The sequence below is a fragment of the Malaya genurostris genome, chromosome 1 (genome assembly GCF_030247185.1).
Source record: "Malaya genurostris strain Urasoe2022 chromosome 1, Malgen_1.1, whole genome shotgun sequence".
In the NCBI taxonomy this organism is placed as follows: domain Eukaryota; kingdom Metazoa; phylum Arthropoda; class Insecta; order Diptera; family Culicidae; genus Malaya; species Malaya genurostris.
In genome coordinates this window covers 37,540,993-37,829,350 of record NC_080570.1, presented here as the reverse complement: position 1 = coordinate 37,829,350, position 288,358 = coordinate 37,540,993, and the positions used below count along the sequence as shown (strand labels likewise).

The following is a 288,358-nucleotide window of genomic DNA, read 5'->3' as shown; positions in this document are numbered from 1 at the left end:
CATCTAACATTCCAATAAAAGATCTTGAGGTCCCGTAAAAAACTGCTTATTTATTAATCAGATCCGACTTCCGGTTCAGGAGATACAGGGTGATTAGTGTCAAAATTTCACATACATTTATCGGGTTTATCGGGTTCACATATTTTTAGAGTCTATGACCAAATAACAGGGTGGCAAGTGAATTAGCGATTTCAATTTTCCGGTTTTCCCGGTGCACGAGACCAAAATTCTCGGTATTGTGAACAGGCCCAAATAGTCAATGTTCAGTATTTTTTAACTCATTCAAGCTTTAAGTAGAAATTCCATGTCCAAGAAAACCACGAGAGTTGAGAATTGAAGTATTTTTCGGGTATCTCCTTCAGTAAAGTGGAAAGAAGCTTCAATAGTTCCTGTTCACAAAACTGAAAACGTGCACGAGGTCACCAATTATAGAGGAATTTCTATTTCAAGCTGTTTACTAAAAGTAACTTGTAAGTTATCGTCACTGACCAGCATGGGTTTGTCAAAATGCGGTCTACTACCAAACCAATTTATTGAGCTACGTTTCTTTATTGATTGACAAACTTGAAAAACGACAACAAATCGATGCGGTGTATTTTGATTTTTCAAAAGCATTCGAGCGCATTCCGGTCCGTACGAATCGGATCTGTATTCTCGGATTCATTTCACGTTACTTCGGGTGTACCTCAAGGGAGCCATCTCGGACCACTTTTTTTCGTGTTATTCGTTAACGATCTTCACAGTGAATTGTCGTCATTTCAAGTAATGTATGCTGACAATTAAAAAGAAATTATCGCATCATTACAAGCCTTGTGGATCACTGTGCGCTACAAATGGATATTGACCGAGTCCTGGATTGGTGCGAAAGAAACGGCATGACAGTAAACGTTAAGAAATGTAATTTGATAACTTTCTCACGGTTACAGTCTCCAATTATATTCGAATACTTAATTCCAACGGCTTCAGTTGGACGAGTTTCATCTATTAAAGACTCGGGCATCATTTTCGATTGCAAGTTTCGCTTCATCGAACAGTTTTCATTCGTTACTGCGAAGGCCTATGCAGTTTTGGGACTAATTAAACGAAACAATCAAAACTTCAACCTCGAGACAGTTTACATCGCACTAGTACTCATTATTCTGGAGTATAGAGTTACAATTTGGGCTCCGTATAACAGTGTTCAAATCGATCGAATCGAAAGGGTGTAGAAGTGCTTCGTCCGATTCGCACTTCGAAGACTATCTTGGATAAATCGTCCCCAACTACCTCGTTACGACAATCTCTGTGCTCTCATGCCTTGCTCGCTGCGCTTCTCTTCTTCTTATCTCAGTCGGATTAGATTCAAGAATCATTTTCACTGGGCTGTCGTCTGACATCCGTATGACATGCCCAGCCCATCGTAGACGTCCGATTTTAGCTGTCCGTACGATGGGTGGTTTTCCTAGCAGCTGTTGCAATTTGTGATTCATACGCCGTTTCCACGTTTCGTCTTCCATCCGCACTCCGCCATAGATGGTTCGCAGCATATTTTCTTCGAAAACACTAAGGGCGCGTTGGTCCTCTGCCAATATAGTTCAGGTCTCGTGGCCATAGAGAACATCAACCGGTCTAAGGGTTTTTCCAAAGTCCAAAGTACGCACGATTTCCTGCCAAAATACGTTTCTGAATGTCTCTGCTGGTGTCATTATCGGCGGTCTCCAGTGAGCCGAAATACACGAACTCTACAGTTTCTTCTCTAGAGCCTTTTTCTATCATATATTTTGTTTTCAATGCATTTATAGCCAGTCCGATACGCCTAGCTTCAGCTTTCAGTCCGATGTATGTTTCCATCATCTTCTCAAGGTTAAGTATCGACAGCGAAGCCAAAGAGTTGTACGGACTTTCGGAAAATCGTGCCACTCGTGTCGATCCTCGCTCTTCGAATCACATCTTCCAAAGCACCTATTGAACAAGATACAAAAGAGTCCATCACCCTCTCCGAGATTCAAAGGAACTCGAGAGCATCCCAGATATTCGGACATAGCACATCACTCTGTCCATCGTTGCTTTGACCAATCGCGTCAATTTATCCTGGGAAAACCGGCTGTCCGGAGATTAACGAGTTTAGGAAATAAAGAGTTTCGTGGATCGAGTTTTCGGTGGAAAATACACATTAACATAAAACTTAAACGTATTCTCGGTAGCCGGCTGCCCAGAGCAAAATCACGTGACAATATTACTAGGGCATTAACTTAAAATAAAAACTATTCCTTGCTGTGATACCTGTGGAAATGCATGGGATTTCTCATTTTTCTAGTAGTGACATAACGGTATTGAAAAGCACTAAGTGAAACCACATTCTGCAGGTCCTGATTGCTAATAGAACACTTGGGCGGGCGGGTCTCTAATGCTAATGCGTCGCAACCAAACCAATTATCACGGCTAATTCGTTGAAGACGATACAGCGAAATGCAATTTCCCGCAAACTTATTCTGAAAACGGAAAACACTTACCTTGAGGATCATTTCTATCCACCGAGTCTGAGCCGTCGAAGAAGAAGAAAAAACGCTACGAGAAATTGATTGTTTCTGAACAAGAAAAGATTGCATAATTTATTAACTTTGACAAAGTTTCGTTTGCCACTCGAAAGTCCGCAAAACAAAGATTACTGGCAATCAATTACGGGTTGGTGGGTCTGGCAGAGAGGGGCGAAGTCGCGCGTTGCTCGGTTGCTATTGGATGATGGAGCAGGTCGCGACTAAGGCTGCTATGTTGTTAAATGCTAAATCCGAGAGGGAAGGGCCAACCATGTTAGAAAGTTTAAATTGTAATTTCCGTAATGAAAACAAACTTCTCGGTAGCCATCATAGCGCCACGATCAACAACGACGTTTTTCACAGACTATAAAATTATACAGCATCGAAAGACAAAAGGGACGAGAATAACAACACCAAGAGCAAAAAAATGGAACGGATGTGTAACCGAAGGATCTTCGCTGTTTTATTCTCCAGTAGTCAAACATGTCCCTGTGACCGTCACCACACCCCCCCCCCCTCCTCTTAGGAATAAGATGTCTCCGAACGTTTTGGAAGAACGTTTATACGACGTGAGCAATAAGCGACCGAGACACATCTTAAAGCCTCACCCTCCCAAAGCAAAAAAACCCAGAAACAACGGAAAAAGGACGCCTTCCTCATTTCCATTTTGGGGACGACGGCCAACAGGACCGATCCGGACGATGTCCGCCTCAAAATGAAGAGTGAAAGGTTCAATTGAGCCATTCCGGGACGCGGAAAATGAAAATTTTAATAAAGATTCCCCTCTTTCCGGTACCGTCTTGGACCTTGGACCTGTGGATCCCATCAGGTAAAACGGTAATATGTAGGGCAACGGCTCCCTATTTCATCTGAGCTCCTATTTCCATCTCATCCCTTCACCTCATTACTTTGAACATGAATAACATTTTAAAACCTACCAGAACCAAACTGTGAAATGTTTTAAAATGATTATGAAAGCTGTTGTCACACTTTCCTATTGAAAGAAATGGTTTTAAGTTCTTCGTGTATCGTTTTTTTCATTTAAAATAAACTCATTTTTCAATTTAGGACACATTTTCGTCTCAAGATTTACAGTTCGTCATGTTTCTGATTATCTACTAATCGATTCGTCTCAACACATGATCACTTTTTCGCACAATTACACTACCATTGAATGGTGGATGACTTCATAATTAGTAATGTTCACTTGCCACTTGTTTAATTAACGATTTAAAACCTCAAGAATTACCCGACAAACAATAAAAGTCTTTAAAAATATGAGATGAAAGTTTTTCACTTAGTTCACTTGATTGCGCTTTGTTTTCATCTCATTTGGTTTCGCAAAGTTGCCAAGTTATCTCATATTGTTACAAAAAATAAATTGTTTTTCTTCTTCAAATTATTACCAAAAAGTATGTTTTTGGTATCCGTGACATTAGTTTAATTATATTATTAATATAATTATTTAAATAAAACTGTTTTGGCTTCGAATATTACCAGAAAGAGCGTGTTAAATACTAATGAAATAACCATTGTGGCAAATCTAGTAGCACTGGTTTCGTTCCGCTATACGCCAACATAACGCTGTGAAGTGTGTGTGTGTTTCATCGGCTGTGTACAGAGATGCCAGGTATTTTCATAGAAAATATGTATTACTTTGCATAGAAAGTCTATATCTGTTCTATCTGTTTTCACGAATAAAATGATGTTAAAAGATAGATAGGCTTTAGATCTCCGTAAGTCATTGCCCCATTAATTAGAGTAAATTTTTTTACCAATAATAATAATGTGGAAAAATCCTGGTGGGTACGGTTCTATCGTTTGAGTTGTATATCTGGCAGCGGTAAGGCAGTCGGTCACCAGAATGTCTGCAAGCCATATTTTTCCAGCTGGCAGCGTTTAGTCAGCCATCTGGCAGCCATGCGAATGCGGGTGAGAGTGTAATAGTGGAATATTTTGTTTTGATTGCTGTCGCCATTGCTAATTTATAGGATGAATAAAAGATCAACGATAGGATGAATAAAAATCCATTGAGATGAAATTAGGAGCAGAGTAGTGAAAACATCATTAGTGTTTTTAGCTGTTTTATAAATATTAGTTCAATTTTCAAGAAATGTGAATCAATTTTCAACGTGGAGCAAGGCGAATGAAGCAGTAATATGAAATAGTTACAGTGATTTTAGTGGCTAAATCGAGGTTTGAAGGCGACGTCCTTACAAATGAGATGAAATAGGGAGCCCTTACCCTATATATTAAAATTTCAAATTGAATTAAATCTGAGAGATGTGCATCGCCGGTTCGAACGTTGACATGCCGACTTCGATGAGTTGCTTGCCACAAGCAACACTCTTCATCGCAGCACTCTTCGTCATGCGTCACAGCAAGCACAGGAATTAAAAGTTTCTAATTGAAATTGACAGCTCTTCGGTTCGGTTCCGCTTCGATTTACAATAAAGAACAGTCATCTGCAAAAGTTCTCGAGTTTCCATTCGACACTGCCGGGTACAGACAGTTTCGTAATCCAACCCGATCCAATTTTATGTCGGTTACATTAGCAAACATACTTTCTCTATTCCATCTAACCGCACACCTTCGGTTCAGGTGATGAGCAACAGAAGATTGATTCAACAGGAGCCGAAGTGTTTGCTCTGCACGTATGTAACGCAACGATTGACTTCCGTCGCTCTATCTGTCTTGCTATCCAGCTAACATGTTCATCATCGGAATCGGGAATATTCAGGACCGGCTGGATCTGGAGTTGAGGTATTTTCTTTGCACTCAGATAAGCCAACAACGGTAAACAACAATACTGATATTGAATACTAATGATGCAATTGCATCCCACATCTGGTCTTCCAGGGATGCTGAACTCTCTCACAACCACACCACAGAGCTTGGCAAACAGTTCGTGTCAGATTGGTATTGTGGTTGTTTGTTAACACTCTTCACGGTACAAATTAATAAAAGAAAAACGATTGAAATTCGTAAACCACAAATTTTCCTGGTTCCCCGGACTGTCAAGGGTTACACACACACTCTTGGTGACAACAGGCAGGTTTGGAAAGATTGTGGTTTTGGCAGCTGTCATCACGGAGGAGGAGGAGGAAGAGGAGGAGCAGAGAGGTGCTACACCAGAATTGCGGTTAGAAACGGAAGGAAGAGTTGATGACGCACAAACCTTTCTCGGCTAGGTGCAGTAATGAAAGGTACGGTACGAACTTAGCCTGGTCCGTACCGATGAAAGGAAGAAAAACAAAAGAAAAACATACATGAAGCTAATAATGTGACTTCTGCTTCCGTTGCGTCTCGTAGTATGCCATGAAATTGCCTGTTCTCGCCTACTACGGAGAGGCATGTGACATGTTTTAATTGATTGCTTGATTGAATTTGAGCTCCTTTTTTATTTTCTCGCTTTTCTCGGTTCGGTGAGATTCGAGCAAAGTGGATCGGGTTTGGTTTGCTAATTACTTCAGTCCGGAAGTCCTGAGGCAACACATGTTTCGAATTCTTTATTTCGGATTCTAATTTCCAACCGATTCTCAACTACCGAATGATGTCGAGGGCCATTTCACCGAATCCTTCGATTGTCCAAATATCGTCCTAATTGGAATTGATTTAGAATAAAGCCAAACAAAAGATGATAGCATTAACGCCCATTTTGTTGTAGAAAGACTACTCTCTTGAATAAAGACCGAAGAAGTGATCCGTTCTGAGTTCCCAAAGCCGCACGTACCGACGCGTATCAGTTTTGCATCGTCATTTTGAATGATGATTTGGTCTAATCCAACCCTTGAGCAATTAAGAGTGCTAAGAGATCTGTCTTGAAAAAACTCACGAAGCGGCCAACTCTACATCTGAGGTCTCATCATGTGTATCTTAATATTCGATGTAAACGTCTGAACAGATCATTATACAACACCCACCATTTTCGAGTTGAAAGTAATTTAAAGAAAAACCCAAAAAGCTTTTGGTGTCATGTTAAATCATCCGCCTTGTCTACGATACTTGCAATCTATTTCAAAGGCACTTCAGTAGCATTTTCTCCTATGAAATCCTCAGCAGTTCCGACGTATCTAAAGCGATAAACAACGTTCCTTTTAGTTCCCCTGTTGGACCACACCCTACTATTACACCGACTATGATGAGTAAGGCATGCTGCTTTAAATTAAAAAGCTCTACAAACGCAGGACCTGATGGTATTCCTTCAATAGTACTAAAAAAAGTGCTTGGATAGCCTCGTCTCACCACTGACAATGCTGCTGTTCAACATGTTCCTCCAGTTGGGAACATTTCCTGACCTCTGGAAAAAATCTTACATTTTCCCGGTTTTTAAGAAAGGCAACAAATCATATATTACAAATTACCGTGGAATGCTATGCCCTATGTGCTGTTTCCAAGTTATTTGATATCATTGTTCTCGTCTTCATAACTCATAAATGCAACGACTATATATCTGAAAATCAACACGGATTTATGCCTAAACGGTCAACTAACTTGACAGACTTGGCTTTGGTGGTTCTTTACTGGATTGGGTGCATTCATGTCTTACTGGTCGTGAGATGTCGGTAAAAATAGGAAACTGTACAACATCACCGTTTGCTGTGAGTTCTGGAGTGCCTCAAGGAAGTCACTTAGGACCGTATATATTATTACTCTACCTTAATGATCTGCACTTCGTACTGAGATGTTTCAAACTATCATTTGCCGATGACTTCAAACTCTACCATCTGATCAAAGAACAAGAAGATGCACACTTTTCTCAAGCTCAATTGAATACATTCGTTGAATGGTGTCACTCCAACAAGATGGTATTAAACGCCTCTCAATGCTCCGTCTTCACATAACTCGGTCCATGGCTGCTCGTCGCCAGCCACTCAAGGCACGGATGCTTCTGAGATCACCCTCCACTTGATCGATCCACCTTGCTCGCTGCGTTCCTCTTCTTCTTGTACCAGTCGGATTAGATTCAAGAACCATTTTCACTGGGCTGTCGTCCGACATCCTTATGACATGCCCATCCCAGCTGTCCGTACGATAGGTGGTTCTCCTAGCAGCTGTTGCAATTCGTGATTCATACGCCGTCTCCACGTTCCGTCTTCCATCTGCACTCCGCCATAGATGGTCCTCAGTACCTTTCTTTCGAAAACACTGAGGGCGCGTTGGTCCTCTGCCAACATAGTCCAGGTCTCGTGGCCATAGAGAACAACCGGTCTAATGAGCGTTTTGTAGATGGTCAATTTCGTGCGGTGGCGTACTTTTCTCGATCGGAGGGTTTTTCTGAGTCCAAAGTACGCACGATTCCCTTCCAAAATACGTCTATGAATTTCTCTGCTGGTGTCATTATCTCCGAGATTCGAAGGGACTCGAGAGCGTCCCAGATACTCGGACGTAGCACATCACTCTATCCATCGTTGCTTTGACCAATCGCGTCAGTTTATCCGGGAAACCGTATTCGTGCATTATCTGCCATAGCTGTTCTCGATCGATTGTGTCGTATGCCGCTTTGAAGTCAATGAATAGGTGATGCGTGGGTACGTTGTATTCACGACACTTCTGGAGTACTTGTCTTATCGCGAATATGTGATTCGTAGTGGCGCGGGCTCCAGTAAATCCCGCTTGATTGCGCGGCCTGTGGCGTGTAGCCTCTACGTGAGCGGTTCACCTTCTCATAGAACTTCCGTGTGTCATTTGCGCGGTACAGCTGTTCCATCGCATCGCGATCTTGGTCTTCCTGGTGGCGCTTTTTCCTCCGGAAAACCGTGTTCTGTCTGTTCCGCGCCTGTCTGTATCGTTCCTCGTTCGCTTTAGTGCGGTGTTGCAGCATCCTCGCCCTTGCTGCATTCTTCTCTTCGACCAACTGCTGACATTCGCCGTCAAACCAGTCATTTCCTCGATTCGATAACCTCGTACTTAGAACGGTTGCAGCAGTGCTACTCACGGCGGACCTTATGTTCCTCCAGCCGTCTTCAAGAGTCGCCGCGCCAAGCTGCTCTTCCGTTGGTAGCACTAGCTCCAGTTGTTGCGCGTATTCCTCTGCAGTACGAATGCTACGTAGCTGCTCGAGATTGAGTCCCGGCGTTCCTGTGCGGCGAGTATTGTGCACCGTCGATAGTTTTGAGCGCATACAAACCGCGTCAAAGTAGTGGTCAGAATCAATATTGGCACTGCGGTAAGTGCGGACATTGATGACGTCGGAGAAGAATCGCCCGTCGATGAGAACGTGGTCGATTTGGTTTTCCGTATGTTGTTCAGGTGATCTCCAGGTGCCTTCGTGGATATCTTTGCGGGGGAAGAAGGTGCTTCGAACTACCATTCCTCGGGAGGCTGCAAAGTTTACGCATCGTTGACCGTTGTCGTTTGTTACCGCGTGCAGGCTCTCCAGCCCTATCACGGGTCTGTACATTGCCTCCCGGCCTACCTGAGCATTCATGTCGCCGATGACGAGTTTTACATCCCGCCGTGAGCAGCTGTCGTAGGTTTGTTCCAGTTGCGCGTAGAATGCTTCCTTCTCGTCATCGGGTCTCGTCTCATGTTGGCAGTGCACGTTGATGATGCTGTAATTGAAGAAACGGCACTTGATCTTCAATACGCACATTCTATCACTGATTGGCTGCCACCCAATCACGCGCTGGCGCATCTTGCCCAACACTACAAATCCCGTTCCTAGAACGTTGGTTGCGCCGCAGCTCTGGTAGAAGGTAGCCGCTCGATGTCCACTTTTCCACACCTTCTGTCCCGTCCAACAAAGTTCCTGCAGTGCTACGACATCGAAGCCGCGGATTTGAAGCTCATCATGCAGCATTCGGTCGTATCCTGGGAAGCCAAGCGATTTGCAGTTCCATGTGCCAAGCTTCCAATCGTAGTCCTTATTTCGTCGCGTAGGTCTTTGCCGATTATTCCGAGTCGTATTAATATCCTGATTATTCGTAACAAGTGTTTTCCGGGCGGCTTGTTACCCGAGCAAAGTCAAACATCAAAACGATAGCAAATCGAAATCTTATTATGATAGCAACATCACATTGAAATCTTAATTTGATCTCAGCTCATTAATTTTTCAATTGATATTACATTATGTTATCATTTAGCTGTTACTTTCGGAAAAAATTTTGGGAAACTCCAAAAATGATTATTCAAAAGCAACAACTTAATAACTGCATCAAAATAGGACAAATTTCATTAGGCGATACAAAAATACAAATAAATTTTAATGGAACAATTATTCCTTTAATTCTATGTTGCGTTTTATAAAAATGCTTCCTGTGGCAGTTTTCCGGAACCATAACCGTGATCAAGGAAAAGATTTTTGTCAACACTTTTGCAACCTTTACATTAATAATCCTCTATATTTTTACTTGCGAGATTATTGTTGTAACACCACATATCTGGAGGACATTGGATAGGTTGACGATCATTGGTGCCACGTCTATCTGAAGCTAGTTTAGCGATCTCCTGGCATACCAGATCCGGCCAAAAGGGGCATTCTCATCTCTCTGATCGTCAGCCACAGAAAGACCTTCGTCAGGAACTTGATATGAAAAATACATTTGACGTCCACGATTTCCTTCTGGTGGGGTACGTTAAATATCAGATTCTCTAACAGTTTTCGCGTTTAGTTATAAAAATAAGATGTTAAATGTTCTGACTATTATTTTCGGTTGTTGTTTTGACCGTTATTTGTGGTTCAGAATTCGAGTTTCGGTATTGCCAAAGTGATTGTTTTTTCGTGCATCAACAAGTCCTTTGAATAATACGCTCTTCTTTATATCATACTAGCTGAATTACCCGGCGTTGCTTGGAAATGTTTCGTGAATACAAGGCCTCAAAAACAATTTTAGAAATTGTTCTGACCATTGAAATACTCAGAGCGTAGTGAAACACAGCTTATTTCCACATAATTGCACAAGATTGTGAAAATGATTTCATGAGCTTGGGTCGACAGTTTTCTCAATTTACCTAAAAAAATGCACATTAATTTTATGATTTCTTCAACAATTCAGATCAATTTTACCTCCCTTGGTTAAGAATATTTATTCCCCTGCATCTTGATTTGATGTGAAGGTAGTATCTGTATTAATCAAGAAGTATCGTTTCTCGTTCGATGAATTTTACATTGAACTCCTCTTTTGTTAGTGAATTTGCAACAGCTCTCTGCCCTCTGAGTAGTGTAAAAAATATCTGTGCTCGTCAAAAAAGAAAGAGGGGATGAAAATTGATTTTCCAGACTATTTTCTCCTAGTTTATATCCTCCGGCTTCCCTCGTTTGTCGACAAATAAGATAAATTCAACAATAAACCTCTTTTTCGAGGCACTTGCTACAAACTCCAACCTTTTGTTCACCTGTGCAATGAATATCTGATCTCGACAAGAAAAAATAGTTTTATTACCACCTCTGAATTGCAAAATGTACCTCTGCCATGTTTGGTGAGTTGTTATGTAATTATTCCGATATTTACAAACAATTGAGCTGAGATCTTCTTCAATTGACACTTGTTATCTTTTCACGCGTGTAAATATCCTTACGATTATCTCTTAGTTGTAATAAATATCTGTGCCTGTCGAGAAATTTCGATTTCGTAAAACTCGAAACATTTTGCCTCAAATTCCCCCTGTTAGCAAACACATACTGCAACCACCACTTCTCCCACACCCCTCCTCATTAAAATATCTCTTATAAGAACCTATGAACAGCAAGAACTACTTGTGCCAAGAAAGTTAATAATCTATTGAGTCGTTTTGGAGTTATGTTTGATCATATATACAATTTATCCTTTGCATGTTTGAGTTTGATCTCCTGTTGAAGACCCTAGCTAGGCCTCCTTTCCCATAAAAATACACTTATGACCATCTCTGAAGAGCAAGAAGTATCTGTGCTAAATTTGATAGCAATCCATTCAGTAGTTTCGGAGTTATAACATTATAAACATTACACCCCCCTTTTCAAAGGCACTTGCTGCATTCACCCCCCATATAAGCATATCTAAGATATGCAAAATGTTTCTATGGTCTTAAAAAACTATCGATTTCTTGTTACCCCCCTCCATCATCCCCCGGTAAAGGACACTTGCTACGCTCTCTCCCTTTTATGACCATCTCTGAAGAGCAAGAAGTATCTGTGCCAAGTTTGGTGGCAATCCGTTCAGTAGTTTTGGAGTTATGCTGTTACTAACATTACACCCCCCGTTTTGAAGGCACTTGCTACATCTACCCCTCGTCAATTCTAAGGTATGCAAAATGTTTCTATGATCTTCAAAACGTGTCGATTCTCGTCAAGTTATATGAATTTTTTCATAACCACACAAACGACCCCCCCATCCATTCTTTTTGTCCCAACCATCTCTAAAAAGTTTGAATATTTGATTGCATTTTAGCGCCACCAAATGAAAGAATTTTATTAACTCCAATCAACGACGTTATAAATCATCACGTTTCAGAGATATAGCGTAATATGTCTTCTATCAGAAACTTTCGAGCGCTGTAGGAGCGCTTGGCGAATAAATTCCTAACTAACATATTTTTCATATTGTAGACCTTGACATCCCGCACAACTTTCCTTAAAAAAAAAGCTTGGAAGATTTCAGGTTCTGAGCTAGATCATATTATAGTCAAATATAGTCCATATAGTACAGCGATTTTGCATTAATATTTGAAAAACTTAGAAAAATAGTTTGAAAACCCTATTCTCTAAATAATCAGATTTCCATGAATTATCTATGTTTATTCCATTTTATCTGAAGCAAGCAAATGAATTGCTTAATGTTCGCTCCGAAATTAATCTTCATCGAATGATCCCGAATTTAAGTCTACACAAGAATTAAAAACTTGCTAAATCAGTGTGATGCTATCTGTGGGCAGAAGTGAGATACTCGTTCATTGTCCCAATTAGTCGAAATAAGTAAGATTTTTTTTTGGAATCGAAATAACATATGATCTGGGATTGCTTATTGTCAGATTCCTAATTCACGTCTCCAGTAAGCCTTTGCTGTAAAAGACTTCACTCTAAAGCGCTCGCTCTTCTGAGCCTAGAAATTCGTATTTCAAAGTGATTACATACTCGAGTAGTGTGAGATCAAATAAATAACTCAATTTGATATTATGATGTTTACATGCTACAGCTTCTGGATACGAGAAAGACAAAGACCACATTTTCATACCTATCAAATAGCCGCACTGCCATTCACGATGGCTGCGGGACGGATGCGACGAAACGACTGTACATCGGCTAAAACTACCTGTATACAGCTTCGTGAATCAACACTGCTTGTCATATGATCGAAAATTCTCCATCTACTTACAGCTTAACGTCACAGTCCATAGCATTCGCAGAGAGTTCGAAATCCAAATCACCTAGGTTCGAAACCAAAATCTCTCTCTGTGGAGGTGTTGTGCTTTTTGACGATTTTTTATTGTTGCAAGTAATAGCGCCTAAAGGTATACTATCCCGGGTCTTTTGCCCGATCTATTTTTAGCTTATGTTCGCGACTTGTTTGTTTTCAGTAATGTCTTTTTAAAGCAAATCAATAACTGATTATGCATTCCAGGTTTGTTTTCGTTATTTGATAACTTCAAATTGAAAACTAGTTTTGCTATCAACAAGAAAAAATCTATATCTTATTTAGATTTCAGTTTGCTTTCGCTGTTAGCAAAAATAGTTTTCTTTTTGCTATCATCGGAATATCTTTTTGCTTTCGATTTTGATGTTTTGCCACTTAAAACGACCAAAACAACAGCAAATTGAGTAATCGATAAATGCGAACATCACAACATCAAAATGAGTTTTCTATTTGATCTCACACTCTGCTCGGGTAGGCCTGCACCAACCTCCTGTCTCGCCGGAGGGCCATCGTGTCAGCACTGTTTGGAGTCCCACACTGACACAAGGACGGTAATCAGTCGCTCCTAACATGGAGAACAGACGCTGTTTCGAGCCGCCCCAACATGGGGAACAGACGCTCGGGTAGGCTCGCTCTCTGTGAAGAGAAGGCAAGCCCCCCCTTCCCTGTCAACATACGACCAAGGTCCACCGGGGTTGGTTACCCGATCTTTCCTATCGGCATCGCGGGGAGGTAGGGATAGGAGTTAGGATTGCCCAGTAACGTTCGTTTGGCTGGAAGCTGAGGGCAATTTGGTAGATTGATATTTTTCTCAACGAAATTTATACCCTTTTCCGCAAGCCAATTGAGAGTGATTTTGGCATAGTGAGCCGACGCTAAATCCGGCCAAAACAGTGGAGGTGTACTATGCTTCTTATATAAAGGCAGCAATCTCTTCTAGAGACACTCAGATCGATAGATTTCTGCATTTATAGTTCCGGTAGTGTAAAAAATGGTTGACTTCAAACCACAGGAACATATTGCTTGCCATACCAGTACCTTTCGACCGACTTGAATCGACCTGTCCGCATCGCTCACATCCTCCCCAACGACGACAGTAAAGTATTGTGGACCGGAAGGGTTTTAAGTCCTCCTTTACGTAAGTCTCATCGTCCATCAAAACGCATGCATCCGGACACTGCAAAAGACGCGAATACAATTTCCGGGCCCTTGTTGCTGCTCGCTTCTTCTGTGCTACACTTTGTTTCGAGATTTGCTGCTTCTTGTAGGTCCTCAGGTGATTTCGCCTCTTGAAACGCTTGTCATTCCGACACTTGTTCCTGCTTTTCTGGCCAAATCACATATTGACATTGATTTGTTCTTCATGATTAGAAATATCATTTTCTGTTCCAGTTTAAGGTTGGAAGAACCGGGTTTTCTATCTCTTCCTGGTAGCTCATCCAAAAAATAGTGTTCCCTAAACTTATTACGGATGGTTTTAACATTGGCATGATGAATTCCAAACCGCTTGACCAACTTTCGCATAGTAATACCCTTCTCACTTAGCCATGTGTCCAGAACCTGAATTTTCATTTCCTTTTCAATACGCGACATTTTGAAAACGCAGAATTTCAACCGCACAAACAAGTAAACAAACGAAAGCTGACAGCCAAATGCACAGCATGCCGTGATCTGAGCATAAAAATTCATCACAAATACATGCGTACAGCACAAATGTATTTGGATAACTTATTTTCGATACACTCCTTACACGATTCAGCTTCAAAACAAATATGATTTATGGAATCCTTTCATCAAAGTAATCTCATTCAATGACAACTCTCGGTTGAAGCGCTGTACGAATTGAGTTAATGTATTAATCACAGCCATTTCACGGAAATCTAATCCTTCCGAACACCGTGCAACCAAGTCTGAATTAAGGTTAGCTCCCCAAACATTTATGCAAATAAAAACTCTCCAGGAATCCCCGGACCGAACCGATGAATTTTACCGAGGAAAACAAATAGAATGCATAATACATTCTACCGCTTATTTTTGCTCGTAACATATTTCAGAATAATGGTATATATAAGTTAAATTATTTCGGCGACGGATCTGATTTTTAAAAAACTACTCTGTACTGTTCAACGGTTCGACTTAAAGTGATTTATTACAAATTTGAAAAGGTTTACAAAGGCCTCACTTGTCTCTAAATTCTCTGGAAAAGATATTTTATAAACATTGTAAACTGCTGAGCTGGTATCCGATGCTGTAAGCTGGCGTTGCTACTGGTGTACTTTATTGTATTTGTTATGTCTATTGCCGGACAAAGTTGAGATAAGTAAATGGTGAGCGCGTTTCGTTAACTTCTCCTTCCTCAAGTTCGGCACGTCCCGGGCCGATACTGTTTGGTCTTTCCGAATTTGGTTTTGGTAGTTGTTCGTCTTTGTTGAATAGCTTACTCTGTCTAATGAACTTTATCAAACAGATGAGTGATATTAACCCTAAAATTATACTAAATATGGACAGGCCCGTATGTATTAGGTATTTTGTCGAATGTATAGTTTGTAGATACTCCAACTTTTGTCTGTTGAGTATTTGAAATTTGTGAAGTTTCTCTATTGTAACGCTGGTTTCCAAAAACTTTTCTTCTATCTTGATTCCTTCGAACGGTATAACGATTGCCGGTTGTTTTGTATGCAACTCGAAGCTGCTATAGGTTTTGTCGTTTACAGAGACGGAGCAATTTGTGAAGTGTACGAGAAAAGTTCCAGAGATATTGCGATTCGTCAGGTTGCAATCGGTTATCAATTCAACCATGGTAACATTTTCCGGACAGTCCTCTCAGTATATTAGAGTAACAGTCATCTTTTGACACGTCTTGTAGATTTTTGGAGTTGCAGAGTAGCTCGCTTTCAATTCTTTGGCATGGGGTGGTGAGAAAATAGGAGGTTTCCTTACTGATTATTGCTGTGTGGGTTGGTAATTTTAAAATTTTTCCAGCGATGGGTAACGGTTCCAAGAGTATGATGGTAAAGCTGCCAGGTATGAATTGGGGTACCAAGATAATAAAGTATATTTTCGATGATTGGTGAACGGCTTGCAGGTCTAGATACTCGTAGGCTTGATCCGTAGTTAATAAGGTTATGTTTTGTTCTTCTAATCTATTGCTGATAAATCTAATTTCTTCTGCTTCTAGAAATCTCTTAGATATTACATTTGCTTTTGCTAATTGAATTGTTTCAAAAATTGAGTTAAGATGATTTATAATTACGTCTAGCTGATATGAAATTTTGAAGATGTTTCCTAGAGCTGTAATGTTATGGTTAATATTTCGATTATTGATTAGGTCTTGTCTCATTGCAATTATTTGTTTTGTAATTTTTGTTTGTTGTTCATTAATGTTCTCTACTAGCCTATTTATCCTGGTTTCAATCTGTTTGTTAATGTGTACCTGTTTATTATTTTCACTGACTAGGTAATTATTAGCATTTCTGAGCTCCTCCAGGTCACGGTTTATGTGTATCAGATCATTATCATCTAGATTTCCTGTTATCATCTTAATGCCTGAGCCTAAAGCATTTATTAATCCTCGTTTACTTCTATTGCTTTTATTTGGATATAATGTTTTGTGAATTTTTTCTGCAGTTTCGAGTTTATCTTTCAATACATCTGTAAGGTCTTTGAGATTTGGGAAAATCCTGAGTCCCTCAACGATTTGTCTGAATTTATCAATAAGCGGTATGTATTTATCGAGATCGATTTCGTGATACACTTTGTGGTGACCTGTTTTTATTATGCATGTTCCTATTTGTAAGGCAAGTAGTCCAGGATTTTGGGAAAGGTTTAGAATTTGGATGGTTTGGGTTTGAATGAGCGGAAAGAAGAGGAATAATAGTATCATCATCATCATGTTCACTATCTGCAAAAGAAAATAGTATTAGTGTTTTCTGATTCTTTTTAATTTTGATTTATGCAGTTTCCTATTCAAGGCATCAGTAAACGTCTTTGTGTTATCCTGTTGCACTCGAATTGCGGAATACCGTGCTTTTCTTTTGTTACGAATTCCTTGCAACCTGATAAAAACTTCATCATTCGGTTCTAGTGCTGGTTCATGTTCGCGTTTTTTATTTCGTTGTTCAAGGTGTTTTTTCTGAATGCGTTTTAATTGTAGCCCGACTTCGTCATATAGTTGGTCTCTTTTTCCAACCATATCTTCGATGTCGAGTGGTCTTTCTTCATTATCTTTCAAGCCAAAAAAGATTTCCCGTGGCTTAAGATTCGTCACTGAATGAATTGTCTCGTTGTACAGGGTGCATGCAATTCGAAACACTTCTTTACTTGTTAATCTCTCGTATTTATCCTTTATGCATCTATAGATTTCTGCCAGTGTGGAATGGAATCTTTCGACTATTCCATTGGTTTCACTGTGATTTGACGGCGTGAAATAGATGTCAACATTGAGATTATCAAGTAAACCTCTAACCTCGATAGACCGTATGGATGGCTCATTATCCGAAACTATCAATTTTGGCCTTCCATACCGGCTAAACAAGTCAAGAAGAGCTTTTCTCAAGTCAGGTATGCTTCTGGATTTTATTGGGATTAAGGTCGCAAATCTAGAAAATTTGTCAACAGCTGATAGAAACATATCTGGTTGTGAAATGAAAATATCAACGTGAACAATCTCTAAAGGTTTTTTGGGAATTGGGGATTCAGCTAATGTTATCTTGAATGGGTTTCGATCGTACTTCATTTTGTTACAAATGGGGCAAAGTTTTATGTATTGTCGAATTTTTTTCTTCATTCGGGGAAAATAGTATTTTCTGGCTATTGCTTTTTGGTTTTCCCATATGCCTCGGTGGGATTCTTCGTGTACAGTTTCGATAATCTGGTCCTGTTCTTCTTCGGTTTTTAAGTCTTGTAAAATGTTTTGGGTGATTCTAACCTTAAAAGTTTTGCATCTATTGAAGTAATTTTTGTAAACGAGTTGGATGGTAGGGATAACACGTTCAGGACAGTAAATGCAATTAATTTTCCTAGGGTTCATGTATTCTTTGAATATTTTGATGATAAAAGGAACACCAAATGCTACCTTTTTCAGTGTTCTTCGGTATACTCGGGGGAAAATTTGCTCTAACTGTTCTTCGTCTCGATCTGAGAATTGAAGAACAATTTGATTAGAATAGTAATTTAAAGGGTGTAGCGTCATGGGAACAAATTCACTGTCGTCGGTGTCAGCCGAATGTACAGTTGCATTGTCTGTGTTAGTATCGTCTTCTAACTCGTTAGCATTAATTTCTAACCGAGAGAGAGCATCCGCTATAGTATTCTGTTTACCCGGTCTGTATCTTATCTCGTAATCAAATTCCTCTAAAGCCAATCTCCAACGAATTAGTTTGCTGTTAGGATTTTTAAGGTTCAACCCATAGGTCAATGGTTGGTGATCTGTGTAGAGAATAAATTTTCTGCCAAAAAGATAAGGCCTAAAATATTTACAGGCCCACACGATGGCCAATAGTTCTTTTTCTATAGTGGCGAGGTTTTCTTCCGATTTAGTTAGCGTCCGTGAAGCGAAGGCTATGGGTTTGTCATAACCGATAGCTCCTTGGGATAGCACGGCACCTATTGCTTGATTTGAAGCGTCCGTAGTTAGAATAAATTCTTTACTGAAATCTGGGTATTGAAGAACTGTGCTACTAGTTAAAATATTTTTGCATTTTTCGAAGGCTTCCGTGAATTCCTCAGTATGTTGAATTGTCTCACCTTTTCTTAAACATTTCGTTAATGGCTTTGCTATTCGGGCAAAATCTCGAATAAATTTTCTATAGTAACCTACCACTCCGAGAAATCCTCGTAGCTCTTTTTCATTTTTGGGTAATGGCCAATTTTTTATCACACTTATTTTGTTCGGTTCGGGTTTTACACCATCTGCTGTCACGAGATGCCCTAGAAAAGAAACTTCTTTATGAAGGAACTCGCTCTTATCAAGTTGAATCTTCATATTGTATTCTTTCAGACATTCAAAAATCTTCTTTAAGTTTTCCATGTGTTCTTGTAGACTCGTGGAAAATACGATAATGTCATCCATATAAACGAGACATATCTTTCCAATGTATTTTCGAAGAATGTTGTCCATTACTCGTTGAAAAGTAGATGGAGCATTACGAAGGCCAAATGGCATTCGTAGAAACTCGTAGTGCCCATGATCGACACTAAAAGCTGTCTTCGGGATATCTTCCTCATGAACCTCGATCTGGTGAAATCCAGATGCCAGGTCTAAAGTAGTGAAATATTGCGATCTACCCAATTTATCCAAAATATCGGTAATATTAGGAATTGGGTACCTATCTTCAATTGTCTTCTCATTTAACTTGCGATAGTCAATGACGAGGCGCCATTTTTGCCTACCGGAAGCATCTGATTTTTTCGCAACCACCCATACTGGTGAGGACCATGGACTATTGGAAGGTTGTATAATTCCTTGGTCTAGCATTTTTGAAATTTGTTTTTGGATTTCTGCTTTATGGCAGTAAGGATAACGGTACGATTTTGCGTGTACTGGTGTATCATCTTTCGTTGAAATGCGGTGTTTAATTGCGTTTGTAAATGATAAATTTTGGTCTTCTAAGTGGAAAATATCTTCAAATTCTTTAACAAGTTTTAGAAGTTTACAAGCTTCTTCTTGGTTCAAATGATCTAATCTTAATTGTGAGGTAAAGTTAAACTTTTTCTTGCATGTTGTAAATTGAGGAGTGTCAAATTCGAAGTTATTAATTTCCGCAAAGAGTGGACGATTCGGGTTTATTTTGACATCTGCGTTCGTGAGATTCGTTAAAATTACTGTGGCTTTATTATTATTAGCTTTGTAAATACCTGGTGCTACGGCTACGTCGGGTGTGAGAGGCAGAAGGGTTTCAATATAAAAATCACCATTCGGTGCATTGGTAGGTAGTTCAGCAATCACGTCTTCGTTACAATTTAGTTTCAATGTGTAGGTTGTAGGATATTTTCTCATCATTGAAATTGAATAATTAGGGAATTTAATAGAGTTATTTGAACAGTCAATTGTGGCTTCTAGGGATTGAAGAGTTTCATATCCAATCAATCCATCGAAAAAATCATGAAACTTGTGTAAGTAAAATTTTCCAGGTTGCTGATTAATGAATGGAGAGAAAAATATAAATTTATTTATTTCGTGTTTTCCGCTCACGTTTCGTACATACATTGGAGTAGTTCTAAGTATTGATTTGTTTTTCACATTTGCAGGGTTAATATAATTTTTGTTTGAGCCAGTGTCTATCAATAATTTTAGGTTGCCTAACTCGGTATCCATTTGAATGTATGGGATAAAATTCCTATCTTCTATTTTTCTGGCGGTGGTTCGAAATCCGCCGGAAAATTTAAATTGTCTTCAGTACTAGCATCTACATGTTCAATTGCTAACTGTTGACCTTCTAGTTTTGGATGAGAATTTTGATCGTATGCATTTTGGCTTGTGGTATTTATTTCTGGAATACAAAATGTGTTTGAATAGTCGAATTGTTCATAAGGGTAAGGGTAAGGGGTTATATCTGGATAGTAACTAAAATGTTCATAGAATGGATCAAAATACGGTGTTTGTTCAATGTTATGTAATTCTTCTACGTGGAATCTAGGTTGACCTGTTCGGAAAAACTGCTGTTGTGGAAGTGGTCTAAATTGTTGAGCTGGATGGGGTTGGAAGGGTTGTGTATATTGAGATTTCAATCCTGGGTGAATTTGTGGTCTTTGTGGGGTTTGTTGAGGATTTCTGTTTATATAATTCACTTGTTTTGACCTAATAGACTGATCAATGTCCATAGGTGTGGGTTTTGGAAATTTCGTAAACAAAGGCTTGGGTTCGAAAACGTTCCTAGGCGGTATTGTCACAAATTTTGGCATGCCCGCATTATAATACGGTTTCTGAGGGAATCCGTTAGCTTGTATTGGCGTTTTATAGGCTGGAAGAAATGGATTTTTCGGTGGCCTGGGGGGTGCATTGTTAATGATCGGTGTAAATTTTTTCTGGAAGTTTTGTTCTTCTATACAGGCATCGAAGGCTTCTTTCAAAGTGTATGGTTTTCTCGCACGTACATTCCCACCTATGGGCTCTTTTAATCCGCCCAGAAAAACTTGTAGTGCGTTTTGTTGATAGGTTTGAATTCTATCAGCTTTTACTCTTGTGTCGTTAATGGTTATATTAGCATTATTGATTAATAGCGACATAACGTGCTGCACACGTCCATAGAATTCTTCGACGTTGGTAGTTTGTGCCAAAGCAAATAATTCACGTGTTAGAGTAACAGCATCTCTTTTGTCACTATAGTAAGTAATTAATGTTTCTTTCATGGCTTCCCATTCGAGGCCAGTGCCATAAACCTCTAAGATCGTATCGGCTTCACCGATTATTTTATTCCGAATGGCTTGGGTCCACACCTCTAAAAAGGGTGTGTTTCCCATAGCTCTCAAAAAGGGAATTAAATTGTCCACAGCTTTTATGAATGAGTGCAATTTGACGGGGTTTCCGTCGAAAATTGGGAGGTCTCTGATCGCTTGTGGTGTTTGAAGTGAACGAATAATTCGATCAGCTTCGTTCATAATCCGCTCGGTAGCAGCGGCTGCCGTTTCTTCTTCGTTTGGAATAGGATTCATTGTAAATTTTATTTGGGATTGTTAAACTAGTCACTTGGTTACTTAGTTATCTCACTTAAAAAATTTTTTTTTTTCGTTTTCACTTGTACTTCTTTTTTCACTTTCACACACTCTATAAAATAATATAAATTTGCACTTACCTAAAGGTTTTGCGATAATCCGTCGCAGCGTATTTTAGCGATTTCCTCTCGCTGGGTTTATTGTTGGCCGCTTTCCGGTGGTAGTGCTGCTACTCCTCGATAAGCCGTCGAAGATTCGAACACCACACTTTTTCACTCGCGACACTAAGATCCTTTACGACTGCGCCAGTTAAATTATTTCGGCGACGGATCTGATTTTTAAAAAACTACTCTGTACTGTTCAACGGTTCGACTTAAAGTGATTTATTACAAATTTGAAAAGGTTTACAAAGGCCTCACTTGTCTCTAAATTCTCTGGAAAAGATATTTTATAAACATTGTAAACTGCTGAGCTGGTATCCGATGCTGTAAGCTGGCGTTGCTACTGGTGTACTTTATTGTATTTGTTATGTCTATTGCCGGACAAAGTTGAGATAAGTAAATGGTGAGCGCGTTTCGTTAACTTATATTTTTTTTGTTTTTGAGGAATTATTCATAAATCCTTCCGTTTTTCCTTCGTCTTACGAGTTACGGTTACAAAATCCTCTGAGTCGTGTGTGTGTTTTTTTTCTTTCGCCATGTGGTGCTGGAAGCTGAAACTGAAACTCATGACCAACTGCGATCTGCTTCGGAGAAGGATGGAGCCAAGTTTTAGTACGACAGCTCCCCCTCTCCCTTTTTCACCGGCAGATAGCAGAACAACTGACATATTTATCGTTGTGTAACATCTCCATTATGTGTCCCTTCACTACATACCAACCAATCCATCACCCTCCCTCCCTGGCTACCCCGGGGATGAAGGGGAAACAATGAAAGATGCAATTCTTTTCCAACAAATGCTGGTCGCGCAACAAATGTCGGACTCATTTTGTTGTAAACAACTTCCTGTGGATGGGTCCAGGTCCATCATCTCTTCGGGCGCTTGGCGCTTGGGCTTGGGGGGGGGGGGGTGGAATTGGTCTGATGAGTGGCAATGGCGACCAGTCAACTATTTCTGTTGTTACACCGAGCCTTTCCGAGGTAAATTGCTGTGCTGCTCCCATTTTTTTTTGTGATATGTTGTTCATTGTCCTTGTCCAGAGTCTAACACACACATTGCTGTGGTGATGGAGTAGTTTGTCTCCTGTCAACCGACATTTGATCTGTATGATTTCAATTGTTTATTTGACAGGTCAAAGCACATTCAGTTCATTCTTGGTTGTTGTTTTGCGTGTCCAAGATATTTAGTCCGGAAAATCTATCACTGCTCGGAAAATGTTTCGCCTACTAGATTTCGCATCCAACGAAATGACTGGCGGTCACGTTCAGGCAAAGTTGCACGGATTCTCGATAAATTGTCCTACCAATTATTTACTATCCGAAGGGTGTTGCTCCCCGTTTCCGAGCAATGGCCCTGCGCGGGCACAGTGATAATCGTTCATGACAGCGAACCCGATGAGGCGTAAATTTGACCCCGGGACGTAATGTGAATGACATTATCCTCTGTCTGCCTGCCACCATTGCATAGAATTGCTATTGCCAGGATGAATGATGGTTCTTTATTTACGTTCGATCGAGAAATATAATGATAATATTTTTGGATAATTGTTTTTTATGTTGTCTCGAGGCCTTCAACTAGTCGCGACAGTATAGACTGTCGCAAAAAAATAAATAAAACCAAGACAGTAGGCGTCGCACTGTAATCACCTTGGCAGCCACCGCAGTCCGAAAATGTCACGCGAAGATGATCTGATCGCTCCATATCTAGTGTTGAGCGTTGAACAAATTAATAATCGAACGTGAAATGACCATTTTTGCGTGACACTCGGATCACCCGGACGTTAAGGTAATTGTTTTTTCCTCAGTTCGAGTAGGTGTTAATTAATAATGTTAAGACCGAGAACGTTCATCTGATTCAAACAATGACTCACGAAGTCTAGATGAGTGTAAAAATCAAACCATACGAAGTAGTCTAATTGGTAAATGATGAAGCGGTTGTTTGATTTTACTGTTCGCCAAATTTTTTTATTCCATTTTGTCGTGAATTCGACTTACTTTAGTATGGAGCACCGGAAATTTACCCTGCACAAGAATGGGTAGAACTTAATCTTGAATATATCTTTTTGTATTTAACGCAGCATCATAATTTTTTCTTCGTATCATCAGAAATATGGTCAGCAACTAGTGATAAAACCACAAAAAAACTCGAAATTGAAGTTTTCGGAAATGTTTGGTATGAACGAGCGTCCAAGGTGAAATTCAGTACCAAGATAAAGTGGGCAGAATTCCAAACACATGAATTGAACGAATCATCGCACAAAGCGTACCGTGCAAAACCTACCCATAGAAATATGGAACACTTTTCAACCGAGACTGACTCAGTTTGTCGAGATCGGCAAATCTCTCGCTTTGTTTGAAAATACGCACTCAATTTCCTCGAACATGATTGAACTGACTTTCAAACTTAGTTAAAGATCTCATGGTCCCACAGCCTACTATTCAATTTCCATGACAGCCGACTTCCGGTTCCAGAATTACAGGATAATATGGGCATAAAATAAAACCTCTATTTTCTGAGAGCTGGCTTAACCTATTTCCCGAAACCTAAATTCCAATGAAAGATCTTTTAGTAACAACATGAACTTAGTGAAGCACCTGTCGCCGATGACAACGCAAATAGGTGAATAATTTGTTGCCAATAAGTTACTAATTAGTTACGGTAAACTTGAATTTGGTTCTTATTTTTTTACTTTTTCGAGTACTTCTCTAAGTTCATGTGAAGTTAACAAAGCACCCCTCTCAAATAAGCTAGAAGTCTCTCCGATGCTTTAGATATGGCAGTACCAATTTGCACATACTCAGATTAAAAATAAATTCTCGTGATCTTATAAACTGTCATACAATTTTATCCCGATCCTTATTCCGATTCCGGAATCACAGCGTGCTTAAAGGTGTTGTTGGTTAATGACCTCTGCTATATCGATCGATCCATACACACTTAAAAAAATCCCTGTGATTTTACATCTTATTAGATGCACATAAATGGAGCGTCACAGTTCACGCAAATTCACGTGGAAGAACATTTAATATTGTGTCTAAAACTCCATGACATGAAATTCGTTGAAATAAAAAAAAAGCATACTGATAGCAACCGCCGCGACTTGAACCGAGAATCATTGGATCGCATGTACGTCTGTTAATTGACTGAGTCACAGAAGCATACATCTGCTTGGTTGGTAAAAGGTGCATTCAAATTCATACAGTCACACCTGCTAACAGAATGCAAGTTACAGTCGAAACCAGTGAAATTTAAGCTTAAATCAATACAAATGAAATTTTCCGTCATTTGGAGAATTAGGTCTTTATGAATTACATCGTATGAGGAATTCAGTCACCTGTATTATTAAGATTTTTTTGGTGTGTAGTTTCCGGTTATGGAAATGACCGGAATAGATGTCCAATATAATAGCCTCATAAGGAATGTATCGAAAATAAGCTATCCACATACATTTGTGTTGTACTCATGTATTTGTGATGGTTTTTTATGCTCAGATCACAGCATGCTGTGCGTTTGTGCGATTGAAATTCTGCGTTTTCAAAATGTCGCGTATGAAAAAGGAAGTGAAAATTAAGTTTCTGGACACATGGCTAAGTGAGAAGGGTATTACTATGCGAAAATTGGTCAAGCGGTTTGGAATTCATCATGCCAATGTTAAAACCATCCGTAATAAGTTTAGGGAACACTATTCTTTGGATGAGCTACCAGGAAGAGATAGAAAACCCGGTTCTTCCAACCCGAAACTGGTCCAGGAAGTGGTATCTCTTATCATGAAGAACAAATCAATGTCAATACGTGGTTTGACCAAAAAACAGGAACGAGTGTCGGAATGATCCAGCGTATCAAGAGGCGAAATCACCTGAAGACCTACAAGAAGCAGCAAATCTCGAAAACAAAGTGTAGCACAGAAGAAGCGAGCAGCAACAAGGGCCCGGAAATTGTATTCGCGTCTTTTGCAGTGGCCTGATGCATGCGTTTTGATGGACGATGAGATTTATGTAAAGAAGGACAAGTGGAGAAATTCGGTCTAAAGGTACTGGTATGGCAAGCAATATGTTCCAGTGGTTTGAAGTCAACCATTTTTTTACATTACCGGAACTATAAATGCAGAAATCTATCGATCTGAGTGTCTCTAGAAGATATTGCTGCCTTTATATAAGAAGCATAGTACACCTCCACTGTTTTGGCTGGATTTAGCCTCGGCTCACTATGCCAAAACCACTCTTAATTGGCTTGCGGAAAAGGGTATAAATTTCATTGCGAAACATATCAATCCACCAAATCGCCCTCAGCTTCGACCCATCGAACGTTGCTGGGAACATGCCGGAGTTCAAAAAAATTTGGGCGTTCAAGCGTCCAAAAAATACCATGCCACATTTGTTCGGATCTTGATGGAGAGCGTTCGATCAAAAGTTCGAAAATTCGTGAAGGAAAAACTTAAATTTCATCCGGTTTTCATTATGCTCAAGTTTAACCTCGCACAATAAAGGATCAATTTTTAGTTTGAATAAAATATCGTTTTTTTATCATAATTTGAAAGAAAAATTTGTGGATAGCTTATTTTTGATACTCTCCTTATTCACTTTTTTACTGTTTCATTCGTAAATGATTTTCGTCTCTCACTGCAACGAAAGAGAGTATCAACGCCAACGTCACTCGTTTCCCTACGACGAGACGAAATCTAAATAAGGTTTGCAAGTCAGTCGAATTTGATTCAGATTGATTCAAGCCACCCTCTCAAGTGGCGATGCATAAAACAAACAAAACTGTTTCAATTTGTGATTCTAGTTAGTTGCAGATCATAGAAGCTGACTTCGGCTATACTCGTGCGGTTGGTCTCCGGTTTCAGCAAAAGCGAAAAAAACGATCAAACACTCCAACAAAGAAATTTCTTATTTCGCGTAGAATTATAGTAGGAAAGGCATCATTACCTCTCTACACGAATAAAACGCCATTGCCAATACCATGATTGAAAATCACGAAATCATGAAACATGTCTATCAGAATAATAAGGCATGATTCCATGGGAAAAATGATTGATATCATGAATAATAACTCATTTCCCATGAAAATGTTCACATCAATCATTTTGTTCATGAAATGTCTCATAATTTTATGATTTTTATCATGGTACCGGCAATTGATTATAATCAATGCGATGATTTTCTTCTCATCTTCCTTAGGGTGCTTTCAAAGCGCCTGCTTGCCTGGCTCCGAAGTTGACCTTATTAGCCTTGTACCACTCTGAAACATCTTTCGTGCAAATGGCACGAGGCTTAATCTGACCAGAAAAACGTGTGACCAATAGGTGACATTAGAAGTGGAAGTAAATGCTTTTGGAGGAATTCCTTTAACCTCGTCGATCGTCCCGGTTGTCAGTCCGCTTTCCACATAAGCAAATTGTTTGCCAAATCATGTAAATTTTTTTTACAATCTTTGACATCTTCTGCTTTCTCATGTCTTCTGGGACATCAAACTTATGATGAGCAGTAGAATTCGGGAATTCCGGAAGCCGCCGGAAGCCTACCTTCACATACGTCTCGTCATGCGGTTTTGTCAACGTCTGCTTCCGTAGAGCTTCTGTGCACGTGATTTTCGCTCCGTATTCGGTCGTTTATTGCAATTCGGTGCCTTTTGACCTTTCCACGTGTGTTCACATTTTTTAGCGTCTTGCACGAGTTCTACTGATATGTACATTTTTCGTCATCTCTCTTACAGAATTGTTTGGATTTCTCCTTTCCACTAAACGGAAATCCGTGTTGGCCACTTCTTTCCTTCCGATAAATGATTAGGCGTTCGTTGTACCGATTTAAAACACGAGATATCGTCGATTGTGCAATCCCAACTTCCGTTCGATGGCACGATGAGTGATTCGGATTTCCAAGATTTCTGGACCTTGATTGTGAACCGAGATTTTGGAGTTGAATTCACACCCTGGTGGCTGGATTCTGAACCAGGTTTCGGAATATTTTTATCTTGAATTCTTATTACCTGAATCTGAAGCTGAGTACTGAATCGGTTTTTTATCTGGATTCCGGACCCGAGATCTAAACTTGAGCTTGGATTTTGGATGTGGATTCTGGGCCTTATTTCTGTACCTAGACCTAGAACTAGAATTCTAGTTCTGGATTTCAGGCCCGGATTGTGAACGCAGATTTTGTACTGAGCTTTTTGATTTTAATCCTGGATTCTGAACATAATTTCTGAACCTATATCTGAATGCTGGACTATAATTCTTGATCTAGGTTTTGAACAAGAACTAGGGACCTAAATTCGGATCTGGACTTGGTTCTATAGTCGGTGACTGGTTCTGGATCTGAACCTGGATCTTAATTCTGAACTAGGATTTTGTGCCTCAATTCTTAACCTCAACCTGGATTCTGAACCTGAATGTTGAACCTAGATTCTTGACCTGGACCTAAATTCCGGACCTGGATTCTGCATCTAATTTCTGAACCTGAACCCGGATTCTGGTTCTAAATTCAAACCCTAGATTCTAGATTCTGAACCACAATACGGGACACCTAAATTTGGATCTGGACTTGGACCTAGATTCTTGCCTGGCATCTGGATTTGGACCAGAATTCTGAATTTGGAGCAGGATTCGAAATCGGGTTTTTGGATATAGATTCCGGTCCCGAGCTTTGGAACTGTATTCTACATCTGAATACTAAGCCAGAATTTTGGACCTGAACCTAGATCAGGACTTGAAGTTCGATTCTGAACTGGGATTTTGGCTCAGGATTCTGGAGCCAGATTCAGAGCCAGAATTCGGAAACTTTGTGAATATTCTAATATTTCCTAATGTTTTCTTTAAATCCTGAATTTGTTACAGTTCTTAAACTTCCTAATTTATTTTTCGATTTTACTTATCATTGTAAATATTTTAAATTTCCACGAATCTTTAAATTGTTCTAAACTCTTTTGAAATATGAAATTCGTGAAAGTTCTTGAATTTAGCTTTTTTTTTATTACATAGATCATGTTCTAAAATTTTCTAAAATTTTTTGAAGTCTGAAATTATTGCAAGCTGTTGAATTTCTTATTATATTTTTATTTTGAAAACCTAAGTTCGGTAAATCTTTATGGGTATTCTAGAATTTTCTAAACTTTTTGTCTTTCTCATATAGAAAGGTTATGCAATCACTGTGAAAACCGATTTTTGAACCGAGGCTCGGAGGGCCGAGTGTCATATACCATTCGACTCAGTTCGTCGAGTACGCAAAATGTCTGTGTGTGTAACGTTTTTTTGCACTAACTTTTCTCGGAGATGGCTGAACCGATTTTCACAAACTTAGATTCAAATGAAAGGTCTTGTAGTCCCATACAAAATTCCTGAATATTGTTTAGATCCGACTTCCGGTTCCGGAGTTATGGGGTAAAATGTGCAAAAAAATGAAAATATGTTTTCTAGCTTTTCTCATAGATGGCGCGACCGAGGTTCAAATGAAAGGTCCTGTGGTCCAGGTACGTAATTCCTGAATTTCATCTGGATTCGACTTCCGGATCCGGAAATATAAGGTAAAATGTGTTAAAAATTGTATACCATCACTGAAAAGAGCGAAAAACCGTAAAAAAAATTCTAAATCGACCTCAAATCTTCTCCAATTAATAGTTTTTATCAGTAGACGGCCAAACAAACAAATTTCGGTTATTCTTTTTGGGAATCGAAGAAAAATATTTTGAAGAATACCACAGTATTATATATGATGGTATGATTGATATGAGAAAGGCATCATTACACCACTAGGTGGATTAAAACAGGTTTTTTAAATCTGGAATTAGTAAAGGTTCTTGACTTTCTGATTTTTGTTATGTTTTACAGAACCTTGTGGGTATTTAAACTTCCTGAACTCCGCAAAACGCCTAGATTTGCTAAGTTCTTATGAAATCTAAAATTTTTAAAACCTCTTGAATTTTCGTTTTTTTTTATTATTTTCCTTAACAGTATTTTAATTTTCGTTAAACGTTAAAATTTTTTAAACTGTTTTGAAATCTTCAATTTGTAAAAGTTTTTGAATTTCTTAATTTCTTTTTTGACTTTACTAATCATGAAAGAATTTAATTCTGAAACTGAATACAGGAAGTAAATTCTGAACGTGAAAACTGGAAATAAATTATGGTTCAGAAGTCAGGTCCAAATTACTGGTTTGGAATTCAATTCATCAATTTTGTTCCAGAATCCAGATCTAAAATTCATATCTTCAATATTGTTCCAGAATTCTTATGTTAAATTACGGAATTTGCATACAAATTCCGACCGTTCCAAATATCTAGTTCCAGAATCTAGAACTAATATTCAATTTCGGAGCCTTAATCAAAGCGTTTGAACCTGTATTCTAAACCTAAATTATGAAACTAAATTCTGTACCATAAAGTTAAGAATTCACGTTCAGCAGAATCCAAGTTCTGATTTCAGTCCCACAATTCAGTTTAAGAATTCAGTTCCAATCCAAATCCAAGTTTTTACACCAAACAGAAGGTCTAGTTTTGCTGCTGCTGTTGTTGGAGGTGACTGAGGCTACCTCAAAACCGTCCGTCCATGTATAAAAAAATTTGAGAAAATCGATTTTTTGTGATTTATTTATGGTTATCTCACACCGTTGAAAATTTTATCATAAATTGCTGATCATATTTCTGATGGCATGGAAAAGGAATTATGATGTTGCGTTCAGTACCAGTCGAGATATTCACGATTAAGTTCTACCCATTCATCCACAGGGCGAATTTTGAAAAGGCGCTCCATAGTACAGAAAGATATATCTACGTCAAAGAAAGAACTCTCGAAACCAAAATTTCACGGTGTACTGCGAAGGAGCACTGACCTAATGAGCTGTTCTAACTTTTTGTCGTGAATGCGACTCACTTTACTATGGAGCGCGTTTTCAAAATTTATCCTGTAAAAGAATGGTTAGATTTTAATCGTAAATATCTCCTGTTGTACATAGCCGAACGACATAATTTTTTCTCCATTCAATCGAAAATATGATCAGCAATTTATGATAAAATTTTCGGTAGTATGAAATAACCACAACGTTTCAACGAGTATTAAAGAGAAAAACTCACTCGCCTGTTTGTCTTTCTCATGCTCGGACGACGACTTTGATGCAGTTAGTGACATTGCATTTTCGATTTTCCAACTGGGTGGATATAAAATCTAAAAAAAATGACACGTTTCATTCACGTCATCAAGTTTTGTCTCTGACACCATAGACCTACTTTTTTTTGTTATTTTATTATGAGAGAACGAAAATCGGGCTTCTTTTCCGATGCCTGGAGTACCTTTAACAACTCCAAACATTCAATCCGAACAGTTGGCAGTTTCGTTTGAGCTTTTGCATTGTATTTGACAGCTGTCGTTACTCTGTTGATAGGCACTCTACCCAGCAGCAAGCACGTGTAAATTCTGACACTCAGAACGATGACACTTCTGCTTACGATTAGCACCACGACTACTGCGATTGAGTTTCTTCTAGACTTTTCCGATACAAGTTTATTCTGCCAGTCGAGCATTCCTCCTTGTTCGTGACGTACGCATCAAAATAGGAGAATAAAATTCCGTTTCGCGAATGAATTGTGATAACATACTTCCCATCAAACAACTGATTATCCTATGTGTTTGGAGTAAAGTTGCGAACATTTACCAAATTACCAAATGCAGTCCTATCGGTCTGCTGTGATGTGGGAAAACAAAGCGGCGAAAGCGTTCTACCGAATGTGAGTCCCCGACAGAGTCAGTCAGTTCAGAGAAAAACAGCCAATCACAATCATCATTAGCATCTAATACATTATTCATTTAATTCATTCACTGCTGCCCACTCACTCGGCACATTCGGCGAAGGATTCCCTTGGATTGTGATAATAACCAGCCTTTCTCTCTCTCTCTCTGTCAGCTCTGTTCGGATATTCGAGGGGATGGATATCCGACCGACCGAACGAAGCTACAAGGAAATCGTTTTAACCGCGGCGTCATCGCCGTTTCGGTTTGACCGAGAAAAACAAACAAACTGATGACGAAGGCCGGCTTTCCCCGGGAAAGAACACCGGGACTGGTACAACAGGTGTTCGGATCCGTGCGGAACGGGTGCCAACCGAAACCGTAATAAGCTTCGTAATCAGCTTCGAACACTGATAGAGCCGTACTCAAACAAAGCTCCCACACAATCATTTCCAATCCAGGATGCGAGAGAGGAATGTAATTTTCCGACTCTAGCTTCTGTCTTCGTCTAGCACACTTCAACCTGTCAATTAGACAGGAACTATGAACGTTACTGAATCGAAACACCACAGCGAAACACGAACACGAACGGTTTATTTTAGTCGTGACCCGCAGCAATTATAGGCCATCGGTGCGTTTGTCAATATCCTGTCGGTCCTCCGGTGGTCGGTCAGCTTTCCGCTTCGATCGGGGGGCTCCTACTTGACAGTTCATCGATGAACACGTAAGCAGTGGGACAGTTCCACGGCCTACTTGTAAGTGTGTGGCAATTTTGTTCAGTATCCATGAAAAACGCCAGTGCAGCTTCGTTGCTGAATCGTGGAACCGTAGCCCACGGGGCGGTCAGTGTTAGTTTAGAGGATTCCTGGACCGGACGCAGCCTGCTGGATGCCCTGAACCGAACCGGACCACTCGGTGGAAGTTTCGATGTAAGTACTTTCGCTCTCTCGCTATTTATAAGTGACGACTAAGTGCTTTCCATAAGGTAGCGAAGGATGGCAGCGAGCTCATGGAATAACGGATTTAATGGCTGTTTGCCAAACATTGACACCATCGCCATCGGTCGGTCAAGCTTTCCTCAAGCTCCCACAATTGATTATCGATTTCCGATGATGCAATGAATAATTAATGCTGTCGGTGTTCGTGTTTGCTTTTTTCAATGGCTTTGTTGGCGAGCTTGATTTGTAGGTGGAAATCGAGACCAGTAAATCGTCGATGTCAAGGTCTTCGGGGCAGGGTTAAATGCTATGCACAAGGGAAACGTGTTAGTAAATGGATTTCATTTGTAGAAACTGGATGCCGCCTATCCGTTCGTGATTCCTGAATAGAAGCCACGGTGCATAAGTTTAAAACTCAGGACTCAAAATTTGGTACACCGAATTAAACTACGGACTCTATAATGCCGGTATTGTATCCTGGTTCACAATCCAGATTACGAACTTCGGTAAAGGATTCCAAACCAGAATCAAAAATCGAAATTTAGTTCGAGAATTCTGTTTAAGAATCCAGCTGCAGAATTCTGGTTCAGAGATCAGAATCCCAGTCCAGCAACCAACTTCAGAATCTGGGTTCATCCGCAATCTAGATTCCGACCCTGGACTCTGGAAATGAATTCAGTACCTGATTTGTGTTTTTTGAACCTATTTTCTTAGAGTGAATTAGTTTCAGAATCCAGCTCCAAAATTCTGCCTAACGATTTATTCAGGTTCAAAAAACATAAATCAGGTACTGAATTCATTTCCAGAATGCACGATCGGAATCTCGATTTGGGATTCCTTTTTAGAATCCAGCTCCTTGCCTTGAATTCAACTTTAAAACTCATCTCCGGGAACAAGATTAAGAATTCTGGTTCAAAATGCTGTTCCAGAATACGGGACTGAAATTGAGTTCCGAAATTGAAGTTTATTTTCATTTTTCCGCTTATTTTTTCCCGGCTTTAACCTAATTGTGGTCGTTCACTGGGGAAATCCAAGCTCAGTACCTCTATCTTAGCCCAGCAGCCAGTTTCAGAATCCAGCTCCAAACTTCTGTTTCAGAAGGTAATTCCAGAAATCTGGTTAAGAAATCAGGTTCATAATTAAATTCCAGAGAATCCTGTAAAAAAGGCTGTTAAAAAAAACACAAATCAGAACCTGAATTCATTTCCAGAATCCAGGGTCGGAATGCAGAATTAGGATTTCGTTTTAGAATTCAGCTTCTTGTTTGAAATCCAACTTTAGAATTGATCTCCTGAAAACCAGATTCAGGATAAAGGTTCATAATTCTCTTCCAGGATTCAGGTTCAAAATTTAAGCCTAGTTTTAGAATCCAGCTCCAAAATTCTGTTTCTGAATTCCAGAAATCTGGTTCAGAAATCAGGTCCATAATACAGTTCCTAGATCCGGTCAAAAAGGCTGTTGAAAAACCACAAAGCAGGTCCTGAATTCATTTCCAGAACCAAGGGTCAGATTCGGAATTCCATTTTAGAATCCAGCTCCTTGAATCTGAATTTTGATACATAATTCTGTATGAGAATCTTGGTCCGAAATTCAGGGCCGGAAACCAAGGTTTTTATTCATTTTTTTTTACATCGTTCATTTTTCCCTGGCTTTAACCTAATTGTGGTCGTTCACCGGGAAAATCCAAGCTCTAAATTCTGTTCCAGAATTCAGCTCTTCTATACCAGCCTTGCAGTTTCAGGTTTAGAATCCAGCAAAAATTCTGTTTCAGAATTTAATTCCAGAAATCTGGTTCAGAAAAGAAGTCCATAATTCAATTCCAGGATTCTGTCGAAAATGCTGTTAAAAACCCACAAATCGAGTTCTGAATTCGTATCCAGAGTCCTGATTCAAAGTTCAGATTCATGATCCTGTACCAGAATCCTGGTTCAAAATTCAGTTCCTGAATCAAATTAATTTTTCCTTGGACTTAACCTAATTGTGGTCGTTCACCGGGAAAATCCAAGCTCAAAATTCTGTGCCAGAATTCAGCTCCTCTATCCCAGTCCAGCAGTTTCAATTTTAGAATCCAGCTCCAAAATTCTGTTTCAGAATTTAATTTCAGAAATCTGGTTCAGAAATCAAGTCCATAATTCAATTCCAAGATTCTGTCGAAAAGGCTGTTAATACCCCACAAATCAGGTCCTGAATTCGTTTCCAGAGTCCAGGGTTGGAATACAGATTTGGGATTTCTTTTGTAGAATCCAACTCCTCGTTTAGAATCCAACTTTGGAATTCATCTCCGAAAACCAGATTCATAATTCTGTACCAGAAGCTTGGTCCGAGATTCAGGTCCGGAATCCAAGTTTTATTTTTTATCGTTCATTTTCCCTGGCTTTAACCTAATTGTGGTCGTTCATCGGGGAAATCCAAATCCGGGGAATGTTCCAGGATTCAACTCTTCTATCCCAATCCCAGTCCAGCAGTTTCAGCTTTAGAATCCAGGTTCAAAATAAAAACCTAGTTTCAGTTGTAGAATCCAGCTCCAAAATTCTGTTTCAGAATTTATTTTTATTCCAGAAATATGGTTCAGAAATCAAGTCCATAATTCTATTCCAGGATTCTATCGAAAAGGCTGTTAAAACCCCACAAATCCGGTCCTGAATTCGTTTCCAGAGTCCAGGGTTGGAACATAGATGTGGGATTACTTTTTTTTAGAATCCAACTCCTCGTTCAGAATCCCACTTTGGAATTCATCATCGGAAACCAAATTCAAAACTCAGATTCATAATTCAGTTCCGGAATCCAATTCATTTTTCCCTGGCTTTAACCTAATTGTGGTCGTTTACCGTGGAAACCCAAGCTTAAAATTCTGTTCCAGAATTCAGCTCCTCTATCCCAGTCCGGCAGTCCCAGCTTCAAAATTCAGTTCCAGAATTCAGATAGCGTGTTACAGCTTCAGATTTCGATTTTAGATCCAGAATTCAGCTTCAGAATCCAATTTCAAATTTCAGGTTTGGAAATCGAATCCAGAACTCGGTTTCAGAATCCAGCTCCAACTCTTAGTTTAAAATCCAGTTTCATAACTCACTTCCGGAAACCTGATATAGAACTTAATTCTGTAATTCAATTTCACATTTCCGATTCCAGAATCATCGTTCAAAATTTAGTTCCAGAGTCCAGGTATGGAGCTTTTTCCAATCCTGCAGCCAGGTTCCGATTCCAGGTTCAAAAAGAAATTCGATGCAGAATCATTTAGAATTTTGAATTTGGATTCTACAAACCGAATTTCTCTTTGAACCTGGAATCGGAACCTGGCTGGACAAAAATCACTTTTAGAATCCATTTCAAGAAATCATAACTCAGGTCCGGAATTAAATTCCAAAAACATCATGGTTTGGAATTCAGATTAGAAATCCAGCTCCAGCTCCTAGTTTAAAATCTAACCTAAGAGTTCATCTCCAGAATTCAGTTTCTCAATCTCAGTCCAGCAGCCAAGTTCGGAATCCAGATCCAAATTTTAGTTATAGAATTCCGATTCCGATTTTCAGGTCCAAATTCCGATTCCGAGTTTCAGGTCCGAATTCACCTTCAGAATCTAATTTTAAATACCAGATTCGGCAATCGGATCCAGAACTCAGTTTTAGAATCCAGATTCAACTTCTGGTTCAAAATCCAGTTTCATCTCCGAAAACCAGGTTCAGAATTCGGGAATTCATTCCAGCACGAGAATCCTGGTTAAAATCCAGCTCCACAATCCCAGTCCAGTAACCAGTTTCAGTTTTAAAATTTAGTTCCTGAACCCTGGTACGGAAATCAGATCCAGAGATCAGTTGCATAATTCAGCTCCTAGTAGAAAACTCAGCTTCAGAATCCAACTCCGGAAACTAGTATCACAATTCAGGTTCATATTTCAGCTCCTGAATCCTGGCCCAAAATTAAGTTCTGAAATCCAGAGTTCAGAATTCCGGAATCCAGCTCCACAAGCCTAGTCCAGTAGCCAAGTTCCGAATTCAGATTTAAAATTCATTTCCAGATTCGGAGTTTAGATCTAGATTTCAGTTTCAGAAGCCAAAATTCTGGCTCAAAATTCAGTTCCAATAATCTGGTTCCAAAATCAGATCAAGAATACAATCCCAGAATCCATCTACAGAGCTCCGATCCAGCTACCAAGTTTACAAACAGATTCAAAATCTAGCTCCTTAATTCAGGTTCAAATTCAGGAATGGAAAATCCAAATTCGAAATTTAGATTCAAAATTCAGGTTAAGAATCCAGCTCCTGCTCCTTGCTTTTAATTAGGCTTCAAAATTCATTTCCGGAAACCAGCTTCAATATTGGGACCATAATTCAGCACCAGAATTTTGATCCATAATTTAGAACCGGTATCCAAGCACAGAACTACGTTCCACAATCCAGCTCCACAATCTCTCTCCAGCAGCCAGATCCTAAGTTCCGAATACAGGTGAAAAATTCGGTTATAGAACTCAGCTCCAATATCCCAGTTCTGCAGTAAGTTCAAAATTCAGTTTCCAAAGCCAGCTCTGGAATCGTGGTTGAGAAACCACATTCGGAATTAAGGTCCATAGTTCAACTCCAGAATCCAAGTTCAAAATTCAGTTCCAGAATCATGGTCAAAAATTAAGTGCAGAATTCTGTTTCAGAATCCTGGTCTACAACCCACGTTCAACAGCCCGGTTCAAAATCCAGATTTAAAATTCAGATCCATAATTTTGAATTCCATAATTCGGTTGCAGAATCCAGCTTCAGAATCCTGGGTCAGAATTTAGTTTCCGAAATCCGGCTTATAATTCAATTCCAGAGCCCTGGCTCAAAAAGCAGTTCAAGACACCACAATTAGGATCTTGAATTCTTTCAGAATCCAGCTCCAGCTCTTAGTTTAAAGTCCAGCTTCAGAATTCACCTCCGGAAACCAGATATACAACTCAATTCTATAATTCAGTTTCACATTCATTATTAGAATCCAGTTCTAGAATCATCGTCCAAAATTTAGTTCCAGAATTCGGCTTTAGTTTTTTCCAGAATCCCGATCCATAAATCCAGTTCAGCAGCCAGGTTCAAACACATAATTCTGAACTCCATAATTCAGACTCAGAATCCAACTCCAGAATCCCGGTTGAGAACTCAGTTCTAGAAATATGGTACAGAAATCAGACTTATAATTTATTTCCCGAACCCTGGTTCAAAAGCCTGCTTGATCCTGAATTCTGTTTCAGAATCCAGCTCCTGTTCTCAATTTAAAATTCAGCTGCAGAATTCACTTCCGAAAGCCAGATATAGAACTCAATTCTATCATTCAGTTTTACAGTCCTGACTAGACTCCAGTTCCAGAATCATAATCCGAAATTTAGTTCCGGAATCCGTTTGAAGTTTTTTTGCAGAATTCAGCTCCACAAATCCAGTCCAGCAGTCAGGTACAGATTCCAGATTCAGTTCCAGAATCCAAACCCAAAGTTTAGATTAAAAAATCAGTTTTAGAATTCAGCTCTAAAGTCCTGGTTGGGATTTCTAGAATCTTGGTTCTGAATCCTGATTCAGAATTCAGTTCCAGAAATCTTGTTCAGAAATCAGGTCCATAATTACATTCCTTAATCCTAGTTCAAAATTCAGTTCAAGAAACCGTAATTCAACTCCAGCTTCTAGTTTAAAATCCAGCTTAAGAATTCATTTCCGGAAACCAGGTTCAGCATTAGGGTTCAAAATTCAGCCCCAGAATCCTGAACCAAAATTCAGTTCCAGAAATCCAAACTCAGAATCCAGCTTCACAATCCCAGTGAGGTTCAGAACTCAGTTCCAGAGATTCGGTTTGGAAATCAGGAGCATAATACAATTTTATAATCCTGGTTCTGATTTCAGTTCCCGAATCCTAGTCGAAAATTCTATTCCGGAATCCAGCTCCACACATCCAGTCCAACCGAAAGGTTCAGAACCCAGGATCAAAATTCAGTTCCAGAAACCTTCTATAGTACGAACCAAAATTAAATCCCAGATTCACAGAACTCCGGCCCAACATCCAAGTTCACAAGCAGATCCAGAATCCAGCTCCAGAATTCGGCCTAAGAAACCAGTTCAGTTTTAGAATCCCTGATTCAGAATCAGGAATGGAAAATCTAAGTTCAAAGTTCAGGTGCAGAGCTCGGTTCACGATTTTAGCTCTAGCTCCTGGTTTAAAATTCAGCTTCAGAATTCATCTCCGGAAATCAGATTCAGTATTCAGGTTCACAGCTGAGCTCCAGAATCTTGGTCAGAATTCAGTTCTGGTCCTAAGTTTAGTTCCGAAAACCAAGCTCAAGTTTCTTTTGCAGAATCCAGCTCCATAATCCCTTCCCAGCAGCCTGGTTTAGAATACATATTCGAAATTCAGCTCCATAATCCACATTCAGAATTTAGACTAAGAGTTCAGTTTCAGAATCCCTCTTTAAAATCTACAGATCCAGTTCCAAAATTCTTAATTCAGATTCGGATTGAAGAATCCAAGCCCAAAATTCAGGTCCAGATTTCATTCCAAGAAACCAGCTCCAGCTATTAGATAAAAATACAGTTTCTGAAATCATTTCCGGGAAACCAGAAATCAGAATTTAGCTCTAGAATTCGGTTCGGGAACCCCGAGTTCAAGTCCTAAATTCATATAATTCATATACCATTCGACTCAGTTCGTCAAGTACGCAAAATGTCTGTACATTTTTTTGACTGAACCGATTTTTATGAGCTAAGATTCAAATGAGAGGTCTTGTAACCCCACACAAAGTTCCTGAATTTTATTCGAATCCGACTACCGGTTCCGGAATTACAGGGTGATATGTGCGAAAAAAAATGAAAATATGTGCACTACCTTTTCTTAGAGACGGCGGCTTAACCGATTCTCACAAACTTAGAATGAAATGAAAGGTACAATTGTCCTATATAAAGTTCCTGAATTTTATTTTGATCCGACTTCCGGTTCCGGAGAGTACCAGGATGATTAGTGAAAAAATTCTTATTTCAAATTACTTCTTCACTTTAATCAGAGATGGCGTGATCGATTTCAACAAACTTAATTTCAAATGAAAGATCTCATGGTTCCCATACAAAACTACTAAATTTCATCCGGATCCGACTTCCGGTTCCGGAATTATATGGTGAAGTGTGTTCAAAATTGGATACCGTCACTTGAAGCGGGGAAACGAAAAAACGTAAAAAAAAATCTTAACTTACCCTCAAAACTATTCTAATCGGTAGTCATTGTCAGTAGACGGTCAAACATTAATTTGGTTTTCTTGTTTGTTCTTGGGTTTTTGATGAATGGTCGAGGATTGTACATAGACATAGACTCAAAAATGGAATTCACTTTTGTCGAACTGACTTCCGAACTATCGGTTCCCAGATTCCGATTTCAGAAGTATCTCTTTTCGTTTCCCTTGAAGATGGCCTAACCGTACCTGAGTACTGTTTCACTCTGTAGGTTACACTAGTTTTAGGACAAACCTATTTGTTTTTGTTAAGAATCAAAGAAAATTATTTTGAAAAATACCACACATTTATATATAAGAATATGTGAGATATGAGAAAGGCATCATTACACCACTAGGTGGATTAAAACAGGTTTTTTTTTACTTAAAGTACAGTGAATTAACCTTTTTTGTACTTTAATTCTTCAAGCTTTGGACCTTTCGGACTTGATTTGAAGCGCTTGTATCTCGGTGATTTGATTTGTCGATCGACGGGGTCATGTGCAGAACTGGAATTACCATTTACGAGCGAAACGGTAACTGGCAAATGGATTATCTTTCAGCATAAGCCCTTAGATATTATTATTGAACCAAACAACATTTATGTAACCTAATAGAATGTTTGTGGAGCATAATATTGGCATTAAAAATGGTAGAAATTTTGTTATGCATATTTTTACAACTACCTCTTGAACGCGCTTGACGATAAAGTATTAGTAACTTCTTACAATCCTAACATTAGCTTTAGAATCCTAGATAGCGTTTCACAATTATTTGTCTATTTTCCAAATTTAAATCTGTTGATGGGAGATTTTGAAAATTGCATTTTTAATGTCATCATAATCGGCCGTGTTTCGCACACAACCCTGTTATTCTTCTACCAGCAACAACAGTTTCGGAGTTCAAGCGATTAAGAGGATTTTTCATGCAAAAATACATTCGCCTTTTTATTGAAAACCATTGATTTCTTAGTCATACTGAAGACGTGTGCTAAGTTTCGGTTAGTTACGGAGACATCAAAGCTAATGTTCGCCGTAGAAGCGGAACGGCACGAAGCGAGAAATCTAAAGTGACACAAAAAATGAACGGTTCTGCTTTCACGATAACTCCAGAGAGAGAAAAAAGGCGGGTGGGTGATGTCAGAGACATAACTGGATGTCGTGAATACGAAAAAACTGGCACGCTCCCATCACTTTTCCGAATATCAGTTAACAAATCGGCTGAAAATTTCGTATCGTTTCTATGAGAGGACGCCACTAGAATTAAATCCATACCATTTTCAGTTAGTACCAACCTTCAAAAGATACGTGTATAAATTTGACAGCTGTCTGATTATTAGTTTGTGAGATATTGCATTTTGAGCGAAGCTACTTTTGTTATTGTGAAAAAATGGAAAAAAAGGAATTTCGTGTGTTGATGAAACACTACTTTTTGATGAAAAAAAAGTGCCGCCGATACCAAAAAATGGCTTGATCAGTGTTATCCAGACTTTGCACCGGGCGAAGCAACAATTCGTAAGTGGTTTGCAAAATTTCGTACTGGTCATATGATCACCGAAGACGATGAACGCAGTGGACGTCCAAAAGAGGCTGTTACCGATGAAAACGTGAAAAAAATCCACAAAATGATTTTCAATGACCGTAAAGTGAAGTAGATCGAGATAGCTGACACCCTAAAGATATCAAAGGAACGTGTTGGACATATTATTCACGAATATTTGGATATGAGAAAGCTTTGTGCAAAATGGGTGCTGCGTGAGCTCACAATCGATCAAAAACAACAACGAATTGATGATTCTGAGCAGTGTTTGGAGCTGTTATATCGAAATAAAACCGATTTTTTTCGTCGATATATAACAATGGACGAAACATGGTTCCATCACTTCACTTCGGAGTCCAATCGACAGTCAGCTGAGTGGACTGCACGCGATGAACCGAACCCAAAGCGTGGAAAGACTCAACAATCGGCCGGTAAGGTTATGGCGTCTGTATTTTGGGATTCGCATGGTATAATTTTCATCAACTACCTTGAAAAGGGAAAAACCATCATAGTCACTGTATTATATAGCGTTATTAGAGCGTTTGAAGGACGAAATTTCAAAAAAACAGCCTCATTTGAAGAAGAAAAGTTTTGTTTCATCAAGACAATGCACCGTGTCACAAGTCGATGAATCCATGCTGAAATTGAACGAATTGGGCTTCGAATTGCTCCCTCATCCACCGTTTTCTCCAGATTTGGCCCCCAGTGACTTTTTCCTGTTCTCAGATCTCAAGAGAATGCTCGCTGGTAAAAAATTTAGAAGCAATGAAGAGGTAATCGCTGAAACTGAGGCCTATTTTGAGGCAAAGGACAAATCGTGCTACAAAAATGGTATCGAAAAGTTGGAAGATCGCTATAATCGCTGTATCGCCTCTGATGGCAATTATGTTGAATAATAAAAACGAATTTTGGCAAAAAAATGTGTGTTTCTATTAAACGATCCGAACTTTTCAGCCGAACTGTTAATACAGATTAATCTGTATACATATATGGCAACCCTGTTTCGCATGGCATATTTTCACACGACCCCATACTAGTATAAAAATGTGTTCAACATCATCACTTTCGCTTTCGCATTGCCGTTCGTAATTGAATGTGTTAGTGACGGTACAAATTATTTTAATTTCCATCTTGATGAATCTTTTGGTAGGAAATATTGAAAGCTTAATTAACTCTTAATGATAATCTGGGGCACTCAAAAGTGCCTTGAATTGTCACAATCAACAAGATCTGACGACTGATCCCTTCTGGTGCGATATAGTTGTTGTGTACCGGCCCGGCTGGAACTGGATTTCGTGAGGTCCTCGATGTTGCTCTCGTGTGTGTCTTGTTTCGGGAACAGTTGCTCAGCAAAAAAGCGACAAAATTCAACTAGTTCTTTATGATGATCTTTAGCACTGAAAAGTGCTTTGAATTGTCTGAAAAGCACTAAAAAGTGCTTTGAATGGACCTTGCTGCCTTTCTACCGGTTTTCGGTGCCATCGTGCTGACGGTGTCTCGTACCTTCAGAGTAGCTGCTTCAACTTATATGACGCTATTTCTCACATGACATTTCGTTTTATACCTGCTACTGGCAGCGGTGTACGGAAAGCCCCTTTGCCAAAATTACTTTTCCTGTTCGCAGAACGGGAAACAGTGAGACGACAGGTCCTCGATGTTGCTCTCGTGTGTCTTGTTTCGGGCAGTGTTGGCATTATCATTCTCAAAATATCAAAAATCAGTTATTATCGCCGATAATAATTGTTGGTGATTATCACTTACAAAATCATCGCCGAACATCATGAAGAAAATCATTTGATATTCTGAGAATGATATTAGAAAACGATTATCACTTAATATCGGTGTGCGAAATTTTCAAAACATCAAATATCACCGCTGAGTATGGGGGAAATCATCACCCGTTCAATCTCACTTTAGCGATGTTTCGTAAACTCACACATGATTATCATTCAAAAGCATTATCACGATTATCACCCATGCGCGATTTTCACTACCACATGGTGATATTCCGTGAGGTGAGTGTGGTATTGAAAATCAATTTCAACCAAATCTTAACATGCAGTATGATTATTTTTGGAACGGGTGGTGTCGAAAATCATTGTCTGAAGTTATTTGAAATTGATGATAGTGAATTTCGGTTCGTAAAATTTTATCAAAACCCATGCAATATTGGTATTTTTGGAATGGGTATGATGAGTAGATGTTGATTATCGATGTCTGGAGTTATTTTGAAATCCAACATGGCGGCTCTCGGTTCATGAAAATTCAACTAAACCCATGCAATATGGGTATTTTTAGAACGGGTATGATGAGTAGGTGTTGAATATTGGTGTCTGGAGTCATTTTGAAATCCAAGATGGCGGCTCTCGGTTCATGAAAATTCAACGAAACCCATGCAATATGGGTGTTTTTAGAACGGGTATGATGAGTAGGTGTTGAATATTGATGTCTGGAGTCATTTTGAAATCCAACATGGCGGCTCTCGGTTCATGAAAATTCAACTAAACCCATGCAATATGGGTATTTTTGGAACGGGTATGATGAGTAGATGTTGAATATTGATGTCTGGAGTCATTTTGAAATCCAAGATGGCGGCTTTCGGTTCATGAAAATTCATCTAAACCCATGCAATATGGGTATTTTTGGAACGGGTATGATGAGTAGATGTTGAATATTGATGTCTGGAGTCATTTTGAAATCCAACATGGCGGCTCTCGGTTCATGAAAATTCAACTAAACCCATGCAATATGGGTATTTTTGGAACGGGTATGATGAGTAAATGTTGAATATTGATGTCTGGAGTCATTTTGAAATCCAAGATGGCGGCTTTCGGTTCATGAAAATTCATCTAAACCCATGCAATATGGGTATTTTTGGAACGAGTATGATGAGTAGGTGTTGAATATTGATGTCTGGAGTCATTTTGAAATCCAACATGGTGGCTCTCGGTCCATGAAAATTCAACTAAACCCATGCAATATGGGTATTTTTGGAACGGATATGATGAGTAGATGTTGAATATTGGTATCTGAAGTCATTTTGAAATAGAAGATGGCGGCTCTTGGTTCATGAAAATTCATCTGAAACCATGCAATATGGGTATTTTTGGAACGGGTATGATGAGTAGATGTTGAATATTGGTGTCTGAAGTGATTTTGAAATCCAACATGGTGGTTCTCGGTTCATGAAAATTCAACTAAACCCATGCAATATGGGTATTTTTGGAACGGATATGATGAGTAGATGTTGAATATTGGTGTCTGAAGTCATTTTGAAATAGAAGATGGCGGCTCTTGGTTCATGAAAATTCATCTGAAACCATGCAATATGGGTATTTTTGGAACGGGTATGATGAGTAGATGTTGAATATTGGTGTCTGAAGTGATTTTGAAATCCAACATGGTGGTTCTCGGTTCATGAAAATTCAACTAAACCCATGCAATATGGGTATTTTTGGAACGGGTATGATGAGTAGATGTTGAATATTGGTGTCTGAAGTCATTTTGAAATAGAAGATGGCGGCTCTTGGTTCATGAAAATTCATCTGAAACCATGCAATATGGGTATTTTTGGAACGGGTATGATGAGTAGATGTTGAATATTGGTGTCTGAAGTGATTTTGAAATCCAACATGGTGGTTCTCGGTCCATGAAAATTCAACTAAACCCATGCAATATGGGTATTTTTGGAACGGATATGATGAGTAGATGTTGAATATTGGTATCTGAAGTCATTTTGAAATAGAAGATGGCGGCTCTTGGTTCATGAAAATTCATCTGAAACCATGCAATATGGGTATTTTTGGAACGGGTATGATGAGTAGATGTTGAATATTGGTGTCTGAAGTGATTTTGAAATCCAACATGGTGGTTCTCGGTTCATGAAAATTCAACTAAACCCATGCAATATGGGTATTTTTGGAACGGATATGATGAGTAGATGTTGAATATTGGTGTCTGAAGTCATTTTGAAATAGAAGATGGCGGCTCTTGGTTCATGAAAATTCATCTGAAACCATGCAATATGGGTATTTTTGGAACGGGTATGATGAGTAGATGTTGAATATTGGTGTCTGAAGTGATTTTGAAATCCAACATGGTGGTTCTCGGTTCATGAAAATTCAACTAAACCCATGCAATATGGGTATTTTTGGAACGGGTATGATGAGTAGATGTTGAATATTGGTGTCTGAAGTCATTTTGAAATAGAAGATGGCGGCTCTTGGTTCATGAAAATTCATCTGAAACCATGCAATATGGGTATTTTTGGAACGGGTATGATGAGTAGATGTTGAATATTGGTGTCTGAAGTGATTTTGAAATCCAACATGGTGGTTCTCGGTCCATGAAAATTCAACTAAACCCATGCAATATGGGTATTTTTGGAACGGATATGATGAGTAGATGTTGAATATTGGTGTCTGAAGTCATTTTGAAATAGAAGATGGCGGCTCTTGGTTCATGAAAATTCATCTGAAACCATGCAATATGGGTATTTTTGGAACGGGTATGATGAGTAGATGTTGAATATTGGTGTCTGAAGTGATTTTGAAATCCAACATGGTGGTTCTCGGTTCATGAAAATTCAACTAAACCCATGCAATATGGGTATTTTTGGAACGGATATGATGAGTAGATGTTGAATATTGGTGTCTGAAGTCATTTTGAAATAGAAGATGGCGGCTCTTGGTTCATGAAAATTCATCTGAAACCATGCAATATGGGTATTTTTGGAACGGGTATGATGAGTAGATGTTGAATATTGGTGTCTGAAGTGATTTTGAAATCCAACATGGTGGTTCTCGGTTCATGAAAATTCAACTAAACCCATGCAATATGGGTATTTTTGGAACGGGTATGATGAGTAGATGTTGAATATTGGTGTCTGAAGTCATTTTGAAATAGAAGATGGCGGCTCTTGGTTCATGAAAATTCATCTGAAACCATGCAATATGGGTATTTTTGGAACGGGTATGATGAGTAGATGTTGAATATTGGTGTCTGAAGTGATTTTGAAATCCAACATGGTGGTTCTCGGTTCATGAAAATTCAACTAAACCCATGCAATATGGGTATTTTTGGAACGGATATGATGAGTAGATGTTGAATATTGGTGTCTGAAGTCATTTTGAAATAGAAGATGGCGGCTCTTGGTTCATGAAAATTCATCTGAAACCATGCAATATGGGTATTTTTGGAACGGGTATGATGAGTAGATGTTGAATATTGGTGTCTGAAGTGATTTTGAAATCCAACATGGTGGTTCTCGGTTCATGAAAATTCAACTAAACCCATGCAATATGGTTATTTTTGGAACGGGTATGATGAGTAGGTGTCGATTATCGATGTCTGGAGTCATTTTGATATCCAAAATGTGAACTTCTAGTTTATGAAAATTTTTCGAAAAATTTGAACTTAGTTTGTGTAGAACGCTCGTCGCGTGCGATTGTATTTCTTTGTTGCTCTGCGTTGTTTCGCTGTGTTTCGGTCGGATTTTTCTGCAGGTTCCAGTGTTGCATTCAATATTTTTGTTGTTAAAAACGGAGAAATGATGAATTTGAAAGAGGAAAGAAACTACAACTGATGCCAGAAGGGTGGACAGTGCATGGAAGTTCTTTTTTGGTGTTGGTATTTTATTCTCGTGAATGCAATCTATCACCGTGTTTTACCCACCAAAACTGAAGTGAAAACCACGGAGTTTTAACTTTTTCGGGAGTTGAGTGTCATCTAGCGGCAAGTAACACTCATCAATTAACCATTTACTATATATTAAATGGCATTAAGTGTGAATTGAAAATATTAAACGTCACCGTGATTGGTAGTATCTGCTACACAACCTTGTAATTTTGTCGCTATAATCTGCATCTCTAAATTCTAATTTCATAAGCTTGTAGGTCTACTAGAAGACAACTGTGCAGGCTATTGCGCATTAACGTCGATTTTGCAGTAATGTTTCCGACATTACTTACCGTTTGTTTATAGAGGTAATTTTTTTCAAATTTCGGATAAAAACGGACAATTTTCTTTGAAAAATTAGTGCAACACTTCGAGACGGTATTGTAGATTTGAATTCATTGTGCGAAAGCAGACATTTATTTAAGAATCACTATCAAAAATTTATCATCGACAGTTCTGCAAATATTGCACTTGAACCAATACTACTGTTCTAAAGCTTGGGAAAAGTAAGGAACTCGTTTGTTGAGCATTCTGGTAGTCGAATTGTTGACATCAAATTGGTTGCTGTCAACCAAATGATTGGCGATTGAAAACTAACACAATCCAATTATACATATTTTCGAAAATTTGCTATGTTTAATCTATCACTTCAAACAATTTTCTTACTTTCGTAGTATATTTTTATTGCTGATCTTGGATTTCAAAATGACTCCAGACATCAATATTCAACATCTACTCATCATACCCGTTCCAAAAATACCCATATTGCATGGGTTTAGATGAATTTTCATGAACCGAAAGCCGCCATCTTGGATTTCAAAATGACTCCAGACATCAATATTCAACATCTACTCATCATACCCGTTCCAAAAATACCTATATTGCATGGGTTTAGTTGAATTTTCATGAACCGAGAGCCACCATGTTGGATTTCAAAATGACTCCAGACACCCATATTCAACATCTACTCATCATACCCGTTCCAAAAATACCCATATTGCATGGGTTTAGATGAATTTTCATGAACCGAAAGCCGCCATCTTGGATTTCAAAATGACTCCAGACATCAATATTCAACATCTACTCATCATACCCGTTCCAAAAATACCCATATTGCATGGGTTTAGATGAATTTTCATGAACCGAAAGCCGCCATCTTGGATTTCAAAATGACTCCAGACATCAATATTCAACATCTACTCATCATACCCGTTCCAAAAATACCCATATTGCATGGGTTTAGTTGAATTTTCATGAACCGAGAGCCACCATGTTGGATTTCAAAATGACTCCAGACACCCATATTCAACATCTACTCATCATACCCGTTCCAAAAATACCCATATTGCATGGGTTTAGTTGAATTTTCATGAACCGAGAGCCACCATGTTGGATTTCAAAAGACTCCAGACACCCATATTCAACATCTACTCATCGTACCCGTTCCAAAAATACCCATATTGCATGGTTTCAGATGAATTTTCATGAACCGAAAGCCGCCATCTTGGATTTCAAAATCACTTCAGACACCAATATTCAACATCTACTCATCGTACCCGTTCCAAAAATACCCATATTGCATGGGTTTAGTTGAATTTTCATGAACCGAGAGCCACCATGTTGGATTTCAAAATGACTCCAGACACCCATATTCAACATCTACTCATCGTACCCGTTTCAAAAATACCCATATTGCATGGTTTCAGATGAATTTTCATGAACCGAAAGCCGCCATCTTGGATTTCAAAATCACTTCAGACACCAATATTCAACATCTACTCATCGTACCCGTTCCAAAAATACCCATATTGCATGGGTTTAGTTGAATTTTCATGAACCGAGAGCCGCCATCTTGGATTTCAAAATCACTTCAGACACCAATATTCAACATCTACTCATCATACCCGTTCCAAAAATACCCATATTGCATGGGTTTAGATGAATTTTCATGAACCGAAAGCCGCCATCTTGGATTTCAAAATGACTCCAGACATCAATATTCAACATCTACTCATCATACCCGTTCCAAAAATACCCATATTGCATGGGTTTAGTTGAATTTTCATGAACCGAGAGCCACCATGTTGGATTTCAAAATGACTCCAGACACCCATATTCAACATCTACTCATCGTACCCGTTTCAAAAATACCCATATTGCATGGTTTCAGATGAATTTTCATGAACCGAAAGCCGCCATCTTGGATTTCAAAATCACTTCAGACACCAATATTCAACATCTACTCATCGTACCCGTTCCAAAAATACCCATATTGCATGGGTTTAGTTGAATTTTCATGAACCGAGAGCCACCATGTTGGATTTCAAAATGACTCCAGACACCCATATTCAACATCTACTCATCGTACCCGTTTCAAAAATACCCATATTGCATGGTTTCAGATGAATTTTCATGAACCGAAAGCCGCCATCTTGGATTTCAAAATCACTTCAGACACCAATATTCAACATCTACTCATCGTACCCGTTTCAAAAATACCCATATTGCATGGTTTCAGATGAATTTTCATGAACCGAAAGCCGCCATCTTGGATTTCAAAATCACTTCAGACACCAATATTCAACATCTACTCATCATACCCGTTCCAAAAATACCCATATTGCATGGGTTTAGATGAATTTTCATGAACCGAAAGCCGCCATCTTGGATTTCAAAATGACTCCAGACATCAATATTCAACATCTACTCATCATACCCGTTCCAAAAATACCCATATTGCATGGGTTTAGTTGAATTTTCATGAACCGAGAGCCACCATGTTGGATTTCAAAATGACTCCAGACACCCATATTCAACATCTACTCATCGTACCCGTTTCAAAAATACCCATATTGCATGGTTTCAGATGAATTTTCATGAACCGAAAGCCGCCATCTTGGATTTCAAAATCACTTCAGACACCAATATTCAACATCTACTCATCGTACCCGTTCCAAAAATACCCATATTGTATGGTTTCAGATGAATTTTCATGAACCGAAAGCCGCCATCTTGGATTTCAAAATCACTTCAGACACCAATATTCAACATCTACTCATCGTACCCGTTCCAAAAATACCCATATTGCATGGTTTCAGATGAATTTTCATGATCCGAGAGCCGCCATCTTGGATTTCAAAATGACTCCAGACATCGATATTTAACATCTACTCATCATACCCGTTTCAAAAATATCCATATTGCCATGGGTTTAGATGAATTTTTACGAACCGAATTTCACTATCAACAATTTCAAATTACTTCAGACATCGAGATTCGACACCACCCATTCCAAAAATAATCATACTGCATGATAAGATTTGGTTGAAATTGATTTTCAAAACTTCACTCACCTCATTGAATATCACCATGTGATAGTGAAAATCTTTGCATGGCTGATAATTGTGAGAATGATTTTCAATGATGATAATTTATAATCATGTGTGAGTTTACGAAACATCACTATGGTGATATTGGACGGGGTGTGATATTTTCCATACTCACTTCGAGTGATCACAATTATCATTGATATTGTAGATAGTGATAATCGCTGTCGAAAATCGCGCATGATTTTCTGCAGCGGTGAGATTTGATTATTTGATATTTTCGCAACACTGGTTTCGGGAACAGTTGCTCAGCAAATGGTAGGAAAAATGAACCACTCAACTTTTATATGGATGCTCTTGTATAGATACAGACATCTCGCGTTCTGATTGGCTGGTGCTGTCATAGGTTAAATCAAGCAGGTTTTTCAATAGTGTACTATTGAAAAACTTCAATGTTGTTGCAATACACGTTCAAGTTGAAAATTTTCGATTCTATTGGTAGTTAGATTATATGAATCCTTCTACAGATCACTGAGCTATGAACTTTCAAAATACGAGAAAGGCAAACGCGCCTTATGAATTATCCTCTTCGATACTCGTTTATACCAAACATTTCAGAATAGTTTAATTTTGAACTATTTGAGATTGTGTCACACAACTGAAAATTTTATCATAAAATTGTGATCATATTTCCGATGGCATGTAGCAAAAATTATGTTGATTCGTTAGATACAACAAGAGATATTCACGATCAAAATCTTATCACCCTCTCAGAGGGTAAATTTTGAAAAGGCGCCCCATAGTAAAGTAAGTCGTATTCACGACAAAAAACATCGCTTTCCACCCTCCGAAATGTCCCGAAAATTGGAAATATTCTACACCTCCCCATACCCAACGTGTGCTCCGGAATAATGCTGTGTAAATTTCTGAGGTACACAATCGAATTGCGACGGACAGACAGACAGACAGAGAGCGACAGGCGAACTGTCAGAGGATGTATCGGTTGCTTTGATTGACGGTGATGTATGAATTTCGTCTCTTGGGGTCTTGGGAACTTGTCGGTTTCCGAAACCAGTGTTGGCTTGGTTGGGTGTGTGTGTGTGACATGAGATCCGTTTGTTTCTGTAGCCAATTTAAAAAAAAGCTACTTATTTCCCGTGGGAGAAAAAAAATTGCGAGTTCGAACAGGAATCCGTTACCAAGGAAGACTGTGACATTTATTTTCAGTCGGACCCACACTGTCAAATTCTCGGAGGAATGTCGACGTCGACAGGTAGAGGTGCGGTTTGCAACCGTCAATTCGTCACGGAGTGCTTTTCGAGGTTATGATCCGATGATTCTGCCGTTTTTCAGATTTTCCCTGCCGTCTTTTGTACGTCTAGGGAAATTCAATAAAGTAGAAATTGCCCGACTGCTCATTCGAAGATTTCCTCCGGCATCGACAGAGGCCCCCCTTCCCCACTCGGTAATTGAGCAGAGCCACACAACGAGGAAAAGTGATTTCGGAAGCGGCGAACGAGGAATTTGCTTACAAATGAGATTTCAAAATCCAATAGAATCCTTGGTCTTCCGTCGTCTTTCTCGTCGTCGTCCTAACTAAAAGCCATCAATATGGAACGCAAAAAAAACCGGACGGACCAGACGGAAACTAAAGTTTTCCACACCCCCTCCCACCGGAGGCCGAAAGCTGATGCCGTAGATTTTAAAATTCCACTCGATTGCACTCTCTGAGGCGATTGAGAGGAAAAAGCCGGAGATTGAAGAGTTGGGCGAGGTCAATTCAAAGTTTTTCGACTTCGGTGCGCTCGGTGCATCGGAGGAGAGAGCTACGAAACCCCCCTAGGATGGGTTTTATTGGAAAGTCGATCATCAGTCGGTCGGACACTGAGGGAAAAGTTCAAACCAAGTTGAAGGGTTGGTTTTGGTGTTTTGTTTTTTGTTCTTCTGTTTCTGCTCATCGTAGCATGCTGTGAACATTCAACCTAACTACAATATGCTAAACGAATGCTGTTTGCATCTGAAAGCGCTTTGAGCCGGGGTCCGGTAATTTGAATTAACTTCTTCTTTTTTTGCCTTCTCTTCTTTAATTTGAATCAGGAAAAATAATCCGACCGCAATCCAAGATGTGTCCCTTTGTGGTTCGTGAGATTGCAATTCAGCGAATCGGATCCGCTTGTGGGTGTCTCCCTTTCTTTCCGGACTTCTCTCGTCAAATATTCCCATTTGCCCATTTGCTGCCGGCTTGGATCAGCTTCTTTCCATCCACACACTGTCAGCAAAATTGAAACATGCTCGGTGCGGTTTGGTTCGGACGAATCTGGAATGCGGAAAGCAAAAAAAAAAGTTATTTTCGAACACTTTCCGACGTGACTGACGTCTTGGCTTAAGTGCTGAAAGTTGGGAGGGATTTTTATCATTATTTTGTTTGACGTTCGTAGCCATCTTCACACCTGAATGCAGGTGGATAATTGCCGCTATCTCGGGGTCTGCAGCGTGAATTAAGCTCTCCAATCGTTACAATCCATTGGGTCAATTTGTGATTGTGCTGTGCTAATGAAAAATACTCATTATTTGCCACTGTTTGTTCTTTCATTTGCTCGAGAGTCGATCAATTTTCCTATCACTCATTAGGTCGCACCTACAGATGGCTTGTCAAACCATAAACTTTTTGGTGAAACTCGTTTTCACCTTCGCACCTTTACACACATTCAAACTGAAGCGGATTTTCTTCAGTTCATTGCAACATTGATCTCATGCTGTGGAAAACTTTACAAAATTTATATTATTCCGTTTATTAATTGATCCGAAATAATTTGTATTTCAATTAGTATGTCCAAATCGTCAAAATACAACGAAATCGATTATTTGAAATTCGTAGATTTTCCATGAAAAGTGTGGAAAGCTTTTCCAAAACTATGTTCTTATAGCCAGAAAAAGGTTTATTCGGTACACTCATTTTCCAGAGCTATTTTTGATAACACTTTGAAAATCCTCCGAATTTTCCAGCCATTTCCATCCTTCAGATAGATAAAAGTTTTTTGAAGGTCTGTATGCTTTTTGGTTTTGGTAAATTTTTTTAAAATTTCCTAAAACCACCCCCGCGCGCATGGTACTTGGGACGATAGCCGCATATCCCTTGCCAAATCGTAAGTTTTTTTGCCAATATGTCCATAAAAGCAAACTTAAACTTCGGAGGAACATCTTGTCGTCGTCGCCATGTAAAATTTTTCCGACAGGAAGCTTTTTGACGTAGGTTTCATCATCGATGAGCAGGCATCCTTGGTGCTTCGTCAAAACCTGCTGATAGTTTCAAACTCGAGTTCTAGTGACGAAACATTGCTTCGAACGTCCTGTTTGGTTGCTTGCTGGCTTGATAAAAACCATATCCTGCTTGCAAAGGAATTCCTTCGGACGGTAGCGTTTTTTTGTGCTATTTCATTATCTGATAGTCCAGAGTTTGTTCTGACGGTTCTCAACACCTTCTGGTTCAGCTTGCGGTCATATGTCTCCCTTGAGGCACTCTATCCACGCTCTTTCGCTCCCGGAAATGTCTGAGCACACCATACACGGTTGATTTGGCGATTTTAAACGTTTTTACGATTTTTATCTCGGCTCCTCGGCTCTGGAATAGCTTTAAATGGTCTGCTAGATACCGAAGAATCAAAATCAACAGCTAATTGATACTCAATATACTCAAACGACCACAGTTTTGTCATCCACTCACTAATCAAACGACGCTTGCCTCACTTACAGTTCGAAGCTGGTCAGATCATATATTTATAGTTTCCTGTTTTGTGCGATAGTTCGTACGGTCGAGAGGATGACATTCATTATGGCAAGCTAAAACAAAATCAGAATTTTAGTAGTTGTCAATTGCTTTTGGGGTGTACATAAAAATTGTTTAGATCTTTTGTCCAACATAAAAATATAAATACTTTAAGAGTTTAGGTATATTTAACAAAATTTTTAAGATTGTCAGTGAAATCCAAGTTTCAGTTTTTTTTTGTAAATTTTGTTCATGATCAATTTCTAGTTGGAAATTGATTATGAACAATATTTAAAATAAAAATAAAAAAATATATGTCATAAAATTTAACACTAGAAATTCTCTGTATTTGTACCAAATGTCTTGAGATTCTTTGATCGGATATATAATTTTGTTCATCATGATTCCAATATTTTGGAGGATAATTTCTGAGTTATATACAAACATGTGAAAAACATGAATTCTTTATATATAAAAGTGCAGAGGTCATTCTTTGTAATCGCATCACGTAAGAACGGATGGACGGATTTACATGATTCTTTTTTTTGTTAGATTAGTTTCTACCCTCGCCGGGTTCGTACATAAAAAAAAATAGGAAAATTTGCCGGAAAAGTGGGAAAAATCCACGAAGTTGTTTTGTATGGACAATGGAATTTTCCGTTGAAATAGTCGTCATGGATTGCTAGATCTACGATTGATGTTTGGCGCGAACCGAGTTGCATAAGTGTTTGGCTGTCGAAGAAAAGAATTCTAGATCGTTGAAAATATCGTTTGGCACGCAACGAGTTGTTTTCTGTGGAGATTTCACATTCACACTTGATCCATGTGATTCGTCGTTTCGAGCCACGTGCTTAACTGGGTATAAAAATTATTGCATGCCAAATGACTCAATGACGGAATGCATATGACTAGCAAACCGCTGTAGACAGGAGAAGAAGTTAGTTAGTTAATTGTTTATTTCAGCCCGGTTTTAACCAGAAGAAGAAGTTCTGATATCATTTACCAGTTGATGAATTGTGTTCAATGGAGTCAGATGAATAGTATTGGTCATCGCGGGCCCGAGTTTAACAAATCAGATTTTTGTTTAATGAATTAATGAAAAGATTGTGCTGTAGAATCGTCGAGGTCAAACTAAGAGAAAGTCCTTGCATTTTTTTCTAATGATTTAGATTAGATTAAGCGCACACAATAAGTGGAAATTAGGTGTCAATGTTCAAGACGATTATCAAAATGGATTGAGACTGCCATTTTCTATTTCATATTCTGTAAAGAATGTTCAAATTGGTAATATCAATATCAAATAAAACTTTAAGCGTCGTCTTTCCAAGCAATCAAAAGATTCACAGTACCTGAAAATAACCACTTTATTAGAGCTCTAAAGTACCCGTGGTACTTTTTGGCAACTTGAACGTACAGAATATGTTCTGAGAAAACTTTCTCGCTGCTTCAAAGTTTGATTTGTCTGTTCACCCGAGAAGTATGAGTATTTCTTTAAAAACGAACTGTTCAGAATGCTTGGTATGCTGCTTAAGCCAGACCTTCTTTTACGAACTTTTGTTTTTCATTGAGCCAAATACAAAATAGTTGTAAATATATCCTACTCTAAAGACTGTCCCAGAAAGTATGGACGCACTTTGGTTTCGCTGTAAATAATTCACAAGTGTTAGATATTCAAAATTTTTTCGATGTACTGATAATATTAGACTACAACAACAGAATATTATTCTCTACATTTGCTACTTAGTTATTGTAGACTAGCTGGCGCACCTTCTTGCGAACGTCTCTCATTAAATTCCGTACAGACTTTTTCGCGACAAGTTTTGACTCTTTTTTCCAATCTTTTTCGAACTGTTGAATGGTTTCGGCTGCCGACGCATGTTTCCTAAGATGTGCCTTCGTTAATGCCCAAAATTCCTCAATTGGTCGAAGGTGTGGGCAATCGGATGGATTCATGTCTTTTGGGACGAAAGTGACATTTTTGGTAGTATAACATTCTACCGTTGATTTCAAGTAGTGGCAAGAAGCAAGATCTAGCCAGAAGACAACAGGAAGACAACAGGATCCGAATCATGGGTAGAAGTCGTTTTTGTAAACATTCCTTGATGTATGTTTCGCTGTTCATTGATGCAGTGGTGTTTAAAGGTTTCGAAATCTTACCGCAACTACAAATTGCTTGCCAGACCATAGCTTTCTTACCAAATTTTTCGAGTTCAATCGATGTCTCGGACTGGTTTAACACTTGCCCTTCTCGCACCGTATAATATTGTGGTCCCGGAAAGGATTTGTAATAGAGTTTTACGTAGGTTTCGTCGTCCATGATTATGCAGTTCAAATTTCCAGCAAGAATCTTATTGTACAGCTTTCGAACCCTCGGTCTGATCGATGCTTCTTGTTTCGGACTACGTTTTGATTGTTTCTGCTTGTTATAGGTTCGAAGATTCAAACGTTTTTTAGCACGAAGAACTTTTGACTTCGAAGTGCCCACTTTTTTTGGCCACATCCCGAACTGAAACCTCCTTCTTTTGCTCGAAACCCTTCAGTATACCCAACTTTTGCTCGAAAGCCTTCAGTATACGTTTATCCAACTGAGAGTTAGCAGGACCTTTTTTTCGACCCGTTTTCGGTTTATCCTCACCGAACTTCCTGATTGCATTTCGCACGGTTTTTTCACTTACTCCTTCCATTTTTGCTATCTTTCTCAGTGACAGTCCGCGTTCTCTGCACCATTTGTACACAATTTTTCGACGTCGTTCTGCTGAAAGTCCACGCATTTCGAAACCAACTAATGGAAACGAATAAACGACTGCACAAGTGGTTGGAGAAAAGTGTAAACAACAGGACGCAGCCATAAAAATTGACCGATTCTGAACCATTGCGAAATGGCAGCGGTTTTTGGTTGCGTCCATACTTTCTGGGACAGTCTTTAAGTTTTGAAATCCGCTTAAAAAACCGCGTTACTTCGGAAATCCGCGTAAAAAGAAACCGCTTAAAAAAAGAATATTTCTCCATCTTGAGGTGCAATAAACTTCAGCAGTCAGCATTCGGTTAACAGCTATAACCTATCAAAATATAATGAAAATTAAAACTACAACTTTTTTTTCCACAGTGTATACTTTCTCCATGTAGTCCCAATAGTTGCCTAAAACAGTACCGAAAACACTTAATCAATCTAACAAACCGTTTATATGATATATGTTGGGAGTATATATTAATTCGGTCCGCTTTTTTTGGTCAAAAATCCATTAATTTCGAAATAAAACGAATATAAAGATTCATCAAGTACTTTTTTCCACCTCTAAGGCAATTTTCGAATTCCATCTCCATCTTTTTGAGCTGTTGGCTTCAATTTTCGGCTTCTACGGCAGAAATAAACCGATGACCTTCCAGAATAATCAGAAAGGGGCAATGTCAGGAGAATACGACGGGTGCGGCAAAATGTTTCACTTGAGCGATTCCAAATATTTTTTTCACGACTCTTGCGACATGAGGTCGAGCGTTATCAAGCAGGAGAATAATTTGTACTCCGGCCGTTCTTCTTGTAATCCACGGCTTAAACGCATCAATTGCAGCCTATATCGATCACCCACGCTGTTGGTCCCACCGGAAGCACAACTCGACTTTCGAACCATGAATATTCATGGGTTTGGTGTTGATGTTGAGATCGACCATGTTTTGTGCACATAACCGTTTTTATTATTTTTACGTTTCGTCTTTGACTCATCAGTGCAGAGCAGTTCAAACTGCATCGGCCAGAAATAGTCGAAAACACATTTTCGTTCGGCACGTCAGAAAAGACATTGCACTCCGTTGCAAAACAAAAAGTGTTCTGTAAGTAGCAGAAACTTTACGTCTGCTTAGCGGTTCAAATTGAACTGCCGAGTTTAGCACTAAGCAGTTCAGTTTGAACTGTTCTGCACTGATGAGTCAAAGAGTTTTTCTTTGTTGCCTTTGCTCGCAAATGAAAAATCGCCTTTCAATGTCTCTCGGTTTCAGTTTATGAGGCACCCAACTGCCTTGCCTTTGGATCATTCCCATGGATTTTAATCGTACAGAGAAATTGCTTGTTGTGTCACTTCCAACCATTCTACCTCCCACTGTTTGTCTTCCAGTTTTTTTGGTTGTCCAGAGCAAAGAAAAAACTAATACAATCCAATCCACGCTACCAAGTAGCTCCATGTTACGGTACCATTGCCAAAACAGAAAACTCGTTACCCTGGTAACCGAACTGTAATGAACCAACAGTGAACGAAAGAAAGCAGTAACCAAAACAAAAATAAAAGAAGAACTACTGTGGTGTGCCTACAAACTTCAATTGACAGAGAAAAACTACTTCAACATAGACAAACAAATGTTCCGGATACGATGAACTGGGTTTTGTTAATCAACCAATGCCACCGAATTGACTTCCCGCAAATAAACATACCGGAATTTCTCCGCGATCGAGAGTAATAATGGCGAATAAATTCCAATTTTGTTCCGTCATGTCACTCTCTGGTGGCACCGTCTAGGTCATTCATGAATTATGCATTCAACATTTACCGGCATCTACGCGGTGGAAACCCATACAAACTAAACCGAACAACCATGGGTACCATGCAATATCGGCGGTGCTGGTCGCACTCACTAAATTATCAGTCAGTTAATCAGTATCTGCCAGAGTTCGGGTCGGAATAGTCGGTATTGCGCCTGAAAGTAGGCTCGCTTCGGAAGATACTCGTACGATATCTTCCCGTAAACTGTTCCGGTGATAGCAAATAAGCGAAAAAGGGTGAATTCGTAGGGCGGAACGGAAGTCAATTCAAAGGAGGAAGTTTTCCGTAAATAACGAAAGTATAAAATAAAATACACACTCGAAAGATTGTTTGTTTCACATGCGTTCGGTGGGGTGTTCGGCGGGTGGCGACGACGGGACACGATGAAGCTGAAGGGTCTGGATTATACGGAGATTATCGAGAGCTTTACCAATCGCTATGAAACCATCATCAAGAAGGTTATTGATTTCCTGCTTTTGTTTATTTCAATTTCCGTTCGATTGGATTTTATTGGAAGAGGAATTCTGATATCGTTTCTTTTTTCGTTACATTCCAGATGCGCTTTCAGCAGCGCCAACAGCAGGAACGGGATCAACGCAAGGTGGATATGATATCAACCGGAACCAGAACGGCGGTCACCAGCAGTTCGACAATCACGGGTGGAAATGGCAACAGCAGCCTAACTACCGCCACCACCGTTCTCCGTTCAACGACCGTCAGCCATAGCTCTCCGGTTGGTTCCGAACCGGCAGCTGACCTCTCGGCAACGCTCGGTGCTGGCAAAGTCCGGCAAATGTTTGACGAACGACGGGCTCACCGTGGGGCGGGAATTGATAAAAGTTACCCGTTGCAACCGATTCAACCGAAAGTGGTTGCCAGCAGCAATCATACGAATAATAACAACAATAGCGTTGCCAATGGAAACGCAACCAAATCGGGCACGGCGGCAGCCGGCATGAATAACAAAACACGGGTTCCACCGATTTCGGCCAGCACCAAAGCCCGTCTTGCAGTGCAAGCGCGGCAGCAGGAGGACAACGGCAACGAAGAGGTAAGTTTTATTACTTTGCAAGAAAGAAAACCCCGCAAATCTGATGGCAACAAATCATGGTTTATCATCCGTTTAATTCACTTCAGCGGGTAGGTTAGGTCGTTCGTTTCCGAGTCTACAAGGGGGCTATTTTTTTTGTTAAGGTGGCCCATTCATCACTTCCACCAAGAACAAACGTACCACAAGTATTTTGACTTTTACAACTTGAAACTTTACTACTACTGTTCTTTTCACAAGAAAACTTTTCGTCTGCTCGTTCCACTGGCATCACTTGACGAAAAGAATTTGGGTGAGACATTTGCCTTTCAGCCTGCAGCCTGCAGCCTGCTTTGAGCCTGCGTTTCCTCCATTCCTCCATGCGACACACACGGAGTCAAGAAAGTTTTTCAAAACCACAAGGTTCAATCAAACTAACTGAAAGAAACACTTGGCATCGGTTTTTTTTTCGACGTGATTTCCTACTACGTCTTACTCTAGTAACGTTCGGCTGAAAAGTTCGTATCGTTTAATAGAAGCACACATTTTTTTGCCAAAATTCGTTTCTATTATTCAACATAATTGCCATCAGAGGCGATACAGCGATTATAGCGATCTTCCAACTTTTCGATACCATTTTTGTAGTACGATTTTTCCTTTGCCTCAAAATAGGCCTCAGTTTTACCGATTACCTCTTCATTGCTTCTAAATTTTTTACCAGCGAGCATTCTCTTGAGGTCTGAGAACAGGAAAAAGTCACTGGGGGCCAAATCTGGAGAATACGGTGGATGAGGGAGCAATTCGAAGCCCAATTCGTTCAATTTCAGCATGGTTTTCATCGACTTGTGACACGGTGCATTGTCTTGATGAAACAAAACTTTTTTCTTCTTCAAATGAGGCCGTTTTTTTTTAAATTTCGTCCTTCAAACGCTCTAATAACGCTATATAATAGTCACTGTTGATGGTTTTTCCCTTTTCAAGGTAGTCGATGAAAATTATACCATGCGAATCCCAAAATACAGACGCCATAACCTTACCGGCCGATTGTTGAGTCTTTCCACGCTTTGGGTTCGGTTCAAGTCGCGTGCAGTCCACTCAGCTGACTGTCGATTGGACTCCGGAGTGAAGTGATGGAGCCATGTTTCGTCCATTGTTATATATCGACGAAAAAATTGGTTTTATTTCGATATAACAGCTCCAAACACTGCTCAGAATCATTGTTTTTGATCGGTTGTGAGTTCACGCGGCACCCATTTTACACAAAGCTTTCTCATATCCAAATATTCGTGAATAATGTGTCCAACACGTTCCTTTGATATCTTTAGGGTGTCAGCTATCTCGATCAACTTCACTTTACGGTCATTGAAAATCATTTTGTGGATTTTTTTAACGTTTTCATCGGTGACAGCCTCTTTTGGACGTCCACTGCGTTCATCGTCTTCGGTGCTCATATGCACAGTACGAAATTTTGCAAACCACTTACGAATTGTTGCTTTGCCCGGTGCAGAGTCTGGATAACACTCATCAAGCCATTTTTTGGTATCGGCGGCACTTTTTTTCATCAAAAAGTAGTGTTTCATCAACACACGAAATTCCTTTTCTACCATTTTTTTCACAATAACAAAAGTAGCTTAACTCAAAATGCAATATCTCACAAACTAATAATCAGACAGTTCATCGAGCTGAGCAATGTCTGTGTCTGTGTGTGTGTGTGTGTGTGTGTGTGTGTGTGTGTGTGTGTGTGTGTGTGTGTGTGTATGTGTCAAATAATCTCACTAGGTTTTCTCGGAGATGGCTGAACCGATTTTGACAAACTTAGATTCAAATGAAAGGTCTCGTGGTCCCATACGGAATTCCTGAATTTCATCCGGTTTCGGAGTTATAGGGTAAAGTGTGTTCAATATTGTACACCGTCACTCAAACCGGCGAAACAAAAAACGTAAAAAGGCGGGTGGGTAATGTCAGAGACATAACTGGATGTCGTGAATACGAAAACAACTGACATGTTCCTTAACACTTCCGAATATCAATTGATTTGCAGTAAACTGAGGATATTTCCCTACGATTTGCGAACAACAAATCCTAATAGTTCTTTAGAAAAATTTTAGAGCCATTAGAACGGCTGATATTGTGCAATGCTCTCCACCGTTGTTTTTTCCCAATGCTAATGACTGGCAGCTGTGACGTAATCGCTCTTGTCGAAAGCGTGCAGACGACACAAAACACATCTGCTCGCAGTGGCGATTGAATCCAAACTGATTGAATTTTTGTTAAGAGATTTCCTTTTATGTGATTTCGTTTGTAGCTTTTTCACTAATGGGCGGTCCTAACGGCTATAAAAATAGCAGCATACAGAATTTTATTGTCGATTATTTCATTTCGGATTTGCATAATTTATTGAAAGAAACTATCAATATGCTGTAGGGATTCGTTTCTAGCATTCACAAGGACCAAATTGAGGAACTCACTGCGATATTCACCACTTTTCGGAACATTTTTCCCGGACGATTTGTTGTACAGCAGCATATATTTTGTTCTCTTCCTTAGAACGCGTTCTGACATGGTGTTGACATGGAGCAAATGAGACAGGTTTTTCAATAGTGTACTATTGAAATACTTCAATGCTTTTGCTATACACGTTTAAATTGAAAAATTTCGATTCTATTGGTAGTTAGATTATATAAATCCTTTCACAGATCACTGAGCTATGAGCTTTAAAAATACGAGAAAGGCAAACGCGCCTTATGAATTATCCTTTTTGATACTCGTTTATACCAAACATTTCAGAATAGTTTAATTTTGAATTATTTGAGATTACGTCACACAACTGAATATTTTATCATGATAACTATCCCTAACCTAATACGTACAAATTTTGAATTATTTGTATTTCAGAGATTGAGCACCTCTCTTCAAATTTCGTGCAGAATTGTTCGAATTTTTGTTCTAGTATATCCAGGGAGGCCATCTCATGTACTTCACTAGTCCTTGTCCAAGGGGGTAGATTTAGAATCATCTTTAAGATCTTACTTTGAATGCGTTGAAGCCTAAGTTTGTGTGTTCGTGCACAACCCCGCCAAACAGGGACTGCGTATTCAATTGCGGGGTAGATGATTTGTTTATAGACAGCCATCTGATTCTTCAGGCATAGTTTAGATGTTCTACAAATCAGCGGATACAGAGACCTGATGAGTATGCTACATTTTTGAACGATTTTGTCAACATGTGACCTGAATATCAGATGTCTGTCAAAGGTGAGTCCTAGATAGATAACTTCATCGGACCATTGAATGACCTCATCACCGAATCGTATTCTGCATTCGTCTGATGGAACAAGTTTTGGAGACCTTGAATGTGGAAACAAGATGACCTGAGTTGCAGCAAAATTGATCACAATTTTCCAGCTTGTAAAATATTCAGTTAGAGCGTCCAGACCTGTCTGTAGTTTATTCTTCAGAGCATTAATGACATGACCTTTGTAAAGAATGGCAGTATCATCAGCAAATTGACAGAACACCACCACCCGGAAGAGGTTGGATGTCTGGTTGTTGTATAGGATGGGACCTAGGATACTTCCTTGAGGTACACCAGCAGGAATAGTAAATCTTTCTGAAAGTGCAAGATAATTTTTGATAATTTTAATGATACATTGGAAAATTATACCGATGCAGTTTAAACACCAGGCCATCGTGCCACACATTATCGAATGCCTTTTCAATATCCAATATTGCCATGGCAGTCGTTTTGGACACTGATTTGTTTTGCTGTATGACGTTGTTAACCCTTGTGAGCTGGTGGATGGTGGATCTTCCTTTCCGGAACCCAAACTGTTCTTCCAGAAATATATCCTGTTCATCTGCAAAAGCAAGAATTCGCCTTTGTATTGACTTTTCAAACAGCTTGGATAGGGCAGAGAGTAAGCTGATGGGCCGATAGCTCTTGGAAAAGGAAGGATCTTTCCCCGGTTTCAAAACTGGGATAACTTTAGCTAACTTCCACATTGAAGGGAAGTAACCAAGCTCCCAGCACCTGTTAAAAAGTTTAGCTAAGAAGACAAATGAGCGAATACTCAAATGTTTCAGCTCAATGTTGAATGTGTTGTCGAAACCGGGGGCCTTCATATTTTTGAATTTTTTCACAAAAGCCATCAGCTCATTCGCAGTGACTCTACTTTCCTCAGGAACTAAGCTGTCTGATTGGTCAACCTCAGCTACGCTATCAGCAACGGCTCTTTCATATGGACTAACAATGTTGAGTCCTAAATTGTGAGAACACACAAACTGCTGGCCTAGCGCATTTGCCTTCTCTACCGGTGTGATTAAAGGTATTCCTTCAGCTGCGTCCTGGGGTGACATCAGAGGAGGAATAGGCTTCGGTTTTTTCTTAAGCACCTTCGTTAAGGACCAGAAGGGCTTTGAATGTGGGAGAATTTCTCGAAGCTTTTGCTGGAAGTTCCTGTTGCGAAGCTCAGATATCCTTTCCTGGATTATCCTAGTTAAGTTGTTATAAGTAGTCTTCCTATCTAGAATGCCAGTTCGTTGATACTGCCTCCGGTAGATATTCCGAAGTCGGACGAGTTTCTTGGTGACACTGTCGATTTGAAGAGAGGAACTCGGCATATGTTGTACTGGAACCGTCCTATCACGAGCGACTGTGATTGAATGCTGGAAGGAAGATAGGGCTGCATCGATTTCCATCGGGGAATCAAGTGGCAGATCGATATTAATAAGTTGGTCGGCGATTTGTTGAAATTGGACCCAATCGGTGCGATAATAGTTCCTCCGAGGTTGAATAGGCACTGTTTCTGGTGAAGATCCCAACGTCAATATTACTGGAAAGTGATCAGAAGAGAGCTCGTTGAAGACAACCGGAGAGCTGTCTATAGCGATGTTGCTGATGAATATATCCAAAATGGAATGAACTCCCGATCTGGAAAGTCGCGTTGGTTGATCCGGAGCGAAGATGTTGTATTGTCCAGCTTCGTAATCTTCGGCAAGTACGAATCCGTTTCGATTCTGTCTTCTGTTTCCCCACAGCTCATGCCGTGCGTTCAGGTCCCCAGCAATGATGAATTTGTTTTGTCGTCGAGTGAGCATAGCCAGATCTCGCTTCAATGATGCACACGTACCATCTCGAAGATTGGTTTGTTTGGGGCAGTACGCTGCAATGATGATGATGGGTCCCATCGTCGTTGTAATCTCAATTCCGATGGCTTCTATGAGTTGCAATTTAAAGGCTGACAGAAGCCTGTGCTGAATGGATCGTTTAACGGCAATGGCAACTCCCCCTCCTCTGGTAGTTGTCCTGTCGAGCCTGTGAATCCTGTAATTGGAAATAAAAATAGAAATTTCAGGTTTAAGATGAGTTTCAGTTAAAATAGCAATATCGGCATTCTTCTCTTGAAGAAAGTCGGACAATTCAGCAGTTTTGCTCCTGAGTGAGCAAGCATTCCAATTTACTATAACCAACTCATTATATTGCATATTCGATGATGAATTTGCCTAGGGCGTTGATTTGATCTAACCGCGTTCTGCAGTTTCGTAGTTTTGTTGTCATTGTTTCAAAAATGACGATCAGTTGTTCAGCAGAGAATAAATCACCAGAGTCATCCTTTGCTTGTGGTTGATTAATGCCCCATCCAGGAGGGATTCTTGAGGAAGATTCTTTTTGAGATCCAGCGGCTGAAGTCTTTGGATTGCTGCGAGGAAGTGGCGGCAAATTCGGAATATCCTTCTTCGGTGGGAGCCGTGGGAAATTAATTTCATCCTTCTGTGGAACATTCTTGCGCGTTGATTGTTTACGGGACGCCTGTTGTCGAATTTTTGTGAACTCAGCACGTTTGGGACACGATTTGCTAGTAGATGGATGGTCGCCATCACAGTTCACACATTTTACTGCGATGTCATCTAGTAGGCAATCGTTGGTATTGTGTGGTTCGGCACATTTCCCGCACCTACTTTTCATGTGGCAATTCCTCGCTCCATGGCCGTAGTTCAAACAGTTCGTGCACTGTGTGACATCCCGATGTACCGGTTTATACTTTTGCCATTCGATGATTATGTGAAATAACGATTTAATCGTTTTCAGTTGACTCATGGTGATGGAGCCCTTCTCCAGATGAATCAGGTACAGTTGATATCTAAACTTTTTGTCCGTATTATGGCGCTGCATTTTAAATACCATCAAAGGCTTTAGTCCAGCCTCCGACAGTGCCTGCTTTAGTTCGGCTTCCATCATGTCGGGTAGTCCTCGAAGTACAACCTTCATAGGTTTGTTGGCGGCAATATCGTGTGTGAAGTATTCCGCTTTTGTCTGCTTCAGATAGCATTCCACTCCTTTGTAGTGGTTCAAAGCCGGAACAGTTATTTTGTAGCCTTCAGTACATAAACGGATTGTTGCCTGTAGTCCTTTGCTGATCAGTGTGTTGAAATCCGAGCGTAGAGTTGGTGGGAAGCCCTTCAGGTAGAAAGGCGGCATTTTTTCCTTCTTCTGCAGTTCCTCTTCGACATCTACTGGCAGATCAGCATATTGGTTTTTACTCAGCAAACGGTCGTTTACCTGTACATCACTTGGCTTCAGACGCTTAGCATCCTTTGGATCCTTCTCGGATCTATGGCGGTTTTTACCCATAGCTTGGGTAGGTAGACAACTGCGAATAAAAAATAAAACAAAATCGAAATTAGTCGTAGTAGGTTATTCGTCTATCCACATCGAGTGTTAAATGACGAATGATCGATTTTCGACCACGGTTCCCCTTTTATACGTATTCAGTTGAAGATATGTGCCTGACTACCTCAAAATCGTCGTCCTTGCGCGAAAAACCCAAGCGAAAGTAAAGAGTTTTCCGCGTTGTTTTCAAATTTTAAGAAAACTTTATTTTTGACTTGTTTGTGGTTATCGCACACTGTTCAAAATATTATCCTGAATTCCTGATCATATTTTTGATGAAATGATGAAAGAATTATGTTGCTACCATTAATACAAGTCGAGATATTCGCGATTAAGTTCTGCCCATTCTTCCATATGGCTAATTTTGAAAAGGCGCCCCATAGTAAAGTAAGTCGTACTCACGACAAAATATTTCTAAACTGGTCTCAAAACTACACAAATCGATAGTCATTATCAGTAGGCAACTAAACAAACCGAATTCGGGCAATCCTGGTTCCCGGTATCCGGTTCCGGAAGTACCATAAATAGTGGTCATATATACGAAAATAGATCTCACTCACTTTTCTCAGCGATGGTTTGACCGATTTCCATAAACTTAGATTCAAATGAAAGGTCTTCCGGTCCCATAAGGAATTCCTGAATTTGATCCGGATCCGACTTCCGGATCTGGAGTTATATGGTAAAGTATGTTCAATATTGTACACCGTCACTTAAACCGGCGAAACGAAAAACGTAAAAAAAATCTGAACTGGTCTCAAAACTACACAAATCGATAGTCATTATCAGTAGGCAACTGAACAAACCGATTCCGGCTATCCTGGTTCCCGGTATCCGGTTTCGGAAGTACCGTATGTAGTGGTCATATATACCAAAATAGAACTCACTCACTTTTCTCAGTGATGGTTTGACCGATTTCCACAAACTTAGATTCAAAAATGTTATAAACTGGACTCTAAACCGTTATTCCCAATCTTAGGGTCAATTAAAAGGTCTTATGGTCCTACCAATAATTACCCACTTCGTTTTCTTAAGGATGACCTACGCAATCAAAGCACTGTTTTATTCTGTATGTTATGCACAAACAATCTCTTGGTTTCTTTCAAAAATCGAAGAGAAAAATTTTGAATTGAATACCACAATATTATATGTACATGAGAAAGGCATCATTACACCACTAGGTGGATTAAAACAGGTTTTTTTTAGTTTCTGACTTATGGTTTTTTTTTTTTTTTTTGTTTCAATTATAGAGGCTTTAACATTAATGTCATTCACCTCTTCGGGCCAGAAAAACTTTCTGACCCTATGTGCGGGGTTGGGAATCGAACCCAGGCGGGCTGCGTGAAAGGCATCGACTTACCCATCACGCTATACCCGTCCCCCTCTGACTTATGGTCTCTGCCTTCAAACTTCTGGTTTCTGACTTCTAGCTTTCAGTTTCTAATTACAATTTTCGGCACATCTGACTTCTATCCTCTGAGTCCTGTCTCTTGATCTCTGAATTACAGTCTCTAACACCTGGTTGCTGACTTCTCACTTCAAGCTACTGCCATCTAACTTCTGACTTTAGGCTTTTGAATGTTGGTCTCTGATATCCAGCATCTGAATTCTTACTTTTGAGTTTTGGTTCGTAGTTTCTGACCTTGAGTTTCAGCATCAGACATCTGGTCTTTGACTTCCAGCTCCTGTCATCATCCTTCTGACTTATAGTTTCATGTGTCCAACTTCTGGCTTGTGAGTGCTGTGTTGTGCTGCTTCATCGCTTCTGATTTCGGACTTTTAATTTTTAGCTTCTGGCATCTGACTTCTCAGTCACTTTGGGATTCTCTAGACTTCTTGTCTCTAACCTTCTGGCTTCTGTCATCAGTCCTTTGAATTTTGGCGACTGAATTTGGAATTTTTGGTTCCAGGCTTCTGGTCTTTGACTTCCAGCTCCCGTCTTCATCCTTCTGACTTACATCTTCATATATTTAGCTTCTGGTTTGTGACTTCTCACCGTTCTGTTCTGAATTCCGACCTCTGAGTTGGGATGTCAGGTATTATGCTTTTGATTTCTGATTTCTGACTTTTGGTTTTTGATTTCTTGCGACTAACCTCTGGCTTCAAGTTTCGGGTATCGTACTTCAAGACTCTGGCGTCGGGTTTCTGATTTCTGCACGGATAAAAATCCATTGCCGGTGTCCTGATTTAAAATGTTAATGTCAATCATTCCTTACAATTTATAATCGAAATTATTCAAATCATGAACAATAACTCGTCTCCCTTGAAAATTGCCATGATATAAATCATTTCGCTCATGAAATTTCATAAGAATACATGTTTCATGGTTTCATGATTTTCAACCATGACACTGGCAACGGATTTTTATCCATGGGGCGTTTGACTTCTGATTTCTGGCATTTGACTTTCACCAACTCCAGCTGTGAAGCGAGTGGCTTGGAAACACCTAACGACTAAATGGCTATACTAAGTTCCATACACAAATCTTTGGTACGAAAGCCATTGGTCAGCACTTGATTTTCCGAAATTGAGATCTATTAAAATCACCTGGCATCTCGGATCCCTGTAACCGAAAAATAAGCGACCTTCCCCTTAGCTCCCTCTCACCCGATCATGGTAATTATGGTAATCGTACCTACCCACGTGTATGCATAAGCAAAAGTAGATTCGTGTCATTCGCTCCGAATGGGAAAAGTTTAGCGATTAATGGCGGAAAATTATTGGGTGTTGACTTTCCAAGTGTCGCAACAAATTTCGGGAAATGAGACTCATTGGATCGAAATCAGGAGTCAGTGGCAGAGAAAAACCTGTTGACGAAAAAAAAGGCCATTTCCGTCAATTAATCTTTGACACGATGTTTTGTATGTTTAGGACGTTAAGCCGCAGATTTGTTGGAATAGAAATAAAATGATAGTTGAATTGAATTGTTGAAATTTAAACATTTACTCTTTTATTTCCAGGTTTCCAAAAATGTGAGCTTCGATGACAACGAGAACCTGTTGGATGATGAGAAATTTCCAGGTAAACACCGAAAAAAAATAAATCAATAACAACATTTGAGTGTCAGTCTAAGATAGAACATTCGGCCTACTCTGTTTGATTCACACGACTCCAGTATTATCCTTCACGGAACATCCACTTAAAAACATATTGGCCCGGGAGTATCGTTCAATCGTTCGTTTCGGTATCGGCTTTTACGTCAACTATTTACCTTCCTGAGAGCTATTTCCAAATCAAATTTTCATCCAAAGTCCCCCTTTTTACCGTTTGTGTAATGGAAAACTACGCCTTTTTCCCCGCCATCCGCTACCGACCCCAACAAGTTTATGTTTACTATGCCGCATAGAAAGAAGATACTAGGCGGGTGGAACGTATGCACGTATGTACGGAAAGCCACACATCGAAAAAATCTATTTTATATCTATTGCTCGACTACTCCGGGCCAGGTCCGTAAATCCTGCCCGGCAATAAACTCGGAACTAAGCTTTTTTAATGGACATTTCCGTACCTCTAAACTTTGTCTATTACTTTGCTTTTATATATAAATCGAGTCTTAAGTCAAAGTGGTAAGATCCGAACACTTCAAGGTTTATCGGAGGATTTCTTATCTACTTTTTAGTGCCCAAATTTTGCTAGCTCCCCAACATTGGTTCGTTAATAAAAAAGAAAGCCGATGTAAGTGCAAATGAATAAAGACTCTACTTCATATTCGCCTAAAGATAGAGTTTTATTTTTACCCGTTTTCCAACTGAAACTGATGATTTCCTGTGTTTTGGACTAAACCATTTTTTTATACGCTTTCGTAGATTCGACACACACACGAAGAACTCTGTAACTCGTGAAACAACTGAGAAAGGTTACCAATCAAAAGCTTTCATTATGTAAAACTGCCAAGAAATTGTTTAAAACCAAAACGGCCAAATGTTATGTAAAAAACGGTACATATTTTTTTTTCTGAAAATTCTTTTTTAGTCGGTTCCTCATTGAATTTTGCACTTCAATGAACATTACTTTGTTTAGATAAAGTTCCACAATTAAAAACACAAAAACCTAGTAGTGCCTTTTACCGATTTACAACTTTTCGTACAACCCCTTCTTCCATCCACCGGAGTCCTGCAACCAATATCGATCGGAGACTCGCTCCGTGTGGAATGCATTTAAACTATTTACCCACAAAAGATAGAAGAAAAAAAATGTCGTCGTTCCCCCTCCCCCCCCCCCCCCCACCCCTCGGGGAACGACTACAAGTGATTGCAACTCCCCCTTCAATTACGAATATCGGAAGCATTTTCCTTTCGGAAAAAACCACCAACCCCCATAGAGAAATTGAAAGTGCAACCAACCACCAACAAAGTAACGAGGGGTCTCCAAGGCTGTGTTACTTGGTTTCAATGGACGAAACGGGGGGAAACACGTTTATGGATTATGATTATGGAATCGAACGAGTTGAGCGCTGCTCCTCCTCCTCTGATTGGCTTCCAGCAAATTTTGTCAATTTGAATGATTGTTTTCTACGCGGACTAATGGCACTGATTGATGGGCGGACAGGTTTCAGCAATTCTTGGGGAACCTTCTCCTGCTACTGTTTTACTTTGGTTGGAATGGTGATGTTCAATCCAAAAGTAACTTACTCTAGGAAACAGTTTTGGCTAGATTATCAATCGAATTTTTCAAAATTGTATCTACGAATAACACACTCTTTGACAAACGAATTTTCTGCAGGATAGAAATCGCAGCAACCTGTTTTTTTTGTGATGATCGCAATTTATTTGTATTAACTTTCAAAGCTTCAAAATAGGGTTACCATATATCTCACCCGGCAGCCATTTATTCGAAGAAAAAATACTCGAGTACTGATTATACCATATTAAAATTCCCACTTTTAATGGGAGATATACGATGCGTAGGAGATGCGCATGGTTTAGTCTTAGTGAACTAATTATGTGCTTCATTCAGTAATAGCCGTTCAACCGAGAAGGTTGTGTATAGAAGCGTACAGTTTAATAACGCTGGTTAGTTTACACGCGTTAAATACGACAACGGTTGAACTACAGGTAGAGACCTGTTGGCAGCAGCCGTTAAAACGTAAAATCGTGCTGCATAAGAGAGCCCTAGTGCTGGGCCAAGCTGGTGAAGGAAACAACAAAGGGCGTTTCCCAAGCTCTACCCAGGCCACAATATACAGCCACAAGTGCTGAGCAGGAGAGTGCAAAGGCACATTGAAGAAGAAGAGTGCAAAGGCACACAGAAGCAGGAGAGTGCAAAGGCACACCGGTGCGAAGGCACTTCGGTGCAGAAGCATATCGGTGCGGAGCACAAGGAAGAAGGAGACAAGACAACTCGGTCTTTCCACTGCCATACAACACGCAGGTATACACCGGTGACCTGCGCTGGTTGCAGCTGGCGAAGACAAAAGTAAATCGGAAATCGAGTGGTGCTGGATGTCAGGTAGCAGTAGCATCACATCCAACAATCAGCATCCAACAAGAACATCTAGAGCAACGAGGATCTACACGGCAGTGCAACGGAGATAGACAACAATTTCAAGGTAGAAGTTTTTTCTTTTCCTTTTGATTGAGTACTGTGTAGTGTTGGTTTCATTTTTTATTTTAAAGTTTGATTAAAAATTTTAATGTGATGGATGAATCCATGGACGTAAATCCTAGCATGAATCCTATACCTCCACGAACGAAAAAATATCAGGAGAGCTCTTCTGGGCCTTGGATAGTCTTTTTTAGACGTATATCAAAGCCATTAAACATTTACCAAATTTCTAAAGGTTTGACATCACGATTCTCTTCAATCAAAGAGATCATAAAAGTAAATAACGATAAAATTCGTGTTGTGGTAAATAATTTGAAACACGCGAATGATATTGTCTCTTCGGAACATTTCATTAAAGAGTATAAAGTTTACATACCCTCCAAAGATGTCGAAATTGACGGTGTTGTTACCGAAGCGAGTCTTTCGGTAGATGATTTACTCAAGCATGGTTTTGGTCGTTTCAAGAACTCTATGCTTGAGGGTGTGAAAATACTGGAGTGCAAACAACTGTACTCAGTAGTTTATGAAGAGGGAAAAAAAGTTTATCGCCCATCAGACTCGTTTCGAGTGACATTTGCCGGATCTGCGTTGCCGTCCCATGTCTATGTCGATAAAATTCGCCTCCCTGTTCGGCTTTTTGTTCCAAATGTAATGAATTGTACGAACTGCAAAAAATTCTTCTTGCTGTAGCAATAAACCAAAATGTATTAAGTGTGAAGGACCTCATAAAGATAATGATTGCAACAAGGAAATTGAAAAATGTATTTATTGTGGGGAAAGTCCTCATGAGGATATTTCAGTATGCACTGCATTTAAAGTGCACAAAGACAAAATTAAGCTTTCTTTAAAAGCACGGTCTAAGCGCACATATGCAGAAATGCTTAAAACGGTCATTGATGTCCCCCCTTTGGAAACCGAAAACGGGTTTTCAAATCTAGAGGAACCAGAGGACTCTGACTCTGACGGAAATAGTGAAGGTAATTCGTTTATCACTACCCAAGGGTCAGTTAAGAGAAAGAAGTCTTCTTCCAAATTACCAAAAAAGACACCTAAAGTTTCATCTTCAGAAAAAGATCCCCGTGTTAAACAAAAAAAGTCAAAACCAAAGTCTGTGCCTCCTGGTTTGTCAAATTCACAAACCAATCCAGGATCTAGCACAGAAAAAGGTAATAATCCTGTGGGCTCCATTTCACAGCCACCAACAGGATTACTGAAGTTTTCGGAAATTGTTGAATGGATTTTCTCAGCATTCAATATATCTGAACCCTTAAAGACCCTCATAATGGCATTACTTCCAATAGCTAGAAATTTTTTGAAGCAGTTATCAGCTCAATGGCCAATTGTCTCAGGTTTTGTATCTTTTGATGGATAATTTATCACCCGCCGCAAATGATACAATCACTGTCCTGCAGTGGAATTGTCGAAGCATCATGCCAAAACTTGATTCATTTAAAATTTTATTGCATAGTCAAAAATGTGATGTATTTGCTTTATGCGAAACATGGCTTACTTCAAACATAGCTTTAAATTTTAATGATTTTAACATTATACGTCTCGATAGAGACTCTCCGTATGGTGGAGTGCTTTTGGGAATTAAGAAATGCTGTTCCTTTTATAGATTAAACATCCCTTCAACTTCTAGTATAGAAGTTGTTGCTTGCCAAATAAACAATTAAGGCAAAGATATTTGCATAGCTTCGGTTTATATTCCTCCAAAAGCACAAGTTGGACAGCGACAGCTTAATGAAATGGTTGAAGCCCTTCCTGCTCCACGATTGATTCTGGGGGATTTAAATTCGCACGGAATGATGTGGGGTTCCGTTTACAATGATAGCAGATCATCTTTAATACAAAACATTTGTGACAATTTTAGCATGACGGTATTAAATATGGGTAGCATGACACGGATCCCAAGACCTCCTGCACGCCCAAGTGCATTAGATCTATCTCTTTGCTCAACATCAATTCGACTAGATTGCACCTGGAAAATATTGCCTGATTTACACGGTAGCGATCATTTACCAATCATCATCTCAATTAGCTGTAACAAATGTATTGCTAATTCAGCTAGTATTCCATTTGATTTGACAAAAAATATCGACTGGATTAAATACCAAAGTAGAATCTCTAGTATTTTGAATTCAATGGAAGAGCTCCCTCCACTTGAAGAATATGACTTCTCGTTTGTTCGATTCTGGAGGCCGCAGAACAATCCCAAACTAAACGCTTTCCTGGGCCAACGACTAACAGAAGGCCTGCCAACCCCTGGTGGGACAAAGAGTGCTCAGAGGCTAAACTCGCAAAACAAAATGCTTGCAAGACGTTTCTAAAACGGGGAGGAGGAACTCCTCAGAATTTTGAAAAACTTATGGTTTTAGAAACCAAGTACAAGAGCATACTTCGAGCCAAAAAATGTAGCTACTGGAGACATTTTGTCGAAGGTTTGTCAAGAGAAACCTCAATGAGCACTCTTTGGAATACGGCCAGACGAATGAGGAATCGTAATGTGGGCAATGAGAGTGATGAATACTCGAACCGATGGATATTTGACTTTGCTAGGAAAGTTTGCCCAGATTCTGTTCCTACGCAAAGCATTATACGGGAATCTCCTCCAAATAATGGTTTTATTAATAACCCATTTTCAATGATAGAATTTTCTATAGCACTCTTGTCTTGTAACAATAACGCCCCTGGGTTGGACAGAATTAAATTCAACTTGGTGAAGAATCTGCCCGACCTCGCAAAAAGACGTTTGTTGGAATTGTTCAACAAGTTTCTTGAGCAAAATATTGTTCCGCCTGACTGGAGACAAGTGAAAGTTATCGCCATTCAAAAGCCGGGGAAACCAGCTTCCAATCACAACTCATATAGACCCATTGCGATGTTGTCCTGCATCAGAAAATTGTTCGAAAAAATTATACTACGACGTCTCGACACTTGGGTCGAGACGAACGGTTTGTTGTCAGATACTCAGTTTGGCTTCCGTAGAAATAAAGGGACGAATGATTGCCTTGCATTACTTTCGTCTGACATCCAAATTGCCTTCGCTCAAAAGCAACAAATGGCATCTGTATTTTTAGACATTAAAGGAGCATTTGATTCAGTTTCCATTGATGTTCTTTCAGACAAGCTCCACCAACATGGACTTCCAGCGGTTATAAATAATTATTTGCACAACCTTTTGTCAGAGAAGTGCATGTATTTTTCATATGGCGATTTGGCAACATTCAGAATTAGCTACATGGGTCTCCCGCAAGGCTCATGCCTCAGTCCGCTCCTCTATAATTTTTACGTGAATGACATTGACAGCTGTCTAGTAACCCCATGTACACTAAGGCAATTGGCAGATGATGGCTTGGTTTCAGTTACTGGGTCCAAAGCTATTGATCTGCATAAACCATTGCAAGATACCTTAGATAACTTGTCCGTTTGGGCTGTTCATCTTGGTATCGAATTCTCTGCGGAGAAAACAGAGTTAGTCGTCTTTTCAAGAAAGCATGATCCCGCGCAGCTTCAGCTCCATATGATGGGAAGAATGATCCAACAGGTTTTAACTTTTAAATACCTCGGGGTGTGGTTCGATTCCAAATGCACGTGGGGAGGACACATTAGGTATCTGATAACGAAATGCCAACAAAGAGTAAATTTTCTTCGAACAATAACAGGATCTTGGTGGGGTTCTCATCCGCAAGATCTAATAAAATTGTATCAAACAACGATACTTTCAGTGATGGAATATGGATGCGTTTGTTTTCGTTCCGCTGCAAACTCTCATTTTATCAAACTTGAGCGAATTCAGTACCGTTGTTTGCGAATTGCCTTAGGCTGCATGCACTCGACACATACAATGAGTCTTGAAGTTCTGGCGGGAGTTCTTCCATTAAAAGATCGATTTTGGGAGCTTTCATCACGCCTGCTAATAAGATGTGAGGTGCTGAATCCCATGGTAATTAACAATTTCGAACGACTAGTCGAGCTTCGATCTCAAACAAAATTTATGACAGTATATTTTAACCATATGTCACAGGAAATCAACCCTTCAAGATATATTCCTATCCGTGTCAGCATCCTAAGTGCCCCTGACTCAACTTTATTTTTCGATACATCCATGCAGCGTGAAGTGCGTGGAATCCCGGATCATCTACGCTCGACGGAAATCCCAAAAATATTTTCAAGTAAGTTCAGGCATATTGACTCTGAGAAAATGTTTTATACGGACGGATCGCGAATTGAAGAAGCGACAGGGTTTGGTATGTTCAACAATAATGTTTCGGCCTCATTTAGGCTTCAAGAACCTGCATCTGTTTATATAGCAGAGCTAGCAGCAGTTCATTATAGTTTGAGTGTAATCGTCACATTATCTCCAAACCATTATTTCCTCTTCACAGATAGTCTGAGTGCAATTGAAGCCATTCGCTCAATCGCTGCTGGCAAAAATGAACCGTTTTTCTTGGGCAAAATAAAACAGTGCCTGAACGTCATATTGAATAATAATTATCAAATCACAATAGTTTGGGTCCCGGCTCATTGCTCCATTCCAGGCAATGAAAGAGCCGATAATTTAGCCAAACGTGGTGCTATTGAAGGTAAAATTTATGAGCGACCGATTGCTTTCAACGAATTTTATAGCGCGACTCGCCAAAGAACACTTGCCAGCTGGCAAGCATCTTGGGATAGAGATGATGTGGGTCGGTGGATGCACTCAATTATTCCGAAAATATCGACAAAGGCATGGTTCAGGGGACTGGATGTGAGTAGGGATTTCATTCGTGTGATGTCCAGACTCATGTCCAATCACTACACGTTAGATGCACATCTCCTTCGAATTGGGCTCTCCGAGACTAATCATTGTGCTTGTGGCGAAGGTTATCGAGATATTGATCATGTCGTTTGGACATGCGTGGAGTATCGTGATGTCAGATCTCAACTAATAAATTCTTTGCGTACCCAAGGTAGACTATCCAATATCCCAGTTCGAGACATTCTTGTTTGTCGTGACCTTTCATACATGAAACTTATTTATCATTTCATAAAGAAAACTGGAGTTTCAATTTAATAAAGGCCCCTTTCAAGACTTAGTTCTGATCCCAGCTGCGTCCATGAGTTCAACCAATAGCTAAATTAGAATAAAAATAATGTAATGATACAAACAAACTCGAAACAGTTTATGAAATTATTAACAAAATGTCTGAAAATAACAGCTTATTTTATAATTTATAGAAGTTAATCGTTTGGTTCAAATAATATTTCCGAGTAGATTTCATAATTAATGACGAGTTATTACCTAAGATGATATTTAAGCTATAAGAGAATATGTTTTAATAAATTCAAAACGTTGTGACTATGTTAGAATTAAATTAGGATAAGAATATTATGTAAAAGTGATGCTACGGCGAAGAAAAACTTATGTAAACTGCCTTAAGAAATAAACGTATTTATGGAAAAAAAAATTATGTGCTAGTTAGAGAAGGCTTTTAGTTTTCGATGTGAGCTATTTTTTCTTTGGATCAATCGCTTTACATAATTTTCTACTCAAAATTAAACGAACATTTGTCGATAAACGAAACCTTCTGCCACCGGAAAATTTCTGAGCAGAATTAATTATCGACTTGAAATAGTGTAAGAAAAGCATCGACGCAATAACACACAATATTAAAGACCGAACACGAAAACACGACGAATTTACAGAGCCTGTGACTTCAGAGCCAAACAGATAGACGAAATAGCCCTATGCACGTAAGCAAGAACTATTTTATTTTTTAGAAATGGAAAACAAGACTGCCTTCTTGAGTTTATTTGGCCTTGGCCAAATACAAGAACATGTTTGAACGAAGAGTGTCTTGAAAAAAAACTATCTTTTGTCGTGAATACGACTTACTTTACTATGGGGCGCCTTTTCAAAATTTACCCTCTAAGAGAGTGATAAGTTTTTGATCGTGAATATCTCCTGTTGCATCTAATGAATCAACATAATTCTTGCGACATGCCATCGGAAATATGATCACAATTTTATTCAAAATTAAACTTATCTGAAATGTTTGGTATAAACGAGTGTCAAAGAGGATAATTCATAAGGCGCGTTGAAGTATTTCAATAGTACACTATTGAAAAACCTGTCTCATTTGACCCATGTCAACACCAGCCAATCGGAACGCGTTCTGAGGAATAGAACAAAATATCTGCTGCTGTACAACAAATCGTTCGAGAAAAATGTTTCGAAAAATCTGGTGAATATCGCAGTGAGTTCCTCAATTTGGTCCTTCTGAATGCTAGAAACGAATCCCTACAGCATATTGATAGTTTCTTTCAACAAATTATGCAAATCCGAAATTAAATAATCGACATTAAAATTCTGTATGCGGCTATTTTTATAGCCGTTAGGACAGCCCATTAGTGAAAAAGCTACAAACGAAATCACGTAAAAAGAAAGCTCCTAACAAAAATTGGATCAGTTTGGATTCTATCGCCACTGCGAGGATCACTCTCCATCACAAACGCTTTCATAAAAGGTTCTTTTCAGAGCCACTATTATTTTATTATGAAGAACTATACTGGTTATTTCATAATATTTGTGTTTCAGAATGTTAAATGTAACTAATCTGTACTTTAGTTTAGGTGCATCGTTTCAAATTCTACATACAATTGATCAACTAATTGATATTCGGAAGTGTTAAGGAACATGTCAGTTGTTTTCGTATTCACGACATCCAGTTATGTCTCTGACATTACCCACCCGCCTTGTTCATTATTTGGCAAGCAATTTGTAAAAGAAAACACTCATCAATGAAAAAACTCAACAATCCCAACGGAATCATACCTCGTACTATTCTGAATTCGTTTGTAGGACATCCGATTTGTATGTTTTTTAGTTACATATTTTGCATCGCCCAAAAGAACAGTTTTTGTTTATCCTGGCCAGACAAAACAATGCACATCTTCAACAAATCCAAATCCAACGTTCCCTAGTTAGTAACATTAATTGGCAATCCTAAATTAGAGTTGGAACGTGCATTTCGTTCTTAATTTTCAACTTTTACTCTTCAAATCTATTATCCTAATTTCACAACTCTTTCTAATATCATTCCAGATACCATCTCGTTCGAAGACGATGCCGCACTGGCGACACACGCCACCATATCCGGAAACCACTCGGTCAACCGTAAGCTACAGAACGTGGGCAAAACGAGCGTAGTTTCACAACCGAACGTCAACAGCCTCAAGCTAAAACCGGTTCCGGGTCGTGCACCGGCTGCAGTGGGCATAAAACCAGTCAGTGCAACGAAATCGGTATCGAAAAAATCAGTCGCAACAGCACCAGCAGCAGCGCCATTGTCCAGCCCCTCGACGACGACGACGACGGCCGGTTTGCGTGGGTCACAGCCAAGCTCCGCCAAAGTAGGCCTTGACTTGAGACTGGAGTGATAACTGTCAGTTTCAATTTTGCCATTCTGTTTTTTTTCCGCAGTCCACCACAACATCACGTGCCTCAACTCCCGGAAAATCAGCGATGGCACTCGCAAGACGGAAACCTTCGACGGCATCGTCGGTCATGTCGACCACAGGAATTTCGACTCTATCCGCTGCCGGGTTTTCGATCGACGGAGGACCAACACCGGCGGGCTTGACGCGGTGCAGCATCTGCAATCGGAACTTTGCCGACGAACGGATCGAGAAACATCGGGAAATTTGCATGAAAACCAAAAGCAAAAAGCGCAAGGTTTTCGACACGACCAAACAACGCGTTGCCGGAACGGAAGCCGAGAAGTATATCAACAAGAAAAAACCCGGTACGACGGGTGGTGGTGGTGGTGGTGGTAAGAAATCAATCACGGGAACGACTGCCGCGGCTGCTGGACGAAAGAGCGACTGGCGTCGCAAGCACGAGGAATTCATTCAGGCAATCCGAGCCGCCAAGGAAATGCAAGCCCATCTGGCCCGGGGTGGAAAGTTGTCCGATTTACCGCCACCACCACCGTCGGAAAATCCGGACTACGTCCAGTGTCCGCACTGTTCCCGACGGTTCAATCAGACGGCCGCCGAGCGACACATTCCCAAGTGTGCTACCATGCTGCACAACAAACCGAAACCGAACCAACCCAAGGGGAAGCGATTTTGAATGGAATTTGGTTATTATTTGTTATATTTATTTTTTTGAGCGAAACCTGATAAAATTACTAATCAACTCATCGTAATGCTCGCATTTTAAATAAAACAGAAACACGACGAATGATCCGCCCGCTTTTGCTAACTCTCTGCAACCGCAGCTCGCGTCTTTAACCGGAAAAATTGATACCAACTAAATAAAAACAAGAAAAACATGATTCATTTATGGCTGTGCATTACCCCGGAAAAAAATTTTTTGACAAGAAATATAATATCTTCGAAAAACGAGTCATTTATTGTTGAACTAATCCGAAATTTCCTCTACCTTATCGTCACCGGTGAGGGCGGAAATCATCTGCTTGACGGCATCGGCCGCCACCAGTAAATCCAGCCCCTCGAGAATGTACGCCAACTGGTCCAGACTGGCGTCCATGTCGTCCTCGAACCACACCTGCAGCAGATGCCGGCACTGGTCCGTGACGGTGGCGTTCTCCGACTCGCAGTACTGAATCTCGTCGCTGCCGTAGCCCAGCTTGGTGGCAAGTTTTTTCCAATCCTTACCGATGCTCGGTGCCAACTCGGCCATCTGGTCTAGCGTGACGGTGATTGTTTTGTGAGTATTTTTGTCCTCCGGTGTGAGCTGTTCCGTTTTCAGTAGCTCCGAGTCCATCTTTTATATACGCGAAAATTAGTCTATTTTATTTTGACAATCCAAAATTCGGACTTACCTGATCCGTTTCTTCCTCCGCCCCGAACCCTTCGCCTTCGGTTTCACCCTGTTCGGGGTGCATCGGTGTGTCTTCCTGTACCACCTCCCGCTGGACGTCGATCTTATCCTTCTGAATCTTCTTTCGCACGCTCTCCAAATAGTCGGCTACTTTGTACGAAGGACTGTTGAACAGCGTGAAAAAGTGCGGTGATTGTCGGGCCAATAGCCGCAACGCACGCCACTCAACCGATGGGTCGTGTTTTTCCTTCGAACCATCCAAATACGCTTCCAGTGAGGGTAAAAAATTACGATCTTCTCCCTTGCAAGCCAACAGATTGTCCGGACAGGTGTTCCACAGCCGTGTCAGTTCCGGATTACCCATGAAAAATTTGCCCTGCTTGGTGGAATCTTGAATCAAATCACCGAGCGCCCGCCGGGGACGTTTCATTGCCACACGAATCGGCATTGGTGGCGTCGCTTCTTCCCCATTCGAACCGCCGGTGGCGGCAGTGGCCCCCGTAGAACTACTATTCGTACCACCCGGTCCCCCAGCGTCCGGTCGTTTGAATTCTTTGCAGCCTTCGTTTTTCCAACTATTCCACAGTTCCTCCCGGCTGAGCATATGTCGAACCGAATCGGCAAACTTGCGTCCATTCGGGGGTGATTCTTCGATCAATTTGTACACTCTGACCTCGGTTTCCTTTAACCAATCGACCTGAGCCGTCGTCAAGCAGTGATTATCGGCTTTAAATTTAACCGTCGAATTAAGATACTGAAACAGAATCAACAGCTGCACCAGCACCGATCGGCGAAAGTTCGAATCCGACAGTTGCAACGAGAGCAGCTTCGGATTGGTAAGAAATTTTGCAAAAAAGTGTCCAGTCTCTCGAACCTGTTCTTCCAACGGAATCTCCATTGGAACGGATCTACTGGCGCCACCACTGCTGCTGCTGCTGCTGCTGCTGCTCGGTGCCGAACGGGGTTCCTCAAGCTTAAAACTACTGAACGCAGACATCACACTTCCGGCATGCTAAAAATATCAAACAATTTCTTAGCTTCCCCCCACCAAAACAAAGCACCTCGAAAGCATACTCACAGCGGCAAACATCTTCCACTGTACCTTGTTGTAGCATTGGTTCGGATTCCGGAAAAAATCCTGCAGTGCCCAAAACTTACAGTACAAATTATAGTCAATCTTCAGCTGATTTCCGGTCGCATTTTCCTCCGAACTGCCCAGCTGATCGCCCATTTCGCTGCCCTCGACGCCATACTCGGTAATGTTCTCCAAATTAAACTCCGATATGATATTCAACCCAGAACGTTCGCTGAAAGGGAAAAATTTCGCCAAAAACAACAAAATCCGACCGCAAAATACTGTATTCTGAGAACGGGACAGCCGCCGCAACAAATCATTGCACATCCGCAGCAGGTTGTGTTTACAGGCGGCAAAGAAGAACTCCTCCTTCCAGGTTGCCACATTGTTTTCCACGTAGGTAAAGATCTGTTCACACTTATCCAACGTGACCGCATCGAAGATATCACCCAACAGCACCACCGGAATGGTAGGGGAAGTCATCTCCTGTCGGCACGCTGCCACGGCGAAATTGATGAAATCTTCGATCGCTGGAATGTCACAGGTTTTCGTCAGCAGCAGATCACGGAAAGCTTGATGAAGTGCTGCTTTACGGTCATTATCGCTCGATCCAACCTGTGCATCATATTCTGCCTTCAGGTGTTCGATGTTACCGGTCTTGAATGATTTGTTTACTATTTCCTACAGGTGACAATAAACCGATTAAACTCGAACCCAAGCGACTATCAATCGGTGCCCAACTTACCGTGAACACTTTCAGTAGCGTTAAAAAGTTTGACGAAGTCATTTTCACTCGATATAATCGGAAAAACTAGACAAAATTAATTATTTTTCACGACAACAGAATTGCCGACGCGAAATCTACGCTATTTTTCCACACATCTACGAACTGTCTAACTGTGCGTGCGCGAAGTGAGCCTTTACTCCCTTCGGGAAGAGTCGAAAAATAACACCACAAACAGGGATGCCAGTTCAAATATGTACAATCCAAATGACGAATCCAACCAATTCTTCTGCGATCGCTGCGCTGCTCGAGTGGCGAGCTTTGAACTAAGCAATAGTAATATTTTTTAGATTTTGCTTGGAGATTCGAAAAAATTCCGTTTTTGTTGTCATGAATCAACAAAAATGTGTAAAGATTTGGTAAAAAATATCGATTATTAATGATTCAGAAAGTTATTGAAGAATCCCACGAACTTTTTTGCGATCGCTGCGCTGCCCGAGTGGCGAGCTTTGGACTAAGCGATGGTGATAATTTTCAGATTTTGCTTGAAGACTCGAACAAAATGCAGGGTTTTTATTTTTTTTTCTTATGAATCGAATACTAACATACAAAAACGTGTGAAAATTTGGTAAAAAAATCGATCATTAATGATTCAGTAACTTTCCGTTGTATGTTTGATGGATATTCATGCAGAAATCGTAACATGAAATACCAAATTCGAAGAAGTGAGGTTGGGTACTGTTTTCATATCTGGGATATTCTTTGTTTTTTGGGTTGGGTTTTGAGATTAATTGATAAATTATGATCAAAAGTTTTATGACTAGTCTATTTACTCATGTTTTATCATCTAAATCATATCTGTATGTTGTGACCTGTTATTCTCTGGTCACAATATAGTTCCTTTGGTCACTGAGTCCAGCTTGTATATATTTTTCAAATATTGTATATTTTTGTTTATTTCATTGTCAGTAAATGTCTGAGTAGAATTTAAACGTCAATCGCGTTCATACTCCGTGTTTACATGTTTGAGTCACGTTTAAGTTCTGCTTAATAGCAAAGGTTGGTGTCAAAAGTAGGGTTTTGTTCAAATATTTATTTCATTTATTTATTTATTTATTTATCCACATATTTATTTATTTATTTATATTTTCAAAATTTATTTATTTACATTTATTTACTACATATTTATTATTAAATTATATATTATTTATTCAGAAATATTCATTTATTTATATTCATCAATTTATATATATCTTTGTTATTGTTCAATACCATTCATACATCAAATCATAGTACATATTCATATAATAAAAGGAAACAAGTGTAGTAGGTACAAACATTAATCAAGACACCAACCAGAAAACGATAAATCATTGTAACCGTCATCTGTCCACACACTGTCATCGTCCTCATCATCGTCATCATCGCAGCATAAAATGCGGGGTGGCCTGCTTTGAAGGTGGCGGTGGGATTGGGATGGAAAATGGACAGCAAGCCGATAAAACCGCGGGAAAACCCTTGAGCGGGAACTAGTATTTTTCTGACCCGGAGGAGTGAAGGTTGCAGCAACGAGTCACACGCCAAACGTGACAGTGAACCTGAAAGTTTTTGTGTGGATCCAAAGGGATCAACAATCCGTACCGAAGGTAGCCTACAAAAGTTTGACTCGGGACCATTCGTCGCTTAAGACTGGCTAAAGTGGCCGGTTAAAATTCGTTTATTGTTAGCCCGACGTGAGTGCCTTCGCGGTGAAACGTTAAAGTAGTGCGCGCCATACCACTCTCCGGGTATTATCCTCAGAAAGCAGAGCCTTCGCTACACAAGGCCAAAAGTTGCTGCTTTACCTGGATACCCTGGTTATCTTATAACTGTTCCACCGCCCCGAAGTCCGTGCCACCCCGTCCGTCGAAGACAGCAGAGTCCACCAAGTCGACCACCGTGCATCACGGCCGCAACGGAGCGTCGAAGCTAAGACGTTCACCGAATAAACTTGCGCAAGTAAAAATATTAGTATAGATACAATATAGCGTTTAAAAAGTTAAAAATTGTACGGTCTTTTTTTATACAAGCTGTGTCGTCCATTTTGTGTATTTTGTTACTTGTTTCCGCCGAAACGATTAACTTAGTGGCCACAGGTTGGGAAGAAAGTCCGCCTAAAAATAGTGAAGTGAAGATTCTCCAGGAGACCAACAAGGTAAACGACCCTGAACTGGTGGTTCGGTGCTGAAAAGCAGCCACCAGTAGTGTGATACAAAACGAAACGTAACAATGTGAACTGGAAATTTCAAATTTCATCCTCGATTGTCAACAGTATTGGACAATTTGAAAGCATATGTTTGATGACAACACGTGAATAATCGTTTTTCTTACCCATATTTGTAAGGTTTTGCCATCTGCATTCTTTAAAACTCAAAATCCAACCAACTCTTTTGAGATCGCTGCGCTGCTCGAGTGGCGAGCTTTGAACTAAGCGAAGGTAATAATTTTCAGATTTTGCTTGAGGATTTGAAAAAAATGCCGCGTTTTTATTTTTTGTTCCTAAGGATTGGATACTAACATACAAAAACGTGTAAAAATTTGGTAAAAAAAATCAATCAATAATGATTCAGTAACTTTCCGTGGTATGTTTGATTGATATTTATGGAGAAACCGTAAGATAATATATCAAATTCGAAGAAGTGAGGTTGGGTACTGTTTGCATATATGAGAGATTCTTTGTTTTAAGGGTTGGATTTTGAGATTAATTTATAAATTATTATCACTCGTCTATTTACTCATGTTTTATCATCTAAATTAAATCTGCATGTGAACTGAAAATATCAAATTTCATCCACATGAGATTTTCAAGTGTATAAGACAATTTTAAATCATATATGATGACAACACGTGAATATTCTTTTTTATTCATATTTGTACACTCTTACCAGCCGCTACCTAATTTTGGGTCAAAACCTACCCAAAATCAACTAAAGTGCATCTCCCCAATTTTGGGTAACGAGTGATGACCTCAAAATTTAGGTAACTGTAAGTTTAGTACAAATGTTATGCCATAACAAAGCACGCTACCCATTTTTACCCATCAACTCAAAGTTTGAGTAGATAACGACCTAATTTTGGGTAGCTTACAGAAGAGCTCGACAATGAGTGATTTCTCCTCAAAAAATAGGTAGAAATGATTTTCAGTGTAAGGTTTTACCAAGGGGAGGACGCTTAGAACAATGTGCCAATCACACATTTACACAATGCGTTGGTGCATTTATCAATATTGGCACTTTTGTTCTCATACAGTTGCACAGTTGCGGCACACAAAGGGCTCAGTTTTGACAAGTAGCTGTTTCATGGGACACAGAGTGGCACACTTGGACTCACTGTATATCACGTGTTTTTTAGAGGCACAATATAGTTTGTGTTATAGTATGTTCACATTAGCGCTGATATCAAGTGATATACGGATATACTTGATATCCGATGATATCATGTGCGATATCACATCATATCCCATACAATTTGATGTCAACGCGTATCACCATTTTGGCATGATATCCGGGATATCATGTACGATATCATGTCGAGTTGTCAAAAATCGCAACTAGCAACACGGATAATGGCATTGAACGCACTCATTTATGAACGTCACTTCGAGAGCGATAATAAACAATCATTATAATTTCGAATTTTTCAACGAATACTAGTGTTCGGAGACCATTAAATGCAAGACTTCAATTATTGATTGAATTGTAGGAGAGAAAAGCAATATTATTGATCTTACTCCTAATGGGAACATTCAATATAGCAACTTGATTGTCAAACGATATCATTTCGATCATATGTGAACACTTCCACGTGATATGCATATCATCTCGGTATATCAAGTGATATAAGCGCTAATGTGAACATGGTATTAAGCGACTCTCCCCTTGGGTTTTACCATCTGCATTCGTTCAAACTCAAGCACACTGTTAAAAATTTCTGCATATACATTATTTATTTGACCATATAAATTGCTTGGGTTTCTTGCACAAATCAGGATATGGAATTGAAAACAACTGACAATGAAAGACAACTGGTAACATGAGTGTACAAATCATGCAGTCAACAGTCCGTCATGTTTATGGGTTTCGAAATAAAAAGTGAACTGCGAAATCAAATGAAATTTCACCGATAATATTAAGATTGTAATAATTAAATTTAAATTTAATAAATTTACTTTATGTGATTGAAATTCTGATAATGCAAACCAAAACACCATGACCATAGTTGATCCATTTCGCCGAAAAACATAGTTTAAAGACAAACAGGAATATAGTCTTATATTGGAACTACACATTTGAAGATAAACATTAGAAAAGGTCTCAGGTGCAATTTCTCTTTTGATTATTGCAGTTCTCTCGGCAATCCTTACATCTAACACTTCATATATGCATATGACTGAAACCATCAATTTCCGATCTGAACTGTAGAACTTATTGGAAATTACTAAAATAATAATAATAATTGAAAGAGAAAGTAAACAAAAACAAACTGTTATTTGCACTTGGGACTTTTTCTAATGTTCATCGAGATTTGTCAAAAAAAATGTTTTCCAGACCTTTACATCAAGAAAAAGATTGGGTTATTTTATCTATGATCTTATTTGTGTAATGATAAAGGGTTATTTTTAAGAGAAATAGGATTTGATTTTCAAAAAATAAACAAAAAATTGAAGAAAATTGATAAAATCTTTGTTGGAATCGATAGAACGATCCATATAATTTAATGTTTGAAGATGGTTTCATGCAAATATTGTCAGCGGTTTCACACCAAACAGTGACTTTTTTGGGATACATTGGTAGCTCTTGCAGTGCTTCTAGCTAGTTCTCGCCCCAGATGCGGCAGTTTTGCTTCATTCAACCAGCAATGAGCTTCGTCGCTGAACACAATTTTTCGATTAAAAAGTGCATCTTACTCCAACATTGCCAGCTCCCATTCATGATTATGTTTCTAGACCAAACTGAACAAGTTTGACAATGATCTGTCAAAATCAATGTTGCCAAAAGGATACCAACAAAAAAAAATCACCCTTTACAACTAACTGTATCCCACATTATCGAAATGACGGATTGCGTAATGAATTCTTATTCGACTGCATGATTTTTCAGTGCTCGATCGGGTCAGTGCTAGAATTTTCGCCTGAGTTGGCTGCTCGATCAACCCGATTGACAGTGACATTATAAATGTCATTGAATATTCGCTCATTTCGACGTAAACATTTCATAAGGGCACATAAACCAATGAGAGATTCTCTTTGTTTACTTTCTCTTCTGTTAATAACACCTTAATTTTCACGTTCACTTACCAAATTTGCATATAGAATGAAAGAAAACATCTCCAGCTTTGTAATAGTATCATACATGTAACGAACAATTGCGTAATAACGCAGATATAATCGAAAGAGAAGGTAAACAAAGAGAATCTGTCAATTGTTTTAAGACCCTTTTGAAATGTTCACGTCGATTTTATGAATGTGTTAGTGTAAAATTTAGGCGCCTGTTTAGGTTTAGGCTTAAACTCCAGCTAGATGAATGGATGATGCTGACTATGGTAGGCTGTTTTGTTAATTTCCAGCGAATTTCAACAGTTTACGTTGGAATTCTAATAAGAACTGGTTATTTACTAGTTCTGTATATCCGAAAAACATGGAGATTTAAATTTGTGTGTTCAGTTATGTAATGTTTTCATTTAAAAATAAACTGAAAATCAGCACGAAAACGTGCAAAATCGGAAAAGAAAAGGAAGAAGACGAATTGACAATTCAGTCCGCATCTTCTCACTCAATTGCGACAGATTTCCGAATCAACCGGTTGTAGGCGAAATTCATTCGGAATCGGTTGTTGCACTGAAGTTGGAATTGATTTGGAATTCCGCAGGTTTCCACATGGAATTCCGAATGAAATCATTCGGATCTGATAATGTGGGATTGTTTAAATGAACTATATCAGTAGTTTTACTTATAAACCAGTGAATTTTTCTCTCCAGAGGATAATAAAAAAAGTTTGCAGGTGTTTCAAACGGAAAATTTATCTGCCTCTTTCGTTCCCTTGAGGCTTTTCAACAATTCGAGCGTATGTGTGGATAATTAATAAAACTTCACTAAACTTCATTCGGTAATTTTTTCATCTTTTGACGAGTTTAGAACAGCCGAACTACCGAATAATTCGATCGTCTCATGACCAAAGGTAAGCTGTTGAAAGCATTTGACAATTTGAAAATAGATATAAATCTAAATAAAAGTAGTTGTTTAAATTACATTGGAAAATAGCTTGATAGAAGTTATTTTTATTTTGAAAACATTCAATGTAAAATTTTAACAAACAAAACGGTACGTTGAAATAACTTAGAAGTTACTATTTTATTATTTATTTCAACCAAAAAGCTTGTAAACTTAAAACACATCAATTATTATCTTTATCAATAGTTCGTTCAGTTCAAACTGATTGTTCAAATTGAATTTACTGTTAAATTGTTTGTCAGGAAATTGACAGGAACGTAAAAGTGCAATATTTGTTTCGTTTGTCAAAATATGGATTCAATCAAACATATCCCACAGACTAACAGACAGGACACTCAAATTAGATTCTTCAATCATTTTAACGGTCATTTCGAATATTCCTTTATTTGGGACAGTACTCACATGTGTCATGATGGCGCCACGTTACCCTATCAAAAACATCCTGTCTGTCATCTAGACTGTGCTTATTTTTTTCATTTACCAACAGAGTTGCCATTCATACAGAATTACCTATAATGTATTGATTTGTATACGTCCATGCGAATTTCATGCAGGATACAGATTTAATACATATTGCCAAAACTATATACATAATTGTGTCTACTTCTCATCCTCCAACGCAAGACAAAATCGAACCCGTTTTGTTACAATATTTACTTGCTTCTGGTCTGCCGCCACTTAATTTCGGGTGATAACTACCAACACAATAAAAAATAGTCTAGATGAACAACGTTGAGTCAAATAAATGGTTACCTTCCAACGTCGCGAAAAAGTTAAATATATTATCAACGTAATCCAATAATTTATTGTGATGATTCATTTTCAAATATTTTGATGAAATCAGGCATCCCTGCAAGCAGCTGATCGGTGTTGACAAACGAGGGGAAACCAACTAGTAAAAAAACTTTTACATAACACAAGGGGTGTACAAATAGTAAATAGTTCGCGCAGTACAATATAGGTGGAGCTAGTGCATAACGAAAAAAAAATTTTATAAGAATTTACTCATACTGTCATGTCTGTTAGTCTGTGCATATCCTCTAGACAAAAGATAATTATTTTGGTTTGTAGTTTGAAGCAACAATATTTTCAATATCAAAACACCTATTGTTTTGACATTGTGTCAATAAAATGTGAAACCCAAATTTGTGTAATGTGCAATCCAAATTTGATTATTTTTACAATTTATTTTCTCTGCGTGTAAACTCATCTAAACAGACTTGTTAAATCTTTTTTAATAGGAACTGGGCTCAGAAAAAAGTTTAGAGTAATTTTTCCTTATTTATTATTTTTTCGAACATAGTGTGAAAAGTAACTCAAACATGCATAAGTTTTCACACAGTTTTTACATGCTTTTGTAAGATTGAAGAATCCAATCAGCGTGATAACATTCTGGTGATTCTTTTGACATATCCCATGTATTCAGAAAAAAAATTTACGAATTTTTCAATTTACACTGAAAACAATTTGCACGCTTGCATTATGTGCAAAGCATATGAACTATCACCCACATTATCGAAATGACGGAATGAGCAATGAATTCTTACTCGACTGCATGATTTTTTAGTGCTTGATCGGTTCAGTGCTAGAAATTTCGCCTGAGTTGGCTGCTCGATCAACCTGATTGACAGTGACATTATAAATGTCATTGAATATTCGCTCATTTTATGAATGTGTTAGTGAAAAATTGAGGCTACTTAAGCCATTTCACTACACTCCAGCTAGAGGAATGGATGATGCTGACTAAGGTAGGCCGTTTTATTAATTTCCAGCGAATTTCAACAGTTTATGTTGGAATTCTAAGAAGAACTGGTTGTTTACTAGTTCTGTATATCCGAAAACAAGAAGATTTAAATTTGTATATTAAGTTATGTAATGTTTTCGTTTAAAAATAAACTGAAAATCAGCACGAAACCGAAAAAAAATCAGCACGAAAACCGGTTGTAGGCGAAATTCATTCGGAATCGGTTGTTGCACTGGAGTTGGAATTGATTCGGAATTCCACATAATTTCCACATGGAATTCCGAATGAAAATTTCTCGCCGATTCGGAATTGATTCGGAATCCATTCGGATCTGATAATGTGGGCACTACTTGTAGAACACATGAAATTCATAAGAATATACACTTAACTCATAAAATGAGTGTAAAAACTGGTGATATTTAGTGGGAATCTTGCAACATTTATATGAAATGCACATCAAAACGATAAGATATATCGTTACCTCTACATTCTATATGACTTTCATACGAATGTCACATTGTTTTTCACATAGATTTCAATTGAAGCTGAGTTGACCGAATCAAGTGTTTTGCACCAAAGGAAAAACACATCGAAGCATCTCAAAACCAAAACATTAATTTATCAATTAATCTCAAAACCAATCATAAAAACAAAGAATCTCACAGTTAGATAATAGTACCCAACCTCACTTCTTCGAATTTGAGAATTCAACTTACGATTTCCCTATAAATATCAAACAAACTTATCACGGAAAGTTACTGAATCATTAATGATCGATTTTTTTACCAAATATTTACACTTTGTTGTATGTTGGTATTCGATTCATGAGAAAAAAGAACCCGGCATTTTTTCGAATCTTCAATCAAAATCTGAAAATTATCACAATTGTTGAGTTCAAAGCTTGCCACTTGAGCAGCGCAACAATAGCATTTTCCCATTGAAATGTATGAGCTAGTGATGAGCTTCATAAACATATTTTACACAATATTCATTACTTATGCACAATTATCCTTTAAGCGTTACATTATGAGCTTACATCTAACACATAGTACTACTATATTAAAAATAATTAGCGGTTTGAAGCGTTTATATCACGCATTCCATCCATTTAAAATTTTTCAAAACCTACGCCTTTTTATAATAACATTATGAATAACCACGTCATGCTTGTAAGCAAAACAAACGGTCATTGATAACAAACAAAAACATTTCTGATTACACTTCATTCGAACGTGACTGAAACATTTCGAGCTGTACCCCTCAGAAATCAATATTCTTACAGAACTCACACCGCGCATGCCCGTTGAATCCTGGAAAAGTTTATCCTTCGGAATGTCAATTAGGAAAACCCGTCAGGATAGTTTGCTTTGTTTACGGCCCTGTTAAGAGAGAAAGTTTTCATTTTCTCAAAAAAAAAGATTGATTCCGAACAAAGAAAACTGTGATTACTATCGGAAAAAAAGAAATGAATTCAATGCCAAACCACGCCGATTTCATGGAGCTGGGGACGATTCACCAGCACCAGTCGACCTGCAAGCAGCACTGCTTTGTTTTCACAGAGATCGCTGACATTGATTTACCCCCTGAGATCACCAAGTACCCGGAGAAGATCAAGAATGGCAGTGTTCATTCGTACAAAAAGGAAGCGGGTATGTCTCCGCCACCGCCGAAAATATCCAACAGCAACCGATCGCGTAAGATAATTGTGATTGTTTCTTCGCTGTTGGTATGCATTGCGCTCGCAGCCGGAATTCCGTTGGGACTTCAGTTGCGATCTTCGTCTCTTCTGGAAGCTCGCTTAGCGTTTATCCGTCGGTTACTAACCGAATCTCCTCTGGTAGAAGGATATTGGGCACCGCAGATGGGAACGAATTTCAGCAAGAGTTACGCCGAAGTTAAAAACGGTATGGTAGGAGCTCTGCTTTGGCCAATTTCCGTGCCCTGTGCCGCGCAGTATCTGGACGCTGTTCAGTTGACACTGGAAGGAATAGACGACGCACGGAGAATGGTTAAAAAGAATCCGGAAATGATGATAGTGGAAAGTGCGGACCAAATGGAACAGGCTCACAATGTTGGAAAATTAGCAATTCTGTTTGGGCTTGAAGGGGGCCATACGCTCGGGTCCAGTTTGGCTGTCCTACGGTCGATGTATTCGCTGGGGGCTCGATTTGTGTCGTTGACTGGACTCGGCTGCACTACTCCGTGGGCGAGTGCTTCGATAAGAACGGACTTTTTTGACGAGAATCTTCCTTCAACTTTGACCAATTTTGGAGAGGTATCCAACGTGTTGAATCTTCATTTGGTTAATTTTTAATTTGATTGTACAATTGCAGGTTATGATTCAAGAGATGAACCGTCTTGGGATGCTTGTGGAAATATCGCGCCTTTCGGAACCGGCCATGATGGTAGCCTTGAACGTTGCCAAAGCTCCTCTGTTGTTGTCAAATGCACTTCCATCGTCAATGGCTTGTAATGGGTCTACTGCCGCAGTTCCCGATCATATCCTAAGGTTGACCATTGTCTGGCGTTTTGAGAATTCAAGGATTTAATTGTCATCTGATTCAATATTCTAGTGCTCTCTCCCAAAACGGGGGAGTTCTAATGTTGAACGTGGAGCGATGTGGTGAAAAACCGATGTCTCTGAAGGATGCGATCACTGCAATCAACTACATTCGCGCAATATCCGGAGTGGATCACGTGGGTCTCAGTGGATCCCCGAAAAACTACCCTCTACTGTTGGCGGAACTGGCAAGGGATCGTCTCTGGGGCTCAGCAGCAATTAAGAAGCTAGTCGGTGGAAATATCGTTCGAGTTTTGCGAGAAGTAAGTGAGAAAGCTTTTGTTCTTTCACGTTGATCTATTTTTTTATACTTTACAGGTGGAAGTAAGCAAAAATCGTTTGCCTCTATCCGAAGACTGGATACCACTGGAAGCAGTAGAAGGAAATGCATATTGTCGCTATCCGGAAACATAATCAGGCTTCTTATTTGAGGACATTGTTGTTACAGTAGTACCGACGTTCTTCCGTTGTAAGAGAACACAAATACACAATCCTAGCATAAATTTGAGTAGATTGGATAGGAGCAGAAAACTCCATTAAAATGTTAAATTCAATTATTGAGTTCGATTTAAAATCAAATAAAAAAATAATTTGTGGAAAAGTATTCCACGAATGCGTAGATCAACGTTTTGCTGCCTATTTCGTTCATGGCATTATTTAAACTTAAAACTTAGTACATTATTGAGAATCATATTATAAAATTGTCGTGAAAGGAGAAAATCAGTTTAAAGTTAGTTCCTAGATCAACTGTCAAAATAAATATGTGCAATTATCATCGATGAATGCGAAATAAAGAACATTCAAACAACAAAAGCGTCATGAATTTTTGTTTACCTGCGATGAAAGATATATTTCTTAAACGTGAAAAAAAATTCTAAGATTCAAGTAAGTCTGCACTTTAGGCTGTGAACCATTTCGGGGTTAATTTTCACTTTTGGTTCAAATCTGACACTTGAGGGGTTATTTGTGTCGAGTAGTTAAATTAAACTAAAACTGCGGCCCATTTCAAAGTTTGACGGATAGAAAGTTATTTGGGTTTATTCTGCACTGGAAATAGTTGTAACTAAAGAGTTGATATTAGAATTTTCGTTCCAAGATTTTTTTCAGTGTCGGAAAATAACCATCGATCTGTCAAAAATAACCATGCTTTCGAGCAGCGTTATTTTTGACAACATCAAAATAACCGCTCGAGTGTCAGATTTCAACCAAAAGTTAAAATCAACCGCGAAATGGTTCACAGCCTTAGAAGTCAGACAATGGTTACAGTTCCTTGCTCCTCAAGAATACCTACTTCATATTATATCAACACATTCGATTTTGATCGCTACGTTTGATTTTCATCGTGGACAATTTGATTTCTTGTAGTAATTTAACGGTCGAATCATGTATCCCAACTGAACTCTCACAAGTCAATGATACTTTTCATGTAACACATGGATCAATAAGTCCCGAGACTAACAATGGAAACAACATTTTTTTTTGCAAATTTTTTTTTTATTCATCAACATAATCACCTTTTAGGGTGATACAATGGTTCCAACGTTTTTCCAATTTTTCAATACCATGTTTATAAAAACATTTATCTTTCGCTTCAAAATAAGCTTCAGTTTCAGCGATGACCTTCTCATTTGAGCCAAATCTTTTTCCCTGGAACATTTTTTTAAGATCAGCAAAGAGCCAGTAGTCACTGGGGGCTAAATCTGGCGAGTATGGGGGGTGGGGAAGCAGATCAAAGCCCAATTCGTTCAATTTCGCCATTGTTTTCATCGACTTGTGGCAGGGTGCTTTGTCTTGATGAAAAAGGATTTTTTTCTCCGCATGTGCGGTCGTTTTTTTTGCGAACCTTTTTCATGCTCAATTTTTCATGAAGGATAGTAAATACACTTCCATATGATATCTGTGTCATCTCAGCAATCTCACGGAGCTTCACTTTACGATCTTTCATTATAATTTTTGTCACTTCACTCACATTTTCCGGTGTAACGGCTTCCACAGGTCTGCCCGAGTGTTCCGCGTCATTTGTGTCGGTACGACCACGTTTAAACTCGGCGAACCACCGACAAATCGTTGCTTTTGATGGACAAAAGTCCGGATAACATTTTTCAATCCATTGTTTCGCTTGCACGGTGATTTTACCCAATAAAAAACAATGTTTTATCAAAACACGAAACTCGTTTTTTTCATTTTTTAAACAAACTACAAAACGAATTTACTCCAACCTCGATAACTCAGCTGTTTCTGGTCGGATCGACTTATAATTTTGACCCGTTTCAAGCAAAGGTTAGTACTCTAGAAAGACGTATCACTGGTTTACTACGAGCGCCATCTCTGCTTTAGTCTCGGGACTTATTGATCCATGTGCTACGATTTAAAATTTTCATATACACTTGAAAATTTCGGATTCTAATACATTTGATAAAACATAAGTAAATAGAATAGTAATACAACTTTTAATTAATCTCAAAACCCAACCAAAAAAAAACAAATTATGTCCCAGCTATGAAAACCGTACCCGAAGAAGTGAGGTTCTTCGAGTTCGATATTTCATTTTACGATTTCTCCATAAATATCAGTCAAACATACCACGGAAGTTACTGAATCATTAATGATCTATTTTTTTACCAAATTTTTACACCTTTTTGTATGTTGTATGTTAGTATTCGATTCATGAGAAAAAAATAAAAACCCGGCATTTTTCGAATCTTCAAGCAAAATCTGAAAATTATCACCATCGCTTAGTTCAAAGATCGCCACTCGGGCAGCGCAGCGATCGCAGAAGAATTGGTAAGATTCTTCAATTGGACTATTGAAGAATTAGACCAACTCTTTCTTGAATTTCGAATTCGATAAAACAGCCGGGTTTTTATATATTTTTTTCTTATGAATCGAATACTAACATACAACATACAAAAAAGTTGTAAAAATTTGGTAAAAAAATAGATCATTAATGATTCAGTAACTTCCGTGGTATGTTTGACTGATATTTATGAAGAAATCGTAAAATGAAATATCGAATTCGAATAACCTCACTTCTTCGGGTACTGTTTTCATATCTGGGACATTCTTTGTTTTTTTTTTGGTTGGGTTTTGAGATTATTTAAAAGTTGTATTATTATTCTATTTACTTATGTTTTATCATCTAAATCAAATCTGAAAATTTAAAATTTCATCCGAAATTTTCAAGTGTATTGGAAAACTTTAAATCGCATGATTGATGACAACACGTGAATAATTTTGTTTACCCATATTTGTAAGGTTTTACCATCTGCATTCGTTCAAACTCAAGAAAATTGAAAAATTTGTCCAAGCGATGCTGGTGAATTATTTATTATTTTAGTTTGATTCTAATACATTTGATATTTACAGCAATGCAAATTATTATTAGAAATAAATAAAAGAAACATTAAATTCAAATATATATGTTAGTGCTTTGAATTCAAATATATTTCATTTTCAACCTGAATCATTTCACTTGGAATCAAATACAATTTTTATTTGATTCAAAGCAAATTAGTTTTGTTTCTAAAATCACCCTCTCAGCAGGCCGTTCAATTTTGTTGGTTTTTGAGCGCTTGTTGAACGACATATTGCACGAAATATTCGTTCAATTTGATGGAACGGTTTGTTGTTGTTTTTTGTCTTGCAAAAATAGTATGAAAACTTATAGCAATACACAATGAAAATTCAATGAAAAAATGTTCAATGCGGAATACTGATTAAAAGACTTATTTTTCATCCTACTGGTTGATTACCTATCATGCACTACTACGATTAAACCCAATTAAACACTATTCAGCAGGAATTTGATTTACACAAGTAACAAGAGTTCAGGAGCTAGTTTCTCTCTAACAGCCAGCAAACGAAGCGTTTGTTTGTTTGCAGTATTTGGTGAGATCACCAGATCGCCATTGCGAATTGCTTCGCTCCTGTTACTTCTGTTTATAATATTCAAGTATAACTAAGAATTCTTACCCTCTACTAACTTGACACGAGTTGAATAAGTGATATGCAACAGTTTTCGTGGCATAAAGTCGTCATTAACAGCCGTTCGCGTCGGAGAGCCAGTCATCAGCCTGTTAGCGAAAACTGAGTATATAATCTTCATCACTTACTAGCCCCGTGAAGATCGTTAGCTTGCAATGAAGTGTTTGTGAGAAGAACGACGTTCAGGACCACGAGAGAGCAAACTATATTCACGGCTACTGTGCTTCATGAAGACTCTAATACCAGCACACTATACCATCTGTGCGTATGTGGAATATATTTGCTTCCACTAGCGTTTTGTTTGTGTGGTTCTTTTTGGCTGGAAAGGCGTCCTCTTTGTGAGCGGTGGAATTGTTCGCTCACAATGCAATGGAAACTATATATTCATTCACCGGTGAATGAATATTCCAAACCCTGCTCAACTTTGAAATTCGTTTTATGACGATTCTCATGAGGCGTAGAGAGACATGCACAAGAACGTCTTGCTTCCCATTGCAGATGGTTTTTTTCTGTATCCTTACGTGTATTGTTTCTATGCATTCCCGTTAAAAGGAAGGATTCAGTGAGAAAAGCAAAATAAATGCTTTGACTTCAAGAACTTGGATGGTTCGGGTGATTTTGTTTTATTTCCAGTTGGTTGATTTACTCCAATGCACATTTTCGATCAAACAATTAAACCCCGTTCAGCATAAACCAGAATTGTAAAAGTAACAGGAGCGCAATCTATTGTCTCTGCTGTAAGATTTCTTCCCTTTGCGTCATACTAGAAAGGCAAAAGTTGCGCTCCTGATACTTCGTGTATGAAATTTCAGTAAATTGTATACATCTGCATGAACAAGCATTGTGATTGATTTTTTTTCAAAACTGAAATTGAACCGGTTATGAGAACCACGCCGTTCGCACTTAATTTATTGCCACAAATCGGCCACAGCGGATATGACAGAGTGAATATGAAAATGTCATGACATTTTGAGCTCGTGACATTCTCGAAACCCGTGACCGAAAATGAACATAGCAGCTACTTATCCAGTATGTACATACACTACCACAAAGTGAATGCTGTGGCTTTGACTACTGTGAGAGAGTGCGACAAAATTAACTGCTCTCAATATTGCTGTCGTGTGTCGTGGCTCTCTTGATTGTGCCAAGCTCTCGTGTCATTGCGTGTTGGCTACTGTTGAGCGTAGCAGTTGCGCGTATCATTGGCAGTGACTGTCTTATGCTTGGCGACAGTTTAAAAAAATGTCAAATTTTCGCACCCTTGCTGCCGGGTTTGTTAAACGAAAAAAAATGGCATTCGGTTCAACGGTCTGTTCCAAAATCGGCAAAGGAAGCTCCCGTGTTGGCCTCCCGTTGAACGATTGATTGGACTTTCATTGGACCAATGATCCAACGTATTGGACAAATGAAGGACCATATGCATATATGTCTTCAATAATTGGCACGATGCGGCTCGACAAAATTCACTGGGTTATTTCGACATACTCACACTACCATTAACTTTTCAACTGCTGAGAATAGCCACACCAACACATTCGCACGTGGATTGGACTATGTCGTTTTTGCTTGAGAGTCCTGAAACAAACCGAATTTAAGAACTGTCTCCACTTCGTTAGTGCACACAAAATGCATTCAATAATAAATAAAAATTTAATTTACCATACCCACAGATAACAGATATACAGGCTCGAACAAAATTTTTCAAAATCCTGTGTAAATTTCAAATTTGCTATACGTTGGAAACAGTATTGCCACCTACTCGACTGTTCGCCGCGATCTTTCAAAACGTTCCACTACGTTCCAGAACGATAGCAAAATCCTCCTACCTGTTATAGAAATATTCAAACTACAACAATTTTAACACTTACCACACGATTTCCCTAAGTGGTAAAGACAACTTTATTTCCATGTCGCATAAATCACATGAGAATTCGATCGGAATAAAACAAAAATAAACTTGTCATTTTTACCCACAGGAAAACAAAAATCTAGCGTAATGTGAATGTTGCACTAAAAAACTGTTGCTCATGCGAAAACGACACCCAAATCGTGGTGGAACATTTTGTCGATCTGAATGAGCCTGTATATCTGTTATCTGTGCAACTAGTTAAAAAATTCTTTTTAAATAACAATTTATTGAATTTAAAATCATCCGTCATTGAATCTACTCACAGTTGCACGAAAGCCTGCCATTTTGCAAATGCAAATTGAACAAATATTTCGTGCAATATGTCGTTCAACAAGCGCTCAAAAACCAACAAAATTGAACGGCCTGCTGAGAGGGCAATCATTCCTCGATGCGCCCTCCGGAAATTTTCACGCTTCCAGCCCGCTCGCACGGCGAGCTGGAAATTGCACAGCACTGGAAAGCTCAACGAACAAACAACAGTTTGACAGGTCCGTCCGAAGCCAACTCCATCAGTTTACGTTTAGTCGTGAGCGAGTTTGGTCTGGTTGTTTTCTATCCGTTGGCAGCGCGTCTAATATTTTCTGGTCCAGTCTATTGACACCCTATTTTTGCCCTTTTATTTCCTGCCCGAAGGATAAACCGTTTTACTGGTTGGATGATCGAAATTTTCGTGTTATTTAATCTGCAGTGCCGTAAAATTGTGTTCAGTGTTTCAAAATATTCGCACGTGTTCGGAAAATTTCAAGCCAATTAAAATCGGAAGGTGTTTTGTTTTTATCGCAAGAAGGAGCACTCTGGCGATAGGTTTCTAATTTACCTATTTTCGCACTAGCAGAAAAAAAAGAATACAGTGAAAAGTTCAGCGAAGGAAAGCGAAGAAATTGTGCGTGGTATAATACAGTAGAGTGCAAACGTGTGTGACACAAATACCGCAAAGCACCGCCTGGGGTCTTCCGGAGTGCGGCCGGCTGCTTCTCACCGCGGGAGAGGCACAAGCAAGGTTGGATTGTTGTTTGATTGCAACCAATTCGAAGCGAGATTGCCGCAGCGAAATATCGGTGAAAGAAAAAAAAACAAGAAAGTCGACCCTGGGGGAGCCGAGAGAAGGTCGGCGCACCGGTGCGATTCAGCCTTAACAAAAAAAAAAGCTGATAATAATTTGTTGCAATTTCGAATAACAGGAAAGTTCTGTGGTGTTGGTGGTGCGTTTGTGACGGTTTCGTGACGAGCAGATTAAAGTTCCGGAGGCACGTTGCCTACAGTACAAGCGGAGACACAAGCAGAAGTTAACAAAAATGGCTTCCATCCGAGGCGGCGGCGGTGCGAAGACTCTGTCGGCAGAGGAACGGGCCGAGATGAGGGAAAAGTTCGAAGAAGTAAGTACCATCCATTCAGACAACAAACCATCGCGCTCCTTCTGACAAAGGGAACAAACAGGATATTGACGAATTCAAGCGCTCTGGTTGATGCGGGGAGGAGGCGAAATCGATTTCGGTTTTGGTGAACGGTCTGCTTTAAATTGTTAATTTGGTTTTTGTTTACCTTCCAACTGGGCTCAATAATTTCAATCACGGTTCAAGAGACGAACGGGTTTTTCATTTTACGTTCGGAAGCGATTTTCATTGATTGGCTACCGTCGTTTTGTTGGGATGACCTCATCCTCCGACAGTGCTTTAAATGTAATGTGAAAAGTGATTGACGATAAATATTTTATCACGATAGTGCGCACACACATTCAAAACGGGAAACAGTCTGCTGCTACTTCCCGGTTACTGCGATTGCGACAAGTAATGACAGAATGATGTCTCGATAGGCCCAGGGTTGTTCTGCGATTTCGGTGGTGTTGGTGTGTAGGAGGCAAAGTGTTATTTACAAGCAAAGAAGTTGAATTAGATTCTTGTTATCGAAAGTAAGAAAATATAAACAAAATGGATTGGAAACTACTAGTTTCCTGATTGCATTACATTTCATCGGTTTCCACTTCCCATTCCATTCTCAACTGCATTCCATTCCTGCTTATCATCAACCTGACAGGATACAGTCTTGTGAAACCGTTCTCTGCTGTGTCCTCTTTCCGTTCCTTTTGTCACGCCATCCAACAGCCAAACTGCCGGCCGGCATTCGCACCACAGTTGGATGCTGCTGTTTGGTCTGGGACAGGGCGTGTAAAACGGTACGGACATGCGTACAAGCGTTCCAATCCGGTTCCGAAGATTTCCGTTCCAACGGAACGAAGCTTCCGGTATGTGTTGGTGTTGCGTGGATTGATTCAACACACCAACAAAAAACATATCACCGAAGCCGGAGCGAAGATACGGTGATGACCGGCTCCGGTTTTGCTGTTAGTATGCGAAACAAAATGAGGTCAACCACTTCGTCATCCACAAGTCCGTTTGCCAACAACCAATCGATAACGGTGTCATCGGCGAACGTATGGCGAACGAGCCGGAATTAGTCACACGCCAGATACAGTCAAGGGTCGCAAAAAGGGAACGGAAGGGAAGAGCGGGAATTGTTGTAACAAAAATGTACGTTGAGATAAAACAAAACAAAAAAAAACAGGGAATCGAAAAGATGAAGAGTGAACAACAACGAAAAAAAAGCTCGTGGGAATGGCCGTGCACACGTTGTTTTTCTTGCGGAAGTCTTGTGTTCCCGTCCCGTACCCGATTCAGCACAAGCCAAGCCAATGTTTGTCGTGGAGTGTGAACCACGAGGCAGCCACCGACGGTGGAGGAGACTAGTTCCGAATGACGAACTTTCGGTGAAAGCAAATTGCTGTCTGCCGTTTGTCTTCGGCGAACTTTTGCTTCCTACGGCCAAACAAATCTAAAAAGAGTTCATTCAATCATTCGGTCGATTTGCCTTGTTCGGAGTGGCGCTGCTATTTCATTTTGTTTTTCCCCGTTTGTACAACTAGTACATACTATCAGATGGAACGATCCGTTTTCCTGTACATAAAAGCAGTGGAACATGAAAAGGTTGGAAATTGGATGCCCTACGGATTGAAGTGGAAGTAAATAAGTCCGTGTTATCAGTACTAGAGATGGGCAATTCGCTCCTGAGCTGTTCCAGTGAATCGAATCATTGAAGTGAGCTGACAGCTCACAGCTCTTTTCAAAAGAACCGCAGCTCACCAGCTCACTCATTTGCTACCCAGTTCACTGCATTATGACGAAGGGAACACGCTACGAGCTGATCGGATCTTCGGCTCTTTAAGAGATTCAGTTTAGTCGACATCAATTAAAGATAAATTAATTCGCATTGCATTCATTGCATCATTGCAAATTAATGATTCAATTTCGATCATGCATATGAAAGAAAACCAGTGCATAAGAAAAGCGGCGCACAAAATGAACCTTAAGTTCAAACTAAAAGAGCTGATGAGCTGATACATCGAATCGATTCACTTTGGTGAGCTGATCGGTTCGGAGCTGTTCACCAAAATGAGCTGTTTTGCACGCCTCTAATCAGTACCAAGTGTATCGAAAATAAGCTATCCTCATACATTTGTGTTGTACTCATGTATTTGTGATGTCTTTTTTATGCTCAGATCACAGCATGCTGTGCGTCTGGCTGTCAGCTTTCGTTTGTTTATTTGTTTGTGCGGTTGGAATTCTGCGTTTTCAAAATGTCGCATATTAAAAAGGAAGTGAAAATTAAGGTTCTCGACACAAGTTTTAAGGGTATTACTTTGCGAAAATTGGCGAAGCGGTTTGTAATTCATCTTGCCAGTGTTAAAACCACCAATCATAAGTTTGGGGTACACTACTCTTTGGATGAGCTACCAGGAAGAGGCAGAAAACCCGGTTCTTCCAACCCGAAACTGGACCAGAAAGTGGTATCTCTAATCATGAAGAACAAATCAATGTCAATACGTGATTTGGCCAAAAAAGCTGGAACGAGTATCGGAATAATCCAGCGTATCAAGCGGCGAAATCACCTGAAGCGAGCAGCAACAAGGACCCAGAAATTATATTTGCGTCTTTTGCAGTGTCCGGATGCATGCGTTTGGATGGACTATGAGACTTATGTAAAGGAGGACTCAAAAACCCTTCCAGGTCCACAATACTTTACTGTCGTCGTCCAATTGTTCACATATCACCGTTGTAAGCGTGTGAATTGGGGCGACTGGTTTGGATGAAATTCTAAAAAAGGATCTTTTTCTTGAAAGGATGACCAAGGTAAGATGTTTGATCATAGCTCTGAACTTGGCAGAGATCGTCGAAGGAGTGACGATTGGGAAATTTGCAATCTCAAGGCTCTAGCATCGGGAATGGAATGTACACCATAAAAATGCTTTTATATTTAGCTTGGTGGTCTAAAATATAATTTTCATAGAAAAACTTGAAAATTTTGGAAAAAAGTCAGATTTGATTAACACTAAATCTACTTTTAACTTTGGAATAATGTTTAAAACATTGCACCAAACTGAACCAGACGGAAGAATTGTAGCTTTGGGTAATGCGACAAAAATGAATAAATCTAGACATATGTGGTTCCTCTAGGTCAGCTATGAAAAAACCGGTCCATGAGAATATCGGTCTACTGATTCACGAAAAGAACAGTTATACGTGATTTCTTAGAACTGAACTGCGTTTGATAATTGACATATTCGTCCGAAAAACTGCAATGGGACTAGGTTTTAAAATGACACGAAAATTAAAAAAAAAACAACTCACAGTTGCTGTGGCTGCTGGCCAGCGAATAAACTCTGGAATGTAATAACAAGACTTTGATTTTGAAGAGTGAATGATGCAGAGATTTTCAAAAACATTCAGATATCGACGTTCACCAGGACAACATCTTGTATTGCGAGCCGTCTGTTCATATGGCCTAAAAAGTGACACATCACAATCGGGACCATCAACCAAGAAGAATACCTGAAACAATGCCTGTTGCCGTTCCCCAAGCGAAAATTTTGTAGTAGTTTAGGTGAAAATCGCTAGTTACAACTTTTTCCCACATCTCAGACAATTTTCTATTTCCATGTTTAAAAAATGTCTCATCTTTTTTAGGGTGATTTAAGTTTGAATCCAATTTTCGATTTCTGCGAAAGACAACCAGTAATCAGGAGGGGCAATGTCAGGAGAATACGGCGGGTGCGACAAATTTCAAAAAAAAATTTCACGACTTTTGTGATATGAGACCGAGCGTTGTTCATGCAGGAGAATAATGTTATCCTGTCTTTGCTTGTATTCCGGCCGTTCTTCTCCCAATACACGGCTCAAACGCATCAATTGCTGCTTGTTGAGTCACTTCTAAGAATTCTGCAAGCTTTGACGCGGATCTTCATCCAGTAATGCGACTCCAACTGTCCAAAAAAAGGGACCTTGACAAACCCCCACACCGAAAGTGTTTATTCGCTTTGTTCGCTGCCGCTGTCTCCGCGACGCGTCTTTCAATAATTTACGTTTTTAAACCAAACGAACGAAAGAAATAAAAAAGTAAACATGAATGTGTACAATTCAAAAGAAGTAATTGTAGCGGTGGGAGGTGTTTTTGGGATCGTCGCCTCTGTCGATTTGAATTCCGCCCACTGGGGCAGTGTTTGATCCCGATGGCCATGATGGTGGATGAGATTTCTTGGCGCTTTCCGCGTGTGCGCTATGTTTTTGTTCCCGTGGGTGAGTGGGTGGCTACTGACCAGTCAACGTAACTTGAAAAAGTTGAAATTTTCAATAGACCACACGCTAATAAATGTTAGCGGATCGGGTACGGATCGCAACCGAAGCTGCAGCAGCAGCAGATGGCTGACTAATCCACGCCTTCGTCATTGCATGGCTTGTAAATAACACATCGACTTGGGACCCTGAACGAACCGAGTACGCAAAGGAGAGCGTTAACTAAGCTTCCCGCTCCTCGGAATAATGGGTGACTTATTGATAAAACACACTTTTTGTGCGATTGCGACTGGCAAATGTTTCTCGACTAGGACTCAGACAAAACGACAGCCAGTCGCCGTTTGTGACGAGTACGGAAACTAGTTTTGTTTGAGAGATAAAATAAAAATAAAGAAAAGAAAAACAAACACAATTCCGGTGCAAAAAGGGGAAACCATTTGCGCCGCACAAAGTGATGTCAGTCGTTAACTATTCACGCGTTTATCCGAGCTTCGGTATCGAGGTATCTGAGCGAAATGAGCACAGGCCCGACTGCGACTAGCCGGTTCTCGGATGGGATCTGAGGATGATGAGGGTTTCCCGTTTTAATGTTTATTATTTTGCTTGCTTCGAAAGCTGATGTCTACGAGTATAAAGCGATTCCCATTTAATGAGGGGTTAAGTCGATGTCGATTCAAACTCTCGCGCATATCGACTGTTCGCTTTACTGTTCGTCAATAGCCGTGGTTTTAGATTGTAGACTGCTTTGCTAGTAGTAGGGTTTAAGTGTTTCCAACCAATTGCTAAAAGAGTCGAATTTCTTCGAAACAGTGGCACCCTGCTATTTGCAGCTGCCAGTCTCGGAAAAGTAAACCGCAGCTCCGTTACTTGATTGTGCATTTTGAACGAAATGTTGGAATCATTTCAAACAGCGACCAAATCAGTGAGACGAACAGCTCCGATAGGGTTGGCATCGTAGTAGAATCCTGGTTTTACAATAGCGAAGCCGAAGTTTCCGATGACTACTCTTAAAGTTTTGCTTGTTAACAGATCGGCTGAAAAGTTCGTATCGTTTCTATTAGAGGGCGCCACTAGAATTAAATCCATACCATTTTCAGTTAGTACCAACCTTCAAAAGATACGTGTATAAATTTGACAGCTGTCTGATTATTAGTTTGTGAGATATTGCATTTTGAGTGAAGCTACTTTTGTTATTGTGAAAAAAATGGAAAAAAAGGAATTTCGTGTGTTGATGAAACACTACTTTTTGATGAAAAAAAGTGCCGCCGATACCAAAAAATGGCTTGATAAGTGTTATCCAGACTCTGCGCCGGGCGAAGCAACAATTCGTAAGTGGTTTGCAAAATTTCGTACTGGTCATATGAGCACCGAAGACGATGAACGCAGTGGACGTCCAAAAGAGGCTGTTACCGATTGAAACGTGAAAAAAATCCACAAAATGATTTTCAATGACCGTAAAGTGAAGTTGATCGAGATAGCTGACACCCTAAAGATATCAAAGGAACGTGTTGGACATATTATTCACGAATATTTGGATATGAGAAAGCTTTGTGCAAAATGGGTGCCGCGTGAGCTCACAATCGATCAAAAACAACAACGAATTGATGATTCTGAGCAGTGTTTGGAGCTGTTAAAACCGATTTTTTTCGTCGATATATAACAATGGACGAAACATGGCTCCATCACTCCACTCCGGAGTCCAATCGACAGTCAGCTGAGTGGACTGCACGCGATGAACCGAGCCCAAAGCGTGGAAAGACTCAACAATCGGCCGGTAAGGTTATGGCGTTTGTATTTTGGGATTCGCATTGGATAATTTTCATCGACTACCTCATTTGAAGAAGAAAAAAGTTTTGTTTCATCAAGACAATGCACCGTGTCACAAGTCGATGAAAACCATGCTGAAATTGAACGAATTGGGCTTCGAATTGCTCCCTCATCCACCGTATTCTCCAGATTTGGCCCCCAGTGACTTTTTCCTGTTCTCAGACCTCAACAGAATGTTCACTGGTAAAAAATTTAGAAGCAATGAAGAGGTAATCGCTGAAACTGAGGCCTATTTTGAGGCAAAGGACAAATCGTACTACAAAAATGGTATCGAAAAGTTGGAAGATCGCTATAATCGCTGTATCGCCTCTGATGGCAATTATGTTGAATAATAAAAACGAATTTTGGCAAAAAAATGTGTGTTTCTATTAAACGATACGAATTTTTCAGCCGAACTGTTAAACGATGACTCAAAAACCCTTCCAGGTCCACAATACTTTACTGTCGTCTTTGAGGAGGGTGTGAGCGATGCGGACAGGTCGATTCAAGTGGAGAAATTCAAGTGGAGAAAGGTACTGGTATGGCAAGCAATATGTTCCTGTGGTTTGAAATCATCCATTTTTTACACTACCGGAATTGTAATTGCAGAAATCTATCGATCTGAGTGTCTCCAGAAGAGATTGCTGCCTTTATATAAGATTCATAGTACACCTCCACTGTTTTGGTCCGATTTAGCGTTGGCTCACTATGCCAAAACCACTCTCAATTGGCTTGCGGAAAAGGGTATAAATTTCGTTGAGAAAAATATCAATCCACCAAATTGCCCTCAGCTTCGAACCATCGAACGTCTTCAAGAAGACTGGTTAGGCAGCTGGGAACATGCAGGAGTTTAAAAGAAATTTGGGCTCAAGCGTCCAAAAAATGCGATGCAACACTTTTTTTTATTTAAAAGTTATTTTTATTCAGGCCTATTTGCGTACAAGCTTTACGTGGTCGAATTAGCCGATTTTTTTAATAAATTATTTTTTGAAGTGGATCTCGTTGTCACTCTTTTTCTAGGAGGAGAGGAGCTTCCATTTCCCTCCTGCGAGGGTTGAGGGGCACTTTGTTCGTGACTCGTCTCGTCATCCATTGCCGCATCGGTGGTTTTGTTGTTGATTTCCGTCTTCTTTTCGTTTTCCTTGATGTTCGCAGTCTTGAGCTCGTTGCTAGTTGCTGTAGATGCGCCTTGTTATACATTGGTTGCAGTTGCTGGTTGGTTTGATGGTGAAACAGAAGTACTGCGCTCACTAGTTTCCATTGTTGAACGGTTGACCTTGTCTTTGGTTGAAGATGTCCTTTTCGCAGTTTCGGTGCAAGGTTTACCGTAGTGTGCAGGTTGTTCACAAAACTGGCATGTCACCAGCTGATTTTCATAGGTAATCAGCGTTTTACACGGATGTGTCCCACCTTGACCAAAAATGATGTAAGATGGAATTGCCTTACGTAGATGTATACGTACCACTCGCACGCCATTCCGGATACCGGGGAAAAAATTCCGCCATACTTCTCTTTCGATGGAAAGAACTTCACCGTACTCGTGAAAGAATAACTTAAATTTCATCCTGTTTTCATTATGCGGAACACAAAAAAATGCTGTCTCAATATTCAAAACACATGTTGGCAGTAATTTTGACACTAGCTGGGTAGTCCTACGTCAACGCTTTGTTTCGATACAAAAAATCCAAATCGTTTCAAACTTTACGCGTTGCATCGAAATAAAATATTTAAAAAAAATCGATCTCGCTTTTTTAAGGGATAAATAACATTTCCATTAGAATTAAGGTAGACTCGGAAATGGTGGGTCGTTCCCTCCCGGTACGAAAAATTACCCACCTGGACCTTAACATGTTTCACCGGCCCTGCAATGCGACCACATTTTTAAGGCTCCCATTTTCGTTCGCAAACGCAATGGTAAACATAAACATTTATTTTTAGGTCGTTTCAACAAACACCGTGGATTGTATTTTTCGGTCTCCGGGGTCCGAAAAAGCTGAATGACATCAGCAAAGCGGGCCCCGTTCACACAAAAGCTTGTATCGTTCGTATGAAGTCGCATCATAATCTCAAGTTCAAACACCGCTGGAACTAACACCAGGTTGGCCACGAACGAACGAACGGATGGATGGACGGACGAACGGAACGGAACATCGTGACCATACTCGGCGGTCGTGTAATACGGTCGCGGAATTTATGCACGTTTTTTTTTGCCTCTCATACTAAGTTCTATTATGATTGCTTGCTACAACACACACACACAGCTCACAGCCAATCCAAGCCAAACCCGAGGGGGGGGGGGGAATTGTTTTCGGGTGGAATATCTTACCTTTTTGCCTCTTCCCTCCCAAGTGAGGAGTGTTAGGAGTAGACAAGAATAACGCACAAATTCCGACACCGCCAGCAGCCAGCAAAAGAGTCTGCTGCCCGTCGTCGTCGGCGTCTTCACCGGAGGAGAAGGAAGATGAGTGAGCAGACCCTTGAAGTCGTCGAGTTGATTATTGAATTACAATCATTTTGCTTCTACGGGCGTTTCTGTCTGCCTTGGCTGCCTGCCTGGTGCTGTTTCACGTTGCGAATGTTGTGTCCAAGGCGCAAAACATTCCTCGCACACAGCAGCACAAATTGCCTGCGCGAAAAAAAAGCCGGCCTGGTGGAATCGGCGCTCTAGAAAATAACAAAATGTAAAATAACATCATTCAGCTTGATTTGCATACTTCATACTTACTTCGCCGGTATGCACTCGGTCGGTCCTGTTACTGTTTACTAAAGTGCGCCCAGATACGAACGGGCAAAACTCACTCTCTCACACACACACACACACACAGTTGAAGAAGTTTTGCGGTTCACGATTGTGAAACACAACTTTGTTTTGTGGCACAGCTCGTGGCAGCCCAGCTAACATGGCAATTAAACGTGTGCCCTGAATATTGGGAAACAACCCGCCAACAACAACTACGGGGCGCGGCGGAGTGCGTCTTTAGAGAGCAGCTATAGTTAGTTCGAACGACCACGAACTTTGTGGTGTGCTGCTTGCTGGTCTTATTTTTGTACCTTCCTCTGATTATACAAATTACATCCGTAATTACCGGTTGCCTGTTGCGCGACGGTGAGTAATTTTGTTTATCAACTTATCTCAGCAGCGCAAGACTAACTGACTGACTGAAACTGCTTAGAACTGAAACATTTTTCGTGATGATTGAGATCAGCCTTGGAACTACACTCTTGCGCAAAAAAAAAACGGTTGGCCCGTTCGATTGATTGTAGAAACACTCCGATCACCTACGGTTCGGTACTTCAACTCGCTACCCAATCACTCATCGCACCTACGTCGCCGCCACCTTTCCTAATTGAGAAAACCCTCAAAAGTAACATATCTCATCTCATCTGTTTACTTTTCAGCATCTTATTTAGATGCACGATCCGAAATCGGTGTTTGGTCAAGTCTCGTACCAAATATTGAAACTTTTTAAGTGGAAATTTTGCAATGTTTGCGGTTGTATTGTTTTGTTTTTTTTTTTCGAACGGAGTGCTGGAATGTAATCCAGTCGGAGCCCCGAGAGAACGGTTATATCTGGTCGATCGGTGCCGAGTATATATTTTCGACTGCAGCACCGATTTTGAAAGATTGATTGCAGATTTTCCCGTTTTTTATGAAATAAGAAATTTTTCGACAAAACACTCTCGGCAGCCGTCTGCCCAGACGCCAGATCGATTTGTCAACGTATGAAAAAATAGTTCGCTTCAATCTGGTGATTCGGGAAAAATTAATTCCCACCGTATCAATTTATAAAAATGTAAAAAAAAACACTATTGAATGCCATTCATGATCGTGAATTTAGTGAGGCAAATAGGTAAATAATTTGTTGCTAATTAGTTGCACATTGGTTACGGTAATTTAAAATTAGTTGCTCAATTTTTTTAATTTTTTTTTCCAGTACTTCTCTAAGTTCATATGAAGTTAACAAAGCACCCCTTCCCAATAAGCTTGAAGACAAATCGAAACCCAGTGGATAGTTTGTTACTGTTCGGTTGCCAATTAGTTACGGTAATTTTGAATTTGCTGTTCAATTTTTTTTTTTGAGTACTTCGAAAAGATCATATGCAGTTAACAAAGTACCCCTCCCAAATAAGCTTGAAAACAAGTCGGAACCCACGGTAATTTTGTATTTATTGTTAAATTTTTTTAAAGTACACTGAGCTAAATTTTCATTTCCACATTATATGATATTCTAAAGATTTTTCACTATCAACAGATCGGCTGAAAAGTTCGTATCGTTTCTATGAGAGGGCGCCACTAGAATTAAATCCATACCATTTTCAGTTAGTACCAACCTTCAAAAAATACGTGTATAAATTTGACAGCAGTCTGATTATTAGTTTGTGAGATATTGCATTTTGAGTGTAGCTACTTTTGTTATTGTGAAAAAAATGGAAAAAAGGAATTTCGTGTGTTGATGAAACACTACTTTTTGATGAAAAAAAGTGCCGCCGATACCAAAAAATGGCTTGATGAGTGTTATCCAGACTCTGCACCAGGCGAAGCAACGATTCGTAAGTGGTTTGCAAAATTTCGTACTGGTCATATGAGCACCGAAGACGATGAACGCAGTGGACGTCCAAAAGAGGCTGTTAGCGATGAAAACGTGAAAAAAATCCACAAAATGATTTTCAATGACCGTAAAGTGAAGTTGATCGAGATAGCTGACACCCTAAAGATATCAAAGGAACGTGTTGGACATATTATTCACGAATATTTGGATATGAGAAAGCTTTGTGCAAAATGGGTGCCGCGTGAGCTCACAATCGATCAAAAACAACAACGAATTGATGATTCTGAGGCGTGGTTGGAGCTGTTATATCGAAATAAAACCGATTTTTTTTCGTCGATATATAACAATGGACGAAACATAGCTCCATTACTTCACTCCGGAGTCCAATCGACAGTCAGCTGAGTGGACTGCACGCGATGAACCGAACCCAAAGCGTGGAAAGACTCAACAATCGGCCTAATTTAATCGGTATAATTTTCAACGACTACCTTGAAAAGGGAAAAACCATCAACAGTGACTATTATATAGCGTTATTAGAGCGTTCGAAGGACGAAATTTAAAAAAAACGGCCTCATTTGAAGAAGAAAAAAGTTTTGTTTCATTAAGACAATGCACCGTGTCACAAGTCGATGAAAACCATGCTGAAATTGAACGAGTTGGGCTTCGAATTGCTCCCTCATCCACCGTATTCTCCAGATTTGGCCCCCAGTGACTTTTTCCTGTTCTCAGACCTCAAGAGAATGCTCGCTGGTAAAAATTTAGAAGCAATGAAGAGATAATCGCTGAAACTGAGGCCTATTTTGAGGCAAAGGACAAATCGTACTACAAAAATGGTATCGAAAAGTTGGAAGATCGCTATAATCGCTGTGTCGCCTCTGATGGCAATTATGTTGAATAATAAAAACGAATTTTGGTAAAAAAATGTGTGTTTCTATTAAACGATACAACTTTTTCAGCCGAACTGTTATAAGAGCATACTTTGGACCAAGAAATGTAGCTATTGGAGACATGTTGTGGAAGGTTTATCAAGAGACACCTCAATGAGCAATCGTAACGTAGGAATACTCGAACCGATGGATATTGGATTATGCGAGGAAAGTTTGCCCAGATTCTGTCCGAACGCATAGCATTATTAGGGAGTCTTCTCCAACTAATGGTTCCATTGATAGCCCCTTTTCAATGATGGAATTTTCCATAGCACTCATGTCTTGTAACAATAACACTCCTGGGTTGGACAGAATTATTCTTTTCATATCACATATTTATTGTAGATATTATAATGAATTTTGAAATGAATAATTTTTGATAAGATAAATTTCGGTTTTACTTAGAATTTGAAAAGGTTTTCAATTTTATTTTCCCACAATTTTTTAATTCACGGTGTTTCGGTTCCAACCTCTGGCTTAAAGTTCATAATCCTATAATGTTTTAATCAGTCAAATGTTCGATACCCCACTAGAACCTGCCAAGCGGTTCAATTTGAACTGCTAAGTAACACTAGCAGTGTAATGCTAGGCACTGGAAAAATCGAAGACGAATCGTTCAGCCTAGAACGGTTTCCGGTTAACCGAAACCTTCAAATGACCGGTAGGATTTCTCAGCAAGATTGACTATCAAGTATTTCAAGTTAGCAATTAAAAAAAAAACAAAGTGCATTCTGAAATTCTTTCAAATGTTATCATTTGAGGTCATCAGAAAAGCAACAGTCAATTCCCACGGCTTTGCGGTTCTAATCTTATGAATCGAATGCATCATCAGGCTTTGGGTCTGACATAAAGTGACGGACATGGTTAATCAGATGTTGATAATTGTTTTGTATGAATAATTAAATTAGTATTGCGAATTCTAATATTTTTCGACAGTCACCAAACCGTACCAGAGCATTTACCATAATACTTCAACCACTTCAACCACATGATATATGATCCTCGGGGTCTAATCGAGCGCAGCGGAGAAGAAAAAAAAATCATTCGCTTCGTTCAGTGGCCGCCGCCGCCGCCGCGTGCATTGTGCCGATACAGCTTTATTTACAAACTGGAACGGATCTTTGTCACGCCATCAGCATCCCACCGAACGTCCGAAGCAGGCAATATTTTTTTAGTTCTTAGATTTGTTATTGGTAAACAAACCACTGCATTCAGAAGCCGATAAGATTTCTCGTTATCTGCGATGCAAAACACGAGATTTACTGTTTACTGTAATTATTCCGACTGTGTGATATTTTTTTTTTGTTCCATTGGAAGCCAGATCGATCCACCCATTGGTACTTGTTTTTATTTCGAAATACCTGGAAAAAAGTAACAATTTTGATCGAGGGCTGAAAACGCCCAGCTGGAATTCCGGAGATCACGTGGCTGTTATTCTGTTTGCCCATTCCAACTTTTGTTTAGAGTTTTTTGTTGCCACAGCAGCTGCCTTCTCCCCAACAGCCGGAAGCGTCAATTAAGTGTGTTGGTATCTGCCGTATCTATGCAAACTAGTGCCTAGAATCTAATGTGACCCAGGCACTAATAGGTAAAAATACTGACAGGCGAAAGAATGTCGTCGTCGTTGTTGTTGTTGTTGTTGTTGTTGTTGTTGTTGTTGTTGTTGTTAATGAGAGTCTAAGAAATGGAAATTTTGCTCCATTTTCTATATGAAAGCATGGAATCGAGCCCGTATTGTCTGGAATCAACGAGACAATGGAAACTGACCATTCAGTCGATATGATAGACAACAGTGAAGGCGAACTCCCGGACTGAGCGAACTGAGACTGGGACTGACACTTGCGACAGCACCCACCTACACACACACTCGCACACCAAAGACCACCTGAGAGGCGGAAGATATGCTCTACTCAAGAAGGTTTTTTTTTCTTCTGATTCTCCACCACAAAAAAAGCAACAATAGGCGCCGTTATTATGTTACATTCCTCATAAGAGAGACAGAGAGAAAGACATATTTAAATGTGGTAGCAAGAAAGTGAAATATTCCAGGCTGATAAGCATTCAACATTGCATACTTGCATATCTGGAAGAAACGAAACAAACGGTATTTCAATGTGTGTCATTCAATCTACTTGTACACAACAGTATTATTCGACGCCTACCACCATTAAAACTTCTAATGAAAAATTACAAAATCATGAAAGGATTTGCAAAATTTAATTATAATTGAATCACATAAAGAGAGCTTTTCCTGCAAAGTGAATTAGAAAAATCCTTTCTAATCCACCTAGTGGTGTGATGATGATGATGCCTGTCTCATATTACTTATATTTTCAAAAATATCACTAAAAGATTCTGTTAAATTTTTTTTTATGAACATGAACTTAGCGAGGCACCCATCACCGATCATAAAGCAAAATGTTGCTAATTAGTTACGGTAATTTTGAATTTGTTGCTCAATTTTTTTAAATTTTTTTTAGTACTTCGCTAAGTTCATATGAAGTTAGCGATGCCCCCCTCCCAAATATGCTTCAAAACAAATCGAAGCCCAGTGAATAATTTGTTGCTAATTAGTTACGATAATTTTGAATTTGCTGCTCAATTTATTTTTTTATTTTTTTTAGTACTTCGCAAAGTTTATATGAAGTTAGCGAAGGGCCCCTTCCAAATATGCTTCAAAACAAATTGAACCCTAGTGAATAATTTGTTGCTAATTAGTTACGATAATTTTGAATATGTTGCTCAATTTTTTTAAATTTTTTTAGTAAATAATTTGTTGCTAATTAGTTACGGTAATTTTGAATTTGTTGCTCATTTTTTTCAAATTGTTTTGAGTACTTCGCTAAGTTCATATGACGTTAGCGAAGCCTCTTTTCCCGAAGCCTAGTAAATAATTTGTTGCTAATTAGTTACGGTAATTTTGAGTACTTCGCTAAGTTCATATGAAGCTAACGAAGCCCCCCTCCCAAATAATATGCTTCAAAACAAATCGAAGCCCAGGGAATAATTTGTTGCTAATTAATTACGGTAATTTTTAATTTGCTGCTCAATTTTTTTTTGATTTTTTTTAGTACTCCGCTAAGTTCATATGAACTATTCTTCTCCCGCAAATAAAGTTTGTGCGCGTTTTTTAATGTCTTTGTGTGTGTGTATGTGTGTGTGTGTGTGTGTGTGTGTGTGTGTGTGTGTGTGTGTGTGTGTGTGTGTGTACGTGTGTGTGTACGTGTGTGTGTGTGGATGTGTCAAACAATCTCACTAGGTTTTCTCGGAGATGACTGAACCGATTTTGACAAACTTAGATTCAAAATGACAAACTTAGATGAAAGGTCTCGTGGTCCCATACGGAATTCCTGAATTTCAGCCGGATCCGACTTCCGGTTCCGGAGTTCTAGGATGAAGTGTGTTCAATATTGTACACCGTCACTTAAAATATTTTCGGATGCAACAAACATTTAAATCGTAATTTAGAGTGCGTACTAGTAGAGTTTTTGTGTCATGTTAGTTAGTGGCCGTACGAACCGACTTTGATCATACCGGTTCTTGGGTTCCTGTGCCGGAAGTGCATATAATAGTAAACCCACTTCGTTTTCTTAAGGATGACTTAGGCAATCAAAGCACTGTTTTATTCTGTATGTTATGCACAAACAATCTCTTGGTTTCTTTCAAAAATCGAAGAGAAAAATTTTGAACTGAATACCACAATATTATATGTACATGGAAAACGCATCATTACATCACTAGGTGGTAAAAAACAGGTTTTTCTGCTAATGGTAGCTTGACAGTCCAATCAGCAATACCAACTCAAAAATTAAAAAAAGGGGACTGGATAAACATTTATCTCATTTTTGTCGTAAGTTGATCGTAAATTTTATATTGGAAATAAGATTGAAAAAATTTAATCGCACATGTAAATCCACCTGATAGTCTCTCCTGACTAACGTAACTGCTTCCAAAATGATATCCGTTGAGTAGTCGATGATCATCATAAATTTATTTCGATATAATTTCCGTCCAGACTTGTGGTTTAAATGAACATTGATGACGTGAATTTCGTTTCCTTTTTTATCTCTTCTTACTCTCGTGGATTCCGTAATCAATTCATTAAACTCTTGTTCACCGAATTTCATATTTGGGAGGGTGGCTTAGCTAACTTCATATGAACTTAGCGTAGTACTCAAAAAAATTTAAAAAAAATGAGTAACAAATTCAAAATTATCGTAACTAATTAGCAACAAATTATTTACTAGGCTTCGATTTGTTTTGAAGCATATTGGGAAGGGGGGCTTCGCTAACTTCATATGAACTTATCGTAGTACTCAAAAAAATTTAAAAAAAAATGAGTAACAAATTCAAAATTATCGTAACTAATTAGCAACAAATTATTTACTAGGCTTCGATTTGTTTTGAAGCATATTTGGGAGGGGGGCTTCGCTAACTTCATATGAACTGAGCGAAGTACTAAAAAAATTGAAAAAAAATTGAGCAACAAATTCAAAATTACCGTAACTAATTAGCAACAAATTATTCACCTATTTGCGTTATCATCGGTGAGGGGTGCCTCGCTAAGTTCATGCTCATTTTTTTTCTCAATCTTGAATAAAATAAACTTTCTTTGGGTATGAACTAACATAACCTTTTCAATTTTTAAACTTACATTTTTTCACCTGAAAAATATAAATTTTTATGTGGCGACCCTGCACGCTACACGCAATTGAACAAAGCACGCTGCGAACGGAGCGAAGCCCGCACGTACCGTGGCGTAGTACGTTCGTTTTGCATCGTCATTTTGAATGGCGATTTGAATGTTTTGGCACTCATCGTCCTATAATTTCGGAACCGGAAGCCGGATCTGAATGAAATTGCACGCAGTATATTTCAAGACAATGAGAGCTTTAATTTGAAACATGATTCGTGAAAATCCGCTTAACCGTTGCTGAGACATCGAAGTGAGTTCCGTTTTTAGAGATTTTCTTCACTATTTTCAATGCTTTCGGAAGCAGAAACCGGGGACTGGTGGCCTTAAAGTAATTTTATTTATTCACTAACTAACAAGATCTACCAACTAGATGAATTTAGCAGTAAGTTTTATACAAATGTGCACCTCGTTTCGCCATCGCTTGTGGGGAAATACTCATGAACTTGAAAATTTTCACTATTCGCACTGTAGTATCGGAACCGGAAGTCGGATCTGGATCTGGATGGATTTCGGGGAGTTTTTAAAAAAATTTAAGACTTTTCATTTGCTTCTTAGTTTGTGAAAATCGGTTTAGAAATTTCCGAGAAAAATTGAGTGCGTTTCAATGTGGAACACATCTTTATTTCCTATATAGGGGTGCAAATCAGAAACTCAAGGAAAAATACGCGTAGAAATATGGTCAGGATTTAAACACTTACAGCTCAGTATGTTATATATCAATTGTTAATGTTCTTTCAGTATTTGATTGGAAATATTTCTAAGTTTCGATTTGAATGTATCAAGCCAGGTATTTTCAATTAGAAATGATTGAAATTTTAATTAGTAGCGAGCAGTGTCCTACTTTGTCTGCTAAAAACCTCCGGCATATAGGATTTCCCTGCCACAGACGACGGTTTTGAAGGAGTAAGCGATATATAGAGCATATGCTCTAATCATGTTTTCATGCAAGCTCGGATGAAATTCCATATTCGTTTCGCCTGAGAAATTGACAACTACCCAGGGTAAATGTTGAGTGCTTAAGATTAATTTCTAATTTATATAAGATGAACTCGATTGATAATGAGAAAAAGTTTATCGCTTCAACCGAAATCGCAGAATGGTAGAGAAACTTAACGCTATAAAAATAACTGCTTGCATACAAAACTTGAACACAATCTTGGTGAAGAGAAGCTTAAATACTGAAATCCGTATCGCAAGTATTTACAACGATATAATTGCATACATTTGGGATATTGGTGTAATTTCGTCGGCTATAAAACAAACAATGTTCGGTGTTGGTTCCTAATCAAGATAAATCTAGGCAGACTCTCGTGCAATTGCGGATTCAAACGTGTGAGGATTGATTGAACTGTTTGATTGAAGATCATTAGAAATTTTGGTTGCCTTGTTCCACATCAATGGCTCGAACAACCCCGTGGGGCTGATCCTTGCAGTTTTTTCCATAAATTTTCACATATTTCCTTGTAATTCCGGAGCCGAAAGTCGGATCTAAATGAAATTCAAGAAAATTGTATGAAGCCATAAGACCTTTCATTTGAACCTAAGTTTGTGAAAATCGGTTCAGCCATCTCTGAGAAAATGAGAAGACGTCGATGAATGTCCAGATTAATCAATTGCAGAAGCTCGGGGCAATCGATACGTGATTGTAATGAATCAGCAACCTACGAACAGATGGCAGATCCAGGTCAATAAGCTTACAACGATTTTTGTAACTAGGAAGATTAGTGGGATCCCTCCAAGGTAAGTTGCGCAGAGCGAATCTAACAAATTTACGCTGGATAGCTTCGAAGCGTGCAATGTCGATTTGTTAGTCAGGTGCCCAGACAACAGCTGCATATTCTAGCGTCGAACGGACAAGAGCACAATTAAATGCCTTACGACAGTATACATTAGTAAAGCTCTTGGTAACACGAAAGACGAAACCCAAGAGTCCAGCTTGGAATCAAGAATGATACCCAAATCTTTCACGGAAGATTCACGTTTCAGTACATTGTGCGAGATGCTATAGTCGTAGGTAATCAGCGAGCGTTCACGAGTAAACGACAAAACGGAACACTTCGAGGCATTCAAAACCATTCTATTATCCTGTCACCAGTTTGTGAATAAGTCTAACTGTGACTGCAAATATATAGTGTCTTCTTGACATTTAACTAAATAAAATAGCTTGAAGTCGTTTGCGAAGGATAGTTTGTTGCATTTTAATATGAAGTTGAGATCATTGAGGTAGAGTAAAAATATAAATGGACCTAAGTGACTGCCTTGAGGGACTCCAGAGTTGACAGCGAAAGGCACTGTAATAAAGTCTCCGATCTTCACAGACATTTCGCCACCAATTAGATACGACTCGAGCCAATTTAGCAACGATCCACTGAAATCAAGTCTATTGAGTTTTGCTACTGCTATTTGGTGGTTTATTTTGTCAAAGGCTGCAGAGAAATCGGTGTAGATTGCATCAACCTGTAGGCGCGCTTGTAGAGATCGAACTATAAAAGAAGTGTAGCAAAAATGTTGTTGCAAAAGGCCTTCGATGATAATTGTATGTTGCGAGCAAGTGTTTTTGATTGATACCAGTTGTTCAAAGAGGGTAGAGAACGCGTTGACGACGAATCACATCCAGGACGGCCATAGGCATCAACTGATGATAAACACGTCAATAAAATCAAGATGATAAACACGTCAATAAAATCAAGTAATTGGTGCTCGAGAATCGGCCTAAGAAAAACCACCGTATTCACCTGATTTAGCTCCGTGTGACTTCTGGCTATTCAACAAAATAAAACGAACGCTCCGGAGAATTGAAGACACCAATTGGCTTTAACGACTGCTTCAAGGATTGGAAAAAAAATGTTGACACAATTGTATTGTGACCGGGAAGGGGGATGTATTAGTTTGAGGGGGACGAAATATATTTGGAAGAATAAATAAAGAATTCTGAAATTATGAACAAAGTCTTATTATGTTTTGCACAAAGTAGTATTATCCAAAGTCTCAATCTCAAGTTTCCATCATCTTCATTCTCAATCCGAATTTTCAATTTTTACAGCAACCACATCTGTCTAGGTTTACTTGTAGCTATCGGTAGCTTTTAAAGCTTAATCTTTCAGTCATTTGATTTGATTGTAAACACCAGCTTTCCGAATTCCTGCAATGCTGTGAGATCCGACTTTTCAGCCAAGACATGGATTAGAGTAGGTTCCCAGAAAGCCATTTCGACGAGCGTGAAGGTCATTTTGTCGAATCATGCAACTGCATAGGTGTTTATTGTAGGGATTAAAATCAAATTGTAAAATATTTTTTCCAGAGCGGTTAATGGAATTAACTAAATCGTTTTTATACAAAATAAATTCTACTTCACTCAACTATATCACTGAATAGTGAAGAAACTTTTTATATAGTGGAATGTCAATGTCAAACCACTCCAGAGGATTTATATTCAATAGCTAAATAGAACCGTCCCTTGGAAAAAAGTATTATACGGGAACAAACAACACTCAAACGACCTCGATTCGGATGAAGTGCCCTTTCCTTCTAACGTGGGCTTTGGGCCACTTCAGCAGGAACCCACTACAAATGAACTTCTCCATCAAGAGCTGAGAGGTTTGTTATCTCATTTTGGCTCGATAAACCCATATCAGTAATTATTGATCGTGTTTCATCGATGGGTTTTTTCTTGCGTCAATTCAGTATACCTTTTTTTAGGTGTCTGGGCCTAATTTTTTCCGCCTTCCATCATCAAACGAGTCGTGATTAATATCAAAAATTGCTGTTTTTCAGTGTGAAAAATAATGATGATGATGTCACGTCGTATTATACTCAGTAGAGGAAAAATTTCGCGTCATTCTTCGGGAATACTTAAGTGGTTAGAACCGATTTTTGAATTGTGTCCGATATTTACAACTGTTCCGTATTTTTTGCCACCATTTATTTATCCACACCTGAAACTGAATTCTGGACATTCAGGAACTGGAAGAACTAAATTCCGACCAACTCTAAATCAAGAATTTAGTTCACGAATTTAGTTCCAGAGCCCAAGTTCCGAATTCCATTTCAGCATGCAGGTCGGAAAATTTTGATTCGGAGTTCAGATCTAACATTTTGTTCCAGAATCCTGAAACTGAATTACTGAATCAAAATTCTGCCAACGAATTCCGAACTTAAATTAAGGTACTAAATTCAGTTCCAAACTCTAGTGAAGTATCTAGTTCCTGAAATACAAGTTTCAGAATCTAGAATTTCAAATAATTTTCCATACATTATTCTGAAACTAAATTGTGAATATGAACTCAGAAAGTTCAAACCTTAAAGTAAGTTAACATAGTACAGTGAAGATGTGAACTCACAAAATAAGTTCATCTGCTTAGTTCAAGGATTGCCAAACAGTGTTTGGCCTTGTTGTGACCTTCAATAAAAATAACATTACTATGATCCACGTGAAATGCCTCGTACGTGCATTTGCGCTAACAACCTTACTAACAGTTTGTCATGTTTGAAAACCACCTTTGGTTTTAGACTTTTTACTTTTTCGACAAATAAATTCACAACGGAAAAAAATCGATCGAAAGTTTGTCCTATTGCAGTTCAAAGTTTAATTATCAAATCGTTCTACATAGATGCCAAACCAGTTCCTACCAAGCATTCAAGTACGTACGACTCCAGTATGGCCAACTAGCAAATTCTTCGTTCGTAGGTGATGCAAAGCCTACTTCTACCAGTTGCTAATCACACAAAAAGTTCGATTCTACCCGTACATAACAGAAATGTGAGCTTGATTCTCTCCGGTTCTGGTAGTGGCGGGTTTTGGCGGAATCGCGCGATTGCGGTTCGAAGCAGAGCAACACGGCAAACCGGTTCTGGGCTCGTGTTTTGCCACTTACAAAACACCACCTTCCCTTGGGTTTTCGTGACATGGTTTCTCCGGTTTGGCGGAATTCAGATCGTTGGATGGTGTGTGGGTTAAACAAATGAACGAAAATAAAAAATAGATCAACTGCTGTTCAATTTGGTTGTGACTTTCCGCAGTTAGGAGGGTTCACCCCGGGGCCTCGTATTCAATTGCAATGGCGTGCGTTGATTTTCGATGAATAAATTACAATCAAACCCGTCCAAAGACTCTCTATCATCAATCAAAATTGATTGTGCGAACGCCGCTCAACGCCTTCTCGTCCCTAGAACATATGCACATAATTGGAAGTAGCTTCTTTGAAACGTCAGCAAGCACTGTCACTAAACAAGTTGCTTAGATACGGGACTATCAATGAATAATATATGAGACATGCTTTTTATAGATTGTAAACACGGTCCCAAAACAGCCTACTGATTGACGACAAAGGAGAGAACAAAAAAAATCTACTGCGCATTCTGCATTCCTTCGCGTGCTGAAAGAGGCTTTTCAGCGGTACCTAAGTAACCTTGACACAACTTACGGGCTATTGTTTGTTTACATCAACCCACAGCTCTAATGGTGGTATACTATTTTCGATGCTGTCAATTACGTCGTTGACAAAACCACACCGTACCGGATCGGATCTTGTGCAAGAGGGAAACTTCAGACAACGTAAGCCATTTTGCCATCAAATACATTTACCAACATTGGCAATGGTTGCCGTGACGCGGAGATCCAACCAAGAACGGGTTATTTGTTTGTTTTGTTTTACGGTGACTTCCTTGTTGTGGTGGTGATGGTGGTGGTTGTACGTGTGTCCCCGCTAGTGGATATTTCACCATTCTTCTTTCTCTTTCTCACTGGAACAAAATTGTACCCCTAGCCAAGTCCGATTGGGCCCGCGTTTGACATAACATCTCTCCATCACCACCCATGGTGATCTGCGACGATCACATTGGACGGCAATTTCCTGAAGCTAGTAGTCTAACCAGCACTTCTCATTACGTTGCATTTTAATTTTTTATTTCAACCATTTCTATGAAAGAAGGTATTATGTGCAGTGTCGAAACTTGTAAGCATTCAAACGAACGCTTTGCATCTCAAATTACATCATCATTAGGCAGGAGTCAATGACGAACTTATGTGTCATATACATGGGTTGCAACATACTGAAAAATTGGATAACGATTGCATAAAGGTAGTTTGGTGCACGGTGTTTTTTTTAATTGTAACTATCCGTTCCGATAGCAGGCCGGTATGCAACCGAATTCGTTTCGTTGCCATTTTCGAGTGCTACAAACTAAACGCTAAAGTGCTACAAACTAAAAACGCTAATCTACAAACATCTACAACCAAAGTCACTTGAAATCCTTCTATACGGAATTTGGACATATTTCTTCTTCTTCTTCTTCTGTTCGAACGTCCAACGATGGACATTTTTTCAAACGGTATGAGTGGTTGGTAATGACTATCTTGGGACAAAATCGCACTCTAATTAAAAATTGCGTTTTCTGTAGATTTTGAATTTTTAAAATCGTTTTTATTTTTTCAGTGTAGCATTCGATACTTTCCGCCATTTTGAGCAACAAGAATATTCTGTGAAATCTCCTCACAAAAAACTAAAATCAAACTGTTTGGGAAGAACATATCCTAAGTATTTTTTCGTGCTATTTTAAGTAGTTTTTCTAGCAGTTTCAAATTAGCGGTTCAAGTTGAACTGTTTAAGTTTGCAATAAGCAGTTCAATTTGAGCTGCTCTGCACTGACGAGTCTAAGACGAAACGTAAAGAAAAGTTTCAAATAGTTTTTTGAGTAATTCAAGCAGTTTTGATCAGTTCTTCGAGTTGGTTTTCGAGCATTTTTTTAAAAGTAGTTTTGGAGTAGTTTTTAGTAGCTTTCGAGCAGTTTCGAATAGATTTTTGAGTGGTTATTTTTTCAACATTTCTTCGTTTTTTTATGAGTAATTTTTCGAGTAGTTTTAAATAGTTTTTTTCCAGGAATTTGAGGCAGTTTCGAAAGATGCTTCGAGTGATTTTTCGAATAGTTTTCTAGCAGTTTGAAGTTGTTTTTAGAGCAATTTCAAGTAGCTTTTCAAGTAGTTTCACGTAGATGTTTGAACAGTTTCAAGTAGTTCTTTAAGTTTTTCACGCATTTTTTCAAGTTATTTTTTAGCAGTTTGGAGTATTTTTTCGACAGAAATTTTCGAGCAGCAGTTTTCAAGCAAGTTTTAGAGCAATTTCAAAAAATTTTTCGATTAGTTTTTCTAGAGTAGTTTTCGAGCACTTTCAAGTAGTTTTCAAGCAGTGTCGACCAATTCTTCGAGATGTTTATCGAGCAGTTTTGAGTAATTTACCTAACTTCCTTATGTATCTTTTTTGATTAATTTTTTCGAGTAATTTTTCGACCAATTTCAAACGGATTTCTAGCAATTCTTAAAGTTTCCCGAGCATTCCTTCGAGTGATTTTTGAGTTGATTTTTTGGGCAGTTTCGAGTAGTTTTTAGAGCAGTTTCAATTAGTTTTTAAAACAATTTCAAGCAGTCTAGAACAATTCTTCAAGTTAGTTTAAAGTGTACTTTTTCATGCAATTTAGTAGACTTTTGAGTAGTTTTGAGTACTTATTTCGGTTTTTTCTTCGTGTGGTTTGCAGTTTCAAGTAGTTTTTAGATGAGTTGCAAGTAGTTTTTTTTAGCAGAATCAAACAGTTTCGAGCAGTTGAAGTTGTTTTTCGAATATGTCTTAGAGTTATATTCAAATAGTTTTCGAGCAGTTTCAAGTAGATTTTTGAGCAGTTTTCAAGTCGTGTCAAATAGAACTACTACGCTAAAAACTACAAGTTACAAGTTTTCAAGCATTTCTTCGAGCTGTTTTTCAGTAGTTTCGAGTTTTTTTTCGATCAGTTTCAAAAGGATTTTTGAGCAGTTTTTCAGATTGCTTCGAGTAGTTTTTCAAGCAGTTTCGAATTATTATTAAATGATTTTTGGAGTAGTTTCAAGTAGTTTTTCGTTCAATTTTTCTAAATTTTTGGAACAATTTGAGTAGTTTCGAGCGCTTCAAAATTTGTTTCATTATCCAGCAGTTTCAAGTAGTTTTAGGCGAGTTTCAAGTAGTTTTCGAGCAAATTTTTGAGCAATTATTTTTTGTAATTTTTCGAGTAGTTTTGAGTAGTTTTTCCAATAACTTTAGCAGTTTCGAGGGATTTTTCGAGTTTTCTACCAGTTTCAAGTAGTTTTTCGACTAGTTTTACGTTGACATTTGAGTAGGCTCAAGTAGTTCAAGTTTTCCAAGTTTCAAGTAGTTTTTCGATCAGTTTTTTTTTGTTTTTTTAATAGTTTATAGTACTTTTGAGTAGTTCGATCAGCTTCAAATAGATTTCTGAACGATTCTTAGTTTTTCGAACATTTTCCGAGTTATTTTGAGTTTGTGTTTGAGCAGTTTTAAGTAATTTTTCAAATAGTTTCAAGCATTCTCGAACAATTTGTCGAGTTAGTTTAAAGTTTTTTCATGCAATTTTAAGAAGGCTTTCGAGTAGTTTTTGAGCAATTTCAAGTCGTTTTTCGAACATTTCTTAGTTATTTTGATGTAGTTTTTGGAGCAGTTTCAAGTAGATTTTAGAGGAGTTTTGAATAGCTTTTCTAGTAGTTTCGAGTGGTTTTTCGACTCTATTTTTGAGCAGTTTCAAGTTTTTCGAATTAATTTTAAGCAGTTATTTTTTGAACGTTTCTTTGTTTCGAATTGTTTATAAGTAATTTTTCGAGTAGTTCTAAGTAGCTTTCCAAGTAGTTTCAAGTAGTTTTTCGACTAGTTTCTCGTAGATTTTTTAGCAGTAGTTCTTCAAGTTATTTTTTGATCGCATTTTTATGTAGTTTTGAAGAGATTTTCGACCATCTTCAAAAGGATTTTTGAACAGTTCAAAGTAATTTTTCAAGTTGTTTTCAAGAAGTTTCGATTTTTTCAAATCGTTACTAGAGTAGTATCAAATAGTTTTTCGATCAGTTTTTCTAGCAATACTTCGAGTAGTTTTTGAGCAGTTTAAAGTAAATTTTCAAACAATTTCAAGCAGTTTCGAGCAATTCTTCGAGATGTTTATCGAACATTTTTGAGTAGTTATTGATCAGTTTCAAGTAGTTCTTAGAGTTTTGCAAGCATTTTTTCGAGTTATTTCAAAATTGGTTTTTGAGCAAATTTGAGTAATTTTTAGAGCAGCTTCAAGTAGTTTTTCGAACAATTTTAAGTCTCCGAGTTAGTAAAGTTTAGTTTTTCAACAGTTTCAAATAGATTTTTGACAAGTTATTTTTTGAACATTTCATCAAATTGTTTATGAATTATTTTTTGAGTTTTTCCAGGAATTTTAAGCAGTTTCGAGAGATGTTTCGAACGATTGTTCGAATTGTTTTTTAGCAGGAGTTTCGAGTAGTTTATCAAGAATTTTTTAGCAGTTTTTCGTCTAGTTTCACGTAGATTTCAAAAAGTTTTTTAAATTACTCAAGCAATTCTTCGAATTATTTTTGAGTTGTTTTTCGAGCAGTTTCTAGTAGTTTTTCGATCAGTTTCAAAAGGATTTTGGAGCAGTTCCAAGTACTTTTTCGAGCAGTTTTTCAGTTTTTTTGTTAATTTCGCAGACGCTTCGAGCGATTTTCGAGTAGTTTTTCAGCAGTTTCAAGTAATTTGTTGAACAATTTCGAGCAGTTTCGAGGATTTCTTCGACAAATCTCTCGTAGATTTTTAAACAGTTTTTCAAGTTTTTTCAAGCATTTCTTCGAGTTATTTCCGAGTTGGTATCTGAGCAGTTTCGAGTAGTTTTTCAAGGATTTTTTAGCAGTTTTTCGTCGAGTTTCACGTAGACTTCAAACAGTTTTTTAAATTGCTCAAGCAATTCGTCTAATTATTTTTGAGTTGTTTCTAGTAGTTTTTCGATCAGTTTCAAAAGGATTTTGGAGCAGTTCCAAGTATTTTTTCGAGTAGTTTTTCAGCAGTTTCAACAAATCTCTCGTAGATTTTTAAACAGTTTTTCAGGTTTTTTCAAGTATTTCTTCGAAATATTTCCGAATTGGCATTTAAGAAGTTTCGAGTAGTTTTTCAAGAATTTTTTAGCAGTTATTCGTCTAGTTTCACCTAGATTTAAAAAAGTTTTTTAAATTGCTCAATTATTTTTGAGTTGTTTTTCGAACATTTTCTAGTAGTTTTTCGATCAGTTTCAAAATGATTTTGGAGCAGTTCCAAGTACTTTTTCGAGCAATTTTTCAGTTTTTTGTTAATTTAGCAGATGCTTCGAGCGATTTTTCGAGTAGGTTTTTAGCAGTTTCAAGTAGTTTATTGAACAATTTCGAGCAGTTCTTCGACAAATCTCTCGTAGATTTTTAAACAGTTTTTCAAGTTTTTTCAAGCATTTCTTCGAGTTATTTCCGAGTTGGTATTTGAGCAGTTTCGGGAAGTTTTTCAAGAATTTTTTAGCAGTTTTTCGTCGAGTTTCACGTAGACTTCAAGCAATTCGTCGAACTATTTTTGAGTAGTTTTTCGATCAGTTTCAAAAGGATTTTGGAGCAGTTCCAAGTACTTTTTCGAGTAGTTTTCCAGCAGTTTCAAGTAGTTTGTTGAACAATTTCGAGCAGTTTCGAGGAGTTCTTCGACAAATCTCTCGTAGATTTTTGAACAGTTTTTCAAGTTTTTTTTTTAACATTTCTTTGAAATATTTCCGAATTGGCATTTAAGCAGTTTCGAATAGTTTTTCAAGCATTTTTTAGCAGTTTTTCGTCTAGTTTCACCTAGATTTAAATTTTTTTTTAAATTGCTCAATTATTTTTGAGTTGTTTTTCGAGAATTTTCTAGTAGTTTTTCGATCAGTTTCAAAAGGATTTTGGAGCAGTTCCAAGTACTTTTTCGAGCAGTTTTTCAGTTTATTTTGTAAATTTCGCAGACGCTTCGAGTGATTTTTCGAGTAGTTTTCCAGCCGTTCCCACTAGTTTGTTGAACAGTTTCGAGGAGTGCTTCGACAAATCTCTCGTAGATTTTTAAACAGTTTTTCAAATTTTTTCAAGCATTTCTTCGAGTTATTTCCGAATTGGTATTTGAGCAGTTTCGACTAGTTTTTCGACCATTTGCAAAACGGATTTTTGAGCAGTTTTAAGTATACTTTCAAGTTGTTTTTAAGGATGTTTGGAGTAGTTTTTGAAGCAGTTTCGATTTTTTAAATCGTTTTTAGAGCAGTTTCAAGTAGTTTTTCGATCAGTTTTTCTAGCAATACTTCGAGTAGCTTCTGAGTGCTTTCAAGCATTTATTAGCGATATTGGAAGTAGTTTTCGAGCAGTTTCAAGTAGATTTATGACGAGTTATTTGTTCAACTTTTGTTTCAAATTTTTATGAGTAATTTTTCGAGTAGTTTTAAGAGCAGTTTGAATTGGTATTTGACTTTTAGAGAATTAGTTTTTCAAGGAGTTTCGAAAGATGTTGCGAGTAATTTTTCGAGTAGTGTACTAGTAGTTTCAAGTAGTTTTTAGAACAGCTTCGAGTAACCTTTCCAGTAATTTCGAGTAGTTTTTCGACAAGTTTCACGTAGACTTTTGAGCAGTTTCAAGTAGTTCGTCAAATTATTTTTTGAGCATATCTGAGTAGCTTTTCCACCAGCTTCAAAAGGATTTTTGAATAGTTTCAAGTAGTTTTTCAAGCAGTTTTTAAGGATGCCTGGAGTAGTTTTTCAAGCAGTTTCTATTTTTTTAATCGTTTTTACAGTAGTTTCAAGTAGTTCTTCGATCAGTTTTTCTAGCAATACTTCGAGTAGTTTCTGAGCAGTTTCAAGTAATTTTTCGAACAATTTCAACCAGTTTCGAGCAATTCTTCGAGATGTTTATCGAGCATTTCTGAGTAGTGTTCCGAGCATCCTTATGAATCTTTTTTGAGTAGTATTTTTTAGCAATTTCTAGTATTTTTTCGATCAGTTTCAAGTAGATTTTTTAACAGTTTCAAGTATTGGGAGTACAAATTATGCCATTCTTTTATGGCACATACTGATTATTTTTGTTCCAAAAGTTTTCTTTGCATTATTTGCAACAATGCACATAAGATAAACATTTTTGCGTTGGAAATCCCAAATAACGTCAACTTATTTTACGTAACAAATTCCAAATTACGTAAGCTTTTTTTAACGCTGTGGTTCGGTTGACGAACCCCCGATTATTACATAAAAATAGTAATTAGAAAATTTCGTAGAAATCTAAAGACAATAATTTTGAATCAGATAACCTGCAAACTGCATACCAGCCTGCACAAGTACTCGTAATATTAAAGGCACCGTTTTTTTTGTGGTTTTCCACCTGGAATCGGAACCATGCGGTCGGGGCTACTGCCAGCCACCCACTTCGAGTAATTGCCTAACCCAGTTGGATCAGATCCAATTTCCGATTGGATTGTGCGATTGTGCCAGAAGAAGGGATATCATTCTAAAAGTTGTATCACTTAGTTTCAGTTCAGTTGCAACATTTTCAAACGCCTCCCTCCCGGTGCACGACTGCAGCTCATGACTAGCCTTGCAAAGTGTATTGCGCATTCTTTTTTAATATTATTATCATTATATCAATACGATTCCCTTGGCACGGTTTGTGTTTGTCATCAACGTATATTAGCTTCTTCAGATAAAATGAATCGATTCCTTTCCCTTGTGGCAGGTTGTTGATAACATTCATTCGTAGGAGTGTCAATCATCGGTCGAGTTCTTTCTGGCTGTCTCTTCTCCGGTTGCAATGGACATCGTTTAAAGAAGATGAAGACAAATTTACTGGAGACGTTGTGTGTACGTTAGGAAGTCAATGGTCGGGGCGGATGTCCTTGGTTTTTTTTTTTTTGCTTAAGCACGATTCAAACGATACATCAGCTCTGGTCAACAACCAAAACATTCTGTACTGGTGTCGATTTCCAGAATGGATCGTGTGAATCGAGCTTTAGATTTCGATCTACAGTAGTTATCACTTGACACGAATTGCAAAAGCACATGATGATGTCATGCCCTGTAGCATGGTTGTTCTGTGATAAGTCAGTTCGAAGAGCAAACATGACTCGATCACTTCATGAGTCATCAATAACTGACATTGAAAGCCAACCCCCGGTGACAAGTGAATACTTTCCGCGGCTTGGAAAGCTTGAGGTAATGATTCAACCAACACCTTTCTCGAAAACTGCCTCTCGACCTCACGACACTATTCGAATACGATCAGGTCTCCCGATTAGTGCGAATGACGTGGCTCTGAGATTGCGATTTCGTGACTCATGACGTTCGTTTATGGGGCCGAGTGTGTTTCATCGTAGAGTTCTCCCCCCCCCCCCCCCCTTTCTATACGACTGCAGTCAATCAGTCGTAATATGGTGCACTCCCAAGAATGTGATTTATACTGCCGACGACGACGACATAACAAAAACTATAAAAATAAAACCATCGAGAACAAAGAGTAGCTCTCTTAGAACGGCGCGGTAAAGCAATAAAAAAAAAAACAAACTGAAAACAGATGCCCTTCTTCAGTAAGTAGTCAGTAGTAGTAGTAGTAGTATGCAATCAAAGTCGTATCGTTCCTACAATCAATCATCATCATCTATCGGCGACAGCGTGTTTGGTTTCTTCGAACCAAGCAAGTAAAAATTGAAAAAAATATTCTGTCAGAAGTGGGATTCGAACCCACGCCCTCAGAGAGGACCAGAATGCTCACAAATCATATTTAATTTTTTGAAGAAGTATCTGCTCTTCACAGACAAGATTTCTCTTGAGTCTGGCGCCTTAGACCGCTCGGCCATCCTGACATGTTGTGGTGCGTTCAACCACCAATCGACAAACCAACGTGCTTGCCGTATCTGTTTTGGCTTATCAGTTTGTCGGAACGGCAATATAAATAAAGTATATTAGCGGGTACCACCGTCATCGTCGTCGTGCTCAAGCATATAAAAACCGCTCGATAACAACCCTCGAGTCAACGTAACGAGAAACGGTACTTGCTTGCTTGCTGGTTTGTTTGCAAGGCAGACAAACATGCTGCTAATTAACTAACTATTAAATAGACACCGACAGCCGGTCGGTCGGTCGTCGGTGTACCATTAGCTGACATTAGACAATAACATTATGGTCTAACGCTTGAATGTTACATCGTTTAAGGGGAACCAACTATTGGTGGCAGACGAATGGTAGCACAGCAACGGCCATATCGAATTCCATCACGCCAAAAACCCGTTTCGAACTTGTTGTTCGGTAACTCCCAAACATCCCACAGGCTACAAGAGGACTGCTCCGAAGACAAGGTCGTTAGTTGGAACTATGCCAAATGTGGCCGATTTATGTTTGCTTGTTTCCTGAATGATCGCTTCAATTTAACCTAGAAAACTTGTTCTCAGAAAGGGAGTGGTCAGTTTGAGGTTCTGACAGACTTATCTACTTCACTTGTACTATGTGTCTTGTTATATAACTCAGAGATTAGAATCGAAAACTGGGAAAAAGTCGGGAATTTGATTTTACCGAGAAAAACTCGGGAATTAAAATAAAAACCGGGAGAAATATTACAAGCTCAATGATGAGTAACAATTGTTAGTATCATTTTTTTTTTCAACTAGTGAAAAGTATAAAATAATACCTAATTTTTAAATATTCTTAGGAGCCTTCATGTTTTTAATTTTCATAATTTATCTCAGTAATGTCATTTTGAGACAATACACGGAACGACCGAAATTAGCTCTGCGCCTAATTCGTATTACTGTTTTTGAATTAGTTATTATCACAACAAAATTTCCAAAATAACTATGAAATTAGTTAAAATTGAGAATTTAATTTGCTGAAAAAAACTCTTATTTTTAGGAATGTGTTCAAGTGGCGAAAATCCTGTACACAAACCAGCAATATTTCAATCCAACACGAAATTCTCATTGACAACTAATTTTGTTATACAAATCAGAGAATTTGTTTCTATTCATCTATCACTATCATTGCTGAAGGACAGCACAAAGAAAACAAAAATGAAATTGGTTTTATTAACAAGTTTATTAACCAAAAACTCATGAGAAGTGTCAAAGCAAAACAATCCATTAAAAAGCTAAAAGGGACAGTCTTGTTGAAACTGCTTGCAAATTGTTTAGATGTTTTTCGCATGTGTTACGATTTATCCATATATAAATTTCTAAACCGATATGTAAAAATGACGTAAACTGTTAGCGGAAAGTGTATTTATTCAGAATTTTTGCGAATTCCCAACCTTCCGGGCTACGCCGTCCGGTGTACGACTTGTATTCGGTTTTTGTTTTCCGAGTGCTTAAAGTTTTCAGTGAGAGAGTCGATTTCGCGATGTCGAATGAAGAAAACAGCGATTTAGAAAAAAAAATCAAAAAGAAGTTTATGTTTCGCTTATGTCTATTTCTCCAATACAACGTCGTATTTATACCTGCCAATATAGAAAAGACATCCGAAATTTTTTTCGGTCGTAGTGTGCCATCTACTGGCTAGTAGTCATTACGGTGTTAAAGTTTTTTCGATGACAGAGCGCCATATAGCTGCAAATTGCAGAAACCAATTCAATCATTTATGTTGGTTGAAAACAACGTTTTATTTCTCTAATTCAACTAAAAAATTAGTTGAATGGGTATGAAATGTGGCTTAGCTATGAAATGACAGCACGTTTAATTGGTGAATTCTACTAAAAAAATAGCCATTTCAACAAATATTTTATTATTATTAAGGGAATTAGAATTAAAAAATCTAAATTCGCAAAAGTAAGATTTTTTAACAGTTCGGCTGAAAAGTTCGTATCGTTTAATAGAAACACACATTTTTTTGCCAAAATTCGTTTTTATTATTCAACATAATTGCCATCAGAGGCGATACAGCGATTATAGCTATCTTCCAACTTTTCGATACCATTTTTGTAGTACGATTTGTCCTTTGCGTCAAAATAGGCCTCAGTTTCAGCGATTACCTCTTCATTGCTTCTAAATTTTTTACCAGCGAGCATTCTCTTGAGGTCTGAGAACAGGAAAAAGTCACTGGGGACCAAATCTGGAGAATACGGTGGATAAGGGAGCAATTCGAAGCCCAATTCGTTCAATTTCAGCATGGTTTTCATCGACTTGTGAGACGGTGCATTGTCTTGATGAAACAAAACTTTTTTCTTCTTCAAATGAGGCCGTTGTTTTGAAATTTCGTCCTTCAAACGCTCTAATAACGCTATATAATAGTCACTAGTCACTAGTCATATAAAAATTATACCATGCGAATCCAAAAAAAAACAGACGCCATAACCTTACCGGTCGATTGTTCCACGCTTTGGGTTCAGTTCATCGCGTGCAGTCCACTCAGCTGACTGTCGATTGGACTCCGGAGTGAAGTTATGGAGCCATGTTTCGTCCATTGTTATATATCGACGAAAAAATCAGTTTTATTTAGATATAACAGCTCCAAACACTGCTCAGAATCATCAATTCGTTGTTGTTTTTGATCGATTGTGAGCTCACGCGGCACCCATTTTGCACAAAGCTTTCTCATATCGAAATATTCGTGAATAATATGTCCAACACGTTCCTTTGATATCTTTAGGGTGTCAGCTATCTCGATCAACTTCACTTTACGGTCATTGAAAATCATTTTGTGGATTTTTTTAACGTTTTCATCGGTGACAGCCTCTTTTGGACGTCCACTGCGTTCATCGTCTTCGGTGCTCACATGACCAGTACGAAATTTTGCAAACCACTTACGAATTGTTGCTTCGCCCGGTGCAGAATCTGGATAACACTCATCAAGCCATTTTTTGGTACCGGCGGCACTTTTTTTCATCAAAAAGTAGTGTTTCATCAACACACGAAATTGAGAGCTGAAATTCACTTCTGACGACAAGTATAAAATCTTAAAAAGATTTTGAATATGTATTGATTTGATGAGTGAATCTATGTTTAATTTTCTTTGAAAGATCCATAGTAGGATTACAAGAACTTTGATATTGATGTAGATGAAGGAGAATTGAATTTAATTTGAGCCTATGGAACTGATAGACTCTTACATTCAATAGTACAATGATTTAAATTATGTATAGCCGATATTTCCCATATCAATTGCAGGGTTTACATTGTTTTCGATATGAGATCTGTATCCCAGCCGATTGGTTCTAATGTGGTAGAATATATAACTAATTGATCTAATCATTGCTTAATTTGAAACCCTGAATGTTATTGCTAGACAATTTGAATCAAAGTCAGTTCTTTATCTGACTTAATCTGCTAGAATTAGATCAATTTTAGAAGGATTTATCATAGAAGATAAATTAGTTGGGCTATTTGGAAATAAAACTGACTAAAAACCAGCGGATAGTTCATCATGAAAAAATCGCAAGAACTCATGGAAGCATTTCGTAAACATGCTGGATACGGTTTGTTAAATCTTAGGTATACCTTATGATAAAAAAAGAACCGGAATTTTCATTTTAAAATTTCCGCGTTTGTCCAATCGGTAAACTTTTATTCTCTCAACGTTGGCAACACTTTTATACACATTCTGTCAAATTTTGATATCGCATATCGTACGATTAGTTTTTGTTTGGCGTCTATACAAAGAAGTTGAAAAATTTTCGTGTGGCGATTTTTATAATGGATGAAAATTTAGAACAACGTGCGTGCATCAAATTTTGTGTCGCAAATGGATTTAAGTATTCCGAAACGTTTAAAATGTTAGAAAAGGCCTTTGGTGAGGAGAAACACAGGCATACGAGTGGTATAAACGCTTCAAAGGTGGTCGTACAAGCTTGGATCATGATGAGATCCCTGGTTGCCCAACAACATCTGTTACTGAAGAAAACATTGAATCGGCGAAGCATGTGTTGTTGGGCATCTCTTATGAATCAGCCGAACACATTTTAACTGAAACTGAAACGGGTTTGAAACGCGTCGCCTTTCGGCTGGTGCCAAAAAAGCTGAATTTCATTCAAAAACAGCGTCGTGTTGATGTGGACAAAGAGGTGATTTCCAATGCAGATAGTGACCCCACATTCATCGAATGCATCATAACTGGTGATGAGGTGTGGATCTATGAATATGACGTCTAAACCGCACAACAATCGACCGAATGGCGCTTCGAAGGCGAGTCGAAACCATCCATTATGAAAATCGCCACACGAAAATTTTTCAACTTCTTTGTATAGACGCCAAACAAAAACTAATCGTTCGATATGCGTCAAAATTTGACAGAATGTGTAAATGAAAATTCCGGTTGATTTTTGATCATAAGGTATGTAACACATGGATCAATAAGTCCCGAGACTAAAGCAGAGATGGCGCTCGTAGTAAACCAGTAACCACGTCTTTCTAGAGTACTAACCTTTGCTTGAAACGGGTCAAAATTTTATGTCGATTCGACCAGAAACAGCTGAGTTATCGAGGTTGGAGTAAAGTCGTTTTGTAGTTTGTTTAAAAAATGAAAAAAACCGAATTTCGTGTTTTGATAAAACATTGTTTTTTAATGGGTAAAAACACCGTGCAAGCGAAACAATGGATTGAAAAATGTTATCCGGACTCTTGTCCATCAAAAGCAACGATTTGTCGGTGGTTCGCCGAATTTAAACGTGGTCGTACCGACACAAAAGACGCGGAACGCTCGGGTAGACCTGTGGAAGCCGTTACACCGGAAAATGTGAGTGAAGTGAAGTGAAGTGAAGCTCCGTGAGATTGCTGAGATGACACAGATATCATACGGAAGTGTATTTACTATCCTTCATGAAAAATTGAGCATGAAAAAGGTTTTTTCCAAGTGGGTGCCGCGATTGCTTTCGATTGAACAAAATGAACCCTCCCACAAGTCGATGAAAACAATGGCGAAATTGAACGAATTGGGCTTTGATCTGCTTCCCCACCCCCCATACTCGCCAGATTTAGCCCCCAGTGACTACTGGCTCTTTGCTGATCTTAAAAAAATGCTCCAGGGAAAAAGATTTGGCTCAAATGAGGAGGTCATCGCTGAAACTGAAGCTTATTTTGAAGCGAAAGATAAATTTTTTTATAAACATGGTATTGAAAAATTGAAAAAACGTTGAAACCATTGTATCACCCTAAAAGGTGATTATGTTGATGAATAAAAAAAAATTTTGCAAAAAAAATGTTGTTTCCATTGTTAGTCTCGGGACTTATTAATCCATGTGTTACATCTAATGATTTTAAATTAAATTGTATTACATGAGAAATTAAATTTTTTGTCTTATCAGACACTGTTAATAATTGGTTTTATGGTTTCCATCCAGTGATGGCATTTCACTAGAGTAATACACCAGTGCGTAAATTGCATTCCTACACTGCGGATGCATTCGGTGGGATCCATACAAAAAGGAAAGCACACTTCTTCTCAGTGTCCATTGGACAGACTTTGAGTGTATGCTTGTGTTGAAAGAAGCTAAGGAGTGTATCGAAAATAAGCTATCCACAAATTTTGATTGAGAGTGCCGACGCCAAAACAGTCGAGGTGTACTATGCTTCTTATATAAAGGCAGCAATCTCTTCTGGAGAACTCAGAACGATAGATTTCTGCATTTATAGTTCCGGTAGTGTAAAAAATGGCGAAGACGAATTTGTGTTAGGATTTCTGTGCCATCCTACCGTTTCGGAATTTCATGTGTTGATGAAACACTACTTTTTGATGAAAAAAAGTACCGCCGATACCAAAAAATGGCTTGATGAGTGTTATCCAGACTCTGCACCGGGCGAAGCAACAATTCGTAAGTGGTTTGCAAAATTTCGTACGGGTCATATGAGCACCGAAGACGATGAACGCAGTGGACGTCCAAAAGAGGCTGTTACCGATGAAAACGTGAAAAAAATCCACAAAATTATTTTCAATAACCGTAAAGTGAAGTTGATCGAGATAGTGGGTGCCGCGTGAGCTCACAATCGATCAAGAAACAACAACGAATTGATGATTCTGAGTAGTGTTTGGAGCGGTTATATCGAAATAAAACCGATTTTTTCGTCGATATATAACAATGGACGAAACATGGCTCTATCACTTCACTCCGGAGTCCAATAGACAGTCAGCTGAGTGGACTGCACGCGATGAACCGAACCCAAAGCGTGGAAAGACTCAACAATCGGCCGGTAAGGTTATGGCGTCTGTATTTTGGGATTCGCATGGTATAATTTTCATCGACTACCATGAAAAGGGAAAAACCATCAACAGTGACTATTATATAGCGTTATTAGAGCGTTTGAAGGACGAAATTTTTAAAAAAACGGTCTCATTTGAAGAAGAAAAAAGTTTTGTTTCATCAAGACAATGCACCGTGTCACAAGTCGATGAAAACCATGCTGAAATTGAACGAATTGGGCTTCGAATTGCTCCCTCATCCACCGTATTCTCCAGATTTTCCCCCCAGTGACTTTTTCCTGTTCTCAGACCTCAACAGAATGTTCGCTGGTAAAATATTTAGAAGCAATGAAGAGGTAATCGCTGAAACTGAGGCCTATTTTGAGGCAAAGAACAAATCGTACTACAAAAATGGTATCGAAAAGTTGGAAGATCGCTATAATCGCTGTATAGCCTCTGATGGCAATTATGTTGAATAATAAAAACGAATTTTGGCAAAAAAATGTGTGTTTCTATTAAACGATACGAACTTTTCAGCCGAACTGTTACAAAGAAAGTTATTTTTTCAGTTGAAGTTAAAAAAAATTGAAATTTTCTTTTCGTGCTCAACAAAAATTGTACTCACTTATCTTTATTACTATAACAATTTACTATTACTTTGAAAGTAATCTCTCTTCAACACAATGATTTTTTCCCATCATCACTCAGTTCTAATAACGATTGAGTAAAAATTTTAACTTATTTTATTGGAAAATTGTTTGGAATTTGTTCAGATCCACAAACTATTCCAGTTTTCCTAGCAACACAATTCACATAATGTTGTTTCCCACACTGGCTTCTCGTTTAAAATTTCCCTTCCCTGTTCTCTCCCTCTCTCTCTATCTCTTTCCACATTAGATTCCCGCAAAAAATAGCATAAAATGTATGCTCCTTTCGTACCGTTACTCTATTTAGCCGTAGATTATTTCGTACGGAGCCGAGTATGCCGATCAAAACACGCACACACAAAACGCACATTTTTTTTTTGTTTTTTGCAAACCATCGACGGAAAGTCGATCAGTAGATCATGAACTTGTTTAGTGGCAGTAGCAGCAGTTTCACACACCATCGCACCAGGGAAGAAGAGTGTAGAGGCGGCGCGGAGCATGTTTTCCCCTGTACCTCTTCCTTCCCACGAACGAGACGAAAACAGAAGGAAAATCAATGCTAGAAGTGGGTAATTTAAATCATCAACAACTATAAAACCCCGGGGCCTTCATATGCATCTTCTTCGCCACATGCAGCAGTACCAACAGGCAATTGAGATTTGATAGGTACCTACGAAAGAGTGGTGGCGGTGGTGGTTCATCACTCTCTCGCCTCATGATCGCGGGGCGGCCGGCCGGATTGAGAATTCCAAATAAATTGATGGAATTGCTTTTTATTCTTGTTGCGCGAATTTGATCCCTACAAAAAATACGCTACACGATTTTTTGTCTTGTCACCAGTTTAATGACATGCTGATGGCGCTTAATTCAGTTGAGAACCTGAAATGAAACTAGAATTATCACAACAACTAACATTGTTTTTTCTTCTCTTCTCTTTTTCTCTATTACAGGTAAGCATTATTTTGAACCGAGGATCTAATAAAATATAGTAAGTTGCAAAGTCTATTTTAAAACGGAATCGTCGTCCAGGATTAGCTAAAAATATCACGAGTATGTTTCCGGTTAGCTCAGTCGCTTGAGCGTTGAACATTGAATTCAATGGTCTGGAGTTCAAATCTCCATCTAAAATACTACTGTGATGTTCTTTTTAAAACCAGTTAACAACTCATCGTATAATAATTCAAATCCTCATGGGCGCCTGGTACCTGCGTCGCAACAATCAGTAAAAAGATATTTGTCAGAAGTGGGATTCGAACCCACGCCCTCAGAGAGGACCAGAACGCTCTCGGGATTTGAACCCACACTACACTGATGGTGGGTAAGATTTTACTCTTGAGTCTGGCGCCTTAGACCGCTCGGCCATCCTGACATATGGAGGGGAGGGTTGCCAGAAACGATCCAGAACCCGGGTTCTCGCGGAACTTGTTACTTATACGTTCACAGTTTCGTACATGTATTTTTTTTTTCAATCCAGCTTGGCGATTGTAACGAAGGTTGGTTTGATGGTATTTGACATCAATCGTCGATAGCTTAGTGCATTTTATTGAAATTAACGCGTTTTTATATGGGGATTTTCGAAGCTATGCCACCTTCAAGAAAAAAAAACACTTCGTCATAGAAGTCGTTTCTATGGGGTTAGTTTTTATTAATTTTGTGCGATAGGAAAACTCCCGAAGCTATGTGTTTTACCTTTCTCGTATATTCTTTTCCTTGTGAAAACCGCTTTTTGAGGCCCGAGACCCTGCAAAGCAAAGTCTTGGCATTACATTCCTTTTGTGAAATTTGGCCTTTCTGTTTCAACAGACTTCGCAGCCGATTTAGAGCGTACCAGGATCATTGCTTGGCTAGTACTACGATCCTACTGACACTACGAATCCTTCCGAAGTCCTCTTTTTACTCGTGGGATACGTACAGCGTAAAACAAACCGCATAACTTCGGAAATCCGCGTAAAAAATTTTTTTTTCGACATCGACTTTGGGACATGGAAAAAATTTGAGATTTCCGAAATTAAAATTTTTTTATGCCAAATGTCAGAAATGCATGATACGTTGAGGTATGGTGTAACTCAAAAAAAAAATTTTTTGTTGGAAAAAACCGACTTTAGGACCGCGTAACTTCGGGAATCCGCGTAGAAAAAAACCGCAAATTTTCTAAGCGTCAGAGAGTTGACTTGAAAAACGCTAGAACGCTAAAAAGGAATACATGGTCTTTTGAACTAGCCAGATAATTCTTGTATTGTACGTGTTTTGTTAGTTGAAAACAAAACAAAATGATTTCCCAGTTCCGGAAGTAGCGGAAATAATTGTCAAAAACTTCAAAACGGAACTCACTTCATTTTCTCATAGATGCTTAACCCGATGTACACAAACTTAGGCTCAAATAAAAGGTGTTGCGGTTTTTTAAATTGCTGTTGAATTTCATACAGATTTAACCTATCCCAAGCCCAACTGTCTGGCGGCGGTTAACGGAAAAATATGTTTCTATATGCTTTGTTTACATATGCAAATAACTTTGATCCGGGACTCAGGGAGGTGTTGACTTAATCGAATCCCTTCGACCAGCCCCGCCTAGATGAAATGTTTGCGTCGAATGGATTTAAACAGTACAGAAAGACTTTCGATCCCTTGCAATTGGCAAGCAATCGAAGCGTGTTGAGCCGCCAGGTCGTGCTAGCAGTCCAACAAAAACTGCTACGCACTGATGAGTCAAAGACGAAACGTAAAACAAATTTTAAAATGGACTTATGCACTTTGCATAAATTTGGGGGTGAAAAGGTGAGCTCTTTTTCCGCTTAGAAATTATCAGAATTTTTATGGCCACCTAACCGAAATCTGTTTCATCCGAGACGTCAAGTTAGACATTACGCTTCGGTGTAATATCAAAAAGGTGTTTTGCAAATAGCATTAACTTTACGCCTGCCTACCCCGGTAACCAATAAGCACATACTAATGCCGCGTCATGACAGCAAATAATCGCTAATTGGCATTTCAATCGAACTTGAGACTAAATTCAGGCCGACTTTGGCAAAATATACGGCTATTCATATATAATGCTTCTTTTATGGTTGGTGTGCATTCTAAAATCTGAATTATGATTGATTTACAACAGATGAGCTTTCAGATTGCAGTTATAGAGCTATAAGCATTTTCGGTGCTCATAAAAGGCTATTTAAATGTCATTATTAGTGCTTACTGGGTACCTGGGTAGCAGTTTATGTTGAGCCGCCAGGTCGCGCTAGCAGTCCAATATAAACTGCTACGCACTGATGAGTCAAAGACGAAACGTAAAACAAATTTGATAATGGGTACATGTACTTTGCATAAATTTGAGGGTGAAAAAGTAAGCTTTTTTCCCTTAGAAATTATCAAGTGTATTTGGTTTTTCAGTTTTGTATGAATAAGTAACTTTTTCTAATCTTACCAGTACTTAAATTTGCGTTCAATGTTCCATTTCTTACCGTATCGAAACCATACCATCAGACTTCTGAACCAGCCAATTACACCCTTGGAACATAGAATAATTTTGCACACTTCTGAATGTTTTTTTCTATGAACGCTCCTGCATAAAACACTAACAACAAGAATAGAATTATTATTTAAGGGGTATAATACACTTCAGAAAAACGACGTCAAAGCAAAATACTTGACCTATTTGAAGGATTTTCGAAAAATTCTCGCCTTTCAAATGAATTATTACATACACATCAATTCGCACCCTCTCATTTTGCTACTAACGCAGAAGGCGTTGGCACCCATAGTCGAGGCCGTTCTGTTGACCAAATGTCATCATTGACACACTGGGAGGTATGAGATAGGAACTTGTGAACAGTTAATTATCTCACCTTTTGACGACCTGATTGCGGTAAAATGACCAATTGCTTGTAAAGGATCAGGGTCATTTAGCCGAAAGGGTTATTTCGTCGAATGGGCCATTTCGCCGGAAGACTCATTTCGCCGAATCCTGAAATCGTCTTAAAATCGTAATTGGAATTGATTTAAAATAAAGACAATTGAAAGATGATAGCTTTTACACCCGTTTTGTTGACCTACAATTGTACTTTTTGAATAAAAATTGATTCTCGTACTCTTGAATAAAGATTGATTCATGAACCTCAGAACGGGATACTGAGCATCAAAGCAATTACATAGGTGTATCTACCAGGCAAATGTATTTTCTGTTTAGTTAAAATAAAAAAATATCTAATGTGGCTACGCCACATTGTTTTAATTCATGTGCTGTCCGACCTCGCTACCGCTCGTTCGGACCTAATAAAGCAACGAAATCTAGCTTTGAGTAGAACGGGCAAACGTGGCGGTTTTCTAGTTTGTATGCAAGAGACCGCCGCTCCGACGGCGAGTCGGCGGCCGACTCAACTGGCGTCGCCTGGGCGGCTTTGTGCCGCCGAGCCATCTTGACTTCGGATATGTGACTGCGCCACATCAGTTATACAGGAGACATGACCCTTTCGGCGAAATGACCCTTCCGGCGAAATAACCCTTTCGGCGAAATGACCCTTCCGGCGAAATGGCTCTTTCGGCGAAATGGCATTCGGCAACCATGATATCAGTATAACATTTTGAATTGCCGAAACAAACGGAAATAATAAAGTTTGGAAAAAGCTATCTTTGTCAAAATTTTAGTAAAACATCGCTTCGCCGTTCGTTTTCATCTTTTTTCGCCGGGATCAAAATTAAGTTTTAAATGTGTATTATCATAACTTAGCCGTTTAGGAACTGAGTTTGATTTGTGCGCAGTTCGACCTACAGGAGAGGTATCGAATTTCATTGAAATTCTACTGATTTGAGAAAAATGTTGCATGGTCTTGAACACCAACACAAACAAGCTAAACGATCTCTCTTCAGGTCATCAAAAATTCTCATTTTCGAAAGTGTATTTTGCAGAAATACGAAAAAACGCCTTTTTTGTGTTCAACATTTGTGTAATTCGATTGATATTTGGAAGTTTGAAAGAGTCTTTCAAACTTCCAAATATCAATCGAATTGGATGATAGAAGAAGTAGTAGCGAAGTTGAGGTTCGAAACTCAGATTAAGATTTAATTCTGTAATTTTGGAACTGACCTCTTTTCAGAGTCCAGGTTCCAAATTTAATTCTAGAACTGAAGTCTGAACTTAAATTCAGAACCTGAATTATGGAACAGAATCCAGCCACAAATTCTAGTTCCAGAATCCATGTTCCAAATTTAGTTCCAGCAAGCAGACTCGTAATTCTGAAACTGAAAATTTAGTTATATAATCCTTAAGCTGACTTCAGTAAAAAGTAAGTTTTGAAACTGAATTCATGAATTAAATTCTGATTCAGAACTCAGTTCCAAATTTATGGAATAGATCTGAACAACGAACCAAAATTTTGGAACTGAGTTCTGAATCAGAATTTTACTTCTGAATTCAGCATCAGAACCTACTTCCTGAATTCAGCTTAAGGATTTTATTACTAAATTAAGTTTTAGAGTTCATTTGCAGAATTGTGAACCTGCGTGCTGGAACTAAATTCGAAACATGGATTTTTAATAGAATCTAGATCTAAAATTATTATCTTAAATTTTGCTTCTGATTTTTGATGTTTAATTCCTGTCTCAAAAGTCTAGTTCTAGAATTCCGAACTAGGATTTAGTCTGAGAATCCTAGTTTCAAATTCTAAACCTGTATTCTCGAATAACATTCTGAAACTACATTCTAAACGTGAAATTAGGTTCAGAATTCAGGAGAACCAGAAAGTTCTAAATTTAACTCTAAAATTCAGTTTAAGTAAAATTCAGTTCAATAATCTGTTATTGTATGGTCCTCACAACAACGTTCAGTTCCGTCTAAAGCACAAGAAGAAATGATCGATTTTGGACCTTTTATAGTCGTCTAGTTGAACATCGGTAATGATATGTGCCTTGCTTGACTACCTCAAAACCGTCTTCCGAGTGTATAAAAAAAGCTAGAAAGGCGTTCCAAAACTATCTCAGCCTGTTGAAAATTTAATCCAAAATTGCTGATCATTTTTATGATGGCATGGAGAAAGAATTATGTTGTTCCGTTTGGTACAATTCGAGATATTTACGATTGAATTCTACCCATTTTCCACGCGGCAAGTTTTGAAAAGGTGCTTCATAGTAAAGTGAGACGCATTCACGTCAATATACGACTTAAATATTACAAACTGTTTATTTTTAATAATAGTTGTGCATAGAGACCGTGTCACAATCAGAGACGCGCTGAGAGGAAGCCAAAAGGAATCAAACGAATCGTCAAACCTGAACTAAACAAAATAAACATAGTTTGTGGCTTAGGTTTACAAAATTTCATCCATTTATCTCTTAAGTTTGTATTTTAAGGAAATCGAAAGAAAAACGAACAGTGGTAAAAGTTCTGTCCAAACGATGTTTGCCAAATTGAGTAGCACACTTCCCTTTAATTTAATATATTTTTTACTGTTCTAAAAAATCAAGCCAAATTCTAACACAAATTCAAGTGTCTATAACAGGGTCTCTAGTCGTGTAGTCCTACGTCAACAGTTCTAACAACACCCCTCCGGGCTGTCCCTAGCAGCTTTCATTGATATTGTAATATATATAAATGAATTGGTTTGTAATTTATTCACCCGATTTTGTGTCGCCCGGATAGCTCAGTCGGTAGAGCGTTGGACTTTTAATCCAACGGTCTAGGGTTCAAGTCCCTATTCGGGCGCGCTGTGAATATTTTTTGTTGCAATCTCTCATGAAATTAGGTAAGTGGCGGCACGTGGTAACTATTTTTTTAGAAATACCTCAATTACTTTTAGTGTAGAATGCAATATATCACTATTTTTACTTTGATTAAGATTCCAAGCGGAAAAAAACTAAATCAAAATCGATTTGGGTTAAACTTCTACCGGGAATACTGCATTTTCAATTATTCCGGTATTGCCCTTAAGTATGGCATCAAAATGATCTTACATCACAGAACACGGTTCGGAGCATCAAAATCAGTTATGTTCACCATTTTATTTCTCTGGGAATGATCAGTCGTAGAATTTACAAGCTGATTGGTGGTGTATCATAAACAAATTAAGTCATCGTTACTGATTTTCCACGTTAGTTCATTTTATGAGCCTTGTTGTTTCGAATTAAGTAAGTTTTTAATCGCCAAACGCTGATAATTTCTGAGGCGAAACGTTAATTGACGTAAAATCGGGTTCCTTCAATTTATACTGAATTTTACCCGGATTCCTCTTTTAAAGAAAAGAAAACTCACGAAACTAACAAAGTGCTGAACAGTCACCATTTGTGGCTAAACATCCAACTGAAATCTTAACAATTAAAATTTATTTCATTTTGATATAAATAATACAGAAAAAGGGAAAATAAAAAAAAGGGGATGGGTGATATCAGAGACATAACCGTACAATGTGAGTAGAAATAAAAAGTGTTTTTCGAGTTTTTCGTTTGTGTTGAACAAAGCTGAGTGCCTGGATCTGAACTTACCTGGATGTTACTGGATCTGGAGTTCCAGATCCAATCTCAGATTCATGATCTGCAACTTCCAGTTCCCGGGATCTAAATCCCGAAGGTTCATGTTCAAAACCAGGATGTGGACCAAGACAAATTATATGGTAAGTCTAGGTCCAGGTTCATATCCAAAACCTGGAGCTGGATCAGAACCTATAACTAGAGTAGTATGGTATGGTATCTGATCCACGGATGTATTCTGGGCTAGAATCTAAGTTCGGATTTTTAATTTCAAGCTTCAAAATTCAGGTGTAAAATCAAGTTCTAGAATGAAATTTCATTCCCAAGAATTTCTCCTGATCTGTAATCATGATATGAATTCTGAAGCTGGATTCTGGGCTTGAATTTCTTAACGGTATTCCGAACAGGAATTCTGGAACCCAATTCAAGAAATGGATCCAATCTGGCTTCGAATTTCGTGGCTGAATTCTGAACTTGAATTCTGATATCGAATTCAAGAATTGAGCTCTGGTCCTGGACTCCAAATCCCAAATCTGAACCAGATTCAGCAACTAAATTTCGGGCCAGAAACCGGTATTCTGGAACTTAAAACTCAGATTTCGGATAACCCTCAGTACCGGAATTTTGGCACCGAATTCTAAATCTGGATTCTAATCTGAACTTGAATTTTGAACCCAGAATTTTGAATCAAAATTCAGATACAGAATCTAGTTTTAGGATCCCGGTCCAGAACTAAATTCTACAATTCAGTTTCATTTCCAGAATCCAGAATTCTGGTACTGAAAACTGAAATAGGAAATGAATCCTCGACTGGGGTTCTAAAATTCAATCTAATTCTAATCTGAACTTGAATTTTAAATCTAGAATTAAGTTTCAAAATTTAGACACAGAATCTAGTTTCAGGATCCCGGTCCAGAACCAAATTCAACAATTCAGTTTCAATTCCAGAATTCTGGAACTGAATACTGAAACGGAAAATGAATCCTCGACCGGGATTCTAGAATTTAATTGCCGAACTGAGTACTAGATTCTGAAGCTGAATTTTAGTTTTAGAATTCCAATCCAGAATTAAATTCAAAAATCAGTTCCAGAATTCAAAAATCAGTCCTAATTCGGAAGCTCTGATCAAAAATTCTAGTAACCCGGAGTTGTGGAACCGAATTTTGGATGTGTGGTTCAGCTTCAACTTCAAAATTTAGATCCAGAATCAAGTTCTAGAATTCAGTTTCATTTTCAGAATCCTATCCAGAATAATTTGTACTAAAAAGGAATTCTTGACATGGATTCATTACTGGATTCTGATTTCATATTTAGTTCCAAAATGTGAGTTCTGGACCGGAATCCCCGAACCTGAGTTCTGAAGTTGGATTCTAGGCCTTGATTCGAAAACTCTAATCTAGACTAACTTGAATTCATGAGCTGGATTTCTAGTCTGAATTCTGAACTTGAATTCAGGAATTGACCTTAGAAACAGGGTTTAGGATCTCAGTTCTGTACAGGAGTTCTGGAACTAAAACTCGCTTTCCAGGTAACCCTCAGGACCGAAATTTTGGTACCGAATTCGGGGTCTGCATTCCAATCTGAGCTTGAATTTTTAATCCAGAATTAAGTTTCAAAACTTGGATACCGAATATAGTTTCAGGATCCAGGTCCCGAATCAAGTTTTTCAATTCAGTTTCATTTCCACAATTCAAAATCCAGAGCTCGGAAACTGAATACTAAAACTGCAAATTAATGCTCAACCGGGATTCTAGAGCTTAATTCCGGGATTGTGAAGCTGGGGTGGAATCATGTAAGGTGATAAGTGACTATCACCTCCTGGTGATTAAGAGGTGATCACCAGAATGTTTGGAATCACCGAAGGTGATCACTTTTACTATCACCATCACCGGTGATTGAGCTAACTTCACCCATATATCACCTGTCAAGAAACGTCAATCGTTCAGGAGTTAAATATGAAAATGGCGTATACCGTTGAAATTAGAAAGAGTAATATATGAAAGTGGCGTATACCCACATAATATTCAAAAATCTGAAAGTTTAATTTTCAATTCTTTTCATTAATCTACCCATGTTCTAGCACAAGCTTCATAATTTTTTAATAAACCACATAATGTTAACAACGTTGACAAACTGGCTTAAAAATACATGAATAGGTCATACGGTCATATAATGTCATGTAATACTAGAATTGATTTTTTTTAACATGCTACGTCAACCTCACAGAATGTTTTTCCGCCCATTAACGGAAGTTGACTGGTCGTCTGAGTCGTACTTAAAACTACTTGAAGGTAGGTGATTCATAATGAAAACAAACTAATTTCCGAAAGGCGAATGAGCATTTGTGATTGTAAGTGAGCTGTCAGAAAGGTTCATAAAGAAATTAGTTGTTCATATGCTTGTTTCATATGTTACACTAGATTTGTTTTTCGTGTTTATTTTGATATGCAAAAGTGTTCGTTAAAGTTGACAAAATGTTTTTTTTTGAACGATTTATTTTTATATAATTTTGAAAATCGTGTTTTTGTTTGGTAAACATTAAAAATCTTATTATACATATGTAATGTTTTTTTGTTAATTAAGTACAAATAAATAACAAAAAACATAAAATGTGTATTAGTAAATACACTCACAATGCATTCAAGAAAGGTATACAACATTAATTTCGAATACAATTATGTGTAATGCAAAAACCAAAATCGTTTTCGTATTCAACGGTGGCACTACACCGGTGTAGGGCAAAAAAGGATGAGTTGAAACGAGTATAGTCGGTACTACACTGCACCAGTGCAGCGCTAAAAATGAACGGTCTAAGAAGTTCGTTATCGTTCGAAGTAACATTACAATAAACAAGCAATTTCCTTTTTAAACCATAGTTGTAGCCTGAACTCATTTTCCTTGTGCGACAGTAAATAAATGAAATCATTGAGAATAATTTTTATTTACGGGAAATGCTTTTCATTCACGGGTTCATCGAAACATCAATATTATAATATGAGCTGCACTTTGCTATACGATATTCAATTGAAGTTGTTATTGATCACAATTTCGTGCACATTTCATTTACCGAACAATTTTAAAGGAATATGTGGATGCAATCGACGGCAATGCAATCAAATTTACATGTCTGCACTTCATCTGGAGCGGTTAGATTCCGACTGTTTTCGTTTAGCAACACAAAATATAAAATCTCACTGTTATTAAACATAAACATCCTATCTATGTTTAGTAATAACGAATTTATATCACCGTTTAGCAGCACTCATTTTCTATATTGTAAGAACGCAAAAATACAAAAGGAATTATTCTGATAAGTGACAACAAAAAAGCTATCACCGGTGTTTTGACATAAAGGTGATGATTAAGTGGTGACAATCACCTTACGTGATTCCAAAAAATAAGCGCTAAGTGAGCCCTCTCGCAGTGTTGACAGAAGTGGGTGATTATCACCTTACATGATTCCAAATTTTCAAAAGTGATAGTCACCTGGTGATAATCACCTTACATGATTCCACCCCTGAATTTTAGTGCTAGAATTCTAATCCAGAATTAAATTCCAAAATTCAGTTCCAGAATCCAGAAATCGGTTATAGTTCTAAAGCTCAGTTCAATAATTCCAGGGACCTGGAGTTTTGGAACCGAATTTTGGATTTGTGGTTCTGGTCTGAACCTGAATTTTAAAGTCTGGAATTCAGCATTGAAATCCCGGCCCTGAATTAAGTTCTAGAATTTATTTTCATATCCAGAATCCAAGGTCCGGAACTATGGAATTGGAAATAAAAATTGAGATCTTGATATGAATTCCGAGACAGAACTCTACTGAAACTGATTACTGGATTCTGAATTCAAATTCTGATTCAAAAATTTGGGTTCATGATCCTAATTATTGACCTGAATTTTTGAAAGGTATTCCGAATTCGTATTCTGGAACCCAATCTAAAATTTGATTCGAAAACTTTAATCTGGACTTGAATTCAGGAATTGACTTCAGAAACTGGGCTCAGGATCTCAGTTCTGGACAGGAGTTCTGGAACTAAAACTCAGATTCCAGGTAACCCTCAGGACCGAACTCGGGATCTGGATTCTAATCTGAACTTAAATTTTGAATCCAGAATTAAGTTCAAAACTTAGATACCGAATATAGTTTTAGGATTCTGCGCGATATTTAAGTTTTAGAAGTTTTAGAATCCAAAATTCTGGATCTGAATACTGAAACTGAAAATTAATCCTCAACCGGGATTCTATAGCTCAGTTCCGGAACTGAACTACATAACTTGATTACTGGATTCTGAAGCTGAATTTTAGTTATGAAATTCCAATCTAGAATTCAATTCCAAATTTTAGTTCCAGTTTCAAAGTTCAAAGTAGGAATACTGCACAGGACCTTCAAGGCCTGCAATTTTGGAACCGAATTTTGGATGTATGATTCTGGTCTGAGCCAAAATTCAGCTTCAAATTTCAGGTCCATAATCAAGTTCTAGAATTCCGTTTCGTGTCCAAATTCCAAGGTTCGGAATTCTGGAATTGAAAATAGGATCCATAAAAAAATTTTTGACATGGATTCTGAAACAGAACTCTACCGGAACTGATTACTGGATTCTGAATTTAAATTTTAGTTCCCAAAATTTTGGTTCTGGAGCGAAATTTTTGACTGAATTATGATCCGATTTTTGAACTCAGATTTCTGATTTTTTGAGTGGTATTCCGATCCTGAAATGTGAAATCGTATTCAAGTTTTGAATTCTGGGTCATGATTCTAAAACACACATCTGGGCTTGAATTCAGGAACTGAATTCCGGGACAGAATTTTGAGTTTGAATTTCTGGACCTCAAATCGGGATAGAAATTCTGGACAGGAGTTTGTAGATTTCGGGTAACCCTCATGACCGGAGTTTTGGTACCGAAGTATGGGTCTTGATTCTGATCTGAACTTGAATTTTACATCCAAAATTTAGATTCAGATCCAGGTCTAGAATTAAGTTCTACAATTCAGTTCCATTTTCAGAATAAAAAAAAAAGAATTCTGGAACTGAATACCAAACTAAATACTAAATACTGAACTCTAGATTACTGAATTGTGAACCAGAATTTAAGTACTGGATTCCCAATTCAGAACTCAATTCAAAAATCCAGAAATCAGTTCCAGTTGTAATGTTAAGTTCAAGAATTCTATGAACCTGGAGTTTTGGATGTGGGATTCTGGTGTGAACCTGACTTTTAGATCCACAATTCAGATTCAACGTTCAGGTCCAGTATAGAGATCTAGAATTCAGTTTAATTTCCAAAATCCAAATTCCAGAATTCCAGATCTCAAAACTGGCATTAGAAAGAATTCTTGATCTGGACTCTGAAACTCTACTGGAACTGATTACTGGACTCTGAATCCAACCTTCAGTTCCATAATATAGTTCAAGAATTCTGGATTCTGGACCTAATTAAATTTTGAAACGAAATTTAGAGCTGGAACTGAATCTTATATCAATTTTCTAGAACTGATAGCTAGACTTTGAAAATGAGCTGTAGAACCCAACTTTGGATCCAGAATGTTCAAAATTCCAGAATTCAATTTCATTTTACTGAATCCAAGAACCAGAATTCTAGTACTAAAAATTAATGCTTGACCTGTATTATGAAACACAACTGTACTGGATTCTGAATTTGAGTTTTAGTTCCAGAACTCAGTTCAAGAATTCAGAATTCTAGACATAAATTGGAATATAAAACTGAATTCTAGATCTAGTTTCTGGTACTGGTACCTGGACCAAGATTCTGTAAATGTGTTTTGGAACTAAACCTGCATTAAAGGCCTAGAACTAAATTCTGGAGCTCTGGAACAAATTGGCTCTGTTGTCCGAGTACGAGAAAGGTAAGCACGCGACGTGAGTTTTCCGCTTTATTACTCATTGATTCCAGTAATGTTAGGAAACTTAAAATTTTTAATTATTTTTGATTTTCTAATACAACTACAAATTTCTTGTAATTTCACATCAGCACTATCCAAACAAAACTAGCGGCTTCGCTATAATCAACAGTGTAATAAATTTGGAACACTGTAAAATGAATCAGCGTGAGCTCCAAGGCCTACTTCGATCTGTACAACAGCGTGTGAGTAACTGACGGAAGAAAAAAGGCGGGTGGGTAATGTCAGAGACATAACTGGATGTCGTGAATACGAAAACAAATGACATGTTCCTTAACACTTCCGAATATCAAATAGTTGATCAATTGTATGAATTATGCAAGCATTCCCCTTTTCCACATTTTTCGCAAAAACAAAGAAGGCTTCACTTGATCTCGATTACTGTGAATTTCACACAGCGAAAAGTGCAAGAATCTAACCAAACTGTTCTACATTTGCACTAAACTGAGGATATTTTCTTTCGATTTGCGAACAACACATCCTAATAGTTCTTCAGAAAACTTTTAGAGCCATTAGAACGGCTGATTTTTTATAATGCTTTCCAACGATGCTTATTCATCCATCGAAATGACTGGCAGCTGTGACGTAATCACTCTTATCGGAAGCGAAACTAGCTTTGCAAACGGCACAAAATACATCTGCTCGCATTGGCGATAGAATCCAAACTGATTAGATTTTTGTTAGGAGCTTTCTTTTACGTGATTTCGTTTGTAGCATTTTCACTAATGGGCGGTCCTAACGGCTATAAAAATAGTCGCATACAGAATATTAATGTCGATTATTTTATTTCGCATTTGCAAATTTATTGAAAAAAAAAACTATCAATATGCTGTAGGGATTCATTTCCAGCATTCAGAAGGGACAAATTGCGTAATTCTCTACGATATTAAACTCGGAACATTTTCGCAAAAAAAAGCTTCACTTGATCTCGATTACTGTGAATTTCACACAGCGAAAAGTGCACAAATCTAACCAAATTGTTCTTGATTTGCACTAAACTGAGGATAATTACCTGCGGTTTGCGAAAAACAAATCCTAATAGTTCTTTAGAAAAATTTTAGAGCCATTAGAACGGCTGATTTTTTATAATGCTCTCCAACGTTGCTTTTTCATCCATCGAAATGACTGGCAGCTGTGACGTAATCGCTCTTGTCGAAAGCGAAACTAGCTGTGCAGACGACACAAAACACATCTGCTCGCAGTGGCGATAGAATCCAAACTGATTCAATTTTTGTTAAGAGTTTCCTTTATGTGATTTCGTTTGTAGCTTTTTCACTAATGGGCGGTCCTAACGGCTATAAAAATAGCCGCATACAGAATTTTTATGTCGATTATTTCATTTCGGATTTGCATAATTTATTGAAAAAAAACTATCAATATGCTGTAGGGATTCATTTCCAGCATTCAGAAGGGTCAAATTGCGTAATTCTCTACGATATTAAACTCGGAACATTTTTCGCAAAAAAAGGCTTCACTTGATCTCGATTACTGTGAATTTCACACAGCGAAAAGTGCACAAATCTAACCAAATTGTTCTTGATTTGCACTAAACTGAGGATAATTACCTGCGATTTGCGAAAAACAAATCCTAATAGTTCTTTAGAAAAATTTTAGAGCCATTAGAACGGCTGATTTTTTATAATGCTCTCCAACGTTGCTTTTTCATCCATCGAAATGACTGGCAGCTGTGACGTAATCGCTCTTGTCGAAAGCGAAACTAGCTGTGCAGACGACACAAAACACATCTGCTCGCAGTGGCGATAGAATCCAAACTGATTCAATTTTTGTTAAGAGATTTCCTTTTGTGTGATTTCGTTTGTAGCTTTTTCACTAATGGGCGGTCCTAACGGCTATAAAAATAGCCGCATATAGAATTTCAATGTCGATTATTTCATTTCGGATTTGCATAATTTATTGAAAAAAAACTATCAATATGCTGTAGGGATTCATTTCCAACATTCAGAAGGGTCAAATTGCGTAATTCTCTACGATATTAAACTCGGAACATTTTTCGCAAAAAAAGGCTTCACTTGATCTCGATTACTGTGAATTTCACACAGCGAAAAGTGCACAAATCTAACCAAATTGTTCTTGATTTGCACTAAACTGAGGATAATTACCTGCGATTTGCGAAAAACAAATCCTAATAGTTCTTTAGAAAAATTTTAGAGCCATTAGAACGGCTGATTTTTTATAATGCTCTCCAACGTTGCTTTTTCATCCATCGAAATGACTGGCAGCTGTGACGTAATCGCTCTTGTCGAAAGCGAAACTAGCTGTGCAGACGACACAAAACACATCTGCTCGCAGTGGCGATAGAATCCAAACTGATTCAATTTTTGTTAAGAGATTTCCTTTTATGTGATTTCGTTTGTAGCTTTTTCACTAATGGGCGGTCCTAACGGCTATAAAAATAGCCGCATATAGAATTTCAATGTCGATTATTTCATTTCGGATTTGCATAATTTATTGAAAGAGACTATCAATATGCTGTAGGGATTCGTTTCTAGCATTCAGAAGGACCAAATTGAGGAACTCACTACGATATTCACCACTTTTGGAAACATTTTTCTTGAACGATTTGTTGTACAGCAGCAGCTATTTTCTTCTCTTCCTCAGAACGCGTTCTGATTGGCTGGTGTTGACATGGGTCAAATGAGATAGGTTTTTCAATAGTGTACTATTGAAATACTTCAATGCTCTTGCTATACACGTTTAAGTTGAAAAATTTCGATTCTATTGGTAGTTAGATTATATAAATCCTTCCACAGATCACTGAGCTATGAGCTTTCAAAATACGAGAAAGGCAAACGCGCCATATGAATTATCCTCTTTGATACTCGTTTATACCAAACATTTCAGAAAAGTTTAATTTTGAACTATTTGAGATTATGTCACACAACTGAAAATTTTATCATAAAATTGTGATCATATTTCCGATGGCATGTAGCAAAAATTATGTTGATTCGTTAGATACAACAAGAGATATTCACGATCAAAAACTTATCACTCTCTCAGAGGGTAAATTTTGAAAAGGCACCCCATAGTAAAGTAAGTCGTATTCACGACAAAAGTAAACTAGAAGAGACTACTCCAGCATTACAGACAACGACGAGTGGAGTCTTATTGGAAAATCGGAAATTTTTATCTGTGCAGATTGAGAGATGATAGTGTTAGTTATTATTACTAGTTGATTAGAAGGATTGCTAATAGTACCGTAATAATCAAAAGAGAGGTGTAAACAAAGAGAATCTGTCATTTGCACTTAGGTTGTAATGAAAATTCTAACCAGATTTCATATGCGTGCTATTAAATTTCAGTCAAATGACGAATTACATCAAATATAAAGCGCATGATAATGCACACAATTGTTCTATCTACCCACCTGTACTCCCCTCACCAATAAGCAAGTACGCACAGGCAAAGCTAATCTTCCAGGACAATGAACGGGAGTTTCTCCGATTCTACCGTCTCTTATTCACCCGTCCACCATCCATGGCACGAACACAGCACTCAATAATTCTGATTCCTGGAATGAACAAATCCATTCTTATCTAACTTGTTGCATGCATATAGATAATGCTCAAAGCCGAACACAACCAGTAATGCTGTGAACACGTTACGTTTTCAAGCCCGGGTAGCTCAGTCGGTAGAGCGTTGGACTTTTAATCCAACGGTCTAGGGTTCAAGTCCCTACTCGGGCGGTGTACTTTTTTTTTGATTTAATGTTTTTCTTACAAACAATGCAAGTTTAGAAATTTTATAAAACTCGTTTATTGCGATTTACAAAAACCTGAAAAAAAGATAGCAACAAGAAAAGGATGCCTGCTTGCCTACCATGTAGCCATATGATAGTGCTCCCACAAGATACCAGGCTTCCATCCTTCAAACTGATTCGCAGTGAGTGTTTTGAGTGGGGTGGGTGGTTGTGATTCATACTACCTCCTCTGGTGCTAACTGGATCCGGCAAACAGAACTAAAGTTTTTCTTGTGTCGTCGGTATTTACGCATGAGCAAATATTATGGGTAGACAGATTGTGATGTTATGCGATGCTTCTTCCAGCTTACCTTATTAAGTTTCTCCAGCAGAATCGTTAGTTTGTTTGGGCATAGGATGCGATACAAGCCCGGGTAGCTCAGTCGGTAGAGCGTTGGACTTTTAATCCAACGGTCTAGGGTTCAAGTCCCTATTCGGGCGGAGTTTTTTGGTTTTTAATTATCGAACAATTGCTTATTGTTAGTTTTTATACAAAGTACACCAACTTTTTCAAAAGTATTGGAACAATGTTGTATAAAATGAAGAAAGACCAAATGACAACTTGTATGGATTTTTAACAAATCTCTTAATTTTTTATTAATATGTACTTACTGATAATTTAGATTCCACAGACAAGTTGGACCTTAAAGCAGCTTATTGCCATTGATTGTCGACTAAGTTTGTGAAACATTCCATAAGAGTTATCAGTGCTAGAATATATATATATATAAGTTAGTGATACATTCCATTAGAGATAAAGTTTATTAACATTAATAGCAGAAACACATATGAGTTCCATTTTGGAACTTTTTTGCCTCTATTAATATATCTATCAAAACTAAGAAAATATAATCTACACTCTAGTTTCTTTTTTTATGCGACTTTTTCATCCAAATTTTCGAAGTTATGTAGATTTTCTTGTACGTTATTTCGTTTTTTATGCGGTACGTTTTATCTCCGCAAAAAAGTTGTTCTTCAAAATCATATACCAACATCAACTGAAGATAAATACATTCAAGTCTTAGGTGTAGGTGTTTTGCAAATAGCATTATCTTTACGTCTGCCTAGCGGTTTATGTTGAACCCCGTCAGGTCGGTGGCAGCAGTTCAACATAAACTGCTACGCACGATGAGTCTAAGACGAATCGTAAAATCCAGTGGATTTTAATTTTTTTTTTACAAATTATTATTTCACTTCACAGATTTTACCAGTTTATTTTCTACAAATTTTAGCTAATACCAAATTCAATGTACATAAAAGATCATAGATGTTGGTTTTACGTTTTCCAATATGTTAAATTCGAAAACTTCCACGAAAATGCAGATTTTTTGAGATTTTGATGTAAATATAACATTTTACTCCTAAAATTTTACACATTGCTAAGTTCATGGAGTTGGTAAGCAAAATTTCTTAGACGTGCACTCACGTCTAATCAACGTAAGTGCCTACAACTTCTTCAATTTACAAAATTTTCATGAAAATATCGTTTTTCTTAGATATTTAGTAAATATATAATATAAAATTTTTGAAATTTTAGCTCAGAATAAATTCAGTCGGTTGGTACACGAACATTCTTGAATGCACGCTTAGCTTACAAAATTACAAAAAAAAAAATTAAAATTTTCTGTAAAAATACATAATTTCTTGAGATTTTTAGTAAATATGATAGAATTTCCTGTTAAAAAAAATTAATTGAAGCAATATTCAATCGATTGGTGATCAACAATGCCTAAATGTTCGATATGAATTTCATACTAAGTGTCAAGCAGGTTTAATTTTATTTTAATTTTAAAATTTCTGTGAAAATCTAATTTTTGAATTTTCTTTGGTAAATTTGAAACTTTTTTTCCTTTACATTATAGCTAGTATCAAATTCAATCGATAGGTGTACAAAAATGCTTAGCTGTATTCAGCATTCTTCAAATACTTCTAATATTCTAAAATTTCTTTGAAAATATCAAGTTTTTTGAGACATTTTCAGTAAAGTTGGAATTGATTTCTTCTAGGACATATAGCTGATGTCAAATGCAATCTATTGGTATATAAAAATGCATATGTCGTTGCTTTGAATTTAAATATATGTCGAAAATACGAAGTTTTCGATAATTTATGCTTGGGCTTTTGGTTACGTTTTTGATCAGAACTTTCATTAACAAAGTATAATTGAAAAATATTTTGTTCCATTTATGTTGCGACAGACGTATCTGTGTAATGATAAACAAATTTACAAAATCGGACTTCTAACAGCTGAGATATGGCCAGCCAAAAATAAGCGTTCCCACTTTTCATGGAACCCTTGGTATTCCGCGTAACCTTTTATCCCCTTGGTATTCGGAGTGTTAAATAAGTGTACTTCAACGTACAAAAAAAAATATTGTTGCATAATTCCGATAAAAATAGCCTCTTCATGACCAAGTCTAGATTTCCGGGAGGTAAAAAACGGGCAAACCGACTGGATTTTAAAATTTAAGGAGCAAGCCACTTTGCAAGCGTATAAGTAATGTCAGCAATGTGTCATATGGTTGAAAAATAAACAAATTAGTTCATTCTGCTTAAAATTGTAATTCAGGAAAAGCGAAAATCTTAGTCTAAAACTTTTCCGTTTTTCTGGAAACGGCTCGAGAAAAATTATTTCAGTTTCAGTTATTCCTATATGGATTTTCTCTTTTAAGATAAAGATTTACGTAGCTTCTATTAGTAATCCCGCAAAATAGGAACCTTCAATTTAAGGCCATCGTCCAAGTACCATGCGCGCGGGTGGTTTTAGAAAATTTTCGATGGAAATTTTGAAAAATTTGCCAAAACCAAAAACATACAGACCTTTGAAATACTTTTATCTATCCACAGGGTGAAAATGGCTGGAAAATTCGGAGGATTTTCCGAATGTTATCAAAAATAGCTCTGAAAAATGAGTGGTTTTGTGATCTTTCACAATTATCTGGAAAAATAAAGCGATGACATAATTTTTTTTTCAAATAAACCTTATGATGGATACACAGATTACATTCGGACACATTTTTGGAAAACCTTTTCACGCTTTTCATAGAAAATCCACGAATTTCAAAAATTTCCACGAAATCGGTTATATGAAATTCGTTGATTTTCCATGAAAAGCGTGAAAAGGTTTTCCAAAAATGTGTCCGAATGTGATCCTTGTTGCCAGCATAAGGTCTTTTTGAAAAAAAATCTCATCCCATCGAATTATTTGTTCAAATAATTGTGAAAGATTACAAAAAAGCTCATTTCTCAGTGCTATTTTTGATAAGACTCGGAAAATCCTTCGAATTTTCCAGCCATTTTCACCCTGTAGTAAAATAAAAGTATTTCAAAGGTCTGTATGTTTATGGTTTTGTCAAATTTTTCAAAATTTCCATCGAAAAATTCCTAAAACCACCCGGCGCATGGTACTTGGACGATGGCTTAACATGCGAAATACAATGGATATGGAAGGTTGTCGTAAAACTGTTTATTTTTCCGGAAAACTGGTTTTTCCATAAAAAAAATATTTTGTTTTATTTGTTTTGTATAGCGCGATCTAATACAAATGCATTAAAGCAGTGTAGCTAACTTTTTGATTGGGGAGTTAAAATCCTACATTCATAAAATGTAAGCAATTTTTCATCAAACATTGGTGAAAAATTGATCAAAATTGATATTTCATCCAAAAAAGTCAGGCTTAACATTTGTTTGAAAATAAATTATTACTACAAAAGATTGTTTTAAACTCAATAATCGTTCAAGCCACACTTTGATAAACTGGTTGCACTGCATACATAAATACACACCAAATAAAATGTGCGTAATACGCAAATTACCAACACAAGTAAACTTGGTTTACATTTGATCCTTAATGTATGTGCATATACCCTATTAAAATGTACTCCGTTTATGAAATTACTGAGAAATATTGATGATTTATTCCCAATTTCTCCCGTATTGATCATTATCAAGTACAGTTTACATTGTTTAACTATCAGTTGTCTTTTCGCCTTCCAAGATGCATTGACTAATGAAATGACACACGCACACATACACATATTTGCGCTATCGTAGTATACCATTTTCCCACACTACGTCAATGATGCAAAAAATTCTTGTCAGAAGTGGGATTCGAACCCACGCCCTCAGAGAGGACCAGAACGCTCGGATTCACCCGCTCTCTTTATATCGGCAGGCAAGATTGCTCTTGAGTCTGGCGCCTTAGACCGCTCGGCCATCCTGACATGTTGATGAGTGCGGTGCTAGATGCGATACTGTTTCTTGTGTTAGCCCCGTATATCGACTTTGACTTTGACTTGGAACGGTATTTCGGTTTGGGAGCGAGGTGAGAGTGAATATGCGAATGAATGAACGGCAATGAACAACCCCATGCATGGGAAAACACGTGGCGGTAGGCAGCAGCACCACCCAGTAAGCACTCGTAAATGCGGCGTGGTTTTTCGCGCAGAGTTTACCAAGCATCGTAAATGTTATCGATTTTTTTTTTGCTGCTTGGTCTGCTGAATCGTGGGGAGTTTTGTTGCTGTGTAAAAACACAATTTATGTGGACCGACCGAAGAGGTGAGTCCAAGCAGGTGAGGTGTTTCGCTGATTTCGCTTCCGTAATCAGCTAATGAATTAAACATCTTTTATTTTCGTTGTTCGAATCATCTTCATGAGCGGCTGATAATTACCGATTATTTTTTTTATATAATTTTCCTTTTGTATGCGCGCTCATTTTTTTTGGCACTTTCCGTTGGGCAAATCGGGCAAACTTAACTTCGTGTCCGCTGTATGAAGAAGTTGGACAGTGGTCGGTAGTTAGTCGGAGCCGGACGGAGTTAGTTGAAAGTCGACCTTCAAACTGGTGCAAACCTTTCACCCCTCTGTGAGTGCAACTGCGAAAACAATTGTCAAACCATCGTCGTCGCGGCTACGTCGCCAAACACACGAAGTGATTTAGATACCGAACCGAAGTGCTATCAATCAGTATGAAAACAATAACCGAAGTCGGCAAAATGTCGAATGGCGCATTTGGTGGAATTTGCTGATAACGGTCTACCTGTGAAATCCAACATCACAGCCAGTCCTGCGTCAAAAACTGGATCAAGTGGTAACCAAGTGGCACAGCTCGCGGTAGTAGAAGAAGAAGCTAGATCGGTGTATCGGTCATCGTTGTGAACTATCGGAAGGAAGGACTCCCCCTCCACGCCGCAGAAAGTGTGTATGTGTGAGTGACACTAATTGTGAGTAAAACGGAAACGGCGGATCATAGCGTCAATCGAAAATGGATATCCTGGGTGTGGAAAAAGTAGACCACATTGCCGAATTTCGAAAGCTGTTCACACCGGAGTTGTACGAACAAGTAAGGAACATTTGGCAACCATCTAATTACCGTGTGACACGTCAAGTTTCAATCCCCGGAAGTTGAGCAACCGAGGCTTGGCGTGAAACACAGAACCTGCCTCGGCATTTTCTGAATCCAGAGCTCTCTCTGAGTCACCATCCTTTCTTGATGGATTATGTACAGGTTTTGGAATATGCTTTGCATTACGTAATGCCTTTCCTGAGTCATCCAGTGTCCGCGGGGGTGCCCGGGAAACAGGTTGAATCACCGCACGCCGTCACTCACTGCTCCGTTTGTTTGTTTGTTTGTTGCTTTTTTTTTCCTTCACTGGTTTCAGCCTACTACGATGGCAGAGATTGGCTCGCCCTTTCCTTCCTGATTGAATTAATTTGAATTTTGACACGTTTACAGCCTAGAGCTTCGACACGAAAGCTTCTCGTACGTGTGTTCGCTCTGCTGATAAACGACTTGAGCGAAAGAGTTTATCAAGAGGACAGCAATTGATTGCAGTAAAACTCCGTGCCAAACCGATAAGTGGGTTGATAGCAGATTTTCAACTCAGTTCCATACGCGTCGTATTGATCGATTACATGGCGTTTGTGGTGCAGTCTAAAATAAACGTAATTAATTTGGTTCGTTTGTTAATCTACAAACAACCGCCTTTATCAACTAGCATCACAAGTTCGAGTAAACTGCGATAAGCCTAATCCCAGTCTGAAGCGCCGTGACACTATCGGAAGGTTAGTGTGTCTTTGTAGTTTACAGCAAACCTTGATAGACGCCAATAACTTATTTCTCTCGCTCTAGCAGGGACAGCAGGGTAATCGGAGATTGGCTGATCGGTCAAGTGCAATTGCCATCGATTCCACGAACCCACGAGTCTCAATCACTCTTTTGATAAGCAATACAATAAACATAAAAATTTTATCATCTTTCCCCGTGTCCCGAATTGCATTGGAAACATTACTAATCCTGCAAACTTTGATTCGAAAAAATTGCGAAAAAATTCGGCGAATTGGTTTTCGAAAAAGGGAAAGTTCATTTGAGGAATTGTTTATCGAAGAAATTGTTCGACTCTTTCAGTGAATCTATTGTCAAAAACTCTGTTTTAATCCACCTTGTGGTGTGATGATGCCTTTCCCATAATACTTCACTGTTAACAATATAACTGTGATATTCTTGAAAAAAACTTATGATCGAGTCTTGAATAAAAACTCAACGAGTCTTGAATAAAAACTCAACGAGTCTTGAATTTATTCTCTATTTAAATGAGATTGAGATGAGATTTCGTACACAAATTATGCACTGTCTTTAGTGACTAATAACCCGGCTAAAAACTATTTATATTTTTATTATTCAAAGAATAGAAGCGCAAAAGAGTGCACTATCAAATTTTACGAACCATCTTTTCTCTTCAATATGGATTGAGGTAACTCACGAACGAGGATAACGACGCACTGAAACAAAAGACCCGTGTCATAAATAATTAACACTTCTACCAGAAAGTTCACGAAAACGCATGGTAAAGTTCGAGGGTGTTTCAAAACGAAATGGCACCATCAACAAACCGAGATATCAATCAAACCCCGCTTTGCCCTCTTTTCCACTGCTTTTGCCCCTCTTTCACCTAATCGATTTTTGAACAAAAGGAACATTCGGCGAATCGGCTTTCGAAAAAAGTGCTCACGGAACGACCGAAATTAGCTCTGCGCCTCATTCGTATTACTGTTTTTGAATTAGTTGATTTTAATAACAAAATTTTCAAAATAACTATGAAATTAGTTAAAATTGAGAATTTAATTTGCTGAAAAAAACTCTTATTTTTAGGAATGTGTTTAGTTGGCAAAAATCCTGTACACAAACCAGCAATATTTCAATCCAACACGAAATTCTCATTGACAACTAATTTTGTAATTAAAATCTGAAAATTTGTTTCTATTTATCTATCACCATCATTACTGAAGGACAGCACAAAGAAAACAGAAATGAAATTGGTTTTACTAACAAGTTTATTAGCCAAAAACTCATGAGAAGTGTCAAAGCAAAACAATCCATTAAAAATCTAAAAGGGACAGTCTTGTTGAAACTGCTTGCAAATTGTTTAGATGTTTTTCGCATGTGTTACGATTTATCCATATATAAATTTCTAAACCGATATGTAAAAATGACGTAAACTGTTAGCGGAAAGTGTATTTATTCAGAATTTTTGCGAATTTCCAACCTTCCGTGCTACGCCGTCCGGTGTACGACTTGTATTCGGTTTTTGTTTTCCGAGTGCTCAAAGTTTTCAGTGAGAGAGTCGATTTCGCGATGTCGAATGAAGAAAACAGCGATTTAGACAAAAAAATTCAAAAAGAAGTTTATGTTTCGCTTATGTCTTTTCCTCCAATACAACATCGTATTTATACCTGCCAATATAGAAAAGATAACCGCGACTGAAATTTTTTTCGGTCGTAGTGTGCCATCTACTGGCTAGTAGTCATTACGGTGTTAACGTTTTTTCGGTGACAGAGCGCCATATAGCTGCAAATTGCAGAAACCAATTCAATCATTTATGTTGGTTGAAAACAACGTTTTATTTCTCTAATTCAACTAAAAAAATAGTTGAATGGAAATGAAGTGTGCCTTAGCTAAGAAATGACAGCACGTTTAATTGGTGAATTCAACTAAAAAAATAGCCATTTCAATAAATATTTTATTATTATTAAGGAAATTAGAATTAAAAAATCTAAATTAGCAAAAGTAAGATTTTTTTAGTTGTCTCAAAAAATAACTAACTAAAATCAGAAAATCAACTAATTTTTTCGCCAAAATGCTGATTTCGGTCTATCCGTGCTGATAAGTTTTTTGTGAAAAAAGTAGCTATCAAACTTTTCGGTGAACTGGCTCTTTCTGGCAATAAAAAAGATAAATGGCTCATTTTTTAATTGATCTTATTTCGGGGAATCGATCTTCGAAGAAATTGCTCATTAAACGAACCTCATCTGTGAAGAATCGCTCATTCGATGGAATGGCTCGTTCGGGAAATTAATATTTGAAAAAATCGGTCTTCGAAAAAGTTACACATTCGGGGAATTGTACTTCGAACAAATGGCTCATAAGGCGAGTTGATTATCAAAGCAATTTCTTTTTCGGCGAAATACTTCTTTCGGTGATATAGCTCATTTAGCGAATTGATCTGCGAAGAAGAAAGTGCTCATTCGGCAGACTTACTTTAGACAAAAAATTTTCATGCAGGACATTGGTCTTCGTTCACCTGGTTCATTCGACGAAGTTAGCTTCTAAAATATGCTAAAATTTGACAAATCGACCATCGAAAAATGGCTAATTCTGGAAATTGCGCTGAACAATTTAACACTTGATGGTTCACTTTTTAAATTTATCTTATCTCGAGGAACCGATCTTCGAAGACGTTGCATTTTTGACGAACTGATCTTTCAGCTGATTCGACGAAATGGCTCTTTTAGTGTTATTCGGCAAATATCTTATTCAGCGAATTGATATTTTTTAGAATTTACTCATTAGACGAAATAATCTGGTCGGTGGATTATCCTATTCGGGAAATTGATCTTTCGGCAAATCGGTCTTTGAAAAAAAAATGCTCTTTCGGAGACTTGTAGTTCGAATAAATGGCGTATTGACTTTCATAGAAATGTCTAACTGGGCGAAATGGCTCATTCAACCAAATGTCTTATTCAGCGAATTGATCTGCGAAGAAGAAATTTCTCATTCGGTAAACTGACTCTGGAAAAAAAACTCTTATTATGTTAATTGATCTTCGTTGACCCATTTAACGAATTTATCTTCCAAAATATATACTCATTTGGTGAAATGGCTCGATCGACACGACCGTAAAAGAAACCGCCTATTCAGTGAAATGGCTTATTTGACAAATCGAGATTGCTCATTCTGGGAATTCGTCTGCTAAAGAATTTAATAGCTCATTTTTAAAATTGCTGTTATTTCGAGGAATCGATTCATTCAACGAAATAGCTCTTTTAGTGATATTCGGCAAATATCTTATTCAGCGATTTGAACTTCTTCGAACTTGCTCATTGCACTTCGAAAAATGACTTGTTCTGGCTTGAAAAATGGCTTGAATTGGTCTTCGAAAAAATGGCTCAATCGAGAAACGGTACTTCGAACAAATGGTTCGTTTGGTGATTTGATTTTAAAAGAATTTTTTTCCTCGGTGAAATAGCTCCTTCGGCCAAATCGTTCATTCAGCGAATGGATGAAAATAAAACGGCTCATCCGGCAGACGGATTTCGGAACGAAAATTCTCATTCCGTAAATTGATCTCCGTTTACCTGTCTCATTGGACGAATTTATCAATAACACATGGATCAATAAGTCCCGAGACTAACAATGGAAACAACATTTTTTTTTTGCAAAATTTTTTTTTATTCATCAACATAATCACCTTTTAGGGTGATACAATGGTTCCAACGTTTTTCCAATTTTTCAATACCATGTTTATAAAAAAAATATCTTTCGCTTCAAAATAAGCTTCAGTTTCAGCGATGACCTCCTCATTTGAGCCAAATCTTTTTCCCTGGAGCATGTTTTTTTAAATCAGCAAAGAGCCAGTAATCACTGAGGGCTAAATCTGGCGAGTATGGGGGATGGGGAAGCAGATCAAAGCCCAATTCGTTCAATGTCGCCATTGTTTTCATCGACTTGTGGCAGAGTGCATTGCAGCAATCGCGGCACCCACTTGGAAAAAAATTTTTTCATGCTCAATTTTTCATGAAGGATAGTAAATATACTTCTATATGATATCTGTGTCATCTCAGCAATCTCACGGAGCTTCAATTTACGATCTTTCATTATAAATTTTGTCACTTCACTCACATTTTCCGGTGTAACGGCTTCCACAGGTCTACCCGAGCGTTCCGCGTCATTTGTGTCGGTCAGACCACGTTTAAACTCTGCGAAACACCGACAAATCGTTGCTTTTGATGGACAAGAGTCCGGATAACATTAAACAAACTACAAAACGACTTTACTCCAACCTCGATAACTCAGCTGTTTCTGGTCGGATCGACTTAAAATCTTGACCCTTTTCAAGCAAAGGTTAGTACTCTAAAGACGTGGTTACTGGTTTACTACGAGCGCCATCTCTGCTTTAGTCTCGGGACTAATTGATCCATGTGTTATATACTAATTTGGTGAAATGGCTCTCAGTCTATTCAGTGAAATGGCTTATTTGACAAATCGATCACCGCAAAATGGTTTATCCTGGGAATTAATCTGCAAAGAAGATGCTCGCTTGGCAAATAATTATTCGAAGAAGTTGATATTTTAGTGAATTGATCTTCCAAAAAATTTGGTGAATAGCCCTTCGTAGATTTTAACCTATTTAATTGCAAAAAGAACATGTTTGATAGATATGCGAATCTCCAAAGTATTCAGTGATGTTCACGTCATTGCTGCACTGAGCGAAAAAACTGACATTACACCACGTGAAATGCTTCGTGGCTGTATGTTCTTCTATACCCTACGATTGATGTGTATTTCTTATCCGATCTCGCAAATTTAGTTTCCAAATTTTTACCTAAATTCTAATTCTTATTCATATTAGAGTGTTTATGGAACGTTTTTTTTTTTTGTGACAATATCAGAAATTTTATGTCAAAATCTGAATTTCTTTCAGTAAATTATTCGATCTTCACTTCTTTTTTTGTGATGTTTCACTTGATACTGATGCTGACTCGAAACCTGCCAGTCATCCTCACTCAATGAGACTGGACTTTTTGGTGCCTGCAAGTGTCAATTTGCAGACAAAAGAGGAAAAAAAGCTCTTCGCCTTCTTTATCTGTGTGTGAGAAGGTGAAACTGGTCAATTGTCAAACCATCGCGGAGCGGAGGTTCCGCGTGGCGAAATTGCTATTCCCTTTCCAAAGAGACATCAATGCGCCGCCACTCCGATGAGGGAAAAAGCGGAAAGAATCATCGATGCGTACAGAGCCCGAGACTGGCTGGCAATTCAACCAACCAATAAACTACTTTGAAGATCGCTCAGATATCAGATGGATATGCAATTTTAAGTTTTCAGTTTTTTCTTTCGTTCAATGATAGATCGTTCGGTAGTTTTATACATAATATCGAACCGGTCACAGCCGCAGCTGACGGATATCACCTACCGTCATCCGTGTTAATTTTTTCCCCGCTGCCGGTCGGAAGCGGGGTCGACCAGTGACAGACACGAAGCTGGGTTGGCATCTATGAATAATGCATGACGTTTTTTTTTTCATTTTTGCGCTTAACACTCACTCCGATGATCGGCTTTCGGGTAAAAGCTTGGTATTTGTAGCTTCCATTCCGTTGGATAGAAAAGGAAACCCGAAATATTAAATAATAAAGAAAAATTTGGAATCGAGACAACGATATCCGCAGATAACCATAACTTTGAAGGCAGTCAGTCCGTCAGTTAGTTGAGTAACCTCGGTGGAAAGTCATTTTGGGTTTTGTGTGGAAGGCATAATCGAAGTAGGCGATGGCGGCAAGCTAGTAAAACGTGGACACACGCGGAGGTGGAAAATGGAATTTCAAAAACCATTTTTGACACCGAGTTTCGGTGACACTATTTCAGTTGTGTAAGAAAAATTCGAGCTCACTTATCACGTCTTCGGAATCGACTTCACTGGAATGTGATTGCCTGTGGCGCGCAGAAGTATACAGAATTTTCTCACAGTCAGCTCTACTAGATTGTTATCCGTATCGTTACAAGCACTTTTGCTAATATCTAAATGCTATCGAAGGTAAAATGTTCTCACTCGAACAAATTTCGAACAATGGCAACAATTATATTTGGCATTGATAACGAAGTCCAGGGCCGGGCACGTTTCGGTGTTGCCAACACCCGCACCCTACCCCGTCGTAGGTAAGGTAAGGTGATAAAAGGTGGTTCTTTTTCTGGATCAATTTGTTTCGCACCCAAGGCCGTCGGTCAGTATGTTAACTTACTAGACCTGTTTTGAAGTAGCGCATTAAACAGCACGTTCGAACATATTGCTACAAAAAAAAAGAGCGGAAGTCACGTTTGTGTATGGGTGATAAATCAAGACTGACATTACGTATGGTCGTATCTGAAAATACCAGGCATTTTATTTCTATTCATAATTTGCGTTTTGTTCATCAAACTATTCAGAATTATTGAATGGATAAACTAATTAGGGAAAGGAATCGTTTCCAAGAACGGTGAATCTCGTAAAAATAAAATAATCCAATTTTATCAGTCTGCAATTAAACTTTCAAAATATAGTTAAATATAAATAATAAATATAAATATAGACTCATCTCTCCTTATCTATACAGACTTCGGTACTCACAAAAAGTAACTTCACTTCATTTTAGTTCTCTACATTACACCTAGTTTTCAGTAAAAATAAATAATGCAAGTGTTGAATATTTCAATTTTTTTGGATGCACTATTGCATTTCATTTGCATTCAAAACTAGCACTAGCACATTAGGGCATGTTCTGGAGTGTTCTAGTTCTAGATGCATAATTTATGTCAGTTACAAAATTTAAATCTGGATTTTAAAACAAGAAAAACTGGTTTTAAATTTGACAGAACTGGTCGAATAAATAAAACTAGAACGGCTTGCTGGGGACACGTTTGTTCTAGTTTCTGTTCTATTATAGATCTTCCATATGTTATAGAACTTTTAACTGCTGAATTTGCTCTTAGTGTTCCCAAATGTTCTATCTTACAAATGTAGGCTAGTGTAGACGATGCACCTTTTTTGCGACCGTTCTTCAGCACTGTCTTCTTGACATCAAGTTGTGACACTTTTTTTTTCACCTAAGGTGTGTGTTTGATTAATGCCGAAAAATTATCATTTAGTTGAATTTCAGGGTAATTTGAAGGGTCCGTGTCTTTTGGAACGGAAGTAACATTCGTGTAATGACAGGAACGACAGGATCGTTTTTTGTAAAAAAAATTGTTTTTCATATATTTCGCTGTTCATCGAGGCAGCTGCGATGAAGGTATGCGAAATATAACCGCTGCGCGTGTATGTGTGTGTGTGTAACATAAATATGCACTTACTTTTCTCAGAGATGGCCCAACCGATTTTCACAAACAAAGATTGAAATGAAAGGTCTTATAGTCCCATAGCCTGCTATTGAATTTCATTCCGATCCGACTTTCGGTTCCGGAGATATAGGATGTACAAAAAAAATGAAAAAAATATGCACTCACTTTTTCAGAGATTCAGCTGAACCGATTTTCACTAACTAATAGTCAAATATGAGGTATTATGGTCCCAAAGCTTGCTATTGAATTTCATTTGAATGTGACTTCCGGTTCCGGAGTTATATGGTAATATGTAAAAATTTGAGAAAAAGTTTACACTCAATTATCTGGAACAACTTAACTGATTCTCGCAAACTAAGATTCAAATGAAAGGTCTTATAATATCCTAAAAATTTGTAGAAAATTTTATCTGGGTCCGATTTCCGGTTTTGGAACTAAAGCGTGATATGTGGAAAATTACCAATTTTATTAGTAGTTTTTCACGATAACCAATTTTATTAGTATTTGTGTGTGTATCTGCGTATGTGTGTATGTAACGTTTTTTTGCACTAACTTTTCTCGGAGATGGCTGAATCGATTTTCACAAACTTAGATTCAAATGAAAGGTCTTGAGGTCCCATAAAAAATTCCTGAATATTATTTGGATATGACTTCCGGTTCGGGAGTTATGGGGTAAAATGGGCAAAAAAAAAGAAAATATGTGTTCTAACTTTTCTCATATATGGCGCGACCGATTCTCACAGATTCAAATGAAAGGTCTTGTGGTCCCATGCGTAATTCCTGAATTTCATGCGGATCCGACTTCCGGATCCGGAAATATAGGGTGAAGTGTGTTAAAAATTGTATACCATCACTTAGAATGGGGAAAATCCTTAAAAAAAATCTAAATCGACCTCAAATCTTTTCCAATTGATAGTTTTTATCAGTAGACGGTCAAACAAACCGATTTCGGTTATTCTTTTAGGAATCGAAGAAATTTGCCTTTCTCATATAGAAACCGTGAAAACCGACTTTTTAACCGAGGCCCGGAGGGCCGAGTGTCATATACCATTCGACTCAGTTCGTCGAATACGCAAAATGTCTGTGTGTGTATGTGCGTATGTGTGTATGTAACGTTTTTTGCACTAACTTTTTTCGGAGATGGCTGAACCGATTTTCACAAACTTAGATTCAAATGAAAGGTCTTGTGGTCCCATACAAAATTCCTGCATATTATTCGGATCCGACTTCCGGTTCGGGAGTTATGGGGTAAAATGGGCAAAAAAAAAAGAAAATATGTGTTCTAACTTTTCTCATATATGGCGCGACCGATTCTCACAGATTCAAATGAAAGGTCTTGTGGTCCCATGCGTAATTCCTGAATTTCATTTGGATCCGACTTCCGGATCCGGAAATATAGGGTAAAGTGCGTTAAAAATTTTATACCGTCACTGAAAAGAGCGAAAAACCGTAAAAAGTTTTCTAAATCGACCTCAAATCTTCCAATTGATAGTTTTTATCAGTAGACGGTCAAACAAATCTATTTCGGTTATTCTTTTAAGAGTCGAAGAAAAATAATTTTGAAGACTACCACAGTATTATATGATTGATATGAGAAAGGCATCATTACACCACTAGGTGGATTAAAACAGGTTTTGTTTTGTTTATTATCAAAGGTGTTTTCTTCACCGAATTTTATGATTATTCTCGGTACGTCTCTCTTACTTACCTGTTCAATTTTCACTATCTTTTCTACGACAATCCGTGCTCTGTGCACCATTTTCGCTCAGTATTCCAACGTTGTTCTGCTGGAAGTTCACGCCTTTTCAATCAAATCAATAGATAAACCAATAAACGGCTACACATGTGGTGAGGAGGAAAAGTTCGAAGATGGCATTTGAACGAAAATTGGTACAAATTTTGTGCTACCGATAGCCTTTTCCATACATTTTGGAGCTCGACTCATCACCGCAAAGGAATTATTCAGAAAACTGACTTAGACGGGCCTCAAAATAGCATAAAGAACCGACCCTCATATTATTGACATACATCTTATTAGTTGCCCATAAATGGAGCGTCGCAGCTCACGCAAATTTACGTGGAAGAACATTTAATATTGTGTCTAAAACTCCATACATAAAATTCATTGAAATTAAAAATAAAGGATATTGAGAGCAACCGTCGCGACTTGAACCGATAATCGTTGGATCGCAAGTACGTCTGTTATTAGGGATTAAGTCACCTGTAAAATTCAAATTTTTTTGGTGTGTATTCAATGTAAGATTGCACAGATTTTTATCAGAATTTTCTTATACACTAAGATCTTTTTTTATGCGAATTTTCAGATTTAATCGATTTAGCTGGTTCTGTTAAAGATTTTCGAAATTTATCTATAGTTGTAGCTTGCGTAGTGAGATCATGGCTTCGTATGAATGATAAAAATCGCTTTTTAGGCATTCTCCACGGTACATTTCCTCGTTTATCGTTCCGGTAGTGATGAAGCTTTGGATTGCTCTACCACAGCTGCATACTGTTTGCCAAACCAAATATTTTTTCGGGAAACCTGTTCTTTTTCTTTGTTCTAGTATAAAAAGACATTCCGGGCGGCTCCTTAAAGTTTTCCACCACATTCCAGTTTCATTGTCCATTGTCACGCAGAAAAACTTCGTCAAATATTCGCGATACAACTTGCGAGCCCGGGTTTAGGCCATCATTTTCTGTTTATTATTACGGTTCGGTACAGTTTTCACCTTGAACGACTTCATACCTTGCCGTTTGCTTGTTTCTATCTTCAGTACGTTCCTGGACTTTTCTGCAATATTTGCTTCACCTTCGCGTTCTTCTGCTGGTTCCTGAGATCCGTTTTTGTCCAGCTCCCAGCCTTCCGGGCTGTTGTCAAACGCGTATCGAAACGTTATGGACAGAGCTTGCCGGAAACCAAGCTTTTTTGCAAGCTTTCTTACTGACAGATCATTTATTGCCAATTCACTCCATTGAACACACAAAAACGATCCTTTTTTGGGCATTCTGATTTGTTTTTTACAACATTTCCGGCCTAATAGCAGCAATTTCCGTTGTGATATTACGTTTTAGTTCTTCAATGATCTACGGTTTGTGGGCATACACCTTGCTTTTCGAATCTCGACGAACATTAGATTAGATCCTATCAGAACTAATTGGCTCAAGCGGCACGTTCCCCTAGTTATTTGGAGATTTGTGCCTTTGATCATCATCACACAAAGCGTGTCGGGCAAAACTGGCACAAAAATACGAAATATTTTCAGTGTCTGACAGTGATAGTAAAACAGGCACTTACTATGCATGGTTATAAACCTTTTTACTTGACTGAGGGAGGTTGTTTAACTTGTTAACTGATTCCGACTATGCATCATTTTATATGAGAACTGGAATAGCTGTTCAGATTTAGAATATAGTTTTAGAACTCAGGTTTAGAATTCTAAACCAGATGTTTTTGAACTTTAGACCGAAATCCCGAAACACTCAGAACTCAGATCCAAAATTATTTTGTTTTTCATTAAATCAGCTCTAAACTGCAGAGTTCTAGACCAAAATGCATGTCTAAAATTTCGTTTCAAAGTATAGTTCTACAATTATAGGCGTGAAACTGAATTTAGGAACTAAATTCCGGACTGAATTCTGGATCCGAATTTGAAAACGGAATCCAGGACCGGAATTCTGTAACTAAAATTCAACTGCGCATAAAAATCCTGGTCCATAGCTCAGGGCTTAGCTTCAGGTTCAGAGTTCAGAGCCGATCAAGAATCCTGGTCTCGAATTCAGTTTCACAACACTGGTCAACAAGTCTGAATTCAACAATTCAGAATTCAGTTACCGTGTTCCGATTCAGAGTTCAATTTTTGAATTTAGCATCAAAATTGAGTTTCAGAATTCTGTTCTAGCATTCGGTTCCTGCATTCCAGTTCCAGAATTCAGACTTTTTAACGTCATCAAGCTATGTCTCTGAACTATCCACTTGCCTTTTTTTTGTTTCAGTAAAACGATCAATGACTAACATGACTAAGACTGACGTTTCTGAATCTGGCTGATTTGTCAAATTTGGCTTAAAAAACATTTCAAAATTGACATTTCCTTCGTTTACTTTCTCATTCGACTAAATCTACCTTATTGTATTAGGTGTACAACTTTGCTTCAGCCGTTTTTTTCCAAAATTTAAAGCTTTATTGCGAAAAAGTGCTTACAGATGTATTATTCAAAGTAACTTTCTCCCATCTTTCCGGAAATTTTCGGATCCCGGCTCGAAAAAAGGAGTCCTTTTTTGACGCTATCCATGAAGCAACCCGTTTTTCCAACTCTTCGAAGGATTGAAAATGTTGATCTGCCAGGCCGTGTGCCATCAAACGGAATAGGTGGAAGTCAGAAGGGGTGACATCTGGGGAATACGGCGGATGGGGCAAGACTTCCCATTTCACCGTTTTCAGGTACTTTTTGACCACTTTTGCGACGTGAGGCCGAGCATTGTCGTGTTGGAGGATGACTTTGATACTGTGGCCGCTTTTCTTTTAGCGCGCGACTAAGGCGCATCAGTTGCGTTCGGTAGCGATCTCCTGTGATGGTTTCACCCGGTTTTAAGAGCTCGTAGTAAATTGTTATTCATCTTTGAAGGTTTTTTCTCTTCCACCATCACGTTTGTCTTCGACATCGAAATCACCATTTTTAAAACGTTGAAACCACTCCCGACACGTTCTTTTACTCAGAGCAGCATCACCGTAAGTTTCTGAAAGCATTCGATGCGCTTCAGTTGCATTTTTTTTCGAATTGTAACAGAAAAGTAAAACTTCCCGCAAATGGCGAGAATTGTGCACATAAACAGACATTTTCGAGCGTGAATAATACGAAAACAAGAACAACTGTCACTGAAACGGCGATGACAATTCGTTAGGCACTGTCACTTTAAAGGCATTATGTGTCGATACGGTATACAGTAAATGTCTTAATTTGGAAGTAGCATCAACTACATGTTCGAATTTGTTTTTTATTCATACCGCGTTATACTCTGAGGACTTTGTTTTTTAAAAAGATACTACAAACAACAGACTTTACTACATTTTATTCATACGGCCCTATATATTTTGTTTTTCACGAATATATTGTACGTAAATGTGAAAATTAAAAAAGTTATTCACAGAAGAGAAAGTAAACGAAGAGAAACTCTCATTGGTTTATGTGACATTATGAAATTTTCACGTCGATTTGTCCTGTCGTCGAGCTTTGTTTTGCTTCTCTTTCTCGTCGAACCGAAACACAAAGTTGGCCTTGCTTTTATTGCTATGGTTTCGATGGTTGACAAATTGTGGAGACCGAAAAAAAGTCGATTAGGATCTAACCGTACGATTACTTCAAATGCGGGAGCTTTTTTATAATTTTGACAGGTAAATTTTCACAATAATTAGATCATCTATTCACTCTCACCGCGCGCGCACACACACACACACGCTTACCGTAACGAGCCTGGATGGTCAGGGTGAGGAAGAATTGGGAAGCTCCCCCCATCGGACGATACACGTTTAATTGATTCTTAATCTAATTATGCGTTTAGCTACAATAATTTAATTCTTTTCATTGTTTCCATTTTTCCACCTCGTTTCTATTCGAGAAATTCTAATTGCGCCATGATACTTCAGCAGTGAGCACAAATGAATGCGATGAGTAGAAATGGAAGCACGCAAAAGTTCCCACCCATGTCTCCCCTGCGGCTCCCAAGGCGGACGATGATGATGATGATGATGAAGATGATGATGGTTGATGGTTGAAACAGATTCCCAAAGTAGACGAAGAGGGAATATGGCAACAGTCAAAACTTCGTCAGATTTACGTAATAAGCTTGATTGAACTGCTGATGCGATTGCCACACACACACACACACGCAGCAGCAGCATCAACGGTCTCAAGCGATTCCAATTCCGGCATCATCTTCGGGAGTGTTTGCAGCAAGCAATTCATAATCGCCCTGTTAGATACACTTAATGAAGGCAGTTTAGCAGTTTAGTGGGCCACAGTAGAAACCAAACGATGATGAAACCGGCACGTGCATAATCACAAAAGCTAGGTTAGGGATTAACTGACCAGTAAACAAACTCTGCTATACCGATTCACCAAAACAAAAATAAAAGCCTATCTCTAATCAAACAATTTCTCTTTTTCATCTCGCGCACAGATCGACACCAACAAAGACGGACTGATTGAGCTGAAGGAACTGAAAGATGCCCTGGATCAGGTCGGCTTCAAACTGCCCGGTTACCAGGTCCGGTTGATGATTGACGAGTACAGCAACAAGCAACGGTCGCAGCACGTCGGCAAACTGTCCTACGATGAGTTCGAAAACCTGTGCATGGACCTGAAGGCGAAGGATGTCGCCAGTACGTTCAAAACGGTCGTGTCGAAGAAGGAAAACCTGGAAACGCTCGGAGGTATGTCGGATTCGTCGGCAGCTGGTACGACGCACTCGGTTCGCGTCGAAGAACAGTTGGCCTTCAGTGATTGGATCAACTCGAATCTGGGCTACGATATGGATTTGAAACATCTGCTGCCGCTGGATGCGGAAGGTAAACAGCTGTACGACAAAATTAAGGACGGTATTTTGCTGTGCAAAATTATCAACCATTCGTGCCCGGACACGATCGACGAACGGGCGATCAACAAGAAAAACCTCACCGTCTATACCAAGTTCGAGAACTTGACACTGGCTCTGGTATCGTCGCAGGCTATCGGTTGCAACATCGTCAATATCGATGCTCACGATTTGGCCAAAGGCAAACCACATCTGGTGTTGGGGTTGCTCTGGCAAATCATCCGAATCGGTCTGTTCAGCCACATCACACTGGACAGTTGCCCGGGACTGGCCACGTTGCTTTCGGATGGTGAACGTCTGGAAGATTTGATGAAGCTGTCGCCGGAGGCAATTCTGCTACGGTGGGTCAATCATCACCTGGAGCGAGCGGGAATCGCCCGACGTTGTACGAACTTCCAGAGTGACATCTCCGATTCCGAGGTATACACTTACCTTCTGAATCAAATTGCCCCCAAGGATGCCGGTGTCACCGTGGAAGCCCTTCGGGTAAGTTTAAGAAAAACATTTTTTAAGACAATATTTTTACTAACGAAAATGAATTCAATTTCAGGAACCGAATGCCATCAACCGGGCGGAAGTTATGCTCCAACAGGCAGCCAAACTAAACTGCCGTTCGTTCGTTACCCCTCAGGACGTGGTGAACGGTGTGTACAAGCTGAACTTGGCTTTCGTGGCTAATTTGTTCAACAACCATCCGGGACTGGACCAACCGGATGAAATTGAAGGTCTCGAGGCGATTGAGGAGACGCGCGAGGAAAAAAGTGAGTGCTTTAAAATTTCACGTTTGCCACCAAATACAAAAAAAAAAATACTCACTTTTTTCGATTGTAGCCTACCGCAACTGGATGAATTCGATGGGCGTGAAGCCGCACGTCAACTGGCTCTACTCGGATCTGGCCGACGGTATCATCATCTTCCAGCTGTTCGACATCATTCAGCCGGGTATTGTCAATTGGAAAAAGGTGCACCAGAAGTTTACCCCGCTGCGAAAGTTCATGGAGAAGTTGGAAAACTGCAACTACGCAGTTGAACTGGGCAAGCAGCTTAAATTTTCCCTCGTTGGCATTGCCGGGCAGGATTTGAGTGACGGCAACGCCACTCTGACTCTCGGTGAGTGAACTCCTATCACACACACGCACACCAGTCGTGAAAATAATCCAATCCCTCCCCTTCTGTTCACACAGCTCTGATCTGGCAGCTGATGCGTGCGTACACACTGTCCATCCTGTCACGGTTGGCCAACACCGGCAATCCAATCATCGAGAAGGAAATCGTCCAGTGGGTCAATTCGAAGCTGCAGAGTGCCGGCAAGAGTACGAGCCTGAAGAGCTTCCAGGACTCGAGCATTTCCGACGGGAAGGTGGTTATCGATCTGATCGACACCATCAAACCTGGTAGCATCAATTACGACAACGTGAAAGCCGGCGGTAATGCGGAGGTAAGCTTTTTGACGGACAGTACAACAGATACGAACTTTTCCTTGGGAAAGTTTAAAAATGAGCGCAATGGCGGTAACGCAGAGCTATAGTTCATTGCAATATAGGGGAACCGACGATGAGAGTGAGTGGCTTTGGCATTGCTGCGCATGTGCTACTGGTGTCGGTAAAGTAGAATGCGATTCGATTCGAAGTGATTCTATTTTTGGCTTCCACTGGAAGGGTGGTGTGGCGCTATTTTTAGTCTTTTTGAATTTAGATCGGCGTTGAAGTATGAAAAATCGAACATAATAAGGTGGATTGTTGTTTAAAAAGAAAACTATAATATGGTTCATAACGAAACTTCTACGTAGCCCCCTTGGTGTAGTATTTTGAGCTACAACTTGATATATATTTGCTACATATAATTGAAACTTGGTGATTACAGTTCAAGTTGATTCAGGTTTCTACAAATATGATCAAATAACAAGAAAATTGTTTGCTTGAAGCTATTTTGTTGCTATTGTAATTTTTACCATTCTTGAAACGCCCTCACTTGCATATTAGTCACATATGGAAAATCGGTACGTAGAGAAAAAGACTTTAATTTTCATTACCGATTTTGTCGTGTCGACTTACTCTAACTATGGGACGCTTTTTCAAAATTTACCCTGTACAAGCATGGGCATAGAACTCAATCGTGAAAATTTTTTGTTGTGCTTAACCTAACAACGTGATTTTTGCTACAAGCTATCGGAAATGTGATCATGAATTTGCGACTAAACTTTCAACAATGTGAGATAACCATAAATAACAAAAACAAAGTTTTTTTAACTTCAGGAAACCATGAGAAAAACTTATCACGCTTGTCGTTACTGGCGAGACCAGTTCCTTTTGGCTCTTCTCTGGAGCCACCAATGTTATTGACCGCAGAGATTCCTTTCTGCAGCCATCAATATTGAGGGGTTCTGTATTGAAGCCTAGTGTAATTCTTTCGCGGCCGGATAGCTCTCGTAGCGGTCTATCCATCTTGAAAATCAATTACACTTCGGCTGCTTTCGGACAAGTAAGTTACCCTCTGACTGCAGTGAATTGCAAGTATTTTATTTTAACAAAAACTTAACTATATATAACAAGTATTTTCCTTACAACAAATGTAAATGTTTCGCAACATTCTCGGTTTTCCCTTTCTATCCCATTGCGGGATCCTAGCTCACACGGATACCTAGCTATGTCAGCGCGCGCATCTAGTTTTACCTGCTTGTTTACAAATTTATTATTTACTTCATACATCCTGGTGCGCGGCTCAGACCGATTCTGTGTGTTTTCATATTTTGGTCCTTATCGAAAGCTGAGCGGAAAAATTGTATTGCTCTAAATGTGGAAATTCCTATATTTGGCCCTAGACCCGCTTGAAGAGTGGCTTATCTCGGCTTGCACACAAATCATAAATCTAACATACCTGCTTTATTCAGGCACTACAACCGCTTGAAGAGCGGTTTAATTTTGTTCATTATTTAAATAACACTTTACAATGTCTAGACCCACACTTTGGGCATCGGGTAAAATCCCTGATTTGATTTAATTATAAACTGATATTCGCGCCTGGAAGATGGTTTTGTGGTAGTCAGGCACATATATTAGTCCCGATGTTCTTTTGGACTTTGAGGGAAAATCGTTCATTTCTTCTAGTGCGTTAGACGGAATTGGATGTCGTGGTGAGGTTCTTTCACCAACATCAGTAACAACAAACCTGGTATAAAGCATCAAATACTCAGGTCGTGCTCTCTTTAGGACTTCGGTCGTTGAGAGGAACAGTCACCAGCAATTAGAGCAGACCATTTTGTGTTTAATTTAAGATTTAGAATTTAGCTTCAAAAATTCGTTTTAAATTTCTGCTCCAGAATTTAATTCCAGAATTCAGAGCTTGCATGTTGGAACCGAATTCTGGCATTGGATTCTGAAATAAGATTTCGGATCTAAATCGCTTCTTTTTAGAACTATTAATATATTCCCAAAGAACTATACGAAGTTTCCTATGTATTTCTACAAAAAAAAAAAAAAAACAGGCGGGTAATGTCACAGACATATCAGGAATCATAACAAATTGGCTCAAATGGCACGTTTCCCTTGATATTTGGAGATTTGTGCCTTGCCATCAATTTGTTTTTAGCATCATTTTCCCGATATATGAGGGAAGGATTGAACGGAAATGGTAAGGTTTGGACTAGGAGGATGGGGAAAATTGACGACACAAAAACACAAAAAAAAGCAGAAGTAAATTCTGCATCCCTAAAGGATGCTGAACAATCTGCTGGGGATTACATTTAGTGGAAGAAGAAGTAAATTCTGAATCTCTACGAGGTCCCGAACAGTCTGCTATAAAATCTATTTAGGTTTGTTACTAACAGTTCGGCTGAAACGTTCGTATCGTTTAATAGAAACACACATTTTTTTGCCAAAATTCGTTTTTATTATTCAACATAATTGCCATCAGAGGCGATACAGCGATTATAGCGATCTTCCAACTTTTCGATACCATTTTTGTAGTACGATTTGTCCTTTGCCTCAAAATAGGCCTCAGTTTCAGCGATTACCTCTTCATTGCTTCTAAATTTTTTACCAGCGAGCATTCTCTTGAGGTCTGAGAACAGGAAAAAGTCCCTGGGGGCCAAATCTGGAGAATACGGTGGATGAGGGAGCAATTCGAAGCCCAATTCGTTCAATTTCAGCATGGTTTTCATCGACTTGTGACACGGTGCATTGTCTTGATGAAACAAAACTTTTTTCTTCTTCAAATGAGGCCGTTTTTTTAAATTTCGTCCTTCAAACGCTCTAATAACGCTATATAATAGTCACTGTTGATGGTTTTTCCCTTTTCAAGGTAGTCGATGAAGATTATACCATGCGAATATTTTGGGATTCGCCATAACCTTACCGGCCGATTGTTGAGTCTTTCCACGCTTTGGGTTCGGTTCATCGCGTGCAGTCCACTCAGCTGACTGTCGATTGGACTCCGGAGTGAAGTGATGGAGCCATATTTCGTCCATTGTTATATATCGACGAAAAAAATCGGTTTTATTTCGATATAACAGCTCCAAACACTGCTCAGAATCATCAATTCGTTGTTGTTTTTGATCGATTGTGAGCTCACGCGGCACCCATTTTGCACAAAGCTTTCTCATATCCAAATATTCGTGAATAATATGTCCAACACGTTCCTTTGATATCTTTAGGGTGTCAGCTATCTCGATCAACTTCACTTTACGGTCATTGAAAATCATTTTGTGGATTTTTTTCACGTTTTCATCGCTAACAGCCTCTTTTGGACGTCCACTGCGTTCATCGTCTTCGGTGCTCATATGACCAGTACGAAATTTTGCAAACCACTTACGAATTGTTGCTTCGCCCGGTGCAGAGTTTGGATAACACTCATCAAGCCATTTTTTGGTATCGGCGGCACTTTTTTTCATCAAAAAGTAGTGTTTCATCAACACACGAAATTCCTTTTTGCCTTTCTCTATAGAAAGGTATTAGAATTGCTGGAAAAACCGACTTTCAAACGGAGCCTCGGAGACCCATAGTGTTATATACCATTCGACTCAGTTCGACGAGATCGGAAAATGTCTGTGTATGTGTGTGCACTTTTCGAAGCTATTTAAACGCTCCATTTTCTCAGAGAAGGCTGAACCGATTTTAACAAACTTAGGCTCGTTTGAAAGCTACTGTCGGGCCATTGATCAAGTTCGAAGATCAAATGGCTGTGACTTTTGGTTCCGGAGATATGATGGTATAAATGACGTAACCGACAAAACGTGTTGTTTCTTTATCGCGCAAGTTTCTCAGAGATGGCTGAACCGATTTTAACAAGTCTAGGCCCGTTTGAAAGCTATTGATATGACATTGATCAAGTTCGAAGATCAAATGGCTGTGACTTTTGGTTCCGGAGATATGATGGTATAAGTGACGTAACCGACAAAACACGTTGATTTTTACCTCTCTTATATATATATAAGGGTGCCAATATTTTGGGATCACCTCTAATTTCGTGAAGCGCTAGTGCTCAAAAGTTTAAGCACCTCGAAAAATGTTCTCATGCAAAATTTGAGCTAAATCGGACATGCGACGAGCGTTTATAATTTTTTCCTTGAAAGGACATTTCACATATTTGGATTTTTGATTTTGATCACAATTAGAAGTGGTTTCATTCATTATTAGACTGTAAGATCGTCATTGTTGTTAGAAGAATTTGGAATAATGGAAAGAGATTTCAGTTGGGTACAGGCTATTTTGAAGAATATAAATTAAATTAGACTCGGAACAAACCCATAAGTCTTGATTAACGCTGATTTTGTGGTGGGCTTAAGAAAGACTGATTAGCCTCGAAGCTGACTAATTATTAGTCTTCAAAAAGACTGTTAGTGATTCATGTAGCCTTGGAAAAGATTGAAGAATCGATGCAACTCTATGTAGCCAGAAATTACGAAGTTATATTTCCTAAAATAAGTTGACAAAATGCAAGCGAATAATTTCAGAAATTTTTCTCTCTGGCAAATAGGAAAACCTGGAGAACGCCAAGTACGCCGTCTCGATGGCCCGGAAGATTGGTGCCCGCGTGTATGCCCTGCCGGAGGACATTGCCGAGGTCAAACCGAAGATGATTATGACCGTGTTTGCGTGCCTGATGGCCATGGATTACGTGCCGAACATGGACAGTATGAAAAAGAACGGTACATCGGGTGCTGTGGTGGTGGCCGGTCCTGCCGTCGCTCCCCCAACGGAACAACCCCCGGCCATTAAGGTTTCACCCGTCAAGGTCGAAGTGGTGGAAAACATGGCGGCGGCGTCGGTACCCACGACGACGCTACTCACCAACGGCGGTATTGCCACCAACGGCAACGGCGTAGGTGGCGAGGAGGATGCGTCGGCGTTGGTCGATGAGTTTGCCGATTGAAGCCCCGGAGGTGGATTGACGGCGACGGTGGCAGGGTAAGACATGCGATCCGGGCATCGGCCGAGGTTAGTCAGAACGGAACGAGTAGTTAGGCACATAGGATGTTTAATCATGGTTTGTTTTAGATGGAATATTGTTTCTGTGACATAATTTTTTTTTGGTTTAATTTTGATTGATTTTTCGCAACAGCGATGGAAGTAAAAAACACACTCTGTTCGATGTTTTCTTGTGAAGAAAATTCATTCTATAGCTCTAGTGTGGAACTGTGTAGTAAAAGGAAAACGCCAATACAAGTTTTCCTTGAAAAACAAAAAAAAACAACAACAACAAAAGTAATCTTTTCTTGTCCTGTATTTATGTATTCTGTAGTAAGTTAATCTTTGTATCATATTATTTTATACACTTTAGAGCATTAGGCGTTTAACGGATTAACGAATCATTTTCCGACGTCCACCTTGACGACGGCTTGCTGAGATCGGCAAAATTAACAAAATTATACTATTTGATAAATATTGCTGAAGAAAAAAATTGTTATTTTTCGCATACTTTTTTGTCATATTGCGCATAAATGAAGGTGAAAAGTTTTGTTATATTTTTTTTTTGCTTAATCCAATTATATGATTTAAATTATTAGGCAAGAGTGTGCCAAATTGAATTGTACTTCCTTCTATTTCTATGGTTTGAGTGGCTCCTGAACGGTGGACAAATCAGCGTGAATGGCGTCGAATGTAAGAATTTGAATGATTTTTTTTCTCCCAACTCTAATGTACACTTGTTATGATTACCAGCATTAAATTTAAACTAACATTAAAAGTATCTCAAAATTATTGGAAAGGAATTGGCGTTCTTGGTGTAAGACGTAAAAAAAACAAAAAATTTCGCATTATAGTTCTTTTTTCAGTTGCCAGAACGACAACCAGAAAACTAACAGAAGATAAAAAATCCGAGTTTAACGAAGAATTAATTCTCTTTTTCTTCGATTGATATGTATTCTGTGTATAGTAAGATAATTTCCCTGGGCTTATCCCAGCAAATGATGAAGTAAATACTGAATTTAACCGAAATAAGCCAGCACCACCTACCACCACACCATGTAATCAGCACTAAGCAGCCTAGATTACGTAGGGTTAGGGTTTAAGATGCAAGCACATACCGGTCGTATCCGTATCCGTTTAGAGTTGGAGAACAAATAGAACAATAGCATTTTTTTTTCGAGTGACATTTTTAATCGGTATCGGAATTCATTTCCTGGTACAAGACATGGATCAGGGAGAGTCGTTGTCGGAGCGAAGAGCAAGCCTACTAATCCTAGGATGGAATTGATTGCCCTGTGTGGAAGGAAGATAAGCAGCTGGCAGTGTGTGTGTTTTTTTTGTTGTAGCTCCCGATGACGACGCCAAACGAACAATTGCGAGCGTACATCCCAAAAATCACAATAAGCAACCGAGGCCGGGATTTTTTTTACAAAAACCATACATAACCAGAATCGTATCGTAACACACAGTACAGTACTATCATAGAAGTAGTTAAGCAAGAAGGGCTGCGACATGTTCATCGAGAGTAAACAATTATTAAAGACAAACTGAATTGAACTTGTTTAGGGCTAATCACCGCAATCACCGATCAGTTGGTACTAATATATATCGGCAAGTAGAATTACGTATTCCATTGCATATGAGCGAGAATAAACAACAAATGGTAAACAGTATTTTTTTCTCGGGGCGAGATTCAACTTTCTTCGAACATTTCCCCGACTGATGATGGCAGAAAATGATGACAGAAAACAATCTGGGGTGGAATCATGTAAGGTGATTATAACCAAGTTCTGTCACCACTGCTGAAAGGCTAACATCACTATCAAACGTTGGCATTACGTAAGGTGATAGTCACCACGATTTAATCACCTTCATGTCAAAATGAAGGTGATAGCAATTTAGTTATCACTTTTAGTAGTGATTTAATTTTTTGAGAAGTGGCTTTATAAATTATTGTCCGTTAGGTGAATTTTAAGCCACTGATATAAACATAACCTACCAATATTGGTCGGAGAGGATAATTTTCTAATAAAATTCGTACTGATATTATGTCAAAATTAAATACCAAAATGAAAAGTAACTTAGTTTATATAGTTTAAAGAATTCATAGAATGAACGGTAGTATTTATCAGTTGAATCAATTCATTCATGCTTTTTTTCTTCATAAATACGTTTATTTCTTAAGGCAGTTTACATAAGTTTTTCTTCGCCGTAGCATCACTTTTACATAAAACTCTTAACCTAATTTAATTCTAACATAGTCACAACGATTTGAATGTATTAAAACATATTCCTCTTATCACTTAAATATCATCTTAGGTAATTCGTCCTTAATTATGAAATCTACTCGGAAATATTATTTGAACCAAACGATTAACTTCTATAAATTATAAAATAAGCTGTTATTTTCAGACATTTTGTTGATAATTTCATAACCTGTTCGAGTTTGTTTGTATCATTACATAATTTCTAATTTAGCTATTGGTTGAACTCATGGACGCAGCTGGAATCAGAACTAAGTCTTAAAAGGGGCCTTTATTATATTGAAACTCCAATTTTCTTTATGAAATGATAAATAAGTTTCATGTATGAAAGGTCAAGACAAGCAAGAATGTCTCGAACTGGAACATTGGATAGTCTACCTTGGGTACGCAAAGAATTTATTAGTTGAGATCTGACATCACGATACTCCACGCATTTCCAAACGACATGATCAATATCCCAATAACCTTCGCCACAAGCACAATGATTAGTCTCGGAGAGCCCAATTCGAAGGAGATGTGCGTCTAACGTGTAGTGATTGGACATGAATCTGGACATCACACGAATGAAATCCCTACTCACATCCAGTTCCCTGAACCATGCCTTTGTCGATATTTTCGGAATAATTGAGTGCATCCACCGACCCAGATCATCTTTATCCCAAGAAGCTTGCCAGCTGGCAAGTGTTCTTTGGCGAGACGAGCTATAGAATTCGTTGAAAGCAATCGGTCTCTCCGAAATTTCACCCTCAATAGCACCACATTTGGCTAAAATATCGGCTCTTTCATTGCCAGAATTCATTTATGTTGTAATTATTATTTGAAGGAATATCATTGGGGTACTCGTAGAGTCAAAGATAAATTGCTTTCTGGAAAAGTGGTAAGTTTATGAATGTAGACATCTCCTGTTGCATACATAACGTAACAACATAAAAAATCTATGCTAACATTTTCATTAGAATTAGATGGCCGTGACTTAGTGAGCGACATATCAGTCTCGTTCAACTGAACGAGTAAAAAAGATTAAACTGCGTTCTTATTTTTCTTCTTGTGAGTTGAACTAAATAAGGCAATATTTTTGGACAATTAGTTGCTGGTAATCATAGTGGATATTCGTAGTACCGGTGGGTAAAATTTCCAAAATGGAACTAGCATTTGAAAGCTCTGTGAAATGCCATAATCGTAAAGTGAATGAAAACTACACACAAAACTATTTAACGGATCTTTCTCATTCGAGAGGAATGACATCCGTTGTGAAACATCAAGAAGATCTAACAATTCGTGTCATTTCAAAGCTAGCAAATTTATCCCAAAGAACTGACTGTGACATTGATTTCCATTGAAAAATAAAAATCGGCACTAAATTAAACCAACAAGTGAATTTTTTTATTTGTTTGTGCGCAGTTTGCCATACTCGCGAGGCATTTTTTTTCAACGTTACTCTTCGATCCATACAAATCATCATTGATAAACATGACTCGAATTAATGAAAAGGATTGAAAACTATAGGAATAAAAATTTAGATTTTAAAATATTATATGGGTTTACACCACTTTCATATGTTACTCCTCCTAATATCAACGGTATACGCCACATTCATATTTTACTCCTGAAAAATTGACGTTTCTTGACAGGTGATAAATGGAGTGAAGTTGGCTCAATCACCTGTGATGGTGATAGTAAAATAGTAAAAGTGATCACCTTTGGTGATTCCAAACATTCTGGTGATCACCTCTTTATCACCTGGAGGTGATAGTCACTTATCACCTTACATGATTCCACCCCTGATTTAGTGTCATGACTTCATATTTTATACTTGTTTTACCGTCGAAATCAATCAATGTCACCATTGCTGGTCGTTCCCATCACATTACCGTACCTCACAGTTTAAATGTTTTTGCGGTTATTTAAATCCCCGGAAGCCGGCTGCCGCGAGATACTTTTACGCAGAGAAACTCGAGGACTGATCATCGAAGAACAAACGGCGCTACAAATCATGGCGAATCACTCACTTTATTTATTATTTATTTATTTATTATTGAAAAATCAACAGACACAAGCAGCTTTGGATAGTTTTTCATCAGTTTGAAGTAGATTTTTGAGCAGTTTCAAATAGTTCTTCGAGTAGTTTCAAACATTTCTTTAGTAGTTTCAAGCATTTTGTTAGCAGTTTCAAGTAGTTTATTATTCAGTAGTTTCAAGCAATTTTGAGTAGTTTTTTGGCTAGTTTTTTTTCGAGCAGTTGTGGGTAGTTTTCCGACCAGATTCAAGTAGATTATTGAGCAGTTTCGAGCAGTTCTTCAGATAATTTTTGAGCAGTTTCACCAGCAGTTTTAAATAGTCCTTCAACCAGTTATTGTGAGAAGTTTTAGATAGTTTTTAATGTGGAACACATTTTTGTTTTCTATATAAGGGTGCAAACTAGAAACTCAAGAAAAATACACGTAAAAATGTGGTCAGGTTTTGAACAATTACAGTATCAATTATCAATATCATGTCACCATTGGATTGGAAATATTTCTACGTATTGATTTGAATGTTCACAGCCATGTATTTTTAATTGTATATCATTGAAATGTTGATTAATAGCTAGCAGTGTCCTGTTTTATCTGCAAAAAATCTCCGGCATACCGGATTTCCCTGCCATAGTCGACGGTTTTGAAGGAGTAAGCGATATATCAAAGGGAAAGCAGCGCTCTGATTGGTCAATCGATGCAAAAGCGAAGCTGTTGGAAGCACGCGAAGCTATAAATATAAGATAAATTATAGCTAACGTTTCAGTCCTACACGTAGCTTGCTAGAGGTAGGTTGTTGCTAGACAGCAAGACAAAAAGTGCCATAAAACGATTTGAAGCTTCAATTGCTATGCTCTGATCTTGTGTCATGAAAGATTGGATGAAATCCCATGTTATGTCGTTTCGCCTGAGAAATTGACAACTACCCCAGGGTAAATTTTGAGTGCATAAGATTATTTTTTATTTATATAAGATGAACTCGATTGATAATGAGAAAAAGTTCATCGCTTCAACCGAAATCGCAGAATGGTAGTAATGGTAGAGAAACGCTATAAAAATAACTGCTTGTACACAAAACTTCAACACAAGCTTGGCGAAGAGAAGCTTAAATATCGATATCCATATCGCAAGCATGTACAAACTTGCATATAATTGCATACATTTGGGATATTGATGTAATTTCGTCGACTACAAAACAAATACAAATCACGACTATTAGAGCAAATTCAGCAGCTAGAAGTTCTATATGGAAGATCTATAATAGAACAGAAACTGGAACAAACGTATCCCCAGCAAGCCGTTCTATTTTTTTTATTCGACCAGTTCTTCTGTCAAATTTAAAACTGGTCTACGATGCCGTTACATTTTTTGTATATTTGAAACACGAGTAAAACACTGCTGGGGCTGTTAGTTTTTCTTGTTATAAAATCCAGTTTTAAGTCTTGTAACTGACATAAATTATACATCTAGAACTAGAACACTCCTGAACATACCCTTAGAGTCTATATTCTGGGTTCGCGTGTTCGATGTTGGTTCTTAATAAAGATCAATCTAATCAGACCCTCGTGCATTTGCGAATTCAAAAGTGTGACGATTAATTGAAAATATCAATCATTAGAAATTTTGGTTGCCTTGTTCCACATCAACGGCTCGAACAACCCCATGGGGCTGATCCTTGTAGTTTTTAATCAATTTTAAGTAGATTTTTCGTAGCATTTCCAGCAGTTCAGTTGATTTTTAGACTAGTTTCTAATAGTTCTTCGAGCAATTTCGAGTGGCATTTCATTCAGAAGTTTCAAGCAGTTTCGAGTAGTGTTTTGGTCAGTTATTCTGAGCAGTTTTGGGTAGTTTTTCGACCAGTTTCAAGTAGATTATCGAGCAGTTCTTCAAATAATTTTTGAGCAGTTTTATCAGCAGTTTTAGAGTTTTTTCATCAATTTCAAGTAGATTTTCAGCAATATTTCCAGCAGAGCAGAGAGCAGTTTCCAATATTTCTTCGAGCAGTTTTAGGCCATTTTTCGAGCAGTTTCGAGTAGTATTTTATTCATAAGCTTCAAGCAGATTCGAGTTGTTTTGTGGCTAGTTATTTTGAGCAGTTCTGAGTAGTTTTCGAGCAGTTTCATGTAGTTTTTAGAGCAGCTTTGAGCAAATTTTTAGTGCAGTTCCGAGCAGTTTTTTTCTGGCAGGTTCTAGTAATTTTTAACTCGATTGGTTTTTCGTTCAGTTACGAGTAGTTTTTCAACCAGTGTCAAGTAGATTTTTTTTAGCAGTTTCGATTCGTTCTTCGAGCATCTCTTCGAGTCTTTTTTGATAGTCGATAGTTTTTCGAGCATCTCTTCGAGTCTTTTTTGAGTAGTTTTTGAAGCAGTTTCAATCGATTTTTAGAGTAGTCTCAAGTAACTTTTTAGCAGTTTTTCGTGCAATTATTCGAGTTTTTTTTCAAGTGGTTTTGAGTAGCTCTTCAAGAAGTTTCGAGTTGTTTTTCGACCAGTTTCTAGAAGGCTTCAAGTTTCAAGTAGTTTTTAGACTAGTTTAAAGCAGTTTTTCGAGCAATTTGAAGCAGTGTCGAGCAATCCTTTGAATCGTTTCTGATGCAGTTTCGGTTATTTTTTTCGATCAGTTTCAACTAGATTTCTAGAAAGTTTGAAGTAATTCTTCGAATTATTTTTAAGTTGATTTTTGAGCAGTAGTTTTTTTTAGACATTTCATGCAATTTCGAGTATTTTTTTCAGCAAATCTTAAAGTTGTTCTAACAGTTTCTATTAGTTCAGTTGTTTCGAGCAGTTTTGAGTAGCTCTCCAAGAAGTTTCGAGTTGTTTTTTTTACCAGTTTCTAGTTGACATTTAAGTAGTTTCGAACAGTTCTTCAAGTTATTTTCCATGTGATTTTTCCAGAAGTTTCAAGTAGTTTTTAGAGTAGTTTTTCGAGCAATTATTCGAGTCGCTTTTCGAGCAATTTCGAGTAGTTTCAATTGGTTTTTCAAGCATTTTCAAGTTGATGTTTAACGGTTTCGAGCAATTCTTCGAGTTGTTTTCCGAGAATCTTTTTCAGTCTTTGAGTAGATTTTCGATCAGTTTCAAGTAGAGTTTTGAGCAGTTTCGAGCATTTATTTGAGTTATTTTTTACCAGTTCCAAATAGTTTTTCCAGCAGTCTCAAGTAGTTTCAAGAGTAGTTTTAAGCATTTTTTCTAGTAGTTTTGAGCAATTTTTCGAATAGTTTTACAAGCAGTTTCGGATTGTTTTTTTTATCTAGTTTCAAGTAGAGCAAGCAGTTCTTCGAGTATCTATTCGAGTAATTTTTTTGCAGTTTTGAATAATTTTTATAGCAGGTTTAAAAAAGTTTCTCAAGCAGTTTTGAGCAATATTTCGAGTAGTTTTTTCAACAGTTTTTCGAACAGTTCTTCGTGCAGTTTCGAGTTGTTTTTGTACAGTTATTTTGAGCAATGTTGGGTAGTTTTTCGATCAGTTTGAAGCAGATTTTTTATAGAAGTTTCGACCAGTTCTTTAAAATTGATTGTTGAGCAATTTTTTCCGCAGTTTAGGTTGTTTTTTACCAAGTTTTGGCTATTTTCTTTATCAATTTCAAGTAGATTTTTGAGCAGTGTTTCCAGTATTTTAAAGAGCAGTTTCAACTAGTTTTTCGAGCAGTTTCATGAAATTTTTAATAGAATTTTGAGCAGTTCTTCAAGTATCTTTTTGAGTAGTTTTTCTAGCAGTTTAGAATAATTTTTATAGCAGTTTTTCGAGTTTCTCTAGCGGTTTCGAGTAATTCAGTCATTTCGAGCAGTTTTGAGTAGTTTTTCAAGCATTTTCGTGTAGTTTTTCGACCACCTATTTCGACTAATTTTTCGAGCAGTATAAAATCTGCTATTGAGTTTGATTAAAATCCGACTTCGGATTCCGATAATGACAATTTATACGGCTTTCAAAGCAGTTTTTGAGTAGTTTAACCTGCATTCTCGAGTAGCTTTTGGAACATTCTAGAATAATTTTTCGGGCAGTTGTTTTGAACAGTTCTTCGAGCAGGTATTTTTGGACCAGTTGAGAGTTACTTTTTCAAGCAGTTTCAAGCAAATTTTTGAGTAGTTCTTCATGTAATTTTTTCCAACCGTTTCAAGTAGTTTAATGAGCAGTTTTTTCGATTAGCTTTGAAAAACTTTACGAACACATTTTCGACTTATTTCGAGCAGTTTCAAATAGAGATTTTGGAGCAGTTGCGAACAGTTGTTCGTGAGTATTTTCGAGTTGTTTTTGAATAGTCTTCGAGTAGATTCTCTAGCAGTTTCAAGTAGTTTTCCGTATTGTCAATTTTATGTTTATGTGAAAGGTATTGTATTAGGTAGTTTAAAAACTGCTATTGAGTTTTATTAAAATCCGACTTCGGACTCTGATTCGGGCAATTTATTGGATTTTTTTAAAGTTTATCAACCAGTTTTTGAAATTTTTTGTTGTGTAGTTTTAAGTGCTTTTTTGAGTAATTTTTCGAATCGATTTTCAAGCAATTTTCTGAGTCGATTAGTTATTTTAGGTAGTTTATCGAACAGTTTTTCAAGCAGTTTGGAGCTGTATATCGAGCCAATTTTCGAGCAATTATTTGGTGCAGCTTTTCGCTTTTCGAGAGATTCTTAAAGCAAATTTTCGAGCAGTTAGATTCGTGAGAAGTTTTGAGCATTACTTTTAGCTAGTTTTGGATTATTTTCAGAGCAGTTTCAATTAGTTTTTCAAGCAGTTTCATGTAGTTTTTGAAGTAGTTTTCAAGCAGGTTTAAGTAGTTTTTCAACTACGCTCAAGATCAAGTTCAAATTTTGAGTAGTTTGCCGACTAGTTCCAGGTAGATTTTTTTAGCAGTTTCGAGCAGTTCTTGGACTGGGGTTTTCGACCATTTCATTGAATAATTTTTTAGTAGTTTCTCCAACCGTCTGAAATAGTTTTTGGAGTAGTTTGAGAAGGGTTTTAAACCATTTCGTTACTTCGAGCACTGTCGAGTTGCTTTCTGAGTAATTTTCAATAGTTTTCTGAGCAGTTTTCCGTGTTGTCTTTTCGAGCAGTTCTTTCATATAAAAGGAGTATGTAATAATTAAAAAAACTACTATTCAATTTTGAGAAAAATCCGATTGAAGCAATTTATTGGACTTTTAGAACAGTTTTGTAAGTAGTTTATCGTGACTTTTTGGGCATTTTCGAGCAATTTTTCGATATTTTTATCGAGCAGTTTCGAGTAGTTTTATCGAGTAACTTTCAAGCAGTTTTGACTAGATTGTCGACAACACTCAAGTTTTGAGTAGTTTATCGACCAGTTTCAAGTAGATTTTTGAACAGTTTCTAGCGGTACTTTGTGTTATTTTTAAGTAGTTGTTCGATTCGTCTCAATCAGTTTTTAAAGTAATTGTTCGAGTAGTTCTCCGAGCAGTTTTGAAAACCTAATTAAGCAGTTTCGTGTAGTTTTTCAAACAGTGCTTTTAGGACAGTTTCAACTAGCTTTTCTAGCAATTTCGAGTAGTTCTTCGAATTGTTTTGCGTAGTTTATCGAGTAGATTTGAGCATTTTCCCGCACTGTTTTCTCGAGTAGTTCTTTCATATGAAAGGTAGTGAAGTATGAACTTTTAAAAACAGTTTATCGAGCAAATTTTAATTTAATTTTTAAGTAGTTTATCGTGCAGAATTCGAGCAGCTTTTTGAGCACTGCTTTTAGGACAATCTCAAGCAGTTTTGAGTAATTTGTTGAGTTGTTCTGCGTATTTTTTCGAGTAGATCTTCGAGCATCTTTCCGCACCGTCTTCTCGAGCAGTTCATTTATATGAAAGGTAGTGAAATATGAACTTTTTAAAACAGTTTTGAGTAGTTTATCGTGCAGTTTCGAATAGCTTTTTGAGCATTTTCTAGCAATTCTCCGAATTGTTTTTCGATCACATTTGAGTAGTGTTTGGAGAAGTTTTTAGTAGTTTTTCAAGCAGTTTTGCGCTGTTTATTGAGTAGATTATTTATTATTTTGAGTAGGAAAGACTAGCAATCATGACATGCAATTTTTCATGCTATCTTTTCCGAGCAGTTTGTTCAAATGAAACGTAATGTATGAGTGGGTTTATGTAAAAATTGCTATTCAATTTTATTAAATTCCTACGTCGGACAATTGTAAATTCTGTCCCGTATGAGTAAAAAAATCTGAAAATTTGTGTAAATCTTATTTATACAGTGTATTGTTGACAACTGTCAAGTTTCATTATTATTCATATAGTAGTGCGAATCAAAAGCCGTCGAAACAAGGATCACTAAAAGACTTGGAATTACAAATACTGCTGTGTGTCGTGTGATAGAAACCTTCAAGAAGCGAAAATGATTTAACAGTTCAGGAACCGTCCATGCATGTAAATTCTAAAAGACGTTAAAATGCCCACGATTTCAGTTGCAAAACAACATGAACCGTGCTCGTCAATTTCGAGACAAAAAGCCCCAATCTGGAATGAAAATTAAAATATCACAACGAAATCCGGAATCTCTACACGAAGTTGTTCACCAAATCGTGTGGCATTGTGATGGATGACGGAACTTGCGTCGAGGCCGATTTTCGGGCAACTTCCTGAGCGAGTATATTTCATTGCCAAAGTCCAGGTTCGATGTTCCGGTGGGTGTTCGGAAGAAGATATCTTTACACTTGGCGAAGAAGTTCCTGATCAGGTTGGCGATTTGCGGATGTGGTGAAATCATTTCCGGAATAATCAACTCAGAAGAGTGTTTCATGAATCGCGCCTCTTGCCATTCGTAACGATGCATAAAGCATCAACTCTGTTTTGGCATGATCTTTCATCCTGCCACTACACTCGAAACGTTTTGAAGTGCTACCAAGCCAATGAAGTAAACTTTGTGCCAAACTATGTAAAACCCACCAAATTCACCGGAGCACCGAAGTTTTTCAATGCCCGAAAATCCGATAATCGATTTGATATTGATTGAGCATATCCTTTGATGGCAAGGTGAAGCGATACCAAAGAAATTTGGGGTTGTCACATGGAGATGGTTTTGAACACGGGAAGTTGACATGCGGTTCTCTAGTTCCAAACTTATTACTGTTATTAATAATTGAATCGAGTTATATAAGGGCGCAAAAATAGACTCAGTGTCACTGAACTGAGAAATCTTAAGCCAGGTTACTTCGAGCTTAAAGAAAAAAAACAAAAGGGTTACTAACTTTTACCCAGTGCACCATTATTCCACCATACCGAAGGTGTAACACTGCCCCGCAAGTGGGGCGCGATCGCACATAATCAACCAATGAAGCAAATAAACACGCAAAACAATAACAAAAAATAAAAAAAACACTTCCCGCCCGCGACACTCGATCGATATGCCAAACTCCGGAGTCAGCGAGTTACGCATCATCGGCTAACAAGATCACGCCGTTGAACGAAACTCGATCGATGCTTGATCTGCGCAGATCGGTCGTTATTTAACAATTAAATTCGCACGTGGACGGACGAGAAGAAGAAAGGGCTTCGCGGAGATTTTATGCAAATATAAAAGGCATTGGAGGCCGATTCGGGCCGAGTAATTCGGAGTCGGTATTCAACCATGGCAGCACGTTGCTAGAATCTGTTGGTGGTGGTGGTGGTGAAACGTTGAGAACCATGTTCCGTTCAATATTCCGGTTGATGATCGCGCTCCTAGTTTTGCTGGTTCACTGTGAAGCTCAAGGTGATGACTTGGATTTCCGTGTGTTTGATTTTGGTGACGAAGATACTGAGTTCTTCAGTTCATACGAGAAAGCTTTGAGTGATCATGAGTACTTTCCAACGGATTTCAATCTTGGAAGTTTGGACTTAATATCCAGTAGGGCATCCCTCGGGGATCCCAGCAAGCTGGAAGTGGCACGAGCTAAACGAAGGGTTGCTACTAGCGAAGAACACTCGAACGAGGCCGACGGTGATTCCGATGACGGATACGGAGAAGATCGGTACGGGCTGTTCGTTAGTCGTCATTTCGGAGATCACGATGAAGGTAAGGAAAGTATAGGACCTGAATATGAGTACCAGATCGATTTCAATCCATCGGACGATTACGAACGGATCAAACAGGAATCGGAAGCACAAAGTCGCCGATTGGCAAAGGATCCAAACAACTGTGAGCAGTTCGAAAAAGATGGAATGCTGTGCCACGTGTGTCGAGACCCGGCCACGGACACGATGTCGGAATCCTGTGCGTACGCGACGGTTCCGCATCATAAAAAGTTTTCTTACGTAAAGCAGAAAAACTACAATAGCAAAGATCACGAAAAGGAAAAACCCGACGACGAGGAAACTGCCGAAGAACCACCTCAGCGAAAGCGAAAACCTAGCAAGCCGAAGGTTATTCCAACCAAAAAATCGGTGGTGCATTCCAAACCGGGTCCGAAAGGAACGAACGGAGGAGGATATCGATATCCGCCGGTCGATTTGCGATCGAACAAGCAACGTCCGAAGCCACCGACTGAAACGGAGCTATCCGAGGGTGACACCGAGTACGAGTTTGACACGTCCTTTTATCCATCGTACGGACGTAGTCAGAAGCTGCTGCAACAGGCCGAACCGGCCAGTAGCGACGATGTGTACGTGCTGAGTTACCAGGATAAGGACGAGGTGGCAAAGATGCTGGCAGATTTCGAAACGCGCGATTGGTCTAACTGTAAGAAAGGTAAGAATGTAAACTGGTGGTGCGCCTAGAGCTTACAAAACACGCTTTTCCGAGGCGAAAAAAATAGTCATACATTTTTCATTCGATGTGTTGTCCGTCGAGCTTTAAAACTGTTTTTCATTTTATTGGTTTTGAATTCCGGACCGGGAAAAACGATCGTTTTCTGATCCCAACATCGAATCGAATCAATTTCGATCGAAAGAAATCGGCTACCTGTCAGAATTTCTCATCCGAATAGATTTTTTATCGCAGCAGGCGTGCGCGTCGGGGGAAAAACTTTTCGTTTCCATCATAATTAACCCCTCTAAGAATTTCTCCGTCGGTTCAATACATTGCGCATTGGTCAGCCCGGTGGCAAGGATAAGGCGCTCTAGCAAGTGCTATCGTAGCCAACATCTCGGGCATTCGGTGAGCAATCAGTGCGCTTAAAATGTTGTAAACAAACAATTGAGCATTATAGATTGAGTAAAATCTTAATTTCTTCATCGCAGTTATGATATTCTGATCTATAATTTATGGGAAAATATGGTAAAATGCACTGAATAAATGTGCAATTAGCAATATCCAATTTTTGTTGGTTATTCTTCTTCATTGTTTTGATCCTTGCAGAAACATGTTCACCATCGTAACATGGCTTCCCAGCAAGGCGGCTGCCGATGGTCCGATGAATGTCCTTTAAATCACAGATATACAGGCTCGAACAAAATTTTGCAAAATCCTTTGTTAATGTCAGATTTGCTATACGTTGGAAACACTATCACAGACTAACAGACATGACAGTATGAGTAAATTCTTAGAAAAATAATTTTTCGTAATGCACTAGTTCCACCTATATTGTACTGCGCGAACTATTTACTATCGGTACACCCCTTGTGTTACGTAAAAGTTTTTTTACTAGTTGGTTTCCCCTCGTTTGTCAACACCGATCAGCTGCTTGCAGGGATGCCTGATTTCATCAAAATTGTTGAAAATGAATCGTCACAATAAATTATTGGATTACGTTGATAATATATTTAACTTTTTCGCGATGTTGGAAGGTAACCATTTATTTGACTCAACGTTGTTCATCTAGACTATTTTTTAATGTGTTGGTAGTTTTCACCCGAAATTAAGTGGCGGCAGACCAGAAGCAAGTGAATATTGTAACAAAACGGATTCGATTTTGTATTGCGTTGGAGGATGAGAAGTAGGCATAATTCTGTATATAGTTTTGGCAATATGTATTAAATCTGTATCCTGCATGAAATTCGCATGGACGTATACAAATCAATACATTACAGGTAATTCTGCATGAATGGCAACTCTGTTGGTAAATGAAAAAAATAAACACAGTATAGATGACAGACAGGATGTTTTTGATAGGGTAACGTGGCGCCATCATGACACATGTGAGTACTGTCCCAAATAAAGGAATATTCGAAATGACCGTTAAAATGATTGAAGAATCTAATTTGAGTGTCCTGTCTGTTAGTCTGTGACACTATTGCCACCTACCCGGACTATTCGCCGCGATCTTTCAAAACGTTCCACTACGTTCCGGAACGATAACAAAATCTTCCTGCCTGTTATAGGAATATTCCAACTACAACCATTTTAACACTTATCACACGATTTCCCTAAGTGTTGAAGACTACTTGATTTCCATGTCGCATAAATCACACGAGTATTCGATCAGAATAAAACAAAAATCTAGCGTGAAATGAATGCTGCACCCAATAGTGTGGCTCATGTGAAAGCGGCATCCAAATTGTGGTGGCGCACCTCGTGGCGATCGTGGTGACATCTGCAAGTGTTCGCCGCGCTGATTGAGCAAATTTTACACATAGTTCATCGGTGAGCCTGTATATCTGTGATTAAATTGTCCTGATCGTGCTGATTCGAGACTTTCGTTTGACGATTTAGGAACAGACCATTGCATCGCGCACCATTTTTTTTCGTTCAACAAACTCGTCAGACAGAGGTTCAATGTTGAGCCATTTCCGATACAAGGATTTGGGGCTTGGTTGGATTATTTTGACTACTACTTTTACTTTTTTTTCTAAATACTTATTTTTTAAAAAATAAACACTACATACCTGTAGATTACTTCTACTTCGCGTAGAATAACAACTTAATTTATTTTTCTATGAAGACAGCACCTAATTTTCACACTGTTTTTGAAGGAAAAAAAAGCAACAACGAACCGTTCCAACCGTATCTCGTTTAGTATGCCATCGTTTTTCGTTTAGTATTACAAAAAAAAAAAAAGAAACACGATGCGGTTCTTTTTTGCCGAATGTTTATTGGAATGAGATATTTTTTCTCTGCAAACAATAGAATGCCGGTAACCGTGTCTTGGGCTGTGAACAAATATACTATATGCCAATATTGATCAATCCAGGGAATCCAGTCAATATCGAAAAGTTACGAAAAATAATGCTCATTACTCAAGTTATAAACATGAAATTAAAGCATATTTCGCATAATTTCGTAGATTGGACTTCTATCTACGAGATTATATCGATTAGTGTGTAAATGAAGGTTGTAGAGCCGAGTAATGAGCATTATATTTCGCAAGGGCCTATCGTGCGATATGCCGTAATCAAATGTTACTACCGAAACATCGCCTATAACCAATACTCTACTCAAAATAACACAGCGTTTAAAGTTCTGTGTATAATTAGAATTATACATATCGTGTTCACATTCAAAAGTGATGAAGTGTTGTTCCACTTTTCTGAAAAAAACAACCTAATATAGTGTATACCTAAGACAAGACAAGACAGCTTGCGTTACGGGCTTGGCTCCAAGCCTGGGAGCCCATTTGACGTTTTTGGTGTTGTACTATTTTCGTTACCACAGGGTTATTCTCATCGTATTTCGCAGTGTTTGCAGCAAGATTAGTGAAAATGCCGAAAGGAAATTCAAACTCGAAATAAACTAAATTCTACAATGCAATAATTGTTTTCGAACTCTTAAATATTCAATTCAATACTCTAAATATATATTTATAAAATCTCCAAATGTTGGATAGCTCAATACCAAAGATAAACTCAAGATGGAATAGTCTATGATTTTTCATATACCATTGGACCCCTCAATGAAATCGGTTGCAGTTTCATTATTATTATAAACAAAACAACAAGCGTCGAATCGCTACATGCGTCGTTACTATGACAATGTTTGTTTATGTAGAATTAACCTCAAGTTGAAATATGAAAGAAATCGCGGTATTTTGCTGCATACCAAGTGGATCTTGAAACAGGAAAGCTAGAATCAATTATAATTCTAAAAATCTGTATAATTTGTTAAATTCTTATCTTACGAGGCATCGAAGTAAATGGAAGTAACACAATTTTGTTTGCGATGTGTTTACATATGTTTATCTCGTTCCAAACTTGTATTGTTGCTATGGAATTCTACCGTCCTTTTCCAATATTCATCGGCGCTTTTTAACGAAGGGTCAACAACATTGCATTATTACTAAGTTCACTGGTTCACGATTACTGATCCAACATTTTTTTTGTGAACTGTATGGGACATTGTAATCTTGAGTTTATCTTTGTCAATACCACACAAAATACGACGAAATTTTTGTTAATATGACAAGTATTATTCACCCTATTCTGGACGTCGAACTATTTACTATCGGTACACCCCTTGTGTTATGTAATTTTTTTTACTAGTTGATTCCCCCTCGTTTGTCAAAACCGATCAGCTGCTTACAGGGATGCCTGATTTCATCATAATGTTTGAAAATGAATCGTCACAATAAGTTAGTGGATTGCGTCGATAATATATTTAACTTTTTTAGCGATGTTGGAAGGTTATCATTTATTTTTCTCAACGTTGTTCATTTGGACTATTTTTGATTGTGTTGGTAATTTTCACCCGAAATTAAGTGGCGGCAGACCAGAAGCAAGTAAATATTGTAACAAAACGGGCTCGATTTTGTATTTTGTATTCCGTTGGAGGATGAGAAGTAGGCACAATTCTGTATATAGTTTTAGCTATATGTATTAAATCTGTATCCTGCATGAAATTCGCATGGACGTCAACAAATCAGTACATTCAAGAAAATTCTGTATGAATGGCACTCTGTTGGTAAATGACAAAAATAAACACAGTCTAGATGACAGACAGGATGTTTTTGATAGGGCAACGTGGCGCCATTATAACATATGCGAGTACTGTCCCATCTAAAAGAAATATTCAAAATGACCGTTAAAATGATTGAAGAATCTAATTGGAGTGTCCTGTCTGTTAGTCTGTGGTATAATATAGTGATTTTCACTGTCGGCTAGAAAAGATTGCGATGCGATAAGATAGCGACAAAATGCCGCAAAGATAGCGAAACTGTCATTCGCATCGATTCAACCCCTTCGAGACCACAAGCCAGAAAAAAATATTTTTTAAATTGACCGTTACAATGACTAATTTTTTATTTATTATTAAGAAAACTTCAGTAATAATGAATTCATATTGATAATGCGTATGTAGCAGATTACGGCTACAACTTGCACGGATTTTTTAAGCGTGTGCTATTTATTTGACATAATGTACGATTCAGACGATCCGCCTCCTTCCGTCACCGTCACCGGAAGGTCAGCTTCCGTCAAAATTAGTTTAATACTTTCTTTACCGGAACGTTCACACGCTCCGTCCGTCAAGACGTTCCGTGACAGTGACGTTACGTGTGAATGGCTCCATAAGAATGCAAGTAATAATGTTGACGGTGCCGGTGAGGGAGATTGACTGTGACAAAGAAGACGGATCGTCTGAATCGTACATAATGGTTATTTTGTGCTTCAGGAATCAGAACAAATTGGCTCAAATATTTTGTGCTTAGTATGTTTCCTTTTCATTTATATTTTGTATTAATCGACGCCTTGGTTTTCAAAACCTCGTGCTTTATTCGATTGTGCTATTTGTCTACTCTAAAAAATTGGTCGTCTTTGACAGATATACATTTGTTGATGCTTTCGATGAAATAACAATTGTCGCTAAGGAATTTTACCAGTTGAAAATGTAATTGGCCTCAATCCAACAGCCGATTAATTTTTCTTTTGGCTCTAATGCTAGTTAATTTCAATACAACAGACAGCGAAGAGGTTAAAACAACTATCCAATTTTCTGGCAGCGATGCCAGGTGAAATTTTAGGCGTCTGCGTATTAGAAATGGTACTATGCGACCTCAATATTTAGAAGTATGACGAAAAAACCAAACGAAAACCCTATAGTAATAGCAAAAGTCATTAAAATGGACGATTGTTTATAAAAATTTCGAAAATCTGCAAAAAAAGTCGGCTTAATTGCAAAGTCTGCTAAAAAACGAAATTGCAAATTTACATACCAATCTGCAAACCTGGCATCAGTGGTTCTGACGCTCATTATTTAGCTATCCTGCGACGATTCCGTCGCATTCTATGTCCAGCTGAAAACCACTATATCCGTTTAGAGCGATACACTTGACCCATTGGCCTTTCAAAAAACGGCTTCCGTTTCTGCAACGAGCTCAGCATTTAACGGAAATTTCTTTCCCTGGAGAAACATTTTCAGGTTTGGAAATAGATAAAAGTCGCTGAGGGCATGGTCTGGAGAATACGGGGAATCCGGTGGACCAATTCGTACCGCAAATCATTTAATTTCACCGTTGCTTTTGTACATGAATGTCTTTTTCCATAGCTTGAACTAGAAATCGTCTGAAACAAACAACTGTTATTCCTACACTGGTGGGTAGATTGTTACGAAATTTGGTATTTTTCAAAAATCTGTATTTGCTGAAAAAATCAAACTGTAAAATATCTATCTCGGAAACTCTATTTAGTGAGGACTGGTTTGCGAGCAAAAAAAAAAGGTTTCTCCACCTGTTTAACCATAATGGAACCAAACACAAAAAACTGAAAATCGGTATTTATCTGTATGAAAATTGAATTATCGGTATTTTGAGAGAGCATATCTGTATTCCTGTTTCGAATACAAAAATTGGTATAGTTGGTAGCGCTGATTGGGCCATCTGGAGGCTTATTCTAAGTAAAAATATGCACGGTTCGAAACTATTCACGTCTTTTCTGTCAGAGTCACGGGACTTTTCATTCCATCTGGCATATCAAACCAGATTTTCTTTTGTCACTATTTCAATAAATAAATTCCTGAAACCAAAATTTGGTAATTGCAACAACTTTTTTCCTACGTGTATGATGTCCGACCGAACCAGCTTGAATGTTCTACCTTGAGCGCGGCACCGTACAATACAACACTAATTTATGATTATGATAATCACACCAGTTCAAATGATTGAATTGCACACCAAAAGCTAACTAGAAAACATGCTCTTTTTTCTGTTCTGAAATTTTGGCAAGAACGAAAACAAAAAATGTTGCCAATTTGTACATGTTTGCTGCGATTGAAATCTCATAGAATTAAAATATTCTACTATAATATTTCGTTACTTGTTAATTTTTTTCCTCTTTGCGTTTCCCCAAAAAAAAGCCACCAAAAACGAACTCACCTGCTACACCTGCACCGATGAGGACGGCGTCAAGCACGAAGAATGTACGTACGTTTCCGAGTCCCGCGACAGCCCACAAACTCAGGTGCTTCCAACGACAACGACGACAACTCCGGATAGCCGGACGACAACAAACGCCCGCGCCGTCACCACCGTCGTACCCACAACCGAAACGAAAAGATCACACCAGAAAAAGGCTACATCCGAGAAGAGAACCACGGGACCAGAAGTGAAAACGACAACGGCAAGCAGCGATCCGATTTTCGGCAAGCTGCTGCTAGTAACGGAGAAGTTGAAACCGAGTGAACAACAACAACAACAACAAGAGCACAGCACGGAACAGCCGGACAATCGCCGCCAGACGATTAGGCGAAAGATCACCATCAAAAGTCACCTGGATGGTTCGGGACTTGATCCGGCACTGCTCGGTGATCGGGTGATGCACTACGAACATCACGTTACGCATCTGTTATAATAATCGTCGTGGAATATGTAAACCAACAACAACACAACAAGAAATGTCAATAAAACAAAGAGCTGTTCTTTTCCTAATTTCTTAGGTAGTTTCACTTGGGATTGTGATTTGTTCTCAGTGGAAACGTATCCGGTATTTAATCACAATTTTTCAATTTTTATTTCTGACATTTTTGCTTTCAACATAGCTTTTTTTTCGCTCAATCATTTCATTACAATTATTTAGATTTTTCTCTTAGTCCATACATATATATTTATATATATGTGTGTGTGTCGGTGTGTGTGTGTATGTGTGTGTGAGTGTTCATGAGTGTCTAAACGGTCCAGTTTCCTTTTATAAAGAAAACCGATAGTAACCATGTTAAAAAAATGAGTTCTGTTCTGTGGTTGCAATAGTTGTTTGCTTTTTTTTTGCTTACATACTACTAGTATAGTAATTTATGTTTATGTGGGCACGTTTTTCTTTTATTCTTCCTACTATATTTAACTTAGTAGTGCCAAGCGACGAGCGGCAGCTCTCGGATATCTTGCACTCTAGTCGTCAACCATAATGACTTATTGATACGGATTTACTTAAAGCTTAAAAAAAACTGTCCCTTATATAGTAGTAGATTATTTACTGCACTTTTTTGTTGTAGTTGTTCTTTTGCTTGTCCTACAAATGGTACATTGTTTGAGTTTATTTTGCTCTGTTCATTTTGTTTGTTTGTTTTGCTTTCTGGACTAATATCTAGTAGGATTACGATTGTACGGTTTGTAAATATGAACTTTAGCTTAGTTATCTTTATTTTTCCATTTTCACTATCGGTTGTTGTTTCATTGCCACACGGTTATTTAGTTTTTTTCCCTTCCGCTCTCATATTTCAGCACGAATTTGATTAAATCATGTTCACGTTTCGGTTATTTATATTTATTTTTTTTTGTCGTAAGGAAACTCTTTCAAATCACTCTCAGTACATACCTACGTTGCAGAATTAATTGCTACTACTTATCAAACTAGTGATAAAATATAATAAAACTAATATTCATTCATACAGTGATTATCGAAAGAGAAGAAATGATATCCTTTCCTTTTTCTTCTTAGCCACTTCGGTCTAAATAAATAAATTACATTTGTGTTTCGGTGCGCGTTTCACAGGTAAGCGATTTTTCGACTGATGAATTACACAACACATCACTTTCAACAATGAAGATAACAAAAAAAAATCTTCCTATTCGGTAGTGCAGTTTAGTTGTGAAACCTAATGATTGAAGTGGAACAAGTTATTTTGAAAACAAATAATCTTTTATAAAATGTACGATTAAAATGGATTTTTTAAATTCACGGTAAAGACGGTACTTATTTTGGCCCTCTCACGGATGGATGATTGAATCGTTATTCTTTCTTTGTTTTTATTAATAAATATAAACTGTTTTCTTTTTACAAATGGAACTCATCGGCACTGTTTGCGCTCTCGCCAATATATCAATGGACCTCCAATGAGCGCCCAAAAAAACCGGAGAACTGAACTTTAAAATAGTTATCACCTAAAATTAGAAATACGGTTACCACCCCCCTACGTCCTCTAATATCACTCACTTTGGATATTAGTTTCACGATTCATCGAATACGGGTTTGGTTTTTCCGGGCCGGGTTCGCTTGGGGCTCACAATCGTTATGAATTTAAAACAAAAAAAGAATCGGACCGACGCCACCTTAGAACACGTAGTTTTCGTCGGCCATGTCGATTGCCCACCGGAATTTGTCGCGATGTGTTTTGTTGAAGATTTTTTCGATGGGGACGTCGAACTTTTTACACCTGTTCCGGAATGAAGAAGAGATGGATTTGTGAGTTAGTATTGTTATTTGATTATTGATTTCAAATGTAAGTTTTGAAAGGAAAAGATCTTGATTGTCAAATGGCGTTCACAAGTTCTTATCTCATGCCACAGTTCGCCTCTAAGTGCCTTGCTCAAAATAGGCCTAGGGTAGCTACAGTACAATATGTTGAGGATAATGTGGAACGTTGATTCCCCATTTTAGGGCGGCTGATTACCGTCCTTCTACCAGCGTGTGACTCTGAACAGGACTGACATGATGGCCATCCAGCGAGACTGGAGGTTAGTGCAGGCAATTAGTCGCCCAGAAAATATTTGGTATGAATAATCAAGTGGAAAATACAACTCGGAAAAATTGGCAACGACTTAGGCGACAAACAACGAACTACGACTGACTCATGGAACTGCGAATTACTTGGCTTCCCACGATACGACAGAATGTTTCATGACGAGCTCCAAACTCGCAGCTTCGATGTCGTAGCCAGTACGGTAAAACTACAGCATATCCCTTCTCATTCATTTTACTTTTGTTGTCGAAGCTCCCATAATTCATCGTCAATTGAATAATCGTACCTAGTCACTTGAAGTTTTGCTTGCTCAGCTTGTAGTGCCCAAGTGGTCTACCTGTTTCATTGTCTTCCTTGTCTTCACTGTGGGTAGTGAGCAAGTGCGAATGAATAGGCATAAACATAAACTCGATAACACAATACTATCTGCGACCATAATGATAAATAGTGGTTCTAGTTTGAGTTTTCAATTATCACCAGCAAGTTTTGACACTCTGCCCACAGATCACTACTTCATTGTATCGGACAGTCTCAGTTCCATTGAGGCTCTCAGTTCAGCGAACCCTGGAAAGCACTCACCGTATTTCCTGGGGAAATAGCGGGAACAATTGAGTGCTTTATCTGCAAAATCATACCAGATTACCTTGGCTTGGTCCCCTCACATTATTCCTTGCGGGGCAATGAGAGGGCGGACTCGTTAGCCACCCTTCGTACCAGTCCGCGACATCTTGGCAATTCGAAATCTTCCACTCTTCCATTCTTCTCATCTACAACTTCTTGAAAAATATCAATGCTCAAATTTAGTGCTCTCCCTATCTCTCTCTCTCTCTCTCTCTCTCTCTCTCTCTCTCTCTCTCTCTCTCTCTCTCTCTATCTCGCGCGCATACAGCTCTATCGCACTTTTCTTTACGCTGCTGAAAGTATGACATGTATAAACGATGCTTCGGAGCGTACACCTGCCTTGAACTGACTGAGTTGCTGAAAACTACCCAAAACGCCACATCAACGTCAGAGCACACCAACAAAGCATCCCAGTCAAAGATAATCTCTCTCGTAACAATCAGAAGAACGTGAAGATCCAGAAAACTCTATAAAATTTGTGCCACAAACGAAGGATGTATTTTAATTCAAAAACCATATTTTGTAAATCCCACCCTCCTCACATTTCTTTACTAACTCTAGGGGAGTATGTCGCCCCCTTAATACGGCGTCCCTTCTTCTCCTATAACAGCAAGACAATCGGCCACGTTAAGCTAAAGCAAATGAACCAAATAAAAATTTTATTATTTAAAAAAACCCGATAATAATCGATAATTTCGACTGTTTTACATTGTTTTGTTTTGTTGAAATTTTACAGCACTGGTCGTAGCACTGCAAGAACTTTGTTGGACGGGACAGGGCAAACTTCTATCAGAGCTGCATCACAACCAGTGTGTTAGAAACGGGATTTATAGTGATGGGCAAGTTGCGCCAGCGCGTGATTGGGTGGCTCGGTCGATCGGTAACAGAATGTGCGTATTGAACATCAAAGACCGCCACTTTAATTAAAGCATGATTAACGTGCACTGCCCGCATAAAACGAGACCCGATGAAGAGAAGGGAGCTTTTATATGCGCAACTGGAGTGAACCTGTCCATGACGGGATGTAAAACTCGTTATCGACGACATGAATGTCTGTGATCGGGCTGGAGAGTCTACACGCGGTATCAAATGATAACGGTTAGCGATGCCGGAACTTTGCAGGCTCCCGAATCACCTTCTTCCTTCGCAATGACATCCACCAATGTATCCTTCCGACTTTGGTCACCTTCTGGATGCTACCAACTAATATTTAATTCCTTTGTTCGGTAATATTTTTGACGAGAACCTTCGGTAATCTATAGAAATAATCGACATTTCGGTACACGAGTTTTGTTTTACAATAATAATGCAAATTTTTACCGGTAAATCTGAATAGTCGTCGAGTACGGTAAAAACTATACTGTCCGTATGGTAAAATTATCTTCCAATAACCGAACTGTAAAAACTGACTGTTGTGAACCTAACTGTCAAACAGTAAATGTCTTTTTATTAACCAAACGAAAAATATCTTGAAGGGTTCATCGAATGGATTGAGGTACAGATTTTTAAAACATTAGAGCCACTAAAAGCTTTTTGTTACTTATAGGCAGGAAATATTTTTTTATCACTTGTCCACTTGCTTGCCAACACAAATCGTTCGAGGGTAATTTCTGGTGGACTCGACGGATTGTGCAGTGTTATGGAAGGCGCTCATAATTCCGGTCAGGCGGGACGGACATTTGACACTTTTGAATTTTTTCGTAGAATAAAACCATAGCCACAACAGGTTGGGATTTTCTTCATTCGTTTTTGTGAATTTTTGAAATCCGAAAATCCAGTGTTTTGACCAACGGAAAATGAACAAAATAAAATTACCGAGCAATTCATTAAATCCAATTTGGTTTACAGTTTGCGGCAGTTGTTTCACAGTTCCGCAATTACCGAACGGTCAGTAATCAATAAATTACTGAATTCTGCGAAATTTCCTAAGTGTGTGTGTTTCGCCGCAGAGTGCATGAGCTCGTGGTTCATCTTTCGCCGCCACACACCGCCGAAGATTGTCCTTAACACGCGTCGCTCGAAAACTTCGAGTGCTTGCAGGTGCTTCTCGATTATGATTCATGCTTCGCATCCGTAAAGGATCATCAGTCTTATGAGCGTTTCGCACATGGTACATTTGGTGCAGAGGTCGTTAGTAAGGTAGTCCGAGGAAGATGAATTTCTCTACTACCTCGAAGATATCCCCGTCTATCGTGACATTACTTCCCAGACGAATCCTGTCGCGCTCGGTTCCGCTTACTAGCATGTAGTGCGGTAAAATTTTATTTTCATTCGAATAACATAAGATGAAAATGAAATTTATGGCCGCTGACCGTCCCTACTAATTCATTTGACTTTTGCTGCCATTTTCAAGTGAAGCTCCCGGAATTCATCGTCAGTTGAAAAATCGTACCTAGAGCCAAGTTGTCTAGCAGCTTCATTGTCTTCGCTGTTGGTAGTGAGCAAGTTCGAACGAACAGAATTATAAATGGAGTAAAGTATTAAAAATGAAAACTTAAGGAGGAAACAATTAATTTATGTGTATTCTGTGATTGATATTTCAGCTGGATCTGGTTTGTCTTTCATCTATTATCTTGAAACAATTCGAATGTTTACATGAACCTCATTTGAAGGCCGCTCTAACACTATTGAAAGATATTTTGTTACTTCAAGAGATCAACTGACGGTGGTTAAACTGAGCCTCGATTGAAGAGAAACGAGTGATGAACTGAATGGCGCCCGTTCGGGCCGTCAGCAAACATTGTGTGTGTCAGAGAGCGAAGTTTACTGCATTAGAGAGATCGTCAATGTGTTCCACCTTTAGTTTCAATTGAATTGTATGAAGTTTTACTGCATTGCTAGCATGTACTTTGCTCTAGGCGCACGGTACCACCAGTCCAAACTTTGCTGCTTTGCGTTTTAGGGTGAATCCAGAGTGGGCGCAACACGCGACGCGATGCGTAACGCAAAAGATTTCCAATGAGAGATAGTAGACAGAGTCTAAGTGATTTGTACAGTAGTAACTAAACAATATAATTAATTTATGTTCATACTTATTGAAAATAAAATTCTGATCAAAATTAAACGAAATTATCTTGATTGGATACACTCTTATTAAATCCATCTACATGTTGTAGTGTCAGCTACTACACTGTTTTTTTTTTCTCCAGTAGTTCTATCTTTCAAAACTTTATTTCTAGAAGCAGTGTCGATTGGTTATTCTTGTCGGAATTCTCTTCCATTTGCTTTCTTCAAGGCGTAATAGAATAGCAACTGATTGTATAATGTTTCCATCTGACAAGGTTCCACTTCAAATGATCCTTCTTCGTTGCCGTTGTAATGCCAGAAGGCTTCAGATTCCCCTAAGATTTTCATTTGAAAAATGCCTGTTGAAATAAAGCCAGCTAGAGGAGATTACATCACCATCTGAAACCATGGATCAAAATTTCAGCACTTCCCCTGGCTCCTGACCAAAAGTATCGCGTAGATGTTTCCATTTTTTCTTAGCATAGACTTTTTTTATCGAGATAACTCGAAATATTCGCTAAACTCATTTAATGTACTTTCCAGTAATTTCTAATGTTTTCGAAACCTCTAAACATCTCTTGTTCACAAGAACCCAGTTCCATCATTGCGAGATTGTTGATCACAAAACGCATTTCGTTGAAAATCTGCTTCGATATCAATAAAATTGATGCCATGTCGAAAAAACAAATTTAGGAAACCTTTGTTCGCTCGTTAGTCTCATGAAAAACTGTGCACGCACTGCTTCGTTTGTCGCACCGAAAATCGCTTGTCACTATGCAACGCTTCGTGTTTACTCTGGAGCACATGTTAGTTTTTCGCTGGAAACAAATGAACGAATTTCAGATCCTTTAATATTCGCACCGCATCGAATGGCGTCGCGTGTCGCGCCCACTCTGGCTTCACTCTTAGGCAGGTGCACACAAATGAACTGGATATCTCACCTGAAATCCTTACGTAGTTTTGCACACCGTCCATCGTTGATTCGATAGTGTTAGTCAGTTTCCCAGGAAAGCTGTTCTTGTCCATAATTTCCCATAGCTCTATGCGGTCGATAATATCGCATGCCACTTTAAAGTCGATGAACAGATGATGCCTTGGGAACTGGTATTCACAGCATTTCTGCAGGATTTGTCTGGTCCGTTATCGTTATCGTTTTAGGTGATAGACGACGGAAGATGATCTGGGATAGAACTTTGTAGAGGGCATTCAGAATTGTGATCGCTCGGAAGTTCTCGCATCCCAAATGATCACCTTTCTTGTGAATAAGGTAAATTATCCTCTCCTTCTACTTTTGCGGTAGCTGTTCGATTCCCCATATCATAACTATTAACCGGTGCAAACAGGTGGCCAACTTGTCTTGAGTTGGTACATGGCATTCTTACCTTAGTACGTCTACGTTCTGCGCACCGCTAAGGTGCTCATCAAATTACGTGACCAATGCCATGTCAAATGGTCCTAAACCGATCTCTCCGCCGCTTAAAATGAACAATGAAATCGCAATAGAAAAATTGGTTCTGGTACAAACGTCCTTCGATGGATTCAATTATAGCTCAGGAATCGTCATCTTGTCGTTAAAATTAACGATTGTATTTCGGAAGATTTTTTTTTCTTTGCAACATCTGGAATTTCACAAGGAAGCCTTATCGGCCCTTTGATCTTCTTGCTGTACTTTAACGACGTCAATTTTTCTCTGAAAGGACCGCAGTTTTCTTTCGCAGTTGACCACAAGATCTACCATGTTACTCGCAGCTCAGAGGATGCTACGTTTCTTCAGCAAAAAATAACAAATGACGGAAGCTGTCGCTTGCTTTAATGATAGCAGATGTTTTGAACGATAGGATTGACTGCCCCACTTTGCTTCGTTAAGTCAATCACCATTATTCTGAATAACGACGTATTGATTTTTCGATCGAATGTGGTTCGATCGAATCCTAGCTACCTTTGATTTTGCTAGCGTTATTAGGAACACAAATGAAATACGATCGTAAAATCGATACGACGTTAATCAGAATAAGGGCGAATATCAATGTTCGTCCTCGGGATCTCCGCAACAACGCTTTTCTTCGACTTCCCTTACGCCGCACCAACTACGGGATAAACGGTGCCGTTATCGGCTTACAGTGGCGAATGCCAGCAGTTGGTCGAGGAGAAAAATGTAGCAAGGGACAGGATGCTGCCACACTGCACCAGAGCGAACGAGAAACGATACAGACGGCGCAGAACAGACAGAACTCGGTTTTCCGGAGATAAAAGCGCCACTAGATATAGAAATACATGGGCAGATCGGTTAGCTGAGGAACTAAGCCGCCGGCAATGACCGAAAAGCGTAACATTGGGTTGTTACCATGCAAAGTATGGCTTAGGCATATGTGACCAAAACTGTGTATCTATTTTAGGTGCGGGATAGCTTTTCAGAAGTTTTGGTATAGAACTAATTCCACATAAAAAAATTAGGAAAGATTGTGGAAACTTCCAACATTCTCATTATTGTGTTCAAACTTCAAAAGTTTGTATGTGAAGCTCAAAAGTTTCTGTCCTTACTAAATTGATCACGTTGCAATTGCTCATCAAATATCATGCCTACTGTTTAATTTTGTCATTTGCTTCTCGGTTATTAAAATGGCATCGAAACAAGAGTAGCAATTTGTTCAAATTTTGCTCGCCCATCGCGAAAATCAAAACTACTCGCACGCAAAGTTTTCGAAATTGTTTAATGTTACTGTTACTGATGTAATAGTAGTATTTGGAGAACTTTTGTCGACCGCCAGGAAGACAAACTCGGAAGTCGAACGCCAAATGTCGCAAAAAATGTCGAAAGGGACCAGCTGTTTCAAACGGAAACCAACCTATCCATCAAATATATCGCAAGTAGGCAGGGAAAGCTTTCAAAAAGACGTCAAAGCCCCAATAGAAAAATATTGGGGCAAGTGCAAACTCAAGAAGAAGTGACAGGCAGTTGTCTGGGTTTCGGGAAAACAGTTCGATCATACTTACCACGCAACTGAGATCCTTGGATCGAGATAATTCAATTTGGAAGTTCCCAGAGCGATCGTTTTGTTCTCGTCTCGGTCAGTCTCTTGCAGCTCAAGTTTCTTCAGTTGTTCCTTGAGACGATCTAGCATCTTCTGTTTCTTATCGCGAGCGATTTTGTCCCGTTTTCCCAGATCCTGAAAACAGAGAAAATGTTAGCTAAAAGGTTGTCCTAATACTAATCACTCGTTGAGGCAAGCAGCACTTTACCCGCAATTCTTGTTCGCAGTTTTCAATTGATTCATGCTTGAGACGAATTTTTTCCTTCAGATTGGACATGCTTTTGTCGTGTGACTTCGGCACGGCCCTTTGATGGTTACACAGTATGGCCACGGCTCGATTCGCTCGGTTGTAAGCTAGAAGCTTCTCCGGGACTGTCATGTCGGGATCGGTCAGCTCGGCCAATTGATTCTGCAGTGTGAAAGAAGCGTTGAAAGTACGGAACACTTTTGCCGTAAGTCCTGTTGGATAGAAAACAAAAAAAAACGCATATATATATATATATATATATATATATATATAGCACCTCCTGTTAGAGCCTATGACAACACTTACCTTCCATCAAATCTCTTAAATGCTCATTCAGCACGGTTGTATTCAGTCGATCGAACAAATCATCACCAGGTTTTTTGTTCTCCTTGAAAAGTTCGAGATTTTTGAAAACACGTTTCTCCACCTCAACTTCGTTGTAGTAACGAATGGAATCTTTACCGAGGAAATCGAAAACAACTACATTCTCCTTCCCGTTATGCTCTTTGTGCAATTCGATGTGTTCAACGCGAAGTGAACAGCAACCGACCGTGTCGGCCTGATCTTCGTCCTTTTCGTTGCCAGCTCTCAGCGCGAGTTTATCGATAAAGTAGAGCGCAACGGCACGCTGTCTAATTCTCATCTCTTTGCTCTTCCACTCATCACGATAGGTGTCACGAATTTTATCGATGTGCTTCAGCAAACGCCGGGCAGTTTCATACTTTTGCCAATCCTTTTCACCCTTCAATTTGGAACTAGGATTCAACATGACATATTTCACCTGACCTTGGACATTTTCCGTCCATGAGGCTAACCATGACACAGTGTTGTCGTGGCGAACTTCCTTCCAACGGTGGCCCTCGGGAGCTTTTGGCCAGTTGCTGTCCTTACCGCAGTTGATAATCACATCCTCTGGCATGACACGTCGCTTTACCATTCCCATCTTCGGATGTTCACCGCGACCACGGAACAAACCCGGCGGTTCAATGCGAAAATTACCAATCTTTTCCTTGTGCCCGTCGATGATGCAAATTCCGTACTCCTTCACCAGCGCTTCGTTCGTTTCCTTCAATTTTTGTTTCTCCTCCTTGGTCCGGTTTCGATTCTTCTCGGACAAATCGGCAAAGTGGCGGTGCATGTAGCGGAAGTTACATTTCTTGAGATCTTTGATTTTGTCCCGCTCCGACGAGTTCATCGATTTGCGCCAGTCTTTGAAGAAGTTATCGTTGAATGCACCTTTAGAGGTGTAATCGTGCTCCAACATGCGCGCGTAGAATCCGGCGACTTCTTCCGCATCTTGCGACAGCTTCATTTGCTTGCCATCGTACTCGAACTTAACGTTCTCCGGCAGCCGCTCGTACGGTGGCGCAAAAACTGGACCTTTGTGTTCCAGATGGTTCCACTTGACGCCATCTTCACGTTTTTCTTCTTCCCACCTGAAATAATCAATAAAAAAGATGCATGGGTCATCCGTTTTATTACGAACCAATGTTTTCTTTTGTTGTTGAACATTGATCCTAACCTAATTGATTTGGGTAAATGTGCTTTCGTTCGATACAACTTAAGTGTGATCACGCGAAGGTAGCTGTCAAACAACTTGCGCTGATGAACATTTCGAAAAGCCGTAAAAAATTGGCGACTCATCAAAATAGGTACACCTTTACAGCTTACATAATATTCTCAAAAAAAAAAAAAAAACACCCAACACCGAACTAACAGCAACATTATGAAGAATGATTTTGTATGTCCGTGGCAATCTGACGTTTCGTCTTGCAACAACAACGCCAGTACGAACAGATCTGGCGAGCACTGGAACTAAACTTGAAACCCATGTGCGCAATCATTCACGAAACGCACAGCTTGACAGCTCTTTGTTTACACCGGCTTCATATTCGCCGTACAGAACTTGAGAGAATTTTGACAAGTAAATGAGACAGGTAAACAGCCTCAGAACGAATAATTACGTACCATTTCCAGACTTCATGCTCTTCCTCTTCCTTCTTCTTCTTACGGCCTTTGGTAGGACTTTCAGGTTCCGTTTTTATCTCCTTCTTAACCTATTCGATGTCGATTAGGAAGAAACAAAACGAAAAATAGACGATGTAATTATTCTAGACGGTGAGCATTGGCAAGTGTTCCTTAGAAAACGTAAACAAAAACGGGTCATTCACCTTGGTTTTCTTCTCCTGCTTAATGGCAGTCTTCTTAAGTTTAGCCTTTTTAGCTTGCTTCTTCGATGCGTACTCTTCTTCGTCGTCCTCTTCCTCTTCAGGCTCTGATTCGGATTCGTATGCGCGTTTCTTCTTTTTCTCTTTTTTGTCCTTTTTCTCAGTCTTTATTTTCTTTTTTGTGCGACCACCGTCGAATTCTTCGTCATCATCCTTCTTTTTGCGCTTAGATAGTGGAATATCGTCCTCGGAATCGGATTCTTGTTTGATCTGCAACGGTAGCTCCTCCGGTTCCTCTTGTGCATCGTCGTCCTCTTCGTTGTCATTGTTAGCATCGCGATCGGGATCCGGTGCTTCCTCTTTGATGACGAATGCAGTTTCATCCTCGCGGAACTGCGACATTGAGTAATCGCAGGAGCTGGCTTGAGAAACGTCCAGTGGGTCGTCTATTTTGGTCTCCTTCACATCCTGGAAAGATTCGTTACTCTCAAGTCCATTTAAAAATGGTTGGGACTTTTCGATTTTTATTTCAGCAGGAGGCTCTTGCTGCTCAACGGGTTCCTCTTTGATTTTATCCTTCCTGTCGCGATTCTTGTCCTTATCCTTTGAGGATGATGAACTTTTTTCGCCACGATCGCGGTCCTTGCGATCCTTGTCCTTTCCACTATTGCTACTGGAATGTTTGTCCTTATCTCTACTGCTGCCACTGCTGCTTTTGTGCTTGTCTTTCTCGCGATCTCGGTCTTTGTCGCGATGTGACGAAGAGGACGACGAACTGCTCTTATGCTTGTCTCGATCCTTGTCCTTGCTACTGCTGCTGCTGGACTTATCCTTCTCTTTATCACGATCCTTCCTTTCCTTGTCCTTCTCGCGGTCTTTATCTTTGGACCGTTCTTTGTCGCGATCTTTCTCGCGGTCCTTATCTTTCGATCGCTCTTTATCTTTGGACCGTTCCTTGTCTTTGTCCTTCTCCCGGTCGCGATCCTTATCACTTTTGGAACTCTTGTGGGAGCTACTGTGACGATCTCTTTCCTTATCCTTGCTGCTACTGCTGCTGGATTTGTCCTTTTCGCGATCCTTGTCCCTAAAAAAAGAATAGTAGAAATGTTTTAGTTGAAATGTAACAAGCACAACTCGTTGAGTGAAACTGTTCTTACTTAGACGACGAACTGCTTTTATGTTTGTCACGTTCCTTGTCCTTGTCCCGGTGTTTATCCCGGTCCCGATCACGCTCCTTATCGCGCTGTTTGTCCTTTTCCCGATCCCGATCTTTGTCTCGATGTTTGTCCTTGCTGGAGCTCTTGTGGCTTTTGTGCCGTTCCTCTCCATTGCCACTCCCACCGCCACCGGTCGAACCAACGGCCGAGTGCCCATTGCTTACACCATTCGGACGATCACCGTTCAGCTGCTTGGAGTCCTGCAGGAAGATGGCAAGAAGAAAAACGGTTAGTAAATTTTACTTGGAACGTTTACGGCTATTTACAAGTTTTATGTAACATGCCAAAAATTCACACATACGATTCCTTATTTGCTGTCATTTTCGTCGGTTTGTATTTCGAATTATCAGTTTGTTACTGATCAAACGTTTTGTTAGGAAAAATTGACGTGAAAACGATAAGTTTAGTGAAATTTGTTTAAAAAAACAATGACAGCGCATACTGCGATTCAACACTTCGGAAGCTGAACAATTTCACCTAATAACCTTCGATCAACATCCGGAATATCCATTCGTAAACTTTATCACGGTGAGCACAGACCTCATTCATGCTCGCGCCACAGAAAAAGAAAGACAACACGCCTTCTACTGCCCTCCGGCATATAGCGCGCAAATAACTGAGTTGTATGTAATCAACCCCAAGCGGGTACGAATTTTCTGCCACTCACTACTAGAAGAAGTACAATAGCATTGGAACATTAACAAAAAAAAAGCCCGATGCTGCTCATACTTTCGCCTTTTTCACTTCATTAGCCAGCCATCCAGCCGCTGCCGCTGTCACGGCGACCAACACTTGTGAAAATCACAACTGACTGCGATCAACGTAGGCCAGTGCAGTGGCAGCAGCTAAATATAACAATGAAAAAAAAAAAGCACAACACCAAATCGTACGTATATGCAGTCTTCCAATTTAACTCTCGTACCTCCGACACCAGCCCGTACTGAGGCAATGAAATTGAACTGAACAGGCAGGCAGCACAGCGACACAGAGAAACGAGACACAAAGATACCAACATCAGCGCAATGGAAGCGAAAATTTTTCTAAGTGTCGGAAAAAATTTGGACTTGTCAATTTTTTTCCGACCAAAATTGCAACCCATGCTCAAGCGGTGCAGATTTTCCTGAAACGAATTTCGATACCATTTTCGGCTCGATACGTGCATTCTGAAGCGAAATATTAATTTTCAAACTTTTCCCCTTTACTGCCTTCGACGACGTGGGACTTAGTCTCCGGACGCCATTTTCTCTTTATGAAAGCGAGCAGTTGGAAATTTTTCGCTAAGTCCCAATCAGTCTTGGCTGACATGGGGCTATTTTTTTTGTTCGAGAATTTTCTCACTGCTATGGGGGTGAAAATTAGCTTACCTGAGAATTGGCTGATTCCGCTTCGACACTCATTCTCGAGGCGATGTCTAATTTTAATCAAGAAGATATATATTTGCCACCTAACCAGACAGTTGAAAATTTTCTAAGTCCAAGAAAATCACTCGATGTCAAAGTTCTAAAGCACTACTCGGTTACAAAACCTGACGGGGTTTCTACGGGAAATGTCCCACTCCCGATTGCTACATTTACACTCAATGTAACGGGAATCGATTCACGTGTAGATTGCACTTGGGTTAAACTGGAAATGGACAGATTTTCTACCTTTCGACTGACGATAAACGGAAGGGACTTCAGTGCAGCTACAGCGACGGCAGAGCACAGCGATAGCAAGCAATCGCAAGTCCATGAATGAAGCCGACAGAGGACAGCGCAGCAAGGCTGCCAGCAGATTGTACTGATTTCTGTTGTGGTCTGCGTCTTCGCTATGTGCGTTTTGTACTGATACACACCGCAACAAATCGACAACTATGAAAATAAATTTTCAACGTGTTAATTCCACCTCCCTGCTATGAAAGCTGGTTCCTAAAACTAATGGCGTTTTCGTTTTTAATTTGCACTACACCGGTGCAGTGCTACACAGAGGCATGAATAAACGAACAAAAATGACGAAAACATAAACAGTAACCATTGACTACCATAAACGATTCCATTGCACAGAGCTACACCAAACTTTTGATGAGTGCTACACCAGTGGTATCGGTGCAGAAAAAGTGTAGTACTGGTGTAGGGCAATTGGCAAGAACGAACGGTTTCAGTGCAACCTTACCTACACCGGTGTAGTGCAATTTAAAAACGAAAACGACATAACGTATTTTGCTTTGGTGGTATTGCCAAAGATAAATAATAAAGACATGTACGTGCATATAAATATTTTTGAAAAATGTGGTTCGTTCCCGGTACCTTCTCAAATGACCGCACTCACCGCTTGGTGGAGCGCGAGATTAATTGCATTGTTATCATTTGAACCAAAGTGTGCCATAAAATCTCAATATATACAAATGAGCTACCGAATCGAAACGGTTCTCACGGTTTGACATTTGCATTAGGAATGTATGATGGGAACTCAGCAGTGCAACCAATTTATCACCATTGGTGCCAGTTTCACGGAGGACCGTAGATGTGCGCCAAAAAAAGATCGTGACTGTCATGTCTGGAAATTCGTTTGTGGTATTGCTGTCAACAATAGGTTAAGCTACGTTTGTTGTAGCAAAAACCAATCTTTGACCAAACGTAGTTGACTTTCAAATACATTTCACGCCTTTTTTTGAGAACGGCCAAAAAGCCATCCGTCAACATTCATTTTTAAGAGTAATTTCGAATGACTCGCCACTCGCTGAGAGTAAGTCATAATAGTAAACGGCAGAGAAAAGTTTTCTCTTTCGTCTGGTGTTAAATTTAATACTCTATCTTTCATAGCTCGCTTGCAATTTCTTTCGAAAGTGGAAGTTGACAGGTGGCTTATTGGTCGTTCTCAAAAAAAAAAAAAAACGCGTGATTTATTTCTTTCGGTCTGAAGTGCCTCCCACAAATTCTTAAAGCGTTCTGAATTGTTTGGCCCGGAAATATTTGAATGGCGATTAACCATTTTTTTCCAAGTCGCTTTTATCAGAAGGAAACCTAGCGAAATTTATGATATTATCACTGATTCTCCTCCAGAAACCATTGCTAGCAACCAAATGATTTGATTATAATTACCTGTGGCTGAAAACGACATCTTTTGACTCAGACTTCGAAAAATTCGCATAGCAACTGGCAATAACACTTTTCATTGTAGAAATTATTTGAACTGCTGCAATACTTTTAATTCATTGGTATTCAATACCTAAATTACTGGAAACTCAGTTTTATCCCTTTTTTTACTGAAAATTCAAGCAAGAGGAAACTAAATGCGAAGCGTATGGCGCATCTGACATTACATTGCATCTAAAAAATAGTACAATCAAACCACACTGGTTTCCAAAGTTAATTTAGTCAAACCCAATATAAGTATAACTCTAGTCTTGTATTCTCTATAACTAGTTATTTGAATTCTTTTTGAATAAGGAAGTAAATTTATGGTTTATTATAGTTTGATTATATTCCGTCGAAATCGTTTCCTTATATTGGTGCAACCGCATGAAGAAAGATGTGAACACGGCTTAAACACAGCATTTGACAGCGAACTAGAACCAAAGAACCAAAAATTTCGGCTTCATGCCAACTGTATGCAGATGACAATCGTGTCACCGGGGTGGTTAATTCAATCAATTTCTGTCATAAGCAAAATCAAGACTAACATGAGACAAAACTGTAGATTTGTTTTCTACAAAAGGGCTAATTGTAAACTTCATATAACGTAATATATGCAGGAGATTGACATATTTTAGCAAAATCATTTACAAGTGAAACTAAAATAATTACAAAATTTTTCTCTCATAATTCTATTTGTTTAATACTCAATATATCATTTTTATTGTTGTATCTTGAGTTTTGTGTGTATCTTAACGAAAGATCATATCGATCTTTTATCGATTATGTTGACTGATTCAGGTCTGACACTAAATAAAGCCTGAGAGCTGGCTCTCTTGTATTTGAACAGCCTAACAGTGAACAGCTATTTTTTATTTCTCCGATCATTATAACTGGCGACGAGTGAAAAGTGACCAGCGGTGGTGGTGGACGGTGTAGAACAATTAAAATATATATATATATATTATACTGACGGTGCCTATAGTTTTGAGGCAATTTTGTAAACGAATTTATTCAACATTATTGGAGCGTTACCAATTCCGGTGTTCAGGAGGAGCGCTAAGAAAATTGTGCGTGAATTTTATAATTTTTCTCACTGCAGAAGACGGCGTACTGCATGATACGCCATTTTGCACGCGGTTCGGATAATTGTTCTGAGCGGTAGCCATCGCTACGGTGAGCGTGAGTATACACTGAAGGATTAAAATGCAAAAAAATAAGTATAATTACATCTGAATTTTTTTGTCGGAGTTTTTTTTTTCTCGTTTCATTTAAGGTCGATTATTGTCATCCTTGGAATAGTAAGCTGTTAATGAAAAGAACTAATTAGTTACGAAGCTTGTGCATTTTAATAAGAGTGTTTTTTTTTATCTTCATAAAGGTTTGATAGCGCTGTTCCAGCTTGTTTGGCTGTAATATCGACAACCAGGATTAGAAAATTCCAGTTGACTGGTGGATTTAAATTAAGACAAAAATTAAAAAGGAAACGCTTGTGGAAAAATTTTTTGCACGATAGTTCCACTCAAGATCGCTTTGTTGGCGGTTTAGGAGTGAGACAGGAATATTCTGGTAAGCGAATTGTTTTATTTCTTTTGTTTGAATCTTTTGTGATAAGCACTATTGTTTAGGGTATGGCTCAGTTTAATATGGCCGCTACCATTGAACCTTATCGTAAGGGTTCGTCCTTTACTGAGTGGGTTGAGCGTCTTGGATATTTTTTTTTGATGAATGATGTGAAAAATGAAAATAAGAAAGCCCATTTTATTACCCTAAGCGGTCCTGCTGTTTTCTCAGAGCTAAAATTACTCTTTCCCAACAACGATTTAGCTAATGTTGCTTATGAAGATATGATTAGTAAATTAAAATCGCGTTTCGACAAAACCGAATCAGACATAATTCAGCGATTCAAGTTTCATAATCGTTTGCAGATGGTTGACGAAACTGCTGAAGATTATGTTCTTGCGGTGAAGCTTCAAGCCGAATTTTGTGGGTTTGGGGACTTCAAGCAAGCGGCTGTTAGAGATAGAATTATATCTGGTATACGTGACAAGGCGTTACAGCAAAGATTACTCAATGAAGAGAAATTAACTCTTGAGTCTACTGAAAAATTGATTGCAACTTGGGAAATAGCAGGGACCAATGCAAAAACTCTTGGTATAAATTCAAAGGAAGAACAAATTGCATCGCTGATACGAACAGAAAAAAATCCAGGGTTCGCGTGTCGAAAATTGGCTGCTGCTTTAGATTCGGCCAATAAAATTGAAAGTAATCCTTCATACAATAGAGTTTCAGTTAAAAGTCGTTTGGGTGGTAGCCCATATAATAAAAACTGGAAAGGCTCTGCATGGAATAAGAAGGTACATTTCCGGCCAGCGGAGTGGAGAAGAGGAGAGGAAGATCAGCGAACGGAGAGCCGATTCTGCGATTTTTGTGGAATAAGAGGACATTTGAAACGCAAATGTTTCAAACTGAAGAATTTAAGGAAGGAATCGGTAAAATTCGTAGATTCTACAGGTTCGGATTCGTTAAGCAAACTGATGGACAAGATGAAAGCAAACGACTCGGACAGCGATGATGAAAAGGATAATTCAGGTGATTTAGAATGCATGCATATATTTTCTATTCACAATATAAGCAATCCATGTTTGGTTGATTTATTTATTGAGGGTAAAAGCATAAAAATGGAAGTAGATTGTGGGTCATCGGTTACGGTAATGGGTAAATACCAGTACTTTTCTATTTTCACGAATAAATTGAAGAAATCGAGCAAGCAACTAATTGTTGTAAATGGTGCAAAGTTGGTAATTGAGGGTGAGGCGACGGTTAGAGTTGTATTTAAGGGAAAAAAAGCTTTTTTAAAATTACTGATACCGGATTGTGATAATGTTTTCACCCCATTATTAGGCCGGCCTTGGTTGGATGTATTTTTCCCAGAATGGCGAAATTTTTTCTCTCACTCGATTTCTGTTAATAATGTTTCATTAGATGATAGTGTCAAGTGTGCGGTTGTACAAAGTATTAAAAGTAAATTTGCCAATGTTTTCACTAAAGATTTTTCTACTCCCATTAAAGGCTATGAAGCTGATTTAGTTCTAAAAGAAGATGTACCGATTTTTAAAAAGGCTTACGACGTTCCCTATAGATTGAGGGAGAAAGTTTTAGATTATTTGACGAAGCTAGAAAATGAGAAAGTTATTACTCCTATAAAGCAAAGTGAATGGGCATCTCCAGTAATAGTTGTCATGAAAAAAAATAATGAGATAAGGCTTGTAATTGACTGCAAGGTGTCAATTAACAAATGTATCATACAAAATACCTATCCTTTACCTGTTGCACAAGATTTATTTGCGGGGCTTGCAGGTTGCAAGGTTTTTTGTGCTTTGGACCTTGAGGGGGCATACACACAATTATCATTATCTAATCGGTCCCGCAAGTTTATGGTTATTAATACAATTAAAGGGTTATTTACATATAACAGGTTACCACAAGGGGCTTCCTCTAGTGCGTCAATATTCCAGCATGTTATGGATCAGGTTTTAAAGGGATTAGAAAATGTATTTTGTTACCTGGATGATGTTTTGATTGCAGGAACTGATATGGAGGATTGTATCAGGAAAGTGTATTTGGTACTGGACAGATTATCAGAAGCTAATATAAAAGTAAATTTAGAAAAATGCAAATTTTTTGTAGCGGAATTAGGTTACCTTGGGCATGTTATTAGTGAAATGGGACTTTTGCCTTGCCCAGAAAAAGTTTTGACAATTCAAAAGGCCAAAATACCCAAAAATGTGACAGAGTTGAAATCTTTTCTGGGTTTGATTAATTTTTATAACAAATTCATACCACATTTATCTTCAAAATTGTATCATTTATACAATCTTTTGAGAAACAACGTTAAATTTGAATGGAATGATGAATGCAGTCAAGCTTTTGAGGCTGGTAGGAAGGCTTTGCTGGCCACAAAATTTTTGGAGTTTTTTGACCCAAAAAAACCTTTGGTGGTAGTATCGGACGCTTCAGGTTATGGTCTAGGTGGAGTAATCGCTCATTTAATAGATGGAATAGAAAAGCCTATTTGTTTTACGTCTTTTTCATTAAATAATGCACAGAAATCCTACCCTATTTTACATCTGGAGGCTTTAGCTTTGGTGTGTACCATAAAAAAATTTCACAAATATTTGTATGGACAACGTTTTACAGTATACACAGACCATAAGCCTCTGGTTGGTATCTTTGGTAAAGAAGGAAAAAATTCCATTCTTGTGACTAGATTACAGCGCTATGTCTTGGAACTTTCGATTTATGAATTTGATATACAGTACAGACAATCTGCAAAAATGGGGAACGCGGATTTCTGTTCGCGATTTCCTTTGGAACAAGAGGTTCCAAGAGATTTGGACACAGAATTTATAAGAAGCGTTAATTTCGGTAAGGAATTGCCAATTGATAGTGCTCAGATTGCATTGGAGACAAAAAATGATTCATTTCTGCAAAATATTTCCAAATTCATGATTAATGGTTGGCCAAAACGATTTGACAAAAGCTATGTTAACGTTTTTTCAAATCAACATGATTTGGGTATTATTGACGGGTGTTTGTTGTATAAAGACAGGATGATAATACCGCACAAATTACAAAGCGGAATTTTGAAACTTTTACATGCCAACCATGCAGGGATTGTGAAAATGAAGCAATTGGCTAGACGATATGTTTTTTGGTTTGGGATTAATAAGGACATTGAAAGTTTTGTGGCTTCTTGTGATGCTTGTAATGGTATGGTGATAGTACATAAACCGAAGATAACATCTAAATGGATTCCAACGACGAGGCCGTTCAGTAGAATACACATTGATTTTTTTCATTTTTTACAAAATACCTTTCTATTGATTGTGGACAGCTATTCTAAATGGATAGAAATAGAGTGGATGAAAAAGGGTACTGATAGTAATAAAGTATTAAAAAAATTGGTAGCATTTTTTGCTCGTTTTGGACTGCCGGATGTGTTGGTGTCTGATGGAGGTCCACCATTTAATTCTTATTTCTTTGCAAGCTTTTTGGAAAGGCAAGGAATTAAGGTATTTAAAAGCCCGCCTTACAACCCAACAAGCAATGGTCAGGCAGAAAGACTGGTTAGGACAACTAAGGAAGTTTTGAAAAGATTCTTATTGGATCAGGATGTTAAAGATTTAGACTTAGAAGATCAAATAAGTTTTTTCTTATTCAACTATAGAAATTGTTGTTCTACTTTGGATGGTCATTTTCCAGCTGAAAGAATCTTTTCTTACGCGCCTAAAACTTTACTTGATCTATTGAACCCATTGAAATCCTACAAAAAACAACTAATTAGCCATACTTATAAAGATAATTTGCCCAAAAATAATGATGACGTAGGCAAACCGACTAATGTCGTTTGTCCTGCAAAGGAGTCAACTGACCCTTTGGATAGTCTGATGGTGGGTGATGAAGTTTGGTATAAGAACCATAATCCTCACAATCAGGCTAGATGGATAAAAGCATCATATTCAAAAAAATATTCTCACAATGTTTTTCAGATATTCATTGGAAGCGTCGAAATTATGGCGCATCGTCATCAACTTCGGGTTGTTAGAGCTAGCGAGCGAAATGTTCGGCCAAACGTGGTGATTTCCACTTTGGTTTCGGATGGATCTAAAGGATATGCGGAAGATATTGTCAGTGAGGAGGAATTTTGCGGATTCCCTGAGGACGATCGAGTTCCAGGAACTAAAAGGAAACAACATGAGGCAGGAATCTGCCCAACCCAACAGCAACTTCGACGATCGAAGCGAGTTCGAAGAGCAAAATTGGATAATCGTTTTGAATATTGAAAGTTTCAAAAGATAGTTGCACATGTTGCATGTTCGATTATATAAGCTTAAATTTTGAGTTTTCGGAATAGGTTTTAAGTTAAATTTCAATAAATTGCTCGATAATTTGTAAGAAAGTTTCAATTAATGTTGATTCGATATAACGATATCTTGTACTTACTAAAAAGGGAAGAACTGTTGTATCTTGAGTTTTGTGTGTATCTTAACGAAAGATCATATCGATCTTTTATCGATTATGTTGACTGATTCAGGTCTGACACTAAATAAAGCCTGAGAGCTGGCTCTCTTGTATTTGAACAGCCTAACAGTGAACAGCTATTTTTTATTTCTCCGATCATTATATTTATGTTACCTCTTTACTGGCGAAAACAAATCCCGGATGTAAATTTGAGTTACGTTGACATTTTTCATGGTCTGAGATATGTTTTACTACATGTCGTAGATAGAGTGGATACTTAAAAAGATGCGAAAATCCATTAAATTTGTCTATTAAACGAAAATTCAGAAAAAAATTTTTTTTCTGAAGCTTGCGTTAGTAAATAATATTGAATTTTAAGAGCTGTTCGGTAGTTTGCAATTGATCAACAACAATTTCAATACGCTTAATAATCAATTTAGTTGCCATTTCATAGATTTGGTTGGGTTACCCACTTACATTTTTCCTCGAATCTCGGAAAACTTTGCCGAGATTTCAACAGCCGCATGCTCTCGGTAATCATCTCAGCAATTAATTATATAACCAGAATTCTCCTAAGATACATTATCGAGACTTGCAAGGAAGTTTTTGGAAGGAGAAATGACCGAAATTGTCGGTATTCATGGATAGATGCTGTTGCCCATATGGTCAGCTATTAGTTCAAAACAAATTTGAAATGTGAGTGAGCATTCGAGTATCAAAAATTCATTTGTCAATTGTATGGTGTCATTTACACAGTAGAATTATTAAAACGTCGATGTCATCGCTAGTAGGTTGCACCTTGGAAATCATATTAAAATGGCTATATTAAAAGTGAAGATTTAATGAAGCATTAAATATTTAATATCACAAACAGTTAGCCGAGATAAAAATTAAGTTTTATGTGTATTTATATTTTAAATATGGTCGAAGTTATCTTCAATCTATCATGCCGTAAGATACAATGTGAGCAGTTCTCACATATTTGCTTGAGAAACGAAGAGCAGCCTTCATACAGAAGACTATGCAAGCATTCTGAAAACCGAAATTAGTTCGTCGAGATCGCAAAAAGTCTCTGTGTCTTTGTACGTCCGTATGTATGTATGCGACAAAAATGTACTCTATTTTTTCTCGAAGATTGCTGAGATCTGCTCGCAGTGGCGAAAGAAACTAACTGATTCAACTTTTGTTAAGAGGTTTCTTTTTATGTGATTTCGTTTGTAGCTTTTTCACTAATGGACGGTCCTAGCGACTATAAAAATAACCGCATACAGAGTTTTAATGTCGATTATTTCATTTCGGATTTGCATTTCATTGAAAGAAACTATCAGGGCGCTGTACGGGATTCATTCCTGCCTTTCAGAAGGACCAAATTGAGGAACTCACTACGATATTCACCACTTTTCGGAACATTTTCTCGAACGATTTGTTGTACAGCAGCAGATAATTTGCTCTCATCCTCAGAACCCGTTCTGATTGGCTGGTGTTGACATGGGTCAAATAAGACAAGTTTTTCAATAGTGTACTATTGAAATACTGCAATGCTGTTGCTATTCACGTTTAAGTTGAAAAAATTCGATTCTATTGGTAGTTAGATTATATAAACCCTTTCACAGATCACTGAGCTATGAGCTTTAAAAATACGAGAAAGGCAAACGCGCCTTATAAATTATCCTCTTTGATACTCGTTTATACCAAACATTTCAGAAAAGTTTAATTTTGAATTATTTGAGATTATGTCACACAACTGAAAATTCTATCATAAAATTGTGATTATATTTCCGATGGCATGTAGCAAAAATTATGTTGATTCGTTAGATACAACAATAGATATTCACGATCAAAAACTTATCACTCTCTCAGAGGGTAAATTTTGAAAAGGCACCTCATAGTAAAGTAAGTCGTATTAACGACAAAAAAATTGGCAGTACTTAGGATTGATGCCTAGATTCACTAGAATAATGTTTTAACACCCTTCAATTCTACTATATTCACGTTACGTCAATTTTAATGAAAATCGTTTTTTGAATACATAGAAACTCTCATTCTTACCATCTACAATATGGTGATGCTCTCACAGAAAATACCATGCTCATGGTAAAAACAAAATGTACATCATGTTCAACCATAAACATTAGTAAATCTTTCCAGCTTTACCATAATTATAGTAGGTGTGAAAAAATCATTGTAAAATTAAAACCTTTTGTGGTTATATTGACTGGAAAAGTGAATTTACGTTGACCATGCAAAACAGTGATGGTAACAATAAATGTTTTATCGGAGCGTATGGTCGTATCAATGATGTACTGGTATATTTATTTATTGTAATTCATGGTAAATTTTCCAATGTTTTTCGAATTGTTTTTTTTTTCATCTTATCGATGTAGTTAGGATAGGGCCGCTTTACACGTGACAATATTATTGTCAATCCAAAGTGTTGTCAATACCGTCAATCCAATTGACTTGGTAACTTGAGTCCGCATTTTTCGAACAAATCAAGCGTTTGAAGCTTCAAATATTGCAACTGAACATTGAAACATTGAGAGGAGAGTTCATTGCACATATTTGATAGTTTCTTCTCTGGAGAGAAAGTATTGTCGGATTGATGAGCAGTTTTGATTTTTTGACAATATTTTCGTCTATCCAATGAATTTTCCATTACACGATCAAAAGTATTGTCAATACTCCTTGTATTGACAATAATATTGTCTCGTGTAAGGGCTGCTATAAAGTTGTAGCTTTGTGTAATTTATTAGCAGCCCTTACACGAGACAATATTATTGTCAATACAAGGAGTATTGACAATACTTTTGATCGTGTAAAGGAAACTTCATTGGATTGACAAAAATATTGTCAAAAAATCAAAACTGCTCATCAATCCGACAATACTTTCTCTCCAGAGAAGAAACTATCAAATATGTGCAATGAACTCTCCTCTCAATGTTTCAATGTTCAGTTGCAATATTTGAAGCTTCAAACGCTTGATTTGTTCGAAAAATGCGGACTCAAGTTACCAAGTCAATTGGATTGACGGTATTGACAATACTTTGGATTGACAATAATATTGTCTCGTGTAAGGGCAGCTATTGGTTCGATCGTATATTTTTTATTTATTGGATCGATCGTATATTTTTTATAGAAAAATGCGTTCGCAAACGCTCATGTGGTGTTCGTCTCAGGGGTGTACACTGGGTTATTTATTATTATCCCATGATGTTCGTTTGCCTCAATGTATATATTTGTTATGACAGTTCTTATCAGCTAACCGCTTTCGGAACGCGATCTGTGATACTACAGCATATTTTTGAAACCATTTATATGCTTTCTTGTAAATTACTTTTTTTTCTAAGCACATATGAAAACCTTGACGGATGCCACTTGTATTCGAGTGTTGACTAGTAGGAAGTTACTTATTGGTAAGTGAAACTTGCTCGCATTTCTTCGAATGCCATCGGTAAATCACGCTTCCACCAGGAATAGGTAACACGTTGGTTCTATATTACGGAGATGCTGATGGGATTACGCGAACAAAATTGGCACCTTTGCCCCGCTTCAAGTCGAAGATTCATGGAATTGATTTTTGTGCCACCGAATCATCTTGGTTGATTGCATTGCATGCCGGACGAGAAGCTTTTTCGGTTTCATTGAATCAAAATAATGAATTTTATGATTTGACACCTATAAAACTGTACAATTCGTCACATAAAGTATTGTACTACCCAGAGGACCGCGTTATGTTGCTTCATTCGGCTAATCGATTTATTGACTGGATAAGTTTGTTGAAACTGTTTGATCGACGGACGGTATGTGTTATAACTGGACATGGTGTGGCTATTTTAATCAATCGGGACTATAGTGGTATGTGGTCCCCGGTAGATTACTGTCCCTGTGAGGATAGTTCTACTCTGTACTGTTCGCAGATTGTTGGCAGCAGTTGGTCGAATTCGCTGATCTTCAGTGGAACCGCTCTTGGGCTGTTGGTTATTTGGCGTCCATCTGGTGCTCGAAAGGGCGAGGTGCTAAGTAGCTCTCGTGCTCATAATGGTGTGATCTTTTCAATCGAATGTGATCTAGATATCGGGTTTCTTACCACAACTTCTGACGATAGATCCGTAAAATTCTGGACCATTCAATTGCTGCCGAATGATGGCAATGTGATGCTGAAGGAAAACGGTTACTGTTTTGGGCACACCGCAAGAGCGTTCCAGTGTCGAATAATTCGTGATGTGAACTCTAGCATGGTGGCATCAATCGGAGAGGATTCAACATTGTGCCTTTGGGATAGTGCAGGTAACTTACTAGTCAAAAAGATGCTGGAAAACGGAGCAACTCTGTGGAATTTGGATTATTGCGCTGAACGGAAGATAATATATGTTTGCGCCAGTAACGGCAATGTTTCTCAACTCGATATGAAAGAACATTTGCTGAGTTGTCAACGAGAGGAAAAAATTCATCACATTGCAGTGGATACTGGCGGGGAGCGTTTGGCGAAGGTAAAATTTTTGTCAAATGGTTCTTTGCTAGGTGTCACAGATCACAACAAAGTGGTATTGCTGGTAGATGGCTCACCATGTCAAGTTGTTGATCAGATATCCGACTTCAAATGTAGTATTCTTGATACCTTGAACGAGTTGGTTTTCGTTGCCGGTAATCGGCATCTCAATATCTACAAAGTAAACGGAGCTAGTATTGAGCTAGCTAGAAGTGTTATCGTAAATTTTGATCGGAATGAATTTCTGCCAGAACGTGAACCAATTACGTTCAGTATTATTAGATCACTGCATTTCTGTTGGAACAAGAATGTCGTACTTTGTGACAACAATGGCCGGTGTTTGGTATACAACCGAGAGGCTGATGAACTTCAATCGTGCCATCGGGTACCGAAAACGAGCGAACGGTGGCTGACTTGCGCTTTTGGGATCGAAGAATATCTGCTGCTGGCGGATCGAGCTGGTAATCTGTTCCTATATAGGGGGAAAAACGTAGATCCTCTGTACAAATTACCGCATCTTCACGGACACTTTGGGATTACCGGTATCAGACTGGAAGAATCGACTGCGGATGGTTATTTTCTGCTGACTTCCGGTCACGATGGTCACGTGAGGTCAATATTGGTAGAGCCTAATGAATGCACTCTCAAAGTGTACGGTTGCGAAAAAATACCGATCAGTTGGATCGACCGAACGAGTCAGTGTTTAAACGGCCTGTGCTTTATGGGCTTCAACAGTTCTCGGTTCGTTCTGTGTGACGGACATGATCATGCAGTGTTGTTCCAAGCAGACTGCGGAGGCGGACACCGTTATTGGGATTGTTACCTTTCGAATGATGGCACCGGCAGCTTTGTGTTCATCCAGCACAAACAGTTGACAGAAATTCGCTTTCAATTGCCCGAACCGAAAAGCAATTCGCTGCAGGTGCAGCGTCTAAATTGGCACACGAAGATCTGTAATGTGGTGCGGGTAGTGCGAACGGAACACACGACACTGTTTGTTTCCGGTGGTGAAGACAACATTCTACGAATCAATACGCTTTGCCGCGAAACGGGAAATTTGTTGGTAAGCGGAGAATCCTCGTTTTTTTTTTAAATTAAAAATGTTGAAAAAATACCCACATCATCTAATTTCAGAACCATTCCCGAAACCATCTGACCAGTCACATTTCAAGCATCAAAACAATTTGCTGTAGTTGGAAACTCGCAGTACCCGAAGGGAAAATCCTTATCATTTCGGCCGGGGGTCGAGCCCAGCTGTGTCTGACGACGTTGGATACGGTCACGTTACGAACCAAAGACGAACTGTCGTACATGTTGCTGGCCAGTGATTCGGAGCGTTCGCGATGGAAACCCAATCCAATAGCTAGTGACGAACCGGAAACACGCTTCATGTGTATGACCCTGGTGGAGTCCACTGCCTCGTTGTACGTTGGCTGTTCCGATGGGGCCTTACGTCAGTTTAGTCTATCTGCAAGCAACGGGTGTTATCAGTTGGAGCTGAAAGAGGAAATCTACTATGGAAAATGTTTCCTACATATAACGCACCTCACCGTCAAGGACATACCGTTGATTGTTACGATGACAACGGATGGTTTCGTCAGTTTCTGGGATACGCGGAACATCAGCAAACCGTTTGATAAGGTACGGTACCAATCAAGTGGTATCAATGCGTTCGACGTTCGCTCGCTGAAAGACGATGGACGCTTTCTCATCGCCACGGGAGGAGACGACCAGGATGTCAATGTTTGTAAGGTCCAAATTGTACCCACTAAGAGGAATGGATTCGTACTTCAGTCTTCTTACATCAAGCAACAATGTGCTCACTTAGGACAAGTGACTGGGCTTCGTTTCATGGACGAGAACACACTGTGGAGTGTGGGCACAGATCAAGTGATAATTTTGTGGCATTTATCATCGAAGAGCATTTCGGCCGGAAAAAGTTTACAAAGCTGTGTAGCCGATATCAAAGGACTTGATTTAGTTCCGGAAACTAATGAAATATTTGTGTATGGTTGTGGTTTCGAGTTTATTCCAGTTGATTCATGAAATGATTTTTTTCATTTGTCTTATGTTCAGTTGAATTGTCTCTGTAAAAGTATGATTGTTTATTTAATTTGGTAGTAAATATACAACGGAAAATTCTAGCGGGTTCTCTAACAGGCATCACGTTGGTTTTTCTCTCTTCCGACATTCTTGCTACATGTCCAGCCCGCAGTGGATTGTCGCTTCTGGCAGCAGATAATATAAATTATAAACAACTTATATACAGCAAATGTGTGTCTGCAAGCTACATGATTTCAGCTGGTTACGAAATCCGTAGAAAACCTTGTTAATGACTGTTCCGTGTAATATGTGGTCCATTCTTTTTAGTTACTGTTGCGCCTCCAGTTATCATAACAAGAAACTATTGATAGCATTTTGAAGCTGACGGCGTTTTTTCAATGGCGCAAACTTCGTTAGAATTCATGCACACAGTCACAATTTCTTCACCTTTAATCCGTATTTCGATCGAATCGGATTATTCTGACCGAATGTTAGGATTCGCATTCTATATTTGGATCGAGTGATGTTTTGTATAGAAAACTCGAATTCGATCTAGATACGGAAATCGGAATGCAAAACTTCGCATTCGACGGACCCACCAGCGTTGCCAGGTCATTTTTCCAAAAATCTGTATTCGGCGCAAAAATCTATCTGTACCATATCGGTATCAGAAATCAAAATCTCGTCAACATAGGTTCACGGAAATGTCTTTTTGGTGAGCAAAAAAAAGGTCTCGTGTAGCAACCTTATCTGTATAAATACCGATAAACCGGTATACCTGGAAACGTTGGGACCTACTTGTACGCGGCGGGCAATTTTCTCCCCAGACGGTTCTCTGTCAGTTATTTTTGCCGGCAATCTGCCCGTATTCCTGTGAGTCTGACAGGGAAAATCTCTCTTCATATATATACTTACTACGGAAAATGTTATTGCCAATTACATTGCTTTATCACCACCAAACATACCCATATTTCATTCTCATTTAAGTCGTCTCAACATTCGTTTTTTTTTGTATGTACATGCGGGATTAACGAATATAAAAAAAAATAAAAAGGAGCGAAATTGGCACATTGTCGCCAAGCTGAATTACCGGTAGCGACACTTGCCAATGAAAAATGGAACCAAGAAAAGGAGGATTCTTTCGAAAATTTTCTTATCGGCAGTAATGATTTGCAACGATTTTTTTTATTTATTCAACAGTACTAAGAGAACTACTCGGAGTAGAAGAAAATCGATTTCAAAATGATTACTATTACTTTTTTTTAGTGTAAACTACAATTAAACATGGAAAATCTACAGAAATGTGTGAAATTGGGTGTTAGGTTTTTTGAGACCAGCATTTTTTTAAACAGAAACCAATGCAATAATGATTTCTCGAGTACTAGAATGTTTAGTGATCGAGTACCATTTATTTTACATACTTTATCTGCTGTTTTCGGGCAATGGTATTGAACCAAGAATAATCAAAGACTAACAGACAGGACACTCAAATTGGATTCTTCAATCATTTTAACTGTCATTTCGAATATGTTCATGTCATGATGGCGCCACGTTACCCCATCAAAAACATCCAGTTTGTCATCTAGACTGTGTTTATTTTTTTATTTACAAACAGAGTTGCTCTATAATGTACTGATTTGTATACGTCCATGTGGATTTCCCGATAAAGAATTTTTAAACGGTTTGTACGAAAAACTAGCTAAAAAGAATAAACATTTCTCCTATGTAAAAACCACAAACCAATAATCGGTTTCACGTACCTAAAAATCATTTTAATGAACAATTAAAAAATTTTTTTTTGTCCTCAAACATCGCTAAAAACTGCTCGATTCTAAATAAACGTTGTTTTTCGCACAATAAATTAAGATCAACATTACCACCTCAGAGTAGAAACTTTTTCTTCCACTTCTACTATGATTTTTAAATGAATTTGCCCGTTTTTGTGAGAAAACGTTTAAAAGGTGAAGTAAATTAACATTTTTCCTACCGATTTGACAGCTCTTGGTGAAAGTGTCATATCTAAACAAGCAGCGTCTCTACATTTCATTGCAGCGTCATTGTGCCAATAAGCTAGACACGTACGGCGAGAGAATGACGAAATTTCACCTGGGCAATTTTGACAGTAGCCGAATATTGGATCTGGATTCGGGATCTGGAATTTTGGATTTGGTTCTGCAACAAAACCCTGAAACTGAATTTCAGAACTAAATTCAGAACCTGGATTATGAACAACCTGAAACCTTATTATGACTCTGGAACTCAGTCCTAGTTCAGATTTCTGGAACTGGTTTCTTGACAAGTTTTTGGAACTGAATTTAGTTCCTCAATTTGTGTTCGGGATTCGAATGCAGAATTCTATTTAGGATTTAAACTTCAAAATTCTGAAACAAAGCCAGGATATGAATGTAAGATCTGGATTCTAATCCTAAATGTTAAAATGTTAGATCTGAACTTCGAATCTGAATTTTGGAACAGTCTCCTAAACCAGTATTGGCATATTGTCGCAAAACTGAAATGTAGAGGCGCTGCTTGTTTACGAGATGATACTTTCAGCAAGAGCTGTCAAATCGGTAGGAAAATTACTAATTACTCCACCTTTTCAACGATTTCATATAAAAACGAGCAAATTCATTTGAAAAATCGTAGTAGAAGTTGAAGAAAAAGTTTTTACTCCGAGGTGGTAATGTTGATCTTAGTTCATCGTGCGAAATCTACCGTTTATTCAGAATAGAGAATTAAACTTGGTTTGATACCATTTTTCAAATGCCTGGAAATAACAAATGAAGTATACAAAATAAATTGTACTCGATCGCTATACATTCTAGTACTCGAGAAATCAACATTACACTGGTTTCTGTTTAAAAAAATATTGATCCGAAAAAACCTAACCTTACCCAATTTCACGCATTTCTGAAGATTTTCCATGTTTAATCGTAGTTTACACTAAAAAAAGTAGTAGTAATCACTTTGAAATCGATTTTCTTCTACTCCGAGTGTACTTTTATTGCTGATATCTATTACCTCTCAGCAGGCCGTTCAATTTTGTTGGTTTTCGAGCGCTTGTTGAACGACATATTGCACGAAATATTCGTTCAATTTGCTGGAACGGTTTGTTGTTGTTTTTTGTCTTGCAAAAATAGTATGAAAATTAAGTGTTACCTTTACATAGAAAGAAAATTTGTTGTTATTCTACGTGAAGTAGAAGTATTGTGCAGGTATGTATTGTTAGTTTAAACAAATAAGTGGAAAAAACTTCAGAAATTCTGCAGTAAAACTAGTCCAACGGGGCTCCAACTCCTCATGTTAAAAATGGCTCAACAATGGACCTCTCTGCTGGGTTTGTTGAACAAAAAAAAAAGGCATTCAGGTTCAACGGTCTGTTTCAAAATCGGCAAACGAAGGTCCGTGTTGGCCTCCCGTTGAACGATTGATTGGACTTTCATTGGACCAATGATCCAACGTATTGGATCAATGAAGGACCACCGTTGAACGTTTTTTTTGTAAGTGGGTTTGTACTCTTAAATAAGGGCATATTCAGGATAGCCCCAGCAGCGTTTTATCTGTGTTTCAAATATAGAAAAAATAGAACGGCAATGTATACCGGTTTTAAATTTGGCAGTTGAACTGGTCGAATAAATAAAACTAATACGGATTGCTGGGGATACGTTTGTTTCAGTTTCATTTACACTATAGACCACCCATATGAATCTTGCATCTGCTGAATTTGCTCTAAACGATAAAAATGTTCCAAATCACTACTGCCGATATGAAAATTTCCGAAATAATCCTCCTTTTCTTGGTTCCATTTTTCATTGGCAGGTGTCGCTACCGGTAAATCAGCTTTGCGACAATGTGTCAATTAGCAATCTAACCAGTGCTGTCAACTGCTTTTTCCAAAAATCTGTATTTGGCGGAAAAATCTATCTGTACAATATCTTTCTCGAAAAATCAAACATCGATTTAGTGCGGAAACTGATTTTGCGACCAAAAAAAAGGGTCGCTCGACCTGGTTTACTCCTATGGAATCCAACACAAGAAACTGAAAATCGGTATTTATCTGTATGAAAATTGAAATATCGGTATTTTGAGAGAACATATCTGTATTCCTGTATCGACTCCAAAAATCGGTATAAACACCGAGAAATCGGTATAGTTGGCAGCGCTGAATCTAACGCAAAACTATTTCACCTGACGCGCCATCTAAGTTTCATTTTTTGAATCTTTTTTAGGATGACGATTGAATATTATGGGAAACTCATATAATTTCAATTATATTGTAGAATTTCAGGATCTGTTACAGGAACTGTTTATTTAAAAATGCAAGAAAATCAATTTTCTTTTATTTCGTGTAATCATTTTTGATTTTATAAGATGAGATGTAGACAAATTATTTGAACGCCAGAGGAATGAATCAAAAAACGGTAAAACACTATTTCTCATCATAATATCGCATATTTGGTTCGGTTTGCGCATCAAAAAAAAAAAAAAAAAAAATCGCTCAAAATAAGTGAAGAAGAAAACTAAGAATGCGAATTCACAATCCAGGTCCGACAGAACCAATCGGTTGGAGGCGAAATGCATTCGGAATCGGTTGTTGCACTGCAGTCCAAACCAATTCGGAATTCTTCGCTCACTTAGATTTGATTAGGAATTTATCTCGAACTAATTTTGTGGATATTTGGAACAAAATTTTCCCTGATACATACAAATTTAAATCATTCAATTGACACTCCCCTCGTGAACGGTAACTGTTCGAAACGACAAGGCATCACTGCTGTTTTCGAACAGTTAGCAAGGATGCAAATGTCAAAATGAAAGCGCTCGATATCTCCGACTTGTCAAACGAACGAGTGATCGCGTTTCCATCCTGTCGACGAGTTGCAAGAACGGGAGGTATCTTTTCGCAGAAAATTGCTCATTTTTCAGTTTAAAACCGTTCAAAAATAGTGCGATTCGGTAGTACAATTGCCAGCGCTGTAATATTACTATCTGTCGAAGCGAATAGTTCGGGAAATTTTGTGATATTCGCGATTTTGTTTGACTGACGGCGCTCGGGAAAAAAAGTAGCAGCGAAAATTCTGCTCAGTAGTGTGCGTGAAAGATCGGCGTCGTATCGAGGAGCAGAAGATTCGAAACAGTACGAGCTGTCAAATGTTTGTCGCTTCCACGTTCGCTTGGTAGGAAAAAATAAAACATTGTTTATTTGGTTGCCGCTGGTATTGTTTACAATACCCTAGAAGAAAGAAGCTTGTATAGGAGCAAGTTCTCACAGATTTTTGTATCATTTGTTCGGGCAGTTACGTGCGAAATATTGCATCTTCAGTGCAGACATTGTAAACCATTCGCCAGGAATTACTAGAGCTTAACGATGTCCTACCCGTCGAGACCGCCGCCGTCGATTGTGCCGGCGGGAATGCCCTTTGCCATGGCTCCACCAATAATGCCCGTATGTATTGTTGTTGTTGGTCTGTGATGTTCTCGGCTTTAAAATTTTGATCTTTTTTCAGCCAATAATGCCTACCGGTATGCCTCCGTTGAGTCAGCCCCCTCCCGGAAGGCCGGCATTCCATGGGCCGCCACCCACGATTGGTTCTCGTCCGCAGATGTACAACCACATCAACAGTCAACATGACAAGCACCGAGTACCGAGTGTACAGGTACCGAATCCAGCGCCAACATACGACGGCCCGGTTATCACAGTCTTCATTGGTAACATCAGTGATAAGGCACCGGATCCAATGATAAAGAAAATTCTGGCCTCTTGCGGTACTGTTATCAACTGGAAGAGGGTGTCCACGTTCGGGTTCTGTGAGTACGAGTAAGTGTTCCGAGTGTTGGTTTGTTTGTGATAAGTGATTGATTAAAGGGAGTTTTGTGTTACATTTTACAGCGGTGCAGTGGCAGGTGCACGTGCCGTTCGGCTTCTACATGATTTGGAAATCGATGGCAAAAAGTTGGTTGCCAAGGTTGACGCCAAAAACAAAGCTCTACTGGATAATCATAAGGAGGAAGAGACTGACACCGGTGATGAAAAACAGGAACGGAGGTGCGACGATGAATCTACGGATTTGATTAGCCGGATTTTGGAAGAATTTCGAGATGAGCTATCGGGGGCGGACAACGCGGATGACGATGCTGCCCCAACAAAGCAAAAGAAACAGCTTCAGTCCGTGCATATTGAAGAGGGTAAGCGAGAAATCATCAGTCAAGAGATTGGCAAATTCCGTAAATATACCGAAGCCGAGGAACTGAAAAAGGAAAAGGAAAAAGAGCGGAGAAAAGCTCGGGACGAGAAAAAATCGGAAAAGGCTGACGGGGATAAGAGAAGGTCGGCTTCACCTAAAAAAGAGAAGGAGAAAGAAAAGAAGTCACGAAGACGGAGCAGGTCACGATCGCGGGACCGCGAACGGGAGCGGGAACGAGAACGGGAACGCGAGAAGGAACGGGAACGTGAAAGGGAACGGGAACGTGAAACCCGTGAACGTATCGAGCGGGAGAACCGCGAACGGGAAGCGCGGGAACGGGAACGCGAACGGGAGCGTGAAAGAGAACGGGAACGAGAACGGGAGTTGCTGAATCGTAACCCACGGGACATTCAGAAGGAGAAAGAGGTGGAAGAGGAAGCCAGAGATCGTAGGAAGGCCGAAAAGAAGGCTAAGGAAAAGGAGGCCGCCTATCAGGAGAGACTGCGAAACTGGGAGGCCCGAGAGCGGCGCAAGACTAAGGACTACGAGAAAGAGCGCGAACGAGAACGATGCAAGGAGGAGGAACGGGAGAGGGAAGCTAAGCGGCTGAAGGAATTTTTGGAGGATTATGATGACGAAAGAGATGATCCGAAATATTACAAGTTAGTGGGATTTTTTTTTGTAGATTTTTCTTGATTTATTGCTTCTAATTTGAATATTCTTTCAAAGGGGAAGAGAGCTACAGCGGCGCCTTGCGGAGCGAGTTCGTGAAGCCGATCTGGACTCGAAGGATCGCAACAAAGAACAGGAAGAACTTGATGAGCTGAAGAACAAAATCTTCTCAGGCGAATACGACAACCCAACGTTAGAATTTGAAAAGGTAGGAAACAAATTGTGACTGGTTGACGATAATCGTGAACTTTTTTTTCCACAGTTGAAAAAACAACGGGAGGAATTGTACCGACCCAAAATTTTGATCGATGTAAACTTGGAGCAATCGCAGCAACGCGAACGTGAGCTGGAACGTGAACGGCAGCGTGAGTTGGAGCGACAGCGTGATAAGGAACGGGTCCGGGCCAACAAGGAACGGTACGTGTTGGCGCAAGCATCTCGCGAGTTGGCCGCCATCGATGCGGAACCGATTGAGTCCGATTCAAGTGGTCACGACGATAACAACTTTGACTCTCCCGGTATGATTGCCATCAACACCAACAATAACAACAACAACAGCAACAGTAATCACCACCACCATCATCACCATATCGCTGGCAACAATTTGCCACTTCATCCGCAGCATGCCGGATCGGAGACGCGAGATTCGTTTGGGTTCAATTCTGTGCCGGCAGCGGTGCACGATAGTGGAGAAGGTATGATGGATGCCGAAGATGACGCTTCCCGTCATTCGATGCGATCGAACTCAAACATGATGATGATGCACAGCCCGGGAGCAAACAGTAACAGTGAAATGAATTCTCTACCGGAGAAACCGCAGCCCATTGCGCCTACCATCAGTCTCAGCTTGAATGCAAATGCTAAAAAGAAGAAGCTTGAAATGAAAGACGTTTTCAACAGCATGGAAGACGACGGTGAAGAGTCGAATGGTCCCAAGAAACGGAAATTGGTCCCGCTCGGTAAGTTCGTGTTACTGTTCGATACTGATTTCTTTGGAATGAACTGAATTTTCCGACAGCTCCAGATGATGAAACGAAAGCACAAAATTCTGCATCTGCTGTGGCGGCGGCAGCGGCTGCTCAAACTGGTTCGTCCCAGCACTCGAGTTCGAAAAGTTCCTCCAAAAATAAGGGCGGCGAAGATGCTTCCGGTTCCAGCAGTCGGTCCACACGGGATACCATCAAATCACAGGAGGAGAAACGGCGACACATCAAGAGTATTATCGATAGAATTCCCACTGAGAAGAACGATTTGTTCAATTATCCGCTGGACTGGAACGAGATTGATGCCACGATCGAGAAGAAAATTCGTCCGTGGATCAATAAGAAAATTATCGAATATATCGGTGAACCGGAACCGACCCTGGTGGACTTTATCTGTTCGAAAGTGCTGGCCGGCAGCACCCCACAGGGAATACTGGATGATGTCATGATGGTAGACTGTCACTCAGCCTCAGCCGCTCGGTTCAGGGTTATTGATGTCGGTTCTGTTTATTTATTTGTAGGTTCTGGACGAAGAAGCCGAAGTGTTTGTGGTTAAAATGTGGCGCTTGCTAATATACGAAGTTGAAGCTAAGAAGGTTGGCCTAACCAAGTAGTAACCAACCCTTTTCGGTGGAAAGCCCAGGTACATCCCGCCACTATTAGATTGTAAACAGTTTTTCTTTGTTTGTTTGTTTGTTTGTAAAAACAGATGAATCCGAACACCCATTTTTGCGCCTAACGCAACTGCTGCAGTTGAATTCTATGATCCCCGTTAGTGTTCGCGGTACATCAATGTGACCTTCCGTCGCGGTTTTCATCGCGTCTGACGTCTATTATTCATGATTTTACTCTAGTAAGGTGTAATCTACGTCATAAGCTACCATACAAATTATGCTCTGAAGAACAGAAGTGACAAATAGAACAAAACTTGAGTTTATTATTTCACTATTTTTTCATTAATCAAGAAAGAACTCAACTTTTCAAGTCCGGAAGAAGATGAAACAAAAAACATTACAGAGTAACAGTTTGTGTATATGTTTGTGCGCGTGTTTTTTGTTTGTTTGTTTGCTGTAATAACAACATCAACAACAGCTAGTTTATTTGCACCGTCATAATCACCGACAAAACATTCTACACGCAGATGTCTGTCACCGGCTCATCATCCGGGGGATGTCACAGCTCCGCTCCGGCAACCGGAAACCGTGCAGTGTGTGCGACGTCGGGCGTAGATGGTAATGAGTAAGATGTGAGTAAAAAAAAATCAGCTAATTATATACATATTGAATAAACAAAATCCAACAATACACACCAGCAAAGAATCTAGAAATTATGATACCAATATCTTGCTGCAAAACAAAAAAAACATAAATTCTTCATAGATAAATAATGAGCGAAATAAAATCAAGTCACAGTTTCAAAAGAGCTATTCATTCCACTTCCAGAGAAAGAGAGAGAGAGAGAGAGAGAGAGAGAGAGAGAGAGAGAGAGAGAGGGAGAGAGAAATAGCGCCACTTTCGATCTGTTTCTTTAACCTATTTTTTTTGCTTGTGATTCGATAAAACGATGATAAACAGGAGACAAAAAAAAATAAAACCAATATCACTTGATCCTTTAGCGCAATCACAGAACCATCTAACCATTATCCTCTAATGCGGTTGCTTTCCTATTTCGGTTGCGGTTTGGTTTCTTCATGCTACCACGATATAGCCTCCCCCGCAGCGCATCCACATTTGCGTCGTTTCGGTGACGGTGATGATGATGATGATGATGATGATGTTGATGATCCATCACTCCCATCATTTCGAGTCCTTGATCCGGTTCCGTCGTTCGGGGATGTCCTGTCGCCAGTCCAGAAGGCAGGCTCTTGGTGACGCGTAAGTACTTTCTTTGTCATTTATTTTTTTCGTTCGTTTTAATTTCTATTCGTCACTTGTTCCACGGAAAGCAGAAGGTAAGATGCTCTCCGGGAACCTAATTGTGCTCGGATTTGTCCGGTGTGACCGGTGTAAAAAGCCAATAGGTTACTAATGGAAGATTTTGAACACTTCCTACAGGTTCGGTCTGGCTCAGAACAGAAGAAGACTGGTTTTGCTAAAAAAAACCTCAAGGAAAAAAAGGGTGAGTATTTCTCTAAATAAGTAAACGACAATTTCGGAACGTTTCGATTATAATTCTGTTCAGGTTCAAGCAAAAATAAATCTACAAATAGTGTTGGATGAATAGAAATATACACAGTGTTCTTATCGTGGTGATGTTGAAAGGAAACTGGTGACGGTAAGTAGAACAAGTTTTTGATTTCTTTACTTATACGAGAACAATTTGAACGTCCCACTATTCGTGCAATTGCCTTATTAGACTTGTCCAAAGTCTGCTTGCTCATCTAGAGTATGTTTTCGTACACTGTATTAAATCTTTCTCAACTCGATCAGACAACTTTCGCTCACCCTTGTTGTGTGTCTAGACCGATTAGTAATCCCCGACTTTCACAATTCACTGGTTGATGAAATTTTGGACGCAACTCTCGTTCCCGTGAGCTCGATCGAATCTTCGTTATCTGAACATAAGTACATCTTTTTTTTTTATCATTCGAATGTTAAATTCAATATTGCTCCATATCGTAATCTCACATCTACAAACGGGGACCTCTATGAAGAGGGCTTAGCGACTATATTTTACGGGTACCAACCATAAGGTACCCAATTGTCTTGAAAAATGAAACCATATGAAAATGTTGGTCCATTTCGGATTGTGCGAACTACTAGAGTTACTAGCTGAACTTGCTAGACTAAAAAAAAACTATGTTCAAATTGCACTATCATCTCCTTCTAGCAGTTCAATTTAACCAGACCCTGTCAGCTTGGAGTGAAATCAATCTTCAGTTCAGCAACGCCATCGCACGGCATCACATTCAACATATTATGTCAATTGTATGGGTGCGCAGTGCTATTATTTTGGCGCGCACGAATTTGACATTTCTCTCCTCTACTTCTATGCGCGAGATTCGATGCGGACTCGCCTGAGGGCGCCATGCTCGCAAAAAAGGATGTTGCCAATGATTTGTTCGGGAAATATGAGAGCTGGATATCTTACTAATATGATGTCTTTGATTTAACGCAAAGTTCGTCCAATTTATGGATAAGGGGGAAGTTAATATAAACCAAAATTCAACAAACAAAATTAATTGGTTATTGATATGCTGAAAACTTTATTGTCGAAAAGACTGAATTTTAACGTGTGGTCGTGCAAATACCGATGATGCACCACGACTCTTTAGTTTGTTAAAAAGCATATCGACCGTCCCACGACAAAAGGGCCTAACTGCAAATGACAGTTTCTCTTTGTTTACTTTTTCTTTCACGATTTACCGAACTGATTTTATATTTGACGCTTTACTCTTCGCAAAACTTTCAAGGTAAAACTACAATCTTTCGATTTATATTGGAAACTTTCAAGAAGTTGCAATAATGGCTCCGTAATAATCAAAAGAGAAAGTAAACAAAGAGAGGCTCTCATTTGCAGTTAGGTCCTTTTGTCGTGGGACTATCGATATAATTAATTACCGCCATTCCCGATTAGATGGTAATAACAGAATTATAACAACTGGAGTAATTTATTCCAGAAATATTTTGTAACAAATTTTGAAATATTTTTGGCTGGTAAGCTGTTAAAATAACAAAAATCATAACAAAAACCTGTTTTAATCCACCTAGTGGTGTAATGATGCCTTTCTCATATCAATCATACTATCATATATAATACTGTGGTATTCTTCAAAATAATTTTCTTCGATTCTTAAAAGAATAACCGAAATCGGTTTGATTGACCGTCTACTGATAAAAACCATCAATTGGAAAAGATTCGAGGTCGATTTAGAATTTTTTTATGGTTTTCCTTATTTTCAGTGATGGTATACAATTTTTAATCCACTTTACCCTATATTTCCGGATCCGGAAGTCGGATCCGCATGAAATTCAGGAATTACGCATGGGACCACAAGACCTTTCATTTTCATTTTTTAAGTTTGTGAAAATCGGTTCAGCCATCTCCGAGAAAAGTTAGTGCAAAAAAAAACGTTACATACACACACACACACACACACACACAGACATTTTGCGTACTCGACGAACTTAGTCGAATGGTATATGACACTCGGTTTCATAGTGATTGCATAAAAAGTCGGTTTCATAGTGATTGCATAATCTTTCTATATGAGAAAGGCAAAAAGACTCTAGCGGGAACGAAATCGTAACAGATTTTGGAATGTTTGTATCACAATTATTATTGAATTTGATATAACTACAGAAATCCAAAAGCAGAAATTTATAACAATAGTTGTAATAAATTAGATAGCAAATTTAACACAGAAAAACTATATCACAGTCCACTTTTAGCATCGTTCCAATCCAAAATTGTCGAATGATATTTTTTATTAAATGAATAATTTATTTAGTAATCTGGTTTCTTCTTTTAGTTCTTTGAAATTCTGATCATTATATTTCGATATGAAGCATCAGAAGAACTCATTTTTCCAATTAATGAATTTTATCATGAGTCTTGCGAATGTAAATAAAACATCATAACTGATTTTGTTATTATATCTTCTATATATATATATATGAATATGCAGAGATCATGCTTTGTAATCACATCACGTAAGAACGGATGGACGGATTTACATGATTCTTTTTTTGTTTGATCAGTTTTTACTCCCACCGGGTTCGTACATCAAAAAAGGGGCTGGGGTCCACTAGGAGATTGATAGTACCTATTAGCTCTCTCCGGACAGTACCAGCCTAGATGCCGTGTGGAATCCGGCGGAAAAAAATGAACCAAGAATAGATCCTGGGTCCTGTCGTAAAAGGCGACAATTGCAGGAGTTTCTTTTTCCTTTCAGTTATCAGATATTTTCAACATTTCACTTCTGATTACTCTGTTTTACTAAATTATCTCTTCATTCAACCTATCAATTTCCGTCTAGCTTCGAAGAAAAGTTTTATTTGGAATGTTTTCTTCTTCCATGTTATTGATTGTCTTTCAGGATTATAAATTGAAAGTTAAAAATCAACTATTGCCTAAATTCGTTTATATTACAAAGTTAATAACAGAGATAACATATATCGGTATATTGAATACATAGTAAAAAACACTTGATATTAATATTTCAAGCAATAAATTAATATTTTTCTCGGTAGCCGGCTGCCCAGATCAACCAATATAACCAATTAATAATTTTAATAAATAATTTTGTCTAAATCCTATTCACTTTTTTAATTTGTATCACGTAATTTCATTTATAAAAATAGGAAAGTTTTTATTCTTTACGCGATAGTATTGCAAATTTTTCTTTAGTTTCCTCGAATAAGAGCTGTGAATCAAGACTTCCCGGGACTTCAATATAGGATATTTGAAACGTTCACTCGGGAAGTTAGTGAGTTTAGTGATGCATCCGAGCATCTTGAAACCGGAACATACTGAGTCGCGCGCGAATACTACCAATACTGAAATTTTTACTAACAAATATCCTCCTCCCGTGACACTTGTGGAGTGCGCAGTAGTATATACGGCCTCTAGTAACAACAAGTGTTGGACTAACAACCTTTCCCATTCCTTAGACGATCTACGTTCGGGCCTGGCCGGCGCCGGTACTGATCAATGAATTCTGGGATTACCAGAAGATGTACATTGAAGGATGATTTACCAGTCCCAGGTCGGATCATCTAGAAACTCCCTGTACAATTTCAGCTAATCCCGATCAGTAACGGAGTAGCAACCAGGGGTGGTCGCTCAAGCTCACCGGGTTCGTACATCAAAAAAATTAGGAAAATTTGTCGGAAAAGTGGGGAAAATCCATAAAATTGTTTTGTATAGACAATGGAATTTTCCACTGAAAAAGTCGCCAATGATTGCTAGATCATCGATAGGTGTTTGGAGCATAACGAGTTGCATAAGTGTTTGGCCGTCGAAGAAAGGAATACTAGATCGTTGAAAGAATCCTTTGGCGCGCAACAAGTTGTTTTGTGTGAAGTTTTCACGTGCATACTTGATCCATGTTATTTGCCATTTCGAGTCACGCGCCTAATTGGATATCACAATTATTGCTTGCCAAATGACTCAATAACGGAATACATATGACTGTTCTAGAAAACCGCAGTAGGCAGGAGAAAAAGTTCTGATATCGTTTACCAGTTGATGGATTGTGTGTAATGGAGTTAAATAATATTGATCATCGTGAGCGCGAGTTTATCAAATCAGAAAATTTTTGATTGAATCAATGAAAAGATTGTTCGGTAGAAGCGCTAATGTCAAACTAATACAATTTCCTTGCTCCCTAATGATTTAGCGCACATAATAAGTGGCCATTAGATAACAATGTTCAATATGATTATCATAATGGATTTATACTGCCCATTTTATACTCTAATAAAAATGCTCAAATTGGCAAGATCAATATCAAATTAAAATTTAAGCGACGTCTCTCTAAGCAACCAAAAGTTCCACAGTACCTGACAGGCCCGTGTGGGGTTTCAAAAGAGGGTTCAAGGGAGGGTTCAAAAGAAGAGGGGCGTGTGTTCAAGAGAGGAGGGGGAGGGGGTAGTTTCTTCAAGGAGGGTGGATATTAAAGGGTGGGGAACGTGCACAAATTTGAAGGAAAAGTCAAGTTATTTGTACTTTTATATAATAGGAACTCTATTGTTCATGGAACCTAATGTTGAAAAATCTTCCATTGGGTGGAGAGGTGGGGGAGAACAATATCCACTTTATTAGAGCCCTAAAGTACGCGTGGCACTTTTTGGCAACTTGAATATACAGAACAAGTTCTGAGAAAACTACTCGCTGCTTAAAAACTGTACAAGGAACTGCTTCAAAGTGTATTCTGTTGTGTCGGGTGAACGTTCAAGTATGAGTAATTCCTTAAAGCGGACTGTTCAGAATGGTTTGTATGCTTTGTATGTATTTGTTAAGTTTCTCAATACAAAATTCTGGTTAGTGAGCTTTTTTATCCATTACCGAAAGCAAGAATCACATCTGGAAGAGAAAGCGTTTCACCTTATATCTATTATGTCAAAGCCATTGGAGAGAGATTATTTATTGACTCAAAGGGTGGGATGACAATCTGTGCATTTGCTCAATTTTTTCTTAACAGAAGTATTTCACATTTCCACATTAACTGTTGGTGATATTGCTTTTTTAAGCTAAAGCGTACGTGTGTCGAATTCCGTTGGTTGTAGGTTAAGTAATCAGAAAAATAATGGAGATATACTTTAACTATTTAGTCGTTTAACAATTCTGCTGTCCGAAAACATAAATTCGAGCAAATAATTTTTGGGAGAGACGTAGTTCGACGGGTCAGCTAGTTGTTAACATAAGTTTTAACTTTCGACTGTTAACATTTGTTAAATATCTCAAAATAACACAAATTGTTATACATATCAACTGTTGATATACTTGTGTTATGATTTTGTTATGTGCATCTGATCGGGTTCTGTACGTCGATCGATTCGAAATATTCCGATCAAATGTGCAATTTCCATTCTGCATTCCGTTCGAGTAGGGTATGAACTCAAATATCATTCGTTCGAGTTGTTAAATTTTCGACCATTACTCGATCGACTTGCGTACGTATTACTTCTGTTCGGTTTAGAATCGTTCTAATTTGTTTATACAAGTTTGACGGTTTCGTTTACTAAGAAATTAATAATATAAATAATATAGAACGTGTAAGTAGTGTTGACAGCGTTGATGGTTAGTGTTCCCGAATGAGAGTCGATCGAATCATACAAGTCGAACGGAATAAAGAATGCAAAATTCGAACTCGAACGAAAGTGTAGATTCGTTCGTATCACAAATCCGTCGGATTGCAGAATCGGGGTGAACATCTCCTAAATGTTTATATTCTGCGGTGGCCAATAGTCGGTCGTCACTCGTTTACGGCTGTGTCACGTTAGATAGGATATGGTTCCTCGTGAAGTATCCTTAATGTGTCATATAAATTGTGTGAACTTTGCGTCTATTTGGCGGTTTAAATTGAACTGCTAAGCGAAAATGGCAGTGCAATTTGAACTGCTTAAGGCACTGATGAGCCGAAAGTGAAATGCGAAGAAGTCGAATTATTGTACAAACAAAAAAAAAACCTTAAACGTTCTCACACATTTTTCAAAACATTCAGTGTGATATGTCCTCTTCGCGAGGAATGGTTGTCTGATTATTTGGAACGACAACTTGATGAACAATTGGTAATTTGGTATGCAGACGGTTTTCTGTTGGATGGTCGAGCTGGTGCTGGTGTCTACTGTCATAAAATGATGCTAGAGCAGTCTCATTCACTTGGTAGATACTGTACTGTGTTCCAGCCAGAAATCTACGCGATTCTGTGTGGGGTACAATCGTCACTTCAGCAGAGATCCGGTGGTAAACGAATTGATTTTTGCTCCGACAGTCAGGTAGCTTCGAATGCACTCAGTTCGAATGATTCACGGTCGAATCTAGTGATCACATGTCGAACTCAAAGAGAATACCTTGGCATTTTACTTCTTCTGGGTATCTGGTCATTACTGGAAATTAATGGACTGACGAGTTGGTTAGATCTGGTGCAATGATGCAAATAATTTGGACCTATGTCCTATGTCAACTAGTTGGATAAAACACAAGATTCGTTCTTGGACTGTATCCCAACATGCCAGCTACTGGCGCAGCTTGCGAACTTGCGCTCAGACAAAAGCACTTTGACCAGATTTGAACCTGAGAATGTCAATATGTCTACTGCATTTTTACAAGCTTCATTGCAGTATAAAGGATATTCTATCATTCCTCACCCAATATGGTAAGGGGCTATAGTCGGGAGGGGTTCATCCTTCTCATTGGAGTGAATGATTGCTTTCTGCTTCTACCCTATATAAACGAATTGAAACATGACGCGGTTCTTTTTTTCCGAATGTTGATTGGAGCGAGATTTTTTCTCTGCACGCGCTGCTGTTTAACAATAGAATGTAGGTAACGTTTGTTTTTAGTGCTTTTCTTTTTTCAATTTTCATACAGATAAACAGTTTTTGTGTTGGATTCCATAGGGGTAAACCAGGTCGAGCGACCTTTTTTTTTTTTTTTGGTCGCAAAGTTTCGCACTAAATTGAATTGATTGATATTGTACAGATAGTTTTTTTCGCCAAATACAGATTTTTGGAAAAAACAGTTGACAGCACTGCTCCAGTGTACAATTGTTGGCGTTAGGTACTTGTCCTTCTTCTGTTATGGCAAGATGCCGAATCCCATCAAAATAGGAACAGAACAATTGTGTTGCTTGAGAAAACAGAACTTATGTTTCGAACGATTTACGTGTTTGGAATTCTCTGTCACTTTTCTTCGTCCAGTTCCCGAGCAATATTTCTATTTAATAATAAAAAAAAGCTTTGTTTGCATAATCTTCATTTTTGATGTAATTATTGTTTATTAGAGACTACAACAGTGTAATTTTTTTGTAAAAATATCGAGTTGTTCCTGAGATATGGCTACTCAAGTAGGACATGTTATTTTCGCAGAGGTAAACGGTTTTCATTATAGAGCCTCAGGAGTTCATACTGGAACGAACAATACTATGGCCCTTATTACCGTTCTCACTCCACTTTCACATTCACTTCACTTACATGTCACTTCACTTGATTTTACCTATTACCTATAGGGTCACAGTCACTTCACTTGGTTTTCACCGTGTAGTGATACCGATAATAAGGGCCTATATGTACACATCGCTACTAATGAGCAATAGACAGAAAGAAAAGTAAAACATGCATGCAACAGCGAAACATGAAAATTTTGCGTATCGCACTGAAAAGGGCTCGAACCTTCACTCTTCACCTTCCCGGGAAGACGCTCTACCAGCTACGCTACTCTAGAACAGTGTGTAGAACACGCTCCAGAATTCAACAGATGAACTAGTGCTGAACTTGTGCGTGATACGAGCAGAGTGGGATTCCATTACTTCCGTAGCTGCTCGAAATCGAACGTCAAAACTAATTAACACTCAATTTTCGCGGATATGGATTGATGATATTAATAATCTTAGGCTCGTTCGAGACTAAAATTGGGCTGCGGATCGTATTCGAAGATCATATGGCTGACACGTCAAGTTTCTGAGATATCAAAAAATCATTTAATTAATTAATTCACCTAGTGGTGTTATAATGCCTTTCTCTTGCCATTTAAATTGACTCGAAAAATATAATATTATATCGTCGGTCATTAGTATTGTGAGCTTTTTGAATAAGCTAATAGTAGCTTTCAAACGCATCTAAGACCTTCAAAATCGATTCAGGCATCTCCGAGAAATTTTGGTGGCTTGAAAAACATTGTGATCAATACATCCTCCGAACCGAAAATGTTCTCCAACCCCCTTAAAACTGACCACATTGTAGCTTCTAAATAGGCCTAAGTTTATCAAAATTTGTTGAGACGATGAAAAAAGTGCGGTTAGTCGATTACTTCTCTTAGCCCATCGTATATCCGGATCGAAATTTCGAAAATTGCGACTGAATCTCACATGGAAAAAAATTAGATGTAAAAAACTCATTTGCAAACATTCTTCTCGATGATTTTTAAGAAAAAAAATCGCACAATGAATATATATGATCATGAGCAGAAGATGTTTGGAAAGTGAATTTTCATAGCCGTTATATCTCCACCTTTTACAGAATACACGATGAATAAATTCACCGATGAACAAAAACTTAACCTTTCTGAAAATGTTCAGTGCGCGTAGGGCCAATTTGGCTTGAATATCATATGCAGGAGTAACTGGAGCGCAGGCTTTCGCTACGCCAATTTAAACGTTGCGCCTGCTGTGTGTTTGAGACATGCAATAGTGCAGTGATTAAAACAGCCTTTCGTCGCTACTATCACTATTTGGAATGTGGAAAAAAACATTGTTGTTCGTATTGACCATTCTTCCTGCATCGAAAATATTGCAGTTATTCGCCCTTATTCTGAATAACGTCGTATCGTTTTTTCCCTCGTATTTCATTTGTATTCCCCATAACGCTAGCAAAATCAAAGGTAGCTATGATTCGATCGAACCAAATTCGATCCAAAAATCAACGCCGTCGTTATTCAGAATAAGGGCGATTATTTTTCAGTTTTCATTCATGAAATTAAAATCTTGCACGAATCACTTCGGTGTCGAACTGAATATCATCGGAGGTTATTCTCCCTTTCGATTATCTCTTTAGCAATGTTTCTGTGGATGAAAATTCATCATCAAGTTTCACTGACACAAAAAGTCAACTTTGAGGTTCAGAGTTTTGGGGTTACTTGTTTCATAAATGAACATCGCGGAAGTTTTTTTCAGAAATTCTCTTGGACTGATTTTTTTTACTAGTGATAGTGGAATGAACTTTTTCTGATCATAGGTCACTATCTGAAAATACAAAAAAAAATTTTTTGGCGATTTCGTCACTTGTACGATTATATCTCCGGTGATTTTGCTTTCAGTGTAGCCTCATATCGCGAGTAGCATGTAGAACCATACACACACATATATACACTCATTGACTCCATTTTTCTTCGCTATCATTCACCGGATAGAGACATTTTGGATTTATTTATTTATTATCATCGGACATTACCGTCTAAATGATATGAGTGGGGAAAAGCCCGTTTGAGTGTACCAAAACATTTTAATGGCACTATTCTCAAAGAGGCATAAAAACCACTATCTTTTCTAATACACTAAAATTTACATATAATACATACAAAATTGTCGTTGTTAATAAATAAAACTATACAAACATCATACATTAATCATACAAACACCAATAAATAGTATACATAAATATCACAGTAACTGTAGTCTTCGTATAGAGGATGCAAATTTTTTTGATGAGTCACCAAACTCGAAGGTACACTCTGCTCGTGAAAAAGTACGTATCATTGAAGAGACTGGTTCGTGATATCCATAGCTCGTCCGATGAAACCTCGTTGATGATAACGACACATCGCGGGTTCTTCTAGTGGCTCGAAGATCCAAACGGGATAGCAGTTCGTGGGGAAACAATTTCACCATTCAGAATTTTCGCAACTGTTAAGGCTTGTTGAATACGATGACGACGTTCCAATGATTCAAGATTTAATAGCTGACAACGATCTTGATATGGCGGTAGGTTCTGCGGGTCACGCCAAGGTAGATTCCTGAGAGCTAATCGTATGAATCTTTTCTGAACTCTTTCTAGTTTTAGGTAGTTTAGGTTAACTGATACGGATTCCAAACTGGCGATGAAAACTCAAGAATTGGCCGAACTAGGGAGCAATAAAGAGATTTTAAGCAATATGGATCCGTAAAGTCACGGGATATTTTTGATATGAATCCCAGTTGTCGATTCGCTTTTTTAGTTATATGAGCCATGTGGGAGCTAAAGCTCAGTTTGTGGTCCAATATAATGCCAAGATCTTTGATTTCATTGACTCTACGTAACGGTATACCATCAATGCTGTAACTGAAGATGATCGGATCGCTCTTCCTATGAAAAGTCATTACGGCGCATTTAGCGATGCTAATGGTCAGCTGATTTGTTCGACACCAATTCACGAAGCTATTCAATAGTGTTCGCAATCGAACGCAGTCTTCGGTCGAATTCACGGCTAAATACAGTTTGAGATCGTCAGCAAATATAAGTTTACATCCAGTACCCAAAACGGAAGCTACATCATTAAAAAAGAGTATGAAAAGCAGGGGACCCAGATTACTACCCTGTGGTACTCCTGATCCATTGGTAAATGCGGACGATTCGCAAGAACCCAGTTTTACACGAATGATTCTGTGGGTAAGGTAAGATCGTAGCCAAGTATTTAGCTTGTGTGTGGCTCCGAGCAGACTGAATTTGCGAAGAAGAACTTCATGGTCGATACGATCAAAGGCTGCTTTCAGGGCAGTGTATATAACATCCACCTGTAATTTATTCTCCATTTGGTCGATATACATGTTGACGTAAATTGCAGTAAATTCGTTAAAACAGAACGGCCTGGCATGAATCCATGCTGATCAGTTGAAATGTAGCCAGCGATACGACGGAGAATAAATTGATTGACGATGATTTCAAATATTTTACTTCCTGCCGAAAGATTCGTAATTCCACGATACTGTTGGACATTTCGTCTATCTCCATTTTTAAACACAGGAAACATGTAGGATTGTTTCCAAATATCGGGAAACTTTGCCTCATTGAACGATTGGTTGAAGATTTGAGATAATGGTACCGATAAAGCAGCTGCACAGCGGCGGTAAATAACAGCAGGAATTCCATCAGGACCAGGAGAGAATGAGCTTTTAAGCTTTCTGGCAGCGCTAAGTACCATATCAGGTGACACATGAAAGGTGTTTAAATCGGCAACGTTGTGCGGCACTGTAGTTAATACTGAGATCAACTCAGAGTCAGATCCAGAGCACGGAGTAAACACAGAGGCAGCGTTTTGCAAACAGTTCACAAACAGTGGCTGTAGAAGATGCTGTCACTTCTTCAAGGTAGACATTAGGAGGTACATTTGATGTTTTCCTTTTCGAATTAACGAAGTTCCAGAACCCTTTGGGGTTACATCGCAATCCAGATTGAACTCGAAGAACATAAGACCTATATAAGACAGCATTAAGATTCCGATATGCAATGCTAGCGGCATGGAAATCGTGAGCAGTGACAGTCGAACGCCTACGGCGAAGTTTACGCTGACAGGCATTTCGTTTTCGGCGCAAAGAACGCAGTAGTGGTGTACTCCAAGGTGGGAAAATCGGTCTACGTGTAACGGGAAGATTTGCAGCAAACCAGTCTTGTAATACATTACAAAATTTAAATGTCATTGTGTCAATATCACATGGTCCAAACAATGTTTGCCAATCAAGATGGAGTAAATAACTTGTCAACGCTGAAAAATCGATCTTTCGGTAGTTCAGAGACCGGACATTACTAGCTACGGCTCTTACAGGAGGTACAACAGTGGGTGGTTGCATCGAAATAACCAATGGGGGTGGTGGATGTCAATCGGCAGGAGAGGAGCAGTTGATTTCTCAATACACAATTTTTGTTCAGTTGAACCGAAAACCAAATCAAGGACACGCCCGAGGTAAAAGGTTAGCATGTAAATTGAACTGATTGAGATTTAAGAAATCCATTCCATCAATCAAGGCAGAACTAGCAGGTGATAGCTGAGATAAATTATCAACACGAATATTATTATCAATAGATACCCAATTCAACCGTGGTTGGTTGTAATCTCCGCAGACCATTACCATATCTTCGGTAGAACCTGTGTCGCATAGCTCTTGGACTCATGCGATATGGGACTCAATAGTACGTACATCTCTGCTAATATCAGGAGGAATATATATAGCGCAGAGAAGCAATTTACGATTCCCAATGCTAACCGAAACGCGAACCTGTTCCAAGTTTGCCTCATGAGTAACGTTTACGCGTGAACTAATATGGCGATCCGAAACTGCAATTAAAACTCCTCCAAAGCTCTTTTTTCGGCTGTTGTTTTCATTTCGGTCGCAGCGGAATACGTTGAATGAGCTGCCAAATAATTGAATAGACTGAATTCGATCGTCAAGTCCGGTTTCCGTCATCACAATGATATCCAAATTGCAGTCACATATAGCTACGAAAGCAGCATCTATTTTAGAGCGCAGGCCACGGACGTTTTGATAGTACAACCATATACTGTTGAGATGTTGTTGAGAAGCAAGTTGAAAAGTAGTCTGAAACGGTATTATTCCATTCAATGTGTGTGCAGTATCAAGCCTAGCTTCGGGAAGACATATACGCTCTTGATTTTTACCTGGCGAACCAGGGTTGGCACTGGTTTCTAAGTTACATTCAGGAGTACCACCGATAGTGAAGTATCAATCCTAGCTACGGAGTGACATAGAGACATATGAATCTGCTATCATTTACCAGATGGAACCGTGTATAATGATTGTATGGCAGACGTCAATTGAAAATGTTATCCATATGAAGGTTCTCCAAATGGCTCGAAAAATATTTTCTAACAGATAAAGTAGAGAGTACGAATCGGAACAATAGGCAATGACCTAGCTGTAAAAAAAAGAAACAAGATTTAGAGGTCAGAGCGAAAAATTATAACACTAGGCTTCGAAGGGAATTTTAGGAGAAAATAGCAGACGGCGAGGGTCTTTGGAGAATGGCGGCCAAGAGGAATTTGTTTCTGCATCGTACGGGTACGGGTCATTTTCTCAACTAGTCAATTAGTGACAATACCTTCTTCTTCCCATTGAAAATTTGTATTTCAATAATTGTACAATTTGAAAAGGTATTCCCTAGAAAATAAGCAAGTAATAATGACATGGATCATGTTTAATTAATGTTATTGCAATATTGTTCATGTGGCGTTAATAAACTAAGTCCACCAATCTTCGTCTTCGTCGTTCGAGTTACTAGTGTTGTTGGAATGTTTTGTGATTGCAGAATGTCTTTTAATTTTTTAACACGGAAGCTTGATAAAAAACGACCAATTTCGATTGTAATATTGTTGCATTTAAAAGTACGATGGGAGGGTTAAAGTACCAATACGTCTATGTGGAAACGTTTAGAGCGACAATTTCGTATGAGTAATGGTTATAATATGAGTTCTGGCTTGCCCGCAATAGTTTTGACTCCTGGTTTTGGCATATTCAGTTAAAAGCATGCATGTCTTGGAGACGCGTGTCGTTCTAGTTTCTTGGCGTTCGATCAAAACCGTTTTTTGTTTTATTTCAGTCGTTCAGTTTGTTTGCTTTTATTGTATGTTGAAGTTGAAGATCCATTAATATTCGAAGCGGTCTTAACATCCCCCAATTCACCCCATATACTGATAGGTGGCCGACACCGGCTCCACAATTCTTCCGTGCATATCTTGCTGCGATATTTTCTGGATGTGACACGCCCGGCACATAAGCCTGCCCTCGAACGGATAGCACCGTTTGTCCGGTTCGTCGGTCAGCTGCATGCCACATTCCTCGCAGATGTAGCAATCCACGTGGAAGTCTTTGTCCATGGCCACTACCCGTACGGTTTCCTCCGTTCCTTCCACCGGAGTGATACCTAGCGAAAAACAATTTGTTTTAATTAATTTTAGGAAGCCACAAAAAAATCTACTAATGATTTGTAGTAAGTTATGCATTTGTTCAGAGGTTTTAGTTGAACTGCTCTGTGGCAATTACAGTTCAGTTTGAACTGCTGATGTACTGAAGTCGAAGGCGAAGTTCGAAAGAGGAATTACATTTGAAAAAAAAAACCGGTTAGGAAAATTAGAAATGAATTATCGAACGCCTTTCTCGCCGACGGGGGCTGTTTGTATAATTTTTCCCATATGAAAAAATAAACTACGAAACTAAATAAAACCGAACCTTTTCCACAGCTGGCGCACTTCGGAGCAAACATACTGTGGTAATCGTTGACACAGTAGATTTTATTGTCCACGTCGACGGTGAACGGCACTCCATCGAGGCATTCGTTGCACACACAGCACCGGAAACACCCGGGATGGTAGGATTTTCCCATCGCTTGCAGAATCATCTCCATAATCAGGTGCCCACAAATGGCACACTTTTCTGCGGTTTGCTGAAATCCGGAATACTGTGAAGAATAATGAATGATTCATGAAAGCTGTGGTTTTTTTTTCTTAATGGAATATTAGAGACATTTACCATATAGTCCTCCTCACAGTACACCCGACCGTGCACGTTGTAGAACGCCTTTCCGCGAAGGGCTCGACCGCAGGAACAACAAATGAAGCAATTGGTGTGATATAGGTTGCCCATGGCTTGGCAGGCTGCTCCGGCACCGGTTACCTTCTCCTTGCAGGTGTGACAGATTCCTACAAGCACAAATTGGACAATCATTTGTTTGGATTCGTGTCAATGCGAGAGATGCAATGTTTTGGTTTGCTACAGAGAGCAGATAGTAAGTAGGCTATGATTTCTTTCAGCAAATTTTTACCACCCTACACTCCACTAAAAAGGACGTACATTTCGTCCAAAGATTGGGCGATTGTTATGACAGAGATGAACTCAAGATTGCAGTGTCCCATACGGTCCATGAAAGAATGTTGGATTAGTACCCGTGAACCAGTTTTCAAGGCAAACTGGAAAATTTAACAAAAAACATAAAACGTTGAACAAATTATACAATGTAAAATTTACTAGTCTATCGTTTATATTCAAATAGTTGATGTCTGACGCTAGGTTGTCTGGTCAATTTTAGAGCATGCTTTAAGATACCATGAATACCAATGGTCATATACATATATTACCTATTCACTTAATAAAACAATAATGTAGTGCATTCGAGAACATTACTGCTTCTGAGTACAGTGATCGCTCGCGAAATGGGAAAGAATTTTGGCGCGTAGCATTTTGTAAGGTTACAACATTTCCGAACCGGCCCTGTTTCAGGCCCTGAAAACATTGACAAAAAAAAATTTTTTTCTTCAGTTTTGCGGTTTTTACGCGGATTTTTGAAGTAACGTAGTTTTTGTTTACGCGGTACGTATCTCCCGTACCAGTGTAATTATGATTGATTTACGAAATATGCGCAGAAGCATCTCGATTTGATTAAACTCGCAATGATATTTAAGTAGAAAAGTGAAATGCTATTATGATGCTCTACTAAGATTGGAATGTACTTATGTAAAGCTAGATTAAATGAGCAGTTTAGATAAGATAATTTTTAGATGAAAATAATTAGAAAACTGCTCGAAAACTACTCTAAAAACTGTTTGAATAATTGCTCGAAAATTTGAAAAACAGTTCGAAAACTGCTCTAAAAACTGTTTAAATAACTACCCGACAAGTTTAAAAACTGCTCCGAAAACTGTTTAAATGACCGCTCCTTTAACTGCTCGAAAACTATTTTAATAACTTTAAATAACTGCTTGAAACTGCTCGAAAACTGCTCCAAAAACTGTAAATAACTGCTCGTAAACTACTCTAAAAACTATAAAAATACTTGCTCGAAAACTACCCTAAAAACTGTTTGAATAATTGCTCTGCACAAAAACTGCTTGAAAAATCTTTAATAATTGCTCGCAAACTGCTCCAAAGACTGCTTCAAAAACTGCTCCAGAAAGTGTTTGAATAACTACTCAAAACCTGCTACAAAAACTGCTATAGATTGTTGAAAGAACTGCTCGAAAACCACTCTAAAAACATTAAATAACTGTTTAAAAACTGCTCGAAGACTACTTTAAAAACTGATTAAATGACTGCTCCAAAAACTGCTCGAAAACTATTCAATTAACTGTTTGAATAACTGCTTGAAAAACTGCTCGAAAACTACTCCAAAAAACTGTTTAAATAATGTTCGAAAATTTGAAAAACTGTTCGAAAACTACTCTAAAAACTGTTGAAATAACTACTCAAACCATTAAAAACTGCCAAAAACTACTTTGAAAACTGTTTAAATAACCGCTCCAAAAACTGCTCGAAAACTATTTTGACAACTGCTTGAAAAACTGCTCTAAAGACTGTAAATAACTGCTCAAAAACTACTCTGAAAACTATTTACAATTTAAAAAAACTGCTTCAAAACTACTTTATAAACGGTTCAAATAGCTGCTCGAAAACTACTCTAAAATCTTTGAATAATTGCTCGCAAACTGCTCCAAAGACTGCTTAAAAAACTGCTTTAGACTGTTAAAAGAACTGCTCGAAAACCACTCTAAAAACATTAAATAACTATTTAAAAACTGCTCGGAGACTACTGTAAAAATTGATTGAATAACTGCTTCAAAAACTGCTCGAAAACTACCCTAAAAACTGTTTAAATAGCTGCTCGGAAAACTGCTTCAAGCTCAAAACAGCTCGGAAATTGCTCTAAAAACTGCTCAAAAACTACTCCAAAAACTGTTTAAATAACTGCTCCAAAGACTGCTTCAAAAATTGTTCGAAAACTACTCTAAAACTGTATATATAACTACTCAAAAACTGCTCGGAAAACTGTTAAAATAACTGCTCGAAAACTACTCTAAAAACTGTTGAAATAATTGCTCACAAAACTGATTGAAAACTATTCTAAAAACTGTTTAAATAACTGCTCCAAAAACAGCTCGAAAACTACTCTAGAAACGGTTAAAATAACTGCTCGAAAACCACTCTAAAAACATTAAATAACTATTTAAAAACTGCTCGGAGACTACTGTAAAAACTGATTGAATAACTGCTTCAAAACTGCTTTAAAACTACTCTGAAAACTGTTTAAATAGCTGCTCGGAAAACTGCTTCAAGTTTAAAACAGCTCGAAAATTGCTCCAAAAACTACTCTAAAAACTGTTTAAACAACTGCTCCAAAGACGGCTTCAAAAATTGTTCGAACACTTCTCTAAAACTGTATATATAACTACTCAAACCCTGCTCGGAAAACTGCTACGAAAACTGCTTAAAACTGTTAAAATAACTGCTCGAAAACTACTCTAAAAACTGTTGAAATAATTGCTCGAAAAACTGCTTGAAAACTATTCTAAAAACTGTTTAAATAACTGCTCCAAAAACAGCTCGAAAACTACTCTAAAAACTGTTTAAATAACTGCTCCAAAAATAGCTCGAGAACTACTCTAAGAACGGTTAAAATAACTGCTCGAAAACTACTCTAAAAACTGTTTGATTAACTGCTCGAAAACTACTCTGAAAACTGTTGAAATAATTGCCCGAAAAACTGCTTGAAAACTATTCTAAAAGCTGTTTAAATAACTGCTCCAACGATTGCTTAAAAAACTACTCGAAAACTACTCTAAAAACTGTTTAAATAACTGCTCCAAAAACAGCTCGAAAACTACTCTAAAAACTGTTTAAATAACTACTCGAAAACTGCTCCAACGACAGCTTCAAAAACTACTCTAAAAACTGTTTAAATAATTACTCAAAAACTGCTTAAAATGTGTGAATAACTGTTCCAAAACTACTCTAAAAAGTTTAAATAACTGTTTTAAAACTACTCGAAAACTATTCTAAAAACTGTTTGAAAACTGCTCGAAAACTATTTTAAAAACTGTTTAAATAAATACTCGGAGTAGTTTTCGAGTTAAAATTGCTTAAATAACTGCTATCTTGTCTTCTTAAAGTACTTCGATTGTATGTTATATAGAAAAACTTGAATACGATCCAATACAAAAAGGGAGCTTGGGGTAAAACGAACATGATAGCGTTTCGTGCGGCTCTTCTAAATACGTGGAATCGATTTTACTAATCATTTTCCACAAAAAAATGCTTTGTGGTCAGCAGTATCATGCCTGAAAAAATGACACGTTTTTTTTTATCCATTTTCCTCACTGTGGAGTGTTCCCAACATTTCATGAAACCTACTGAACAAGTTTTTTGTCGTGAATACGACTTACTTTACTATGGGGTGCCTTTTCAAAATTTACCCTCTGAGAGAGTGATAAGTTTTTGATCGTGAATATCTCTTGTTGTATCTAACGAATCAACATAATTTTTGCTACATGCCATCGAAAATATGATCACAATTTTATGATAAAATTTTCAGTTGTGTGACGTAATCTCAAATAGTTCAAAATTAAACTTTTCTGAAATGTTTGGTATAAATGAGTGTCAAAGAGGATAATTCATAAGGCGCGTTTGCCTTTCTCGTATTTTGAAAGCTCATAGCTCAGTGATCTGTAGAAGGATTTATATAATCTAACTACCAATAGAATCGAAATTTTTCAACTTAAACGTGTATAGCAAAAGCATTGAAGTATTTCAATAGTACACTATTGAAAAACCTGTCTCATTTGACCCATGTCAACACCAGCCAATCAGAACGCATTCTGAGGAAGAGAAGAAAATAGCTGCTGCTGTACAACAAATCGTTCAAGAAAAATGTTCCGAAAAGTGGTGAATATCGTAGTGAGTTCCTCAATTTGGTCCTTCTGAAAGGTAGGAATGAATCCCGTACAGCATCCGGATAGTTTCTTCCAATGAAATGCAAATCCGAAATGAAACAATCGAAATTCAAATTCTATATGCTGCTATTTTTATAGCCGTTAGGACCGCCCATTAGTGAAAAACCTACAAACAAAATCAGGTAAAAACAAACCTCTCAGCAAAAATTGGATCAGTTTGGATTCTATCGCCATTGCGAGCAGATGTATTTTGTGTCGTTTGCAAAGCTAGTTTCGCCTCCGGCAAGAACGATTACGTCACAGCTGCCAGTCATAAGCATTGGTGAAAAAGCAACGCTGGAGATCATTACACAAATCAGCCGCACGGCTCTGAAAGTTTTCTAACGAACTATTAGGATTTCTTGCTCGCAAATCGAAGGGAAATATCCTCAGTTTAGTGCAAATCTAGAACTGTTTGATTTGATTTTTGCACTTTTCGCTGTGTGAAATTCACAGTAATCTAGATCAAGGGAAGCCTTCTTTGTTTTTGCGAAAAATGTGGAAAAGGGGAATGTTTGCATAATTCATACAATTGATCAACTAATTGATATTCGGAAGTGTTAAGGAACATGTCAGTTATTTTCGTATTCACGACATCCAGTTATGTCTCTGACATTACCCACCCGCCTTTTTTACTGACTTTTTGAATTAGTAAAATTTTCGAGTAATTTTTTTTTAAATCCTGATTGTGTTCTACTCTGGAAAAAATCGAAAATTTCAATTAGTTCCACAAAAAGAAAACGCTTAGATAATGACTAAATCTCATCCTAATTATGCTCTTCACAAGCCATCTATAATTGCAAGAAGAATGCCGAAAAAACGGATGGAAAAATGTTTCTAATTTTTCTCTTGATTCTTTTGACAAGAGAAAAATTTGGTTAAAAAAATCTTACCAATCTATATCAAAACAGATGTGTTTTTAGTAAATCGATTTTAAATGTTTGAAATGGTTTTTTTTTCGGTGTTGTACCCAATTGGAAAAATTTTCAATGTTTTTTTGGAAATTTGACAAATTTTGTGAAAGTCAATAGGACTTTCTTATGGGATTTGTCAGTTTTCAACTAAAGCTATTTGAACATAAGGACAATCTAACGCGGCGAACGTCCAAAAAGTTAAAAGCGGGTATGAATAAACGATATAAAACAACAGTCTGGATTAATGTTGGAAAAACAAAGTAAGCCAGGTGGTGTTTTGTGACAGAAAGTTTCAATACAATCTGAATGGGTGCTACCAACATTGCGACCGTTTTGTAATTTGTTTGGTTTACATTCAACAAGGCTTTAATATACGGTTTCCAAAGTTATGGTGACAGTTACTCAATAAAAATATTTATCAACTTGTGTTGCCAGTTTTATTTTTTTCCAAGCGGTTTCGTTTTCACCGTTTTCACAGCTACTGAGGGGTAGTTAAATTTGCGGTACAGTTTTGATAGACGAGTGGCATGTAGCGTTGTCAAATTAATTATTTTTATTTCTAGTGAAAACTCTATCAAGTTATTGAACTGGTGAATTAGTTTTCGCGATGGGAACACGGAAGCTCAACCCAAATGCAAATACATCAGCCAAGCGATTAGCACTCAGTAGATACAAGACGATGTAGCAGAAATTGAAAACCTGGTAAACTGAGCTGCATAAGCTCCCTGTGTATTCTTTCAAATTTTGTGAAAGCAGAAGATTCTGTGCAAATTTTAGTAATTGCTATTACCAACAGGGAAAAGAAGTGTCCCGAATTTATCGAAGAAGATGGATGGCAGCTGATCTATTATGTCGTTTTCGCTTGAGCAAAATAAAACTGACCCAGAGTAGTTTGATCAAACTATGATTAGCTGGATCAGATTTTTCACGGAACTGTGTTGGGGTCGCACTAAGACAACAAACTCGAACCAGGCTCTAAACTGACCCGAACTTCCGTTCACTAACGTTGAAACTAGGTTCGAAACTGGTTTCGAACAAACGGTTTGACAGCAGTTAGGATGAAAACTGTGTTAGGTTTGACATCAAGCGAATCAAAACTTAGCCACGAAGGAGGCCATGAAGTTTAGCAAGTGCTTCGGGGAATTGTACTGGGCCTGTTTTGTTTTAGCTATTGCACAGTATCTTCGTCAGAACCTCAGCTTTGGAAGCAATCTGCAATAATGCCATAAACTATCCGCGTACTCACCGAAATATTCGCCCTGCTCTTCATTCTTTTCCATTTCCTCCTCGAGCTGTCGGGTAAGTTCTTCGATCTTGCGTTCCGCTTCAGTGGGTCCCGTTGGACGGGGCGGTGTGACATTGTACGGCAGCAAGTTCTTCGTCAAGCCTACGGGAAAAAGTGAAACAAAATCCGGTTCAATCTAGATTGCTGTTTTGCTTCCCATCTCTTCCGAATTCATACGTTTTCCGGATCCACTTCCGGTGCTCAGTTGTGATGGTGTGGGCGAAACGGCCGACGTATTCCGATTGCCGCTAGCCGTTGTTGTTGTTGACAAACCTGAGAATGAGTTTTGAGCACTGTTCGGTTTACTGCCGGGAGTTGCGGTAGTTGGTCCACCTCCACCAGTACCGGCTGGCATTGAGGCCGATGACTTACTGGAGCCGTTGGGTCCCATTTCCAGTTCGCGAAGCGTGGCATAATGGCGTTCATGATTGGTGGCGGATGACTGAATCTGACCGGAAGCTGCCGTGACGGTGGTGGTGGTGGTGTTGGCAGATTTAGCCGATTGCTGTGACGGTTGTGGTTGTGGGGATACTGAGTATTGTCGTTGTTGATATTTGCTACCACCGGTCATGCAGACGTAATCGGAACCGTTGATGTCTTCCACGAACGATTTGTTCAACGAGCTTGAACCCGATATGGAGCTGCTTCGTGATGGAGAGTTGATTTTGGTTTGATGTGATTTCATGTTCTCGGTAGATTTCGGTGGCTATTAGCGAAAAAAAAACTAGCATTAGTTTTGACGTTTGCAAATGCAATGATTCGTAGAACTTACCAGTGAAGGGGCCCCTGCTTGTTTGGCAGATTTCTGCTGGTCATATGGAAGGGCAGCCGAAATCGGAACTCCCGTAGCGTGGTATTTCACGTTCGGCAGCTGAACTGGTTGAGGTTGTTGAGCGATTTTTAACGAGATGTTACTGCTGGTTGGGGAATGTTGATAGATTCCACTGGAGGCTCCCTGTCCGATCGAAACGTATCTTGAATTTGCACTGGGGTTCACAACAGTAGTTTCGTAGAACGGCAATTCACCGGCGTGATATGGTTGATTGTGAGATACCTGAGGACTGTTAGCTTCATTGCGATGATAGTAGATTTGCGTGGAAGCTTTCGAAGCTTGTGGTTGAGCTTGCTGGCCGGAAGCACTATGAAGATTTTCATATATTGGAGGTTGCTCTAGTAATTCCGGTGGCTGTGGAGTGTGAGCATATCGACTTCCACCTCCATTAGATGGAATCTGTGGATGGCTTGAACCGACTGGAACTTGAGGTTGTGCTTTGACATTGTTCGATTCGAATTTTCTTTCGTACATTAGACTGTCTGCTTGCTGAGCCTGAGTTGGAGTATAGTAGTCTATATTCTCGTATACCGCCTGATAGCGAGGATCGTAGTACTGGGCCGGTGGTGGTGGTGGGGGTTGTTGTATGATTGAACGTGGACTACCGCCACCACCGGAATGATGTGATGAGCCTCCGATCGAATGGGTGGGGCTATTGCTAACCCGATAGTATCCCACATGCGCAATGTCACCTGGTGGTTTTCTACCAGCTGCTACTTGAATCGGATTCTGATACTTGTCGTAGGCACGGGGATCGTTCATGATCATCACGTTTCCGGAACCCATGCCCGCTGATACCGGAACGTAATGATTTTCCATTCGCATTGGTCCGACGATATTTTGACCCCGCGGTACGCTTTGCAGGACCACGGTTTGAGGTGAAACCATTCGCACTGCACTTGACCCTGAAGCGTTTCCTTCCAGTCGCATCTGATGCATTTGTGCAATCAGTGCTGCATCGGAGCTTTGAGTATGAATGTGATTTGACATTTTTGCTTTCGGAGTTTTCGATCGAAGGAACAAAAAAAAATCGATACTCAAGTAATCCTTTTGTTTCTTCAAACAGGCAACTTTTAGGAATGAACACAATTTCACTATCTGCTTCTAAGTGCCGAAAATCAAATTCACATTTGCCTTCAAAATTGCTCCACCTTAATTATGTTATTCCGTAAAAAAAAACGAAAATCAGACCGGAATCCCCGAAAATACCTTGCCTGAAGATGTTTTCTTCACTATTCCACACCAACACAACACAAAAATACCGTCATCATCATCAACATTACTCACTCCAGCAAAAAAGGAGCGGAAGAAGGCACACGATGAGGGTAATTTTTTTTTGTTTTCCCTTGACCTCTCTCACTCGATGTGTGGCTGAGCCTCTTTTTCTGACACGACTGGATGTGCCGTTTCTTTCTTCCTCGATCGTTACGTCGCGCCTACTCGTTCATTTTTTTTTACCTTCCCGAAGGGAGTGATTCAGTCTTTGTGAAGTTAGAAAATTGCAGCTTCTTATTTCTTTTTTTGCGAGGCCAATTTCAGCAGCCTTTGGCAGACATCGTTTCCTCGGTTGACGTTTACGGCAATCGGCTACTCTCAGGAATGCAACGTGCCTAAGTGAAGGATTCTACTGGGTGAAAATTAAACCGAAATTCGACTTTTTCCCGGAGGGTGGGAAAGTTATCACTTCACTACACTCGTTTAGTTTTCGCTTTGCAGCAGAGCAGCTCCTCGACAGGAGGTGAAGCACGGTATCGCACACCCACACAGCTGCGTTCTTCGAAATGTGTGTATGTGCGATGTTGACAGGTGAAACGATGACAACCGGGGGGAGATGCGATGGTGCGTTGGCAGTGAAGGTGGATTGATAGGCGAGGTGTGCTCACTGACTGAAGGAATGTGGCTGTTCGGTTGACTCTAGGACAGGACCAGACAACTGGCTTCTTTTTCCAGAAAAATATTTCTCTTCTTATTCCGGTTGCTCCCTGCTGTAAATAATAAATGCCTCGGGATCACTGTTGCCAGTAGAGATAATTATTCATTCTGTAAACTTTCTCCCCTTATAACATGCAATTATTTATCATTTGAAAACACCTAGACAACTGTTATATCGGTCAAAAATATAGCTCTGGATTCATTTTGATCAGATGTTTGTTTTAAAGATAACGTTTAGTTGAAACAGCTTGATAAAATTTTTCTAAAACACTCAATTTTGGGTAATTAATTTTTGCAGCTTTATCAACTAAAGTAGGTATTCAACATATTCTATTTGAGAAAAATAATAACATACAGAAGTATCCAAAGATTCGGTGCTATTCTCAACCAACATAATCAATATTCTCGTCCATATCACACTTCGTGATTTCAGGCTTTCTCTTTGTATCATCCAGTGATTGTTAAATGTACTCGTATACTTTCCGCATTGACAGGACTTAAAAACAAATTGAACTTAAATCCTATTGAAATTAATAATTTTGAAAAGATGACCCGAAAAATAAAATATCCAATATCAAGCTACATTGTTACCGACGATACTGACAACACTTTTTCTACCACCCTGCAGTAATATTGATTTCAACAACTTGTACTTGCTTATGTCAATTTCAACCAATCACGAGCTGGTCCGAAATTGGTCCTAAAAGTGGATTAACAATTGTCAGGTCCTGTCCTAGGGTTGACTGTGGATTTTGAGACCGACGACTGTATTCAGGGGCGTTCCGATCTTGCTTTGCCAGGGAATGCTCAAGAATTTGCTCTAAGTATATCTGGAAAATATACTTACAGCAAATTCAGCAGCTGCAAGATTCATATAAGTGGTCTATAATATAACTGAAACTGAAACAAACGTATTGGCATATTGTCGCAAATTATCTAAATTATGAGTCTAGAGATTTTTTTAAAAGAGAAATGCCAGAACTCGAACCAGAGTATAAATACGTGCACAGACTAAGAATAAAGAATAACAACCAACAAAACAAGTTTTTTTGGTTTTAGGGAATTTGTAACTAATCTGTTGCCTTACTGCAATTCTATTACATTTTCTACTGAAGTCGGTAATATCTCGTGATTTTTTTGTGATAACGGTCAATAAGACACCTATCAACATTCACTTTGAAGAGGAATTCCGAAAACTTGGTATTCGCTGAGATTAAGTCATAATAGTAAGCTATAGTGAAAAGTCTTCTCTTTCGTCTGGGTTAAAACTAATGCTCTATTTTTTATACCTCGTCTGCAATTTCTTGCAAAAGTTGTTGCCTAAAGGTAACTTATCGGTCGGTATCACAAAAATCGCGTGATATAAAGATAAACAATTTTATTAATGTACGTTTTTACTAAGGAAATGGTCAAAAAAGCACTCTATATTTTGTTGTCTCATTCACACAATTTAAAAAGGCCACGCTACACACTTCGTAGCTTTATATTACTTGATTTAAGCTTTCCAAAAAGTATATGTATGTGCCGTTTTGGTCTGCGACTCTGCTTCCTATTAGTAGTTAAAGTTAGTGTATATAAAAGTTTAAATGTTAAATAACTTTTTAGGGAAAAGGCCAAACCGTGCACAGTCTTCAACAAAAAACTGTAATTTTATGTTTTTAGTAATTGTCTCGAACATAGTAGAAACAGAAAATAATTTCGAAAAAAGTTATGTACAAAAAATTGATTTTAGGTGGTTTCAAAAGAAAATGCTTCATATATCCGAAGCATTATGCCGACGACACGACCTGCCACTCGTCTATCAAAACTGTATCGTAAATTTAACTACCCCTCAGTAACTGGAAATGTCAAATCGAAAACGCTAGTGAATTTTTTTAAACTGGCAGCACAAGTTGATATATTTATTGATTTTGAATAACAGTCACCATAACCTTGGTTACTGCATATCGAAGGCAAGATGAATGTAAACAAAATAAATTTCAGATCGGTTATTATATTATGGAACATTTTAATGGATTTACCTGACTCGAGCGGAATGTAAAAATTGAGAAGTATGAGTTATGTCTTTTATAAAGCCAAGTTCAAAATTCAGGTCTTGACTTGGAACCGTTGTGTGAGAAGGAAGACATGGAAACACAACGAGCAAACAACATGGACAACGAGCTGAGCGAGGCTAGTGCTCTGCGGTACCTGCATAACGTACGGTAAAATTCTTCGTGGAACTCCACTAGTAATCCTCGAATAGTGGCCAACAAAGTGAAATACTGTTTCCACTGCTGCGCAATCAACCGACACAAAACAATTTTGACACCGGCATATTACACCGAATCCTACTGCCCAGAAAAGCTAGCAGTTGAAGTGTACGGATGAATCGCTGGAAGCAGATCATTGTCCTCGTTCGTTGGTTTCATCCATAGTTTAGATTAAATTCCGAAAATCGAGTTCATTTAAATGCATTTCTGCTTAATTTGGACAAAGTTTAACACTAATAAAACTATTCCACCGCTTTCAAAACATGTTTATTTGTTTTGGGGTTCCTTGGTAACTAGTCCATAGCAACTTAAACAGTGTTGCTCGAGAAGATTATTTTTATCATTTACAAGGGGTCGCTAGATTTGTGGTAACTGGCGGTGAATCGTTAGCGAACAGTTTTAATACTTATTTTTCTTCGGAGTGCCTGGTCGTGTCGTCGATTATGCGTTAGACCTATAGCTTCTTCGGCAAAGTTTTTTCTCGTTGGGAGTTCTAAAATTTTGTCGAAAACATTGTTTTTCTATCTCTTAAGGGAAAAAAGTTGTTGAATTGAACTTGTATCGTAGTAGGCTTTGCACATTTTTTATTGTGATCAAATCACGAGGTATATTTTTGTGAATGAGTTCTCCAAAGGAACTATGTATATCGGATCAACGGTTTAGCAGCTAGAGAATTAAGTTCACGTTTTTGTCGATTCAAACCACTGTGCAGCCGAATGGTTTTGCGAAATCTTAGGCATACGTACATTTAATGATTTCAAATCCAATTCTATTACATGAAAATTTCAAATTTTAGGTCTGACAATCATTCAATCTGGTAGAAGATGCTACAAGAACTCGCTGTCAATGCATGAACCGTGAGAGAATTTTTCTACATTTCTTCGCTCCAGTTCATACTCTGAGTATTTCGCAGCCCTTAACAAAATATATACAGCCCGGAAATGATCGAAGGAGGAATTTATCAAGTACAACTTATACAAAGGTTATATACACATAGTTAGAATAAGCGGCAATAAAAAAAATGATTATATCGCAATTATCCACTGCCCGTATCGAATCGGATCACAAAACGAGAATAAGCGACCGTTTGTTACTTCAGAGAGAATCCTCACAGCAGCGTGCTAACCCGTGATGCTCAGAAAGGCATCGAGAGAAATTCGCTTTCGCACTGGTGGCCATTCTATGTTATATGAACCATGACGGTGTTTTGTTGCTAAGATGATGTCCGTCTCTCTTTGATGGCACTGATTGAATCATGTGAAGAGTAGGTAGAGAGCGTTCTTTGATACGATAAAAGCCATCCTTGGTCATCATGCCGTTTATAAATTTCCCGCCAAACTGAAATTACCACTTTCACTTCCGGAAGGAGCGAAAAAAGCTCTGTGCGAAATGATTTGAAGTTGCAAGCATAGATTGTTGTTGTTTTTTCCGAGTGGCAAGCGTCCGTTTTGGGGACTGTTGTTCCTTATTGATTTATTTTCAATCATATGCATACCAAAAACATAATAAAAACAGTCATGTGCACTCGGAAGAAATCGGTTACGTGTAACGAAAACCCCTGATTGACTTGAAAAAGGCTTTATGCTTTTCTTATATGCACATGTTATAATGAATATTTTCTATTTATACATCGAAATGCCTGGTAAGTGTTTGAATCCTTAATTAACGGGCCTATTACAATGATTTTTTTGGACATGGGATATCTGTTTAAAGTTTGAATAAAAAAATGTTAAAAAAAAACTAAACAGGGGCGATTTGAGCCTATTCCAAAAACCGGAAATTTTTATCTAAAAAAACCGGGAAAACCGGGAAATTGAAATCGGCAATTCACTTGCCACCCTGTAATTACGAACTACCAAATACAGTTCCAGATCTTCGGATAAGATCAGCTTGCTTCCATAACCAAGCAGCAAGGCGGCATCGTCCTATTCGCCCTTATTCTGAATAACGACGTATTGATTTTTCGATCGAATGTGGTCCGATCGAATCGTAGCTACCTTTGATTTTGCTAGCGTTTTGGGGAATACAAATGAAATACGAGGGAAAAAACGATACGACGTTATTCAGAATAAGGGCGATTTTGTTCGTAAACGTTGGTGAAACTGATGTCGTTTTCGCTTGATGATGATGATGGATCCCAACTGTACTCATAGGACTCTACCGCACAAACAGGAACTCAACCATTTAACTAGCTTATGTAGGATTCGGTGGTCTTTGCGATCAATTGCCGCTTTTAGATCGGTGTACACCGCATCAATCTGAACCCTTTCTTAAATTCGCGAGATGCAGGTCGAAGTGAAATCAAGCAAGTTCAAGTTCCTAACGGATGGTCCTGGCATAAATCCATTCTGATCGGTGGATATATAACTTTTTGTACGATATATAACTGAGAGAAAGAAAGAACAGCAGAGCTGACAACAGTTTCGAATAGCTTGAAGGCAGTATCGATAGGTTCTCACGATCACCATTTCTATAAACCGGAACACGAACGACTGCTTCTAAATCGTTGGGAATATACCACGCTTGAATGACACGATTAGTTGAGGTCAATGCACAGGTTCGATTTCTAGACATTGACCTCTGCGACCATTTTTTGTACAAAGCGTTGTGATTTTTATCGAATTTGTTTCCTGACTGGATAGCAGAAGATTGAGTGTTGAAAGACGTCTTTTTAATATTTTTTCGGACAAAATATTTCACACAACACGTTTTGTTCTAATGAAATGGGATAAGCCCAGTAAACAGTTAAAATCTGTCAACTTTGACGCTAAGAAAGAATCATCCATGCGTTTCGAGAATCACTAAAAAAAACGACCTGATGACTAATTGTCACCGGTTGAACTGGGTGTGTATGCACTATGCTGATATATCCCATGCTATATCGACAAGTCGTCTTCAACCGGGAATTGCGGATGTGCTGTAAAAAAAGTATGAATGTTAAACAAATGTGAATCAACGACTGATTGCAAGTGCCTTCAGTTCGAGGTAAGATTGATCCTTCAATTGATATTTTTGCGGTCCCATTCATGAATGGAATGATGGAATTTTCACATTCCACATCAGTGCGGGTACTTCCCCGTGGGGCGGGCAAGGAAAAAGTGTATGCGTAATTAGTCGAATGCCGCGCGCATCATGCAAAACAAAAAGTATGACAACATCGCAACCTCATTCGCAGTAAGGTGGTTGCAAAGTCATCTACCATTGTCCTACCTGGAGTTTGCTAGGAAATGCAGCGAACACAAATGGGGACTAATTGATTTCAATGAAGGCACCGGTGGAAGTCTGATGATTAATTATTATCAATATATGTCAATACTGGGTCGCAAACGGAAACAACAGATTCGATCGGTGTTTGAGACAGCGCCAATCCGTTGTCAGTGCAAATCCAAGCAACGAAAGCCAAAACCTCGGAAATCGCAGATACTTAGATCGCGTGCCGTGTCTGGAAAGAAACCGAATTCTTAGGCGCATGTCAGACTGACGCTAATGGTACTGGTTTACTGGAATAATATTAAACAGCATGTCAACATTTAATTTGACGGGTGACTTCGATTAAACTGCGCAATGAGCTGAATAACTGGATCGAAATCGGGTTGTGCTGCTGACAAAGCCTTCCAGCAAATTGAAGATGACAGTCGGTTAGTTTTCGCATCGTAAAAGTCAATTAGTATTTGTTCCACCTTGCTTCGATTGTATAACCAATGACTGGTTAAAACGAATTCTTTGCCAAACCAGCACACAAAACCTACCGGTAGGTAAACGGATTGTACCGTCTTCTGAAAAACAGGTAAACTGACTGACTGTACAACGATGCTAGCTGTCACCCTAATTCTTGTTTCTGAATCGATGGTTGCTTCGATCACGTCCAGTTTGGTGTGAAGCAGAATCACGGAAAATATGGAATCAAGTTTGAGGAAAGTTGGTAAGTTAAACAGTTGAAGGCTTGCTTGGTGCTTTCTTGTAAACAACGAAACTCAATAATAGGAGTTGTTGGGTAAAATCCACATGTTGTCCATGTTGCCGATGTAATGGAATTTTTTACTACTTTCGTGATTCGCACTCACGAAGAACATTTTAATATCAGGGTGGTAAGTCGATTGCCGATTTTAATTTCCCGGTTTTTTTCCTGGTTTGCGAGATAACAATTCCCGGTTTTTGGAATAGGCCCAAATCGCCTTTGTTTAGTTTTTTTTTAAATTATTTTTTGGTATTCATATGGTAGAATATATATCAAAAAGGAACAGCTCTCCTCCCGTAAAACCGATGCCAGCTAACAACATATACGATATTCTTTCAGAATCGAATTTTAGCGACACAGAACGAAAATTTTAAAATGGACGCTTGCTGCTCTGGGAAACCAACAACAATCTTTGCTTGAAATTTCAAAACATTTCATAACATGAGCTTTCTTCGTTCCTTCCGAAAGTGAAGTTGAACATTTCAGCTCGATGGGAAAATGTTAAACGGCATGATGACACTGCGAACCTAACCCAATACCGTCATACCGGCAGGGTTTCGGTGGATTTGTACATTTCACATGATGAAAAAGTGTAAAAATCTACCGCATTGAATTGTTGTTCACTCCAGTAAAATAGCAGAGCATAAACTAATAAGATTCAAGACCAATTTCGCGCTAAATCGTATTCACAGTTGGCAGCACCCTCTCAGATTTTAATGAAACTTGCTGTACTTGAAGACTTCGTTTTTCCAAAACCGATCTAGACTGTCTTTGGAAAAGGGCCAAAAAAAGTCATAAAATGACAAATCCTACAAAAAAGTGTTGTATGAGTGGTTTTCACAAAATTGGTCAAGCTTCTGCATAAAACTATTGAAAAAAAATCCAAAGTGAGTCCTGCACTGAAAAAAATCGATTTTGTAAATTTAAAGTCGAGTTGCAAAACAAAAAAAATATTTTTGATTTGGATGAAATTTGGTTACCAGATAGGTGACTATGTCCCATACCTAAAGTCAAGAATTGAAGTTGGACACTTTTAAGAAAAAAAAAAAATTATTCCAAAAAAACTTTTTCTTATCCAAAGTGATTTTTTTTTCAGTGTAATTTTATCGGAAAATAAACCAACGAAAGTCTTAGTTATCCTAGAATTCAATGAAGCTCAGTTCGTGAGAAGATATTGTCTAATATAGTCTAATAATTTTATTAATCAAGAATTCCATTCAAAAGAGTTTATGTCATTAAACAAATATTGCATTATTTCTCCTTATATTCGAGATTCGTTTAGTAGATATACTGATTTTTCTGCAAAGTACATTTTTTGACCATAGTCCCTCCGGAAATCAGCAATGGAAACAAAAAAAATGATGAATAGTATGGCTGATGATCTTACAGATTACACCATGAGATAGTGGTTCAAGAGTTCAGTGATTTTCGAAACTCCACTACCACTGACGGTGTCAAAACTACTTAAAATGTAGGTTAAAACTGCGACAAAATAAAAATTAATAATAATAATAATAATAATAATAATAATAATAATAATAATAATAATAATAATAATAATAATAAAAATAATAATAATAATAATAATAATAATAATAATAATAATAATAATAATAATAATAATAAAAATAATAATAATAATACATAAATTTGTACTGGATGACCGGAAAGATTTTACAGATGTGAAAGATATTCTGCGCTGTATCCCGCACATGCTTATTTAGAACTAAAAAGACGAACGCAAGCGCACTTCGAATACATGTTTGGCTGGTTCAATTATCATACACCAGAAAAAAATCATAACCCGACCACTTCATCTCTGATGAATCGATATTTCCTTGTGGAATTTTAGACCACTTTTTCGAGACCTGAAACCGAAACCGCAGTATGGCCAAAGTATATAATGACCTACAAATTCAGAATATGTTTTCCGTTCTACCGTTTGAACCGGAGTAAGGGAGCTATCTCGAAACCACCACTCAAAATTTATCGCATCATCATCAAGTCTTGTGGATTGTTGTGCTCGATATCAACCTGATCTCGGGCATAGTCACCAATTTTATTTCAATACTAAATAATGAAACTTCCAGTAGGAAAAGTCCTGTCTCTTAAAACGTGAGCATCATTCTCGATTGCGAGCACTAGCAATATTCTGGCAAGCCTTCAAAGACTACTTCTTCAACTCTAACAGAAGTTATTGAAGAAACGTGTATTACTGTTGGATATTTTGATCACTCAAAATTCTGTATTTCTGGAACCAGAAGCTGGATTCGGATTAAATTGAATTTTCATTTGAATCCATTTGTGGAAATTGGCCTAGTCATCTCAAATAAATCTATGTGAGTTTTGTTTTGAAAGTTTTGGCGCTACCTTCGGAACCGAAAACCGGTAGCACCAAGTTTGTATAGAAATTTACTAACAAGACCTTGAAGTTGAAACAGTTTTTAATCAAGTGGAAAAGATTTTTCTGTTTGTGTTGCATCGGTACTTCTAACGACGATTTAAATTTTCAACACTCGTCACGAACCTGGAAGTTGGATCTCAATGAAATTAAATGCCATACAGGGTAATAACACCTGTCATTTGAATATAGGCTCGTGAAACAGGCCAATAACTATATGAAAAATTGATGTTAGTGCCAATTCGACGTTTTTGATCGCTTTTTCTGATGCTTCCGGAATTGCTGCAGTCAACTGGCCCCTCCCGAAACGAAATCCTGGGTACGGGCCTGCTCGGGGGGTTGTTATGGTATTAGCATAGTCGTGAGCAAGACAAGTAATGCTTTTGACTTACGTAAGAGTAATTCATGTAACACTTCGTAATGCCTATAATTCACAAAAAAGTCACGCATGTAACGCTCCGTAACTTACAAAAAAGTAACGCATGTAACGCCTATACCTTACAGAAAAATAACGTATGTATCCCTTCGTAACGCCTGTAATTAACAAAAAGTAACGCATGTAACGCTTAGTAACACCTATAATTTACAAAAAATAACGCATGTAATGCTTCATAACGCCTAAAACTTAAAAAAAAGTAACACATGTAACACTTCGTAACGCCTATTACTTACAAAAAAGAAACGCATGCAATGCCTCGTAAAAAATAACGTATGAAACCCTTCGCAACGCTTGTAATTCATAAAAAGTAACGCATGTAACGCTTCGTAACGCCTATAACTTACGTAACACTTGATAACTTACAAGAAAATGACGTTTCGTAACGCTTATAACATACAAAATAGTAACGCATGTAACGCTTCGTAACGCTTATAACTTTCAAAAAAGTAACGCATGTAACGCTTCGTAACGCTTATAACTTTAAAAAAGTTACGCCTGTAACGCTTCGCAACTCTTATGATTCACAACAAAGGAACGCAAGTAACGTTTCGTAACGCCAATAATTTACAAAAAAGTAACGCTTCGTAACGCTTATAACTTTCAAAAACGTAACGCATGTAACGCTTCGTAACGCTTATAACTTTCAAAAAAGTTACGCCTGTAACGCTTCGCAACTCTTATGATTCACAACAAAGGAACGCAAGTAACGTTTCGTAACGCCTATAATTTACTTCTTAACGCCTTTAGCTTACATAAGAGTAACGCATGTAACGCTTCGTAACGCCTATGATTCATAAAAAGATAATGCCTTTTACTTACAACAAAATAACGCATGTTGTGCTTCGTAACACCTATAACTTACAAAACAGTAACGCATGTAACGCCTATACCTTACAGAAAAATAACGTATGTAACCCTTCGTAACGCCTGTAATTAACAAAAAGTAACGCATATAACACTTCGTAACGCCTATTACTTACAAAAAAGAAACGCATGCAATGCCTCGTAAAAATAACGTAAGAAACCCTTCGCAACGCTTGTAATTCATAAAAAGTAACGCATGTAACGCTTCGTAACGCCTATAACTTACAAAAAAGTAACGAACATAACGCTTAGTTACGCCTATAATTTACAAAAAATACCTATTTTTCTTGAGGATCTTTTTTAAATTTTTGAAAACGCTTAGTAACGCCTATAATTTACAAAAAAAATAACGCATGTAACGTTTCATAACGCCTAAAACTTACAAGAAAGTAACACATGTAACGCTTCGTAACGCCTATTACTTACAAATAAGTAACGCATGTAATGCTTTGTAAAAAATAACGTATGAAACCCTTCGCAACGCTTGTAATTCATAAAAAGTAACGCATGTAACGCTTCGTAACGCCTATAACTTACGTAACACTTAGTAACTTACAAGAAAATGACGTTTCGTAACGCTTATAACATACAAAATAGTAACGCATGTAACGCTTATAACTTTCAAAAAAGTAACGCATGTAACGCTTCGTAACGCTTATAACTTTCAAAAAAGTTACGCCTGTAACGCTTCGCAACTCCTATGATTCACAACAAAGGAACGCAAGTAACGTTTCGTAACGCCTATAATTTACAAAAAAGTAACGCATGTAACACTTCTTAACGCCTTTAACTTACATAAGAGTAACACATGTAACGCTTCGTAACGCCTATGATTCATAAAAAGATAATGCCTATAACTTACAACAAAGTAACGCATGTAATGCTTCGTAACGCCTATAACTTACAAAAAAGTAACGCATGTAACGCTCCATAGCGCCTAAAACATACAAAAAAGTAACGCATGTAACACTTCTTAACGCCTTCAACTTACATAAGAGTAACGCTTCGTAACGCCTAAGATTCATAAAAAGATAATGCCTATTACTTACAACAAAGTAACGCATGTAATGCTTCGTTACACCTAATCGTATTTCGTTCACCGCAAGAATCTAATCCTTATAACGGTTTTTAACATTCATAATTTCAACAAAATAACTTTAAAAAAATTATCGTATGCAATGCTTTCTAGCTTCTTTAACTTAACGTAACGCTTCTCATCTCACGATAATATCGAGTGAAACGCTTCGTCAAATGCAACATTTTTCCACATTGGGGACGGGTATGGCGTGACGGGTATGGCGTGACGGGTTCGATTCCCAACCCCGCACATAGGGTCAGAAAGTTTTTCTAGCCCTAAGAGGCGAATGACCCTAAGGTTAAAACCTCTATAATTGGAACAAAAAAAATCCATTGTACCTTTACTCAGGCGTTGACTTAGATTAGCCTTAAAAAACCTTCGAAACGTATAAAGCTTTAAAATTAAACTACTATTTTATGTATTATCATTATTGTCATTTATTTTATTCCGGTATCATCCACCATTTTATGTGCTTTTGACTCTGTTGTGCTTCGTGTCGCTCGCTATGAATTCCTGTAATTGATAGAAAACAAAACAAATAACGTAAAATAGCTTTGAAAATGGGTATTTGAACCTTGCATAAATTTGTGGATAAAAGAGTAAGTAAAAAAAGCTTATTTTCCCCCATCAAATTATCATTGTTTTTGCAATTAAAGCCGGTTATAATCAGTAACCATTTCTAGATTTTGTTTTCAATTCTTGAGAAAATGTAGCAAAATGTATTTTTACAAACAGTTCCATCTTTTTTTTTCTGCAAATAGGAAGGTTGCATCCTTGCCACGTGTTCTCTGTTATCGTAAACCCGTGGAACATTTCCGAAATTAATACCCGTATCGAAATGCTGATTAGTTCGGTTTGTTTTTTATTTGGTGTTTTTTTTAGTGCCTACGCCTCCTTTGTTCGGCTTGATCGGCGTTCGCCACGCGTTCCGATCGCTGCTTCGGGGGTGGCTCGAGTTTACTTCGGCCATGGTTCGATTCTGACACGAGGCTCGATCGGTCATGGTTCGATTCGATTCGCACTCTCTCACAGGAAAGAACGAATAAAGTATAACACTGGATCACTATGTCACTTCAGTCGATGCATCGACGGCATACCGATCGGTGGTTTAGTCTGAGCGTTTTTAGAATCTTTCGTTTTTTTTGTGTTCATGTGATTTACTGGTTGTATCGTTTCGACAGGTGAAGACGACGCGTACGTATGTGGTGATGATCATGATTTGCGTTTCGGAGAGTCCTGCGAGGTATTTGACTTAGTGAATTCAGTGTGTGTGTTTTTTTTTGTTTGTTTGCTTTGGGGGGTTTAGACGGATGGCTTGCGAAAGTTCATGATCTTGGGCGGTGCATTCTTTCTTCGCCCACGTCGTCGTAGTTTGTCTTTTCCGCGGGCGCGCGCGTTGCTACTAATTGGAAGTCAAGTTTACATGCGCACTCGGTGTGAAATATTGCTTTACGACTTCTACGAGTGATCTTGAAAAGCACTACTTTTGAAGTGAAGTTGGCTCAGCGGCATTTTTTTTTGTAAAGCGTGGAATCGTCAATAGAAGCAGTACATTGACTCGAACGGTTAGTTGGCCGTTGTTATCGGCTAGTTCGGATTAAAGCGAGGGTGTTTTTTTTCTGTGATTTATTGCGTGATTCGATTGGGTGTATCTTTGGTACTGTAATCCCGCTCAGGTCACGAAACAGGTGAATTAATCAGTTTTTGCTTACGAAAAATTACGCTCATTGAACATCTCGGCTAATGGTAAACCTTTGCAACGATGCTTTGGTAGGATTGCATCAGTAAATGATGGAATTTCATTCCTGTGAACTGCCTTTCACAGAAATAATTTCTTGATGTTCTGCGAGTCCCGGATCCCGAGTCGAGGCGAACGACAGCGAATAATCAGAATAATCGTGCTGCCGAAAAACCAGTTTGAAAAATGACGTGATTCATGCGTCTGATAGTTAGATTGGATCTTCTTCGAAATAAATGTGTATAGGAAAGCTGATTCCGAAGGCATTAATTACTACCACTTTTTTTCTAACAGCTTTAGAGTTCGTGATAAAAACCTGATTCGTTATTTTTGTTGTTGTTGTTGGACAACAAAAACAAAGTGGAGAAGATCACAGGAACTGCTTACTATGCATGCACTCAAATGATTGCTAGCAGTTTTGATTCAATTCTAAGAAATGAGTTGGAATCTAAAGTGTTCTCGAAGTTTGTTGCTTTCGTTCGAGAAAAAATTGATGCTCAATTTTTACCTAATGAAAAATCGTCTAGAATAAAATGTTTGGGTCGATGTACAAAAAAAGTTTTGCTGTGATATCACTTTTTCGAATCAAATACATCTCAATCCGTTGGTTGTAGAGACCGGAAAGCAATAAAATTATGCGTTAGCGAAACTAATGAGTTGAATATAAGGTACGATTGCCCTAGTTACGTTGCAAATGAAACTGTTTTTTCGTCAGTCCACTAGGAGTCGGCAGAATGCATTTGGCGTTAATTTGAAAAAAAAATGCACGAAGGTCTTGCGAATAAAGGAAGGGAATTCAAACGTGCTAAATTTTCAAAACTTAGATTCAAATGAATGGTTTAAAAGTCCTTTACAAAACATTAAAATTTCACTTGCATCCGACTTCCGGTTCCTCAATTAAGGGGCAAATTTATTCAAACTTTTGTTTACATTATAAAGCATGATTTAAAGAATATTTAGTAATTTTTCCGTATATTAGTATTGAAAAATAAGGCGATAACAAAGCATTCCCCGAAATCTCTTTTGAAAATCACGTTGCGCGGTGAACACGATAACTAGGCGTAGAATTATCTAAAATCAAAAATGTTTTAAAATTTACTTAAAGTACGAGTTATTTCATCCCCCCCCCCCCCCCCCCCCCCCGTTGTCGTTTTCAAGTTAATATTTTGATTTTTTAACAGTTCTTGGCATATTGAGGCAAAAAACGCGATCTTACGCTAAATTTTCCGCCAATTTTGATTCGAAAAACTACCATAATATGAAAATGGAAAAATTTCTAAAACTTAGGGGGGAGGAATTTTATTTCAAGTAAGTATGTTCCAAATTGGTTCAGTACATTTTGCAGAATCGTGTTCACGGATTTCGAAAAATGGGTTTTTGGAAAAACGTGTTTAAATATTTTTTTCTCAAGAAGTGAGCAAAAAATTTTTGTTGGTAACTTATACTGAATTTGATTGATTGATTTGAAATTTTGACACAATGTTAAACTACAAGAAAATGTAGAAAAAATAACAATTTTCCGAAACTGTTTATCCTTAAAAGGTGGTTAGCGTAAAAATCCGAATTTCAAATTACTTACTCGCTTTTCTCAGAGATGGCGTTACCGATTTTTTCGACCTTAGATTCAATTGAATGTTCTTGTTGACCCTATACAAAACTTATTAATTTCATCTGAATCCGACTTCCGGTTCCGGAATAAAATGATAAACTGTGTTACATATTTCATACCAAAAGTAACACATATAACGCTTCCTAACACAGCAAACTTACAAAAGAGTAACGGATGTTACACCTCGTAACGCTTGCACCTTTGAAAAATGTAACACTTGTAACGTTTTGTAACAGCTTAGACTTACAAAAAAAATTACGCATGTAACGATGTGTAACGCCTATAACTTACAAAAACGTAACGCATGTAACACTTCGCAACGTTTATAATTCACAAAAGAATAACGCACGTAACGCTTACAAAAAAAAAAACTAATTCATGTCACGTTTCGTTACGCCTGTAACTTACAAAAAGCAACGCTTCGTAACGCTTGTAACTTACAAAAGGTAACCCTTCGTAACGCCTCAAACTTACTAAAAAGTAACGCATCGGAACGATTATAAATTATAAACGAGTAACACTTGTAACGCTTCGTAGCCTCTATAACTTTTGAAAAGTAGCGCTTCGTAACGTCGCTCACAAAAAAGTAACACATTTAACGCTTCTTAACATCTGTAACTTACAAAAAAATTAACGCTTTGTAACACTCCGAAACGCCAATAACTTACTAAAAATAAAGCATGTAACGTTTCGTAATGCGCATTATTCACAAAAAAATAACGCTTCGTAACACCTATAACTTACTATATAATAACGCATGTAACGCTTCGTAACGTCTAAGATTCACAAGAAAGTAACGCATGTAACGCTTCGTAACGTCTATAACTTACACGAAAATAACGCATGTAACGCTTCGTAACACTTATGATTCACGAAACAGTAACGCATATAAAGCTTCGTAACGTCTATAACTTACACAAAAATAACGCATGTAACGCTTCGTAACGCCTATTAGTTACAAAAAAGTAACGCATGTAACGCCTATTAGTTACAAAAAAGTAACGCATGTAACGCCTAATAACGCCAAAATTTACAAAAAATAACGCATGTAACGCTTTATAATGCATAAAACTTACACAGAAGTAACGCATTTAACGCTTCGTAACGCCTATAACTTAAAAAAATAACGCATGAAACACCTATAACTTACAAAAAAGTAACGCATATTACGCTTCGCAAAGTCTATAACTTACACAAAAGTAACGCATGTAACGCTTCGTAACACCTTTAACTTACAAAAATGTAACGCATGTAACGCTTCGTAACACCTATAATTTACAAAAAAGTAACGCATGCAACGCTTAGTTACATTTATAACTTACAAAAAAGTAACGCATGTTACGCTTCGTAACGTTTATAACCTACAAAAAATAACACATGTAACGCTTCATAACGCTTAAAACTTACAAAAAAGTAACGCATGCAATGTTTCGTAACGCCTATAAGTTACAAAAAAATAACATAACGCCTAAAACTTACAAAAAAGTAACGCTTTGGAACGTTTATAACTTACAAAAAAGTAACGCATGTAACTCTTCGTAACGCCTATAATTTACAAAAATGTAACGCATGTAACGCTTCGTAACACCTTCAACTTACAAAAATGTAACGCATGCAACGCTTAGTAACACTTATAACTTACACTAAAGTAACGCTTCGTAACGTTTATAACCTACAAAAAATAACGCATGTAACGGTTCATAACGCCTAAAACTTACAAAAAAGCAACGCATGTAACGCTTTGTAACGCCTATAACTTACAAAAAATAACGCATGAAACGCTTCACAACGTCTATAGCTTACACAAAAGTGACGCATGTAACGCCTATTACTTACACAAAAGTAACGCATGTTACGCTTCGTAACACCTATAACTTCCTTAAAAGTAACGCATCGTATTTCGTTTACCGCAAGAATCTAGACCTTATACCGGTTTTTAACATTCATAATTTCAACAAAATAACTAAAAAATTTTGATGTTTGATGTTATTTTTGACAGATCGATGGTTATTTTCCGACACTGAAAAAAATCTTGCAAAGAAAATTCTAATATCAATTCTTTAGTCAATATTATTTCCAGTACAAAATAAACCCAAATAACTTTCCATCCGTCAATCTTTGAAATGGGCCTCAGTTTTAATTAAATTTAACTACAAGTCACAAAATAACCACTCGAGTGTCAGATTTCAACCAAAAGTTAAAATTAACCACGAAATGGTTTACAGCCTAAGAATCAAACCGAACCTACATCAGAGTTTTGGTGAGCAGAAAAAGTGGAAGTTTCTCTAATTGAACAAATAAATCAAACCCATTGCGAAGCGGATGTAGCGCGGTCAAAACTACCGGTTTTGGCATATCTAATAAACGTTCGGTTGTTCTTGGCGTGTGTTGACGGAAGATGTTGCAAGTGTTGGGGGGTGTGTGTGCATAGTTCATATAGAAAATGTTCATTTTTCAGTGTTGCGTGAGCTTGACACTGACACTGCCGATGGGCACCTCTTCCATTAGCCATCATCGTGTGTCGTGTTTTTGGTCTGAGGTTCGTCAGTCCAACCGGACCGCGCTAGTAACAATTAATTCACTCTTTTTCTGCATGGTTGTTTTGAAGTTTCATGGTCACTTTTGGAAATTTAAACTGACCATTTGATGGCTTCTCACTGGCAAGCGTGACCGAATAGCCAGCGTTGATGGCTGATAGGAGTCAAAATTCCATTCGATTTTTTTTTCGGAAGAAAATAACAGGCCTTTTTGCCAAGGGCTCGTAGTAGGCCGTAAACGGTGCAAATCGGAATTAATGTCACGCCGTCTGGTTTTATTTTGACGGGCAGATTGACGTTTACAGTGAAGTGTTGACGCGATGCAGTTGAATGCATTACGATTTTCAAAATTATCGACTGAGAATAATCAAATGAATTTAAAGTCACTAAAATTCTTTGCCTCTAAAGCCGCAGTAATTCCATTCAATCACTTGTGTTAGATTTTGTTTTGTTATTCGTGTGTAGCTTTGCGGATGTTTGTCATACAGAGTCAACAAATTGAACAGCTAAGTGTATAAAAAGAGTGACGACATTTCATTCGTATTGTTGGCAAAAGCTCGAAAAATTTCATCCGAAATGTGTGCTATACCTTAAGGTTTTACTAGCCCCCTAGGAAGTCATGTAACTGTGGTCAGCATCCTTCTGCAAGGACCAGAACAATGAAGAAGAATGGCTAACAAAAAATTGAATATTACTAACTAATTGTTTATTCAGTACCCTTTACCACACTTCCTCACAAACTATCGATCAAAATATCATCACTACGATACGGAAATTAACACTTTACTCGATTTAAAATACTCGATTGTTTGTTTACCATACTCTGAGCGCTCTGATTGCCCACCAAATGCCACAGATGTTGGCTACGATAGTACTTGCTGGAGCGCCTTATCCTTGCCACCGGGCTGGGTTTTACCGACGATTTACAACTTTTAAAACTGTATCGTAAATGTAACTACCCCTCAGTAACTCGTAATATCAAAATGAGATCTTTGGAAATATGTTTGGAACTGGCAACCCAGGTTGATAAACTGTTGATTTTAGAATAAAGATATCCTTGGTTACGTTTGTTGTGCTCAATTGAAAAATGTGAATAAAACAAAACGAATCAATGAGTATTTCACCACGGTTTTATCGTATGTCGCAAAGGGAGAAGAGTATTATGGGTTTAATTAAACTGGTGAGCTCATATTCAATTTAACGATTTTTGTTAAAAAGGCTTCAAAATCGTCTGCTTATGCGCCTATGCTTGGAAATCCAAGTGATTGGACGGCCTTGAAGATAGGAAAATCATCAAAAGGAGATGAAATTTAGGCAGTGTGCCTTATTAAATATATCTTTAAATAAAAAAATGAGATGAAAAATAAGTTAGCTTGACGAAAAAAGTTCTTCTCTGAATCTATCAATTCTGCTGAACTAGTAAGAGCATCTCAACTCGTACCACTGGTAAATTTGTAAAAATAAAATCTGGTAAACTGAAATTATAAATCTGTTGCAAAAAATATTTGAAATAATTATAAAGCTTCCCAGTAATTTTTAATCTGTTGCTAATTTTTTTTTTTGGTATTTCGTTAGAGCAAGACTCTTTGAAAGCGTATGAGTAATGTCAACAAAAACAGTGTGTAAAAACAAATTCCGACGCTTCTTTTCCTGATTGTAATTAATAAATCTTCCGTATGGTTGAAAAACAAACCGATCAGTTCATTATGCTTAAAATTGCAATTCAAGAAAAACGAAAATCGTAGACTAAAACTCTTCCTTAAAACTGCCTGAGAGAAATTATTTCAGTTTCAGCTTACTTCCACTGACATATTTGATTAGCAACAAACACACTCCTATATGGATTTCCTCTTGCAGAAATTATTGCGATATAAAGATTTACGTACCTTCTATAAGTAAACCCGCAAAATAGGAACCTTTAATTTAACACGCGAAAGGCAATGGATATGGAATGTTGTCGTAAAACTATTCATTTTTCCGGAAAACTGCTCTTGTAACTGAAAATATTTAGTTTTGTTTATTTTGCGTAGCGCAATCTAATGCAAATGCATTGAAGCAGTGTTGTTAACTTTTTTATTAAGGTGAAACGTAGCGTCATAAAATGCGCGCAAAATTTTATACGCTTCAGTTGAACGAACCGTCGCACAAAGCGTACCAAAAAAAAAACGGACACATAGAAACAAGAATTTTTTTTTCAATGATTGAGCGCAGTGGGCTTACCTCTCGTTATATTGGCTTGTAAAAAAGACTGGACGTAATGGATTTTTGAATTCTTCACACTTTGAATATATGCTAATTCAATCATTATTGTTAGTGATTACTCTTACACTAGAGCTATAAATCATGAGTAATTATGAATGATTAACATGAGGTTATATGTATATGTATTGACTAACTTGCTAATTATGTATATGCCTAAGTTTAGTAGCAAGCATGGATTCTCCTTCAAAAGAACGATTGAAGACAAGAGAACATTCAAGTATTTTCGATATCTTTGCCAGTCGTTCACCAGGCCCTTCCCGCCGATGAGATAGAATTTACGTAAAAGTATTCACCATTAACTTTTTTTCGGAAGCGACTTTCGGAATTATATAGCATGATAAGTCTAGAAATGTCTGTTTCAACGATAACGAACCGAAGACCAAACAGCCTCTGGCCTCCGGTGTCAGAATACATCAATAGTTTAATAATTTCTTAGATTACATTATTGGTATACATTCCAATTATAACTAATAGTTCATCATACCATGCAGTTAAAATTATTTAGTGAATCTTTTCTCAAGCACATATTTGGGGCACGAAATTGAATATAAAGTTATTTCGTAGTTCCTTATTATTCAATCGATTTTGAATGCAAAATCAAGCGTTGATTCATTGTATTCATGATAATTGAAAAACCAATGAATTCCAATAAGTTTTCCATGCTGACTGGCTCGAAGCTGACCCTCAATGTTTATCACATTGTTTGTATATCAGGTTAATGAACGATAATACTTGGCTTGTATTCATTTCATTCAGTAGCTTGTCAATGTTGAAGTTTTAATTTTGCTATAAAAATTGATACAATCTTAAATAATACCTGTTTTACGATATTACACAGCCAAGCATTATTGCTTCAGTAACATCAACAGAGTTGGACATTATTAGCATTATAAATGACAGCTACTTAGAAAATAAACGATTTCTTACAATACCCATTTTATTGTATTCAACTCGTTTTAATTTCAACACAAAACCCAATACTGCTTAAATCATTATTGCGTCATTATTTGATATGTAATTTTTGCTCACGATATAATGCCACCGTGCCCACTGTGCATTTCTCACACCACCTCAATACGAAACAGCAGCGCGCAAGCAATAAAAAAATGCAGAAAAGTTTATGTAAATTTTTTCAATTTTCGGTTGTTTTAGCTAAAATTCAGATTCTTTATGAAATTCTGCTACAAACACTACTTTTCAGATCTAAAATCATCCCCGTGGGACGGAACAGTGACCGTTTATACATTTCAAAAACCAATTACGGCTTGGCAAAGCAAAATTTCAAAATTCTAAGAATACTTAGTTATGATAAATTTGATTTTAGTGTTTTTGGTTTTTCGAAAATCGGTCTAGTTTTTGAATAATTGATCAAAAACGCGATTTTCGTATTCCGCTAAATTTCACCTTAAGGAATAGAAAGGAAGTTAGTAACAAAAATGTAAGCAATTTTCCATCAAACGTTGGTGAAAAATTGATCAAAACTGATATTTCATCCAAAATGTCAGGCTTAACATTCATTTGAGAATAAATTATTGTTAAAAAAGATTGTTTGAAACTCAATCGTGCAAGCCTCTTTGATAAACTCGTTGCACTGCATATATGAATACATAGATCTATGACATACGTGCCAAATAAAATGTACGTAATACACAATTTACCAACACAAGTTAAGTTGGTTTACTCTTGATCCTTAAGTCCATATGAAGCACTATCCACTGAGTTTCGATTTGATTTGAAGCTAATTTGGAAGGGGTGCTACGATAGCATCATACAAACTTAGCGAAGTACTCAAAAAATAAATATTGTGTAGGACAAAACATTCTTGAAATGAAAATATGAGTAACATGAGGACACACCACTGCTGGTGGATTGATGCTGGTTTATTTATTTTCAATTTTTATAACTAGTCTAGCCAATACTTACTGAGTTTTCCTACTTTTTATCATTTAGAATAGTTCTAATGGTAAATTATAAAAATAATACGAAACATATTCTGCTCATAACTAGGGCAACGGCTCCCTATTTCATCTGAGCTCCTATTTCCATCTCATCCCTTCACCTCATTACTTTGAACATGAATAATATCTTACAGCGTACCTGAACCAAACTGTGAAATGTTTTAAAATGAATTGAAAAGCTATTGTCACACTTTCCTATTGAAAGAAATGGTTTTAAATTCTTCCTGCATATCACTCCCGTATGGAAAATCGTCATGTCGAGAAAAAGACGAATCAAATTTTATTTCCTAATTTTTCGATTTGTTTTTTATGCCATACAACGCCAAGTCTGAGTACCATTTACTCTAAATATTGGTAATGCACCACTAATATTTGAATATTTAAATATTTCAAATCAATGAAATTTGCACTAAATGGGATGCGGGTATTTTGCAGAAGGGATAGACAAAGGTTGATATTTATTGAAATTTAACTGAACAAACCCACAATTTTTATTGCAATTTTTGAAAGTACATTAATATTGATATGTGAGTATGATCCAATAAAATTGAACACCTGAAATGAGGTACTGATATTTGCCACGACGTGATTTATGATCTCCAGACTTCAGTTCTTCAACAGTCATAAAATATGCACCGAGAATTGGAATGCTGCGGAATATGCCCTTAGTCATGGCTGACATTTAAAGAGTTCTATTATATCATAGCCTACTGCAACAGCATATTTCAATGTGATCTAAACAGTTGAAACCCGATTTTCGCTGGTTGTTCCAGTAATTTATTTAGATTCAGATACATTCCATGAACTTTATCCTCGAGATTAAATCCGTGTTATCGTGGTTGTACTTTTGCATGTACAGGATTAGTCAGTTCGCACTCTCGCCGTTTACAACGCTATCTAACATGTATGCAAGAACTATGCCGCCGACCGACCACAGCTGTTTGACTGGAGATTCGAGCAGTGTGCCACGCAAACAAGTGAAGGGTGATTGATGATTGCAGGCGAACCCAGCCCGACCATTGAGAGGGCGTTTCACCGGTTTTCATATCATTGTTTCGCGAGCATTACAGACCCAACCTGCCTGCCAGCCTACTGTGATCACATTTCCTTCAGACGATTGTTTCCGTTTCGCCGTTGGGTGTGATTCCATAAAAAAATCATTTGATTGATCAATTATGGCATGAAATCGGAATGGAATAATTTTGCGCGATTTTAATTCCAGGTCAATGGGAGTTTAAATGGTATTGTTGGTCTGTGATAATCACAGTCTGGCTTGTTTTTGACGTGTCTGTGTTCTAAACTGGTTTTTCGGAATCCCCGCCAGGAACTAGTTGTTTATCCGAGATATAAATACCGGCCATAGGACATCAAATCGCGAACAATCTGGTCAGGTGCGCGTCCTTCCAACAGTCAACAGGCGTTTACCTTCGGAAATTCGTAGCTACTTTCCTTTCGATAAGTGGCGAGTGGTCGAAATCACAACTGTCAAATTTGCGAAGTAAAACACCAACAAGTCGTGTAATCCCAATCAGGTACCTTAATTGAATTGTTCGTTTCAAAAAAGGATTAATACCTTTCGCGATGCTTCATGCTTAAAAGCAATAAATCTAAATGGGGAAGACTTGTACGTGCCGGGCTTTAATGTAATTGAACTGACAATGTACTTCATTAGGTGGTACACGCGCTCACAACATCGCATTAGCAAGCCACGCGTAGTAGGCCGAGTTTTTTTTTATGTTGTGTTTGTAAACATAATGTTTGGTTATTTTTTTTTCATTCGCAGAACAAGAAAGATGCTAGTAGGATCGTGGCTACTGTTCTGGTTATTGGCCGTAGGCGAGAGGGTAAGCGGTCAGCAGCCGACTTTTGGCAAACAACTTAAGGCGGTTACGCAGTGGAAATCGTTGGATTTCGTGTTTTCGTCTCCGACGGAACGAGCCGAAGCCATCGCATCCGGACGGTTTATTCCGGCAAATTGCGTTCCGTTGGATATGGAGGTTGATTACAATAGCAGTAAGTTACTGGGGTTTTTAGGATTTTTAGGCTTTCGAACTGATGAAAATAATTGTACTGTAGGCCCACTTCGGTCCAGAATCTTCGTGACGGTACCTCGGTTCATAGAAGGAATTCCGGTTACACTCGGGACGATCTCTTCGCAGCAGGGAGTCAGTGGACCGTTGATTGAACCATACCCGAATGCAGCGATTCAGTCAAATCCGGAGAATCGAAGGTGCGACGGGATCGTGTCGGTGTTCAGAACCACGGTGAGTGAGAAGATGAATTTTGCTATTGAAGAAACTGAACTATATCCTTCATTCATTCGTTCATAGATCGATGAATGTAACCGACTGTGGATTGTGGATACTGGCAAGATCGGAGATCGCCGGATATGTTTGCCGAAAATAGTGGCGTTTGATCTTCGTAGCAATCAGATCATTCATCGATACGAGATTCCCGCCGATCAGCTTGTGTGTGATGTCTCGCTTCTAGTTAACATTGTAGGTATGACCTTGTACCGTCGCCAGCAGTTTCTACAACCTCGCATTTTTTTGATTTTTTCTTTCAGCTTGTCGAAGTTCGTGATCCTCCTCCGACGGGTGCATGCTCAAAAACCATGGCTTACGTAGCCGATGTCACCGCCTTCGGGCTGATAGTGTACGACATGTCTCGGGGCAAATCTTGGCGTGTGACCAACAAACTTATGAACCCCAATCCCGACTATGGCACGTTCACCATAGCCGATGAAAGTTTCGATCTGATGGACGGGATACTGACCATGGCTCTCAGTCCTCGCGTTCAATTCCCAGATTTTAGCTTCAATTCGGCTTACCGTGGCTCGCGAACTTCTTACAGTTCTGTACTTCAGAACGATCGGTTACTGTTCTTCCATGCGCTGGCATCGATATCGGAAAATGCCGTTCGGACGTCGGTTCTGCAAAACAACACCGCATGGGAACAGGATGTCGGTGCGATGCCCCGTGCTTTCCGGGTTATCGGAAGGCGCACATCGCAAAGTGCTCCGGAGGCCATGGATAGCAATGGAAATCTGTTCTTCGGCTTGCTAAGCCAGACGGCGATTGCATGCTGGGATTCAACTACAAATTACAACCCTCACAACTTCCGGATAGTTGCGCAGAACCTGGAAACGTTGCAGTTTCCCAGTGGATTGAAAGTAATTCGCAATCGCAAGGGAGTGGAGGAACTGTGGGTTCTGAGCTGTCGATTTCAGAAGATTATGGCCGGTACGTTGAATACCAACGAAACCAATTTCCGTATTCAAGCCATGCAGATTCCCGAACTGCTCGATGGGTTGCGATCGTGTTCGAGCAGACGATAGACGGGTGGTTACTAGTTTCTGTAAGTCTCTGCTGTAAGTAAATGTGAGTCATATTAGATTGTAAGGAAACATTTGGATGATGGTTGTTTTGTATTTTCTTCGAAATCCTGTCATCTCATTACTAGAGTCGCTATATGAATTTTTTCCGATAACTCGACTTTCAAACAACGAATTGTGAGAAAATCGGATACAATATCTTTGCTTCGGCTCTAAGAAGCAATACCGCTGAAAAAAAATAGTACGAAACTTGTGTAATTCAGTTTTTCGTCTAGATAAGTAGCAAGATCCTCAACACATTTGACTCTTTCAGTCGCTGAATCCTGGAGACAATAATCAAACCGTAAAGGGTCTTTCTTACGGTTGATCTCGTACCGCCACCTCGTAAAAATGGTCAGTTGCCACCGCAGTGATGTACTCTTAATGATTTGATATGACTTTAAGTCATCGTTAGAATACGGGAGAAAAATCAACGGACCGAGATGGCTACCTTGAACAGTTCCAGAAAAAGCGAAGAACTCCTGCGATCAAAGATGCCAGATTGTGCAAATTTGTCTGTAAATCTACAGATTTCGGACTAAGTGCTGCAGACATTTTTTGTTGTGCAGACTTTTGAAAATCGAGCTTTCGCAGACTTTCGTCAAAATTTACAGACTTTTGAAATTGTCGCGACCTTTTTTTTGCCTGCCAAGTCAGTTTAGCGTATCATATTTTATAGGTACATTGCTGCCAGGAAGTCGTACTTACCAACTGCAGATTTTTTTTTCGGAAATACAGACTTTTGCTACCATGTCTGAAGATATTGGAAATGTTCACCTGGCATCTCTGCCTGCAATAGACTATCATTGATTATAACCGGCAGCCGTCGATTGTCGAGATTGGCTTGATATGGGAACATTAAGAGCAGCCTGAGAGATTTGGTACGCAGTTAAGATCTTCCTAGAAAAAAACGTTGGAGAATGTTATCATTTTTTCCAGTGTCTTTTTACCGTAAATTAAGCTAATCTGAAAGTCATAATTGTCCAAAAATCAAAAAGAACTCCATTTAGGAAGAACTCCGCTTATGCATTATTTGTTGGTTAAAATTCCTGTTGTCTGTGCAACACTGTGTTCGCTTGAGTATCTTATATATCATCTAGCTATTGAAGAACCGAATCAGCGTGGTTACCGATTATTTTGAAATATCCCATGTATTTAGTAAATTTTTGGTCAATTTTGCCATTAAAAATGTCTTACACTTCGCTTCCCGAGGCTGGGTGTCAATTTAAAACATGCAAAACTAAACGCGTAACATTTTTCTGTCATAATTTTGAACGCTTATAACTCAGTCATTTGTTGATGGATTTATATAATTCAACAACCAAACGATTCGGAAACATTTAACTTAAACTTATGAGACAACGTCATTTGAATATTTCAATTGCATACCATTGAAAAATTGGTTTGAATTGAGTATTTTATTTTGGTTCTCTGGTAACTATCAGGCCAATTTAGAATTATCGGCGATAGATTTTTCGGATCTTATTTGCAGCGCTTGTTCCTCGATGATTTGTTAATGGATTTTCCTCATTTAAATGATTCCAAAGCTTCAATATTGTAAGCTAAAAATGTTTTAATTTTTCAATGGATCGGAACAAAACTCAGCAAGTTATGGGCCTTTAATTTGCCGATCTCATAATACGAAGAAATAAGAGCTGCGACACAGGCCCAAGATTTCTGCTTCGATTGACTTAAACACTTGACAAAACATTCTCGAAATGTTTCATTATAACAAACTACAAAAGAAAAAATATGGCTATTTGAGAATGTTAGAGCCTATGTGCTCGCTTGAGTAATAAATTGTTTCCTTCGATTTTATAGA

The 288,358-nt window shown here is 38.4% G+C and overlaps 11 protein-coding genes, 1 long non-coding RNA gene and 6 other non-coding genes across 35 annotated transcripts in view; 11 read left to right on the top strand and 7 right to left on the bottom strand.

Annotated features, from left to right (window-relative positions):
• LOC131437556 (uncharacterized) overlaps positions 1-79,985 on the top strand; it is a 105,147-nt gene extending 25,162 nt beyond the window's left edge. For 3 of the 5 annotated variants that reach the window (XM_058607000.1, XM_058606989.1, XM_058607011.1), the window contains exons 3-6: positions 58,914-59,408; positions 69,011-69,071; positions 78,682-78,989; positions 79,060-79,985. In XM_058607000.1, coding sequence (XP_058462983.1) covers positions 58,914-59,408; positions 69,011-69,071; positions 78,682-78,989; positions 79,060-79,710 — 1,515 coding nt within the window. In that variant the 3' untranslated portion in view covers positions 79,711-79,985. Of the gene's footprint in view, positions 1-31,815; positions 32,303-58,477; positions 58,816-58,913; positions 59,409-69,010; positions 69,072-78,681; positions 78,990-79,059 lie in introns of those variants that run through there. The other 2 variants (XM_058606980.1, XM_058607019.1) reach the window with 2 other exon arrangements.
• On the bottom strand, positions 68,500-69,275 carry LOC131437573 (uncharacterized). 2 transcript variants are annotated; one of them, XR_009230791.1, is made up of 4 exons: positions 69,142-69,275; positions 68,997-69,046; positions 68,690-68,857; positions 68,500-68,613 (listed from the first exon to the last, which is right to left on the bottom strand). It is a non-coding gene; the product is annotated as an uncharacterized LOC131437573 (long non-coding RNA). The 2 variants fall into 2 exon arrangements; XR_009230789.1 differs by having other exon boundaries at positions 68,512-68,613; positions 68,686-68,857.
• Positions 79,967-82,377, bottom strand: LOC131437549 (THO complex subunit 1). The gene is made up of 4 exons (XM_058606969.1): positions 82,245-82,377; positions 81,503-82,180; positions 80,426-81,436; positions 79,967-80,367 (listed from the first exon to the last, which is right to left on the bottom strand). Exons 1-4 carry the CDS (start codon positions 82,284-82,286, stop codon positions 80,002-80,004), a joined length of 2,097 nt encoding a protein of 698 aa, XP_058462952.1. The 5' UTR covers positions 82,287-82,377; the 3' UTR covers positions 79,967-80,001.
• A 9,179-nt stretch (positions 82,378-91,556) lies between these two features.
• On the top strand, positions 91,557-93,414 carry LOC131437537 (dipeptidase 3). Its single transcript, XM_058606947.1, has 4 exons — positions 91,557-92,510; positions 92,569-92,744; positions 92,809-93,058; positions 93,114-93,414. Exons 1-4 carry the CDS (start codon positions 91,701-91,703, stop codon positions 93,207-93,209), a joined length of 1,332 nt encoding a protein of 443 aa, XP_058462930.1. The 5' UTR covers positions 91,557-91,700; the 3' UTR covers positions 93,210-93,414.
• A 5,780-nt stretch (positions 93,415-99,194) lies between these two features.
• LOC131437518 (plastin-1) lies at positions 99,195-182,061 on the top strand. Of its 3 annotated transcripts, XM_058606928.1 has the most exons (7): positions 99,195-99,807; positions 99,870-100,064; positions 173,571-174,470; positions 174,535-174,745; positions 174,816-175,094; positions 175,169-175,422; positions 179,958-182,061. In XM_058606928.1, the coding sequence occupies exons 2-7, from the start codon at positions 99,984-99,986 to the stop codon at positions 180,351-180,353; spliced, it is 2,121 nt and encodes a 706-aa protein (XP_058462911.1). In that variant the 5' UTR covers positions 99,195-99,807; positions 99,870-99,983; the 3' UTR covers positions 180,354-182,061. The 3 variants fall into 3 exon arrangements, with proteins under 3 accessions (XP_058462911.1, XP_058462903.1, XP_058462920.1); XM_058606920.1 differs by having other exon boundaries at positions 99,195-100,064; XM_058606937.1 differs by lacking the exons at positions 99,195-99,807; positions 99,870-100,064 and adding an exon at positions 159,082-159,369.
• Positions 129,812-129,954, bottom strand: Trnal-caa (transfer RNA leucine (anticodon CAA)). Its single transcript has 2 exons — positions 129,917-129,954; positions 129,812-129,856 (listed from the first exon to the last, which is right to left on the bottom strand). It is a non-coding gene; the product is annotated as a tRNA-Leu (tRNA).
• Trnal-caa (transfer RNA leucine (anticodon CAA)) lies at positions 138,129-138,262 on the bottom strand. Its single transcript has 2 exons — positions 138,225-138,262; positions 138,129-138,173 (listed from the first exon to the last, which is right to left on the bottom strand). It is a non-coding gene; the product is annotated as a tRNA-Leu (tRNA).
• Positions 143,515-143,587, top strand: Trnak-uuu (transfer RNA lysine (anticodon UUU)). Its single transcript has one exon. It is a non-coding gene; the product is annotated as a tRNA-Lys (tRNA).
• Trnak-uuu (transfer RNA lysine (anticodon UUU)) lies at positions 153,900-153,972 on the top strand. Its single transcript has one exon. It is a non-coding gene; the product is annotated as a tRNA-Lys (tRNA).
• On the top strand, positions 154,394-154,466 carry Trnak-uuu (transfer RNA lysine (anticodon UUU)). The gene has a single exon. It is a non-coding gene; the product is annotated as a tRNA-Lys (tRNA).
• Trnal-caa (transfer RNA leucine (anticodon CAA)) lies at positions 158,121-158,248 on the bottom strand. Its single transcript has 2 exons — positions 158,211-158,248; positions 158,121-158,165 (listed from the first exon to the last, which is right to left on the bottom strand). It is a non-coding gene; the product is annotated as a tRNA-Leu (tRNA).
• Positions 182,062-192,142: 10,081 nt separating the features above from the next.
• LOC131434792 (uncharacterized) lies at positions 192,143-200,335 on the top strand. Its single transcript, XM_058601978.1, has 2 exons — positions 192,143-193,328; positions 199,800-200,335. Exons 1-2 carry the CDS (start codon positions 192,287-192,289, stop codon positions 200,291-200,293), a joined length of 1,536 nt encoding a protein of 511 aa, XP_058457961.1. The 5' UTR covers positions 192,143-192,286; the 3' UTR covers positions 200,294-200,335.
• A 93-nt stretch (positions 200,336-200,428) lies between these two features.
• On the bottom strand, positions 200,429-214,414 carry LOC131437502 (DNA topoisomerase 1). 2 transcript variants are annotated; one of them, XM_058606901.1, is made up of 8 exons: positions 214,053-214,414; positions 212,629-212,888; positions 211,475-212,555; positions 211,272-211,360; positions 209,610-210,739; positions 209,265-209,515; positions 209,019-209,191; positions 200,429-202,091 (listed from the first exon to the last, which is right to left on the bottom strand). In XM_058606901.1, the coding sequence occupies exons 1-8, from the start codon at positions 214,083-214,085 to the stop codon at positions 201,989-201,991; spliced, it is 3,120 nt and encodes a 1,039-aa protein (XP_058462884.1). In that variant the 5' UTR covers positions 214,086-214,414; the 3' UTR covers positions 200,429-201,988. The 2 variants fall into 2 exon arrangements, with proteins under 2 accessions (XP_058462884.1, XP_058462892.1); XM_058606909.1 differs by lacking the exons at positions 211,272-211,360; positions 211,475-212,555; positions 212,629-212,888; positions 214,053-214,414 and adding an exon at positions 210,826-210,983.
• Positions 214,415-216,573: 2,159 nt separating this feature from the next.
• Positions 216,574-221,664, top strand: LOC131437497 (uncharacterized protein K02A2.6-like). Its single transcript, XM_058606887.1, has 2 exons — positions 216,574-216,983; positions 217,183-221,664. The coding sequence occupies exon 2, from the start codon at positions 217,433-217,435 to the stop codon at positions 221,645-221,647; it is 4,215 nt and encodes a 1,404-aa protein (XP_058462870.1). The 5' UTR covers positions 216,574-216,983; positions 217,183-217,432; the 3' UTR covers positions 221,648-221,664.
• A 3,414-nt stretch (positions 221,665-225,078) lies between these two features.
• On the top strand, positions 225,079-228,911 carry LOC131437489 (uncharacterized). The gene is made up of 3 exons (XM_058606876.1): positions 225,079-225,238; positions 225,297-227,377; positions 227,449-228,911. Exons 1-3 carry the CDS (start codon positions 225,178-225,180, stop codon positions 228,358-228,360), a joined length of 3,054 nt encoding a protein of 1,017 aa, XP_058462859.1. The 5' UTR covers positions 225,079-225,177; the 3' UTR covers positions 228,361-228,911.
• A 4,296-nt stretch (positions 228,912-233,207) lies between these two features.
• On the top strand, positions 233,208-252,726 carry LOC131437431 (RNA-binding protein 25). Of its 5 annotated transcripts, XR_009230764.1 has the most exons (13): positions 233,208-233,534; positions 233,655-233,803; positions 233,865-234,175; positions 234,248-235,204; positions 235,272-235,422; positions 235,477-236,173; positions 236,233-236,648; positions 236,719-236,840; positions 237,339-237,443; positions 237,905-238,071; positions 238,252-238,315; positions 238,379-238,471; positions 252,587-252,726. XR_009230764.1 is itself a non-coding variant. In XM_058606776.1 (9 exons), the coding sequence occupies exons 2-8, from the start codon at positions 233,726-233,728 to the stop codon at positions 236,809-236,811; spliced, it is 2,703 nt and encodes a 900-aa protein (XP_058462759.1). In that variant the 5' UTR covers positions 233,208-233,534; positions 233,655-233,725; the 3' UTR covers positions 236,812-236,840; positions 237,339-237,617. The 5 variants fall into 5 exon arrangements, 4 of the variants coding, with proteins under 4 accessions (XP_058462759.1, XP_058462778.1, XP_058462750.1 ...); XM_058606776.1 differs by lacking the exons at positions 237,905-238,071; positions 238,252-238,315; positions 238,379-238,471; positions 252,587-252,726 and having other exon boundaries at positions 237,339-237,617; XM_058606795.1 differs by lacking the exons at positions 237,905-238,071; positions 238,252-238,315; positions 238,379-238,471; positions 252,587-252,726 and having other exon boundaries at positions 236,907-237,617.
• On the bottom strand, positions 251,450-261,869 carry LOC131437448 (LIM domain-containing protein jub). Its single transcript, XM_058606811.1, has 6 exons — positions 260,076-261,869; positions 259,481-260,009; positions 259,265-259,405; positions 252,876-253,045; positions 252,576-252,804; positions 251,450-252,270 (listed from the first exon to the last, which is right to left on the bottom strand). Exons 1-6 carry the CDS (start codon positions 261,123-261,125, stop codon positions 252,026-252,028), a joined length of 2,364 nt encoding a protein of 787 aa, XP_058462794.1. The 5' UTR covers positions 261,126-261,869; the 3' UTR covers positions 251,450-252,025.
• A 12,274-nt stretch (positions 261,870-274,143) lies between these two features.
• Positions 274,144-286,577, top strand: LOC131437453 (major royal jelly protein 1-like). 6 transcript variants are annotated; one of them, XM_058606863.1, is made up of 5 exons: positions 274,144-274,253; positions 284,947-285,176; positions 285,240-285,427; positions 285,494-285,661; positions 285,730-286,577. In XM_058606863.1, the coding sequence occupies exons 2-5, from the start codon at positions 284,957-284,959 to the stop codon at positions 286,498-286,500; spliced, it is 1,347 nt and encodes a 448-aa protein (XP_058462846.1). In that variant the 5' UTR covers positions 274,144-274,253; positions 284,947-284,956; the 3' UTR covers positions 286,501-286,577. The 6 variants fall into 6 exon arrangements, with proteins under 6 accessions (XP_058462846.1, XP_058462806.1, XP_058462839.1 ...); XM_058606823.1 differs by having other exon boundaries at positions 274,150-274,302; XM_058606856.1 differs by lacking the exon at positions 274,144-274,253 and adding an exon at positions 274,349-274,624.
• Positions 286,578-288,358: the final 1,781 nt, after the last annotated feature.

Excerpts from the sequence above, each read along its gene's own strand:
- LOC131437549 (XM_058606969.1), bottom strand. The coding sequence starts at position 82,286 with ATGACTTCGTCAAACTTTTTAACGCTACTGAAAGTGTTCACG. Across the intron at positions 81,437-81,502 it reads AGTGGAAGATGTTTGCCGCT|CATGCCGGAAGTGTGATGTC; the intron begins GTGAGTATGCTT and ends TGATATTTTTAG. Across the intron at positions 80,368-80,425 it reads CGGAGGAAGAAACGGATCAG|ATGGACTCGGAGCTACTGAA; the intron begins GTAAGTCCGAAT and ends CGTATATAAAAG.
- LOC131437537 (XM_058606947.1), top strand. The coding sequence starts at position 91,701 with ATGAATTCAATGCCAAACCACGCCGATTTCATGGAGCTGGGGACGATT. Across the intron at positions 92,511-92,568 it reads CTTTGACCAATTTTGGAGAG|GTTATGATTCAAGAGATGAA; the intron begins GTATCCAACGTG and ends GTACAATTGCAG. Across the intron at positions 92,745-92,808 it reads GTTCCCGATCATATCCTAAG|TGCTCTCTCCCAAAACGGGG; the intron begins GTTGACCATTGT and ends TCAATATTCTAG.
- LOC131437518 (XM_058606928.1), top strand. The coding sequence starts at position 99,984 with ATGGCTTCCATCCGAGGCGGCGGCGGTGCGAAGACTCTGTCGGCAGAG. Across the intron at positions 174,471-174,534 it reads TCACCGTGGAAGCCCTTCGG|GAACCGAATGCCATCAACCG; the intron begins GTAAGTTTAAGA and ends ATTCAATTTCAG. Across the intron at positions 175,095-175,168 it reads CAACGCCACTCTGACTCTCG|CTCTGATCTGGCAGCTGATG; the intron begins GTGAGTGAACTC and ends CTGTTCACACAG.
- LOC131434792 (XM_058601978.1), top strand. The coding sequence starts at position 192,287 with ATGTTCCGTTCAATATTCCGGTTGATGATCGCGCTCCTAGTTTTGCTG. Across the intron at positions 193,329-199,799 it reads TTGGTCTAACTGTAAGAAAG|CCACCAAAAACGAACTCACC; the intron begins GTAAGAATGTAA and ends CCCAAAAAAAAG.
- LOC131437502 (XM_058606901.1), bottom strand. The coding sequence starts at position 214,085 with ATGAGTGTCGAAGCGGAATCAGCCAATTCTCAG. Across the intron at positions 212,889-214,052 it reads CGGAATCAGCCAATTCTCAG|GACTCCAAGCAGCTGAACGG; the intron begins GTAAGCTAATTT and ends ATCTTCCTGCAG. Across the intron at positions 202,092-209,018 it reads CCAAGGATCTCAGTTGCGTG|GTGTAAAAAGTTCGACGTCC; the intron begins GTAAGTATGATC and ends ATTCCGGAACAG.
- LOC131437497 (XM_058606887.1), top strand. The coding sequence starts at position 217,433 with ATGGCTCAGTTTAATATGGCCGCTACCATTGAACCTTATCGTAAGGGT.
- LOC131437489 (XM_058606876.1), top strand. The coding sequence starts at position 225,178 with ATGAAAACCTTGACGGATGCCACTTGTATTCGAGTGTTGACTAGTAGG. Across the intron at positions 225,239-225,296 it reads TAGTAGGAAGTTACTTATTG|GAATAGGTAACACGTTGGTT; the intron begins GTAAGTGAAACT and ends CGCTTCCACCAG. Across the intron at positions 227,378-227,448 it reads GCGAAACGGGAAATTTGTTG|AACCATTCCCGAAACCATCT; the intron begins GTAAGCGGAGAA and ends ATCTAATTTCAG.
- LOC131437431 (XM_058606776.1), top strand. The coding sequence starts at position 233,726 with ATGTCCTACCCGTCGAGACCGCCGCCGTCGATTGTGCCGGCGGGAATG. Across the intron at positions 236,174-236,232 it reads ACGGAAATTGGTCCCGCTCG|CTCCAGATGATGAAACGAAA; the intron begins GTAAGTTCGTGT and ends ATTTTCCGACAG. Across the intron at positions 236,649-236,718 it reads TACTGGATGATGTCATGATG|GTTCTGGACGAAGAAGCCGA; the intron begins GTAGACTGTCAC and ends ATTTATTTGTAG.
- LOC131437448 (XM_058606811.1), bottom strand. The coding sequence starts at position 261,125 with ATGTCAAATCACATTCATACTCAAAGCTCCGATGCAGCACTGATTGCA. Across the intron at positions 253,046-259,264 it reads AGAGCAGGGCGAATATTTCG|GAATCTGTCACACCTGCAAG; the intron begins GTGAGTACGCGG and ends TTGTGCTTGTAG. Across the intron at positions 252,805-252,875 it reads ACTGTGAGGAGGACTATATG|TATTCCGGATTTCAGCAAAC; the intron begins GTAAATGTCTCT and ends TATTCTTCACAG.
- LOC131437453 (XM_058606823.1), top strand. The coding sequence starts at position 274,268 with ATGATCATGATTTGCGTTTCGGAGAGTCCTGCGAG. Across the intron at positions 285,177-285,239 it reads GGAGGTTGATTACAATAGCA|GCCCACTTCGGTCCAGAATC; the intron begins GTAAGTTACTGG and ends ATTGTACTGTAG. Across the intron at positions 285,662-285,729 it reads TCTCGCTTCTAGTTAACATT|CTTGTCGAAGTTCGTGATCC; the intron begins GTAGGTATGACC and ends TTTTTCTTTCAG.